At 41.9% G+C, this 243,793-nt stretch overlaps 3 protein-coding genes and 2 long non-coding RNA genes across 5 annotated transcripts; 2 read left to right on the top strand and 3 right to left on the bottom strand.

Moving 5' to 3' along the window:
• Positions 1 to 4,564: 4,564 nt before the first annotated feature.
• Positions 4,565 to 10,734, bottom strand: LOC117527436. Its single transcript, XR_004565532.1, has 5 exons — positions 10,650 to 10,734; positions 10,220 to 10,472; positions 5,361 to 5,467; positions 4,714 to 4,744; positions 4,565 to 4,603 (listed from the first exon to the last, which is right to left on the bottom strand). It is a non-coding gene; the product is annotated as an uncharacterized LOC117527436 (long non-coding RNA).
• A 604-nt stretch (positions 10,735 to 11,338) lies between these two features.
• On the top strand, positions 11,339 to 27,109 carry LOC117527435 (tubulin gamma-1 chain). Its single transcript, XM_034189775.1, has 11 exons — positions 11,339 to 11,471; positions 12,210 to 12,322; positions 17,001 to 17,168; positions 17,260 to 17,328; positions 18,825 to 18,904; positions 19,768 to 19,894; positions 23,902 to 23,988; positions 24,889 to 25,038; positions 25,195 to 25,347; positions 25,434 to 25,595; positions 26,547 to 27,109. The coding sequence occupies exons 1-11, from the start codon at positions 11,423 to 11,425 to the stop codon at positions 26,742 to 26,744; spliced, it is 1,356 nt and encodes a 451-aa protein (XP_034045666.1). The 5' UTR covers positions 11,339 to 11,422; the 3' UTR covers positions 26,745 to 27,109.
• Positions 27,110 to 34,256: 7,147 nt separating this feature from the next.
• On the bottom strand, positions 34,257 to 128,131 carry plekhh3 (pleckstrin homology, MyTH4 and FERM domain containing H3). The gene is made up of 13 exons (XM_034189774.1): positions 127,747 to 128,131; positions 115,702 to 115,757; positions 94,184 to 94,275; positions 70,338 to 70,520; positions 62,113 to 62,270; positions 60,411 to 60,534; positions 57,281 to 57,578; positions 42,086 to 42,293; positions 40,580 to 40,707; positions 38,348 to 38,468; positions 37,689 to 38,177; positions 35,901 to 36,092; positions 34,257 to 34,516 (listed from the first exon to the last, which is right to left on the bottom strand). Exons 1-13 carry the CDS (start codon positions 127,879 to 127,881, stop codon positions 34,346 to 34,348), a joined length of 2,355 nt encoding a protein of 784 aa, XP_034045665.1. The 5' UTR covers positions 127,882 to 128,131; the 3' UTR covers positions 34,257 to 34,345.
• LOC117527437 lies at positions 45,838 to 49,675 on the bottom strand. Its single transcript, XR_004565533.1, has 3 exons — positions 49,664 to 49,675; positions 47,876 to 47,881; positions 45,838 to 45,899 (listed from the first exon to the last, which is right to left on the bottom strand). It is a non-coding gene; the product is annotated as an uncharacterized LOC117527437 (long non-coding RNA).
• Positions 128,132 to 193,096: 64,965 nt separating the features above from the next.
• cntnap1 (contactin associated protein 1) lies at positions 193,097 to 238,467 on the top strand. The gene is made up of 24 exons (XM_034190607.1): positions 193,097 to 193,418; positions 205,846 to 205,947; positions 208,524 to 208,717; positions 210,453 to 210,606; positions 213,033 to 213,236; positions 213,415 to 213,599; positions 215,381 to 215,530; positions 215,962 to 216,223; positions 216,332 to 216,481; positions 216,587 to 216,761; positions 218,587 to 218,693; positions 219,407 to 219,529; positions 219,659 to 219,862; positions 219,952 to 220,108; positions 220,184 to 220,311; positions 220,397 to 220,570; positions 221,883 to 222,101; positions 222,210 to 222,449; positions 222,541 to 222,780; positions 223,636 to 223,763; positions 228,032 to 228,125; positions 228,222 to 228,452; positions 228,536 to 228,580; positions 238,260 to 238,467. Exons 1-24 carry the CDS (start codon positions 193,358 to 193,360, stop codon positions 238,457 to 238,459), a joined length of 3,927 nt encoding a protein of 1,308 aa, XP_034046498.1. The 5' UTR covers positions 193,097 to 193,357; the 3' UTR covers positions 238,460 to 238,467.
• Positions 238,468 to 243,793: the final 5,326 nt, after the last annotated feature.

Raw genomic sequence — 243,793 nt, 5'->3', positions numbered from 1 at the left:
GGAGAATAAGTCACGTTTTGTTTGTACTAATTTTTTTTTTGGGGGGGGGGTCATTTTGACTTTAAGTCAGGTGTGACTTATATACCAAAAAAATCATGCATTTGTTATTCATAATAATAATTATAGTAACTTCTTATATCAGACTTTCCAGTGAATCAAAGAATTAAACAAATAAGCTCCCAATAATAACAAGTACACTACAAAAATGCAAAAAAATCCAGAATTAAAGAGCTGATAGTGCAAAAAAAAAAAAAGTGTGACTTATACTCCACTGAGACTTGTGGGATTTTGCTCTTTAAGAGGCTTTTTTTTTTTTTTTTACAGCTGGGACTTATACTCAGGTGCGAGTTATACTCCTGAAAGTACAGTAGTTATTTTTAAATATTATTGCTTGAATCAAGTATGTCAACTTATTATTTTAGCTCTGAATGAATGTCTTGGTGTGTGTGTGTGGGTATGTGTGTGGGGGGGGGGTTGCTGTTGTTGAAAATGGCTTTCGCACATTTGTCATTTGTGGAACTCTGGCAGATGTACATTGTTTGTACTTGTATTAGTTTCTATGTTGATGAGCTGCTTTTGTTGGTTACTGTTAGAGCTGAAACAACTAATTGAATTAATCGATTAAAATCAATTATTAAAATACACTCAACAAAAATATAACACAACACTTTTGGTTTTGCTCCCATTTTGTATGAGATGAACTCAAAGATCTAAAACTTTTTCCACATACACAATATCACCATTTCCCTCAAATATTGTTCACAAACCAGTCTAAATCTGTGATAGTGAGCACTTCTCCTTTGCTGAGATAATCCATCCCACCTCACAGATGTGCCATATCAAGATGCTGATTAGACACCATGATTAGTGCACAGGTGTGCCTTAGACTGTCCACAATAAAAGGCCACTCTGAAAGGTGCAGTTTTGTTTTATTGGGGGGGATACCAGTCAGTATCTGGTGTGACCACCATTTGCCTCCTGTGCACTAATCATGGTGTCTAATCAGCATCTTGATATGGCACACCTGTGAGGTGGGATGGATTATCTCAGCAAAGGAGAAGTGCTCACTATCACAGATTTTGAGGGAAATGGTGATATTGTGTATGTGGAAAAAAGTTTAAGCATAGACGTTATGAGATTTACTTAGACCCCATATAATAGTATTAAACTGCATAGGCTTTCCAAACTTTTGTGCAATGGGTTGGAGAATATTTTGCGTGTGATTTACTAAGAATAAGTGGCAAATGACAGTAGGTGATGACGTAGCCAGTGGTATGGCAGGATTTTGCCTGTGTTACTGACCGGAGGTGCAAAATGAAATTCAACTAGCCACTTGCAGCTCTGTGCAAAATAAGACAAAACACATGCATTTCAACTGATAATGTTATTTACTGAACATTTACCAAATCAAAAATAAATGTGCCTTGAAAGGGATTTGTCTGTGTGGCGAGAGGTGCAAGGTGTGTGGTCCAAGCCCGGACTCAGCACTGCTGCCATGAAATACTCCCTACAAATAAAGATAATTTTATTCATTTGTTACCCTGTGGTAAACAGACTCAGTGTGTCTGTATAGCGACATGAGTTAGGATATCATGAATAAATATAGTTATTATTGCTATTATACTGTAGGTTTAAGGTGATGATCTTCAAATACATTTTTCTATGAGGAAGGTGTTTTCTTTCATAGTACAGGTGCTGACTCTGGTGTTAAATATTCTCTTCTCTATCAAATAACTGGAGATGATGACGTGACAAAGATGTGCAGACTGGAGCATCTCCTCCATCAGAGATGATGATAAACTCTCAATAGAAATGCAGCACTGGCAAAGAGAGAGAACTACAACCCCTGGCAAAAATGATGGAATCACCGTCCTCGGAGGATGTTCATTCAGGTGTTTAATTTTGTAGAACAAAAGCAGATCACAGACATGACACAAAACTAAAGTCATTTCAAATGGCAACTTTCTGGCTTTAAGAAACACTACAAGAAATCAGGAAAAATAATTGTGGCAGTCAGTAATGGTTACTTTTTTTAGACCAAGCAGAGGGGAAAAAAAAATATGGAATCACTCAATTCTGAGGAAAAAATTATGGAATCATGAAAAACAAAAGAACTCTCCACACATCACTAGTATTTTGTTGCACCACCTCTGGCTTTTATAACAGCTTGCAGTCTCTCAGGCATGGACTTAATGAGTGACAAACAGTACTCTTCATCAATCTGGCTCCAACTTTCTCTGATTGCTGTTGGCAGATCAGCTTTGCAGGTTGGAGCCTTGTCATGGACCATTTTCTTCAACTTCCACCAAAGATTTTCAATTGGATTAAGATCCGGACTATTTGCAGGCCATGACATTGACCCTATGTGTCTTTTTGCAAGGAATGTTTTCACAGTTTTTGCTCTATGGCAAGATGCATTATCATCTTGAAAAATGATTTCATCATCCCCAAACATCCTTTCAATTGATGGGATAAGAAAAGTGTCCAAAATATCAACGTAAACTTGTGCATTTATTGATGATGTAATGACAGCCATCTCCCCAGTGCCTTTACCTGACATGCAGCCCCATATCATCAATGACTGTGGAAATTTACATGTTCTCTTCAGGCAGTCATCTTTATAAATCTCATTGGAACGGCACCAAACAAAAGTTCCAGCATCATCACCTTGCCCAATGCAGATTCGAGATTCATCACTGAATATGACTTTCATCCAGTCATCCACAGTCCACGATTGCTTTTCCTTAGCCCATTGTAACCTTGTTTTTTTCTGTTTAGGTGTTAATGATGGCTTTCGTTTAGCTTTTCTGTATGTAAATCCCATTTCCTTTAGGCGGTTTCTTACAGTTCGGTCACAGACATTGACTCCAGTTTCCTCCCATTCGTTCCTCATTTGTTTTGTTGTGCATTTTCGATTTTTGAGACATATTGCTTTAAGTTTTCTGTCTTGACGCTTTGATGTCTTCCTTGGTCTACCAGTATGTTTGCCTTTAACAACCTTCCCATGTTGTTTTATTTGGTCCAGAGTTTAGACACAGCTGACTGTGAACAACCAACATCTTTTGCAACATTGCGTGATGATTTACCCTCTTTTAAGAGTTTGATAATCCTCTCCTTTGTTTCAGTTGACATCTCTCGTGTTGGAGCCATGATTCATGTCAGTCCACTTGGTGCAACAGCTCTCCAAGGTGTGATCACTCCTTTTTAGATGCAGACTAACGAGAAGATCTGATCTGATGTAGGTGTTAGTTTTGGGGATGAAAATTTACAGGGTGATTCCATAATTTTTTCCTCAGAATTGAGTGATTCCATATTTTTTTCACTCTGCTTGGTCTAAAAAAGTAACCGTTACTGACTGCCAGAATTATTTTTCCTGATTCTTATAGTGTTTCTTAAAGCCAGAAAGTTGCCATTTGAAATGACTTTAGTTTTGTGTCATGTCTGATCTGCTTTTTTTTCTACAAAATTAAACAACTGAAAGAACATCCTCCGAGGCCGGTGATTCCATCATTTTTGCCAGGGGTTGTAGAATGACATGTTATACATCACATTTAATTTTATTTCATTACAAATAGGCTACTACAAATTATATACTATAAAGATCTACTGAATGAAAATAAAGAACTGCATACCAAAACAGCTCACGGTGAATGACTATGAATCAGGTGTGTTGCACTGTTGCAGCTGTGTTGCAATCTGCAATACAGATGCTATCAGAGCCCGCTACATTCCTTTTGACCCTTAATATATTACATTGCGTGTGCTAAAACTGACCTATTTCCGTATTCACCTTCTACAGTTTTGAGCACAAGGATAGGCAGACCGCTAACTCCATAAACGTATATCCAGTGATGTCACACATTTAATCTAACATGTTAAATGGACCATATCCTCAATCCTCAGCATGTAAAATTAGTAGATCATTATGGACAATGGAGATTGTGTTCATTTTTACACATGCAAATCTTTAGTAAGTCAAGCCCTACATGTTGGCCTGGACATCTTTCAGTCCTTCCCTGTGAGTTGCATTGTGGATTTAATCACCTCTCAGGTGAAGGTCTTATCCTACACTATACATACTTCAGAGATCTAGCTTCACCACCCATGCATATTTTAAAAACATTAGTCAGGCTGAATTTCCCTGGTCAGTGTTGTCTTGTGACAGGATCTGGATCTGTAGTTACAACTGGGACTCACCAGCACAGTAGGAGAGCACCAGTCCAGGAATACAGCGTCCCACCATAGCCAAACATGTGAAGACTGCACATGTCAGGATGCAAACTGACAAAAGAACACAACAGATGGGTTAAACAGGCTGCACGACAACCAGCTTCAATATCATGGGAGTCAGTTTAATCAGTTACTAAAAATGAAGCCTGAACCACGTGAGAACGCTGAAATATTAATAAACCAAGGTTTCTGGTTGGCTGACTTATTTTTATTCAGCCGGTGTTGCAAAGCTGTGTGTTTAGTTTTCACTTTCCGGATTGAGTCGTTTATACTGCAGCGCACTAGATGTGAGAACAACCCCGATGACCCAGGCCTCAGCAATGTGGTGACACAGTCAGGCACGCTAAGGACACCAGGCTGCACCAGACCCCAGCTGGAAATATAGAACAAAAGCTCTGTAGCATTCTTATCACTGTTAGCTTTATGAGATGATTGTTCTTAGCTGAAATCTGAACGTTGTAACTGTGACTATAGTTAACAAACCTCTCACTTTCTGATTCTTCCGAGGTTCTGACTGTAGAAGAAGACATCAATCAGAAACAAATGACAAATTTAACACACACAGCAAATTTATACAGTTTATTGCTTTCTGTTGTGCGTGCATTATTTTCCTCCTCTTCGTTTGTTCTTTAGAATATACTATTCCTCATCAGTAGTTTACACTTTGCATGTAGCAGTGCTTAAGGACAGCATTGCCTATAGATCTGCAATGATTAATCGATAAATTAATTGCCAGCTATTTTGATAATTGATTATTCACTTTTAGTATTTTTTAAGTCCATGTGATTTCGGCTTCTTAAATGTGAAGATTTTCTGCCTTTAAAAAAAAAAATACTAGTTTTCTTTCCTTGTTTCTGACAATAAACAGAATATCTTTGGGTTGTGGAAAAAGCCATTTGATGACATCATCTTGGCCTCTGGAAAACATCACTTGACATGTGTCATTATTTTCTGACATTTTGTGGACTGAACATTTAATCAATTAATCAAGAAAATAATGTAGACAAATTAATTGATGATAATAATAATAGAAAAATCATTAGTTGGAACCCAAAATGCCTATTCTGACAATAAATCGTATATGTCAGGGGAGCCCATTCAAACACCCCAAGAGAGGAAATTTTTGGTACCTCTAATTTCTGGCCATATCTTATTTTTCCAGGCATCGAGAAAGACGACCACAGCCAGTCCAGAAGCCAACAGGAACAGTAGTCGCAATGAGGTCAGGGCAAAGAACCTAGGAAGAAATAAACATATGAACAGACGTATGAAACATTGATGTGTAGATATTATTGTGCGAATTTTAATAATTTAAATCCAGAAAATGGCTTCAGTAGTTCTGTTGTAGAAATGTCAACATTAGAAACAACAGATTTTAACAATGTATATGTAAACAAACAAACAAGTTGAGCACAAGTTTTAGGCACCCTAGAATTCTTAGAAAAACACTGTTAGCTGTCCATACCCCCCCACCACCACCACAAGTATTCCTATTACAACAAAAACTTAAGTCTCCAGGCTTTCCACACTTTAATTAAAGAAACTTCTCAATCCTCAAATTACAAACCTCATTTTCAAATATTTCTTTGTAGGTGCAATTCCCCCATGATACGACAACACAAAGACACATGCTGATGATCAATCACCAATAAAGTTATAATAAAAACCTGACAGGACAGTCCATTTGCTTAGAAATTGCAAGAAATCAATGAAAGGACAGAAAATGCAGTTTTATCACCTAAAACAAATTACATATTTTAAAAGGTGGAAAGTGGACACACATTTAATTTATAATAGTTGTGCAATTTAAGTGCACAACATTTCTGCGGAAATCTGTTTTGATTTTCACCTTTATTTTTAATATTAAGTTTCTTTTCAAGATTTCAATTAAGGTTCTGATACATTTTAAAGCTTTGCTGACAAACTGTACCTACTTTCATGTCAACATTATAAGTACAGTGACAGACAGAAGCCTTAAGAATCTTTGAAAGACAAACTGTCGAAATAGTAATCCATGAATGACACCTAGTGGATCTGAAATAGTATAACACATTTTAAACAGGAAAAAGTTTTAATGCCACGCATGAACACATAGCATGCGCTTAAGCCGTGTAAGAACTAATCAATGTAGCACCAGAAGCTACAACTTTCCAATGTGACACACAAAGTAAAATAAAGCCTTTTAAGAATTTAGAATTGATTTTAAAATTTTTAATTGTTTGTTTTTAAAGCTATTTATATGGCCTTGCACCTCCCTACTTGTCTGAAATTTAACTTTGCGCACCTACAGTAGGACGTTAAGGGCGTCTGGCCAGCTTTACTTAGATGTTCCAAGGTCAAGATATAAACGCTGGGGTGATCATGCTTTTGCGGTAGCTGGCCCCAGACTGTGGAATGAGCTACCTCTTGAGTTACGTACTATTCCTGACCTAGCACTTTTTAAATCTAAGTTAAAGACTTATTTATTTAAACTGGCTTTTAACACTTAGTGGGGAGGTGACATGTTCTGTTATTTTTATGTTCTTTTTTTATGTGTTGTTTTAAAATTTTATTTTATATGTGTTTTATTTTGTAAATTTGTGTTTTTAATGTTAAGCACTTTGGACACCAGTCGGTGCTGTAAAGCGCTTTATAAATAAATGTTGATTGATTGATTGATTGATTTTAAGAGAAAGAGGGTCCACACTGATCATCTGAAACAGACTTACTGCACATTTAAAGCGAAGGAGTGTGTTTGTGTATTTTTTTTTAAACACATGGTTTGGTCCACTGGCTGCTCTCTGCTCTACGTGCACTTGAAGTCAACCAAGTATATTCAAAAACAGCTTTTATTCAGATTTGATCAGAGTTTTCATCGACAGGGTGCAGAACGGATTTATCAATGTGGCTTTTGACGAAAAGCTGCACTCCAGAGCCCAGTTTTTCACAGGCTGTGCTCACGTTCACGTGCAGCCTGACTGACTAAATTACACTGACTGCCTGCGCTTACAGTTCGGTGCTGAGAAGGGGGGAGTGCCGAGCTCCTGACATCAGGAAAAATCCACAACTTGTAAAGACGTGAAAAAAAAAAAAATTACCCAGGAAAACAGAAAGGGATACACTATATTTGAGAATATGCATGATGGCGCAGTGCATTGTGCCATTGCCTAGGATCACGCATACAGCTATAGCCCTAATACAGGAACCCTGGGTTTTTAGGGATCGCATAAGAGGCCTGGTTGTGTGCTCAGGCACTTAACACACTGCGAGACATTAATGATGAGGCTGTAGTGCGGGTACCTGGTCATACAGGTATTCCAGCAGGTAATGAGAGCAGACCGGCACACCAAGTTGGCGAGCTCAACTAAAATTGTGGGTCCAGAGCCTGTTGTAAGGGTGTCACTGCTGCGCAGAAGACCACCCTCCAGAACTGGATCAGGAAGCAGCACCACAAACAATGCAGTGCTTGAGTGACTGCAGGCAGGCAAGACAGCTCGTGGAAGGAACAAACCTAAGATTTTCCAGGGAGCTAGCTGGCCTGCCTAGAAGTACAATAAGTACAGTGTTTGGGACTCTCACACTATAAGCACGTCTTGACTTTCATTTCAACTCCACTGTTGAGGTGCACAGAGGCAAAATTACAATAATAATTATGATACAACTACTTAAGGACCTGACTGTATGGCATTCATTATTTATAAATGTTTCATTTCTTTGGGACAATTCTTTCAAGTAGGTATGGCAAGTCAAATAAGGCAGAAATGTGCTGGTGTCATGCTTTGGTGCACAAGCCACACCACAGAGTTGTGTTATCCTCTAATCAACACCTGACTGAGCTTATTTGCTCTGAATAGTTCAGGGAAAAATGGAAAATGTGCAGCGCTTTGGATCTTGAAGACCAGAATTGGGAAACTGCCTTAGATCCCAGGTTAGCGTCTAAGTCTCAGAATCACACAATTTCTTTTCTTGGTCATCTTTAAGTCACACCAGAACAGTTAAACTCTTATTTTTCCAATGCCAGAAATATCACCAGCTAGTCATTGTTATTCTGTGACTTCAGCTCCACTTCTGTCTTTTAGGTTACACTTAGGGTTACTTTGTATTATAAATGGTTCTTTTTTCCAGCAGGTGTGAAAAACATAATTGATAGCGTGACCACTGTAAATGTGATCATGTGACATCAGCCAGAAAAATGAGAGGGGTCTGCCCTCAGTACAAGCACTGTCCCTTGAACACATCGCCTTTGGCAACACGTGCGCGCGCACTGTCACAGAACTTTTTCAACACGTTAGATTATGACTAAAGCCACCTTGACACTTGCACGAATTTGATCCCCGCACTGCTGCACAATTCATTATGCCAATGTGTCCTGCTTTGTCCCACTTAACACCACACTATATAAAATAAAGCCTGTGCCACATTATTTCATAGCCGATGACACATTTGATCTCAGAACTTGGCTGATGAAACTACTCTCTCATCGAGAGAAATTATCTACAGCTACAGGTTGTTAGGAATTAGGAATCTTGTCTCAAATATAATTATTTATAATATATATTGTAATGGATTGGAAAAACAGTTGCATTTTCATTCCTTCTTATGAGTTAGATAATGTATCTGTAAGTTATGTTTACTATAGATGTAGCATCTCTTCATAATCTAATTTCAGGTTCAGATGTCCTACGCGCAAAGACATGCAGTGGCACGCAGTGTTTCTGAATAGGTTGCACAATGTTCATAACTAGTTTACGCAAATGGCGCAAATTTAACGCGTGCTAGAAATTTTGAACATTTCAAAATTTTCTTAGCGCACTGACACGCAGCCACACACAATTTACAACAGTTAATGATGAGTTTACTCATTGAGTGCCAGTGTGAGGATCAAATTCATGTTAAGTGTCAAGGTGCCTTAAAGCTAGAGTGCCAGGAAGCATACTGAAATTGAGATGACTGTTAGAATTTTGAAGGGGACCAAAGTAATTTTGTTCGTTAGTGCGAATATAAAGGATTCCCAAAATATTAGTCTGAACATGATTAAAATTCGTCCGTATCGAAACAAATTCTGAATTATTGGCACGTGCCAAAAATTCGAAAGCCAGGACGCCATCGGGGTGACATCACAGGTCACGTGGGGGGGTTCACCGCTAGCTGCAGTGACAGAAGACTGGCGATCAAACTCACGAGCGCTGCTTTTGGACAGGTGAGTTGCCTGGTGACTGGTGTCTGACAGTGTACAGTTATGTTATTATCTGAGTCTGTTATTATCTGATTATCTGAGTTATTAAGTGCATCTGCGCAAGCGCAGACGCACTTCCAGCTTGAATTCGTCTGCAGGTTTTGATGTTCGCTGAGCGAAATATGCTATGGATTTCCCTCAAATTATGTATCTTCCCACAAATTAAAAATTCCCCCCAAATTTTAACGGGTTCTAAATATGATGTAGTTTATATATATTAAACTTAAGACTATATTTTATCTATTGAAGATTGCCGGCATTCTAGCTTTAACACTAACCATACTTTGCAGTCAGGAAACGATTCCACAGCCCCTTGTGGCAGCACGTTCATGTGATGTCATAGGCAGAGCGTGCAAGTTGCACAACTTGCAGGGAAAAATAGAAAATTACTGTTATAACAACCACAACTACTGCCATCACTTTTTTCTTCTTTTTTAAAACTGACTTTGATTTGATGTTGATTTTGCAACGCTTGCCTGTATTGATTGATTTGGTTGTCTTGGTTTTAGGTCTTCCTTTGGGATATTCTTAATAAAGTTGAAGTTAACACCTTAACAAGGTTGGGTTAAGAGGGATCTCAAGTGTCTATAATTAGCATCACTGGTGAGCCATCTGTTCCATTTTGACTTGACAGCCGAAACGTTTGTTATTGTGTCAAAACATCAGCTGCTGGCAGTCAAGTGTCCTTCTGTTCTGTGTCCCAACAGTCTCTCTGTACTGTCTGACTTGCGTAAGAATAAAACTGGTTTGGCAACAAAGTTGAACAAAACTCACCAGAAAACAACGTTGACCACAGCGTAGAGCAGCACACAATGACGGGTCTTTCCCACACCAGGACGGACTGGAGGTAGGTCAGGACCGGCTCGTAGGGCCCGAACCTGGACTGCAGAGCGGCTGTCACCGCCCGCACACGGTCGTCTCTGTCGCTGGAGCTCGTTCGCCTTCGCAGACACACATTAGAGCCCTGCGTACCAGGGTAATCATCCCCAGAAGCGCCCTCCATAGCTCCGCTGGGCGTTCCACCAGCCTGTGAAAGGAGAGACTGAAAGTGTAAACAGTTTGACGAAGCACAACACCGGCTAACAGCTAGCATGGCTAGCTGAATAGTCGTGTTACAGTCTACCACCAGCAGTATAAGTATGTCACAGACAAGCACATCCCGAAACCCACTATAAAAACGTTTTCTGAATAAGCTGACACTTACTATTTTGCCATTTTTGGGGAGGAGGGAGGAGAAAATTTAACGCTACCCTACTAAAAATATGGCGTAACCTGCTTTGTCCGAGTCCTCGGTTGGTCCAATCACAAGCCACATTCGCTCGATGTTATGCTGCCTTCATGAACATGGGAATATAACAAACGGTTATATGTCAATAAAGATAAACCCGTTTAATCTAACGTAAACATATTATTTGTATTTAACTAAGGATATTAGATACGCGCAATTTCCTAAATTAAATTGAATTAAAACCTTCGCTGATGTGTCGTCAGTACCAATTATTTTCAAGTATTGTATCCTTGTAGCAATGAGCGCTTTTATTTCCTTGGGTATTTTAACGTCGCATCAGGTGCCAAAGCAAGGTCGGATCCAGTGTTGCCAGGACAGTATACTATAAGAACGTTAGGACTGTTGTAGATTCCTTCTTCTTCTTCTTCTTTGTCTCTCGGCTGTTCCCGTTAGGGGTCGCCACAGCAGATCAATCGTTTCCATCTCACCCTGTCCTCTGTATCTTCCTCTGTCACACCAACCACCTGCAGATTCCGATTATTATTATTATTATTATTATTATTGTATTCACGCCGCAATCCACACGAAGAGATCTGGCAACCTTGGCATGAGGTTTTTTTTTTTTGGCGATAGAGCTCCACCCTCTATCCGTGACGCAGACGTGACGCATACAGCGGGCCGGCTGCTGCTGCGCGCTTTGGATTGAATTATTTAGTTTAGTTAGCTCGCTGAGCATCTGAAGACTAAATATGCCGCGGGAAATCATAACACTTCAGCTTGGACAGTGTGGCAATCAAAGTACGTTTAAAAGGCTATTTGCTCACACAGAAACGTCTTCTGTTTGTTCACTTAAGATGAAACAACTGCTCAGCAGGCTGTTGCTGTCAACTAGCTAGTTTGCTATAAGCTAGGGATGCTAAGCTGTAGTTAGACCAAATGTAATGTAAACTTTGTTTAGCTAAAACAGTGACTTAATTTAACCAATATATATATACACAGTCATGTACGGGCATACTCGTGGCAGACACTTTCTAAATGATAAAGGACATGAACTACATCTTGTTAACTATTTAATGTTTGCAGTCTAGCTAGAAGATTAATTTATCCTTGGGACACGAATCAGAATTTTTATTTTTTTTTTATTTGTAAGTCATCTCTGACTTGGTTGAACAAAATTTCATTGTTTCTGTGGTTTTGAAAGGGTTTTATTTCATGCAGAATGGTCATCTGTTTTGCTCCTCTTGATAGTTGCTCCTCTTGATAGAACGCCTGTCATTGCCTATTTAAGTATGACTGACAAGTTTAGTCAAGACTATTGTATTAGTTTTGGAGAAATATGAGGAAATGTTGAAAGATGCACTGTTATCAGGGTCACTGTTATGTACTTCAGAATTCATATGCTTGTTAATACTAAATTTAATGGCTTCTTCCCCTTTGAGATTGTCTGAAAACCTTGAGTCATCGTGCAAATTAGTGATGGAAGTAGACAAGATGCAGCCCAAATGACCATAACTGGGTCCTCTCATCACTTTGCAGTTGGATTTGAATTTTGGAAGCAGCTGTGTGCAGAGCATGGCATCAGCCCAGAGGGAATTGTTGAGGAGTTTGCAACTGAAGGAACAGACAGAAAGGATGTGTTCTTCTATCAGGTAACTGTGGTGAATATGGATTGTTTAATTTCATTATTCTGCGCTAAAACAAAAAAGCTGTTCTTTTGTGTACGTGCAGTGCTCATTTGATTGTGAATCTCTCTTTTTAAAAAAATAAATAAATAAACTTCCTCAGCACTATGGCTTCCTGTTAATTCTAGAATAGAATTTAAAATTCTTCTTCTTACTTATAAGGTTTTGAATAATCAGGTCCCATCTTATCTTAGGGACCTCGTAGTACTATATCACCCCAATAGAGCGCTTCGCTCTCAGACTGCAGGCTTACTTGTAGTTCCTAGGGTTTGTAAGAGTAGAATGGGAGGCAGAGCCTTCAGCTTTCAGGCTCCTCTCCTGTGGAACCAGCTCCCAATTCAGATCAGGGAGACAGACACCCTCTCTACTTTTAAGATTAGGCTTAAAACTTTCCTTTTTGCTAAAGCTTATAGTTAGGGCTGGATCAGGTGACCCTGAACCATCCCTTAGTTATGCTGCTATAGACGTAGACTGCTGGGGGGTTCCCATGATGCACTGTTTCTTTCTCTTTTTGCTCTGTATGCACCACTCTGCATTTAATCATTAGTGATCGATCTCTGCTCCCCTCCACAGCATGTCTTTTTCCTGGTTCTCTCCCTCAGCCCCAACCAGTCCCAGCAGAAGACTGCCCCTCCCTGAGCCTGGTTCTGCTGGAGGTTTCTTCCTGTTAAAAGGGAGTTTTTCCTTCCCACTGTAGCCAAGTGCTTGCTCACAGGGGGTCGTTTTGACTGTTGGGGTTTTACATCATTATTGTATGGCCTTGCCTTACAATATAAAGCGCCTTGGGGCAACTGTTTGTTGTGATTTGGCGCTATATAAAAAAAAAATTGATTGACCAGAACAAATAACATAAAATGGAGTGATATGAAATATATCTAGTGAAGTGGTCTCTGTGTGTGTAACTTCGATCACGGAGAAACTGGGCAGAGCTGACATTTGCCGTTTGGTTTTCTTATGTATTCTGGGTCAACGATGAACAACACAAAAAAGGAAAGTTGATGGGACTAGTATTTTTGGAGAAATTGGGGATATTGGGTAACAACAGTGAGCAATGGATGTTGATATCACCATTAATCAGTTCCTGGTAACCAGACAAGCTCTGAACAAAGCAAATATCTCAACGTTGCCAGTTGTAAAACTTGACATCAACTAAATGTGCTAAATAATAAATACATTTATTCACAAACATTCTCATTTTAATTTCCTGTACTTTAAGTTAAAATCATTATAGAAACTTTGCATAATTTATTACCACCTATGAAAAATGTCAGCTACCTATTTTATAAACACTACCCAAACTAGAACCCATGGATCCCCACGGACATCACGCTAGTTGAAATATATTCAGAAATAAATGCAAATAAGCCAAAAATAAATGCAAATAAGGCAATTTTGGATTATTAGAATAGTTTGGAATATTAGAATATTAATAAAATGCCAGAATTAAAAACAACAATTTAAAAAAAAAAAAAAAATCAAGGTTCATTATATAATATCCATCCATCCATCCATTTTCTTCCGCTTTATCCGGAGTCGGGTCGCGGGGGCAGCAGCTCAAGCAAAGCCGCCCAGACCTCCCGATCCACACACACCTCCTCCTGCTCCTCCGGGGGAACCCCAAGGCGTTTCCAAGCCAGCCAAGAGATGTAGTCCCTCCAGCGTGTCCTGGGTCTTCCCCGCGGCCTCCTCCCAGTGGGACGTGCCCGGAACACCTCTCCAGCGAGGCGTCCAGGGGGCATCCGGAAAAGATGCCCGAGCCACCTCAACTGGTCCTTTCGACGTGGAGGAGCAGCGGCTCGACTCCGAGCTCCTCCCGAGTGACCGAGCTCCTCACCCTATCTCTAAGGGAGCGCCCTGCCACCCTGCGGAGGAAACTCATCTCGGCCGCTTGTACTCGCGATCTCGTTCTTTCGGTCATGAGCCAAATCTCATGACCATAGGTGAGGATCGGAACGTAGATCGATCGGTAAATTGAGAGCTTTGCCCCCCTACTCAGCTCTCTCTTCACCACGACGGTCCGATACAGCTACCGCATCACTGCAGATGCTGCACCGATCCGTCTATCGATCTCACACTCCATCCGTCCCTCACTCGTGAACAAGACCCCGAGATACTTAAACTCCTCCACTTGAGACAAGGACACTCCACCGACCTGAAGAGGGCAAAGCACCTTTTCCGGTCGAGAACCATGGCCTCGGATTTGGACATGCTGATTTTCATCCCGGATGCTTTACACTCGGCTGCAAACCGCCCCAGTGCACGCTGAAGGTCCTGATTTGACGAAGCCAACAGAACCACATCGTCCGCAAACAGCAGAGACGAGATTCTGTGGTTCCCAAACCAGACAACCTCTACACCCTGGCTGCGCCTAGAAATTTTGTCCATAAAAATAATGACCAGAACCGGTGACAAAGGGCAGCCCTGGCGGAGGCCAGCGTGCACTGGAAACAGGTTTGACTTACTACCGGCAATGCGAACCAAGCTCCTGCTGCGGTCGTACAGGGACCGGATAGCCCTTAGCAAAGGACCCCGGACCCCGTACTCCCGGAGCACTCCCCACAGGGTGCGCCGAGGGACACGGTCGAATGCCTTCTCCAGATCCACAAAACACATGTGGACTGGTTGGGCAAACTCCCATGAACCTCGAGCACCCGATGGAGCGTGTAGAGCTGGTCCAGTGTGCCGCGACCAGGACGAAAACCACACTGCTCCTCCTGAAGCCGAGGTTCGACCATCGGTCAAATTCTCCTCTCCAGTACTCTGGAATAGACCTTACCGGGGAGGCTGAGGAGTGTGATCTCCCTATAGTTGGAACACACCCTCCGGTCCCCCTTCTTAAACAGAGGGACCACCACCCCGGTCTGCCAATCCAGAGGCACTGTCCCTGATCGCCACGCGATGTTGCAGAGGCGTGTCAGCCAAGACAGCCCCACAACATCCAGAGACTTAAGGTACTCAGGACGGATCTCATCCACCCCAGGAGCCTTGCCACCGAGGAGCTTTCTAACCACCTCGGTGACTTTGGCCTGGGTAATGGATGAGTCCGCCTCCGAGTCCCCAGTCTCTGCTTCCTCTTTGGAAGACGTGACGATGGGATTGAGGAGATCCTCGAAGTACTCCTTCCACCACCCGACAACATCCCCAGTCAGGGTCAACAGCTCTCCACCCGCACCATAAACAGTGCTGGTGGAGAGCTGCTTCCGCGTCCTGAGGCGTCGGACGGTTTGCCAGAATCTCTTCGAGGCCGACCGATAGTCCTCCTCCATAGCCTCCCCGAACTCATCCCAGACCCGGGTTTTTGCCTCTGCGACCGCACGGGCTGCGGCACGCTTGGCCTGCCGGTACCTGTCAGCTGCCTCTGGGGTCCCACCTACCAACAAAGATAAGTAGGACTCCTTCTTCAGCTTGATGGCATCCCTTACTTCCGGTGTCCACCACCGGGTTCGGGGGTTGCCGCCGCGACAGGCACCAGAGACCTTGCGACCACAGCTACGAGCAGCCGCATCGACATTATATAATAATAATAATAAAAAAAAAAAATCTGTTATTTAAATTCCCCGTAAATACTAGGGTCTTTAACATGACCAAAATTCAATACAGTTATAAAAGCCAATTGGTCAACAGCAGGCTGTCCAAATACACTGAATTAGCATGCACAAAAGTGACTAGTGAGGGAAGCCACCAAGGCACCCATCCCTGACAACTCTGGAAAAGATATAGGCTCTTGCTAGAAACACTGTGGAAGGTACAACATTGGTGTATTGCTTCACCAGTCACAGCTTCATGGCAGAGTGGAATAGCTACAACACAGCTACAGTTTGACAGAAGGCACATGGTGTAATCAAGCCTAGATCTCGCTCCATGAGTTTAAAGAGCACAGCTGAAGACATTTTATCCAGTAAAGACAGATTTTAAATCCCTTTACTGTTTTGATGCCAGTCAAAAATATGCTGGCATATTCTGTATATGTGTAACAAAATTATTTGTCAATAGATGGCGCAGTTGCAATATAATTTGACAACACTTTGATCTTACAGGAACAGAAATCTACAAGTTATCAGTTGTCCCACTCATCTTTAAATTTACAACACTTGAACTTCTTGTTGGTCTTTAAGACCAGGGTTGGTTTAAAAAAAAAAAATCAACTTTTTTCTAAAATCTCATGATTTTGTTTTGTTTTTTATTTATTTTAAATTGACGTTTATTGAATGAAATTGAGTTATTTCACTCTTCTAAATGAGACTGTACAAATAATAGTTATCTTTATTGACATGTTGAAACATAAAGGTGCACATACAACATGTACAATTACCATTGATTAATGGTACTGATTTCATATTTCGGTGATGTTTTAAGTACTGATTTTAAAAAATCATTTTTGTTCCTTTTTTTTTTTTACAGTGATCTAAATCATGATTTAAATCAGCTGATTTAAATCATACCAGCCCCGTTTAAGACATTTTGCTACTACATTAAAGTGATTTATTCAGTATTAAAATTGAATAATCATTTGGGTAAGGTTTTAGAACTGAAGACAGAATGTCTCTTGAAGACCAACAAGATTAGTCCAGTTGCAGTAGAGTAAACTTGGAGAAACCAACAGGTTGTTTCTGCAGTATCATCAACCGTCTCTATAATCCCACAGGCTGATGACGAACACTACATCCCCCGTGCAGTTCTGCTAGATCTGGAGCCCAGAGTGATCCACTCCATCCTCAACTCTCCTTATGCCAACCTATACAACCCGGAGAACATTTACCTCTCTGAGCATGGTGGAGGTGCTGGGAACAACTGGGCTAGTGGCTATTCACAGGTGATCGTAAAAGCTGACAGTGCTGTTAGTCATGGTTGGAAAGCTAGCAATGCTATGAATGTAAAAGTCAGTATTGCCTTTTTTTCTGCAGGGTAAAAAAATCCAAGAAGACATCTTTGACATTATTGACCGGGAGGCAGATGGTAGCGACAGTTTGGAGGCAAGTCTGCTATTCATTACACATTATATGATCCTGAGACAATGAATGTGCCCACTTTTAGTTTCTCCTGGGGTTTCCCTGTTGGCCTGGTGTTGAAGCCCTTTTTAGGTCTTTTGGAGATTTTGGGGGTTCTGGTGGCTGATCTGCCAGTCAGATGTGAAACACTGAATGCTAAACAACAGGGTGGACAGCGGATTTATCAGTGTTGCTTTTGTGGAAAAATTTCACACATGCGAGGCTGTTTACTACAAGCTGTCTGTATGAATGACGGATCAGGCGGGAAAGAGCCAAAACTCGTAAAGACGCAAAAAACAAAAATAATAATTTGACCACTTTACCAAGTAAATTGGACTTGTCCGATTCGGGCAAGGTTATAGTGGGTCGGTGTTATCCAATCACTTTTGTTTTACTTGTCCCGGACAATTGGACAAGCGTTCTCCTTTGTTTTAGTATAGGTAATAACGTATAATAATGTAAACAAATAAATCTGCCAAAAAAAAAAAAAAAAGATTTTCAGTAATAGCAACAATACGATATTATTGTAAGTTATAAATGAAATATATTCATTTTTATTTCGGCTCAAAAGAAACACCAGAAGCCATCTGCAGACGTGTAGAAATTCAAACCTTTTTAGGGGGGAACCCCTCCGAGGCCCGCCAAGCCACCTATTGTCTTTGGCTGTTGCTGCTTTTATTGTGAAACATTTAGGAGAATGAGTTTTCTGCAGGAGCTTTACGTATTTAATTTGACTCAACACAACAACAGTGCAGTCTTATTATTTAAAGTGTACTTCCAGAACATTTCAAACCCATCGGACCCCACTTTTGCCCGGCTGCCTGCCTGGCCATTATAATGGTAGGGAAAACCCTGTGATGGGGAAGTTTTTATTGTGCCAAAAGAGGAATTTTATGATCCTTACACTTGTGTTTCTGTTGCGGTAGAGAGCCAGATTCCTCGTCACATGGAAGCGAGTGGACCTGTTAGAAACTCTTGTGTTAAATTAGAGGCCTCTGGCTGTCATTGTAAAACCAGCAACGTTCAGCCACGACTTACCAAAAAAAGAAGCTCTTCAGCTGCCAGCCGTCCATGAAATAACACCGACATTTTCCCTGGAAGCTCTGCAATTTCTTTGGCTCATTCACATTCTGACCCTAGATTATTATTTAGCGCGTGCGGCGGATAGCAAGGTGGGCTGAGCCACCGTGCGCGTGTGTATGTTGGCAGGGTGTAGCGTGTAGAACGTCTGGTGATAATAGCTGGGCAAGTGTAGAAGGCAGATATTACAGGGCTGTGTGGGGGGTGAGGGAGCCTAGTAAAGAGGTGGGGCTGCACTGCCATTTATAAAACAGCCGCAGAGTAGAGGCCATGGCTCACCTGTGCACACAGCCAGCCTCCTGCACAAGTAGAGTTAGCGTAACACACGTGGCAGAGGTGGTATATCTGATTTTATTTTGTATTCGTAATCACAAATAAAGACGAACTGTTTGTGTTTGCAGGGCTTCGTCCTCTGTCATTCAATTGCTGGTGGGACCGGATCAGGGTTGGGATCCTATCTACTGGAGAAACTTAATGACAGGTCCACACACAAGCACCTCACAGGGGAAAAATAAAAAAGGGGGGAAGATTATTATTATTATTAATTATCTCTGCCAACAAAGTTGAAGGAGGTTAAGTTAACTTCCATGTTTGTTTGTTTGTGTGTGTGTGTTTGTGAACACCCTGGAACCCACAGTTTTTCACGTCGTGACATTTTTACTGAAGGTTCATATCCTGATAGGCAAGAAGTGAATCAGTTTTCAAATTATAGGGCAAAGGGCAAAGTCAGGAAAAATCTTGGAAAATTGGAAAAATCCCTATCTTTAACATTGAACACATTTTCAAAAATCCACAACTCTGTCAAAAAAGATCAGATTGCTTTCATATTTGTTATGTAAGATGGTATCCTTTATCAATTTAAAAAGTTTGATCCGGATCGGATCCAGATTACAGATTTTGTGGGCATCTAAATTTGAAAACCTAGTTTATTGTATATTTTACATTATATCCTAATCAAACGTGCCCAAATCACTCTCATATTTTGAACATGAGGTGCAGACTGGCACTCACTATCACCTGACAAAGTTTGATCTGGATCTAATCTGGATTGTGGATTTTGTGGACATTTGAATTTAATATTGAAAAGCCCATTTGATGTACATTTTGCATTATATCGCAATCAAAAGTGCCTCAATCACTCTCATTTGGGACATTGAGGTGCAAACTGGCACTCTCAATGAATAGACTAAGTTTGATCCGCATCTGATCCGCATTGCGGATTTAGTGGATATTTGATTCTCAATAATATTTGATTATTATTATTATCATCATCATCATTATGTGCACTAATTAATATGTATTTTAGAGATTGTATATATCTGTTTTTCCCCCCCTGTTTAATAGGTACCCAAAGAAGCTGGTCCAGACTTATTCTGTTTTCCCGAACCAGGATGAGATGAGTGATGTGGTGGTGCAGCCGTACAACTCGCTGCTAACACTGAAAAGGCTCACCCAAAATGCAGACTGTGTGGTGAGCAGTACTCATTACTGGATGTCAGTTAATCCATTTTCTGTCGTTATCTTGGAATCACATCATAATGCTGAATAACCACATGGGATTGGGGGGGGCAGCAAGAAAATCGACTGTGCCCCGTGGTAAGTCAGATTCCAAATGATGTTCCACTGTGATGTCAGACTTTTTAACGATTTTGGCTTCAGATTAAGAGTAGATGGCAGAGGTCAGTAGTCAACAGACATGCCACATGATTAAACATGAAACGTGTATTAAAAGATGAGATTATTATCCAGATTGGTAGCTTTTGTTTGACGTTGTACTTAAAACATTGAACCTGCTTTTTACCATGCACTGTGGCTGCAGCAAATGAATATTTTACAGTTGATTAATCTGACGACTGGATTTTAAAATTTACTTTTCTTGCTGATTCACAGATTTAAAAACTGAGTGTTGGTCTGTCTTTTTTTTTTTTTTTTTTACTTTCTTTTTCTTCCTTTCTTACGTAGTTGTATGAAAAATTCAGATGACGTGGTCCCACTCTCTTACATTTTAATTACTTGATTTTTCTTGAACTTTATCTAAACCCTACCCCCAAATTCTCAAAAAGGTTTTCACTTCTGTTTGAGTACAGAAGTTTATTTTCTTTTAATGTAAAAATAAAAAATAAATCCAAAAATTTGGGTTAGAGAAACTGGAAAAAAAAAAAACCATAAGGTTTCAGTGTTGAAAACGAACAACAACAACAAAAAAATCAGTTAAAATCTGAGCCCGCTATCACGTTGATGACGTAATGTCGCTGACTGGTGAGTGAGCTCTTAGCCGTTTGTGCGCACTGTTTGCTTTGTGTCGCTTCTTCACTACAGCAGTGAATGTGATAAAGTGTGAGAAGGAAAAAAATTGTCAGCCAACAGAAGACTGGTTTTCTAAATCTCAGATTCACTTCAGGATTTGGTTTTGAAGATTTGTTTAACAAATGACAAATCACTGCCATGAAAAGCACATCAGGCTAACAGCTAGGCTACCTCAGGTGTGACAGTTTTCATACATTGTCACTTGCTTTAACAATGTGATGGTCATTTAGTGTGCCAAAGACTAAATATACACTTAGTTAGCAAAAGTCCTTTTTTATGTTGTTCTAGCCAACTAACCACTGTAACTGTTAGCTAGTTGGCACCCTCTGAATCAGTGCCTGCCGTGGTGGAGTGTTTTCTCAAGCTAACCACATATTTAGTTTGTAACTTTGAGAAATGTTCCCACACCTTGCCGACATTGTTCTTTGGTGTATTCTGTCAGTGCTGCTACTCCCACTGAAACAAAACTGTTTGATCGGGCGCCAAAGACTGGACTGTTAAATTATTACCATATTTTCTGGAGAATAAGTCACGTTTTGTTTGTACTAATTTTTTTTTTGGGGGGGGGGGTCATTTTGACTTTAAGTCAGGTGTGACTTATATACCAAAAAAATCATGCATTTGTTATTCATAATAATAATTATAGTAACTTCTTATATCAGACTTTCCAGTGAATCAAAGAATTAAACAAAATAAGCTCCCAATAATAACAAGTACACTACAAAAATGCACAAAAAAATCCAGAATTAAAGAGCTGATAGTGCAAAAAAAAAAAAAAGTGTGACTTATACTCCACTGAGACTTGTGGGATTTTGCTCTTTAAGAGGCTTTTTTTTTTTTTTTACAGCTGGGACTTATACTCAGGTGCGAGTTATACTCCTGAAAGTACAGTAGTTATTTTTAAATATTATTGCTTGAATCAAGTATGTCAACTTATTATTTTAGCTCTGAATGAATGTCTTGGTGTGTGTGTGTGGGTATGTGTGTGGGGGGGGTTGCTGTTGTTGAAAATGGCTTTCGCACATTTGTCATTTGTGGAACTCTGGCAGATGTACATTGTTTGTACTTGTATTAGTTTCTATGTTGATGAGCTGCTTTTGTTGGTTACTGTTAGAGCTGAAACAACTAATTGAATTAATCGATTAAAATCAATTATTAAAATACACTCAACAAAAATATAAACACAACACTTTTGGTTTTGCTCCCATTTTGTATGAGATGAACTCAAAGATCTAAAACTTTTTCCACATACACAATATCACCATTTCCCTCAAATATTGTTCACAAACCAGTCTAAATCTGTGATAGTGAGCACTTCTCCTTTGCTGAGATAATCCATCCCACCTCACAGATGTGCCATATCAAGATGCTGATTAGACACCATGATTAGTGCACAGGTGTGCCTTAGACTGTCCACAATAAAAGGCCACTCTGAAAGGTGCAGTTTTGTTTTATTGGGGGGGGATACCAGTCAGTATCTGGTGTGACCACCATTTGCCTCCTGTGCACTAATCATGGTGTCTAATCAGCATCTTGATATGGCACACCTGTGAGGTGGGATGGATTATCTCAGCAAAGGAGAAGTGCTCACTATCACAGATTTTGAGGGAAATGGTGATATTGTGTATGTGGAAAAAGTTTTAGATCTTTGAGTTCATCTCATACAAAATGGGAGCAAAACCAAAAGTGTTGCGTTTATATTTTTGTTGAGTGTAGTTGTCAACTAATTTAGTCATAGATTAGTTGCTAAATAACTTTGTTTTACCGCAAATGTTTCGTTTCTTCCATATAATCAACCGAGCTTTGCTTTGAATCTTGAACCAATGAAGGTTGCTGCTTTGTTGGTTTCATTTGTTTTATTTTGCTTTATCTTAATTTATTCCCTCTAAAACCCTAAAGAACATATGTCTGTGAGGAATATTTACCTTTTTATGTTAAAATGACCTGTTATGGTCTGAAACAGCTGATAGATGTATTTTATGCTAACATGTTAGCATGTCTATGGCAATGTTAAAGTTAGCAATAAGCTGCTGGCATTTCAGCATGTTTGTGCATTTGTTTTTTTGTATAATAATTAATAGCTCAGCATTTGTTGTAAAAGAGTCAAATGTATTACAAATTATAATATTTTTAAATTTTTTTCATTTATATTTTAATAATAGCAACAATAATAATAGTAATAACTAATAATGCTACAATACAGTTTTAGAGAAAGAGACGAGTCACATGTGTCATTGTGAATTGACCACATAGTTTACAAGTTATACAGAGAATGTTGCACATATAATGAGTCAGGCTACAGTTTTTGATTTAGGTTTTATGGTTCACTGGTTATGCTAATTGCTCATTTGCAGCAACAAAAATACCTCTTATATTTTATAACATTTACGAGTATATGTTTCAATGTTGTTTTATGGCAACTCAGCACTTTGATAAAGCAATGTCATTTGAAATAATTATTTTTGTTCTTTATTATAAACTGTTTTATTCTTTATTATTTTATATTTCAGCAGCCAAGGGACATTTGAAGATTTGTTGATGTTCAAGTATTTTAAGTTTTCAAATAATGTTCTGTTGTTAAAGTGATGGAAGGAGAGAAAAATTGTTTCCCTGGCACATTTTTAAAAAATTCCCCGCTAATCCGATTAATCGATTAATCGTGTCGAAACCCCATCAGATTCATCGATGATCCACATAATCGTTTGTTGCAGCCCTAGTCACTGTACCGCTTGTGTAATGTGGCTAGAAAATCAGCAAATTGCTGCGCCAGCACTAAGCTAGTACAAACCTGACTTATTAAATCTCAGCCATAAGTTGGTGATTGTATTAGAGTGAGATGCTCTAACAGTCTGATGGCATTGACTCTCTAATACCTTCTTCCTCCAGGGTCCTGCATGAGGCCCTCATGTTGATTAAATAATCCACAGAGCTAATAGAATCGGCCTAAGAATTGGTCCCCCTTTTGAGACTGCACAGTGCACCTTTTATGTTCACTTCTCTTCACAAACCCGCACAATGTGTTTCTGCTTTCTCCTCTTCTTCTCCCCCTTGAGCACCATAGCAGAATATTACCATCCACCTTGCCGTGGTGCTAGAACAAAGGTCAAAGCCACTGCTTTTTCCCCACTCTTCATTTGTTGAATAACTGTGTTCTGCCTGTGTGCGTCTCAGGTTGTGTTAGACAACACGGCACTAAATCGAATTGCCACAGACAGACTGCACATCCAGAACCCCTCCTTCTCTCAGATCAATCAACTGGTGAGTAAGAAACATTCCTCATAGATGCTGTTTTTATGCATTCTTTGTTTCTTGAAATTGTTCCAGTGTTCACACCGTCTGTATTTATACGAAGGTAAAATGCCGAGACAGGCCGTATGAGACGTGTCACTCACTACAAAAATCACAAGAATCACAAACTTGTTTGGCCAGTCAGTTGCACGCTAGACTGGATTTGAGTTTTCTTCGAGCGCAGTAGTACATGGGCGCTATTTCACAGCGGTTTGGCAGCGTGCTTGCAGTACGTTTGCAGGTAGTGCTCAAACTTTATGCTTCACTGTGTAAAAAAAAAAACTAAATCACTCTTTTACAGGTAGATATGATTCGGGCTTTTTTTTTTCTAAAATTTGCAACTGTTCTTTGACTGCACATGAGGAAATTTTAGCATTAAGGGAAAACTTGTTTTACACTTTTTGTAATTCTGTAATGAAAATCCATATCTGGGCTGGCAATGTGGAGGGTAATGAAAACCTGCCTAGTGACATAGTTGTTGCCAGACAAAAGCTTAAAGCAGTCTTTTTTTGTTTTGTGTTTTTACTTGGTAATGGAAGCTTGCTTTATTAATAGCTAAATTTACTGATGGTCAGATTAAGAGCACGATGGCGCCCTCACAACTTCGTACTTGTCCCGCACGCTTGGCTCCAGGCCTTCTTTTTAGTGGATGGAGTTAGAAAATGAGTTACCTTTTCTTTCTTTTTTTTTTTTCACAATTTTTCTGTCTTTATGGGTCGGTGGGGGGGTTGTTATAACTTGTATCGTCTGCTCATTTGACACCTGTTCATGTGATAGCTGAAAAGCTTTTTGACTCCTTTTCAGCTATTTGGAAGTTTGTTACAGGTCAATATTCTAAAACGGCATCTAACTCAATTTTGTTTCTCCCAGGTTTCCACCATCATGTCTGCCAGTACGACTACACTGCGATACCCAGGTTACATGAACAACGACCTGATCGGCCTCATCGCGTCCCTCATTCCCACGCCACGTCTCCACTTTCTTATGACCGGGTACACACCGCTCACAACTGACCAGTCGGTGAGTTGGGTCCAGGCCCATTTTTGATGGTTTCATTCACTGCTGTCAATTCTTTCTTCGCCGTGTCTTTTCGCCCACGTGTGCTATGCCTTATTCAATATCTAGTACTAGCAAAATGCTAATGAGTGGAAATTGTACAATAAATCTGTGGCTCAGGTTGCTAGCGTGAGGAAGACCACAGTGCTGGACGTGATGAGGAGGCTTCTGCAACCTAAGAACGTAATGGTGTCCACAGGACGAGAGAGACAGCCGAGCCACTGCTATATCGCCATCCTGAACATAATCCAGGGTGAAGTCGACCCCACGCAGGTACGTTGGTTAATCCTGCCAAACTTCTGCTGCACTCCTGGCTTTGACAGCACTGACAAAAAAATGTTACTTTGACTTTACTGTAGGTACATAAAAGTCTCCAAAGGATCCGTGAACGTAAACTCGCCAGTTTCATTCCCTGGGGTCCAGCCAGTATTCAAGTGGCTTTGTCCAGGAAGTCCCCATACCTGCCGTCCGCCCACAGAGTCAGCGGTCTGATGATGGCCAACCACACAAGTATTTCCTCTGTAAGTGTCCGTCTTTGTCATGTCACCTCAGCATTACAGGCGAGACCTGTGTCATTGTTTGCTTTGAGTCAACACCGTAGCAGTTTCAGGGGACTTGCCCAAAAATTACATTTTAGTCTGCCAAACCTGACCTTGAATCCTACAGTGTGGCACTGAGGGAAGATCTAGTCCAGTAGAATAACACTCATTATAAATGTTTCACTTCAACCAGTAGTAGTCCCTTTTTGAATTTTTTACAGTTAGTCATAAAATAATTTTCTTTGCCATCGCTGTAATTTTGTTCCATAGTTTACAGTTAAAGGATTCTTAATCATATATCACCAATATGATCAGTATTCACCTTTTCTAGAAGAAATTTCAAACTTTGACCCACTTAGGTCAAAATTTTGGAGGTAAAGAGGACTGCAAATACATATGCTAGTGTTACCTTCAATGTTGAAAGTGCCAAACGATGAAAATGAAAAACAGGGACAGGCACAGCTAATAAACACAGACCACCAGAGATCCCCTTAGCAAGAACTGGATAAAATGTGTCCTGTGAAAGTTTTACTGGATATCTGCTGGACAGGTAAGACAAAACTCTTTAACACGTCGGCAGTGTTAACTAATGTTCGTTACAATTGCAAAGTTTGTACTTTGTTTGCCAAAATGAGTCAGTAGGGAGACTGTTTTATCACAGCTTCTTAAAAAGATTTTTTTTTCCCAGCTTTATGTCAGAAATTCTGAGTTCCCAGTTTCTAATTCCAAAATTAGCTGTAATATTGTGATATTAGACTTTGTAACTTTGCTTCAAAATAAAGAAAATTTTGAAATGAAATCAGAGGATTACGCCTGCTAATGTTTCATCAAGACATTAGGTTTGTATTCTGCTTGGGCAGCTACATTTTGGACAGTAAGATGTATATATACATATATTGTAATTGACCTGGTGTCCCTTCTGCTGTCCCACAGCTCTTTGAGCGGACGTACCGGCAATATGACAAACTGCGGAAGCGCGGAGCTTTTCTGGAGCAGTTCCGCAAAGAAGACATATTCAAGGACAACTTTGACGAGCTGGACAACTCTCGGGAAGTGGTCCAACAGCTGGTGGACGAGTACAGCGCAGCAACGCGCCCAGATTACATTTCCTGGGGCACACAGGAACAGTGAGCAGACATGTTGATTTCCATGTCAAACAGAATTCCTTCTGATGAGTGCTTAGTTAGTTTAGCCGAACCCAGCCCCTCTACACTTTGAATTATTTTCCTACATTCAGGCATCCCCAGGGTGAAAGAAACATGTCTGTAGCCACATTTATTGAATTTTTACAACATAAGGTATAGTCCATTTATGTCTCAGCATTGACTAAATCAGTTTGGACAATAAATTGTTCTATTTTCACCAGGAAGTAAAATGTGCACAATGCTCCAAAGTGACAATTGGCTGAAATAATTTAGATGACATTTTATACAGATTATGAAAATAACCAGTTAATTAGATTATCACAGCACCATTTATTTTGTTGGGTTGGCAGTCCCAAAAAAATAAATAAAAACAAATCTGCATGAGGTTTAACCCATATAAATATGGATCGTTTTAGTAATTTAAAATAATTTATGGGTCAGTAGAATTTTTTTGTCTTTATTATCCAACCGTGTAACCTTTAGTTTGACCTCTTGGAGTCTCATATTTCATTTCTGTGCGTTTGTGCAGACACAATCTATAATTTGACTAATCTGTTGCCCCCATCCCCCCCATCCCCAACATTATTCCTGTGTTTTTTTTGTTTTGTTTTGTTTTTTATACAAAGTGCAGTTGATGCACAGTGAAGAATATTTTGTTGTCTGATTGTTATGGAAGTTAACGTTCTTCTCCTGAGACTTCCTCAATTATTCTCAGTGCCTGTGATTATAATCAGTAACATTTGTTTCTTTGTTGTTCTGTGTGACTAACAAAAACATCTTAAATTGAGGATAAACTGGTGTTAAAGTACCTGCTGTATTTCAACAACAGCTGTGTGAGAAAGTTAAATTGGTGCAGCTGAACAGTGAACTGGTTTCAACTCTTTATGGAAAGTGTATATTTAAAGAGCAGCGTTCTGTATCATCTGAGCAAATGTTTAACTTGCTTGTTGTACCTGTTCAAATGTTGAATAAATGTTTTATATGATGCCATTTGTTTGACTTAAGCTGCCATTTTTTAAGATGGCTGCAGTGCAGGAATTCAGCTTCAGTTTGATGGGAATGATATTAAAAATATTTTAAGAGTAAAACCACAAAAGGCTATTCAGATCTTTTAAAGGACAAACGTAAATGGGAAGTTTACAACTGAAGTGTTTCACAGCCAAAATGTAAAGAGTGGTACAGAGAGCAGTATCGCAGTGGGATAGGAGTTTGGTTATAAACATGTAGGCTAGGGGTTTACTATTGTACAGCCTAAGAGTCACTTTTTGTTGTTTTTTTAAGCTCGTTTGGCTCGTTCCAATTTGAAGTGACAATTTCAAAATATATTTCATTATAATCTATGACCACAAGATGGCAGTCTGTACATGCGACAGTTGAACGATGCTTCGGTACGCTGATCTGAACGGTGGTCTTATGCTGTGGTCGCGTTAGCTGCAAATGACGCCTGGTGTTTAATGGCCGTTACTGGGGAGTGCCTCCTAGATCTCTGTAAGAGGTCTTGTAAACCATTTGAGGTGTTATCCGGTTACAAAAACAGTTTAATTTTTGGAGCGAATTCCATCACTGCAGATTTTTTTGTTTGAAGAACTAGCTGATGTCACGCTGAGTATTCATTCAGATTGGCAGTCGCTTGCTGTCACTTGTAGCTAATGTGACCCTAGTTTTAGGGAAGGACCCCCTAGGTGCAGTATCCATATTTTTGTTTAGGTTTTTTTTGTTTTTCTGGGCAGAAAAGTGCTGAATCAGCACCCACAAAACCTTCATCCCAGTACCTTCTTAAAAGGAGAAATCAAATCAATTTCATTTATATAGCGCCAAATCACAACAGTTGCCCCAAGGCGCTTCATATTGCAAGGCAAAGCCATACAATAATTACAGAAAAACCCCAACTGTCAAAACGACCCCCTGTCAACAAGCACTTGGCGACAGTGGGAAGGGAAAAACTCCCTTTTAACAGGAAGAAACCTCCAGCAGAACCAGGCTCAGGGAGGGGCAGTCTTCTGCTGGGACTGGTTGGGGCTGAGGGAGAGAACCAGGAAAAAGACATGCTGTGGAGGGGAGCAGAGATCAATCACTAATGATTAAATGCAGAGTGGTGCATACAGAGCAAAAAGAGAAAGAAACACTCAGTGCATCATGGGAACCCCCCAGCAGTCTAAGTCTATAGCAGCATAACTAAGGGATGATTCAGGGTCACCTGATCCAGCCCTAACTATAAGCTTTAGCAAAAAGGAAAGTTTTAAGCCTAGGAGGAAGGGCGCGGGAACTCTTGGGATTTGTTTCTATAATGATAAATAGCTACCTTATAATGTACTGCAATAAAAAGTACTCACCCTCAACGGGAACATAGCACCCGTCTGATGTTTTTTTTTTTGTATCCATTTCTGTTGTGATAGATTGTGACATATCTGCTATTGACCCAGACCACAAACACTTCACCCTCACAGACTGACAACTTTTGCTGCATCAGATTGGTTGCCTGAAAAGGCACCCGTTATGTCACAATACTTTTTAAAGATGAAGGATTTTCAACTTAAAATGTTAAACAGTGTTTTGAAAAGTAGACACAGAGTGGTGGTTTCTCTGGACGCAGCCATATGCCACCTGCCACCACATTTACTCCATTCTCATTTACAGCAATTGAAAAACATGCTGCCACTAAGGAAAAACAAACAAAAAGGTATATGGGCATGTGGCCCAACAAGGCACTTGACTTGTTTGCACCTTGCTAGGTCAACAGAGTTTCTTGACCCTATTTTTTGACAGATGTGACTAATAATCTGGTGTGACAAAGTCTGGAAAATACAGTAGATTCTTAGTCATACTATCCATCTGTATCCTTGGACAAGACACTTCACTGGCAATGTCTTGGTCCTCCCAGCTGTACATTGGTAACTGGCATGGCTGAGGAAGGAACCTGCAATGGAATGGTGTTCCATCCAGGGGGAGTCGTAAACGGTCTTGAGCTTCACTCTGTAGATATCTAAGGATGAGCACCAATGGGCCTCCGGGCCTGTATAGGTCTTCATAAACAGGTACTGAGGGAAGACAGTTTGCAGTGACGGAACATACAAAGAGGGTTGCAATTCCTAAACGAGTCACCTGACTGGGATATAATCAATTAACTTCCAATTTTATAGATCGCACAAGGAGCTCCTTAACTGCTGTCAAGTTGCGTTGCATATGCTCTGAGAGCTCACTGCAGTGAGAGTTGTCAACGCCCAAATCTATGTAGTCCTAACGGGAATTCAGGTGTCCTATAGCATGGTTATAAAATATAGAAATGCTGCATCAATATATACAAGTAAGCAAATTTTCTGTAGTGACCCCCCACCCCCCGAGTGAATAATACCACAGACTAGATATGGTAAAATGGTGCAATTTATTAGTTACAGTATCTGTAGTTTTTTTTATTGCACTTCCAAATTAGTTTAACACAAATAGTGCAATTAACTACTGTATACACACAATACATTTAAAAAGGTACCATGCAGCATACCAACAGCCGTAATACAAAGCAACAAAACCCACAGTCTGATTTTTATTTTCATACCCATATGTGGCTTGGAGCTGCCTGCAGCTGCAATGGAAGAACTGTTAACCTGCTTTGGAGCACGGCGCTACAACCCCTGGCAAAAATTATGGAATCACCAGCCTCTGAGGATGTTCATTCAGTTGTTTAATTTTGTAGAAAAAAAGCAGATCACAGACATGACACAAAACTAAAGTCATTTCAAATGGCAACTTTCTGGCTGTAAGAAACACTATAAGAAATCAAGAAAAAAAAGATTATGGCAGTCAGTAACGGTTACTTTTTTAGACCAAGCAGAGGAAAAAAATATGGAATCACTCAATTCTGAGGAAAAAATTATGGAATCACCCTGTAAATTTTCATCCCCAAAACTAACACCTGCATCATATCAGATCTGCTCGTTAGTCTGCATCTAAAAAGGAGTGAACACACCTTGGAGAGCTGTTGCACCAAGTGGACTGACATGAATCATGGCTCCAACACGAGAGATGTCAATTGAAACAAAGGAGAGGATTATCAAACTCTTAAAAGAGAGTAAATCATCACGCAATGTTGCAAAAGATGTTGGTTATTCACAGTCAGCTGTGTCTAAACTCTGGACCAAATACAACATGGGAAGGTTGTTAAAGGCAAACATACTGGTAGACCAAGGAAGACATCAAAGCGTCAAGACAGAAAACTTAAAACAATATGTCTCAAAAATCAAAAAATGCACAACAAAACAAATGAGGAACGAATGGGAGGAAACTGGAGTCAACGTCTGTAACCGAACTGTAAAAAACCACCTAAAGGAAATGGGATTTACATACAGAAAAGCTAAACGAAAGGCATCATTAACACCTAAACAGAAAAAAACAAGGTTACAATGGACCTCTAATTTCCTGCTTTTAAACTCAGATAAAACTGAAGTTATTGTACTTGGCCCCACAAATCTTAGAAACATGGTGTCTAACCAGATCCTTACTCTGGATGGCATTGCCCTGGCCTCTAGTAATACTGTGAGAAATCTTGAAGTCATTTTTGATCAGGATATGTCATTCAAAGCGCATATTAAACAAATACGTAGGACTGCTTTTTTGCATTTACGCAATATCTCTAAAATCAGAAAGGTCTTGTCTCAGAGTGATGCTGAAAAACTAATTCATGCATTTATTTCCTCTAGGCTGGACTATTGTAATTCATTATTATCAGGATGTCCTAAAAGTTCCCTAAAAAGCCTTCAGTTAATTCAAAATGCTGCAGCTAGAGTACTGACGGGGACTAGAAGGAGAGAGCATATCTCACCCATATTGGCCTCTCTTCATTGGCTTCCTGTTAATTCTAGAATAGAATTTAAAATTCTTCTTCTTACTTATAAGGTTTTGAATAATCAGGTCCCATCTTATCTTAGGGACCTCGTAGTACCATATCACCCCAATAGAGCGCTTCGCTCTCAGACTGCAGGCTTACTTGTAGTTCCTAGGGTTTGTAAGAGTAGAATGGGAGGCAGAGCCTTCAGCTTTCAGGCTCCTCTCCTGTGGAACCAGCTCCCAATTCAGATCAGGGAGACAGACACCCTCTCTACTTTTAAGATTAGGCTTAAAACTTTCCTTTTTGCTAAAGCTTATAGTTAGGGCTGGATCGGGTGACCCTGAACCATCCCTTAGTTATGCTGCTATAGACGTAGACTGCTGGGGGGTTCCCATGATGCACTGTTTCTTTCTCTTTTTGCTCTGTATGCACCACTCTGCATTTAATCATTAGTGATCAATCTCTGCTCCCCTCCACAGCATGTCTTTTTCCTGGTTCTCTCCCTCAGCCCCAACCAGTCCCAGCAGAAGACTGCCCCTCCCTGAGCCTGGTTCTGCTGGAGGTTTCTTCCTGTTAAAAGGGAGTTTTTCCTTCCCACTGTAGCCAAGTGCTTGCTCACAGGGGGTCGTTTTGACCGTTGGGGTTTTACATAATTATTGTATGGCCTTGCCTTACAATATAAAGCGCCTTGGGGCAACTGTTTGTTGTGATTTGGCGCTATATAAAAAAAAATTGATTGATTGAAATTGATTGATTAAGGAAAAGCATTCATGGACTGTGGATGACTGGATGAAAGTCATATTCAGTGATGAATCTCGAATCTGCATTGGGCAAGGTGATGATGCTGGAACTTTTGTTTGGTGCCGTTCCAATGAGATTTATAATGATGACTGCCTGAAGAGAACATGTACATTTCCACAGTCATTGATGATATGGGGCTGCATGTAAGGTAAAGGCACTGGGGAGATGGCTGTCATTACATCATGAATAAATGCACAAGTTTATGTTGATATTTTGGACAATTGAAAGGATGTTTGGGGATGTTTCAAGATGATAATGCATCTTCCCATAGAGCAAAAACTGCGAAAACATTCCTTGTAAAAAGACACATAGGGTCAATGTCATGGCATAGGGTCAATGTCAACGAGTAGATCTGATTTGATGCAGATGTTAGTTTGGGGGATGAAAATTTACAGGGTGATTCCATAATTTTTTCCTCAGAATTGAGTGATTACATATTTTTTTCCTCTGCTTGGTCTAAAAAAGTAACAGTTACTGACTGCCACAATCTTTTTTCTTGATTTCTTATAGTGTTTCTTAAAGCCAGAAAGTTGTAATTTGAAATGACTTTAGTTTTGTGTCATGTCTGTGATCTGCTTTTTTTCTACAAAATTAAACAACTGAATGAACATCCTCTGAGGCCGGTGATTCCATAATTTTTGCCAGGGGTTGTAAGCTGACTGCGCAACGAAACTTAAGTCATCAATGGTGAGCACAGCCTGCTTACCGCAACGGGCAATCAAGTTAGCGTTAAAATGAATGTGATCTCCAACGTCGGGTCTCTTCATGTGTCCAAATATTAAGTAAAAATCTAAATATGCAAAAAGAAACACTGGGCTCTATCTGCTTTGGGATACGTTGTAAATAAAAGCTTACAAAAATGTCTTTGGTCCCTCCTCAGATGATTTTGGGTTCACTCAAACTGCATATAGGGGCGCTGCACAGGGTTTATAAAAAAAAAAAAACGTTCATAGCTCTGATCTATTACATATCATCTAAAACTCTAGACATACATTGGTCTGCATTTAAGACAATTTTTTTTAAAAATGGCAAAGTTTGCATAAATATTAAGCCTCTACGGCAGAGATCCAATTAGTAAAAATTACTAAATGATCATGTGTTCTGCTACCAGCTCACTACAATTTCTTCTAGAGACTCTGAAAATAAACACAAGCGCACCAGTTATTTTCAGAGTTAAGATCGTAACTGACAGAAGCAAAGTGATCGAGTCAGGTGAGGATTAGCCAAAGTAGAGTTTCACGTGGAGCGTTACATTTGGTAGGAAGAGCCCCGTCAAACACCTCGAGTTCAGAACCTGAATGCCACCCAGAGCTGTACACAATTGATAATCCCACAGACGGTGTCCATGTTGAGCTCAACATCTTCCAAATTAACGTGTCAACAGTTCCAGGTAGTGTGATCCTCCAGGGACCTTCTGATTTGGATCCTTTTCATGCCATCAACACGACTCCAGCAATGCACGAGTGACACCTGCTGTCCAGGAAAGACAGTGTGACAACGGCAACGTGTCCAGAGGTACAAAAATGAAGTCGCGGACAGTCCCACAGCTTCCCGTTAATCACGTCCAGTCCGGTGTAACGCCGCTCCTCACTCGTGTCGGCTCACTGTCGAAGCATGCGGTAGGCTGTGAACCGTGTGGGGCAGGTGCTACCGTGTATGTCAGCAGAACTGGTACCGTGACAGAGTGATGGTGGGGGGACAACACCTCATCAGCAGTCACACGGGCTTCTGCCGGATTCTGCCCTCCCCACATCCTTCTGCCCCTCAATTGCCGAGCTCCTTCATCTGGAAAGCTCAGTGAAGGTTTATTTTCACGGACGGGGAGGGAAAACAACAGTCTCTTTCTTTTGGCTGCCGTGCCATTCCCACCAGGGGTGGTGCGGGGTACTGAGGACCCGGGCTGGCCTCTTGGAGGCCACGCAGAGGAGGACTGTGGATGTAGGGGGTGTCTGGGTATGGTTCGCTCACACAGGGTGCGAAGGCAGTTCCAGGAGAGTCGGGGTTGGTGCCGAGGCCAGGTGATGGAATCCCAGCTCGGTGTTTTCTGTCACAGTGATGTCAACGTCTTCCCCTTTTCCCCGTTGGCGATGGATGGCACTGAAATAAGCATTCATCTGCTGCATGATCTCAGTCAGCTGTGACACAGAGAGGGAGAGAGAGAGGTCAGATTGTGGCAGTCTAACAGTCTTTATGGTGGGAGGAGGAGGGGTGTAGATGAAGTCATCAGGCTGCTGGAAAAACTGGATCCACCAGAAGCAGAGAGCAATATTCTTTGGCTGATTCTGCAAAAAAAAAAAAAAAAAAAACCAACCTTCCATGTTTTGTTCAGAGGTTGATGAAGTTGGGGGTGGGCGCTACTGAGTGGCTAATTGGTCTCTGTGTTTGTGTTCCCTTGACCATGGTGGGCGTGACCACCAAACCAACCCTACGCCGCTCTGGCTGCTAGCTTAAGCGCCGTCCTGCGCTCATCTAAACATGTTGTAAACCCGTCTGCCAGCTTCAGGTCTCACCTACACGTCCTCTGGAACCCTTTAATCAGGAGCTACTCTTGCGCTCACCCTTAGCTCCGTGCTCAACCATAATAACCCCCTGCAAAACGTCTTTTTTTTTTTTCTTGTCCTTTTAAAACCCGTCGCTGTCATGTCTGAGCTACACGAGACCTTTAGTTCATAAAAATAGTTGACTTTTCACGTTGTCCTTCAATCTGCCTGTGCATCGAGTAAATAAATAAAAGCCACTTTTATACGCCGTGAGAGATCAGAGGGGGGAGGGGTTTTTTTGTTCAATGTGGGAAGATGCGAACAATCTACCAAATGAAAGGTGAGATCTGTTCATGACCTGGTTGCGGCGGGTGGGGGGTGTTTGGAAGAACATCCACATTTCTGAGAAATGCTTTGTCTAATATTTGACTCTAACCACTGCAGTAAAACTCACCCCCCGTCGTGATTTAATGGAAGGAAGTTGAACATTCGGTGGTTAGTACTGGTTGGAGAGCAAATGCAGGTTACGTGCTCTCTATTTAGACCAAATTAATGAGCATGTTTAAAGTGGGTTACAGTGCTGGAGGGGTCACGAACTGACGCCATGCTTCTTCAACCACTCAGTCCAAACTACATAAAATGTCTCCTGACTACTATTCTTCTTTTCTTCCTTTCTGTTCTGTTTTTGTAATTATTTTTGTCATGATTATTACTGATGTTATTACTGTTCTTCTTCTTCTTATTATTATTATTATTATTATTATTTTATATTTGGTAAACTGTATAACTCGAATCATATTCTTCAAAGTGATACCCTGGGTGGGTTGGTGGGTGGATTTGGGGATACAATTGTTTGAGTGAAATTTTAGAAGCTTTGCTCTGCTTGTCTAATGTATGCACATTTAATTGCCATTTTCTCAAATTAAAAAAAGAAAAGAAAAAAAAAAGAGGAAACCGAATAAAATGTTAACACTTAAAAAAAAAAAAAAAAGTCTCCTGACTACAACAACACTTGTAATTTCTATGAGAGCTTTTATACCTTAGTGGTTTCAAACAGCAGATCCCGATCCCCGGCGGTGATCTTGAAGGTGTTGCTGTCCGACATGCCGTAGGAGCAGATCTGGCCATATGGGAATGATTCCAGAGCTTCTGCTTCTCCCTGTCGATAAAGCGACACTGATGTTGCAGCTACACCCAACCACAGCTTCTGGGAAAAACTTCCCGTAGAACTCTGGAAAGAGGCAGAAGCAACACTTGTATCTCCAAATGTCATTTCCCCTCAATTAACCTCAGGAGAGCAAGTCACAGTTTTGGAAAAGTATCTATACTGAGAAAGATGAATCAGGCTGTTTCGGCTCCAACATGTTTCAAATTAGGTCCCAACACATTGTGGATTAAAATGCAGACAAACAATCATTCTTATCATTTTAGTGATGATTATGATAAACAGATGGATAACCCTCTCTACACCCTCTCTACTTTTGGATCAGGTGACCCTGAACCATCCCTTAGTTATGCTGCTATAGACGTAGACTGCTGGGGGGTTCCCATGATGCACTGTTTCTTTCTCTTTTTGCTCTGTATGCACCACTCTGCATTTAATCATTAGTGATTGATCTCTGCTCCCCTCCACAGCATGTCTTTTTCTTGGTTCTCTCCCTCAGCCCCAACCAGTCCCAGCAGAAGACTGCCCCTCCCTGAGCCTGGTTCTGCTGGAGGTTTCTTCCTGTTAAAAGGGAGTTTTTCCTTCCCACTGTAGCCAAGTGCTTGCTCACAGGGGGTCGTTTTGACCGTTGGGGTTTTACATAATTATTGTATGGCCTTGCCTTACAATATAAAGTGCCTTGGGGCAACTGTTTGTTGTGATTTGGCGCTATATAAAAAAATTGATTGATTGATTGATAACCTGAAATAAGATATCTTGTTGAGCATTTATGATGAAGGCAGTTAAAGATATAGTGTGTTTGATTTGGTGTCACCTAGTGGTGAGGTTGCAAACTGCAACCTCAAGAGCCAGGATGGTTTCCCCTTCACATTTTTTTTCCCCACTTTTCACACTCCTCTGCCTTGTGAGAAGCAATATTTAAAAATAAAAATGAGAAAGAGTTCTCAAACTAGTTAGCCTGTACTAGCAACCACTAGGTAGTGTTTAGGGGAGCAACCACAGATTCCCGTTCTTGTTTTCTTCTTCAATCTTCCAGCTGTGCTACAAATGGAGAGACTAATGCGTTCTATTTTCCATGCAGCACCACAAGTTGGAAAATAAGCTGGATCCTTCTAAGATTTTGGAGTGTAGAGTGCTACAAAAGATAATCACTTCACCAAAGAGACCTTACGGAGGAGAACAGGTGGCACAGAAGTCACATTTGTGATTAAAAATACTGCTTGGATTGTAGCACGATGTAGATATTGCTGTTAGCAGCAGCTATCAGGTTAGCCAGTGTTAGCGTTAGTGGATAATTACACGGCGTTTCACATATAAAAAATATTGCAGCAATATGTTTACAGACAGCAACAGGACACTGTGCTGTGTGCATGATGAATTAAATTGGACTAAAATTGTCTGGAAAAACATTAAAACTACAACTTTCACGACTGTTGCTGCTGGAAGCAACTATGTTTGATGTATTTCATTTACGCTAATAAGTCCCCATAAATCAGACACACTGGAGCTTTAATGTAAAACCATTAAAAAGTTCAGCCAAGACAAAAGACAGAAAATAAGGAGAAAAAAAACCCTCAAATATCACCACCTGAAGCTTGTTTTTTATAAAAATCGATAACTAATTAATGTGTTTCATCATCTCATCACTTTCGCAGTACTCACAATGTAGAAATCTACTTCGTAGAGTGTACATCCAAAGCCCGACCACTGGCGTGCGATGGTGAGGTAGGCGGCCATACTGTCCCTGCGGCTGTAGCCAGCCAGATTTTTCCAACGCTCCAAGATGCAGCTCATTACAGCTGCCGCCTCCTCTTTCAGCCGGCTACGCAGACGCATGTCTTGCTCCACTTTGTGTTTATGTGCTGCTGTAGCCGTGTGGCTCCACAGCGCCCCTGCCAGTAGCCCGGTAGGGAAGCGCTGCGTCGCCGGGCAACCCTGAGCTGCCATCTGGCAAGAAGGCAAGCTTTGAGGGGTAGAAATGGACAAGAGAACACGGGCTTCGACCACGTGTGTCGGGAAGAGCTCGTCTAGGGGCGGCGAGGGAGCCTGTGTGCTGAAGTCGCCCATCAGGCACTGAAGCCTGAGGGCAGCCAGGGCCTGGAGGTCGTCTTCACAGGCGGGCAGCTGACCGCGCACGACCATCTCATGGCACTGCAGCGTCGAGGCAGAAACGAGACAAGAGCATCGGTGAAGCCGACAGAACGTGCAGAGACGCTACAGTGAGTAAAAGCCCCTCCCCCTTTTTAATTCCACACAATTCTATAAAATATGAAGGATTAATTGCAGCTGGATAGGTTTTAGTTTCAGGTAAAAACACGTACCTGCTCAAAAAGGAAGAGATACTCAATGCTGTCCACGGCGATACTGTCTGCGTCCAACAGGCAGTAGAGCTTGAAACACAACTTCCACTCAGACTTGGACTCTGACTCTTTGGTACAGAAGCTGTGGAGGGGCAGAAAGTTTTTTTTTTTTTTTTATGTAATGTACAAACAAAAATGATATATTTAACAGTGTGAGGTAACTTTTTTGTGGCAAGTAGGCAGGACTAAAGGAAAGGTCATAAAGCAGGTGTAGGCAAAGACTGAAGGTCCAAAGCCACCAAAGGGGAAATTTTTAATTCTACATCATCTGGGGTGCATTTAGCACATACCAGCAGTCGCATCCTCAGAAAGTTAGAAATTACACCAAAAGTGAAAAATATGAGCCATTATTAGATTGTCATTGGGCGGCGTGGTGGCCAAGTACCACTTGCTTCCAAAACAGAAGGTTCCCGGTTCAAGACCACTCGTGCCCATTCTCCGTGTGATCTGGATCCGGTGTAAAAAACGGCGCCAAGTCAACATGCAGATCTATATCGGATCTGCTGTGGCAACCCAAAGCAAAAAGGGAAAAGCCTGAAGAATTTACTATGATTAGATTTTTTTAAAAAGGCGTTTGCACTGCATCATGTCACTGAAGTGTCAAATGCCATGACATCATATGAAAATTGTTGCTGTTGTTGTCTTTGGCTGCAGTTTTTTTTGTACAGGGTTACCACAGTGGATCCAGTACAAACCCGAGCAGATTTACTTTTGAATTAGCTGAATTTCAGGTCAGACTGTCTGTCACACGGTCAAACAAGCTAGACAATTACTGAAACAGCTGTGGTCATATCTACTGGTGCGTTTACACATAGGCAAGACGCATTACGAATGTCATATTTCCGTCATTCTTGGCACATTCCAGACATTCTTAACGTGACTTAACGCATCTGAATAGGTTTCTTAATAGTGCGTGTTGGTGCGTGATATTCGTGATTTTCATGGAGCATGTTTTTGGCTGTCAAAAAAACCTTTCACGAATGTCACGCCCCACCCTCATTTCGCCTCATGTTGTGGAGCTCGCAACCGAGCATGTTGATCCGTCTTGATTAGTGTTGATCCTTAATAGAGCGTGACAGTTCTTCTCTGACGTGTGCACAATTAAACTCTGCTGCACCGCATTCAGTTTCATTGCTGCAGTATGCTGAAGAAGGACAGTGATGCCAACACGGCTAAAAATCTTGTTCCAATGCTCCTCAGCGTGCTCCTGCAGGTGTTCTACCTGCTGCATGTGCCTGATGTTTGGGAAAACAAGTAAGACGAGAGCTGCGTGGAGCCACACATCTGGCTCTCTCAATCTCCTCCTCCTCTCTGCGCCACTCCATGGCACAGAGCCCAACTAAGCATGCAGTCACAAAGTTCTTCTGCTGTAGATTTTCAGGAGCAAACTGGAGCGATCTGAACTGTTCAGCAACTGATGGTAGGATGAATGTGTGTGTGTGTGTGTGTGTGTGTGTGTGTGTGTGTGTGTGTGTGTGTGTGTGTGTGTGTGTGTGTGTGTGTGTGTGTGTGTGGAGACAATTCGCCTCATTCACAATGTGACAGAACTTAATGTGCTGTTGCGCATTGTTAAGTTCCAGGGTCAAGCACCAGGGTCAACTGACCAACCAAGTTAACCGGACTACATTATGAATATTACCGAGGACAAAGAATTCCACTGGATTCTATTTTTCAGAAAATAATATCGGTTTGGTCGGTAAAACATCATCTTGAAAAGTTTCATTACTGATCAAAAGTAAATTATTTCATATCCTCTACATGTGTAAGATTATTTCATAATTCCTGTGTTGTTCTGACTTTTGTGTGTGTTTTTTTTTTTTTACGTTCTTCCTACTCAACTCTTTATAGTTACATTAGAAACTTCGCCTCGTCCAACCAAATAACATCAGCTTCACTGTGGCTCTTTAGTGTCTTTGTTGGCAGACACTGGAACAGGAGTCCAGTTTCCCAGATGAGTGTCATGTTTAACAAACAAAACCAGACAAGGTCACCACTTATCAGGAATCCTGGATAACTGGAAAACTGGCATTAAACACACAAACCACTGCTTGGTTCATGAGTGACCAGCAGTTCCTGGAAGATTTACTGTCAATCAGATCTTTTCAAGGACTGTCTGGGTCTCTGTATTTGGCTTTTTTTGTTTAGTTTTTTTTTCTTAAACAAAAGGTGAAAGATGGAACTGGCTTTTCTAACCTGGTTAAGATGTCGGCGATAAGAACGCTGCCTGCAACCGGCTGCTCCCACAGTGCATTCTGCTCATATAGCGCAAATGTGTTTTTACTGTACTGGAGGCCGAGCTTCTCCTGCATGCTTCGCACCACCTGGTGAGAGGAACAAGAACGTGATGAGAACAGATGGGCAGGAGCCACACTTTAGGAAACAATTTGTTAAATTAAAAGCAGCAATCAAAAAGCAGACAGCAGACACGCAGAGACCGAGACACCTGCTCTCGACATGTCTGACGCCAATACCGGTGACACTGTGGGGTCTTGACACTTGATCAGTTCTGTCTAGAAGCTTAAAGACTTGATGCTCGACTAACACACAACAGGAGTAACGGGAAGACAGAGGACGGGAAGGAGAGGAACAGTAGCAGCCAGTAAACCAGTAGTGAGCACTATGTCTGGAATTTATATTTTGCAAACTGTTTTTTTACTTTCACTTTGATACTCTGTGTGCTTCTTACCCTGTGTGCTGCTATACAACGCTGCTAGAACCTCCCCCGAGGGAGTCTTCCCAAGGGATCAATAAAGTTCTATCTAACCTTCCACCATGTTTAATCCATGTTGGCTCCAAACTCTTCAAGTTAAACAGTTATGATCCTGAGTTCGACCTTTCAAAGTCACCCAAGGCCAAACACCATGTGACCAACAGAAGGATTACACGAGTTCCTACTAGGTTTTAATAGTAACCATGAACGTGTCATTAACCAATTTCACAAAACAGCCATTCTGAATGATTTTGACCTTTCAAGGTCACCCTGTGTCAAAGGTCATGCAACCAATAACACCATATGGCTTCATCTTAGTGCTTAATGGTAACCACAAGTGTGTCATTAACCAGTATGACTTTTCAAGGTTGCTCAAGGTCAAAGATCATCAATTCACCTAAAACATCATATTAGTTTTTAAGTAACCATAACTGATTCCATAAAATAACCATTCTGAATACCCCACATACAACTGATAAGCATTGGGACAAATGTTTGACCTTCGTCTGCGACCTTGACTTTTAACCAATTTTCTTAACTTCGAACTTGTCTGAGCCTCATTCATTCCACCAATTGGGGTTCCAACTGGATCAAACCTCTTCCGAGTTACAGGATCCCCCCATCTCTACACATGGGTTTAATTGGTGTCATCTGGTCAAGCTGAATCTGGCTCTAGTTTTTAAAAACACACTGGCCTGTCAAATGTCTCAAGAAACACTCCCAAGAACTATTGTCAACCGCACAATTACCTCATGACCATGATGGACGATGACTTCTGCCAACAGATGTCAGAGTTGTAAATTTCTGCCTCATTAAATTATAAACCCTTTGTAGTATTTTGCACATGGATGAAGAACTTAAACACATTTTCTCACCAAAACTATTCTGCCTCTGAACACTGCAGATATCGTGAAAATTTAATCACAATGGAAGTGACTTAAAAAAAAAAAAAAAAAAGGCTGCGCACTAAAGTATAAATGCGCTCAAACCTCATTGGCTGTCGTGTGCGAGCTGATGTAGAGCTGGCAGAAACCTGGGCCAGGATAGTGCACAGTGCAAAGCATCTCCTGTCTGTTCATCAGCATCTGGATCTCCTCCCAGGATGGCACGCACTCCCGGCACTTTGTCTTTTCTAAAGCCTCGCTGATGAATGACGCATAGTTATCCATCTCAGACTCTGGACTCTGGTTCTGGATCCTGCAACAAAGAGAATAATGGACTGAGCCAAGGCACACGTCTGTAAGTGCAAGTGCGTCTTTGTGCACTTAGACCGAGTTCTGCCAAATGTTTGCCAGTAAAGTAAAAAATCTTAAATCTAAAGCGGGATAAAGTGTTAATGCTCATGAGAAGAACAGTGTTATGTAAAGTTTTATGATTGTTGACTTTAGCTCGTCCTTTTGATTCAGAGTCTATTGGGGGGGGGGGGGGGGGGGGGCTGGCAATACTAATGTCAATGAGGTGACGAGTGACCACAGACTGTATAGATACACTGGACACACCCACCATGATGTCACCTACAGATATTCTGAAGAGTGGGTTTGAAGCTCAAATGTGGTAGATCCAAGTATTGCAATTTTGGCAGTGCCTGACTCTGCCGGGTCAACCCATAAATGGTTAGGTGGAGTATGGGATGAGTGGTGTGGCAGGATGACAACTCCCCCCCAACACACACACCTCAGAGTTACCAAACAAGCTAAACCTACCAAGCTAATCTTGGTTTGGGTTTTCACTAGAGCATATTTTTTGCAGAATAGGTGGTAAATTTAAAAATTAGGACTGACATATATCCCAAGTCAGTGGTTCCCAACCCTGTTCCTCATCCTGGTCCTAAGCTGCCCATTTCCCATCTCTCCCTAGTCTGCCACAGGCTTTTGAGCTAATTCAGGTGTATTTTGCCAATCAAGAGCTAATAGACACATAAATGAGCCAATCAGACACGTGAATGGGCAGAGCAGGAAGGGATGGAAAACATGTAGTTAAGGGGTCCCTGAGGCCCAGGTTGGGAACCATGGGACAATAACTTTCATGAAGCTGTTGATGCCCGCTATTTACCACAAATATAAAAATTAAATACTAAAATCTCACTCAACAGAAATGCTGAAGCACCAACTTCTTGCACTGATCTTTTAAAACCATTAAATGACGCAGTAATGCAATAAAATACTCGACACACTTAGTCGAGTCCACAGCAGCTACTTCTAGTGATTAGAGTGGCTGCCTGGATGGCACAGGAGCTCTCACCCAAAGTGACTCCATCCCTAATTATTCATAACCTCATGGTTTAAAATCACTTAAGTGATGAGTTATATGAAATTCATCCCTCCTCCAATACAGATGTCATGAATGGGAACAGTAGCTACAGAGACCAAAACCAGTTTTTGTACCAGGCTGTAAACATGTATATTATCTGCTGTAAAGTTGGATACTTTAACATGGGGGTCTATGAGGAGTGACTCATTTTTGGAGCCAGCCTCAAGTGGCCATTCAAGGAAGTGAAAGATCTGGCACTTCAGTGCTGGCTTCATTTTTCAGTACTGGAAGTTGGAGCTTGGAATTGGCTGCAACAAAAAGAAAAACTACACTTATTTATTGATTTATTTATTTTGTCTTTGGGTAGTGCACGAACAGAACAAGGTGTTTCCGGTCTTGTGAACCTGAGTGACCTTCCATTTCCTCCCGCTGGAGTAACCAGGAGTGGCTGGACAGTGCGTTTAGAGGAGACAAAAAGCAAGGTGTGACTTCACTCCACATGGAGCATCAGAGTGTAAGGTGTGAAACACATTCATTTATCTTCAACCACTTTTCCGGGTTCGTGTCGCAGGAACAACAGCTCCAGCAGGGGACCTCAGACTTCCTTTTCCCATGCCACATGAGCACCTCTGACTGGGATATCCTGAGGCGTTCCCAGGCCAGTTTGGAGATATAATCTCTCCACCTAGTCCTGGGTCTTCCCCGGAGTCTCCTCCCAGATGGACGTGCCTGGAACACCTCCCTTGGGAGGCGCCCAGGAGGCATCCTTACCAGATGCCCGAACCACCTCAGCTGGCTCCTTTCAACGTGAAGGAGCAGCGGCTCTACTCTGAGGTCCCCACCGATGACCGAACTTCTCACCCTATCTCTAAGGGTGTGAGTGTGAAACACGATTTGATGGAATTATGAGCTCAGCTCTGTGTAAATAGAAGGGAAAAAGGAAGGAAACAATCATACTATAATGTGCAACCAAAAATATACAAAACAGAGGACCGAGTGAGAGGACTCAAACTCTGTGCCAGACAGCGAAGCCGCCTTCATTCCCTCCGATGTCTCTCACATAACTCCACGGCCACAGGGTGGGATTTGTCCTGCTGAAACATAATTAGGAATGTTCCACTCAGTCTGTGTAATCCTTCCTACATTCTGCTCTCTTCACCCCTCATCTCTCTTTCCTCATTTCCTTCTTGTGGCCTTTACTCTGACAGACAGTACCCAGGGGTTTCTCAGGGCACCGGAGGCCAGCAGGGGAGGGTTTCTGGGCCTCCTGCCCACTCTTGGCTTCGCCCAGCTGCAGCCTCAGCACTGATCCACGGGGGTGAGAGAGCGTGAGAGCAAAGGCGAGATGTGTCAAAAGGCAGCAAGTTCCATGCAGCAGAAGCTGTCACGGCATGAAACTCCAGCGCTGGCTCTGGATTCAGAGCACAGACAGAGAACGGCGCTGGAGCTGCAGATTAAACTTCAGAATAGCATGACTGATAGAGGGGCTAATTCAGACCTGGAAATCCAACCGTAAAAAACACTGGGTCTGTATGTGTGGTTAGAGAAAGAGGGAGACAACTTGAAGACGTATCACACTGCTGCATCTCAACTGGTGATTAGCAAAGCTGGTGCCTGCTTTCTGCCTTCATCATCATCCCAGCCCACTTGTTTGTTTTTGACATACCCCGACGCTTAATATGCACTCACCCTACCATTATATTATGTCAAACAACATTTCCCGTTTATCATGTCAAACACTTTTAAAGCTGGAGTGTGTAGAATTTAGAGCCATCTAGTGGTGAGGTTGCAGACAGCACTATCCTGCCATGGTTTTGTGTTTTTGTTGCTTTGACAGTGTGGATTCAGGCTCTCTTGCATTCTCTTGTGATCATGTGTGTGATCTTACATTTCAATGTATAACGTAATGCTAAAATACCCTCGACTGTATGAGCATAAAAAAATAGGAAACAGAATGTGACCTTTTGACCTATTAAAATAGGTTCAGGTTAGTCACCTTTGAACTTGTCCAAGGTCTGTGTTCTGAGAATGCTCCCTGTGAATTTGAAGACCCTGACAATATTAGGACTGGAGTTACGCTGCGCACAGACAGACAGACAGACAGGCGCAAAGTCTTCACAATACGCGATGGCCATGTTTTGACCTTGGGTAAAAATGATGGCTCTCAAATTTGTTAGCCTGTGTTACATAACTGTGTGGCATTGAGATTTTTTTAATCCCATTATATAGAAAAATAGTCCACTGTATGATTCACATCATTTATCATGCAATTTGGTCCATACATTTTTCACTCCATTGAATGACTCCACTAGTTTTTTGTAAGAAAAAAAAAATGTCCAAGATATAAAGAAGTAAAATCCAAAGCTGATTAGAAGCTAACGCGATGTTCTTGGGAAATTCTCTAGTGGCTGTCAGATGAACAATTGGAAAGGTTCCTATCAGTTTTCTGTCAGATTGAAGAAAGCAGACTTAAAGCTCTACAACCTCTGGGTTTTTAAGATTTAAGTCATAAAAATAATTTTCTTTGACACACTATAATTGTATTCCTTAGCACTTAATTCATTGATTCATAATATATTGCCAAGATAAACAAAATTTGCACTGTCTGGAAACAATTTTAGGATTTCAACCCCCGATGGGTAGAAATTCAAGCCATCAGATGCCATATCCTACATTTAGCAGTAACGTCAGATCACGTGGGGGCTTTCCCTGATCTGTCAGAGGATGGAAAGGGCATGGCGACTGTCAGTTGGACAGAGGCAGCATGACACCAGCTGGCTGTGCGCTCGAACAAAATGGTAGCCAAGTGGTTAGTGCACTTGGTTTCAGTGCGGAAGGCTCCCAGTTCAAATCCCAACCCTGCCGCATTTCTCCATGTCATGTGAAGTTGTGTCAGGAAGGGCATCCAGCGTAAAATTTGTGCCAATTCAACATGCAGATCCACCTTGGATTTGTTGTGGTGACCCCAAGTGCAAACAAGGGAGCAGCCGAAGGGACTTACTATGGCGGAAAACACTCCAAAATAGGTCATTTCTGTATACATATGTCATATACACTCAACAAAAATATATACACAATATCACCATTTCCCTCAAATATTGTTCACAAACCAGTCTAAATCTGTGATAGTGAGCACTTCTCCTTTGCTGAGATAATCAATCAATCAATCAATTTTTTTATATAGCGCCAAATCACAACAAACAGTTGCCCCAAGGCGCTTTATATTGTAAGGCAAGGCCATACAATAATTATGTAAAACCCCAACGGTCAAAACGACCCCCTGTGAGCAAGCACTTGGCTACAGTGGGAAGGAAAAACTCCCTTTTAACAGGAAGAAACCTCCAGCAGAACCAGGCTCAGGGAGGGGCAGTCTTCTGCTGGGACTGGTTGGGGCTGAGGGAGAGAACCAGGAAAAAGACATGCTGTGGAGGGGAGCAGAGATCGATCACTAATGATTAAATGCAGAGTGGTGCATACAGAGCAAAATGAGAAAGAAACAGTGCATCATGGGAACCCCCCAGCAGTCTACGTCTATAGCAGCATAACTAAGGGATGGTTCAGGGTCACCTGATCCAGCCCTAACTATAAGCTTTAGCAAAAAGGAAAGTTTTAAGCCTAATCTTAAAAGTAGAGAGGGTGTCTGTCTCCCTGATCTGAATTGGGAGCTGGTTCCACAGGAGAGGAGCCTGAAAGCTGAATGCTCTGCCTCCCATTCTACTCTTACAAACCCTAGGAACTACAAGTAAGCCTGCAGTCTGAGAGCGAAGCGCTCTATTGGGGTGATATGGTACTACGAGGTCCCTAAGATAAGATGGGACCTGATTATTCAAAACCTTATAAGTAAGAAGAAGAATTTTAAATTCTATTCTAGAATTAACAGGAAGCCAATGAAGAGAGGCCAATATGGGTGAGATATGCTCTCTCCTTCTAGTCCCCGTCAGTACTCTAGCTGCAGCATTTTGAATTAACTGAAGGCTTTTTAGGGAACTTTTAGGACAACCTGATAATAATGAATTACAATAGTCCAGCCTAGAGGAAATAAATGCATGAATTAGTTTTTCAGCATCACTCTGAGACAAGACCTTTCTGATTTTAGAGATATTGCGTAAATGCAAAAAAGCAGTCCTACATATTTGTTTAATATGCGCTTTGAATGACATATCCTGATCAAAAATGACTCCAAGATTTCTCACAGTATTACTAGAGGTCAGGGTAATGCCATCCAGAGTAAGGATCTGGTTAGACACCATGTTTCTAAGATTTGTGGGGCCAAGTACAATAACTTCAGTTTTATCTGAGTTTAAAAGCAGGAAATTAGAGGTCATCCATGTCTTTATGTCTGTAAGACAATCCTGCAGTTTAGCTAATTGGTGTGTGTCCTCTGGCTTCATGGATAGATAAAGCTGGGTATCATCTGCGTAACAATGAAAATTTAAGCAATACCGTCTAATAATACTGCCTAAGGGAAGCATGTATAAAGTGAATAAAATTGGTCCTAGCACAGAACCTTGTGGAACTCCATAATTAACTTTAGTCTGTGAAGAAGATTCCCCATTTACATGAACAAATTGTAATCTATTAGACAAATATGATTCAAACCACCGCAGCGCAGTGCCTTTAATACCTATGGCATGCTCTAATCTCTGTAATAAAATTTTATGGTCAACAGTATCAAAAGCAGCACTGAGGTCTAACAGAACAAGCACAGAGATGAGTCCACTGTCCGAGGCCATAAGAAGATCATTTGTAACCTTCACTAATGCTGTTTCTGTACTATGATGAATTCTAAAACCTGACTGAAACTCTTCAAATAGACCATTCCTCTGCAGATGATCAGTTAGCTGTTTTACAACTACCCTTTCAAGAATTTTTGAGAGAAAAGGAAGGTTGGAGATTGGCCTATAATTAGCTAAGATAGCTGGGTCAAGTGATGGCTTTTTAAGTAATGGTTTAATTACTGCCACCTTAAAAGCCTGTGGTACATAGCCAACTAACAAAGATAGATTGATCATATTTAAGATCAAAGCATTAAATAATGGTAGGGCTTCCTTGAGCAGAATGGTAGGAATGGGGTCTAATAAACATGTTGATGGTTTGGATGAAGTAACTAATGAGAATAACTCAGACAGAACAATCGGAGAGAAAGAGTCTAACCAAATACCGGCATCACTGAGAGCAGCCAAAGATAACGATACGTCTTTGGGATGGTTATGAGTAATTTTTTCTCTAATAGTTACAATTTTGTTAGCAAAGAAAGTCATGAAGTCATTACTAGTTAAAGTTAATGGAATACTCAGCTCAATAGAGCTCTGACTCTGTCAGCCTGGCTACAGTGCTGAAAAGAAACCTGGGGTTGTTCTTATTTTCTTCAATTAGTGATGAGTAGAAAGATGTCCTAGCTTTACGGAGGGCTTTTTTATAGAGCAACAGACTCTTTTTCCAGGCTAAGTGAAGATCTTCTAAATTAGTGAGACGCCATTTCCTCTCCAACTTACGTGTTATCTGCTTTAAGCTACGAGTTTGTGAGTTATACCACAGAGTCAGACACTTCTGATTTAAAGCTCTCTTTTTCAGAGGAGCTACAGCATCCAAAGTTGTCTTCAATGAGGATGTAAAACTATTGACGAGATACTCTATCTCCCTTACAGAGTTTAGGTAGCTACTCTGCACTGTGTTGGTATATGGCATTAGAGAACATAAAGAAGGAATCATATCCTTAAACCTAGTTACAGCGCTTTCTGAAAGACTTCTAGTGTAATGAAACTTATTCCCCACTGCTGGGTAGTCCATCAGAGTAAATGTAAATGTTATTAAGAAATGATCAGACAGAAGGGAGTTTTCAGGGAATACTGTTAAGTCTTCTATTTCCATACCATAAGTCAGAACAAGATCTAAGATATGATTAAAGTGGTGGGTGGACTCATTTACTTTTTGAGCAAAGCCAATAGAGTCTAATAATAGATTAAATGCAGTGTTGAGGCTGTCATTCTCAGCATCTGTGTGGATGTTAAAATCGCCCACTATAATTATCTTATCTGAGCTAAGCACTAAGTCAGACAAAAGGTCTGAAAATTCACAGAGAAACTCACAGTAACGACCAGGTGGACGATAGATAATAACAAATAAAACTGGTTTTTGGGACTTCCAATTTGGATGGACAAGACTAAGAGACAAGCTTTCAAATGAATTAAAGCTCTGTCTGGGTTTTGGATTAATTAATAAGCTGGAATGGAAGATTGCTGCTAATCCTCCACCCAGGCCCGTGCTACGAGCATTCTGACAGTTAGTGTGACTCGGGGGTGTTGACTCATTTAAACTAACATATTCATCCTGCTGTAACCAGGTTTCTGTAAGGCAGAATAAATCAATATGTTGATCAATTATTATATCATTTACCAACAGGGACTTAGAAGAGAGAGACCTAATGTTTAATAGACCACATTTAACTGTTTTAGTCTGTGGTGCAGTTGAAGGTGCTATATTATTTTTTCTTTTTGAATTTTTATGCTTAAATAGATTTTTGCTGGTTATAGGTAGTCTGGGAGCAGGCACGGCAATCCATCCCACCTCACAGGTGTGCCATATCAAGATGCTGATTAGACACCATGATTAGTGCACAGGTGTGCCTTAGACTGCCCACAATAAAAGGCCACTCTGAAAGGTGTAGTTTTATCACACAGCACAATGCCACAGATGTCGCAAGATTTGAGGGAGCGTGCAATTGGCATGCTGACAGCAGGAATGTCAACCAGAGCTGTTGCTCGTGTATTGAATGTTCATTTCTCTACCATAAGCCGTCTCCAAAGTCGTTTCAGAGAATTTGGCAGTACATTCAACCAGCCTCACAACCACAGACCACGTGTAACCACACCAGCCCAGGACCTCCACATCCAGCATGTTCACCTCCAAGATCGTCTGAGACCAGCCACTCGGACAGCTGCTGAAACAATCGGTTTTCATAACCAAAGAATTTCTGCACAAACTGTCAGAAACCGTCTCAGGGAAGCTCATCTGCATGCTCGTCGTCCTCATCGGGGGTCTCGACCTGACTCCAGTTCGTCATCGTAACCGACTTGAGTGGGCAAATGCTCACATTCGCTGGCGTTTGGCACGTTGGAGAGGTGTTCTCTTCACGGATGAATCCCGGTTCACACTGTTCAGGGCAGATGGCAGACAGCGTGTGTGGCGTCGTGTGGGTGAGCGGTTTTCTGATGTCAGTGTTGTGGATCGAGTGGCCCATGGTGGCGGTGGGGTTATGGTATGGGCAGGCGTCTGTTATGGACAAAGAACACAGGTGCATTTTATTGATGGCATTTTGAATGCACAGAGATATCGTGACGAGATCCTGAGGCCCATTGTTGTGCCATACATCCAAGAACATCACCTCATGTTGCAGCAGGATAATGCACGGCCCCATGTTGCAAGGATCTGTACACAATTCTTGGAAGCTGAAATTGTCCCAGTTCTTGCATGGCCGGCATACTCACCGGACATGTCACCCATTGAGCATGTTTGAGATGCTCTGGACCGGCGTATACGACAGCGTGTACCAGTTCCTGCCAATATCCAGCAACTTCGCACAGCCATTGAAGAGGAGTGGACCAACATTCCACAGGCCACAATTGACAACCTGATCAACTCTATGCGAAGGAGATGTGTTGCACTGCATGAGGCAAATGGTGGTCACACCAGATACTGACTGGTATCCCCCCCCCAATAAAACAAAACTGCACCTTTCAGAGTGGCCTTTTATTGTGGACAGTCTAAGGCACACCTGTGCACTGATCATGGTGTCTAATCAGCATCTTGATATGGCACACCTGTGAGGTGGGATGGATTATCTCAGCAAAGGAGAAGTGCTCACTATCACAGATTTAGACTGGTTTGTGAACAATATTTGAGGGAAATGGTGATATTGTGTATGTGGAAAAAGTTTTAGATCTTTGAGTTCATCTCATACAAAATGGGAGCAAAACCAAAAGTGTTGCATTTATATTTTTGTTGAGTGTATTTTGGAAAACCTCGTACGAAATAAACACTTATAAATCTAAAAAGGCTGTTTTGGAAACTGAATAACATCTGATGTGATTTACAAGACATTTTACGGATGTTAACGGTCGGGTCACAAATCTCAAAACCTCACACATGCACTTCCTCCTGCAGTTCATGTGCACAATGGCGTCAGACGGGAAAGACAATATACACCATGGAATTCACTCACTCACTCATCTTCAACCACTCCAATTAAGGGTCGCACCACCAGTCATAGGGCGTGAGGTGGGGTTCACCCTGGACAGGACGGCAGTCTATCGGAGGGCCACATACAGACAAGCAAACACATTCACACCCGCACACACACCTACGGACAATTAATATGTTTCCAATCCACCTAACCTGCGTGTCTTTGGATGTGGGAGGAAGGCGGAGCGCCCAGGTAATCCACGCAAACATGGGGAGAACATGCAAACTCCACAGGTGGGAATCGATCTCATTACCTTCTTGCTGTGAGGCAACAGTGCTAACCACTAATCCAACGTGCTGCCCACCATGGAATTTCCCTCAGATAAACATGTTCTCTTCATTAAAATGAGCTGCAATTTTGTAACATGGTACAAAAATAAACATACATTATACAATGTTTGGACTTTGGTAGAAACTAAATTTTGTCAGGCTATCTAATTTTCAGTAAAATATCAAATTTAGGTGTCATATAAAACAAATAATGAATATTTTACCCATTCAGACAATGGTAGGAATGTTTTTATTTATTGAAAGATGAAATGTTCCAATCGACTACTCTGCAAAATGCAAGAGGTGGAGTAGGTTATGTCCCTGTACCAACACACAGGAGGGGGTTCACTCCCACGTAGCTCTGAAGGGATGATTCTAAACTTATGAAAACACATAGATTTGTTGTTGCAGGTAATTTATACTACAATGAAGAGATGATTATGAATGCTGCATTCAAATTGCTAATAATCACCCCTAAATGGAGCGCCTTGGGGCAACTGTTTGTTGTGATTTGGCGCTATATAAAAAAATTGATTGATTGATTGATAAATCCTGCATGCTGTAGCTTTAATTATACTGTATAATTTATACAGTCAACAGTAAATCTACAACATTTTTAAATTGAGGTAACTTTCAAATATCAGAATGTCAGATTAAATGTGTTTGAGGTCTCATTCCATACACACACACACACACACACACACACCCTACCATCAGTTGCTGAACAATTCAGATCGCTCCAGTTTGCTCCTCAAAATCTACAGCAGAAGAACTTTGTGACTGCATGCTTAGTTGGGCTCTGTGCCATGGAGTGGCGCAGAGAGGAGGAGGAAGAGACAGAGAGCCAGATGTGTGGCTCCACGTGGCGCTCGTCTTACTTGTTTTCCCAAACATCAGGCACATGCAGCAGGTAGAACACCTGCAGGAGCACGCTGAGGAGCATTGGAACAAGATTTTTAGCCATGTTGGCATCACTGTCCTTCTTCAGCATACTGCAGCAATGAAACTGAATGCGGTGCAGCAGAGTTTAATTGTGCACACGTCAGAGAAGAACTGTCACACTCTATTAAGGATCAACACTAATCAAGACGGATCGATGTGCTCGGTTGCGAGCTCCACAACATGAGGTGAAATGAGACACTTGAGCTCAAAAGTTTACATACCCTGGCGGAATTTTATTTATTTATTTATTTAGGCCATTTTTCAGAGAATATGAATGATAATAAAACCTTTTTTTCAATCAATCAATCAACTTTTTTCTTGTATAGCGCCAAATCACAACAAACAGTTGCCCCAAGGCGCTCCACATTGCAAGGCAAGGCCATACAATAATTATGAAACACAGTCTACGTCTAAAGCAACATAACCAAGGGATGGTCCAGGGTCACCCGATCCAGCCCTAACTATAAGCCTTAGCGAAAAGGAAAGTTTTAAGCCTAATCTTAAAAGTAGAGAGGGTATCTGTCTCCCTGATCTGAATTGGGAGCTGGTTCCACAGGAGAGGAGCCTGAAAGCTGAAGGCTCTGCCTCCCATTCTACTCTTACAAACCCTAGGAACTACAAGTAAGCCTGCAGTCTGAGAGCGAAGCGCTCTAATGGGGTAATATGGTACTATGAGGTCCCTAAGATAAGATGGGACCTGATTATTCAAAACCTTATAAGTAAGAAGAAGAATTTTAAATTCTATTCTAGCATTAACAGGAAGCCAATGAAGGGAGGCCAACACGGGTGAGATATGCTCTCTCCTGCTAGTCCCCGTCAGTACTCTAGCTGCAGCATTCTGAACCAACTGAAGGCTTTTTAGGGAACTTTTAGGACAACCTGATAATAATGAATTACAATAGTCCAGCCTAGAGGAAACAAATGCATGAATTAGTTTTTCAGCATCACTCTGAGACAAGACCTTTCTGATTTTAGAGATATTGCGTAAATGCAAAAAGGCAGTCCTACATATTTGTTTAATATGCGCTTTGAATGACATATCCTGATCAAAAATAACTCCAAGATTTCTCACAGTATTACTAGAGATCAGGGAAATGCCATCCAGAGTAACGATCTGGTTAGACACCATGCTTCTAAGATTTGTGGGGCCAAGTACAATAACTTCAGTTTTATCTGAGTTTAAAAGCAGGAAATTAGAGGTCATCCATGTCTTTATGTCTGTAAGACAATCCTGCAGTTTAGCTAATTGGTGCGTATCCTCTGGCTTCATGGATAGATAAAGCTGGGTATCATCTGCGTAACAATGAAAATTTAAGCAATACCGTCTAATAATACTGCCCAAGGGAAGCATGTATAAAGTGAATAAAATTGGTCCTAGCACAGAACCTTGTGGAACTCCATAATTAACTTTAGTCTGTGAAGAAGATTCCCCATTTACATGAACAAACTGTAATCTATTAGACAAATATGATTCAAACCACCGCAGCGCAATGCCTTTAATACCTATGACATGCTCTAATCTCTGTAATAAAATTTTATGGTCAACAGTATCAAAAGCAGCACTGAGGTCCAACAGAACAAGCACAGAGATAAGTCCACTGTCCGAAGCCATAAGAAGATCATTTGTAACCTTCACTAATGCTGTTTCTGTACTATGATGAATTCTAAAACCTGACTGAAACTCTTCAAATAGACCATTCCTCTGCAGGTGATCAGTTAGCTGTTTTACAACTACCCTCTCAAGAATCTTTGAGAGAAAAGGAAGGTTGGAGATTGGCCTATAATTAGCTAAGATAGCTGGGTCAAGTGATGGCTTTTTAAGTAATGGTTTAATTACTGCCACCTTAAAGGCCTGTGGTACATAACCAACTAACAAAGATAGATTGATCATATTTAAGATTGAAGCATTAAATAATGGTAGGACTTCCTTGAGCAGCCTGGCAGGAATGGGGTCTAATAAGCATGTTGATGGTTTGGATGAAGTAACTAATGAAAATAACTCAGACAGAACAATCGGAGAGAAAGAGTCTAACCAAATACCGGCATCACTGAAAGCAGCCAAAGATAACGATACATCTTTGGGATGGTTATGAGTAATTTTTTCTCTAATAGTCAAAATTTTGTTAGCAAAGAAAGTCATGAAGTCATTACTAGTTAAAGTTAATGGAATACTCAGCTCAATAGAGCTCTGACTCTTTGTCAGCCTGGCTACAGTGCTGAAAAGAAACCTGGGGTTGTTCTTATTTTCTTCAATTAGTGATGAGTAGAAAGATGTCCTAGCTTCACGAAGGGCTTTCTTATAGAGCAACAAACTCTTTTTCCAGGCTAAGTAAAGATCTTCTAAATTAGTGAGACGCCATTTCCTCTCCAACTTACGGGTTATCTGCTTTAAGCTACGAGTTTGTGAGTTATACCACGGAGTCAGACACTTCTGATTTAAAGCTCTCTTTTTCAGAGGAGCTACAGCATCCAAAGTTGTCTTCAATGAGGATGTAAAACTATTGACAAGATACTCTAACTCCCTTACAGAGTTTAGGTAGCTACTCTGCTCTGTGTTGGTATATGACATTAGAGAACATAAAGAAGGAATCATATCCTTAAACCTAGTTACAGCGCTTTCTGAAAGACTTCTAGTGTAATGAAACTTATTCCCCACTGCTGGGTAGTCCATCAGGGTAAATGTAAATGTTATTAAAAAATGATCAGACAAAAGGGAGTTTTCAGGGAATACTGTTAAGTCTTCTATTTCCATACCATAAGTCAGAACAAGATCTAAAATATGATTAAAGTGGTGGGTGGACTCATTTACTTTTTGAGCAAAGCCGATAGAGTGTAATAATAGATTAAATGCAGTGTTGAGGCTGTCATTCTCAGCATCTGTGTGGATGTTAAAATCGCCCACTATAATTATCTTGTCTGAGCTAAGCACTAAGTCAGACAAAAGGTCTGAAAATTCACAGAGAAACTCACAGTAACGACCAGGTGGACGATAGATAATAACAAATAAAACTGGTTTTTGGGACTTCCAATTTGGATGGACAAGACTAAGAGACAAGCTTTCAAATGAATTAAAGCTCTGTCTAGGTTTTTGATTAATTAATAAGCTGGAATGGAAGATTGCTGCTAATCCTCCGCCCCGGCCCATGCTACGAGCACTCTGACAGTTAGTGTGACTCGGGGGTGTTGACTCATTTAAACTAACATATTCATCCTGCTGTAACCAGGTTTCTGTTAGGCAGAATAAATCAATACGTTGATCAATTATTATATCATTTACCAACAGGGACTTAGAAGAAAGAGACCTAATGTTTAATAGACCACATTTAACTGTTTTAGTCTGTGGTGCAATTGAAGGTGCTATATTATTTTTTCTTTTTGAATTTTTATGCTTAAATAGATTTTTGCTAGTTATTGGTGGTCTGGGAGCAGGCACCGTCTCTACGGGGATGGGGTAATAGGGGGATGGCAGGGGGAGAGAAGCTGCAGAGAGGTGTATAAGACCACAGCTCTGCCTCCTGGTCCCAACGCTAGACAGTCACAGTTTGGAGGATCCCAAAAAATTGGCCAGATTTTCCCCACTCACAGTGGTTGGGTGAAGCCATTTATTGTCAAACAACCAGGTTTGCTTTTTTTTTTATCATAATGACAACACAAACTACCCAAATGACCCTGATCAAACTTTTACATACCCCCGTTCTTAATACTGTGTGTTGCCCCCTTTAACATCAATGACAGCTTGGAGTCTTGTGGTAGTTTGTGGACGAGGCTCTCTGATGGTAAAGCTGCCACTGTATGTGTTTCGGACTTTATTTACATCAATTATGAAGAAATACAAACAGTATGGCACTCTATGTAAATCTGCATGGAGTAGACAGTTCTCAAAAACTGAGTGACTGTGCAAGAAGGAGAAGAGTGAGGAAAGCCACCAAGACACCCAGACAACCCAGAAGAAGTTATAGGCTTACGTGGCTGTGATTGGAGAAATTATGCACAGTGCAAGCTTTGCATTTTGTATCACCAGTTATCCATCTTCATGACGAAGTGGTATAGAGGAGGATTTTCTTAAAAAGGAGACCTGAAAGTTTAGCTACAAATTGCCAGAAGGTGCATCTGAGATGCAAGCCTGGATCTGATCTGTTTTGGTGAAAGAATATCCTTCTCTGCTCTACTCCATTATGAAGCTAAGAGTAGTGATGCTTTAACAATTACCAGTGATAGCGGTTAAAAAGTAACATAAAAAACGCATTCCAATTTTGCTTGACATTTCCCGCTTGCTGCTGTTTTCCCAAAAAATTGAATTGCAATAAAAAAAAATTCAGGATTGAAAGCTTAATTTGTTTGTTATAGAAAATATTTGGACAAAAAAATAATTCCAGCAAGTTTAAAATTTAACACAAATCCTATGAATGGAATATACACAGAAATTTGAACATTGTACAGAACATTGTACTTTACTGAAAAGGAATGGAAGTCTGTCTTACCTCTTGAGGTGAAATCTCAGGTACTTGAGCACGGTGGGGCTGGGACGGAAGGTGCAGCTCATGCAGGTGAGGAGCTGCCAGTAGCGGAGGTGCGCAGCTGTGTACGGGTCAGGGGTGTGGCTAGTCTGCTTCACCAGCTGACAGTAGACCTCGTCGCGGAGCGGTCGCAGGTCCAAGCAGGTCTGCAGCACGCCCTGAATGATGGAAACCGGCTCCCGCGCCGACTCCAGCTGCTGCAGGCAGTTGAAGAGCTTGACAGCTTCCTCGCGCACTGAGCCGTAGCCTTTTCCGCTGTGGTCTGAGGAGCAGGAGGGTTGATGAAGACAGGTGGTCAAGAAACAATGCTTAAAGATACGATCACAACATCTGACTTGCACATAAAGAAGAGCTCGTTTTCTCCGGTTGTTTCCAATAATAAAAACCTGTTCCCAATCTCTAAACTCATGTCACAATTCATTACATGCAGGATGTTTTATGCCTTTTCATTAATAAGACCATAAAAAGATTAATACTGATTTGGAGTATGTAAGCTGGTGCACTGTTCTGAGATACAATCAGTTCATTTCCTGGACTTTGAATGATCACATTTGGGTTAAATGTTGTCGTCATCTTTTGCTTTCTATATATCCTAATGTTATGAAGTGTGACTTGGCTGAGTGTCATGATGCCGAGGAAATCTGATGATACACCTCTCCAGCAAGCTAATATAGATCACCAGGTGTACTAAACCTCGACGGTGACTTGATGCATCCTCACAAAGACAAAAATAAGTTCTAACCCCGTTCAACCATTCTACCTGCTTACATGTATTATACAATGAATGTTTTAAAACGTTTTGCAATGAAATACCCAATTAAACAACCTCCATTGGAGAACACAGTAGGTCTGTTTATGCATGCAATTGGGCAGTGCAGTCTCGTTTGAGGACGGGCACTTAAAAGGCACATATGACGTAATTTCTCTACTTCCGGGGACGGAAACACAACACTTTCTCTGAGATTTTGGGCAAATTACACACAAACAAAGTGAAAATAGTGAAGAAAAAAGTGACGATGCGGTGGAAGGTGGACATGTGTTGCGGTTTGTTTATGACCTGCAGCACAAATGTGTCGAGGCGGTTTTGTAGGCAAGAGACATAGCTACTCTGGTTAGCTGTGTAGGCTAACTCTTACCGACACAACCTCTTACATTTGCCTCGTCTTCTCTTCTCCACTGGGAACTGAAAAAAACTGCACTTTCTGCGATTGCTTAGGTGATTGCAGCCGAAAACAAAACAGTACACCATTTTTCCCGTGTGACGCTATGCTGTGTATATATTGCACGACGGGAGCAGCGGTCCCGTCGTGGTCACATCCCGCGCTATCATGCAGGGTTCAAACGAGACTGCGTTCCCCTATTGACAAATATGATGTATTTACTATAAAGTCCAATTATCTCCCTTTGAAGACACGGGTAAGGTTAGACTTTACTTTTACTTAAAATTTGGTGGCTTTTACACCTAGATTTCTTGAGACAAGTTGGGAGATGGATACATAAACATTACCAAGTCACTTTGGGATCATCCGCTGTTGCAGTGCACCCACCATTTACATCAATCATTGTGTGTAGCATGTGTCTGTAGCAAGGCCCAAGCAGAGGGTCACCCCTTTGAGTCTGGTCTGCTTGAGGTTTCTTCCTCAAATCCTCAGAGACGGAGTTTTTCCTTCCCACTGTCACCTGTGTGCTTGCTCTAGGGGTTGGTAAGGTTAGACCTTACTTGTGTGAAGCACCTTCAGGTAACTTTGTTGTGATTTGGCGCTACATAAACTAAATAAACTGAATTGGACCAGAATTTTCCTTCACACGCATCTTCATATAAGGCCTTTTCCATTACACAGATCTAGCACTACTCGGCTCGGCACTACTCAGTTTTTTTTTTTGCTTTTCCATTAGGGATGGTACCTAGTACCTTACCATGGTGTAAAATTTCATTGTAATACACCAACTGGTTGAGGATGCGTTTCACTTATTATGTCAAAATCACATGATGCTTCAGCACTCTCGAGTTGGTTCCTTTAAATGGCTCCTTTCGTAGGACTCGTCCCTCTCCATCTCCCTTCCACAGTGTATGTGGATTAAACAAGAATCCAGAAATGGACTTTGGTGATACATTTCAGACCAGGATTTCCATTCTAACAAGTGATGGTCGACATGCACGCACAGTGAATTGTGGGACTTTGGGGGTGTTACAGTGAAATGCCAACCATGTGTGAAGTGAAAGGTGTAGTTAAAATTTGATATTCCCCATTATTATCACTTACTGAGGCGTTGCTGGGCAGGTAGCATAGATTTACATTTACGCTACCTGTCCATACCTGCCCGCAGTAAGGGGTGGGCATCCCAATAAAGTGATGACATCACGCGCAACCCAAGAACTGTCCGCAGACAATTACATGAAAAGGCGAGAAGTGTGTGTTGGTCCCAATATGGATATTCCGGATGATTTTATCATGGATAGTACGACAATGAACAGCAGCCAAAGCAGCCAGCTTGATGAGGAGGCACTGGCGAATTTGGAGAGCAGCACTGTACCAGCCAACACGACAGAAGTTAAAGTGAGCCAGCTTTTTATGTACGCATTCGCTGGGTGACCGATATGCCCAAAATGACCAATATTCGCCCTCGTCTACCTCGGGCGAATATTGGTCATTTTGGGCGACTGGGCATGGACGTCAGGCCTCTGAAAATGCATACCGCCCTCCAAAAGAATGTTATTGTATTAATATGACCCTTTTAAAGAGTATAAAGTAAAGTCCTATACTGGCCCAGATGCCCATTTGTGCTTATCCCTGGATTCTGTAGCACGAAGCAGATGAGAGTCTACAACGCCCCCTAGTCGTGATGCGGGTCCAAAACAAGTTACGTCCCCAGCCACGGCCTGTACTCACTCACAGCTGTGGTAATGCAGATGAAGATTCTTGTCCAAAGACACAGTCAGGTAGGGTGACCATGAATCAAACCCAGTTCCACACACTGGTAACCCAACTCCTCATCCCGCTGAGCTACCTGCTCCACTTTAAAGAGTCGGATTCTGCAACCTTACACTTGAGTGACATAATGAAGTATGAACATAAAAAAGTAAAGTACTTACATGTGTGCTCCAGGCTGCCGTAGGGGAAAGGCAGCAGAGGAGCATACAGCGGGCCGTGTGTGTACTTCAAGATGGAGTTGTGCTGGTAGATTTGCTCCACAGCTTCAGGGTTGAACTTATTCTCCTGAAGGAACATAGTGGGGAAAACACAACACGGAACAAAATGTCATATTCAGCACGACTTCAGTCAGTGGGTCACTCAAAGTGTTGCATCAGTCTGTTGGGGGTGACCAGGGTACATCTGACCGCGGTCACCATTCAGCTGTGGCAATGTTCAAAGAATCAAGAAGGTCAAGAGATGACCCCAGCACGCTGACAGATCATCTGCACTGGTGTCAGTGAGTTTAGAGTGTTTCACCACAGACACATCTTTCAAGCGGTACACATGGCGCCCTGTGCTACTGCCCTCCAGCACCTGTTGCTCATTAGTAACGTTGCCACAGCTCTGGCGCTACCCTCCAACCTGCCAGCCATCCTCTCTCGCTGCAAGACTAACCCCCCCCCCCACTTAGTGGGGCAAAGTTGACACATTCTTCTCAAGTGTTTTGTGAGGCTTCTGTGCTTGAACTGTGGGAAACGAATGTTGATCTGTACACCGCGTGGAACAGGGAACTGATCGCAAACGGTGCTGCACAGATCGTGGGTCACGTTTCCTTCAACCCACCGCTGCTCAAACCACGAAACTCTAGACCTGAAGCTGCGTTAATATGACAGACACGAGAGAATACAGCCTGCACGGTTCAATCTCAACTACACCCACCCAACTCTCCGCACATGGTCTCTGGCTGCAGGCCCAGAAGTTAAACTGCAGCCCATGCTCTTGATTAATCTAGGCTCAGAGAAAGCAGTCCCTTTTAACACAATGGCTCCTTCTGTTCAGTCTCACTTTGATTCGTGCAGCACCCGGTATTCCTCAGCACGAATCTCACACTCGCAAGTGGGGAAAAAAAAACATTCCTCGCGCCAGTTTGAGAAAGTGTGCCAAGAGAAGGCAAATGGAGTGACTAAAAGAGTTGCAGACCAAAGAAGAGCGACTTCAGTGAATTAGACAAAACAGTAAATGAGGATTAATTTGAAAGCATGTCCTCTGTGTTCCTCCAAAATATAAACTTGCCCCCAACACCCCCCCCCCCCCCTTACTGATGCAAACGGGTGCAGACGGAGGCAAACAGATTAACCACTTTCATTGAGATTAGACGTTCCTCGTCAGGAGATTACAGCGACGGGAGGCCAAGCAGAGGACTGCTTATCTAACTCTTCTGCTTGATAGTACCTCCGCAGCCAAAGTGCCCCCCCACCCCACCCCTCATCACCTTCACCCGGGGGCTGGACCACTGCAACTCATCTGTCTGAGTAAGATTCCACATTAATCGCACCAATTTTAGCATTTCTACTACTGAGAATTTCATAACTACAAATGTATATTTATCTAGAAATGACCTCTCCGCTTGGGGTTTGGTAGCTTCCCTCTGTTATTATGGCCCGTCCTGTCCCAGTGTGGTGGAATAACATGATGCAATTCATGGGATAAAAAGCAGGCAGAGGAAACTTTGGACTTCTGGCTCAATGTGGCTGTGTGGTTTCCACGGTAACAGTTCAAGGCTCAATAATGCGTTGCTGGATGGCCGTGACTACTACAAAACAAACCCATGCACATGTTTGTGTGTCTATGCCTGCGTGTGCATGTGTGTGTGTGTCACACCTCAATGTCTCGGATCAGGAGCTGCGTAGGAGTTTCCACGGGGGCTTTGATATCGATGATCTTCTGGATGGCACATGCCCAGTGCACAGCTTCATTGAAATGCTTGGTATACAACTTGTAGCAATGCTTCCGCCCATAAACTGTTATGCTCCAGTAGCCTGAAAAACAAAAAACAAAACAAAAAAATGCACAAACAAGAAAAGTCAGAGAACTTTCAAGATTGTTATGACCTGTAAGAACACACGTTCTCACCAGGTACTGGTTCACGGTGCAGTAAAAAGTCATATCACAATGTTTTTTCAATCAAGATGGTGGCCAAGTGGTTCGTGCCCTTGTTTCAAGAGCAGAAGATTCTAAGTGCAAGACCACCCCTGACCATTCTCCATCAATCAATTTCAATCAATCAATTTTATTTATATAGCGCTAAATCACAACAAACAGTTGCCCCAAGGCGCTTTATATTGTAAGGCAAGGCCATACAATAATTACGTAAAAACCCCAATGGTCAAAACGACCCCCTGTGAGCAAGCACTTGGCGACAGTGGGAAGGAAAAACTCCCTTTTAACAGGAAGAAACCTCCAGCAGAACCAGGCTCAGGGAGGGGCAGTCTTCTGCTGGGACTGGTTGGGGCTGAGGGAGAGAACCAGGAAAAAGACATGCTGTGGAGGGGAGCAGAGATCAATCACTAATGATTAAATGCAGAGTGGTGCATACAGAGCAAAAAGAGAAAGAAACAATCAGTGCATCATGGGAACCCCCCAGCAGTCTAAGTCTATAGCAGCATAACTAAGGGATGGTTCAGGGTCACCTGATCCAGCCCTAACTATAAGCTTTAGCAAAAAGGAAAGTTTTAAGCCTAATCTTAAAAGTACAGAGGGTGTCTGTCTCCCTGATCTGAACTGGGATGCTGGTTCATGTGATGGGGGAAGGGCATCTGGTGTGAAACCTGTGCCAAATCAACATGAAGATCCAATACAGATGTGCTGTGATGACCCCATGTGAAGAAGAGAGAGGCCAAAACAACTTGCTCGTATCTGCACGTCGGAACGTCCAGGGTGTTCCGCTTGAAACTCTGCCTGAAGAGGGGTGGGCGGATGCACAAATACATGGCCAATATTGCGTTCATCGGAACGCACACCACCCCACATATTTCAAATGTATTTAAAATGTCTGATTTCATCACTAATAGCTCAACCATTTAGTGCCAGATTCAATCCACTTTCTGCACAACTCACATTGACGTCACTCTCATGTTGATTAGAAAACACACACACACACGCACACACAAAACATTGCGTGCATGGGTAAGATAATTCCTAAATTAAAAAAGAAATAAGTCCCTGTCTAAAACAAAAGTTGTGGGTCACCATTTACGGAACTTGGGAAAGACATTGATGTCATTGTCACAGGTAATACACAGAAACGACAAGAAAAACATCATGAAATTTATTTATTAATTTATTATTATTTATTTTTGCAACATGTCGAGGTCACGAAATTAGGTTTAGAGTGGGAGATCAACCAACTTTCATTAAAATAAATAAATAAATAAAGGAAGCCGAGGGGCAATATTCTAATGCGTGGACACGGTATTTTTATTATAAACCACAATATCATGATTCATTTTCACGATGGCTTTTTAAGACTATTTTGCAAATTGAAAAATTTGAATGGTACAAAATATTTTACTGATTTAAATATTTACAGTATAAATCCTACAATGTAACAAAATGCAAAAAGAAAAAAAAAAAAAGACTAGAAAGAATTGTAGAGACGCTTGAATCTTCGACTGGACTGGGTTGCTTGACGTGAGGATGTTTTGCTTCAGATCACAGAAGCTTCCTCAGCTAAAATTCTTGCTCTGGTAGTCTGACTTCTGTCTTGACTCTTGTAGAGAAGAATAAACCAGAAGCCAACAAAAGCTAGAGTTTTTAACCTAACCAGACCCCTCCTACCGAGAGGCCGACTGCTATAGGCTAGTGACTAAACAAAAGCTCTAATTAGCACCTACTGTGTGCTAGTTAGCACTCTCCTAATGATGGGATGGAAGCCTCCCCTGATGGCTCCCTTGACGACTCTCCTGATGACGTGAATGACTCATTACCATGAACAAAAGACTGAAACTGCTTAGACCTGAGTACCCCATTGTAAACAGGGGACAAAGCGTGTCTGAGACCCGCCCCCCCGGTTAAGGCTGGGTTTCAACTGTTTTACAAAGAAAGCTTCCTTGACACCTCTCTCAAACCATTTCTTCTCTCTGGCTAAAAGCAGAGCAAGCAACCCAGTCCAGTCGAAGATTCAAGCTTCTCTACTATGGAAACCACCTGGACAACTGAGAGCCTACACAGAAACTAGAAAGAATTATTAAATTAAATTAAATTAGTCAGTTAAAGCACAGTTTGGAACAGATTTAAATCAGTTGTGCAAGTCTGCAAATGGCCAACACGGTTCTGAGTTTTACTTAGATACAATCACTTTCCCATGAAATCTCTACCGCCCCCCGCCAAAATCCCCACCATAAGTTTTCAAATCCTTGGCCCATCACGCTTAAATTAGTGCTCCATCCCTGCCATTCTAATCTTTTCCCCCAATGGAAGCCCTTAAAACTCTCTCCATTTAAGAACTATTGATTCTGACAGGAACATTTTAAAGAAAGGACGAGATTTCTCATCTCATCTATGAAGTGATTAAAAAAAAAAAAATCAAAGAAATAGAATATGACAACTGATGTGTTCTTGTAATTCCATCAGAACTTCATAGCCGATATTTTTGTATCCATAATTCATTATTTTACTCTGTGGAATACAGCCACATCTAGAATTACAGCCACTTAGACTCTTTTCCTGCCACCTAGGATCTTGACATTTGAAAACCAATTTCTGGTCAAGGCTGTGATTTAAAAGGACGGAAGACACTGCTTATTAATAACAGAAAATCTGATGATGATCTGATACCTTATCGTTGCAATATCTGCAAATAACTATCATTTGCACTGTGTCTGTTTTGGTGTCTGCATATTGTAAACCGTATTCACGCTGCGTTGCATGTTTGGACGCCAAAGGAGGAGAGAGACAAGTCCAAAGCCATGCACAGATCTGCGGTTTATAGTACTGCACTGCACATTCTAACTACCATCTCTATGAAGGCAGATCGTTCCAACATTTTAAATCGATCACCATCACTCCATGTTGGTAAATAAATGGTAAATGGACTGCACTTATATAGCAATCTGCCATCTGCATCAGACGCTCAAAGTGCTTTACAATAATGCCTCACATTCACCCCAATGTGAGGGTGCTGCCATACAAGGTTCTCACTACATACCAGGAGCAACTAGGGGATTATGGATCTTGCCGAAGGGCCCTTAGTGATTTTCCAGTCAGGCAGGGATTTGAACCGAGGATCTTCTGGTCTCAAGCCCCATGCTTTAACCACTAGACCATCACCTCCTGCTGTGTTTTTAAGCATAATCACAACACGCTTCCACCTTAAAAGAAATTTTAAGGGGAGTCATTTCACAAAAAAAGGTGATATTTCTCAAATAAAATAAATATTTGTTTATTTTTAATGCTAAAATGCTACAATCCAGATCCAAACCACTCCCAAAATATAATGTAATCTAAGCAGGCAAAACTCTAACACCTTCTTGTCCCACAATCTTCTTCTTTGTCTTTCGGCTGTTCCCGTTAGGGGTCGCCACAGCAGCTCAATCATTTCCATCTCACCCTGTCCTCTGTATCTTCCTCTGTCACACCAACCACCTGCATGTTGTCTCTCAGCACATCCATAAACCTCCTCTTTGGTCTCCCTCTTCTCCTCCTGCCTGGTGGCTCCATCCTCAGCATCCTTCTCCCTATATACCCTGGGTCCCTCCTCTGCACATGTCCAAACCATCTCAATCTCGCCTCTCTGACTTTGTCTCCAAATCGTCCCACCTGAGCTGTCCCTCTGATATGTTCATTCCTAATCTTGTCCATTTCTTGTCACACCCAAAGAGAATCTCAACATCTTCAGCTCTGCCACCTCCAGCTCTGCCTCCTGTCTTTTTGTTAGTGCCACTGTCTCTAAACCATACAACATAGCTGGTCTCACTACTGTTTTGTAAACTTTCCCCTTCACTCTTGCTGATATTCTTCGGTCACAAATCACTCCTGCCACCTTTCTCCACCCACTCCACCCTGCCTGCACTCTCTTCTTCACCTGTCTACCACACTCTCCATTACTTTGAACAGTTGACCCCAAATATTTAAACTCATCTACTTTCACCACTTCTACTCCTTGTAACTGCACTATTCCACTGGGCTCCCTCTCATTCACACACATGTACTCAGTCTTGCTTCTACTGACTTTCATTCCCCTTCTCTCCAAAGCATATCTCCACTTCTCCAGACTAGACTCAACTTGCTCTCTACTCTCACTACAGATCACAATGTCATCTGCAAACATCATAGTCCATGGGGACTCCTGTCTGATCTCATCTGTCAACCTGTCCATCACCACTGCAAACAAGAAAGGACTCAGAGCTGATCCTTGGTGTAATCCCACCTCCACCTTGAATGAGTCTGTCATTCTGACTGTGCATCTCACCGCTGTCACACTATTCTTGTACATGTCCTGCACTACCCTAACATACTTCTCTGCCACTCCAGACTTCCTCATACAATGCCACAACTCTTCTCTTGGCACCCTATCATAAGCTTTTTCTAAGTCCACAAACACACAATGTAACTCTTTCTGTCCTTCTCTATACTTTTCCAACAGTATTCTCCGAGCAAACATTGCATCTGTAGTGCTCTTTCTTGGCATGAAACCATATTGCTGCTCACAGATCTTCACCTGTTTTCTAAGCCTAGCTTCTACTACTCTTTCCCATAACTTCATGCTGTGGCTGATCAGCTTTATGCCTCTGTAGTTACTGCAGCTCTGCACATCACCCTTGTTCTTGAAAATAGGAACCAGCACACTTCGTCTCCACTCCTCAGGCATCCTCTCACTTTCCAAGATTTTATTAAACAATCTGGTTAGAAACTCTACTTCCATCTCTCCTAGACATTTCCATGCCTCCATTGGAATGTCATCTGGACCAACTGCCTTTCCACTCTTCATCCTCTTCATAGCAGCCCTCACTTCTTCCTTGCCAATCTCTTTTACTTCCTGATTTACTCTCACCACATCATCCAGCCTTTTCTCTCGCTCATTTTCTTTATTCATCAACTCTTCAAAATATTCCCTCCACCTTCTCAGCACACACTCCTCACTTGTCAGCACATTACCATGTGCATCTTTTACCACCCTAACCTGCTGCACATCCTTTCCAGCTCTGTCCCTTTGTCTGGCCAATCGGTACAAGTCCTTTTCTCCTTCCTTACTATTCAACTTCTTGTACAGCTCGCAATATGCCTTTTCCTTTGCTTTTGCCACTTCTCTTCTCGCCTTACGCCGCATCTCCTTGTACTCCTGTCTACTTTCTTCGTCTCTCCGACTATCCCAAAACCTTTTCGCCAACCTCTCTCCTTATGCTTTCCTGGACCTCTTCATTCCACCACCAAATCTCCTTGTCTTCCTTCCACTGTCCAGATGTCATACCCAGTACTGTCCTAGCTGTCTCCCTCACCACATCTGCAGTACTTTTCCAGTTGTCCAAAACTGCTTCCCCTCCAACTAGTGCTTCTCTCACCTGCTCGCTAAATTTCACACAACAGTCTTCCTCCTTCAGCTTCCACCATCTGATCCTTTGTTGAGCTCTCACTCTCTTCTTCTTCTTTACCTCTAAAGTCATCCTACAAACAACCATCCTATGCTGTCTAGTGACACTCTCTCTTGCTACCACCTTACAGTCTGTGATTTCTTTTAGCTTGCATCTCCTATAAAGAATGTAGTCCACCTGTGTGCAACTTTCTCCACTCTTATATGTTACCCTGTGCTCCTCCCTTTTCTTAAAGTAGGTATTCACCACAGCCATTTCCATCCTTTTTGCAAAATCAACTACCATCTGTCCTTCCCCATTCCTATCCTTGATACCATATCTACCCATTACTTCCTCATCACCTCTGTTCCCTTCACCAACATGCCCATTGAAGTCTGCTCCTATCACCACTCTTTCATGCTTGGGCACACTCTCCACCACCTCATCTAACACACTCCAGAAATCTTCTTTCTCCTTCATCTCACAACCTACCTGTAGGGCATATGCACTGATGATATTCATCACCCCTTCAATTTCCAACTTCACACTCATCACCCTGTCAGACACTTGCTTAACCTCCTCCTTCTTGTCCCACAATACACTCTTAAAACTTCATAAAAAACCTGTCCACAACGTTATGATGTCAAAAACAGCGTTTACTTTATATGTCAAAATCCACCTCAACTGTTCAATCTCAGTAAATGAGGAAAGGCGGAGTCGAATGTGCACGGGATACTACATGTATGTGGTGTGACTCACTCTCTCTTCAGCTTCCTCTCTTGGTTTCACTCATGATCAAAGGTCACCCTGAGAGGAACCTCAGACTATGCCAAAACCAAACAGGAACAGTTATTCAACAGATGAGTTGGGACATAAGTGCTAACCCCCCCCCCAGCGAGTCTCCCCTTGAACAACCTGTAATAAAACTGGTGGGGGGGCAAAAAAAAAAAAAAAACACTTCCTCCTTATGCAGAGGAAGTGTATTCGACATACCCCAGGCCCTGGTGCTGATCTGCAGCTCCACGGCTGATAACAGGCTTTCCTGCTACGTGACTTGGCACCAAATCCTTTTTTTTTCTTAAGGGTTTTTGGTGATGTAGAAATGCAAAGTAAAAACCTTTAACCCGTGAGATGGACATGGTGGCAAGACCTGCTTTACCTTTATGTTAGGATCAGGGACGCCAAGAATGGAACGCAATAAGGGAACCAATATTTCATCGTAATGACCACAAACACGCAGAGGAAGTACTTCTTTTATGTCATTCTTATGGGACAAAATTCACTGTAGCTTAAAAGGAACATATTTAACAGTGAAACAAGTAATAAAATGCATGACAAAGCCGCTGCTAAAAGTACCCTTTAGGCAAGAAATTCCCCAACCTGAAGTTTGGCTTTGGGTTTGTACAGTAAACATAATTGCCACCATTGTCTGACAGACGTTTGACTAATGCCGAGACTAGAAATGAACAACTCATTCCCGTGTCTCTTCCTGCATAACAGACTTATTTTCTCTGCCTTTTGTTTTTTTCATCCCAATAAAGAAATGAAAACTGCCCTACTCATATGACGCAAATCTAAGGGTCCACTCACACAATAATGTGACATGGCCGACAAAAATCTCTGTGGAATGCCGGAGAAGGCTCACTCCAGGGGTTCAAATTTCCCATCTTCACCGGAGGCTGACGTAGCTCAGCGGAGGGCAACGTTTTACTGGCGGAGCTTGATGTCTGGCGATGGTCACCTGACTTACTCCTACTATAGGACGTAGTTTAACTTTCACCATCAGGAAGGTGAGCACTTTGGTAGCACACTCCAGGGTAGGAGCGTAACCCAATGTTTGAGACGTCACATGACATCTACATAAACTTGATGTCTGTGATGTCGTCACTTGTTACTGGCGCATCGTCGAGACAGGTTCTACACATTCCATCATGCCCAAGTGTTCCAGAGGAGGCGATGCATCCAGTCAAGCCTCTGACATTGGCCAGAGAAGGCCACCAAAGCAGTAACGGCATATTAGCAAAGGTGACGTAGTGGTAGCAGAGTTCAACTCTTGCTGGCGTTTTAGCATGAACAAAAGTTTTAAGCATGTTCAAAATTTTTCCGGGACCACAATTGTCATCAGCGTTGCCCAACTGACATTGACGTAGTTCGTCAGAGTGTGAATAGAACTTAAGGCTTTCCAACAAACCGTGAGCCATGCTTTTGCCCCAACTAAGGATGGACTGATAATCGGTTGGGCCGATAATTGGCATTGGCCGATACTCAGCCAATAATCGGCTGAGCCAGTTATCGGTCTGTCCCTACTCCCAACACAGTAACATACTCACACTTCTAGTACCCATGGAAAGGGAACACTGCCACTTGAGCAGAAAAACACACAGAACAAAGTCCTTGGACCCTTGCGTCTAATGACTATACTGCACAACATGGGTCATCCTGGACTCTCTAGAGATTAGAAGCAAGTAGACAGCAAGAGCACAGGTGGGAAACAAATCACCCCATCTGTGTGTAGCTATGTAGGAGTGAGTTACTCACCAGTCTCCTTGTAAGTCTGCTTGTCTGGCCAGATGACAGAGCAGAGGTTAGTGAGGACCAGCGTGCAGAGTCTGCGGGCTCCTTTCTCCGGTCCGCTGTAGCAGTCGAGGGAATCCTGAGTCAACACAAACCAGTACCGCCGCTGCTTAATCCAGCTGCCTCTCACCTCTCGAAACAGCCACCCTGGAAATATGACACAGGCACGGCTCAGATTACAATTTTTTTAAAAAGACAATACATACGATGTGGTGTTTGTTGTCACCTGCACATGTGAAGTCTAATTAATTCAAATAACATTCTTTGTAACAAATATAACCAGGTGCACAAATATTTAGGTAGCAACAATTTTTTATAACTGCCTCTGCACACCAACACAGGGGAGCTGAAATGAAATAAGATGTGATTAAAGTGTCGACTTTCAGCTTTAATTCAAAGGGTTTAACAAAAATATCACATTAACCATTTAGTAATTACAGCCAATTTTTACACAAGTCCTTCCATTTTCAAAGAACGTAACTGATAAGAGACTCTCATTTTTAAATCCTTTGTATATAAACACTATAATGCAAGCCGTGGCAAGTTCACATCATGAAGAATACATACCATTTGGAATAGTGTAGCAGTAATTTACTGCTCCCTTTTCATTTTTTCCATAAATTAAAGGGGCTTGCAAATTCCTTGCATTCCTGCTATTCAATTCAATTCATTCATATAGCACAAAATCACAACAAAGCTGCCTCAAGTCTCTTTGCACAAGTAAGGTCTAACCTTGTCAACCCCTAGAGCAAGCACACAGGTGACAGCAGTAAGGAAAAACTCCCTCTGATGATTTGATGAAGAAACCTCAAGCAGACCAGACTCAAAGGGGTGACCCTCTGCTTGGGCTATGTAGTGCAGCAGATAACAGAATATTTGCAGAGGAATCCTTTAAATCCAGTTACAACCACCAAAGTTTGTCTGTGTATACTTTTTGGTACATATTTCAGAAAAATAATGTTAGCCATTTGAATTTTCAATAGGGGAGCAAGATGACTGTCAATCTCCCTCGGTCTGGGATTCCATGCAAGATCTCACTTTGTGGGGTAAGGATGATTCTGAGAAAGCTCAGAATTACACAGGAGGACCTGGTCAATGACCTGAAGAGAGCTGGGACCACAGTCACAAAGATTACATTAGTAACACATGATGCTGTCATGGTTTCAAATCCTGCAGGGCAGCAAGGTCCCCCTGCTCAAGCCAGCACATGTCCAGGCCCGTTTGAAGTTCATCAGTGACCATCTGGATGATCCAGAGGAGGCATGGGAGAAGGTCATGTGGTCAGATGAGACCAGAACTCCACTTACCATGTTTAGAGGATGAGAACAACCCCAAGAAAACCATCCAAACCTGAAAGATCTAGAGAAGATCTGTATGGAGGAGTGGACCAAAATGCCTGCTGCAGTGTGTGCAAACCTGGTGAAAAACTACAGGAAACATTTGACCTCTGTAATTGCAAACAAAGACTACTGTACCAAATATTAACATTGATTTTCACAGGTGTTGAAATACTTATTTGCAGCAGTAACATACAAATAAATGATTAAAAAAAAAATCATACATTGTGATTTCTGGATTTTTTTTTTTTATTTTTTTTTTTTAGATTATGTCTCTTACAGTGGACATGCACCTAAGATGAAAATTTCAGACCACTCCATGATTTCTAAGTGGGAGAACTTGCAAAATCGCAGGGTGTTCAAATACTTATTTTCCTCACTGTATTATTGCTATCAAGGGGGTGTTGTAAGAATTTTGGGCACATACGTAAAGCACTTACAAACATTTAGCTTAAGGTCAATGCAGCAGGGAGTCCAGTCTCACAGCTACTGAACTTGCATTACTGAACTACGTCTTCCAGAATAATTCCAGCAGCATGTAATTGTCCAGTCTGTGATGCAAGTGCCTTGTTGGGGTAAATACCAGGGGATAAAAATACAGCCAACTAATGGCATAGGCATTAAAAGCTTCTTTCAGACAACATAATTACCACTTTAGCAGTGGACAGCGTAAGGAAGAGAATGCGAGGTACTGGAATAGTGCAACAGCTAAACTAGAGCAGAGGAGAAAAACAAAGAGCTTGAAGTCGACGCGTCTTCAGCCAGGCTTGGCTCGCATGTGTTGGATTGTTGGGCTCTTAAAATCCTGAGGGTTTGGAAGAGCTGCAGCAGGCCAGATTCACCGTTGCCAAAGAGAAGAGAGCCCTCTTCCCACCCCCTCTTCAGCTATGTGTGCAAATTGTTCCTAACAAATATTTAATCTCAAAGTAGATAAATAAATCAGTGCGGGAGATTTTTGTCCAGATTCAGCCAAGAGAGAGAGAGTCAGACAGGGGAAAAGAGTAAAGAACATTTGTGAGGTGTCAGAGTTCACACAGAGGGCTAATGGGGAGGATGGCGGCGTGCACATGCATGCATGCGGACATATAATAAACACATCCGTGTGCTTGATATAGAAGAATTAGCCCGTATACCTTCAGCTTCCTACCCTGTGAAACTGGCTGTGACGCCACACCAGCGTCACAGCTTCCTCTGCGGTTCGCAAGCTGCACACCACCTGTCGGCAACAACGTCGCTCCCCTGCGTCTTTCCCATTTACTCCCCCCCCCCCACTTTTCTTTCCTGCCTCTCAGTGGTTTTCCCAGGCAGCTGTATGTCCCTCGATGCTACGGTCTAAAATAAGACTAAAGAAAACAGCAGGAGCTCCATCTCTCAGACTGTGTGTGGACCATACAAGTGGCAAGATTGAACCATGCATAAAGCCACCAAATATAGCCCCTCCCCTGAAAACAACTGCTGGAGGTACTTCACACCACATTCAAAGGAGGTGCTTCAATAAACCCAAACGTGAACCTGATACAGTAAGTGGAGCCGAGCTCGCCGACTGCTTTGGATGAGATATCGAGGAGGCAGACGGTCCGAATGAGTGACGTGCAAACTAAAGCACATGTGCGACCTTGACGCCTGCGATGGATTGAAGATGCTCAGCAGATGTTGCTCTTTTCGGGAACTTTAAACAGTGCGTACAGGAAATGAAGAGAAAGACAGAAGAGGAGGAGGAGCAGCAGCAGAGTACCCAGGGACCTCGTGCATACCCCTCCTATGATCCCCCATCTGGATCTCATCTCTCCAGCCTGCTAATTTCTCCCCTGGGGGCCACGACTCGCCCTTAATTTGTTTCATTTGTGACCTGTGTCCTACCCCAATGCCCCCCCCCCTTAAACTTAGACGAAGCAAACGGTCTCTCACTATGCATTTCCATTTAATTACTTCCAGCCTCCTGTCATCCAAATTACAGATTGTCACGTACTTTTAAGAAATTTGAGGAAAATTGTCACATTGCAAATTTAAATGTAAATTTGGCCCGCTGACAAATGTGTCTATAAGTCTGTGACTGCTCAGATTAAACAAAAACCTAAAATTAAAGAAATGTTTCAGTTCAGGCTAACATTTTAATCTGTATTTTCTAGATTCTACATACTGCCAGTTATTGCCATTTCAATGCCCATGTGTTGCATACGGGTCACCGTTACACAAGCCAACATTATTGGTCAATAAAAACAGAACAGCCCTATGTGCAGGGAAAAAAATATAAAATGATTGTCTCTCTATATATTATTTAAATAACTATGATAACAGAGGACATAACTATCTTGGAATTTTTCTTTGAGTTTTTAATCTGAAAAGTGGGACACCAACTCCACCAAATTTGTGACACACAGCACCTAAGTACTATTTTGGTCAAAATAACCAAAAATTACTTCAACTAATTTATCTGAATTTATTTCCGATTTGTTGCCCATACGGTAAAACTAATTTTCCCCGTAGACCAGGGTCTTAAATCACTCAGTACGGCTGCAGAGAGTATGCCAGAAATGTGGTGCTGAATGTAACCTGTAGTGTCCTGCTGTTACATTTAAAACCCATGTTCTTAAACTGCTAAATTATTGAATAAATAAAACTCCAGTTGTGTTGTTTGAAAGCACCACTCTTGAGAGCCTTAAACCCCTGGGGAGATCGAATTTAGTTGAACAATAAAGTAAGTCATCAATTACTCGCTTTGTTTGTTTTGCGCCTGGTTTGACCAATTACGCTCGAGTCCTAATATAGCCACCAAAAATAGCACACTGGGGCTTTCCCGCAAGCCCAGCCAAAATAAAGTATATCATGACTTATCTCAATAGGGGATTTTATGTATTCCGCATGGTCCATATATTCATATCTTACAGTCTATGTCACCTTGCTAGGTGACCCCTTTTCATGAAGTGACCCTTATCAAAATGTCCACAACAATCTCAGCTTTCAGAATATCTGTCATATATTTGTCAAGAACACTATATGCTGAAATATTTGGGCTCTAAATATGAAAACGCAAAAAAAATTTAGAAAATTCTTTAAAACTTTATTGACAATACACCTGTATTCATGTGGACAAGCTAAATGGGTTCACCAAAATCTTTGGCTCACAAAAGTAGTGTAATACATGAAGGAAAGTGTATATCAGTGAAAATAAAAATCAATCATTTCCTGCTGGATCTTTTCTGTCTTCACTGTCTGCAGAAAAATCCACAAATTTCACACTCTGTAGATGCTGGAAAAACAAAACAGCCCATCCACATGTTTTTTTTTTTTTTATTATTATTACTATACTTTGCCTGACTCCTGAAGAGAGCAACAAAATGTTGAAGCGGTAAGCAGTGACAGCACAGGAGCAAGACCCATGTGACCTTCTCCAGGCTCTCGCATAGTCTGCGGCAAAGATGGTGTAGAACAGAAATTGAAACTAGAGGTGACACACTAGTTTCAGAAAGTGGTCGAATGAGGTTGCTGTGGCATTCCGTCACAGATTTATTGATTGAAACATGACAAGAAAAAGAGCTAAGAGGGTTAAACATGTCACATTAACACATGAGCCAAATGCTAAACTCAATTTTGTTTTCCTCAAAAAAAAAAAAATAAAATAATGGCAGTATTGCCATTTCATCATAGAAATACACATTTATATAAAAAACCCCTGTATTTTAATAAAATTATACAATCCCTAAAACTTATGCAGGGTTGTATCTAAAACAAATGTCAGTCCTTTTCACCTCTTTAGGTTTTACAATTGATCCTATACTGATGGGTCTCTGAGATGTTGGTGACCTATGTTACATAACTGGACAATATTTGCCCCTTTGTAGCCTCAGGATATCTGCCTAGAAAAAAAAAAAAAAAAAACGCAAAACAAGAGAAGGGCCTAATGGAGACTTGTGTTGAAAAGGCATCATTGTGTACCACACACAGAGATGTGAGAGGATTATCTGACGCCCTGAGGTGTCCCATTGTTGTAGTGACTTTAATAGTGCGGGTGGTTGAAGGATGGAGGCATAAATAGTGCAAGAGTTGAAATCATACATGACAGCAAAATCAGTGGCTCAAGGAAGGCAGCTATATTCTCGTGTGGACAGAGTGCGTCTCCTCGGAGTGTGACAAATGCTGTGCAAACTGGGCAATCCGACTACCTCGGATCCAAACAAAATGCAGCTTATCCAACTGGCCTTTTAGCAAAATGGCCCCAAGACCGAAAACAAACAAATAAATAATGAACAAGAGCAATTAGAGATTTCTGACGTCCACCAATCGGGATCCACATCACCTCCAAAATTCAGTGGAGTCTTCCATGCCCTAATATCTATCTGTGGTGCAAATCTGGTGACAATCCGTAAAGTATGTTTGATGTAATCCTTCAAAGCCTATATAAAATGAAATCTTGATCCACAATCCAGATCAACTACAAAATTTAATGGAGCCTTCCATGGCCTAATATGTATAAGTGGTGAAAATTTGGTGAGAATCCGTGAAGTAGTTTGACGTAATCCCTCAAAGCATATATAAAGTGAAATCTTGATCTAGAATCCGAATCACCTCCAAAATTTAATGGAATTTTCCATGACCTAAAATGTATCTGTGGTGAAAATTTCGTCAAAATCTGTGGAGTAGTTTTGATGTAATACTGCTAAGAGACAGTCAGACAAATAAACACAGATGATTTTATTAAGACCTTGATAGTCGTAATAATTTCATCCCTCAAAAGCAGACACTTCTGATAGCATTCACTATGCTGCAGGTCATGTACAGTAGTGTTCAGAATAATAGTAGTGCTATGTGACTAAAAAGATTAATCCAGGTTTTGAGTATATTTCTTATTGTTACATGGGAAACAAGGTACCAGTAGATTCAGTAGATTCTCACAAATCCAACAAGACCAAGCATTCATGATATGCACACTCTTAAGGCTATGAAACATCATGTCAATGTTTACAATGTGCTTGAACAATAACAGGTGAAGTTGCTCATAAACTTTAATATTTATTACGGCCACTCTTAAAACTTCAGGTGTCTTTATAATTTTATTACTGGTAAATTTTAGAATTGATTTGGATGAGATATACTCTGTTGGAACTGTTTACACAGAGACTGCTACCTGCTGCTTTGGACTTTGAACTAACAGTCTTTTTCAAGACTTTTTTACTTTTTTTTTTTTACTTTTTCACCGTGCTCCAACGCCTAAAGAAGACCTCTAACGGTCGAAACATCGTGACGGAGCACTTTTATCAGCTAACTTTCATCAGCGTTGGCAAGCTAACTAGCTTGCTAAGGCTTTCATTTTTATTTTATTTTTTAGCACTGTTGTCGTGCGTTACCTGTGCTGCTCCACAGCCTGTCCAGTGGATTTTTATTTTATTTTTTACCACTGTTGCCGTGCGTTACCTGTGCTGCTCCACAGCCTGTCCAGTGGATTTTTATTTTATTTTTACCACTGTTGTCATGTGTTACCTGTGCTGCTCCACAGCCTGTCCAGTGGATTTTTATTTTATTTTTACCACTGTTGTCGTGCGTTACCTGTGCTGCTCCACAGCCTGTCCAGTGGATTTTTATTTTATTTTTTACCACTGTTGCCGTGCGTTACCTGTGCTGCTCCACAGCCTGTCCAGTGGATTTTTATTTTATTTTTTACCACAGTTGCCGTGCGTTACCTGTGCTGCTCCACAGCCTGTCCAGTGGATTTTTATTTTATTTTTACCACTGTTGTCATGTGTTACCTGTGCTGCTCCACAGCCTGTCCAGTGGATTTTTATTTTATTTTTACCACTGTTGTCGTGCGTTACCTGTGCTGCTCCACAGCCTGTCCAGTGGATTTTTATTTTATTTTTTACCACTGTTGTCGTGCGTTACCTGTGCTGCTCCACAGCCTGTCCAGTGGATTTTTATTTTATTTTTTACCACTGTTGTCGTGCGTTACCTGTGCTGCTCCACAGCCTGTCCAGTGGATTTTTATTTTATTTTACCACTGTTGTCGTGCGTTACCTGTGCTGCTCCACAGCCTGTCCAGTGGATTTTTATTTTATTTTTTACCACTGTTGTCGTGCGTTACCTGTGCTGCTCCGCAGCCTGTCCAGTGGATTTTTATTTTATTTTTACCACTGTTGTCGTGCGTTACCTGTGCTGCTCCGCAGCCTGTCCAGTGGATTTTTATTTTATTTTTACCACTGTTGTCGTGCGTTACCTGTGCTGCTCCACAGCCTGTCCAGTGGATTTTTATTTTATTTTTACCACTGTTGTCGTGCGTTACCTGTGCTGCTCCACAGCCTGTCCAGTGGATTTTTATTTTATTTTTTACCACTGTTGTCGTGCGTTACCTGTGCTGCTCCACAGCCTGTCCAGTGGATTTTTATTTTATTTTTTACCACTGTTGTCGTGCGTTACCTGTGCTGCTCCACAGCCTGTCCAGTGGATTTTTATTTTATTTTTACCACTGTTGTCGTGCGTTACCTGTGCTGCTCCACAGCCTGTCCAGTGGATTTTTATTTTATTTTTTACCACTGTTGTCGTGCGTTACCTGTGCTGCTCCACAGCCTGTCCAGTGGATTTTTATTTTATTTTTTAGCGCTGTTGTCGTGCGTTACCTGTGCTGCTCCACAGCCTGTCCAGTGGATTTTTATTTTATTTTTTAGCGCTGTTGTCGTGCGTTACCTGTGCTGCTCCACAGCCTGTCCAGTGGATTTTTATTTTATTTTTTACCGCTGTTGTCGTGCGATACCTGTGCTGCTCCACAGCCTGTCCAGTGGATTTTTATTTTATTTTTTACCACTGTTGTCGTGCGTTACCTGTGCTGCTCCACAGCCTGTCCAGTGGATTTTTATTTTATTTTTTACCACTGTTGTCGTGCGATACCTGTGCTGCTCCACAGCCTGTCCAGTGGATTTTTATTTATTTTTTACCACTGTTGTCGTGCGTTACCTGTGCTGCTCCACAGCCTGTCCAGTGGATTTTTATTTTATTTTTTACCACTGTTGTCGTGCGTTACCTGTGCTGCTCCACAGCCTGTCCAGTGGATTTTTATTTTATTTTTTACCACTGTTGTCGTGCGTTACCTGTGCTGCTCCACAGCCTGTCCAGTGGATTTTTATTTTATTTTTTACCACTGTTGTCGTGCGTTACCTGTGCTGCTCCACAGCCTGTCCAGTGGATTTTTATTTTATTTTAGCACCGTTGTCGTGCGTTACCTGTGCTGCTCCACAGCCTGTCCAGTGGATTTTTATTTTATTTTTTACCACTGTTGTCGTGCGTTACCTGTGCTGCTCCACAGCCTGTCCAGTGGATTTTTATTTATTTTTTACCACTGTTGTCGTGCGTTACCTGTGCTGCTCCACAGCCTGTCCAGTGGATTTTTATTTTATTTTTTACCACTGTTGTCGTGCGTTACCTGTGCTGCTCCACAGCCTGTCCAGTGGATTTTTATTTTATTTTTTACCACTGTTGTCGTGCGTTACCTGTGCTGCTCCACAGCCTGTCCAGTGGATTTTTATTTTATTTTTTACCACTGTTGTCGTGCGTTACCTGTGCTGCTCCACAGCCTGTCCAGTGGATTTTTATTTTATTTTTTACCACTGTTGTCGTGCGTTACCTGTGCTGCTCCACAGCCTGTCCAGTGGATTTTTATTTTATTTTTTACCACTGTTGCCGTGCGTTACCTGTGCTGCTCCACAGCCTGTCCAGTGGATTTTTATTTTATTTTTTACCACTGTTGCCGTGCGTTACCTGTGCTGCTCCACAGCCTGTCCAGTGGATTTTTATTTTATTTTTTACCACTGTTGCCGTGCGTTACCTGTGCTGCTCCACAGCCTGTCCAGTGGATTTTTATTTTATTTTTTACCACTGTTGCCGTGCGTTACCTGTGCTGCTCCACAGCCTGTCCAGTGGATTTTTATTTTATTTTTTACCACAGTTGCCGTGCGTTACCTGTGCTGCTCCACAGCCTGTCCAGTGGATTTTTATTTTATTTTTACCACTGTTGCCGTGCGTTACCTGTGCTGCTCCACAGCCTGTCCAGTGGATTTTTATTTTATTTTTTACCACTGTTGCCGTGCGTTACCTGTGCTGCTCCACAGCCTGTCCAGTGGATTTTTATTTTATTTTTTACCACTGTTGCCGTGCGTTACCTGTGCTGCTCCACAGCCTGTCCAGTGGATTTTTATTTTATTTTTTACCACTGTTGTCGTGCGTTACCTGTGCTGCTCCACAGCCTGTCCAGTGGATTTTTATTTTATTTTTTACCACTGTTGTCGTGCGTTACCTGTGCTGCTCCACAGCCTGTCCAGTGGATTTTTATTTTATTTTTTACCACTGTTGTCGTGCGTTACCTGTGCTGCTCCACAGCCTGTCCAGTGGATTTTTATTTTATTTTTTACCACTGTTGTCGTGCGTTATCTGTGCTGCTCCACAGCCTGTCTAGTGGATTTTTATTTTATTTTTGCACCGTTGTCGTGCGTTCGCTGTTGCCGTGCGTTACTTGTGCTGCTTCATGGCCTGTCTGGTGCCTTAACTAAAGCACTCCTTCTGCTGAATCACCTCTAAATTATTTACACATTATTCACTTTGCGTGTTTTTAGGAATCCACTAGGTTGCGTAGCTACTAGCTCTTAGCCGGTTTAGCATGGCGGCTTCTCCTGTCTCTCCCGCACTTTTCTGCTCTGGTTGTGAAATGTTTAGTTATTCCTCGGCCTCCTTTAGGAGTAACGGTACTTGTAATAAGTGCAGCTTATTCGTAGCTTTGGAGGCCAGGCTGGGCGAATTGGAGACTCGGCTCCGCACCGTGGAAAATTCTACAGCTAGCCAGGCCCCTGTAGTCGGTGCGGACCAAGGTGGCTTAGTCACCGTTAGTTCCCCCCTGGCGGATCCCGGGCAGTCGGGAAAGCAGGCTGACTGGGTGACTGTGAGGAGGAAGCGTAGCCCTAAACAGAAGTCCCGTGTACACCACCAACCCGTTCACATTTCTAACCGTTTTTCCCCACTCGACGACACACTCGCCGAGGATCAAACTCTGGTTATTGGCGACTCTGTTTTGAGAAATTTGAAGTTAGCGACACCAGCAACCATTGTCAATTGTCTTCCGGGGGCCAGAGCAGGCGACATCGAAGGAAATTTGAAATTGCTGGCTAAGGCTAAGCGTAAATTTGGTAAGATTGTAATTCACGTCGGCAGTAATGACACTCGGTTACGCCAATCGGAGGTCACTAAAATGAACATTAAATCGGTGTGTAACTTTGCAAAAACAATGTCGGACTCTGTTGTTTTCTCTGGGCCCCTCCCCAATCAGACCGGGAGTGACATGTTTAGCCGCATGTTCTCCTTGAATTGCTGGCTGTCTGAGTGGTGTCCAAAAAATGAGGTGGGCTTCATAGATAATTGGCAAAGCTTCTGGGGAAAACCTGGTCTTGTTAGGAGAGACGGCATCCATCCCACTTTAGATGGAGCAGCTCTCATTTCTAGAAATCTGGCCAATTTTCTTGGATCCTCCAAACTGTGACTGTCTAGCGTTGGGACCAGGAAGCAGAGCTGTAGTCTTACACACCTCTCTGCAGCTTCTCTCCCCCTGCCATCCCCTCATTACCCCATCCCCGTAGAGACGGTGCCTGCTCCCAGACCACCAATAACCAGCAAAAATCTATTTAAGCAAAAAAATTAAAAAAGAAAAAATAATATAGCACCTTCAACTGCACCACAGACTAAAACAGTTAAATGTGGTCTATTAAACATTAGGTCTCTCTCTTCTAAGTCCCTGTTGGTAAATGATATAATAATTGATCAACGTATTGATTTATTCTGCCTAACAGAAACCTGGTTACAGCAGGATGAATATGTTAGTTTAAATGAGTCAACACCCCCGAGTCACACTAACTGTCAGAATGCTCGTAGTACGGGCCGGGGCGGAGGATTAGCAGCAATCTTCCATTCCAGCTTATTAATTAATCAAAAACCTAGACAGAGCTTTAATTCATTTGAAAGCTTGTCTCTTAGTCTTTTCCATCCAAATTGGAAGTCCCAAAAACCAGTTTTATTTGTTATTATCTATCGTCCACCTGGTCGTTACTGTGAGTTTCTCTGTGAATTTTCAGACCTTCTGTCTGACTTAGTGCTTAGCTCAGATAAGATACTTATAGTGGGCGATTTTAACATCCACACAGATGCTGAGAATGACAGCCTCAACACTGCATTTAATCTATTATTAGACTCTATTGGCTTTGCTCAAAAAGTAAATGAGTCCACCCACCACTTTAATCATATCTTAGATCTTGTTTTGACTTATGGTATGGAAATAGAAGACTTAACAGTATTCCCTGAAAACTCCCTTCTGTCTGATCATTTTTTAATAACATTTACATTTACCCTGATGGACTACCCTGCAGTGGGGAATAAGTTTCATTACACTAGAAGTCTTTCAGAAAGCGCTGTAACTAGGTTTAAGGATATGATTCCTTCTTTATGTTCTCTAATGTCATATACCAACACAGAGCAGAGTAGCTACCTAAACTCTGTAAGGGAGTTAGAGTATCTCGTCAATAGTTTTACATCCTCATTGAAGACAACTTTGGATGCTGTAGCTCCTCTGAAAAAGAGAGCTTTAAATCAGAAGTGTCTGACTCCGTGGTATAACTCACAAACTCGTAGCTTAAAGCAGATAACCCGTAAGTTGGAGAGGAAATGGCGTCTCACTAATTTAGAAGATCTTCACTTAGCCTGGAAAAAGAGTTTGTTGCTCTATAAAAAAGCTCTCCGTAAAGCTAGGACATCTTTCTACTCATCACTAATTGAAGAAAATAAGAACAACCCCAGGTTTCTTTTCAGCACTGTAGCCAGGCTGACAAAGAGTCAGAGCTCTATTGAGCTGAGTATTACATTAACTTTAACTAGTAATGACTTCATGACTTTCTTTGCTAACAAAATTTTGACTATTAGAGAAAAAATTACTCATAACCATCCCAAAGATGTATCGTTATCTTTGGCTGCTTTCAGTGATGCCGGTATTTGGTTAGACTCTTTCTCTCCGATTGTTCTGTCTGAGTTATTTTCATTAGTTACTTCATCCAAACCATCAACATGTTTATTAGACCCCATTCCTGCCAGGCTGCTCAAGGAAGTCCTACCATTATTTAATGCTTCAATCTTAAATATGATCAACTTATCTTTGTTAGTTGGCTATGTACCACAGGCTTTTAAGGTGGCAGTAATTAAACCATTACTTAAAAAGCCATCACTTGACCCAGCTATTTTAGCTAATTATAGGCCAATCTCCAACCTTCCTTTTCTCTCAAAGATTCTTGAGAGGGTAGTTGTAAAACAGCTAACTGATCACCTGCAGAGGAATGGTCTATTTGAAGAGGTTCAGTCAGGTTTTAGAATTCATCATAGTACAGAAACAGCATTAGTGAAGGTTACAAATGATCTTCTTATGGCTTCGGACAGTGGACTTATCTCTGTGCTTGTTCTGTTGGACCTCAGTGCTGCTTTTGATACTGTTGACCATAAAATTTTATTACAGAGATTAGAGCATGTCATAGGTATTAAAGGCACTGCGCTGCGGTGGTTTGAATCATATTTGTCTAATAGATTACAGTTTGTTCATGTAAATGGGGAATCTTCTTCACAGACTAAAGTTAATTATGGAGTTCCACAAGGTTCTGTGCTAGGACCAATTTTATTCACTTTATACATGCTTCCCTTAGGCAGTATTATTAGACGGTATTGCTTAAATTTTCATTGTTACGCAGATGATACCCAGCTTTATCTATCCATGAAGCCAGAGGACACACACCAATTAGCTAAACTGCAGGATTGTCTTACAGACAAAGACATGGATGACCTCTAATTTCCTGCTTTTAAACTCAGATAAAACTGAAGTTATTGTACTTGGCCCCACAAATCTTAGAAGCATGGTGTCTAACCAGATCTTTACTCTGGATGGCATTTCCCTGACCTCTAGTAATACTGTGAGAAATCTTGGAGTCATTTTTGATCAGGATATGTCATTCAAAGCGCATATTAAACAAATATGTAGGACTGCCTTTTTGCATTTACGCAATATCTCTAAAATCAGAAAGGTCTTGTCTCAGAGTGATGCTGAAAAACTAATTCATGCATTTATTTCCTCTAGGCTGGACTATTGTAATTCTTTATTATCAGGTTGTCCTAAAAGTTCCCTAAAAAGCCTTCAGTTCATTCAAAATGCTGCAGCTAGAGTACTGACGGGGACTAGCAGGAGAGAGCATATCTCACCCGTGTTGGCCTCTCTTCATTGGCTTCCTGTTAATTCTAGAATAGAATTTAAAATTGTTCTTCTTACTTATAAGGTTTTGAATAATCAGGTCCCATCTTATCTTAGGGACCTCGTAGTACCATATTACCCCATTAGAGCGCTTCGCTCTCAGACTGCAGGCTTACTTGTAGTTCCTAGGGTTTGTAAGAGTAGAATGGGAGGCAGAGCCTTCAGCTTTCAGGCTCCTCTCCTGTGGAACCAGCTCCCAATTCAGATCAGGGAGACAGATACCCTCTCTACTTTTAAGATTAGGCTTAAAACTTTCCTTTTTGCTAAGGCTTATAGTTAGGGCTGGATCAGGTGACCCTGAACCATCCCTTAGTTATGCTGCTTTAGACGTAGACTGTGGGGGGGTTCCCATGATGCACTGTTTCTTTCTCTTTTTGCTCTGTATGCATCACTCCGCATTTAATCATTAGTGATCGATCTCTGCCCCCCTCCACAGCATGTCTTTTTCCTGGTTCTTTCCCTCAGCCCCAACCAGTCTCAGCAGAGGACTGCCCCTCCCTGGGCCTGGTTCTGCTGGAGGTTTCTTCCTGTTGGGGGGGGTTTTTCCTTCCCACTGTGGCCAAGTGCTTGCTCACAGGGGGTCGTTTTGACCGTTGGGGTTTTTCATAATTATTGTATGGCCTTGCCTTACAATATAAAGCGCCTTGGGGCAACTGTTTGTTGTGATTTGGCGCTATATAAAAAAAAAGTTGATTGATTGATTGATGAAACTGGGCTATTAGTTTAAAAAAAAAAAAAGTAGAAAAGGGGGTGTTCACAATAATAGTAGCATCTGCTGTTGACGCTACAAACTCAAAACTATTATGTTCAAACTGCTTTTTTAGCAATCCTGTGAATCACTAAACTAGTATTTAGTTGTATAACCACAGTTTTTCATGATTTCTTCACATCTGCGAGGCATTAATTTTGATGGTTTGGAACCAAGATTTTGCTCGTTTACTAGTGTGCTTGGGGTCATTGTCTTGTTGAAACACCCATTTCAAGGGCATGTCCTCTTCAGCACAAGGCAACATGACCTCTTCAAGTATTTTGACATATCCAAACTGATCCATGATACCTGGTATGCGATATATAGGCCCAACACCATAGTAGGAGAAACATGCCCATATCATGATGCTTGCACCACCATGCTTCACTGTCTTCACTGTGAACTGTGGCTTGAATTCAGAATTTGGGGGTCGTCTCACAAACTCTGTGGCCCTTGGACCCAAAAAGAACAATTTTACTCTCATCAGTCCACAAAATATTCCTCCATTTCTCTTTAGGCCAGTTGATGTGTTCTTTGGCAAATTGTAACCTCTTCTGCACATGTCTTTTATTTAACAGAGGGACTTTGCGGGGGATTCTTGCAAATAAACCAGCTTCACACAGGCGTCTTCTAACTGTCACAGCACTTACAGGTAACTCCAGACTGTCTTTGATCATCCTGGAGCTTATTAATGGGAGAGCCTTTGACATTCTGGTTATTCTTCTATCCATTTTGATGGTTGTTTTCCGTTTTCTTCCACACGTCTGTTTTTTTTGTCCATTTTAAAGCATTGGAGATCACTGTAGATGAACAGCCTATAATTTTTTGCACCTGCGTATAAGTTTTCCCCTCTCCAATCAACCTTTTAATCAAACTACTCTATTCTTCTGAACAATGTCTTGAACATCCCATTTTCCTCAGGCTTTCAAAGAGAAAAGCATGTTCAACAGGTGCTGGCTTCATCCTTAAACAGGGGACACCTGATTCACACCTCACTAACTGAATGCCACACTACTATTATTGTGAACAACCCCTTTTCTACTTTTTTTTTTTTAATAATAGCCCAATTTCATAGCCGTAAGAGTGTGCATATCATGAACGCTTGGTCTTGCTGGATTTGTGAGCATCTACTGAATCTACTGGAACCTTGTTTCCCATGTAACAATAAGAAATATACTCAAAACCTGGATTAATCTCTTTAGTCACATAGCACTACTACAACCCCTGGCAAAAATTATGGAATCACCGGCCTCGGAGGATGTTCATTCAGTTGTTTAATTTTGTAGAAAAAAAAGCAGATCACAGACATGACACAAAACTAAAGTCATTTCAAATGGCAACTTTCTGGCTTTAAGAAACACTATAAGAAATCAAGAAAAAAAAAATTGTGGCAGTCAGTAACGGTTACTTTTTTAGACCAAGCAGAGGGAAAAAAAAAATGGAATCATGAAAAACAAAAGAACGCTCCAACACATCACTAGTATTTTGTTGCACCACCTCTGGCTTTTATAACAGCTTGCAGTCTCTGAGGCATGGACTTAATGAGTGACAAACAGTACTCTTCATCAATCTGGCTCCAACTTTCTGTGATTGCTGTTGCCAGATCAGCTTTGCAGTTTGGAGCCTTGTCATGGACCATTTTCTTCAACTTCCAAAGATTTTCAATTGGATTAAGATCCGGACTATTTGCAGGCCATGACATTGACCCTATATGTCTTTTTGCAAGGAATGTTTTCACAGTTTTTGCTCTATGGCAAGATGCATTATCATCTTGAAAAATGATTTCATCATCCCCAAACATCCTTTCAATTGATGGGATAAGAAAAGTGTCCAAAATATCAACGTAAACTTGTGCATTTATTGATGATGTAATGACAGCCATCTCCCCAGTGCCTTTACCTGACATGCAGCCCCATATCATCAATGACTGTGGAAATTTACATGTTCTCTTCAGGCAGTCATCTTTATAAATCTCATTGGAACGGCACCAAACAAAAGTTCCAGCATCATCACCTTGCCCAATGCAGATTCGAGATTCATCAAATATGACTCATCCAGTCATCCACAGTCCACGATTGCTTTTCCTTAGCCCATTGTAACCTTGTTGTTTTCTGTTTAGGTGTTAATGATGGCTTTTGTTTAGCTTTTCTGTATGTAAATCCCATTTCCTTTAGGCGGTTTCTTACAGTTCGGTCACAGACGTTGACTCCAGTTTCCTCCCATTCGTTACTCATTTGTTTTGTTGTGATTTTCGATTTTTGAGACATATTGCTTTAAGTTTTCTGTCTTGACGCTTTGATGTCTTCCTTGGTCTACCAGTATGTTTGCCTTTAACAACCTTCCCATGTTTGTATTTGGTCCAGAGTTTAGACACAGCTGACTGTGAACAACCAACATCTTTTGCAACATTGCGTGATGATTTACCCTCTTTTAAGAGTGTTGGAGCCATGATTCATGTCAGTCCACTTGGTGCAACAGCTCTCAAGGTGTGATCACTCCTTTTTAGATGCAGACTAACGAGCAGATCTGATTTGATGCAGGTGTTAGTTTTGGGGATGAAATTTTACAGGGTGATTCCATAATTTATTCCTCAGAATTGAGTGAGTCCATATTTTTGCTTGGTCTAAAAAAAGTAACCGTTACTGACTGCCACAATTATTTTTCCTGATTTCTTATAGTGTTTCTTAAAGCCAGAAAGTTGCCATTTGAAATGACTTTAGTTTTGTGTCATGTTTGTGATCTGCTTTTTTTCTACAAAATTAAACATCTGAATGAACATCCTCCGAGGCCTGTGATCCCATAATTATTGCCAGGGGTTGTATTATTCTGAACACTACTGTATGTATCATTAGAGTAGGCTTGCCTGCAGTGTAACGGCAACACGTGTTCATTGATTTCACTATTCAAGTATTCAGAGGAACCACGACTGAAAGTATAACATTTCAAGAACGTGTGTAGCCGCTTCTAGGGGTGGACAGTACACCGCTGTCATTGCCATCACCAGTGCGATTGTGCGCCATGATACTAAGTACATAACACAGTCAACATAGTGATAAAAATCAGTTCAATGAGAACACTTACCAGCACAGACATTATGATTGAGATGTCAAGAAAAACAAGACACAACAACTATTAATTGGTTCTCTTATAGCTGTAATTGGCTATAAAGTCATTTTCACGAGTACGTACCTTAACAGGTATGTAAATATGGTTATCTGTGATCGTGTTGTGTGAACCAGCAGACTTTTGCGCTGTGTCAAAGCCTTAATAATCATTATTTAAACACAGCCAAGGATTCATTTAATGTGAAACTTTTTTTTTCCTTTGTTAATCTTAACCTATGAAGTGTTTCATCTAGAATTTTTCTTTAAAGGAGCATATTTGAAAATAAATAGTAAAAGTTAAAGTCTTGTACAAATGAGATATTATTAAAAGGGGTCATATAGTGACTTTTACAATTTTATATACGTTTGTGTTTTAATGTTAAGCATCTGCAAAGTTCCACAATCCTGTGAGCATTTTTATAGACATTTCCGTGCTATAAACATCATTTATACCCGACACCGCTTGTTTGAGATCTGTGACATATGTAACAGAAATACATCCCAAATGCTTTAACTGTACCTCAGATTATTAAAAGTTTAATGGTATTTTTCTCAGTCCAGAAGGTGAAAAATATTGTGAAATTAATTTTATGTCATATTACCCACATCTAGTTCCAACCAAGAGTTCCCTTCAATCACTATCTAAAAGAGGAACTTGCAGCAGTGAAACGCAGGACCGTTTGTGTGGTACTTCTGCTGTGATTCAGAAGGACAATATATAGTCAGACTGGTCAGGGGGCAGAGAAAGGAGCAACATGTTTTTTATTGTGGGAAGAAACCGGAGTGCTGGGAGGAAACCCACACAGATACGGGGAGAACATGCAAACTCCACACAGAAAGGCCGGGAATCGATCCCACGAGCTTCTTGCTGTGAGGCACCAGTGCTAACCACTAAGCCACCGTGCTGCAAAGCGAAGGGAAAAATCTTGTGAAAGCTCATTTCTTGCTTTTTACAAAGTGTTGGGGTCAGGAAATTAACAGAATTTCGGGTGAGCATTTCAGCATAAAAAAGTCCCCCAAAAAAACGTGGTGGTGGGGGGGCGTGATGTGCAGATATAATTCTGGGACTTTTATTCGCCTTAATAACATATTTACACATTGTAATAAAGCACTTTTTAATACTTGCTAAATGACCTGTCAACACAAACAGGAAATGTTAAAAACAAAAACAAACCTGCTGATGATGACAAAACTGATGATTGAACACAGAACAAGATAAAAAAAGGATGTTTAAACAGCTGTGATGCACATACAAGCTGCGTGCCTGTCACACCCTGCTCTGCACTGACAAAACGTTTACGTTCCATCCATCTTCGTAGAAAGAGAAATAGAATAGAAACCTGCAGCTGGAAGTAGTTCCTGGATATCAGGTAGTACAGTACTCGGAATATACTCTCAGCTATGGAAAAGCACCTATGGGGTTTCAAACAGTACTTCTGGATCAGGAGATACCCAAAGATCTACTTAGTGCTCAACAGTCACATTGCATTTTAGTCAAACAGACCCAGGTTTTTTCCCCCTCTTTTTTCATTTTTACTGAGAGAAAAACGACATACAAAATACATTTTTGACCTGAAATTATATTTTATAATTTTGGGGAGGTGATGGTCCTCCCGGTGTGTAGTGAGCACCTTGTATGGCAGCACCCCAACATCAGTGTGTGAGTGTGTTTGTGTGAATGGGTGAATGTTAGGCATAATTGTAAAGCGCTTTGAGCATCTGATGCAGATGGAAAAGTGCTATATAAATAGTGAGATGTATGGCATTAACATTGCACAAATTTACAACTGAAAACCATCACAAAATTTATCAAAAATGTGCGAAAAGTGTCAAAATTATTGTCTGGAATTATAGCTGTGAGTTGTTTGTGTTTGTCATACACAGTAAGACATAAATAAATAAATAAATAAATAAATAAATAAATAAATAAATAAATAAATAAAATAACATTGAAATAGATCATCTACTTCCAGGTTTGGGCATATTCTGGCCTAATGCTGCCAACCTACACATCTTCACATCATATAATGAATCCACTCCTGCCATAGTGACTGATCCACCCCAATCTGCTGCAAACATACAGATGATCCCACAGGCCACGCTGTTAACAGTGTGGCCTGTAACTTACATGATGCACAGCACAACATCAAGTCCTCTTTTGATGATGACTAATTCCTGATTCAGTTAAGTAAATCAGTCTGGATACAGTAAACCTTGAAGGGGGAGCGGAGGGGGGGCATGTTTTAAAGGAGCAGCAGAAACAGATGGACACCACACGTTTGCATGCAGTGCCTTTTTTTTTGGGGGGGGGGGGGGGGGAGTAAATTTGCACTGTGTACATATTAGAGTGGTCCTCTATAGTATGCCAAAAATAAAAATGTGACTTTCGGTGCTTCCAGACAAAAAGTTTTCATCTTGAGAAAATGGTTTGTGCAAAATTTTATGTCTATACAACTACTATTCTTATCACTGCCCCACGCAGGGTGGAAATTGCAATGGTTGAGCACATTAGCGCAAATTACAAATATTAATGTACGTGTTCACAGTGGTTAGTAATCTCATGAAATTTCACCCAATTTATTTTTTTACCCCTAAAGGAACCAAAAAAAAGCACCTTTAAAAAGTTGAAGTATGTTTTTCAGGAACACACTTATTTGTATGTTACTGCTGCAAATAAGTATTTGGACACCTGCCAACCAGCAAGAATTCTGGCTCACACAGACGTGTTAATTTTTCTTTAAGAAGCCCTCTTATTCTGCACTCTTTACCTGTATTAATTGAACCTGTTTGAACTTGTTACCTGTATAAAAGACACCTGTTCACACACTCAATCAATCACACTCCAAACTGTCCACCATAGCCAAGACCAAAGAGCTGTCTAAGGACACCAGGGACAAAACTGTAGACCTGCACAAGTCTGGGATGGACTACAGGACAACAGGCAAGCAGCTTGGTAGAAGACAACAACTGTTATGATTATTTATTAGAAAGTGGAAGAAACACAAGATGACAGTCAATCTCCCTCGGTCTGGGATTCCATGCAAGATCTCACTTTGTGGGGTAAGGATGATTCTGAGAAAGCTCAGAACTACACAGGAGGACCTGAAGAGAGCTGGGACCACAGTCACAAAGATTACATTAGTAACACATGATGCTGTCATGGTTTCAAATCCTGCAGGGCAGCAAGGTCCCCCTGCTCAAGCCAGCACATGTCCAGGCCCGTTTGAAGTTCACCAGTGACCATCTGGATGATCCAGAGGAGGCATGGGAGAAGGTCATGTGGTCAGATGAGACCAGAATAGAGCTTTTTGGAATCAACTCCACTTACCATGTTTAGAGGATGAGAACAACCCCAAGAAAACCATCCCAACCATGAAGCATGGGGGTGAAACCCTATTGAAGGGAGGATGGATGGGGTCATGTATTGCGAGATTTTGGCAAACAACCTTTGACCTCTGTAATTGCAAACAAAGGCTACTGTACCAAATATTAACACTGATTTTCACAGGTGTTCAAATACTTATTTGCAGCAGTAACATACAAATAAATTATTAAAAAAATCATACATTGTGATTTCTGGAATTTTGTTTTAGCTTATGTCTCTCACAGTGGACATGCACCTATGATTTCTAAGTGGGAGAACTTGCAAAATCGCAGGGTGTTCAAATACTTATTTTCCCTCACTGTATATACATACATACACACACATACACATATACACACACATAGCACTTACAACTGTAAGTGCAGAGTAAAGGCACTGCAAAATTTGCACTCACAAAGTTAATATCATACAATATGATTTATACATTAAATTAGTCCAATTATCTCTTGTTGACGATGTGGGTACAGAATTATTTTCCTTCATGCACATCGTCTGATGGTGAGCTACCACTGGGTGACGTTTCACTGAAATGCACCAAGCAGTTTAGGAGTATTTACTCTTATGATGCCAGTATCGTATGATATATCAATTAAAACAAAATTTCAAATGTATCCCCTTGACAATGGTCCACAATCATTTCCTACACATTTTCACATGGCGTGCTGCCACTGTGACGCTTCACTGAGATGTGCTTACAATGTTAATATATTACGCATCAATTAAAAAGACAAAACTCCAATTATCTCACCTTGCTGGCACCAGACCAAATGTTTTTTTCCTTTCTATACACACCTTCAATATGCTGCCAATGTGTGAAGTTTGACTGAAATCCAAAGTTGTGCTTAAAAAGACTCATGGACAGATGGACACAGTGATTTCAAATTTGTGTTTGCAGGGAGTGTAAAAATTTGACTTAATGCACTCTCGTCACCCTCCTTGGATGGAACAAATGCAGCCAAACTGTGTCAACCAAAAAAATGACCCAACAACCTGAAATGTGTTTGCAAACAAGTCATGTCTGACTTTTATGGGATGTCCGTTCAAAATAAATTTTAACAGTTATTAACTTCTCATTTCCATTTTTGTCTTATTCAAAATAACCACCAGTGGGGAACACAAGTTTCCAAACTGAAATGCTGCACGAGTCAAGTTTCCTTGCTCGATTTCAAAACACCAGTTTTAGCGCGAGGTCGGTTTGACCCGGGAAATGGCCCAACAGAATAAAAAGTCAACATAACACAAGACTTATTACACTCAACAAAAATATAAACGCAACACTTTTGGTTTTGCTCCCATTTTGTATGAGATGAACTCAAAGATTTAAAACTTTTTCCACATACACAATATCACCATTTCCCTCAAATATTGTTCACAAACCAGTCTAAATCTGTGATAGTGAGCACTTCTCCTTTGCTGAGATAATCCATCCCACCTCACAGGTGTGCCATATCAAGATGCTGATTAGACACCATGATTAGTGCACAGGTGTGCCTTAGACTGCCCACAATAAAAGGCCACTCTGAAAGGTGCAGTTTTGTTTTATTGGGGGGGATACCAGTCAGTATCTGGTGTGACTACCATTTGCCTCATGCAGTGCAACACATCTCCTTCGCATAGAGTTGATCAGGTTGTCAGTTGTGGCCTGTGGAATGTTGGTCCACTCCTCTTCAATGGCTGTGCGAAGTTGCTGGATATTGGCAGGAACTGGTACACGCTGTCGTATACGCCGGTCCAGAGCATCCCAAACATGCTCAATGGGTGACATGTCCGGTGAGTATGCTGGCCATGCAAGAACTGGGACATTTTCAGCTTCCAAGAATTGTGTACAGATCCTTGCAACATGGGGCCGTGCATTATCCTGCTGCAACATGAGGTGATGTTCTTGGATGTATGGCACAACAATGGGCCTCAGGATCTCGTCAAGGTATCTCTGTGCATTCAAAATGCCATCAATAAAATACACCTGTGTTCTTCATCCATAACAGACGCCTGCCCATACCATAACCCCACCACCACCATGGGCCACTCGATCCACAACATTGACATCAGAAAACCACTCACCCACACGACGCCACACACGCTGTCTGCCATCTGCCCTGAACAGTGTGAACCGGGATTCATCCGTGAAGAGAACACCTCTCCAACGTGCCAAACGCCAGCGAATGTGAGCATTTGCCCACTCAAGTCGGTTACGACGACGAACTGGAGTCAGGTCGAGACCCTGATGAGGACGACGAGCATGCAGATGAGCTTCCCTGAGACGGTTTCTGACAGTTTGTGCAGAAACTGTTTGGTTATGCAAACCGATTGTTTCAGCAGCTGTCCGAGTGGCTGGTCTCAGACGATCTTGGAGGTGAACATGCTGGATGTGGAGGTCCTGGGCTGGTGTGGTTACACGTGGTCTGCGGTTGTGAGGCTGGTTGGATGTACTGCCAAATTCTCTGAAACGCCTTTGGAGACGGCTTATGGTAGAGAAATGAACAGTCAATACACGAGCAACAGCTCTGGTTGACATTCCTGCTGTCAGCATGCCAATTGCACGCTCCCTCAAATCTTGCGGCATCTGTGGCATTGTGCTGTGTGATAAAACTGCACCTTTCAGAGTGGCCTTTTATTGTGGGCAGTCTAAGGCACACCTGTGCACTAATCATGGTGTCTAATCAGCATCTTGATATGGCACACCTGTGAGGTGGGATGGATTATCTCAGCAAAGGAGAAGTGCTCACTATCACAGATTTAGACTGGTTTGTGAACAATATTTGAGGGAAATGGTGATATTGTGTATGTGGAAAACGTTTTAGATCTTTGAGTTCATCTCATACAAAATGGGAGCAAAACCAAAAGTGTTGCGTTTATATTTCTGTTGAGTGTATGTAGAAGCGCTGTTTAATTCGGATCCTTACGGCGCGACTGTGGTGCAATGACTCACCTTTGACCAGCAACTCGGCCTCTTCCTCCAGCCCCATTTTCATCTTCCCATTGATTAGGCTCTTCCCATCAGAGGCCTCCGAGACCACGTGCCTGCACGTAAGAGCGGACAGAGAATGTAAATAACCCTGTTGCCTTCTCACCTCACACCTCCTCATGACAACTCGCTCTCATCGGACAGCCGATTGGCTCAGAGAGACCCCCCCATAACCCTTGCAATGTGCCTGTGTGCCAGCTTCGAGCCTCTCTAACTTGTGCTGTGAATATCTGTCCTCCAGCATTCTCCTACTTTCCCTCCCTAGCAGCACGCAAGCTCACAAACACACCGCATACCGCGCCGCTGCGGACAGCCCGTCTCTCTTTTATCACTCTGGCCAGCGGGGCGAGCTACCAACTGAAAATAAACGTGAGCGACGCCAGTCTGACTCCCAGCCAGCTCACGCCGGTCAGAGGAAGGTAGAGAGTTCAAGAGGGCACAACCCTGACGAGTTTAAACCAAAAACCTTAAAAACATGTCTGAATCAGCTAAACGCCTGACCCTCTGATTTATTCTGCAACACCTCACTGTTGAGCCCGAAGAGGCGGACAACTCAGTCGGGTTATACAGACATTCAGACTGTGTTATCTCAGGCCAAGGTCCATTTCTAGTCCATTAGATTGTTTACAGTGTTTATCTCTCCTCATTTATTGACCTGATTACTGGTTTACTTTTCTGCATTTCCTGAATTCAACTTGCATGTAAGTGACAAACCCCCTCCTTCCTTCCTGTCGGCCTCCTGGGATCACGACTCAGGAAATGGAGCCAACCATCCATCCAGCTCAGCGGCGCGGCCTCTCGTCATGTTCTCCTTCCCCAGCTGATTTATGCCATTATTGATCTGATAATGCCCTAATGTTCCTCCTCGTGAAAGACAGTGATAATCGATGCTTCTGAATATAGTCTGCTTTGACGCTGCTCACATGATTGCAGCCACCATTTCCTTTGGCCTGATCATGTTGATACTCAGGTGACCCCCCCCCCCCACACACACACACACACATACACACGTAACACCACTTCCCCCTCAGTGCCTATATCATGCAAAGAGTCTGAACTCTGCAAAGTAGATTTGCTGCATCCTGCAGAACTAGTATCAGTCTCTAATTTAAGGCAAAGCTCAGACAGTGAAACTCTATGCTGTGGTCCAGGGCATCACCCAAAAGAATGAGAAACAGAGTCAGGGATCTGTCACGTTATACTCGGACTATATAACAAGACTGCAGCAGCCCACAGGGACCTCCCACAACTGCTTCATCCAAAAACCTAAAATAAACCAAGAAATCTGAGCATGCTTCATATTTACGGTTGTCAATCACCTCTGCTGCACAATGGAGACGTCACATTCCGACAGCACAGTTCATCTATAAACAGTCCAAAGGAGCAGGAATTTTACCAACTGGAAAACCAGCAGAGAATTTATCATCTTATGCACAGTGGGGTTTTGAGTCCACAATCTACATAAATTTTTTTAAACAGGTTTGGATGTGTTGTTCTACAAAGATCTGAGCATCAGGACTGAACCGATGTGGGAAGAACTCATGTTACATCACGTCTGAACGTGACTCTTCCACATGGAGATGTTTGCAGTCTGCATTAGAGGTCTTGGACAACAGAACTTGCTTGTAGATATGGGGCACTGTGTGGGGGATGGTGATGCCTCAGGATAGGGGACTGGGGAATGTCCTAATTCTATGACTGATGTGGCATTGGAAAAACCACTGATTTACTAATGTGGTGTATTTTTGTCATAACACTACATTATTGCATTTCTGCAACATTTTTCTCCCTGCATGTTCTGACAAAGCAGATGGTCACTCCACTGAGTCTGGTCTGCTTGAGGTTTCTTCCAATTAATCAAAAAACGTGAAGAGTTTTGCCTTACCACTCTGGTCAATGTGCTTGTTCATAGGCTGGGTATTGTATAGTGCAACTAAATGTAATATTGGAAACCATTATTTAATGGCAGTTCTGTAAATAACAAAATAAGCGATTTTTCTGCAAGCATGGCATCATATGGGTCAGGGGTTACATGGAATAAGCAAAACGATGTGGTCAGCAGATTGGACAGTATGACTGTGTTGTTCCCTGAACCAGCTTTGGTTAACGTTGATTTTTGTGAGTTACTGGCAGGGAATTTGGCAGCGAAAACGGTGGATGAGATGAAATGTTGAGTGTTAATGCACTGAAGGACTTTTTAAGAGCATAAGGTATAAAGGAAAAAAAAAAAAAAAAACACCCGTCCCATCATGAAAACTAATCCACAATGCCCATAACACAAAAATATGAGCTGATTAATGACCTAAAACTGACCCAATGGGGAAAATAGGGGTCCATATTGTAATGGAATCCATACCATTCAGGTAGAATGTTTTCTGATTTAATCCACATTTTAAGAAGGATAGACACAGGTACAAACTCTACTTATACTGTGTTGACATGTTGCTGTAAGTGGCAGACGGCGAATCCGATTCCATTTCATCTTTCATGAAGGGAAAAGGCGGCGAATGAAAGATGGACTATTTAAGTGCAGAGACTCACCTGGTTTTAATCAGGTAAACATGAATAATTTGTGTCATATTACAGAGAAATCAACACCTCATGTCAAATCATTCACTTCTATGGTCTACAGCTTATATTACAGACTGGGCTGTACTAGAACACAAGGCAAAAAAACAACAAAAAAAAAAAGGCTGATTCACAAGTTGAAGATAAATATAAACATCTCACCTCTGATCTTAAAGGAAAATTTAACAAGTTGGCTCAAAACAAGGACTTCGGTCTTGTTTCATTAAATTTCCGGCATTTTGAGAGAGCCAAGTGTCTTGTTTGTATAGCGTGACTTGTGACACGGAAGTACAAGACAAAGCTTTGCACATATGCAGCGGTAACTACAAAACTGCTTGCTGAAATGCATCACAACAGTGACACCAAAAGCCCTTGATGACAACTCAAGGCTGATGTGGAGAAACACAGGTACACCTCCTGGTGTTCTAAAGCCGTGTCTGGACCACGTACTAATCAGGTCCTACTCTACTGAACTCTGATAGTATTCGGTGTGCACAAAGTGGAATGGCTACCACGACACTGACAATAAAATAGTGGGCTACATGCAATATTTCAATTTAGTTCAAATTATGAGCTTTATTTTGAGAATATTTACAACCCCAATTGCAATGAAGTTGGGACGTTGTGTGAAATATAAATAAAAAACAGAACGCAATGATTTGCACATCCTTTTCAACCTATATTCAATTGAATACACCAAAGACAAGATATTTAATGTTGAAACATAAATTTTATTGTTTTTGTGCAAATATTTACTCATTTTGAAATGGTTGCATGCAAGATGTTTCAAAAAAGCTGGGACAGTGGTATGTTCACCACTGTGTCACATCACCTTTCCTTCTAACAACACTCAATAAGCGTTTGGGAACTGAGGACACCAACTGTGAGTGTCATGACTGGGTATAAAAGGAGCATCGCCATAAGGCTCATCTGTTCCCAAGCAAAAACGGGGTGAGGATCATCACTTTGTGAACAACTGCGTGAAAAAAATAGTCCAACAGTTTAATGCTGCATTTACACATAATGACAAGTCACGAATGCCACGAAGTACACATTCTTGGCCGCTGATCACAAATGTGATGATTCGGGGCAGAGGCGTCAGGTGTCCTCAGGAACTGCTGCAACCTGTTACCACACGTTATGATTAATGGCACGTGTTGCTGGAGAATTATCAGGAACCATTATGCACAGTCAAGAATAGTGTTCCGCGTTGTTGCACGCTATTGCGCGTAACAGCGCATCGTTAAGTTCTGTCACATTGTGAACGAGGTGAATTGTCTCCACACACACACCCATATTCATCCAACCGAATTCAGATCACTCCAGTTTTTCAGAAGAACTTTGTGACTGAATGCGTAGTTGGGCTCTGTGCCATGGAGTGGAGCAGAGACGAGGAGGAGACGGACAGAGCCAGATGTGTGGCTTCATGCGGCTCTCGCCTCACGCATTTTCCCCAAACATCAGGCACGTGCAGCAGGTGGAATACCTGCAGGAGCGCGCTGAAGAGCACTGAAATGAGACTTTTAGCCGACTTGGTGTCAGCAATCAAACTGAATGCGGTGCAGCAAGGTTTAATTGTGCGCACGCTTCTTCCTCCGCCTGACTGAAGGAGGTGCAGAGATGTCTGGCTGCACGTGAGGCTCCTCTCGCTCCTCTGGTTGCTCAGACTCGTTCTCCCGCTCATCGGTTCACCGCTCAACAGCAGGTGGAACACCTGCAGGAGCGTCCTGAGGAGCTTCAGCAGGAACTGTGGGCCGACATTTGGAGCCGGGTTTAATTGCGCGCACATGACAGAAAACCGATTCATCGTGGTGCTCAGTGAAATGTGACGTCACGTTACATGTGTCAAAACTTGACAGTTTCTGTGTCACTTCGTAATAACCCGTGACAGTTTGGGCTCCAAGAACCATCACAGGAACCACTATGAATGTTGTCATGTTCTATTAAGGATCACTACTCATCAAGACGGATCAATACGCTCAGTTGTGACCTCCACGACGTGAGATGAAATGAGGGTGGTGTGTGACATTCGTGGAAGATTTTTTGACAGGCAAAAACATGCTCCATGAATATCAAGAATATCACGCACCAGCACGCACTATTAAGAAACCTATTCAGCTGCGTTAAGTCACATTAAGAATGTCAAGAATGTGTCATGAATGACAGAAAAATGATATTCGTAACACGTCTTGGTTATGTGTAAACGCACCTTAAGAACAATGTTCAACTGCAAGGAATTTAGGGATTCCATCAGCTGCAGTCCATAATATAATGCGAAGATTCAGAGAATCTGGAGAATTTTCTACACGTAAGCGGCAAGGCCGAAAAACAACATTGAATGCCCGTGACCTTCGATCCCTCAGGCAGCACTGCATTAAAACCCAACATCATTGTGTAAAGGATCTTACTGCATGGGCTCAGAAACACTTCAGAAAACCATTGTCAGTTAACACAGTTCGTTACGCAGATGATACCCAGCTTTATCTATCCATGAAGCCAGAGGACACACACCAATTAGCTAAACTGCAGGATTGTCTTACAGACATAAAGACATGGACGACCTCTAATTTCCTGCTTTTAAACTCAGATAAAACTGAAGTTATTGTACTTGGCCCCACAAATCTTAGAAACATGGTGTCTAACCAGATCCTTACTCTGGATGGCATTACCCTGACCTCTAGTAATACCGTGAGAAATCTTGGAGTCATTTTTGATCAGGATATGTCATTCAAAGCGCATATTAAACAAATATGTAGGACTGCTTTTTTGCATTTACGCAATATCTCCCTTAGTTATGCTGCTATAGACTTAGACTGCTGGGGGGTTCCCATGATGCACTGAGTGTTTCATTCTCTTTTTGCTCTGTATGCACCACTCTACATTTAATCATTAGTGATCGATCTCTGCTCCCCTCCACAGCATGTCTTTTTCCTGGTTCTCTCCCTCAGCCCCAACCAGTCCCAGCAGAAGACTGCCCCTCCCTGAGCCTGGTTCTGCTGGACGTTTCTTCCTGTTAAAAGGGAGTTTTTCCTTCCCACTGTTGCCAAGTGCTTGCTCACAGGGGGTCGTTTTGACCGTTGGGGTTTTTCCGTAATTATTGTATGGCCTTGCCTTACAATATAAAGCGCCTTGGGGCAACTGTTTGTTGTGATTTGGCGCTATATAAATAAAATTGATTTGATTTGAAACACTTCAGTGTTCATTTCAGGTCATACATAGAGGGAGGAGGGAATAACTTGGGAAGGAAACACAGGCCGATACCCAAGCTTTGACCTTTGTCAGCACAAACACGCCTGACCTTCAATTTCAATGCTGTATTAGCAGAAACAACTTGACTATTTCTGCCCTTAAGCCCAAAACATACAAACCACATTCAAAATGAATGAAACTGTCAATACATGACTGTTACTATATATATATATATGCATTCCACAAAATGTTTTACTGTTAAAAAGAACCTCAAAACTGTTTTTACTGTTAACATACCAAATAAAAGAAAAAAATCTCACTGGAAAGGCATACAAGCTTTTCATCATACAACAAACCTTTGTATTTCTTATGTAGAGTTAAACCTATTTTTTTTTTTTTTTTTTTATAAAAATACAGATCTACTCAAAGAGCTTACATCTCCCCCCAAAAATTGACAACAACAAAAAGAAGCCATGTGAACTGGCAAATCCCCCACTGAGTTATGAGTAATAGTTTGCACTACACAAACTCCTGACCTAAAGAAGAATGTTTGATACTTAGCAGGTGCCTTGGAGACAGCTGAAGGTTTTGCCAAACTTTTTTGTACCTAGATCAAGTAATATGACCCAAGATGTGATTGTGTCGTCACTAACCCCATGACATAATTAATATGCAAATCAAGGCACTGTTGCTATGGTGATTATTCCCCCAATGGGAAAACACCATGTGCCATGTTTGGATAGCAAACGTGGTATCTAAAGTGGTTGGGAGCTACAATATATTTATGATAAACGGGTCAGAGGAAAGACTAACCAAATTTGGGGAGTTTAATTTGCTCCCCTCTGGCCGTCGTTTTAGGCTAAGATGAGGACGAGAGTTTTTTATTCCTGTGGTTATTAGGAATTTGAATGCATTGAGCTTACTTTAAAAAAAAAAAAGTTACGGGATTTTTAAATATTGTACCACTTTTTTAAAATTTCTGTCCATGTTTATAATAGTTTTTAGTTGTGTATTGTTCATTGGCTTTTGTCATTGGTTTTTGGGTGAAGAAGTGTTTTTATTGTTGAGTGTCTTGTGTTGTGGGCATATGGTGAGGGTGCTCTTCTGTACATGTGTTTTGGACACCCTGTTGCACTCTAAATTTCCTTTTTAAGGATAACTAAAGTGAAACTTGAACTTGAGACACACACAAGCTGCTGTTGACTACATATCTCTTGGTGATGCTTGGTGAGGGTATGTAAGAGACAATAACAACAAAAAACTAAAAGGATAAGCACAGATCTTTGACTTGTCCCAAAAGACCTTTACAAGACTCTCTACAAAAGACCTTTACAATACTTTAAAATCACACTTCACTCCTGTACGGATACCCATCCCAAAGTTGAATGGCTTATACTGCACGTCAATCCTAAATGTTTCCCAAAAATGATGTCTTCACCTATTGAGACATCATACGAAAAACCCACAAATGTGGGTAAAAATATAAGACTATGAGAAGGCTGGGCCATGTGGAGAGAGTGAATCAGGAAGTGTGGCAGATCCGTAATGGATAAGTGAAGACAGCTATGAAAAGGATGAAGAGTAGAAAGGCTGTTGTCCAGATGGCATACCAGTGGAGTCAAGGAGATGTTTAGAAGAGATGGCATTGGAATTTTTAGACTAGAATATTTAATAAAATCCTGGAAAATGAGAGGATGTTATGAGGAGTGGAAGAAATGTTTACTGGTACAGATTTTTTTTTTTTTTTTTTTTTGATGCGCAGACAAGAGGAGCAGTGAAGATCTGGTTTTGTGCCAAGAAACACCAGCTGTAATATTGCTTTGAGAGTGCTGATGGAGAAGTACAGAGCAGGCCAAAATGTGTTGCATTGTGTGTTTGTAGATTTAGTGAAAACTAATGACAGGGTGCTGAGAGAGAAGTTCTGGTACTGTATGGAGGAAGTCCAAGCGGCAGTGAAGTATGTGAAGGTGGTGCAAGATATGTATGAGGACAGCATGAAAGGTGGCGACCATGTGGGGGAATGAGAGGGAGGGCAGCACAAAGTTGCAGCTGCAAGAAGTGGAGGTGGTGAAGTAGGAGTTTAAATACTTAGGGGGGTCAAATGTTCAAAACAATGTCTAGTAATTTACTACTTTTAAACTCTGATAAGACTGAAATGATGGTTCTTGGTCCAGTGAGACATTGGCATCAATTTGACCAGCTAACGCTTAGCTTAGCCTCGTGTGTCATACATCATACGGACAAAATGAGGAACCTTAGGGTAATTTTTGATCCTGCGTTGTCCTTTGACCGCCACATTAGAAATTTACAAGGACTGCTTTCTTCCACCTGCAAAATATAGCCAAGATTCATCCCATCCTGTCTATGGCTGATGCTGAGACCCTGATAAATGTGTTTGTCTCTTCTAAATTGGATTACTGCAGTCCAGCATTAGGGGTCTCCAATTGGTTCAAAATGCTGCAGAAAGTTTCACCACATTACACCCATTTTGACATCCCTTCACTGGCTTTATGTCCTTGTGAGATCAGATTTTAAGGTTCTGCTACTAGTCTATAAAACTGTTCAAGGACTGGCACCTCCCTACCTGGCTGATCCAATTAAACCCTACGTACCAGCCCAGGCTTTGCATTCGCAAGATGCAGAATTACTTTGTGCCCCTCGGATGACTAAAAAGTCTGTGGGTCATAGAGCTTTTTAATCATGCCTCTGTTTTGTGGAATGATCTTCCTGCGTTAATAAAGCAGTCAGATTCTGTGGAGACTTTCAAGTCCAGACTTAAGACGCACTTGTTTTCTCTTTCATATGGTTAACATACTGGCATAGTGTGTTACTATGCTTTTTATTTCTTTTTTTAGTCTGTTATTGTGCTTTTTTAATCTTTTAATTCATTTTATTTTGTTTTCTGAATTGTTTGTGTGAAGCGCCTTGAACCGACTCTGTTGTGATTTGGTGCTATATAAATGATTAAACTGAAACTGATAGGCAGGTGTAGATCGCAATGGTGGAGAGTTTGACAGAAGTAACTTGTGACTGAAGCCAATGTGCAAGCATGAAAGGGACGGCATAAAAGAAGGTAGTGGTGCTAGCAAAAAGACAGGAGATGGATCCTTAACAGGATAGATGCAGAGTATAGGCATCTGGATGCCGACGCCAGGCAGGATGAGAAGAGGAAGGATGAAGATGCACGGTGCAGGAGCAGGAGAAACTGGTTCAGTTTTTGCGTGTATGCATCCAGAGCCTTCTCAGTGCACCTACTCAACGACAAATTACCAAAGACTTGAGATATTTGGGATTCAAGTTCAGTTTGCAACTCTCTCATGGAAGTTCAGAGGGTGTCAAACTTGACTCACTTATTCTGGTTAAATCACGGAGGAAAGGGGGGGGGGGGGGCTGCATTTTACAGCTTGGGAGAAATGAGAGGTTTTGGATGTCCACAGCTGTCTCGCAGCTATGCTACTCTCCCCCCCTACAATTCCCCATGTTGCCTCCCCCACATTCCCAGAAGCCCGAGCAGAGGCCATGATGGTGGGGCCTTTGTGGACAACTTCCCGTGGAGCGCAGGAAACGATTTGACATGGGGATCAGACTGCATGGAGAATGGAGCGAGTGCACTCCTACAGACAACTCATGCCCCCCCCCCCAACACACACGGCTGCCTTGCTCAAAGTAGTAAAGAGGAGCATCACTTCAATGTCACACAACTTAAATGATAACTGTCAAAGATTAGAATGTGTTGAAATTTAAGGCATTTCTTGTGATGTTTGAAACCAGCAACCTGTGTAGTAACTCTTCACTGAGAAAGACTGACAAATCTGCATTTTCCAAGAGTAAAAGAAAAACAGGTCTTCATAAGAGTTATATTTAAGAAACAACAAACTGAAAAATCGGCAAATGGCAGTTGTGTAAATTCAAAAAAAAAAAAAAAAAAAAAAAAAAAAAGACAGAAGTGAATGAAGAAAAAGGTTTTGTTGAGCTCCAATTGCTTAATGAACTGATGCTCCGCAGTCTCTGAAGCAAGGTTTTGTTTTTGTTTTTTTAGGGGGATGCATGAGCGTCCCCGATAATATTCACTTTGCAATTTTTTGGGGCTATTTAATGTGCCACAACCTTTGAAAATAACAGCTCCCATAAACTTGCATTCATGAAAAAATATAATGTCCCTGGGACATAATTTCTTCTGTGTTTCCCAGCAATTAAAACAAAACATGGTTATGTAGCAAGGTAAAGTCTGGAATGAAAAGAAGTTCCCGCTAGCTTGGCTAACAGGGAATTCCGGTTTGGTTGACCTGGTAGTGTTCTGGTCTTTAGTTTGAGCAGTCCGGGGTTTGATCCCACCACTGCCCCGGCCACAAAGGTGCTCCGGTCAACAGTTATTTTATTCAGAGTAAAAGTGTTCCCATATAAATTCAATTATAATCAAGTTGATACCATTTTAGAAGCTCATTAACATCTTTAACAAATTAAGTAAATAAATAAAAATACTGATGTAATGATTCCGATTCTCAGTGCCACACTATTAGAGGAGGTCCTCGTCGCTTGGACCTGTGACTCAGGAACTGCTCTGTTGACATTCAGCTTCTGGTAAACTGCTGAAAATGCTCTGGAAATTACGCAGAGTCTCAAAATTAAGCATGGCACACCCCCTTTTTTATTAAACAGATTCTACTTAATTGCACAGTACAGAGGTCCTTTTAGCTGTAAGAATTTTCCTGCTCGCAGCCTCACGTTCTGCCAAAATAATTGGAAACACCTGTGTGGCTTTACCAAGGGCATTTAACAGTAAGGGTTTGTTTTTTGTTTAGTTTTTTTTTTTTTAAATAGCTGTGAAGTAATCCACTCTGATAACATATGCAACACTGTATTTCACGTCCTGTGAACCTTGTTCTTTGTACTCGCCCTGACCCCTAATTCTCAAATGGTGTTTTTAATCACTTTCCACATCATTAATCTACATCGATTAAAACTATTAGGACACATGAGCTCATTTTAACACGTTTAGCATAAACTTTGATTTACTTGTCTTTTTTTTCTGAGAAGCAGCCAATATGGCTCATTCATATTGCAATAATGGTGTCACCACCAGTCAACATACATGGCAAACAAACAGAAAAATGTGGTCGTCAGCACTAATTTGGACCGTATATAACCAAAAACAAGAACTGATGCCTGATTCTGGGTTTTTTTCTCTCTGTTTAAGGTGCAGCTCCATCCAGAGATGCGTGTGGTATTTCTGCTGGAGACCCTCCTGTCCTGTGCACCAACAGCTTTTCCTGTATATTCGTTTTGTGAATTGTTCTGTAATTTATGTCTGTAGCCTGGCCCAAGCAGAGGGTCACCCCTTTGAGTCTGGTCTGCTTGAGGTTTCTTCCTCAGAGGGAGTTTGTCCTTACCACTGTTGCTCTGGGGGTTAGTAAGGTTAGACCTTACTTGTGTGACGCACCTTGAGACAACCTTGTTGTGATTTGGCGCTATATAAATGAAAAATAAACTGAACCCCCACACAATAAATTACAGTGCTCCATTTTTTATTTATTTATTTGGAATAAAAATAAAATAAAGGTTATCATGACCCATGAGCATGTTATTTATCTTTTGTGTCTGCACAGCAACAGTTAAATCCAGCACATGTGACCGGCCCACTGAGCGGATTAGTCTCTGTCTGCTGGAGTGATGAGTAATTGATTTCAGTCCAAGGTCTAATCAAAACGCTGAGATGCTAATTAAAGTTAGAAAACCAGTGTCCTTGCTCTGGGGGTTGATGACCGGAATGGAAATAGAAGAGACGTGCTCCAGCATACAAAGGAGGTTTCTGTGACCGCGACAAAATGTACAGTTACAAAACCAAATACCTGCAAGGATGTGCCATGGAGTATTCGAAACAAAGAAACGAACAACAATAAACTGCAATAAATAAAATGCAAGAACAGTCAACTTGTGCGCTCGCTGCACCGGGACACGAAAGCCAAACAGCTTCCCAAGTGTCAGTGTGGAAAGCCACAAAGTTGGACTCGAAAAGTAAAACTAGCAGTTTTATTCAATGCAGTAGATGTTCTTCTGGGCTGATTTTTTTTTTTTTTTTTTGGGGGGGGGGGGGGTGATCTTTACATTTGCCTTCTATTTCATTGATGACAACATGATCTCAAGATACTGTATGTCATGTTTTGTGTGGCCAACAGCATCTCATTTGATTTGTTAATATACATCCATTTCTGCAACACACTGAAGAAGAAGGAAAAAAAGTTGATGGGGGACATTTATTCTACATTTAAGCACCTTAATAAATATATTCAGAGAAAAATGGTGACGTGTTCAATACTTATTTTACCAGCTGTGTGTATTTAAAACAACAAAAGTCCAATAACCTTCCCTTGAAGACGTCACACCAGAATAGTTTTCCTTCGTGTAGATGCTGTTCGCTACCTTTGTGTAAACTCAATCAATCAATCAACATTTATTTATAAAGCGCTTTACAGCACCGACTGGTGTCCATTTTTTTAAAAAGTAGTTTAGGAGTTCCATTTATGAAATCAATATTGTATGACCCACCAATTTAACATAAAATTCCAGTTATTTCCAATTGACAATGTCAGACCATAACTGTTTTTTTTTTTTCCATGCACACATTCATATTGTGTGTCATGTTTCACCAGAATGCCCCAAATGGTTGAGAGTCCCCCCCCCGCCAACCACCACCATAAGTTTTGTTTGCAGGGGGGAACAGCAACTAGTTTGGTTGATAAGGCGCTGGCTTACCAAGCTGTAGACCTGGGTTTGAATCCTATACACGCTACCTGTCTGAGTCCTTGGACAAGATACTTAATCTACATTGTCTCCGTCCACCCAGCTGTAAAACTGCACTGGCCTCAGTTGGGGAAGTAACCTGCGTTGGACTGGCGTCCTGCCCAGGGAGAGTTTTAGACTCTCATCCGCTTGATGCGAATTCGTCGACAAGCACCAGTGTTGCAGACCGAATGGTCCCCCCCTAAAAATTGGTCCACCCTGCCTTCACTGCGCATGCATCATTTCAGACCACAGCAGCTCGACTCTCTACACCCAAAGCAATCAAATGGAATAACTGATTATTAACCATCAGATGACAAAGTAAAACCTCTTAAATCATTCTAAAGTCAGTTTTAAGCAGAAACGAGGCAATAATTGGCGAGTCACTACTGACACTGAGATGACGTCGCTTCCTCTGTCTTTTATGATGAAATAATGCTGATTTCACTGAAATCCATAAGCTGGTGTTGCTGACCGAACGGTCCCCCCTAAAAATAGGTCCGCCCTGACTTCACTGTGCGTGCGTCATTAGCCGCGGTTCACAGATTATCACCTCGTTTCTGCTTAAAACTGCACTCCAGTCATTATCTATCTCAGCGACAGATATCTGAAGCTTTTGTACAACAATCACTTCAACAGAAATTCAGCATTATTTCATCATAAAAGACAGAGGAAGCGATCAGAGCGCAGCAGCAGCTCGTCTGACTCAGACGAGCTGCTGCTGCGCCTACGTCATCTCATAACGTCAGTAGTGACTCGCCGATTATCGCCTTCTATCTGCTTAAAACGGCCTCGTTTCTGCTTAAAACTGGCTTTAGAATGACTTAAGAGGTTTTACCTTGTCATCTGATGGTTAATAATCACATTACTTGATCGCTTTGGGTGTAGAGAGTCGAGCTGCTGTGGTCTGAGATGACGCATGCGCGGTGAAGGCAGGGTGGACCTATTTTTAGGGGGGGACCATTCGGTCTGGGACACCGGTGCTTGTTGACGAATTTGCATCAAGCGGATTTGCATCAAGCGGATGAGAGTCTCGTACAACTCTCCCTGGGCAGGAGGCCAGAGAGAGTCGTGTAGCTGCTAGCATCAGCTAGCAGCTACACAAGCTGCTAGCTAATGTGTTCACGGACCGTCGGCCATTTAAAAGCGTCAGCAAGTATTGCCTCGTTTCTGCTTAAAACTGACTTTAGAATGATTTAACAAGTTTTACTTTGTCATCCGATGGTTCATCACATTAATCCATTTGATCACTTTGGGTGAAGAGACTCCATCTCAGAAGAGCGGCTGAGGTCCGAAATGACATGCGCAGTGGAGGCAGGGCGGACCAGTTTTTAGTGGCGGACCGTTCGTTTTTAGTGGCGACACCGGTATAGGAGAAACTGCACAAACAAAGTCAACATGAAAATGTGGGTATAAAAACCTGCATTTATAATATCCTATTTTAATTACAGTTTGCATATATATCAAGTTAATTATCATGTCCTATGCAAACGAACCTCCAGTTGAGGTACACCTTTGCTGAAGTACACTTGTATAATGGCTGTAACGCTCACCCATCAGATCCTTTTTTTGCAAAAATCCATCTCTCTTCAGTCAACATCCCCTCCCCCTGTCCACGGGCTTCTGGCTAAAGTTGGGCTGGTGGGAAAATAGGAATGTGGTGATTAAGACTGGGCCTATATGACCTCCCAACTAAAAATACCCTGTTTACGCAAGACCACTGCCAACAAATTCTGGACCAGGCAGAGGAGAGGAGGAGAAGAAGAAGAAAAAAGACCATGTTTTGAGAAAGGAGGGAGTGTGTGACAGGAAGTGTGATTTTGTAAGTGAAGGAGAGCATGGGAGAAAACTTCACGATGGAGAGAAAGTATAACAAGTTACTGTGAAGGCTGAAGTTCATGATGCGTGTTACGTATCTTTATATATTTGCTGATGCCCGTATGAGATGGTTGGATGGCTGACAAACAGGCAATTACCGGAGGCCCCACTGCTAAGAATTTCACACAACGTGTTTAACATATGCACACATACACACAGGAAATACACACGGTCGCTTTCAGTCATTACTGCCTCGCAAAAACATGTCCAGTTTGTAAAGATCTAGACAGTCAAAATAAAAAAAAAGTCACATCAAGGTTGAAGAAAGACCAGAAAACTGACAGAGAGATTGAGAAACCCTCAAGTGTGCTTCTGGTGCAGTTTATACTCAGATTTGCTCCTCAGATGGAGCGTGAGAGAGTGCAGATTAAAATAAATGAATTAAAAAAATGCAATGATGCAGGACAGATCTGAGTGACAACACAGGAGGACAGAGTAAATCTGTCTGGCACTGTGTGCTGCCAGAGGATACTCATTAATGTGTGTCTGTGGAAATACGCCCAACACACACACACACACACAGGTTTATCACTGGGATTCCAATGCTGGCGAATATTAGAGTTAAAATTGTCTGTCCTGCTTTACCTCCAAAATTTATGTTAATGAGTCCATTTCTAATTAATAATTATTAAAAAAAATTAAAGAAGAACCCAAACTAGTCACACAGAACTAGACTATTTTCTAAATAATGCAGTCCTTTTGAATTTTAGGTGCTACTGTCTGGATTCACGAATAACCAGGGGTGGATCCAGAAATTTTTGGTCGGGAGGGGGTTCTCCGATGCGTCGTAATTGGGCAATCTGCTGATTCACGGAACGACAGCACAATATTGTCACCGATATATAATTTTATACTAGTAGTAGGAAACTCTTTCCATTGTCAAATTTGTTAAGAAAAATATTAAAGGATTATTAACCGAATGTGAGGTCTGTACGGGGAAACAACAGACCAAGGTGTTGTCAGTACAGACCGAGCAAAGCGAAAAACACAGAGGTCTGATATCCCCGTACCAGACCGAGCAAGTGGGGTTAGTAATTTGTTTATTTTATATATATATATATATATATATATATAGAAGAACTTGTTAACAGATGGTCCGTTGGTCCGTTTGTTAGCTGGTTAAAAGATCTTTCGATCTGTGTGTTTTTTCAGATGCTGTTTAGACATTTATGGAGCATGTTCATGTCGGACTTGCTTTTTCTAATTGCATTTTTAGCTTCTGGTTTGTAAAGAAAATACACAGTCATAGAAGTTGGTCCAATATGGGAAAATATCCAACCAGTAATCAGCCAATCAGACTGCATGTAGCTTCGCAGCCATATAATGATTTTTATTATGAACCATATCTTTCATTAATCTAGTAAGACCCTTCGGCTGTTCCCTTGTTTGCACTCTGGGTCACCACAGCAAGTCTGAGGTGGATCTGCATGTTGATTTGGCACACATTTTACACCGGATGCCATTGCAGATGCAAGTCCACATTACATAGAAAAATGTGGCAGGGGTGGGGTTTGAACTGGGAACCTTCCGCAGTGAAACCAAGCACACTAATCACTTGGACACCACCCCTGCTCTATATAGTTCTGTGCAAGACAATAACATACTTATTTCTGTTAACAACGAGTTAAGTCAACAGACAGGCACATTTTTATCAAACAAACAATTTTTAAAAAATCAGAAACATCATCTTAATCTGAGGCATTTTTTAGCATGTGGCGACTACAAAAATGTTTCCCAACATCAACTGTCAGGAGAGAAATGAGAAAAATAATCAGTGAATTTTTGACAGATTGGCCAGGAATCATCAAAAACGCTGTAATCTATAAACAGTATTATGCAGTTCAGAAAGTTTATCCAAATTCTATCTATGGACAGACAATTGATACAGTGTAAAATTATTTCATATTGTTGAACACTGAGATCTGTCCAGTTTTGTTTTGTTTTTTCCAGTGGAAGATAATGAGTAAGAAATGGTGGCAAACATTAGGTTATCAAACTTTTTTTTTTTTCTGATCATTTCTTTCTGATCATCTGAAAGCTACATGGTGCAGCAATATAAGATGCAGTACTTACAGATCCATATGACACCGTTTGCACTTTAAAGTTGCAAAGATTTTTATTTATTTATTTTAAAATCAAAGAGTCAGCAGGACAGTTGTCCAGGAGTTAAAAATCCACTGTATACTTATCCCCTGCAGACCACGCATGCATGCATCAGTGAGACATTTTTCTTTAAACACTATAACTTATGAACACCTTATCCAATTTATTCCAAAATCAATATGGACAATCACATAGTACGTTTCCTAACCTTATGAACATCTGGCCTGTCAGATAGCATTTTTACAACAGAGCCACTTCAAAACAGCTGACATTATATCACTGCTCAACAAGATCTGCAACATCAGTCCAGCTGATTCCAAAATTTAAATGCATAATCATATAATAAGTTTCTCGACCCTATAAATGTTTGAGCTGTACAGCATCACGCTCCATCTGCATGAGCATGCCTCCATCCTTTTCTGGATTATGAGTGCAAGTTGTCCATGAAAGCTTCAGTTACTCCGAGCAGAGGATGCTAGGCCACGAGTTACCTTATTGTATTTGTCAACAGGATTCAGAAGTAGAAGGCATTTGAAGAAATATGACCAACTGAGTATTCTATTTAAATATACGCATTTACAGTATACCAACCTGTGCCAGTATTACAAGTTAGCTCCACTCAGTTTGTTAATAACAATAATATCAGCACGTGTAATGAGCAAACATAAAACGCACAAATAAACATGACTTGAGTTTAAAGGCAGAACGGTGGCTTAGCGGGTAACACTGGTGTCCCGGGTTCAAATTCAACCTGGTCTTTTCTGCACCATAATACACTCAACAAAAATATAAACGCAACACTTTGGTTTTGCTCCCATTTTGTATGAGATGAACTCAAAGATCTAAAACTTTTTCCACATACACAATATCACCATTTCCCTCAAATATTGTTCACAAACCAGTCTAAATCTGTGATAGTGAGCACTTCTACTTTGCTGAGATAATCCATCCCACCTCACAGGTGTGCCATACCAAGATGCTGATTAGACACCATGATTAGTGCACAGGTGTGCCTTAGACCGCCCACAATAAAAGGCCATTCTGAAAGGTGCAGTTTTGTTTTATTGGGGGGGGGATACCAGTCAGTATCTGGTGTGACCACCATTTGCCTCATGCAGTGCAACACATCTCCTTCGCATAGAGTTGATCAGGTTGTCAGTTGTGGCCTGTGGAATGTTGGTCCACTCCTTTTCAATGGCTGTGCGAAGTTGCTGGATATTGGCAGGAACTGGTACACGCTGTCGTATACGCCGGTCCAGAGCATCCCAAACATGCTCAATGGGTGACATGTCCGGTGAGTATGCCGGCCATGCAAGAACTGGGACATTTTCAGCTTCCAAGAATTGTGTACAGATCCTTGCAACATGGTGCCGTGCATTATCCTGCTGCAACATGAGATGATGTTCTTGAATGTATGGCACAACAATGGGCCTCAGGATCTCGTCACGGTATCTCTGTGCGTTCAAAATGCACCTGTGTTCTTCGTCCATAACAGACGCCTGCCCATACCATAACCCCACCACCACCATGGGCCACTCGATCCACAACATTGACATCAGAAAACCGTTCACCCACACGACGCCACACATGCTGTCTGCCATCTGCCCTGGACAGTTTGAACCGGGATTCATCCGTGAAGAGAACACCTCTCCAACGTGCCAAAGTTTTAGATCTTTGAGTTCATCTCATACAAAATGGGAGCAAAACCAAAAGTGTTGCATTTATATTTTTGTTGAGTGTAGTTCACATTCACCAAACGCTGTATTATAAAAAAAAAATCTGCAGTACTGACTGAGTAAATCATTCATGTTTTTTATATGATCACACAAAATGCAATATTAAAATTTCAGGCAGAATGTGTGTTGAACATTTCAAGTGATATTATGCCAGCTGACCTGATCTCAGATAAGTGGTTGAAGATGAGAGAGTGATTACGCCAGCTTTTTATTTCTGTGCAAGTTTTCTGTTCCGTTGACCTTGAAACCATCATACGTAGCAAACCGTAAAGCGGGTGCACCATTACACACCGACTGTGTATTACAGTGCCGTCCAAAATCCAACCTACTATAAATGTATGCGTGTTTCAGAAGAAGGAGTTTATTCCACAAACGAGGAGCTTTTACACAATGGATTTGTGCATCATTTAGTTTTGTCAAAGACTGGTCTAACTCGCTCGGTAATTACATCTGGCTTGAAATTTATTTGAACATTAACAAATTAACCCCATTCAAGGATCACAAACCACTAACTTCACCACACTCATCACCATAGCAGTTAGAACATTACTCAAACTAATAACGGAGATGAATTCCTCCTTCTGGGCAGATTAAATCAATAGACTAATAAAAGTATAGAGTAAACAGCTCTCCTGGCCATTATGTGAGACTGGAGATGAACCGATACGGTGCCATTTGCAAATATCTCGGGGCACTGGCTTATCAAAGCCTGGCTTTGCCTGTCCATAGCAGGACATCTGTGATTTGCCCAGTCACTGACCAGGCAGCAACCAAGCACCACACTCTCTAATCTCTGCACACAGTGTGAGGATTACAGGCATGACTTGAACACACTCCCTTCTGAACTCCGAGTTAATTATGCCCTATGGCCCGAGGCCAACACCACTATACTGTAGAGCGAGCGCGTGCGCGCACACACGTTCATGCCGCACCTTTTCTGGGAGTGCTGCTGAGGTAGCACTGAGTCACCCTCTTCAGTTAGCATATCTCTGCACGCATTACCTTCCTTTCCCCCTTACATCCCCTGAGACTGCACGTCTTCATTACTTCCTCACACAAAAGCTGAAATTGCTTAATTGTCATCAATGATCCCACTGTTATTTTACAACAGTCCAAAAATGTCTGTCCTTAATCAGTCCTTCTTAAACCTGCATATTCCTTCATGCAGCATTTATATAGTTCACATACAAGCACACGTATATACACACACAGAGATAATTTAAGTGATTAGAGTGGATTATGTGTTAAAAATAAAAAAACATGATTCTGTGCCACTTCTGTTTTTAATCATACTGCCTGAGAGCACAGGACATCATCCTTATAGAGGATCATTCACACAGTTTTGACTACCTGGTGAAGGAGAGGGTGCATTTCCACTGCTCTCCATTTTTTCAGAGTGTCTCTCCTGGTGCAGTTTGAACAGCAAATACTGGACAATGTCAGACAATATGCTAGGATAGGCAATATCCACTGCTGAAATAAAACCGGGGATCAACACGAGCGGTTTTCTACTCGTATCAAAACAGTCGATCTGATTCACTGATCAGTACATTCAGAACTGATTCTAATCAGATTGTACTGAGTAATGCATATAGATGTGTGCATCTGTCTGATCACTTTTATTGTGGTCATATAAATGATACGCATGGGTTCACTGATTGGTACAATTTCACTCCAACTGGGAGCTCTGGGAAAGTACCCAATCTAAGCACATGACAGTATTCATCAGTTTGGAAGCTAGACACTATTACGTAACCTGATTTTCAGCATCTAACAGCCTCATTGTCAAAGTGCCACACTGGCACAGATAATCCACTTGCGAGTGTGTGACACATGTTTGCATAGCATGTGTAAATATCCGAAAGCCACATATATCATGATCATCATATAAATGAAAACCAAGTGAATGGTCTACATTTAAAAAGTACAAGAAAAAAAAAAATCCCAAAGTCTTTCGGGAAAGATTCATTGTTAAAATCACCACACATGGAAGATGTTTTGGCCAGCTTTCTTTTTCATAGGAAATTAAAACAAAAATTCACAGATGACACAAAAACAATATTTGTTCAATAAAGGAAAATAATGGATTCATGAAACATGTCTTAAATGAATGGAACACTCCACCCACCCCCCCACCCCCACCCCCAAGTCTAGAACTACATGGGAAGGTTACCATGTTTTTCCAGAGTGCAAGTCATGTTTATTTGTTTTTTTTCTTTCTTTACTTTTGGTTTATGAGGTCCTGCAACTTGCAGTCCAGTGATTTACATACTGAAAACAACTATTTATATAGCACTTTCCCAAGAATCAAAGCACTAAAGTCCAATAACAAAATAATAAAAGTACACCACAACAGTGCATACAAATTCCAAATAAAAAGCCGGTAATTCAGAAAAAAGATGAAACTTATACACCCAAAAGAAAAAAAAGCAGTATAACACAACAGCAGAATGCTCAATTATGAAATATGGGGAACCTCAGGGTTCTATTCTGGGTCCAGTATTGTTTTCTCTTAATGTTGCACCTCTCCTCTGGAATTAAATTCCATTTTTTACACTGATGATCTGCAGATGGATATCATTGTCTCTTTGGTGAATGTCTCAGACTGCAAAACTGGAGCCTTGCTTGGTTGCAGTGAAAAATCAAGATGTCTTCTAATTTCCTGCATTTAAATGCAGATAAGACTGAGATGGGTGTGGTTAGCCCTGCCAGACTGCAACATCTTTATGATCAGTTACATTCTCTGGGTTAACTGTGTGATTCAGCACCATGAGAAGTTAAGAATCTTGGTGTGATCTTTGATCTAACAATGTCATTTGATTTACACACAAAGGAGGTCGTCAGGACGGCTCATTTTCACTTGCAAAATCTTGCAGTGATTAGATCTCTCTCGTCACATGCCTTTCTGTCTTCCAGAATTGATTATTGTAATGTGTGTTTTTCTGGATTGCCATTAAAGAGCATCAGATGTCTGTAGATGAAGAATTGTGTTGCTAGAGTTTTGACTAAAACCAAGACATTTGAGCACATGACACCCGTTTTGGCTTCCCTCCACTGGCTTCCTTTTTTATTCCATCAATATTTTCCTCTACTTAATCTTGAAAGCATTATGTGTTAATTACATTGAATTTGCATGAAGTATGGTTGATGAAGTCAAACTTTTCAGCTACTGAACATCATCTGTGAGTGGCGATTCCATAAACGTTTGCAGGGTTGTGGTCTCCTTACCCATTTGTTCCATTGGCTGTTCGAGTTGGCTGAGAAGCAGTCACCTCAGCTGGACTCTGTCAATAGAAGAGAATGAAGAAAGTCAATAAATGATAAAACGTCACAAAGCCATCTATCCTTAAAACCCTTAAGACTGATCCCTCAATGGTTTGCCTTCACAGGCTATGTTGCAGTGGAGCGCTTGCTGGCAGTGTTTGCACACAGCTGCTCCGTTCCTGTAATGCTTGGCTTTCACTTGCAAGAGTGAACTGGTGGGGAGACACAGCATTCAAAACAGGCTCATTTAATATAGACGTTGAGAACAGAGTAATCTTTTGTGCTGGAACTGAATGCACCCCAAACAGCTAACCCCAAATTGCTTCTATTCAAATAATCATTTGTCTGAAATGGTTTCGAATCTCAAAATATTGTTGGACTTCAAGGTTGCACTATTACCAATTATTACAGTCCCTTCATCTTTCCATATGAATGCTTAACACTTGCCACAAGCTGAAAAAAAAAGTTTGATTCAGAAAGACAAAGAGCTCTCTGGGGACAGACACCGAGCCAGATGCCCATATCAAGTTCATTCCATCTCTCGCTGCTTCATATGGAAACTGGATTTACTGCCTCTTCTGACAACAAATGGGGCTACCACATAAAATCTAATTTCACGGGTGGGACAATCATGTTTTTATTCCAGGACTCCCCTGTAAGCAGAAGGTGGTAGAGGAGGTTTCCTCTTACAACACTGCAGCCCCTAGATTCCCCATTTGACCTTGGAAAACCCCATCAGACATCAGCGCTTTCCTATATGCCATTTGCACAGATTTGTAGGGCAGCACTGTGCGTCTCCACGGCCTGACTTGTTGACTCTAGGAGCCACAGCCTTGAGTTACCCCTTGTGGCTGATCCAACCAAGCTTGGTTGCGCTGGCCTACCTGAAACACTATCCAGGTCAGCTCTGGGCCCCTCACTGTTCACATTCACACTTTCCTGGGCAAACCTGCCTAAGTATAGCTAGTGATGTTAAGCTGGAGTCAGGCTGCTCAACACAGCATCGAGCTTTGTGAACCAGAAGTGTCGGTGAGCAGCGTTTCGAGCACGCCCCCATCACGTGACCACTGCGAGCGAGGCCTCGTTTCGTCACACCACGTGTCGAGCTTCGCGGGAAAGTCGAATAATCTGGGCGTGTCAATACGACCCGCCAAGTATTTAAATGAGATCTGAATCGCGGCACAAACTGTGGGTTTGTGAGAGGAGGAGACTGCTAGCGACAGTGTTATTGCCAATTACTACGTGACAGGGACAGCATTAGTTTATATTTAGGTCTAGTTTAGAGTTCATTTAGTATAGTTAGCTACATACACATAGGACCTAACATAGACAGACACACACCACACACAACAGGCATCTATTCATATACAACATTTATCCACACAGTACATCAACACAAGTTATAGGTTAGACTATATATTCATAGGTAGATCAGAGACTGAGCTGAGTGACTGAAGAGCTGTGATTTTGGCGAGCGGGTCTTCTCCAAAGCTGGAGAGGTGGTGAGGCAGAAGAGGAGCCGATTAAAGCCCAGCACTGTTGAAATGATTCTTTTTTTGAATAAAAATTGTTGATAGTTGCACAATCACCGTCACCTATCCCCTCTATTCTAATTTACAAATTACAGTATCATAAGCACAAGTTGCAGAAGCACATGCCTTTCTCACTTTTCCCGTCACATTCCATCCAAATATTGTTTGAGGACTGATGAATCTACATATAGTCTACAATAAAGGCTTTCATAACCAGTATGTGTGCATCTGTAAGGACTATTTATTACATTAAGAAAGACACAATAATGAAGATGACATTTTTTATTAGTATTTTTCAAGGACAAACCACATCAGTCATGAATTACTGCAAACATTTGTCACAGCACTCACTCAGGGTAATTCTCAAAGCATTCCAGTAGATGTCACCCTTCAAACTGTATCAAACGCCTCGAAGCAGTGTGTCAATTTTCCACCAGTTGTGTTGAAGTGGCTCATTGGTTCATGAGGCCTCGAAATTGCCATCACTAAGTATAGCTCTTGCTCTACAAAAAGAGTCTGCTGCTTCTTTCTGGGTGGATCAAAAACAACAAGGAAAACAAGCTCAAAATGTATAACCTACTATGGAATCTACACTGGATTTACAGGATGACTCAAAAAAACCTAGACTCCATAAAATGTCTAATAAATCCTACAAACATCCAGCATATTCCTTGAAATTTGCTGGACTTAAACTTCAGTCTATGTACGATCACTCCCCAAAGTTTCAGTTATCTTGGTCACTTTGCATAAAAGTCATGTTCTTTCAAAAGTATGCTCCAAATGGTATGATTTGTTGGCGAAATAGGCCTCCGGGTAAAATGTCTTTTCCTTGGTTGACCAAGACATGGTGGGGAAGATGACTGGGACAATAGTTGGAAGACTATTGTTCCAGTCATCTTCCCCAACATGTCTTGGTCAATCAAGGAAAAGACATTTCGTCAACAAATCATACCATTTGGAGCATAATTTTGAAAGAAATATGCTGGACCTTTGTAGGATTTATTACAAGTTTTTTGTGTTCTTTTTTGTTTGTTTGTTTGTTTGTTTGTTTTGGGGAGTCACCCTGTATAAAAGGCAGATAGATCTGAGGAAAAAACAAGGAAAAGGTATAAGTTTGGATTTTTAGATGTGGCTAATTTGTAACTCATGCAGAGACAGCATTAATGTCAAATAGGAATGAAAAAGTAAATTCTACAAAGGAGCAATTTGTGCATGACTGCACATCAACTTCCTACTAAGGGTTGGGACAACTAGTCATAACAAAGGATTATGACAAGCTATAATCACATTAGATGAGTAAGTTTCTTCTAGTAGACTACTTGGGTAAATCAGATGACATTATTTTCCCAAAATTGAAGGGTGAATCAGTAAGTATATGGTAATTATTTCAACTAACTGTCGAAGTAATATATTTTTATGGCTTCAGTGTTCTTTTCGAGAAAACCAATCAAAAACAAAAACAGAGCCAGGGTTCCCCTGCATAGATTGTTTAACTGAAGACAGAGCTCAAGCAGTAACCAATAAAGGCCAACGTTCACCATCAGGTTTGAATAAATATATTGCACCTTGTACTACAGTTTTTTTTTTTTTTTTGTCTTAAAGTCAATTTGGAGGGCAGGGGTGGTGGCCAAGCGGTTAGTGTGCTTGTCTCCAGAGTGGAAAGTTCCCATTTCAAGAACTTCTGCCCATTCTCCATGTAATGTAGAGTTACATCAAGAAGGGCATCTGGCATAAAACTTGTGCTAAATCAACATGCAGATCCACCTCCGATCTGCTGTGGAAACAAAGGAAAAGCCAAAGGACTTACTATTCATTCATTCATTCACTGCCACTTGTCCAGGTCACAGTGGCAGTAGAGCAAGCAGCGCTATCCTCAGCCAAGTCCTCCAACTCTTGGAGGACTCCTGAGGATGCAGAGGTGTTTCCCAGGAATTATAATCCCTTCAGCATGTCCTGGGTCTTCCTCAGGGCCTCCTCCCTGTTGGCCGCTGGAAGACCTCCCTAGGGAGATGACCAGATGCCCGAACCATCTCAGCTGGCTCGTTTCAAGGTGAAAAAGCAGTGACTCCACTCAGAGTCTATCCTGGATACTCAAGGTTCTCATCCTGTCCTGATGTAAGCCCAGATACCCAATAGAGGAATCTCATTTCCACAGCTTGGATCCACTAGCTCGTTCTTTCACTCATTATCTAAAGTTCATGACCATAGCTGATGGCAGGACCATAAATCGACTAGTAAATTGAGAGTCACACCTTCTGGTTCAGGTCTTGGACCGGTACAGTGTGCGTAAAATGTCAGGGGCAGCCCCAATCAGTCTACTGATTTCACTTACGAGGAACGTACTAATTAAAGTCAATTTGGAGTTTCACTGCTTAGGGCCCCTTCATACAGAGTACGAATAAGTATAACTCAGGGCGAATTACGGCAGAACAGCTCGTATGAGCGAACCACGAAAACATCAAGCCGGCGGGTAGGTGTGAACGATGCCGCTGTGACGGTTTCATGCATGCGGGGACACAGTGCTGCACAATGTGGTTACACATTGCACAGCTGCTGTGAAAATGGAAAAAAAAAATATACATGCCACCCACGGGATTTGAACCTGCACTTTCCAAAAGCTCTGATTGCCAGCAAGTATCTTTACCACTAAGCTGTCCTGTAAAAGGTGCGGGAAAATGCCTGATATCAAGAAGGACATGGATGTAAGAAAAATAAAACCACAGACACCATATTTTATTGAACCCTCTCATCAAGTGGACAATACAAGTATGATCCATCTGTTCCTCTGTAGATGACCCATGGTCACAGATGTACAGTCATGAAATGACATGAATGAGAGGCAGTTCGCTCTTATGTCCACATCTGCTTGTGGTGTGTCCAGCCGGCCCCGCGTGCGTGTCCTGCCCGACACGCGTGTCTTGTGGACGCGCACTGCAGGACTGAAGTACAGAGCTCACGTGGGTGACGTGACATTCAGAAAGCCCGCTGCGTGTTATGATTTGATGGTCCGTTTCACCTGGGGTAGCCTGTCAATGTGCATGCCATGCACACACTCACTGCAGCCCACTGCAACAGGGATATGTTTTTATGTATGCCCACATGAGGACAGCGAGCAGACACACGCATATCATGGTGGATAGTTGTTAGTTCATGTCTGTCCAAACACAGCATGTGTTCGCCAGCCATGACAACCAGAACCACAGATCTCCACAGCCGCTCCTGTGGGCGGACACACCCCTGTCAGTTCAGCGCACACACCCACGTGTCACTGTGTCCGTTTGCAAAGCCACACTCATGGGGACACAAACAAATTTCACATCCAGCTCGACAGTGATTGTCTGCTGACTGTTGTGTTAATAGTGCGAATGGCCACACATTTTCTAAGTGTCAAGCGAGCGGTGTTAGATGTTCATGTGCGTCAGCTGAAATTTGGCCGACACCTGCCATGAGAGGGTCTGAAGGGCTCTCACGGTGCGCACACTGTCTTTCAGCCGCTGGTGCGCGCAAATATTTGCAGCAACAGGTGTATGAGGCATTGGAGGGTGCTACGATTTTACACATATTGCATACGATTCCTGCTTCACGCGCACTTCGACCACATTCGTACTATGTGTGAAGGGGCCCTTAGATTTGACCTCATGAATTTAGTGTCAAGATTATTTGTTGACTAGTCAACTAATGATTTTCATTAACCGTCCAAGCCCTACTTCCTACCCCCTGTGCATTATTCAAAAATGATTAACAGCCTCAGAGAAGAAAATGCAGCCAACGGAGGGAGAGGACAAATCAATACCAATGAGTTCAAACAGGACAAAGCTAATACAGCACATAAATTTAGGGAACAAATACTGAGTAGATCAAGTTAGTTAAATCATAAGCTGTAAAAATGTAGGAGGATAAGGGGGAAAAAAAATATTGCTTTCCAATGCAGTTGATGTGCTGTGGGAAGAACAAGGATAGCGTGCGATGCAGAGCCCTGGCAAAGTCTCTCCCTTTGGACGGGCAAGGGATGAATCACGTCAGACTATAGCAGAGCACGGAGGGGAAAAAGGGAAAAAATGCCATGATGTGTTCGTTCCATAGCCGACTTCCGCTCTTGCTTTCTCCCGTCTACTCTCTTGCTCGCTCTCTCTCCCCTTCTGTTCTGTCTCTCTCCAGTCAGCTCTCCTGGGAGGCTGAGTAACCAGGAGGAAATGCTTGAGCTCAGCCAGTGTCGGTCTGAAGACCAGATGTGTGGCCTGAAGGTGGTAAAGCAGAGACGCAAAGGAAACCAAATATAAACCAGTGTACCGTGACACCTCTGAAGACAGAGGGCAGCACTGCCGGTTAATGGGACGTGTTGGTAACACGGGCCGGACTGGGCCCCGTTTGTTCCAAGACACAGGATGCACTGCGGTACTCCGCTCTACACTTACAACTTCCCTGCTCTAAACACTTGGTGTTGGTAGTTTGGTGGTAAACGTGACTTCACGTAGCATAGAAGCAGAATAAACTTCTGTGGAATCATGAAAGAAAGCATGAACGGCGGATGTCCTGTCCTAAAATTAGTACTTTGCATTACTCTCCCAACAGTGAGAGCATTCAGCTCGGACTGTTTGGGCAGCTGCTGGAGAGCAGTTTTCTTTAGAGTGTGGACTGTAAACATGCAGGCAAAGTGTTCTGACCTGGTCACATGCTTTGAGGACCAAACCTAAATCAGCATTTATTCATGAGTCTAAAGAGCAGTGCTTCTGCTGCACCACTGGTACCGACACTAAACATCACGGCATCCTCACGTCAGAAAACGCCAAAGGGATTTGGACTTCCTAAAAAAGGAGCAGGACTCTATGGTTACGGGTTCATATGATCATACCTGACAGGACCAAGGCATTTAGGAATTACAGCCATTTGTATGAACAGTCCCTCTGTTTTCAGAATCCACAACTAATCGGACAAAAACTGTTACGTTCACATCCAGTTTTCCACATTCACATCAGGGGATGGATACATGAACATTTTCCAGTCATTAAATGCATCTTGGACTTCATTTGCATCAATCATCAGGAAGCACAAACAGCATGATGCTGTATGTTAAATCTGTTTGGAGAAGGCAGTTCTCAAAAACTGGATGACTGCACAAGAAGACGACAAGGGAGGGAAGCCACCAACACACAGGCAATTCTGGAGGAGTTACAGGCCTCTTTGGCTTTGACTGGAGGACGTGTGCATAGTGCAACGTTCTTCTGTTCCATCTCCAGTTATACAACTTCACGATGAAGTGGCACAGAGAAGGGTTTTCTCAAAAGAAGATGTAAAATTTCAGGTACAGTTTGCCAGAATACACAGGAGACTCGAGCCTAGATCCCAGCTACTGTATTTAAATTAATTGGTGGGCCTTCACATTATGATGCTGTTACTGCTGTTGCAATAGACATAAGCTGCATTATGCATAGCTTCATGTGTCAAAGTTGTCATGGGTGTCTTGATGGCTTCCCTCACCACTCTCCTTCTTGCACAGTCACTCAGGTTTTGAAAACTGCTTACTCCAGACAGACATACTATAGAGTACCATGCTGTTTGTTGTTCCCAATGATTCAACTCAATTTATTTCATTTATATACCGCCAAATTACAACAAAGCTGCCTCAAAGTGCTTCACACAAGTAAGGTCTAACCTTACCAACCCTTAGAGCAAGCACACAGGCAACAGTGGTAAGAAAAAAACTCCCTCTGATGATTTGAGGAAGAAACCTCAAGCAGACCAGACTCAAAGGGCTGACCCGCTGCTTGGGCCTTGCTACAGACATGCTACACACAATGATTGATGTAAATTGTGGATGCACTGCAACGGCGGATGATCCCAAAGTGACTTGGTAATGTTTATGTATCCATCTCCGACTTGTCTAAAGAAATACACATATAAAAGCCACCAAATTTTAAAAACGTACTGTAGTGCTACATCAACACATCACTGGAAACCCCTCAAGAACAAATATGCTCATAGGTGACAGTTACCGGTACCGTTACATTACTGCGGAGGCATTTTCCAGCAAAGTGTGATACAAGCAGACAAAACAAGAAACAGATAAGTGGCCTTTGCATTTAACTGCTGCAGGTGGCTCAACGTGTTGCATACCAAACCATGAATCTCAGCAACACAACACTTTGGGCTTTTGCTAAATGAGTGCAAAGGAGTCGGACAAAAAAAAACAAAAAAAAAAAAACAAGGATTCCTTCAAAAAGGCTGTACATAAATAGCTGCACATTGGGTTTTACAGAAAGCGCACCTCCGTTCAAGCCAACAATGCTCCCTCACAAGTGGGTGGACAATACTGAACACTCTGTGCCTGATCAGATGACTAACATTACAGAGAAGACAAGACCAGTCTTATTTGCAGCTGAGAGGACAGAGACCAAACATACAGGATGACGTCAACAGCTTTTCACAGCTTACATCAGAGTGTGGAGGTTGATCAATGATGCCCAAGTCTCCAATGCAAACTTAAGCCGTGCTGAAATGATTTTAAAATGAACCCATTAAAGTTTAATGCAATAACATGTCAAAAATCCCCATTTCATTGTTTCACTTTCTTCAATATCTTTAAATTAATTGCGCGCTCTGTTCAGTTATTTTTTTAATTTTTAATTTCTATTTTTATTTTTCATAAATAAGAGATTATCAATCACTTAACCATTTTCATTTTCAGATGTAGCTGCACTAAAGCACTAAATTATTATTTTTTTAATTACACAATTGGCCGTTTAGTCTGACAGAAAATATTTCAAAAGGCCAATCAGAATTTCCTAGTGCCGAAGGTTACGTCATTAAATTAGTTCTAGAGTAACAGTCCAAAATCCAACCACATGCAATTAATGAGATAAGCGCGAAAAGGATCAAATGCTCATTTATGAGAAACTAGAAATAATAAAATGTGGCATCTACCACTGATAAATGGCATCAAAGATTAATTGCTTATCTGTCTGACCCATTTTGCTGTTGAGCAACTACAAAACTAATCTATAAATATAACGCAATGCTAAAATACGCTTGGCCGTATGAGCATTGTGTTCTTTAAAATGTGTTAAAATGTAAAGATTCTACTGGCTTAAACTTACAATTTATTTATACATGTTCACATCAAATCATTTGTTGATGTTGTGCAAATCACGGAATATTTGTAGATTACCCTCTGTGCATTTGCAGGTATTAATGAGAAATGTAACTCCATGGGAAGTTAGCGGAAGATAGCATGCACGCTAACATCCGCAAAATGTCTTGTAAATGACCAGAGGTGTTATCAGGTTACAAAAACAGAGTTTTCAGTTTTAGAAGTGTTTATTTCATGCTAGCTTTTACATAATATATGGCACCGAGGATATATTTACACACAAATGAAATGGTGTTTTGCAGCAAGCTACCAGCCTGTGATGTCACCATGGTAACGTCCATGAAATATCTTGTAAATAAGTTCAGAGGTGTTATTACGTTCCACAGACAGCATTTTCAGATTTAGAACCATTTATTTCTTGCTAGCTTTTACATAATATATGACACAGAGGTTATATTTACACACAAACGTAATACAGTGTTGGACCTAGCTACCAGCCTGCAACATCACCATGCTAATGTCTGCAAAATGTCATGTAAATAATATTTCAGAGATGTTGTGTTCCAAAAACAGCATTTTCAGTTTTAGCAGTGTCTATGGATTGGGCTTGAGACCAAAGAATCCTCGGTTCAAATCCCAACCTGACCGGAAAACCACTAAAGGGCCCTTGGGCAAGGTCCTTAATCCCCCAGTTGTTCCTGGTGTGTAGTGAGCGCCTTGCATGGCAGCACCCTGACATCAGTGTGAATGTGAGGCATTATTGTAAAGCGATTTGAGCATCTGATGCAAATGGAAAAGCGCTATATAAGTGCAGTCCATTTACCATTTATTTCACACTAGCTTTTACATATTGTATGAGAAATGTATATAAACACACAAAATGAAGTGGTTTTGGAGAGACCAGCCACTGATGTCACAGTGCAGCTCTACTCTGATTGGCTGTCACCAGCGCTACTCAAAACAAAACTGAACAGATTGAAACAGAATGTGACTTTTTAACCTCTTAAAATACATCAAGATTTGCCATCTTTGAACTTGTCCAGTGTTTGTGTCCCAAGAATGTTCCCTGTAAATTTGAAGACTGGCAGTAGTAGGACTGGAGTTATGGGTAAAAATCAGGTAAATAAATATTAGATTCTGTACGTAACATCAGTGTCAACAGCCTTTTGGTTTAACAGACTTTAATACTAATTTTACACTTTAATTTTGCATTGGAACGAAAACCATAATGGAATCAGGTAGCCTGCAGCACAGAATAATGGCATTGCCAGGCGCATGTGCACTGCAACATTAAATAAATAAATGAGGGGCGGATGACAAATCCTGACGTCACAGCAGTCGCGTCAAAGAGGTCAGATGCAGAGCCACAGATGGCAGAGACCGAAATCGCCCATTAAATGTTACTTCCCCACTTCCTTCCTGTACACTGAATAATGCATGCAATATCAAATCTCAGACTGTGACACATCTTTAGGGAGCTTTCTCTACTGCACATTATGACTAACAGTGTAACCGGTGTGCAACAGACACACACACACTAAAGTTGTACTGAAGACTGCACCTGATGGTAACGACTTGACAGCTTTGTCCACAATATAAGATGAGTTGCAGTTATGTGTTTCTGTATAAAATTCTTGGAGGACAAGGAGATGCAGACATATTTTTCTTACAGATGTGCAGGAGCACCTAAATATTGCTGATTTTTCAGAGTTTGGAGCCTTGTGTTACAAAATTAAAACAAAGGCTCATTAATCATTAGTCTTCAGTGCTGCAACATTTAGATATGAGCTTAAAGATCATGGCCTCCGTAAAGTTTCTGAAAACCTACAGGTGTCTCGTTTAGACACAAATGGCTCAGCGTGCAAGGATTAAATGCTGAAATATCACTAATGTGATGCATTTTCAAGTTTCTACAATGTGACTCGTTTGTGTGCCCATTTAAATTAAGGCCGGACTGACACCAGGCCCAGATGCTTCGGATCATACCCGATTTCCCCTCCACCACACTCCCTTGGTTGTTTGAGCTCTGCACAGCAGTGCTGCATGCTACACCTCTCAAAGGCACAGATAGATGTGTCCTTTCCCACTGGCCTTGAATTTTATTTTTTTATCTGCATGCAGAGCCATGTTCCTCACACGATGCATGTGACAAAACAGGTCATCCGAAAAGGCACAGTGTGTCTTTACGCACCTCCATGCTTGAAATAATCTGCAGAAAACTCCTTTTCCACAGAAGCGAGTGCTCAGATGGGATTAATTTAACCTGAGGTAATTTCTATAGACTGTTCAACAGACAGTAAAAGGCAACAGAATACAATCTGGTACAGGGGCATGCAGTGTGTAAAAAAAAAAAAAAAAAAGTCTGAAATGGTGCATTCAAACACAAAAAAGTGAGAAATTCTGGTAATTATTTCACCCAATCTCCACATATAAAACCAGCCTTAGCCAAAAGAAAGTAATGCAGTAAAATCCAGACAGGTCAATCAAATATTTATTTTACGTTGCTGTTCTTGCCTATCAGGATATGAATCTTCAATAAAAATTTGCTATATGAAAAATTGTGGGCTCCAGGCTGTTCAAACAAACAGGGATGATAACATAGCCTCCTCCAACTTCATTGGCTGAGGTAATTATTCAGAACTTTGTGACTTTAAAATAAATAAACCTACCCCCATGCAGATGGGGAAAGCAGCTACCGAAAGCAAACGTGTTTTTGTTGTTTCATTTCATGAGGTGAAAGCTGGAACATACCATTCAACGAAGCGACGCATGTGCGCGCGTTCATGTGTGGAGAGTGCAATGGTACCAAACGTATGAAACCAAATTTGCACTCCAAATGCAATGCAATGAATTAATCCATGTCATGTGACATAACAAGCACCAATCAAATGACAAGGATCCACTCAGCCGTTCTATAAAGGGGACTAACTCACTTTTGGAGCCTGCCTCAAGTGGTCATAGAAGGAATTGCAGGTTTTGGCAATTGCATGTTAGTTTCATTTTTCAGCACCAGAGGTTGCACAACTGGAACACAGACCATCTCAGTGGGTGTGTCTGTGGCTGAGGAAGAGTCCATATATGGAGATGTGTGACATATGTCACAAAAATTTAAAACGAGTCATTTCAGACCTAACGTTTGCTTGTAGGAGCCAACTTCTTAACATGTGTTGGTCTTTCGGGATGTCAAACAGAATCATAACCACCTTTAAAAGTCAAAAGCAGATAAAAACCTAAGAACTTCCACAACAATGCAACCAGATCCTTTAAAAACATAGGATGCACTTTTCACTACAACAAACATCTTTCAATCTCAGAACTTATAAAAAGCATTACATGTGTGAGTGTTGGTGCTGCAGGTGGAATTTTTTTTTTTTTTTTTTTTTTTTTTACCCGTCCATTGGAAGTCAAGTCCTCCTTGTTGCGCAATTCAAAAGACTCTTCCTCCTCTTTCTCCCCATAGTCCCGTCCGAGCAAACTGAAGCCTTGCCTGCAGCACAGAAACCAGCAAATCCCTTGCAAAGGCATTCAAATGTGCTTCCAGGAGGTCCGTGTGTGGCGATCCAGGTCCCGGTCCAGGTCTGTCAATTGAGCGGTCACAACTCCAAAAGACACCGCGCTCACAGTGTCTGCACACATATCCAGCGAGCAGGCTGCAGACGAAGCTTTCTCTGTCCTATCAGTGAAATACTCTTTACCTGACGGCAGAAAACACGAAGCGGTTTAAGGAAAAATCCACCGGGGCTCCGCTTTCACACCGCGGTGACCAAATCCGAACTGAACCACACAAGCAGAGAGAGGGAAGAAACAAAAAAATAACAAAAAAAAAAAAAAAAAAAAGAAGGTAGCTTCCAAAAGAGTGGCACCGAAGGTTAAAAATTAAACCGACGTGGCGACAAAAAGCGACACGTTTAGCAGTTAAGTCGGTAAAGTTAAAAAGAACAGCTTCGCCACGCACCGACCGTCTCACTTCTGAGTTTGAACAAAAGGCGTGCAGCTGGGAAAGGAGCGAGGGGCGGAGTCACCACGCCCACTCACATCAGCTCTGCAATTCTATTGGTCAAACGCAAGAAGAGGAGTGTCTCTCCCTTATTTAGCAGGAGTAGGGGAAAAACTACAGAGGATGTTCAGACAGCACAAAATCCCAGTTTACTTTAAACCGGTTAACACCTCGAAACAGAAATTAGTTCACCCTAAGGACAGGATCCCTAGTTACAAACAGAGCAATGTAGTGTATTCTATCAGATGTCAGGAAAACTGTAACGAACACTACATAGGTGAGACTAAGCAACCTTTACACAAAAGGCTATACCAGCACCGCAGAGAGGGCACCAGTGGACCTCAGTCTGCGGTTCATCTCCACCTTAAAGACACTAACCACACGTTTGAGGGCAAGGAAGTTAAAATATTAGCTAGAGAGAAGAAATGGTTTGAGAGAGGGGTCAAGGAGGCATTCTTTGTGAAACGTTTGAAACCCAGCCTTAACCGGGGAGGGGGTCTCAGACACACTTTATCCCCTGTTTACAATGGGGTACTCAGGTCAAAGCAGTTTCAGTCTTTTGTTCATGGTAATGAGTCATTCACGTCATCAGCAGAGTCGTCAAAGGAGCCATCAGGAGAGGGACAGCTGCCCTGTCATTAGGAGGGTGTTAACTAGAGCACAATAGGTGCTAATTAGAGCTATTGTTTAGTCACCAGCCTATAGCAGTCTGCCTCTCGGTATGAGGGGTCTGGTTAGGTTTAAAACTCCAGCTTTTGTGACTTCTTGATTATTCTTCTCTACAAGAGTCAAGACAGAAGTCAGACCACCAGAGCAAGAATTTTAGCTGAGGAAGCTTCTGCGATTTGAAGCGAAACGTCCTCGCGTCAAGCAACCCAGTCCAGTCGAAGATTCAAGCTTCTCTACATGCGGGAGAGAAATAAAAGCTTGAGTATCAATCTTTTTACACGAGGATCATTCAATATCAATACCAGCGTTGGTATCGATATTATCGATATTAGGATCGATCCGCCCACCTCTACTCCTTAATTCTAACACATCTAACACTCTCCAGTGCGAACGAGGCAAATGTAGATTTATTGTGTCAGCGTGTTTGTTAGTTGGTTAATCCATAGTATTTTAAAGGGGCCATATTATGCAGCTTTTAACATTAAAGTCTGTGTACAAAAATTGCACATAAACAGCAATGTGACACGTGCTACATAAAAAAACAGCTCTTTGAATTCACACGGACTGCTTTTCTGGAGCACTTTTTCATCAAAGTGCTTTATACAGTAATCCTGCACATTCACACACCATTATGCAATAGACGCCTTTACGGTGTCAAATCTTGCATGTAATCACGTTCTCGTTGGGGAGGCTGAGATTTCGTTGTCAGTGTAAAACAAGCATTTGCAGCAACTTGTTTGCAGCATTGCATCGCTATGGAGGTGAGTTCAACCAAAATATGTATGTAGGTGTTTAATTAAGATATCATGGACATCCGTCATGGACAACTCCTCTCACCCTCTGCACCGGACTGTAGTTGAGCTGAGCAGCTCCTTCAGTGACAGACTGAGGGTGCCTCATCCCTGCTGCTGTCAGGCTGTACAATAACACTGTGAAATAACCATATGTAATCATGTGCAATATTAATATGTCCACAAATCATGTGCAATAACAACTCATTTTTGCTTTGAACTTTGAACCAATGAAGCAGTGCTTCAATCTTCGATCTGCTGCTTCATTGGTTCTTTGCTTTATTTCGCTTTATCTTAATTTTTCCCCACTAAAATCCTAAAGAGCATATGTCTGTGAGTAATATTTACCTTTTTTATGTTAAACCGACCTGTTATGGTCTTCTGAAACAGTTGATAGATGTATTTTATAACTTAAAAACGGGACAGATGCTAACTTGTTAGCATGTCTATGGCATTTTCAATGTTAAAGTTAGCATTAAGCTGAGCCATTATCAAGCCTCCCTCCCCAGCGCGCAAAGAATTCTGAGATAGTCTAAAACCATGAATACACTGAGCCGCACACTGGGAGTAAGTTGCAATTTAAAAAAAAAAAGAAGACTTTGTCCAAGTTGACCTATTTGACCGGGCATCAAACTGCAGATTCTCTTGGTCACAAACCTGCATCTCCAACATCTGGACAATCACCACCCCATGTTTCTTCACTAATGGTTGGAGATGGTTTCATTGCTTTACACTGCTGCAGTTCTACTGTCACCACTGGGGGCAGTGTTACATGCTGGAACAAGAACTGTAGTAGAAGAAGAGTACGGAAAACAGTTTTCACCATATTATCATCTAGTCTCAATCAACCAGTCCCCTTTTTCAAACCCCACCCTCTAAAAACAGGGTCTGGATCCACGCATGTTTTTCAAATGTGAAACAGAGATGGAGCTGTTAAATCTGCAGTCTGAACATTGAGCACTGATTGGTTGAGCTCTCCTACGCCAGCATCGTGACTGAGTTAGAACACCAGCAAGGTGACAGTGGACGAGTTATTTTGGATATTGACTCCATCAGGAAGCATCATATGATTTAAAGCAAGAACAGCTTGAATGTTTGCAATTTTTGATGGTTTTGTTGCAACAAGTGCATCACTATTTGGCAGCGCCCTCTGATGGTCAGAACTGAAATGCATGCATGTCATCAATCTGTTCGTGTCGGCCATGTTGCCACTCCCTCCATGCAGGCTGTGCATTGATTTTGAAAGGAGATTTTACTGAATGTCTCATGACTGGTTTATGAAAGGGCATCTGCTGCACCCATTCTCATGGCATCAGTGATCTGTGTATTATAAGACTGATAGGTCAGGTCAAGAATGGAAGTATGTGCAAGTACCAGGCGGCAACCGATCTGGCCCCCTTCAAAAGGAGCCATACTGCCACTGCTACAGAAGGGAATGACTATTGACCCAGCGCCTGGGGACCCACAGTTGAAGGGGCAAATCTATTTGCCTGGCAGCTGGGTACACAAGGGGTGACAAAATGTCTATTCGTCCAATCGTCAGTTGAATAAGGCTCAAATACATAGTCTATTCGCCCGAACACTGGTTGGGTCAACAAGCTTGTTCAATATTCGCCTGATCATCGGGTAAATGACTGCATCCAGTTCCTCAAAAGAATCAAACTCAAAACCTTGCTTTAGTTTCGCCATTGTCACCTTTGTCCTGGCTTTATTCAATAATGCGCCCTTAATCCGTCAGCCGCACCCGACTGCCAGGCGAATAGACTCGGCCGCTACAGAAACCAAGAACTCCTCCAGAATTGTCTGGGTGGCTTGGTGGCAAGGAATTTCTTCACTAATCTAGTTTTCAGTATGTTTAGACCTGTATTTGTTTTTTGCCTTCTCTGTATTCAGACCCTGGACTGTTGTTTGGGTTTTGTATGTGAGAATATCGGACCTGGATACTGCTGCCCTCCTGACAGCCTTTCTGTGTACCAACCCATGCCTGAACTCTGACCAGTTTTTGTTGAACTTGTGTGATAATAAAGCAATCTCTTTTGAACCCAAACATATGCTACTTTCCAGTGAGGGTGTGTGTGTGTGTGTGTGTGTGGGGGTGGGGGGGGGGGGGGGGGGGTGTTTCCTCCTAGTGTGTGACTGTCTTGTTTTAAGCAAAATGCATGATCCTTGATTTTCATAAAAACAAAGGTTCATATACTTGCTTGCATGAGCAGCCAGTAGACCGTGTGTAGGGGAGAAACCAGTGACTCCTCAAAATGTGAAAGCTGGAGAATGTTTGACACCTTTGGGCTACCGTATCAATATCGCGGCCTCTATGTGTGGAGAGTCCTCTCCTGTGTAGATATGAAAGGCTCATTCTGAGCCTTCAAAGACACACATTTACTGTTGCAGGTGGTTATGCATGCATACTATATTCCTTTTATGCAAATAAACACCCCTAAATCCTACACACTGTAGCTTTAATCCTCAAGCGACCAAGCTATTTTAGCAACTAGTCATCCTTTGTGACAATCATGAGCTATTTTCATCCTCACTCTCCACATGAAGAATCAGTCTCAGTGCTTGTGCAGCTGTAAATCTAGCTATTTTAGGTCTGTTGCTGCAAAACAATAAAACATAATGATTAGAGTTGGAAAGTTACAATATCATCTGAAACTATAATGTCGAAAATCTCATAGATCTTCCTGGGGGGGTCATAAGTGACCCCAGACAAGTTGGGATTATATTCGCCACACGGATCAGCCGATCCTTGCAAAATTCTATGAACAAATTCAGGACAAACAGATTGACAAATTCATGATAGGAAACTTTTTTTTCTGATTAAAATTAGAAAAATGGTGCACAAAAAATAAAAAATGCCGGGGTCATAAATGACCCCACTCGGTCGCTTGAGAGATTTAAACAAGCAGATTTATATGAAGAAGAGAAGTGAAATGTGTCATGGTGATATCAGTAATTAGAAGCAGGTCAGCCAGCTTGGTTTTTGGTTACTTTTTATGATTTTTCTCTTGTGTCCTTTTGCTTTTTTGTGTGTGTGAATGCTCACACATGCACAGTCCTCCCCTGCTCTTTCCTCTTCCAGTGAGCTGAAGTCTTCAAAGGTGCAGCGGTAGGAGGTAGGAGGACTGGTGCTAAATCCAGACACGTGATATTACACCAGTCTCCTCAGTGCTTGTGCTTATTTCTCCTTTAATATCCCTTCCTTTCCCCCACTCTTTGCTCTATGCAAACTCCCCATGCACACCACAGCCAGCTGGATTTAACTCATTCCTCACCAAAACTTCTTTATTTGCCATGTTTAAAGGGACATTTTGTGCTCAGGCACACTGAGAACACATGATAAGTATCTTTGCACATGATAAACTTCATGCTCTTGTGCAAGATTGTGTGTATTTTTATAGATCTCATTTCGACACCTACAGTATTCTTTGTATAAGATTCTTCCATGTCCTCCCCCTATATTCCTAAACAATATGCTCGGGGCCCCTGCTCCCGCAGACATGGAGAACATATGTTTTATTTTTAGAGCTCACTCCCTCAGATCATGCTGGTAATGTGCAAAAAGCAGAATAATACCCTCCCTCCATATAGGTCAGCACTTCTTCAAAAGTCCTATTATAATAATCCTGTTATATCAAAAGAAGTCTTAAAAGAGGAAATATTGTGCAAAACTGTGTTTAAAATATCTTTTGTACTCACATATGGTTGGAGGTTCATGTTGAGAATTGTCAAAGTTTAAAGAGGTCTCACATCTGTAGGGTATTTTGGGCAACAAGCTTCAATATCGCTATTTAAAAACAACTCGTGCTCTTTATTAGCATGAAGAAAAAGCTGTATAATATGACAACTTTAATGATGCTATGAATAATCTTTCTGCCACTAGATGGTACCCAAGCAGCACAGTTCAGGATGTAAAAAAAACTTCCTCCTTTGGCCACCCCCCCTGCCCCCCTTCCCTTCAATCCCACCATCAAGTAGAAGGGATGGCAGTGGGAGCCTTTTAACAGCTCAATCAACTTTTTATAGTAAAAAAACACACACATTTTTAATCCTATCCAGTTCTTACTGTAATATTGTCCCTCACAAAGTACAAAGTCAAACTGTTTCGCACTTTAACATTTATTCAAAGTCACAGTGGAAAAACAGGCCTGGATTCTGAAGAACGTCTCTCTCACAGGAGATCCATCTGTTCAGAACCACGAACAATGAACTAAAACAGTTTTTATAAAGTGCAACATGGGCGTGACAAAGGTGGAGCTTATTTTGCAAAATCCTTCCTTTATTGGTCCCCGTGGGCATTCAAGGGAGGTCCCAACCCTTGCCCATAACCCACATGATAACAGGACGTATGATTTATATTGTAACTTGAATCTCTTTGTTCTAAGTGGTAAAACCGGTTCAGCCCAGTTGGACATGCACATTTAAACAAATAGACTAAAAGTATATCAAACTAAGAATATAACCATTGAAGTAAAGTAATTACTTCATACCAAAACAAATAGCAAAGAAAACAAACAAACAAAAAAAAAATAGATAAACACACAAATATATCAACGTGAATTCTAGTATGACCACAAATTTGGTCAGAGACAGTTTTAGTTTCTGACATATTTCTGGATTGCTGCCATCCATGATTTTGATAAAAAACAAACAAACAAAAAAGCTACATTGTGAGTGGTGAGTGTTGTTGTCTATTTATGAATGTGGGGAGGGGAGCTGGCTTCACAGGGCACAACTCACATGCAGTAAACATGCACATGCAGAAATACCATGAATTAAACATGCATGTATGTCCAGATTGAGAATGTAAACAGGACTGAGAAAAGCTCTGAGCACAGAGGGAGTGTTGCCTCATTCATTAGTTTATGCCATTAAAGTTTTTTTAAACATAGAACATAGTTGTTGGCTGCTAGACTGACGTGCAAAATATGAGTTCAAGATCATTATTAAAATATTGCTGATGATTTTTTGTTTTATTATTTAACTGTGATTTTGTTAAAAAATAATGTTGATCAATAATGTGCTTCATAAATTCCCCCTTCTTCTGCCCCCCTCCTCGCACCATCTTTGAACCCTCTCTCTTCCCCTCTTTCCAAGAGATGACACATGATTCTCCATTAACACACCCAACACATGCACTTACACGCACATTTAAACACACGCACGATAACCTGATACAGTGTGTCAGGTTGAGGCGCTGGATCAAGCTGGATAGGGCAGACGCTTTGGCCGATCTCCCGCTCTGAGCACGGCGCACTCTGCTTGATCGTTCCTAACTTGTTGATGGAAATAAAACGTTGTCCTCGCTGTTTTCTTTTATTGCTTCTGAATGACCCCGCCCATTTCCTGCCTGGCCTCACTCCTCATGACACCCTTTACTGTAATTGATGAGTGAGGTTTGCAGACGAGACGCAGAGACACGAGTTGTACATGACAAGATGATCGGAGACAGACCAGCAGAAAGCACTTTTCTCTCTCTTGCCTGCTCGCTCTTTCCCTTTTGCATTTCTGCAGGATCTGGTTTCAGTGCAACCCGCATTAAAGCGAGACTCATCCTGGGTTGGCGAACCGGCTTTATTGTCAACAGAAATGGATGTGAAACCCAGTCTGTCAAAACACTCCCTGTATGCTTCCGATTTTGGAAGTTGAACGTTTGTTTGTTTTTAAGTGTGCTGTTGGTGATAATGGATCAAATCTTTTCATGTGATCAGAGTCTGATGTGCAGTTTCTGCTTTTGAGCTTCCACTTTGTCCTGTATGCCCTTATAGAGTTTTCAAAGGCAATGCTGCAGAGTTAATCTGACAATTTTATGAACTCAGGATAGTAGCCAACCCCAACAGTGACCTTTCTGACATGCAGGACTTCCTTCCCAGTGTACAGCTGTTAAATGTTGTTGGTCCATGTAATGGGATAGTGCTGCTACGGAACCCTTGATCTACCGCACCATTTGACCTGCTGTACAGTTTGTGCAGTTTAGCATTGTGAGGAGAATTCTAGGGCAGAGGGTTCATTCAATTAACATGCAGATGTGCAAGAAAGATCTGTTCTTGATTGCACATATAAACTATGTGTTGTGTCTCAGTTTATATCAAATTAGATGAGACAAAGGATATTTTCCAGCAAAGACCCAGCAGTTCTCTGTTTTTGTCTGTCATCGTTTCTTTGTAACACCCCCCCCCCCCCCCCCCCCAGCCTGGAACTTAGTGGGAGGCATTACAGAAATTTATATTTAAAAAAATCCATGTGCAAGAACATCAACTGACACTTGTTGAAACAGAGGCCTGCCTTTGTTCCAGATTTTGTTAAATTTTTGAGATATCAGATCAACAAGCATAAAAACTAAAGGTGACAACCAGAGGTGGGACAAAGTCACCATCAAGTCATTTTCAAGTCAAAAATCGGCAAGTCCCAAGTCAAGTCTCAAGTCATAATGACCACCAGTTGTTTGCAAGCTGATTTGCCAATTCATGACTTGATGGTGACTTCATCCCACCTCATTTTGCCTTCAGAACTGCCTTAATTCTTCATGGCATAGATTCAACAAGGTATTGGAAACATTCCTCAGAGATGTTGGTCCATGTTGATTCAACCAGTCTGTCGATTCTCCTCTGTCCTATGAGGGATTTTCATCCACACAACTGCCTCTCACTGGATATCTTCTCTTTTTCAGACCATTCTCTGTAAAACCTAGAGATGTTTGTGTGCGAAAATCCCAGTAGATCAGCAGTTTCTGAAATACTCAGACCAACATGTCTGGCAATAACAACCATGCCATGTTCTCTTTCGTTTCGTTTTTTGAACTTCAGCAAGTCGTCTTCACCATGTCTAGATGACTAAATGCATTGAGTTGCTGCCATGTGATTGGTTAATTAGCTATTTGTGTTAACAAGCAATTGAACAGTGGTACCTAATAAAGTGGCCGATGAGTGTATTAGGCAACAAATATTTTTGTTATTGCTTGCTACTCATTTGTCATTATGTCAGCTATACATTGTTGCTCAATGTTTCTAAGTCAGTTTGTTGACAAGCCCATATTTACACCCATATGTGTGGATGTCTTTGATACAAGTTGGAAGATTTTTGGTAATAGTGGAATGAATTTGTGTCAAACAAATAGTTACTTAGGGAGACTCAGATGAGGAGTAACACTTGCATTATGAGTGAACACACTCATACTCATCTTCAACCGCTTACTCCAATTAAGGGTCATAGGGGGCTGGAGCCTGTCCCAGCAGTCATAGGATGTGAGACAGGGTACACCCTATCACAGGGCCACATATAGACAAATAAACACATAGACACCTGCACGCACACCTACGGACAACTTAAAGTTTCCAATTCACCTAACCTGTATGTCTTTGGATGTGGGAGGAAGCACCCAGAGGGAACCCACGCAAACGGGTGATTCTTAGACTACGGGCACTTATTATGTCCTTTGATCATATTGTATGAAAAACAGAAAAAAAGGGGAAATTTCACACTTTTATAGTTATCTTTACAATGAAAGTGTGTTAAGAAATTTGTTCTAGTAGTCTATGATGACTTTTTCACCTTTTTTCAACATCATTATATGCAAATATTACCGTTTTGTGCTTGTCCCACACCCAGACTTTTGATCTTCAATGATAAAAATGAATGGTAAAGAAACGTTTTTTATAATGTTTTAAAATATCTCTGAATAAAATATCAGTAAAATCATCAAAACATAATTGGGGTATTCAATGTCATACAACTGTTGTGATTTTTTTAAACAAAATGTAGTTGTCCCACACTATTGCCGTAATTTCCACCACAACACTGTAATGTCCCTTTAAACAGTTTGTATGAAAGATTGTTTGGGTAGTTTCTATGGAGATAAACAGTGACATCAGAGCACATGTATATAGCGCCAAATCACAACAAACAGTTGCCCCAAGGCGCTTTATATTGTAAGGCAATGGTGTGGTGGAAATTACATTTACAAGGCCAATAGTGCCCGTAGTTAAAGAATCACCCAAACACGAGGAGAACATGCAAACTCCACACAGGTGGTTGTGAGGCTACAGTGCTAACCACTAATACACCATGCTGCCTATGAGTGCACAATAGTTGTGACATTCTACCTATGTGGTGCATTTCTTTTGGTATGATTTAGCATGCTGGTGCCTCAGGTTTGAGGTCACCAGTAACTAGAAAAGGCCACTCTGAAATGTTCAGTTTTGCTTTATTGGGGGTCAGTATCTGGTGTGACCACCATTGGCCTCACACAGTGCAACACATCTTCTTCACATAGAGTTGATCAGCAGCCAAATGTCATTGAATATGAGCATTTGCCAACTTAACTCGGTTACGACGACAAAATGCATTCAGGTCGAGACCCCAGTGAGGACGACGAGCATACAGGTGAGCCTCCCAGAGATGGTTTCTGACAGTTTGTGCGGAAATTCTTTGGTTCTACAACCCGATTGCTGCAGCAGCTGTCCGGGTGGTTGGTCTCAGATGATCTTGGAGGTGAAAATGCTGGATGTGGAGGTCCTGGACTGGTGTGGTTACACGTGGTCTGCAGTTGTGAGGATGGCTGGCTGTACTGCCAAATTCTCTGAAAAGCCTGTAGAAGAATTTTTAGGTCCTTATTTGAACTGTGATGAACTATCAAGTGTCCTGATCTGAACTGTATGTCCTCTGGCTGACCTAGCAGGTGTTCAACCCAAAAAAAAGGGCTCTATCAGTCATTTGATCTGTCAGGTACTTTCCAAGTTGGCTGATATCCCAGCAGTAATGAGCCCGCAGGCCACGTGCAGGGGGCCTCAGGCCAGCTGCACCTGTGGCCGTGAGCCCGCAGGCCACGTGCAGGGGGCCTCAGGCCAGCTGCACCTGTGGCCGAAGGTCTTTAAAAAAAAATCAGTTGTAAATCCTTCACGTTTTAATGGGAGCATTTGTCACATTGAAATAATGGCCTAACACCTGCTTAGGGTTCACTAGAGGACGCTTCCAATAGAAAACCATGTCTTGGAAATGAAATAAATAAAAAAGTCGAAGTAGGAGCGATGCCCGCGGGTCTCCAATAAATAGATGAGCGCGGTTGTCATATTCAGTCTCTCTAGAGGACTCAGTTTGTATAAGCTCTGCGTCAAAGGCTTAAATAAACTTAAAAACTCTGTGCATTTTATCTTGCTTAAGGCTGAATTATTCCAAAGTGTTGTGTCCTTTTCTAGCAAATCACTTGCAATTAGTTTGTGTTATCTAAAAGAAGACATCCTGAGACGACCAAAAAGAGGACCACGACAGAACTTGGCGAGCCAGCCAGGAGGGTCCAGGGGCATTCCGGCAGCCTGGGACGGTCCGGCTCATCCCTCCAGACTGTAAATAACAGTGATCACGACTAAAAGGTAAGCAGAAACCTTTTATAACTTCTGCACGATCTGGAGGAGTGAGTCGGGATTTCCGCCCAAGTTGACAGGTGATATTTTTAATTGCCTCTTACCCAAAAGAACCTGGACTAAGAAAATTGATAAGAGACTAAAAAAGATAAGATTGAAAATTATCAGGCCTTGTAGATAAAATGCTCAGAAGGTGTGTGTGTTCCCGGGAAAAAGAATGTCTGTGTGAGTGAAAGGTCAGGAATGTTCATGAACTCTGGTGTGGAAAAGAGTGCATGGAGAACTAACCTGGATGCTTGGGGAATAATTGGTGTTGAAATTCGTTACTAACGTGCCGGCTGATAGCATGCGCTGTAGGGGTTAATTTAGGGGAGTATACTGACAAATAGATACAAGGTAATACAAGGTTATTTAAAGAGTTTAACAGAGACTGAAGTGAAATAACTGAGAAAAAGAGTTTAACAGAGAATACGTGCAGAGGAAGCACAAGATAAGCGCCTGAGGGGGCGCAGTAGAAATACCGTACGTGATAAAGAGATTTAAAGAGAAAATTGCAAAGTAGCACAGCTGACAGTAAGTAAAAGAGCTCAATAAAGGACGTCATTTTTTAAGAAAAGAGAAAAACTATAAAAAAAAATGAATGAAGAGTTAGTGCAGAATACATGAGAATTAATGAAGCAGAAAATAGTGCAGTAAGGCACCAAATACACGCTTGTGGGGTGTGGGAGAAGAATAAGTAATTAAGTACACAGTAATATGAGTTTTTTATTAAGAAAAGAAAAAGAGTATTTTCAGTGCAAAGGCACATTAAGCTCACGAGGAGCTCAGTAAGTGAAAAAAGTAGAAGAAAGTGCAGAAAGGCACAGGATACGCACGCGAGGCGTGGTAAGGCGTAGAAATAAATGAAATATTGTATGCTCAGAGAGGAGCTTGTGAAAAATAATATATTAAGCACAGGATACGCACGCGAGGCGCGGTAGGGCGTAGAAGTAAATGAAATATTGTACGCTCAAAGAGGGCTTGTTAAAAAATAATATATGAGTTGCTGGCAGCGCCGGAGAAGCTGTCTAACGTGAAGAAGAGATACATATTTAAACAGAACACATTGGTGTTAAGTGAATAAAAAGGTTGTTTAAAGCCGCGGAGTAAAGGGTGGCAGAAGTCTAGATAGAGATATATAGAAAGTTGTTTTTAATAATTTTTGTGTATAAAGCTTTTGAAGATTGGTGTGTGGGAGAGCGGAGAGTAAGCGGGGAGTTGCAGGCAAAGCTGTGAGGGCTTGCAGGCTGGCTGACATACAAGATTAATGTAAAGAGTACGAGGAGGAGGAGACGTTTAGACCCAACAGAAGGACTTGGGAGGTGCATGACAGGCAGAGAGGAAAGTGTGAAACAGAGACAGTGAAGAAAAAGACAGGAGAAGAGACTGCTATGTAAATACAGAGAAGGTAGATATTATTTCAAAGAAAGAAAACTAGAAGGAAAAATAGATAGTCGGGAGCAAAGACATTAGGAAGTGTTAGGGTTGTAAGAGGATTAAATAAATAAAGTTGGTTATAAATCAAAAGAGTTAAAGCTTAGATTATAGTGAAAAAGCTGACAGACTGATCAATGCTTGGGACAGTCATTGATGGGAGACTTAAGTGATGATGAAATAATACTCCCAGAACATTACTTGACTGACGGAGACATCGAAACCCAGGGAATCAGGACACATTTTTGGCTGGAAAGGACCTATTTTGACAGTGTAGGAGCAGAACATTGGCAGGACGAATAAGAGATCAATCAGAAATTATGGCAGATTACTAAGGTAATCAATCTGAAGCAAAAGAAAGAACAATTCCCTCTAATTAATTGGGAGCTGCTGATAAGACGTCTGTGGCATCAGGGTTTAACCCCGTGGCTGGAGCTGCTTTGTGCTGATCCTAATAAAGAAATTAGCATACCATTAAATCATTTAATAACACTGCCAACTGATCCAGGTGAAGAACTGTTTCCTAGGTTGACTCTGACTGTGGTCCCAAGGAAGGTTCGGTGGGAAACAGGTAAATTTTCATATTTAATTAAAGAAAAAGAAGACGGGCATAACAGTTGGAAATTTAATCCTTTTAAGGGTTTAAAATACAAAACAGGTGTTACAGCCGGCAAGTTATTGGTCTGGATCAGGACAGCCCCTGAGGGACTACCAGAGCACCATAGAAACATCTCACATAGTGTTTGTCAGGGTTACATGGGTAACTCTCAAGGTCAAGGTCGGGAAAGTACCCCGCTAGACTTAGTACTAAGAAAATATCCAGGAAAACGCATTAAGGCCAACCAATGTATGAGAAAGTGGCACAAAAGGTCACATGGGGGCAGGCAATGGCCTTTGGAGGGATCATTTGATCCGGTGATGTGTGAAGCAGTTGCGGTAGAAATACAGAAAAAAGAAATTAAAGATCAGCAGAAGAACGTGAACAACAACAAAAAACGCACTGAAGAAAAAGAAGTTTTGGCCTTGTTCAAGCAGGAAGCGCAGAGGCTACAGCAGAAAAGAGAAAAAAATGACAGAGGAAAGATCCAAAGAGACTAAAGCCAGTGCACCGAGCTGGGAAGCAGAGCCACCCCCATATAAACTGTTATGTGTCGGACGCAGCTCGGAGAACCGACCAGCGTTTGAAGGACCCAGTATGAAATAAGCAGAGCACGGTACAAAGGCTAACTGAATTTAATACATAACAGTGATACAAAATACAACAAAAGAAAGTGCGGTCTGGCGTGGTGCGCTCCCAGCAGCGCTAACGGTCCGGAGCCAGAAGCTGTTCGGACCCAAGGACCCCGCCGACACCCCCCAGGTGGCCGCAACAAACCGAGTCTGTGAAAGAAGGAACCATTATGTGAGTCCACACTCTACACACAGAGAGAACACTTAAAGGTGTACAAACAGCAAACACTTCCTGGCTTGATTACTAATCAACTTCCCAACCTGCAGGCATGGAACATCCAGTTCACAAAACTCCACTGCAGGGGAAGTCGATACATGACTAACATACAGTTCAATATAAAAAGGTGTGAGGGACACCACATTTACTGACTGTATAAATGTTAGTCACAAAATCTAACGTACCTCAGGAAGTGTGCTGACGAGCGTGAGACCTCACCCCCTCCTCTTTCACAGACCGTGCATCAAACCTGGACGTTCTCTGCATCCACTGATGATGAGATGGCTCCCGAGACGACGATCTCACCCGTCTGGTCACAAGGTCGAGTCTCTGGCAAATACACACTGTATACTCCAGTTTTAAATGCCACCATGTTCCAATCCATATAGATGCCCCTCAGCTGTGAGTCCTGACGAGCCGCAGGTGATCAGGGTGAGGTCCTGATAACCTCAGCAACACAGCCACTCAGTCCCAAATGCAAGCCACCTGGAAGGAGAAACAAAGGACAGAAACAAAAAGGCAGCCAGGCCCCCCCAGCCATATAACAGTACCCCACCCTCACGGGAAGCCTCCTGGCGACCACACAAACCTGGCCCAGGAGAAACACCCCCCTCCAGGGACCATGGCTGGAAACCGCATCTGCATTCGTCTTCCAACAGAATGGTTGATGTCCTCTCCTCTGGCTGCATCCTTGCCTTTGTTTCAGTCAGTCCCTTAGCACAGGTGTGGCCAGGAGTTCCTAAACCTGTGCAGTCAGCCTTTATCCAACCATGTTCGGTCTTTAGTCATAAAACAAAAAAGACAAACACAACCAAAACATCCCCCCTCCCCAGGGGACCGTCCCATCAAACCCCGGGAAGAGGAGAAAAGAAAAACCCCAAACTTAAGCTTACAAATAAAAGTGCTAAAACACCCCCCCCCCCCCCCCAAATGACATGTAGGGACCAACACCCCCCAGAGGACTTCCCGCCAGCTCCAGGAGTAATAACCACAGCCGAGGTCCCTCTGGGATCCAACGTCACCCACGGGGACTCCCAGCGCCTCCCAGAGGACCACTCGTCAACCCCAGGAGACACCTCCCCTCATGACCAACGGACCCAGCCTCGGCCGACTATGGCTAGATGGACCCACAGCCCTTTCCCCCCCAGAGGACACCACAGTCAAACCCTGAGGGCGGAAACTGGGGGGAAAAAACAAAAGGAGAAACCCCCCCCCCCCCCCAGGTGCAGAGGTTACCTGGGAAACGCCCAGCATAACCAAACTGCACCACTCCAGCAACGCCGACACTACGGCTCACCCAGCTGGAGTCAGAGGAGAAGAGAGGGCACAACAAAAAACAAAACAAAAAAAAGAGAAAAAAAAAAACAACCCAATTACCCCCCCATGACCCCCCAGGGGACCGTCCCATCAAACCCTGGGAGGTGAAACTGAAAGAAATAAAAAGAAAGACTAACAGACTAACATACAGTTGCGTGGGTCCTTTTTTTTTTTTTTTTTCTTCTTAAACAGAACTGCAGGGACACGACCCCAGACACTAATAGTGTAAAAAAAAAAATAAAATCCCACACAAAAACCAACTCAAAAAACACCCACACAAAATGAACTAACACAAAACAAGTAATTTATACCGTCAAGCTCCAACAAATGGAACACACCTGTTCCAATTTAAGAGCTTGACGGTAATGTGACTCAGTCACCAAAAGAGGGAGCCAAAGTGCTAAAAATGAAAAACCCCCTTTGGTGACAAAAAGCAAACGAGCTGCATCTTCGTGCGCAGCTGTGTGCAACACACAACCAAAATGTGCTCAACTAAATAACGCCGGAGCTGATACAACAGACGCAGTAGTTATCTTTATCCGGGGAAACGGGGCTACAACTGTAACACAGGAAGCTCAGCGACCCGTGCCACAGAGCTCCGCCGTGCGCGTGCACCCATTACAGACACACTCTTGCAGCTCCCGTTTAAACCTCTTATCCGGTCGGAGCGTGACGCGAAGCTGTCGCCAGTCACACTCCAGCACGACCCACGGATAAGGCACAAACACAGGAACACGGCTGCAAGAGAGCACAAATCAGTATTCAGTAATGGGTCTCAAACACGCACCATCCAGGCGGAGAGCACCCGCAACTGATCCGGATAACTACTGAACGTCTGCTGCCGCCTTCCTGGCGTGTTACCGTCTCTGCTACCGCTGGGTCCGTGATGTTTGGCCAGAGACTACTGTTATGTGTCGGACGCAGCTCGGAGAACCGACCAGCGTTTGAAGGACCCAGTATGAAATAAGCAGAGCACGGTACAAAGGCTAACTGAATTTAATACATAACAATGATACAAAATACAACAAAAGAAAGTGTGGTCTGGCGTGGTGCGCTCCCAGCAGCGCTAACGGTCCGGAGCCAGAAGCTGTTCAGACCCAAGGACCCCGCCGACACCCCCCAGGTGGCCGCAACAAACCGAGTCTGTGAAAGAAGGAACCATTATGTGAGTCCACACTCTACACACAGAGAGAACACTTAAAGGTGTACAAACAGCAAACACTTCCTGGCTTGATTACTAATCAACTTCCCAACCTGCAGGCATGGAACATCCAGTTCACAAAACTCCACTGCAGGGGAAGTCGATACATGACTAACATACAGCTCAATATAAAAAGGTGTGAGGGACACCACATTTACTGACTGTATAAATGTTAGTCACAAAATCTAACGTACCTCAGGAAGTGTGCTGACGAGCGTGAGACCTCACTCCCTCCTCTTTCACAGACCGTGCATCAAACCTGGACGTTCTCTGCATCCACTGATGATGAGATGGCTCCCGAGACGACGATCTCACCCGTCTGGTCACAAGGTCGAGTCTCTGGCAAATACACACTGTATACTCCAGTTTTAAATGCCACCATGTTCCAATCCATATAGATGCCCCTCAGCTGTGAGTCCTGACGAGCCGCAGGTGATCAGGGTGAGGTCCTGATAACCTCAGCAACACAGCCACTCAGTCCCAAATGCAAGCCACCTGGAAGGAGAAACAAAGGACAGAAACAAAAAGGCAGCCAGGCCCCCCCAGCCATATAACAATAAACGTCATGATATGGGAAAGACAGCTGGACAGTTTGTATTAGGCACTCATGAAGAGGACCAAGGCATGGATGTGGAGGGCAAATTCACACTGACACTAAAAGCTCGAGAGCCACAAGGAGACAGGTCCTCGATCTGTCAAATGGATCATACAAGGTCTCCAAGTCCAGAAGTAAGTGGTTTCCCATCACGACCAGTAGGGGGAGCCACATATAACAGTAACACTGAAGTAGACGAAGATAGAGAGAAAGACCTGAAGTCTCCACCTGCGCCCCGAGGTCCGCTGAAAACCGTCCCCTCCCACCATAAGTCAGCCGACTGGACCTTCTCAGGCTATAGAGGCTCCAAAGAGTGGCACAAGAGCTTCTGTGACACACTGGATCTGGCCAGAAGAGATAATGAAGAACTAGCTGAGCAACTTCGGCTAGCGAAGGAAAGAATACAAAGACATAGGGACGCCGAGGAAAGAAGAATATTACAACAATCGACGCCCAATCAAGGGAATCACATTATAGAGCCACCCACCCGAAAGATTTCTGGTGAGATCATCATTGAGAGTGCAAAAGAGGCCCGACTCAGGCAAAGACAACAATGTGTAGCCAAAGACATAGCGGCTTTAGAACAGGATATAACCAACTGGATGGACCACCTGGGACCAGTCAGTCGCACTCGATCTGGAAGACAATATGAAGCCCCCACAGAAGAAGAGGAGGACGAAGACCTCATATGCCCACTGGTGGTCAGGAATGGTCATCATGTGTATACCCCATGGAGCTGGACAGACATGGTGGGGCTGGCCAACAGGCTGCCAGACATCACCCAAGGAGCTGGGAGATGGATAACTGCCTTAGAAGAGGGCACTGCAGGGGTAACCTTGTCTTTAGGTGACATAAAAGCCTTGCTAATGCATGTAATGGGAAAACATGACACTGAAGAATTAGCAGGAAAGGTTGGACTAACACAGATGATGGGCACTAATCAACATGATGAAGTCCCCTTTAATCGCTATAGAAACTCCATGTGGGAAGGACTGAGAAGAAAGTACCCTGAGGTCTTGGATCCCTCTAAATTGGATGATGAGGAGTGGACACCTGAAGAGTGCCCAAAGAAGTTCCTGCACCGATTCCAGAAGAGATGGGCGGAGGAAACAGGAAATGCATGGAACCATTCTCCAGCAACTGAAATCCTGTTTAAAATAACTGTAAAAAAGGCTCTACCAGATGAGGTTCAGAAAGCCCTAGATGGAGTCGTGGGACTATCGAAAATGAATTGGGCTTTATACTCTGAGCATATTTGTCACCATCTTGAAATCTACAAGAAAGAAAAACAAAAAGAAGAAGATGCAGCAAAATCCCTGACGAAAAAAATTGGTGCAGATGCAGTTGGGAGAACTAACCAAAGGCAAGAAAGAAAAAACAAAGACCCAGGCACCAATGATGACCCCTGTTCCTTCTGAGCCGGCAAGCACAGGCCTTACGGCAAACACTGCTGCCACCATACAGGCACCTGTGGTAACAGCCACACAGAGCCCCCAAAGAGCAGCAGGGAGCACTCCTACAGGAGAAGTCTCAGCACCAGTGGAGCATCACTATCACTACCATAGCACTGGCACACCCGGGAATGGACCCACCTACAGTCATGGGTGGAGAGGAGAGTCACGGAACTTTCAAGGTCAAAGAGGAGGGTGGCGAAGAGGATCTCGCCAACCTTCATTTGGAAGCAGATTCCAAAACTCAGCTCCCAGGAACAGTCAAGCGGGACCGCCTATGGGATCAACACCCCCAATAGGGGATCAACCCTCTAATGAGTGTTGGAGCTGTGGACAACCTGGACATCGAATGAGAAATTGTCCAGCCCGACCTTGGGTTGGACCCTCTGCCTACTGGCAATAGGGGGGCCTAGAGAAGACAGAGGGGGAAACGGTGGCATTGGCTATTTCGATGATACCTAAGGAAGAGCCAACCGTCACTGTTAATATACAAAACAGAGATTTCCCTTTCATGGTGGATACAGGGGCAACATACTCTTGCATAGGGAAAATGGGCGCTCATCTCCCCCTCTCTGGGTCTGTAATTAAGACCATCGGCTTCTCTGGGAAAACTCAAATAATACCTTTTACACGCCCACTTCCTGTAACGATTGCAGGAAAAACAATTGAAGCACCCCTGTTATACTCACAAAATACACCTGTGAATTTGCTGGGAAGAGACATTTTATGTAAGCTGCAAACCCAGATAGTGTGTACCCATCAAGGACTGCAAATACACTTTCCTGACGAAGCACTCACCAACATTATGGTGCTTATGGACATGGAAAACAAGATCCGACCTGTGCAACCCATGGTATACTGGCTGAAGTTACAACCAGAAAATTCAAATCTCCAACTGGAATGGGAAAAATGGAAGCCCTGGGCAGAACAACACTATGAAGCAGTATATACACCTAGTTTACCTTTACATGTCACCCTGATGTTCGATGCCAAACAAGAACAGACTGACTATGCATGCTGCTGGGATGCATTGATGAATCAACGGCTGTTTCACATAACCACCACAGAAATTTATTTAGGCCCCCAAGGGGCCACAGCTTCTGTCAAGCTAACTTCAGCTGAACAACAATCGTATCAAGTGCCGAATGCCACGCCTTATGTGACCCTTTTAGTCTCAGAAAAGTACGAATCCCATGACCTAGGTCCAATGGTAAAGACAGCCTCAGAAGTTGAAGAATGGCAAAACATGGAAAGTCCACAAGTACATCTGTCAAAAGACCAGCAGTTTGTACGAATTAACTTAAAAGTAAATGATGAGGCTATAGCTCAAAAAGTGGAGCTCAATCCTAGACCAGAGGGACAGATGGTGTTATCGGCCCAACAAGAGAAATTGTTAGAGCAAATACCACCAGTGGTGTGGTCCAAAAGCAAAACAGATGTAGGACTAGTAAAAACAGCCTTACCAGTAAAAATAAAAGTAAAACCGGGAGCAAAACTGCCTCACCAAAGGCAGTATCCATTAAAACCTCAGGCTATTGAAGGCATAAAACTAGTAATTAAGGGACTAATGGCAGCTGGAATTTTAATAAAAACTGCAAGCCCATGCAATACGCCTATCTACCCTATCCCTAAAAACAATACCAAAGAGTATCGGCTGGTACATGATCTGCGTCCTATCAATGCAATAATAGAAATGGATGCACCTATAGTACCTGATCCGCATACTATACTATCAAGCATCCCTGCTGGAGCAAAATGGTACACAGTAATCGATCTGTGTTCAGCCTATTTCAGTGTGCCTGTGCACCCAGACTCACAACATTTGTTTGCATTCACATTTCTGGGACAACAGCTAACGTATACATGGCTACCTCAGGGACTGAACCTGTCCCCAGCCATCTTTAACAAAATCCTGGCTGAAGATTTACAACACCTTGACATACCCAGTAAATTGGTGCAATATATGGATGATCTCCTTATTGCATCAGAGACTCAAGAACAGTGTGAAAAAGATTAATTAATTGTATTGCATGCATTGGCAGATGGAGGTCATAAAGTAAGTAAGGACAAATTGCAGTTCTGCAAACAACAAGTAGAATACTTGGGAAGACAGTTGTGTGGGACCACGCGATGTATAGCCCCAAGCCAAGTGGAGGCTATAATCAAGGCTCCCAAACCCCAAACAGTGGGACAGATGCTTTCATTCCTTGGGATGGCAGGGTACAGTCGGCCGTGGATTTGTGATTATGCTATAAAAACTGCACCTTTGCGTGCCATGATTAGAGCAGTGGGGCAAACAAGCAATGCAGCTCTCCTCGTCTGGACAGATGAGGCAACGGGAGCTTTTGAGGCCCTAAAAACAGACATGCAATCTGCTCCCGCGTTAGGTAACCCAGATTATGGGAAACCTTTCCATTTGTATGTTACTGAAAAAGCTGGTTATGCTTGTGCTGTACTAATGCAGGAAACAAATGAAGGAAAACAACCATTGGCCTATTATAGTACAAAGCTTGACAACATTGAAACAGGATTGCCACCATGCTATCAGGGTCTAGCAGCAGCTGCCTTTGCATTTCAAAAAGCATCATCCATAATTATGGGACATGCAGTAACGTTGTACATGTCACATCAGTTACATGCCCTGCTAACCAGTCAACATTTTGTCTTAACACAAGCTAGACGCACTGGATATGAAGTTGTGTTGTCCGCTCCAGAAATAACAATACAACGTTGTCACACGGTGAATCCCGCCACCAAATTGACCACACCGTTAGATGGTACTCCACATAACTGTGTGACAGAGACAGAGAAATTTTTGAGAGCCAGAGAACATTTGTATAATCACGCCATAGATGCAGATCTAACCCTGTTCGTGGATGGCTCATGCTTTCGGGATGCCGTGGGATTGCATGCGGGTATGGGGATTGTTAGGTTAAACACGGATGGCGAGACCTTTGAATTACTGGAGTCCCAAGGAATTGATCAGCCTTGTTCAGCCCAACTGGCAGAAATCAAAGCCTTAACTATGGCTTGCCAGATAGCTAAAGATCAACGTGTTAATATCTACACAGACTCAGCCTACGCTTATGGCGTATGTCATGTACATGCAAACATTTGGAAACAAAGGGGATTCCTGAGAGCAGATGGCACCCCTGTCACTCATGGAGAAGCGATTTCCCAACTGTTACAAGCTCTCCAATTACCGTCTGAGGTAGCCATCATTAAATGTGCAGGTCATCAAAAGAATAATAACATCATAGTTCAAGGTAACAACCTAGCAGATGACGCAGCTCGCAAAGGAGCACAAGGGGAAAATATGTTTCCCCTGTTAACCATCCAAGATTGTGCCCCACTGGTTTCACTTGACGCACTGATAGTGGCTCAAAGTAGGGCCAGTGGAGAAGAAAAACGAATGTGGGTTAAACGAGGCGCTATTGAGACACGCAGTCAGGGGCCAGCGGACAAGCTGTGGCGCAGTAGTCATGGACATTTTGTGTTACCCACCAATTTATTACGACATGCAATCATTTGGGCCCATGGACCCGATCATTGTTCGCGAGTCCAAATTATGAACAAACTAAAAGCTGTCTGGTGGTCACCATATATGGCAGCTACAGTGGACCGTTTGTTGAATGAGTGTGAGGTATGTGCACAGTACAATGTCCGGAAATCATTCACAGCCCCTTTAGCCCACATTCCGGTCCCTGATGGGCCATTCAGACATCTTATGATGGATTTCATAGACATGGGAGCTGAAAACCGAGTTAAACGAATGAGATATGTTTTGGTAGTGATATGCAGGTTCAGCCGATGGATTGAGGCAGTAGCCTCTGCAAATCAAGACCATAAAACGGTAGCCAAATTCCTGTGCCGAGACGTCTTTCCAAGATTTGGCATTCCAGATACTATCTCATCTGACAACGGTAGGGCTTTTGTAGCCAAGGTTACACAAGAAACATTCAAACAATTGGGTATCAAACAGAAGTTTGGGTGTGTTTATCACCCTCAATCAAATGGGGCGGTGGAACGGGCTAATGGCATTTTAAAGAACAAACTAGCAAAAATCATAGCAGACAGCAATGGCAAACTAACCTGGCTGGATGCGTTGCCGCTTGCTTTATTGCCAATGCGCTCACAAACTAACCGACGAACCCATTTGACACCATTTGAAGCTCTTACAGGTCGGCCGATGCCTATTCCATACCTGAGAGGACCCTACGAAGGACCATTGCTGGAGCAGCTACAAGACGAATGGCATAATTATCTGAGACAGTTAACCCAAATACACAAAACTATCTTTTTGCAGGTCAAAGGTGCTACAGAAGACAGAGAAGCAGAGATTCCACTCGAAAATCAGAGCATCCAGCCTGGTGATCTGGTTTACGTCAAAGTGTTCAAAAAGAAGTGGGACAGGCCCCGCCGAGAAGGTCCTTTTAAAGTTCTTCTTGCCTCATGTACAGCAGTCAAAGTAGACGGTAAGGACACTTGGTTTCATTTAAACCACTGCTGTAGGGTTGGTGGCCCAGCGCCCCTGCGGCCTCGGCAAGCTCGTCTTGGCAGAGCCGCCGGGCCAAGGGGGGAAGCAAGAGAAGCCAGAGACCCTACAGCAGCACCGAGGGACGGCCACGCCTCCCTGCAGCCAGAAGCAGCACCGAGGGAAGGCCACGCCTCCCTGCAGCCAGGCGAACACCGGCCAAGGCGCTCACAGAGACTGATTGAACAAAGACGACGCACAGCTTCAGAGAGTAGTGGATCCCTGCCAGATAGAGCAGCGACAGACTCAGATGCAGACTCAGAAACAACTGGAGACGCAGGCCAACAGACAGACAGAAATACAGACCGACAGATAGACAGGCCACAGGAGACATCAGACACGGACAGCAACTCAGTAGATTTACCGACAGAAGAACCGCAGGAAGTACAACCCAGACAAAGCACAGATACACCACACATCCCTAGTGACAGCTCATCTAGCGACTGCTCACTCAGTAGCACATCTAGTAGCACATCTCAACAGTCACCAGAACAATGATTAAGGAATTATTCAAGGGATTGACAATGCTACTGGTGGTTAGTATGGGAGAACATAGACATCCAAAACATACAACGGACTGTGCCGTGGCCATGGCCGCAATAGCAGCTAAACAAGGCATTCTAAACACAGGAAAAACATATAATTTGGTATACATTAAATCAAAAGCCTACAAGAACATAGGAATACAGGGAAAGCTGGGGGATTACATATTAGGCGAAGCCATTAGCATCAAATGTGAAGAGGAGGGAACACTCAACATAGAGGTAATTTATGATAAAAGAGGATGCAGGGAAACCAAGCAAGACGTAACTGTTACAGTACATGAAGCCACAAAATGGGTAAAAATCAAACCAAGGAAAAAGAGGACAATTAGAAGCCTAGAAACAAGCAGTCACTTAGGGAGATGGGATCCCAGTACAGACCTAGCCCGCACACAAGGGTTGAAGACCAATTTATTTTACCAATGGTTGAAATTTTCGGCTAGGCAGATCAGTGAAAAGCCTTGCATAGCCTGTCACCGGAAGGGTGTGATACCTCAGGCTAAACCCCTACCTGATATCAACAACTGTTATAGGAGCCCCCAACATAACTCAGACCAAGCAGAATGCTATACACGTGTTATGAAAATGGCAGTAGGTGATGAAAAATATGCTGCCGACAGTAAACTTTGTCCAGTGCCCCTAAGTACAGAAGGAACCGTTCCACCTATGATTAAAATAAAGAAAGGGATGATACACCCATTCTGTATAGCTAAAGGCTTAGTAGCACAATACATAAGTGATTGGCAGGTAGGGACGACCCAGGCAAAACACCACATACAGTGTATGCAAAAGCTTCATGGGTATCCACTCCAAATTTAGCTAAGGGAACGGTACCCTTGGCTGACATCTTTTGGATATGCGGACAAAAAAGGAAACTCCTGTCATCGCTGTCCCCTAATTGGAAAGGCCTGTGATGCTCACAGGAGCAATAACAGTAATTGAAATGCCAAATTCAATACAACCCATGCCACAGAAACTTCGTAAGAAAAGAGGAATAATGACGTTTAAAACAGACTACAACATCACAGTAAGAAACGGGATACCAGAAGGGATACCCCAACAATTAGAAGCCATAGACAGTAGCAGAGTTAAAGCAGATGAAGACGCGGATAAATGGGGATGGGCATTGGCTCTGTTCGGGGTTACTCCAAAAGTCCGTTCTAGGTTCCAGGAGGTGCAGTGGATTAATTACTTGTGGTATAATCAACAAAGATATTTGAATTGGACATTGGCAGCTGTAGGAGCCTTAACTGAACAACTGCACGCCACCTCGCTAATGACAATGCAAAATAGATTAGCTATCGAGATGATGATGGCTGATGAACAAGGAGTTTGTATTATGATCAAAGCCACCAAATGTTGCACAGCTATTCCCATGCGTACAGGGGAAGACGGAAATTTGACAGAGCTCTTAATCACACTTGAAGAGATGCAACAGGAACTATTAAGTAACTCCATAGGAGGGAGAAATGAAACTGACGATTCTGGATACATTGTAGGGAATGGAATGAATATTGGCCCACTATTTTCACTGTTTGGGGCTCTAAGGAGAGGGTGGATATCATGGAAAGACTGGTTATATCAGATAGGTGTAATCTTGGCACTAACAGGGGTGGCGGTCTTGCTGGTAATATGTTGTGGTATTCCCTTGATAAAATTTCTGGTCAATAAATTGATTTCATCCACAGTAGGACAGCTCCCACTGTTAGCCATCCGAGCTCTAGAAGAAAGCACAAACGAAATAGACAGAGAACCAGAATATATGGAAATGGATGAAATACCAATTATCCTCCCCGACAGCCCCCAGCTACCTAATATTGTGGCGTATACCCCAGATAGGGAGGACTGGGATGGACCGTGCTTGGTGATATTGTAGACGAGGAAGAAGACATGCACGCACATTTACATACACACACATGCACCCACAACAATGAGGGATAGGATAGACAGTATCTGAAAGAATGACATGGAGCTGTAATAATGAACGTATATGTATATTAATAGGACACAGGAGTATGGCTGAGAGACCAGACTCCCCTGATCAGGGACTTATGCCTGATCTGCCTCTATCAAGTCTGCTTGGACTCTCAGAACTGTTTGGAGAAGAGGATATACTGGAGGGACGGTCGAGCCATGATTGGTCGCCACAGCCGCCATCCATCCAGCAGCTAAACCAGTTGGCAACAGAAGGATCTTCATCGTTCCAGCACCTGGCGATGACGGCTTCACAGAATCTGCCTGCAGCAAGAGTCGGCCCGAGGACTCCACCATCACCTGAAGGACCCTTTGGACTCAGGAACACACCCCTTCCGCAGATGCCATGGAGACAGTCACATGTGCCAGTGGCAACGATACCCTCCAGGGGAGGCAGCCAAGGTCGGCCATATGCAGCAACCGCCCGAGTGCATCCTAGACCCAATTCACTGCTAGGACCTGTCCCCAGCTTTCCACCCCCAAGGCAGGAGAGATATTCTGATCAGCCCAGTGCCTCTGGAGGAGGATCAGCAGGGGTGGACCTTAGCCGAACTCACCCACCAGGACAGAGGGGAGCTTTGTACAGGCTGCTAAATGCCCAGAGTGTCCCAACCACTTGCCCGTGCGACATCAACAATACTCCCCTCACACACGAAATGCCTTCCCCCTTGTACTTCCTGTCCCCTGGACTGCACAACCTTAATCTGGTCATGGTCACCCCACAGGACATGGCAATCTTGGTTCGAGAGCTTTGTCTTCCACAAGAGTCTGTTCCAAAAACCTTGGAGCAGCTCCTGCCCCTCACAAATCACATTCCCCATGGACTATTTGAGGAACTCATGCCACAACTGAGTCAGACAGCTGTATACCTGTTAAGGATACACCGTGACAATGCCAACATCTCTTGTGCTCAGGAGGGCCTCCATACTCAACTGTGTGGTCTTCAGTCTAGTATGCACATGCTAGCCAGCATGATGGAGCATATGGAGAGGGAACACCTAGGGCTGGCCACCACCACCCTGAATGTGGGCAAGAATTCTCTGGGGGCCCTGTACAACCTGGCCAAGCAGCACAAGGAGCTGGAAAGATCCATCAGAGAACTGCGCAACTGTCTGAAAGCCAGAATTCCTGATCCTTCCCCCACTACCCCTGAAAGGCCAACCTCCCCATATTCCCCAACTTCTCCCAAAACTTCAGATGCTGAGTAAATGCTGAGGAGCGCGGACTGACGTAATGGCACTGAAAACGGACGATGACCTTGGTTCTTGAGTTTAAATTGCGGACTGGTTTCAGAAATCTGAGTGTAAATAAAAACAAAGAAGGATATATGTTAGTAACGAAGGTCGGGTAAATGTCTGTCCTTACCATCATCTGCGTAACACAGATAAAGCTAAATGCATACACATAGATATCACATTGCAAAGTTATAAAAAGGGGACCCTTACACGGAGTGTTTGGAGATTTAGTAGTAAAGATGCACCATAGGGACCCCTTTTTCTTAAATTATAGCATGCCTCAAGAGACATGCATCGCCTAAATTTGGCGTCTGGCCAAAAAGGGCATTAGAAAACAAGCTGAAAAAGAAGAAAAACAAAGTGGAAAATGTTGAGAAATGGCCTATAATGAAAACCATTATATGACTGACTAAGGCAAATGACTTAAGGACGGACATGAAGGGAAACCATTTATTGTGTTTATCATTTAACTAGATATAGCTGCGCTAACCTTAGAATAGTTTCTTGATTGGTTGACTAAATAGTGGTAACGTAGGGGTTATTTGATGCATTTAAAAAAATAAATGTGTGACGCTTTAACAAAATAATATGTAGAACCAAGTATAATGGGTTGGAGCCTCTGGTTGAGTGAGACAATAGATGCCAGAAGATGATTGGTTGCACTAATGTCAATGTAAGGCCTTTACTTTGCCATGATTAAGAGGTTGATGTAACTTGCTTTATGTGGCCATTTTAAGTGCCTTGAATTACACCAAAACTCAATGTTTGAATGTCACCTTGCGTTGATATAATCCAGCTAATTGATCACCTTGTGCCTTAGTATGTAGGTTCACCTGCACTTACACTTAAATATATTTACCGTGTGAAGTATCACTTATATTCATATCCGCACCAGAGTTATCAGTAAGTCGAGTGATGTGTTTTTCTTTTTTTATTATTGCAATGCACAAATGAGGATGTCTTGTCAGTAAACAACCCAAGAGTATAGTTGATGTAATGGGACTCTTTTGAGTCCCAGAGGAGGGACTGTAGAAGAATTTTTAGGTCCTTATTTGAACTGTGATGAACTATCAAGTGTCCTGATCTGAACTGTATGTCCTCTGGCTGAACTAGCAGGTGTTCAACCCCAAAAAAAAGGGCTCTATCAGTCATTTGATCTGTCAGGTACTTTCCAAGTTGGCTGATATCCCAGCAGTAATGAGCCCGCAGTTGTAAATCCTTCACGTTTTAATGGGAGCGTTTGTCACATTGAAATAATGGCCTAACACCTGCTTAGGGTTCACTAGAGGACGCTTCCAATAGAAAACCATGTCTTGGAAATTAAATAAATAAAAAAGTCGAAGGAGGAGCGATGCCCGTGGGTCTCCAATAAATAGATGAGCGCGGTTGTCATATTCAGTCTCTCTAGAGGACTCAGTTTGTATAAGCTCTGCGTCAAAGGCTTAAATAAACTTAAAAACTCTGTGCATTTTATCTTGCTTAAGGCTGAATTATTCCAAAGTGTTGTGTCCTTTTCTAGCAAATCACTTGCAATTAGTTTGTGTTATCTAAAAGAAGACATCCTGAGACGACCAAAAAGAGGACCACGACAAGCCTTTGGAGACGGTTTATGGTCGACAAATGAACATTCAATTCTCAAGCAACAGCTCTGGTGGACATTCCTGCAGTCAGCATGTCAATTGTACACTCCCTCAAAACCTGCAACATCTGTGGCATTGTGCTGTGTGATAAAACTGCACATTTCAGAGTGGCCTTTTATTGTGGCCAGCCTAAGGCACACCTGTGCAATAATCATGCTGTCTAATCAGCATCTTGATATACCACACCTGTGAGGTGGGATGGATTATCTTGGCAAAGGAGAAGTGCTCACTAACACAGATTTAGACAGATTTGTGCACAATATTTGAGAGAAATAGGTGTTTTGTGGATATAGAAAATGTCAAGCCACCAAGAGAACCCAGAAGAAGTTACAGGCTTATGTGGCTGTGGTTAGAGAAATTTTGCAAAGTGCGAAGTGGTAGAGAGGAGGATTTTCTTTAAAAGAAGACCTGAAAATTGTGCTACAAATTGCTAGAAGGTACATCTGAGATGCAAGCCTAGATTTGATCTGTTTTGGTGAAAGAAAATCCTTATCCATTGTACTCCACTATGAAGCTAAGAGCGGTGATGCAAAATGCAGAATTTGCACTGTGCACAAGGCTGTAATTGCTGCCAAAGGTGTATCAACAAAGTATTGAGCAAAGGGTGTGAATACTTACACACATGTGATTTCTTAGTTTTTTATTTTTAATAAATGTGCAAAAATAAAATAAAATATTTTTCTTGTCATTATGGGGTGCTGTGAGTAGAAGTTTGAGGTGAAAAATGAATTTACTCCATTTTGGAATACGGCTGTAACATAATAAAATATGGAAAAAGTGAAGCGCTGTGAATACTTTTCAGATGCACTATATGTACATCTTTTGCACATGACCTAAATGTGTCCAAATAAGACAATTTTTGTATGTTTTTCAATTAAAAACATAAGAAAGTTGTGCTATTTGGACACATTCGGTTCAAGTGCAGTTGATGTACAGTGCATATTTAAGTCATGTTTCCTTTTTACAGTCTAAAGGGGATGGGGAATGGGGAAAGATGGTTGGATCCTTATCCCTGGAAACAAGTAAATAGTTGGGGAGCACCACAGATTATCTGAGGTGGGCGGTGATTGGTGCAGCGCTAAGGAGTTGTCTACTGCATGGCCAAACTCAGGTTTGAGCTTGAAGCAATCATATGGTTAGACATATAGAACAGCCTTTCTTCCAGTAAGGATGACCTGCTGTTGAGGGAGCTTGCAGACCTTGATCTTGGTGGTTTTATACATTGTCATATGTATATGGATTTTTGGTCTGGGTGCTCCAGGGATCAGCATAGTGAGAGAGGAGCAATTGTTGTGGCTGACCTGTTCCATCTGATGGTGTCAGATTATTTGGATCAGTCTCACTTTAGCACTCTTTGGGTGTCTTGTTGTCTGTTATCTCAGTTTATGTTCTGGCTGCAGTGAGTGATATCTTGGTGGTGATGGCTCAGTGTTTGGTAACTTAGCAGTATTGATCAGTATGTCTGGTATTTATATTGTGAATTTATATTTATTTTTGCAAACTGTTTTTCTTTTTTACATTCTCTTTTGATACTCTGTGTGCTTCTTACCCTGCATGCTGCTATACAGTGCTGCTGGAACCTCAATTTCCCTGAGGTAGTCTTCCCAGGGGATCAATAAAGTTCTGTCTAATCTAATCTAACTTGAGACTCGGGGCCTATGAGTTGTTTTATCGTGGTTCCAGTGTTCAGCGTGGCACCGCTACACATAACGCAACACTGGCGGTGTAGATAAGGAGATCGATCATGTTCATTGTGGGAAGATGATGGAGATGCCTGCAGAAATGTAAGGTCTAGAAGGACACAGTTTGACCCAATTTTGACCAAAATAAAAGCATTTTTGAGATAAATTAATGACAAATGGCTAAGAACAGCAAAATTTGTGTTCAAGTTTGATCCTTTACAGCTACTATTCACCAGACACCAGAGATATGTCCAAATCTGGCCATGAGGACATCTGTTCCTGGACACTGTGTGGAACAGAGGACAGTGTTAAAGAAATGTCAGGCTGCATGTGGGAATCATTTTCAGCTTCAACTTCTGACCTGGTTGCCCCAGTTAAACTATAGTTTCACTCTTTCACCTCCTTCTCCAACTTCACTACAGTAATCCTTCTTATATGGTCTCACCCTGTCAACACATAAAGTGAGAGCAGAACTTGGGCAACGGGTAAATAATTAGACTTCTCAGGTTTTAAGTGACTGGGTGATATTCTATACCAGAGGCATCTCTCTGGGGTACAATTTGCATCCATTATTGACAGCACAATCCCAAAAGGAGTAGATGTTCTTCCACCACACACTCATATATATATATATATATATATATATATATATATATATATATATATATATATATATATATATATATATATATACACTCAACAAAAATATAAATGCAACACTTTTGGTTTTGCTCCCATTTTGTATGAGATGAACTCAAAGATCTAAAACTTTTTCCACATACACAATATCACCATTTCCCTCAAATATTGTTCACAAACCAGTCTAAATCTGTGATAGTGAGCACTTCTCCTTTGCTGAGATAATCCATCCCACCTCACAGGTGTGCCATATCAAGATGCTGATTAGACACCATGATTAGTGCACAGGTGTGCCTTAGACTGCCCACAATAAAAGGCCACTCTGAAAGGTGCAGTTTTGTTTTATTTGGGGGGGGATACCAGTCAGTATCTGGTGTGACCACCATTTGCCTCATGCAGTGTAACACATCTCCTTCGCATCATCCGTGAAGAGAACACCTCTCCAACGTGCCAAACGCCAGCGAATGTGAGCATTTGCCCACTCAAGTCGGTTACGACGACGAACTGGAGTCAGGTCGAGACCCCGATGAGGATGACGAGCATGCAGATGAGCTTCCCTGAGACGGTTTCTGACAGTTTGTGCAAAAATTGTTTGGTTATGCAAACCGATTGTTTCAGCAGCTGTCCGAGTGGCTGGTCTCAGACGATCTTGGAGGTGAACATGCTGGATGTGGAGGTCCTGGGCTGGTGTGGTTACACGTGGTCTGCGGTTGTGAGGCTGGTTGGATGTACTGCCAAATTCTCTGAAACGACTTTGGAGACGGCTTATGGTAGAGACATGAACATTCAATACACGAGCAACAGCTCTGGTTGACATTCCTGCTGTCAGCATGCCAATTGCACGCTCCCTCAAATCTTGCAACATCTGTGGAATTGTGCTGTGTGATAAAACTGCACCTTTAACATCATATTGGGGTAAAATAACAGCACCAAAAACAGTGAGACCATTTCAGCTAGAGTTTACAGTTTCCATATCAACCAAGATGAATAGTAATACCTGAACACTTGTTATATGTGGCTATCCTCAAAGGACAAAAACAAACAAACAAACAAACAAACAAACAAACAAACAAACAAACAAACAAAAAGCGGAATCTGTAGTCGTGCTGGAAGTAGAAGAACAGAGACAAAAGATATGAGCGAGATAATGGTGACCGTTAGTGATTGTCATATTAGTGAGGAAGTAATGTACTGACAAAAAGAGCTTGTGGATGCATGTGAAGAAGAGAATTGAGACACAACAGGAAGAACACTGCTGTGATATATATATAAAAAGTGTTGTGCTTGGTACACAGTGTTGATGATGGATGTGGTGCTGTAGGTTAAAAGCTGAGTGTTCATCAGGGCTGAAGATAACTTATTGACAGTGAAGACAGACTGGGCTGTGAGCCAATGTCCTTTGGTTATTTTTAGGACGCTGAGTGTGTGAAAGTATGCTGGATACCAACCTAATTGCCAAAATGTGAATCTGTGCAGGATTGTGTATGTGTGTGTGTGTGTGGGGGGGGGGGGGGGGGGGGGGGGGGGATGGAGGTGCAGAAGCACATGCACGTTGCCCTGAGTACAGCACTGAGTGCTGACTTCTTAGTGTGTACAACATGTTGATTTGCGGTCACCGTGGAGAACACGTCAAAAGAGTTGAACAATCCTGGGGAACAGTCTGCTGTTTATGAAGAGGTCTCGGCCCACGTGCCTGTGCTCGGTCTCACTCTTGTTTCCTGTGTTTAGAGAGCAGCTCTTAGAGAGCAGCTCTTAGCTGTACAAGCAGTATAATTACTGAATATGGAAAAAGTGCCCACTGTTTTACTTTTAATGTCTACTCTTTTCGTGCACTTTGCAAACATGCACGTGGGTGTCTTTTAAACAGAATTTGCGTGTGTGCTTCTGCAACAGGAACAAGTCTCAAAACAACTTGTGCAGCTGTAAAACCAGATCTGAAAGTAGTTATCTGGTGTGTTTGAACTTTTTAGATTTCTTGATTTAAAAAACCCCTTCTTATTATACCCCCGTCGTCACACATAGCCGGAATCACGCAGGGTGCCGTCGGAGTTATGAATCGGCACACATCTGAAAAGTGTTGGATTTCGGTTCCAAAACGTTCTGACAGCCATCTGCAGAAGTTGACACAGTCATCTGCGGAAGTCGTCACACTCTGGGCCAGAGTGTGACGCACATGTTCATAATTCTTCGGGTGCCATCAAGATGGGACACCTGTCCGACAGCGGTCCATGCGTTATCTGAGGACCATCTAACCACAATTTGGCAAAAAGGGATCCGAAACGATTTGAGCGCATATGAGGGTGATTCATAGACTACGGGCACTTATTATGTCCTTTGATCATATTGTATGAAAAACAGAAAAAAGGGGAAATTTCACACTTTTATAGTTATCTTTACAATGAAAGTGTAAGAAATTTGTTCTAGTAGTCTATGATGACTTTTTCACCTTTTTTCAGCATCATTATATGCAAATAATACCGTTTTGTGCTTGTCCCACACCCAGACTTTTGATCTTCAATGATAAAAATGAATGGTAAATAAATGTTTTTTCTAATGTTTTAAAATATCTCGGAATAAAATATCAGTAAAATAATTAAAACATAATTGGGGTATTCAATGTCATACAACTGTTGTGATTTTTTTTTAAACAAAATGTAGTTGTCCCACACTATTGCTGTAATTTCCACCACAACACTGTAATGTCCCTTTAAACAGTTTGTATGAAAGATTGTTTGGGTAGTTTCTATGGAGATAAACAGTGACATCAGAGCACATGTATATAGCGCCAAATCACAACAAACAGTTGCCCCAAGGCGCTTTATATTGTAAGGCAATGGTGTGGTGGAAATTACATTTACAAGGCCAATAGTGCCCGTAGTTAAAGAATCACCCATGAGGGAACCTCAAGATGAATCTGGCATGGTATGCCTGCTGGTATGACCTGCAGTGCCACATATAATAATACCCACCACCCACCCCATCAGGCTCGGAGCTGAACAGTTTTCACGTTGTAATAAAAGTTCACCTTCTAACTCTGGAGGAGATATAACACAGAGCTTGTGCCAGGCCGTTACACCATTAATAATATTAATAATAATATATTTTCTGGCTCCTCCACATTCTGTGATGGGGGCTTTAAAGCTTATTGGATATTTATGTCTGCAGAATTGCATTCTTTCAGTGCAGTGTGCATGATGCGCACATACATTTCAAGCTGTAAACTGGCTGTTATTGAGGCTTTTAAAATATTTATCGGACTCTCCGAAGTAGGACGTGACAGGACAGATGAGGAAAGTTTGATTCAATAACAGTACAGCACAACTATTGGAACAATGTTTTCAGCTTCCATTTCCTAGTATTTGCATCTTGACATTTTAAACAGCATAGAACATATTCACCATTTATATCAGACCACCCACATTTTTGGATGAGCAAAAATACAAGTGATTGACAGGTATTTCTTATGGCATCCTTTTAATTGCAAGTACAAGGGCACTATGTGGGTTAGTTAGTCCAAAACTGAGACCTGGTCAGGTGTAGCAATGGTGCAGCGGTATTGTGTGGGAGCAGAATGTGATTTTGCAGTAGGCGACTAAAAACCTGGTCTGAAGTCATGTGCAGTATATTTGTGGTATTTGTGTTATTCAGACATGCCTTACATAAGAGGGTTCATGATGTGAAACCAAAGGGAAAACAACCATTAAAAGAAATGAACGTAACCACTCATGGAAAAACCAAACTTCACTTTGCTGCTTCACTGCATCACCTCAGGGAGCTTTGGTGGCTGTTGTCTACTGTGGTTAGAGCAGCAGATATGTTAATGCACCAGAAAACCTCTCACTTTAATCCACTTTCTCAATTGCAGAGTACTGTGTCACGTATGACAGGCTTCATTCTGATTGGTTTATTTTGTATTATGCTCAAAACATGCTCATGTCCAAGTCAGAGGCTAAAACCAACCCCTTAGCCCCCAGCATCCAATTTTGCTCTTAGATTAGATCGAGCTGCACAAGGCCCAAATCCATTTGTGGTTTGTGTTTCAGATGGTGTACTATGGACTGTCAAGACAGAGTCAAGACAGGGCCCAAAATAGTTCTGAGTGTTGACTCTTTGTTTAATCTTTGGGTTTCACCCATAAAGGCCGCAGGAATTGTTCATAAACATAAACATAAACCAACATGAAAACCAGAGAAGTGGCTATAATGTGGGTGAAAAGAAAAGAAATTTAAGTTTGAGAAAAGAGGGAAAATCAGTCAAAGGCACTGCACAAACCCTGGACATAGCCAATACAACAATTTGCCATGTACTGCAAAACAAAGAAACCACTGGTGTACTGAGCAACAGATGATGAATAAGATGACCAGAGAAAACAGCTCAGGACAGAAATATTGTGAGAACTGTGGAGACACCCCCCCCCCCCCCAACCCCGCCTACCCACCAGTCATTGACATCACCAAACCCTTCCATGGTGCAGGAGTGAAGATATTACAAGAAGAGTTTGAGAGCAAAAAAAATACAGAGGCCATATCACATATCAGTAACAAGTGAAAAACCAGCTTGACATTTGCATGTACGCAGATAAACCACAATTTTTCTGGACTGAGGAGATCAAGACTAACCTCCACCAAAGTGAAAGAAAGGCTAAAATGTGTAGGAAGAAGGAATTGCTCATGATCCAAAACACAGAAGATCATCTATGAAATCGACTGTGGAGGTTGTGTCATGGATTGGGCTTGGAAGGCTGCGTCTGAAACAGACTTTCTGTTCTTTTTTAATGATGCAGTTTACATTGATTGCAGCAGAATGAACTTAGTAGTCCATCCATCCTTTTTCTCTACCTGTTTACTCCACTGAAGTGTCACAGGGGCTGGAGCATATCCCAGCAGTGAAGTCAGAAGTCTACAGTAAATACTTTGTCTCCTGATTTATGAAGAAAAGCATCCGATTTAATCTGAAAGTCATCATGCCGCAAGACAACGATGCAGTATGCACGGCTAGCTCTACAAAGGACTTCTAAAGGAAAAAAGTAGCTCTTCTAAGTTAGCAAAATCAATCACAAGACAGTAACCTGGAGGTAGAACCTTCACAACATGTTCATATCCTGAAAGATGCTGCTGCAAAAGCTCGTAAAATCACAGCTAATAATGAAATCAAGAAGGTAGGTTGTGAAGTCCTAGAGTCTCAAACTTTCTGTGTATATTGTAAGGAAGGATATGGAACCATATATGACCATTGCAGAAGAAGACACCCACTCCCACTTCTGGATGGAGCTGCACCTCAGACAGAGAGAAAAAACAGAATCAGGCGGCAGAAAGACAACAAATAAGGTATTTGTCACTATTAAACAACAAGAAAACAGAAGAAATACTAAGGTGATTGCCGGCCACTAGCCCTAAGCTTGAGTAAAGGACCCAAACTTTAGATAAAATTGAGGTCGTGGCACGCTCCGTTTACTAATAAAATACTAAAATAACTTTTGGACCGTGTTTTCCTTGACCTTGCCGTTTAGATGTCAATCCAATAATATTCCTAACAAGTTCGAAGTAAATCCATCAAACCAGTTCTGAGTTATCTTGTCTACAGACACATGGCAGTGAAAACAATACCCTTCTGTCACTACTTTGCTGGAGTGCAGGGTCACAACAACTTCCCAACCAGGCCCTGACACACATGGGGTTGGCGCTTATCCTCAGATAGGGCAGTCTGAAGCTCCCTCTGGATGGGATAGCGGTCCATCACAGGTTACATCCACTATACTGGTCTTTAGTTCAAACTGCACGTGGGCTCATTTAGATCCAAAGACGAGCAAATAAAAGCTGACATTCTAAACCGTCTTCTCCCATTCATCTTTTGATCTGAAATCCAAATGTTGATCTGAAATCCAAATGAATTCATTGGCCTTGCTGTTCCAAAGCTCTCAGAGCAAAGTGTACTACTGCACGTGTTCCAATTTTCTGACAAGCCGGGGATTTGATCAAAGAGTCGAGATGGGCACTGAAACATACATAAGAATTCTCCAACTATGAATTGGTTCCATACACTCTCCTCTGCATCGTTAGAAATGCACACTGAGCAAAGCTGGATGAACTGAGTTTGTGTACAAATGCGTGTACACGTGTGTCAACTCCTGTTTCTTTCAGGACATGATCCAGCCTGTTGCTTGGTGCCATGACCTCCAAAAGCAACATTCGTGGATGCAGACGGTGAACCCTGGAAGGGAGAGGGCTGTATTTGATTTCTGCACCCTTCCCCCTATCCCAAACAAACACTCTCACGTATGCACATCCAGAGAGAGACTAGACCGCAAAGAGGTTAATAAATGAGTATTAAATCCCAATGCTGCCTACTAAATGCAAATGTCCCTTCATGGACAGCGACATGACACCTCCTAACCGGGCAAAATATTGACAAAGTGCCCGGATGTTAATGCATTTTCAATGTGGATTTGTGACTGAACACATGTTAAAATGTCATTCTGACCTGGATATCGAGCCAGTAAAATTAATTTACATTAAATTATGTCAGGAAAGTATTAAATTTACTGTGACACACACACATTACCAAATATTAGTGTTGAACGTTACACGGAACTGATCTGTTCCAGCTGCACTGCTAAATGGTAAATGGACTGCATTTATGTAGCGCTTTTCCATCTGCATCAGACACTCAAAGCGCTTTACAATAATGCCTCACATTCACCCCGATGTCAGGGTGCTGCCATACAAGGCGCTCACTACACACCGGGAGCAATCGGGGATTAGAGGCCTTGCCCAAGGGCCCTTAGTGATTTTCCAGTCAGGCTGAGATTTAAACCGATGACCTTCTGGACTCAAGCCCAACACCTTAACCACTAGACCAGGGGTAGGCAACCTGTTCCAGAAAGAGCCATGAGGGTGCAGGTTTTCTTTGCAGCCGCTGACTCCACCAGGTGATTTTACTGATTAATATCACTTTGAGCAGATGGAATCAGTTAATCAGTGAAATCACCTGGTGGAGTCAGTGGCTGCAAAGAAAACCTGCACCCTCATGGCTCTTTCTGGAACAGGTTGCCTACCCCTGCACTAGACCATCACCTCCCCTATATCACTGCTGATCGAGCTGCTGCTGTGTTCAGCGCAGCGCGGCTCCTAAAATTACAATACATTTATATATATATATCTATATTATATTTTTAACATATTATATATATATATATATATATATATATATATATATATATATATATATATATATATATATATATATATATATATATATATATATATTTTTTTTACATAATTAATCTTTATTGACTGAGTTTCATTCATGAAGTCAGTGGTGTGGGTGCACATCTTTGTGCGAGCAGCGGCTCGGTTATTTAAGGCGCAAAAAAAAAAAAAATGTCAGTCTTTTCGAACAATTTTAATCACTAACGACAAGTATTTTAACTATAGACATCGGTCTAGCAGGGGAAAATATCAACTTGACATAAGTGAAGAGTTAATGGTCCATGTCCTCGCACGACGCAGGACAACAGGCTACATACACCTGCTTATCGACCAAATGTCACAGACAAAGTGACAAGAATAACCAAAACCACTTACTTATGGAAGGAAATGTTGTCTCCCTTCTTCCTCCGTTTGTGGCTTTGCCAACATACACAGCTTTCCAGCATATTCCACCTGATTTTGATTAGACTAATTGCGCGTCTATGCGCGTTGCCCACTGAGTTGCCCGGAATTAAAATGGTGACCACACCTCCTTGCCGGGACACAGCTCAGTGCGAATTTGAACGTTTTCCTCCTGTCAGTTTGTTGCACCGATTGTTGCCCCTCAAATGCCTCCCCCCCTGACCGCACCTGCAGGCTCTGAGAGGAGATCCGGCACTGAAAGGACAAGCTGCTCTTCAGCCTCAGTGCCAAAGGTACTTTACTGGAGCTCCAACAAACAGCTGAGGAGGGAAAGGACAGAGTTTGGATATCTAGCCAGGCAACTCAGCGTGTGCATGTGTGCATGTGCGCAGGCACGGTGTACTGCAAAAAGAGACTAGCTGAACCCGTTGCCTTGTCCATTGAGGAGGTTGTTGTGTCTAACGTTTTGTGTACATTCTGATCAAAGGGCAGATGTTGCCTTCGATTGTTGATCAAAGCAATAGATCAAAGCCCATGATCACAGGGTTGGTAAAGTTACTAAGTCGTAACTAGTTAATTTGTAATGTGTTATGATTTGACAATATATAAATGAAATGAACTGCATTTAATTGAATTAAAAGCAACTAAATGGTTTACTATAACTATGCAAGGTTGGGTAGGATTACTTTGAAAGGATTACATGTATGTATGTACATACATTTGGATTACTTGTAATCTGATTACTTTTGGATTACATTTCAAAGTAATCCTACCCAACCTTGTAACTATGAGAGTACCACAGTAAGTGTAACTTGGTGAAATGACTGAATGAATGTGGATAATTGAGTAAATATCAGCATCAGGGTAACTTGAGAGTAACTGGAAGTGACTGAGCTGAATAACAAAGCAAATTAAAGCAAGAGTAAATGAGAAAATGTAACCAGTTTACCTGAAGTAATTGATAGTAACTAGGTACCTGAAACCGAGTACCGTATTTTCCAGAGTATAAGTTGCACCTGTTAAAAACGGTCTCTTGCAGAGAGAGAGAAAAAAAACATATATATATAAGTCACACCAGAAAATAAGTTTTTCTGTATTATCAGCTCATTAATTTGGTTTTTTGGGGGCATAGTTGAAGTGTACTCTCTATTATTTCCACATATTATTTTACTATTGAAGCTGATATTGTTTAACTCTGTGATTCCTGTGAAAGTCCTACATAAATAGTCATTATAATTATTACCAACCATGAATGTGTGACATTTCGGTGTATAAATCACACTGGAGTATAAGGACTACCTAAACAAGTAAAAAAGAGAAACATGATTAATACTCCAGAAAATACAGTAAATTAAAAGACTCATTTCACCCACATCAAGGAAAAGATAATACCTTTGATCTGTGAGCTTTGATCCTGGTTATTTTAAATGTAATGATATTTGATTAATTTGGGTCTGATTTCAGAGTCAAAGCAATCTGTATTTAAGTTCAGCAACATGGGTGAAATGTCATTATCAGCTCCATGATCCTGGTTACTTTGATCCTGTTTACAGACCCACAACAAGACAGACAGACAAACATGAAAACATAACCTTCCTGGTGAGGTTCAAAATCAAACCTCAGCAATTGGAGGATGAATGATCAGCATCAGAGACTATCAATAAAAGTTGAGTGATTATGATGAAAGCTCTGAGATTAAGATAAAAGGTCAACAATCAGGATCACATCTCAGGATCAAAGGCCACTAAACAAGATCAAAGTTGTGTAACCAGTAACAAATAATACAGGTTAGCATAAGGGATCAAAAATTAGGATCAAAGGTCAGCAATCAGCTGTAAGAATCAAGGACCTCTCACTCCTCAGGTAAATATCACCAGTAACATACACACCAGATGACTGGAGCTTGGCGGAGGGACGTGCTCTCTGAGTTGCTCTAAAGTTTAGTTTGCAGTATTCCCTTGAGCCGTTTCTCAGCTCGAGGTGAAGTCGTTTTATGAATACAAACACGGGAAAGCTGTTATTTGACTGCTCTGAGCACCTTCGCGTTCTGCCACTCGTCATGCCGCTTTCATCATACTCCCAGCTGCAACTGTCATTTGCTACAGTCAGCAGCTCACATCAAACAAAGCCCAAGGCAGGGCAACAAAAACCGAATGACAGCAGGCAAACAAACTGGCGTACAGACTAAATAACTGCGGCTTGTCTACTGTGTGAGGAAAACACACCCTGGTGTGTGTCTGTGGCTCTGCCTCTCCCTGTGTGTGTGTGTGTGTGTGTGTGTGTTTGTGTTGGCAGCACACCTGGAGAACACTGGTGTCTCAGCTTCATGTGGCTCCTGTCACACACAACTGTCAGTGCAGGTGTGTGTGTGCGTGTGTGTGTGTGTGTTTTGGGAGGTGTGGATGTGCATATATCACCGGACCAAATCCGTTTTTGAAATGTCTGTAACGCTGCACTTCTCTAATAACTTGAACATGGGTGAAGGAACACTTACAGGTTGACGTGTCCGGCCCAGTCAGAGTAAAACAACAAGAACAACATTAATAATAATTAGAATATATTTAGAATATCACAATATTTGTGTTTTTTTTTTTTTTTTTTGTCTCTTTTTGGCAGTATTAGTTGCTTGCAGCTTAATGTGTTGTGCAAACACTGGTGCAGCTCATTCCAACTTTGAAAATTAATAATATTTAATAATTCGCTACAGCACTTTTCCATCCGAACCAGAAGTGCAGTGTGCTTTACAATGGCGCCTCACATTCACCCATTCACCCATTCACACACACACACACACACACACACACACACACACACACACACACACACACACACACACACACACACACACACACACACACACACACACACACACACACACACACACCAATTTCACAGTGCTGCCATCCAAGGTGCTCAACGCACTGTTTTGGGCACCTTATATACGTATTTGTATCCATGGAATTTTAGAATGTTTGATGATGATGATAACAACAACAACAACATCAATAATAATCCCTCAAGAAGAGGCAGAGGTCTAGAAGTGTGGGGTGAGCTGCTTGATCTACTGCCTCCATGATGCAGACCCATATAAGCATCAGAAAATAAAAGAAAGACAGAATGAATGTATAACAATAATAATAATGATGTCACTGTCCAAATACTTGTCAACCTGGCTGCACCTAAAATCTTGGCACAATAGCTTGTACTAATTTAACAGGTTTCAGATCGGGTCAGGTCTGGGTCAAGTTAGCCAGGTCTGGGTCAGGTAGTCTCAGGTCTGGGACAGGTCTGTGTCATGTTAGGATAGGTCTGGATCAGGTCGTGTCAGATATGGTTCAGGTTGGGTCAGGTCTGTGTCAGGTTAGGTCAGGTCGTGTCAAGTCGTGTCATGTCTGGGTCAGGTCAGGTCAGGGTCAGGTTTGGATCAGGTTGTGTCAGGTCTGGGTCAGGTCTGTGTCAGGTTAGGTCAGGTCGTGTCAAGTCGTGTCATGTCTGGGTCAAGTCTGGATCAGGTTGTGTCAGGTCTGGGTCAGGTCTGTGTCAGGTTAGGTCAGGTTGTGTCAAGTCGTGTCATGTCTGGGTCAGGTCAGGTCAGGGTCAGGTCTGAATCAGGTCGTGTCAGGTATTGGTCAGGTCTGTCAGGTTAGGTCAGGTCTGGGTCAGGTCAGGTCAGGTCATCTTCATGAAGCGCTTGTGGAAAAATATAGGAAAAGTAATGCACATGCGCAACCCATAACCCATATAACTGCACATACCCCTCATACACACACATATACACAGTGACAGATATTTTTCGTCTTCTTCTTGTTATTCGTACCCTAACCCTCATTTCTCTACCCTAAATGTGAAACAGGTGTTGTACACGTACATGGAAATTCAAAGGTTTATGCACTTATCATGCGATATCATATGAACCGCTTCATGAGAATATATTGTCGGGCGATATGCACTAGTGCTGCGCATTGCTGCATCCACCCCGCTACATAACTGTATTGGGTCCTGGGTGGCAACCGCACATGCAAACAGCTGTTCTACCCCTACCACTCGAAAGTCATGACCAGGTGAAATGTGGGTGTACCTTTCTACAAATAAGTACCATCAGCCTACAAATTGTCAGATATTTCAAGACAACACGAGACAACACAAACCAACAACTTATAAAAATATGCTGATTAGGTAGATTTGATATTTTACCTGTTGGTATTTCGGTAATGAGGAAATTGTACCCTTGGGCATGAAGGCAGTAAGGGCAACAGCAACCTGACATTTGATCTCAGTGACTATGAGCTTCACACATATGATTGCATTTGGGCTGACCTTACAAGTTCTGGGATCCATCTAAAGGTCCAAATTGAGTTGAAAAATCATATTCCTTGACCTTTGTCTAAATTAATTATTTAAGGACAATTTTAGATTCACTCTTCATTTAAAGGACCTGGAAGAACTACACAGACATGATCTTTGCCCCACTGATTGACTTCTTCCTAATTTGACATTGACCACTGAAAACCAGAGTGAAAAACATAAAATTTCACCTTTGACCCCAATGACCTTCACTGCAATGACTGAGCTTTGGAAAATTTAACCTTCAGAACCCCCCTACATATGTGATCCCGATCTGGGAAAATCAGAGCAAAAAACATAAAATTTGATCTTAAACCCACAATGACCTTGACGTAGCACGGTGGCTCAATCCACTAGTTGCCTGGTTGAAGACCGCTGTGCCCAACTCTCGAGGTACATTTGGATTTGCTTCAGGAAGGCCATCTAGTGTAAAATTTGTGCCAAATCAACACGTGGATCCATATCTAATTTGCTGTCAAAAAGGAAGAAGCTGAAAGAAATTACTTCAGCAACTTGACTGTTGCCAGAACAAACGCTTGAAGGCATATTCATAGCAGGAAATCAGCCAAAGGTTTGACGGAAATCAGCCAAAGGACCTGTGAGGAGGAGGGGAAAAACATACAAACTTCTCAATAATTATAGTGTAATATTTCAGGATAGTGTGGCGCACGTGCACTCGCAGTGTACTGTTCGGATAGAATTCACTAAGTCACATCACCACCTGTGGTTGCAATGTACGTCCGGCTCTATATGCAAACCTGTTTCACACGTAAATTTCCCTGCTTTACACTTGTTAATAAACCAAGACGTGCACATCTGTTTCCCTGGCACGACCCCTGCCGGCCGACGTCCGATTGATTATTCTCAAAGCTGTATGAATAACATGTATTCATTCGGGTTATGGGTTACTAATTCGTTTGAAAACAGTCAGCCCGGTCCTTTGATGTTTTACTGTCAGGACCCCGCGGAGTAAGGAGTCGGTGTCCTGATGAGATGATTTACTCGTAGAGAGGAGCTCCACCGCGCAACTGTGCATGCGCACTTCTCTCTACCCCAGACTTTAACACCTTCCCCGTCGAGTTTATGTACCTCTCTTTACCGCGCAACTGTGCATGCGCACTTCTCTCTACCCCAGACTTTAACACCTTCCCCGTCGAGTTTATGTACCTCTCTTTACCGCGCAACTGTGCATGCGCACTTCTCTCTACCCCAGACTTTAACACCTTCCCCGTCGAGTTTATGTACCTCTCTTTACCGCGCAACTGTGCATGCGCACTTCTCTCTACCCCAGACTTTAACACCTTCCCCGTCGAGTTTATGTACCTCTCTTTACCGCGCAACTGTGCATGCGCACTTCTGTCTACCCCAGACTTTAACACCTTCCCCGTCGAGTTTATGTACCTCTCTTTACCGCGCAACTGTGCATGCGCACTTCTGTCTACCCCAGACTTTAACACCTTCCCCGTCGAGTTTATGTACCTCTCTTTACCGCGCAACTGTGCATGCGCACTTCTCTCTACCCCAGACTTTAACACCTTCCCCGTCGAGTTTATGTACCTCTCTTTACCGCGCAACTGTGCACGCGCACTTCTGTCTACTCCAGACTTTAACACCTCCCCCGTCGAGTTTATTTACCTCTCTTTACCGCGCAACTGTGCACGCGCACTTCTCTCTACCCCAGACTTTAACACCTCCCCCGTCGAGTTTATTTACCTCTCTTTACCGCGCAACTGTGCACGCGCACTTCTCTCTACCCCAGACTTTAACACCTCCCCCGTCGAGTTTATCTACTTCTCTTTACTGCGCAACTGAGCATGCGCATCTCCCCGTCATCTAACAACAATATTCTTCTTTAAAGACAGCATGTGTACATGCAAGTCTTTACTTTTTTAAATTGAAAAGACACATTACTGTAATTTTATGTAAAGACAAAAGTCACGTGGGGTTTCTACTTTTCTTCGGTGGGTGAGCTCAACTCGACGGGTGAGGTGCGCATGTGCAGTCGCGCGGTGGAGCGCATCTCGATGGGACACGGTCACCGGTCGAGATGAGCTCCACTACCGAAGAAAACCCATGTAAGTTTTGCATTTACATAAAAATACAGTAATTAGTGTCTTTTCGATTTAACAAAGTAAAGACCTGCATGTACACGCTGTCTTTAAAGCAAAATATTGTTGTTAGATGACGGGGAGCTCAACTCGACAGGGGAGCTCAACTCGGCACACGTAACTGTCGATTTGCGCTACGGGGATATCAACTTGATGGGGCAGCTCATCTCGACATACACTGAAAAAAGAGAATGTTTGAACCAACTTTCTCTTTTTCAGTGTATAAAGCCTGTGTGTTTGTGAATGTTTTTCAGTGTGATTTTCTGTGAATAAAGTGACATGTTATGTGTTGTTGAAATGTAGAAACTGTCTCTCTTTCTTTCACCTGGCTCAATTTCTACACTCGATATTTTAGTTAGAATTTTTGTTAATCCAGTGGTCACGGTTGGTCAAGGTTGATTGCAACTATTCCTACCTCAGATTCATATGCTGGTTAAGGTCAACGCTCCACTGATGACTTGTCAATGCACAACTGAATTATTTAAAATAGAAACCTGACCCACGTGTCCATTTAGTTTTGGACACACAAAGCAGCAGGTCAGCCCTGCTTTTCTCTTTAATGTATCCGATACACATAAATAAAGCCAACGGCCGTCACACAATTTTGGCAGATTCCTTCATCCATCTGCATGACAAGCAGCGTTCAAACATGACAACAGATCAGCAAAAGTCCCTGGCGGAAAGACCCGGGCGTGACCCCTGACTTCACCCTTGTTTGGGTGAAGGTGCGCCGTGCAGTGTGAGAATGTCTGTGTGTGTGTTTACTGTTGTCCTTCCCGCAGCACGTGTTCTGTGCCGTGTACTGTGGCACCGTGATGGAAAATGCACAAAATGCTAATGAAGCAGACCAAAGTCCAGACAAGAAAACAATCCTTGTGAGAAACGTTGCAGTGGTGCAGCGGTCACATGTTTGGAAACTGATGTGGAAGCATAAACAGATTAATGTCAGTTTGTTAAGATTTGTTGGCTAGTCAGGCAGTTTACATTTGTCACGAATACAAAAGGAGACAATAACTAACAACAACAACAACAACAAAAAAAAACCTGACAAATGTCTTTGTCCAACTTTATAACTACTAGTAAGTCCCTTTGGCTGCTCCCTTGTTTGCACTCGGGGTCACCACAGCAAATCCAAGGTGGATCTGCATGTTGATTTGGCACAGGTTTTACGCCGGATGCCCTTCCTGACGCAACTCCACATTACATGGAGAAATGTGGCAGGGGTGGGATTTGAACCCAGAACCTTCCGAACTGAAACCAAGCGCATTAACCACTTGGCCACCACCCCTGCTTCCAACTCTATAACTACAAGTGCACATATTCACCAAAGCGCAAGACCCCCCCCCCCCCCCCCCCCCCCCCCCCCCCAGTCACCTGTCATTTAAATTAAGACGCAAACCAGCTTCCAGTTCCTTGTCGATATGTTGGATTTTTGTCCATCAGTTCTGGATCATTATCTGGATCTGGGCCAAAGTACACTTATGGAATGACTGATCCTAAACACTCACTTCTGATCCAGATTGATGGCGTCTGATTCTAAACTCAATCTTTGTTCCTGATCATTTATCTGTGATCCTGATTTTTTTTTTTATTCTGATCACTCACATTTGAGCCTGACCTTGGATCCTCATCACTAATCTTAGATCTGATTGCTGAACTTTGATTTGATTTCTGATATTTGAACCGTTTCTTAGATCATGGTCACTGACCTTTGATCCTGTTCACAGAACTTTGATTCTGGTTTAAGACCTCTGAGCCTGATCAGTCAATCCTTGATTCTCAACTTTGATGCCAATGACTGACCTTTGATTCTAATCCTTGACATTTTTTTTTCAAGTTTTTCAATTTATTTTCATTTATATAGTGCCAAATCACAACAGAGTTGCCTCAAAGCGCTTCACACAGGTAAGGTCTAACCTTACTAACCCCCAGAGCAACAGTGGTAAGGAAAAACTCCCTCTGAGGAAGAAACCTCAAGCAGACCAGACTCAAGGGGGTGACCCTCTGCTTGGGCCATGCTACAGACATAAATTACAGAACAATTCACAGATGAATATACAAGAAATGCTGTTGGCGCACAAATACAACTCCCATCTCTGGATGGAGCTGCACCTTAAACAGAGAGAAAAAACAGAATCAGGCATCAGAAAGACAAAAAATACTGTATAATTTGCCAGCATTAATCAACAAGAAAAACAGAAGAAATACTAAGGTGATCGCCGGCCGCTAGCCCTAAACTTCACTAAAAGACCCAGAAAAGACTTTTGATTCTAATCACTGACCCTTGATCCTGGACTTTGGTACTGATCCCTGACTTTTAATTCTGGTCACTAACCATGGATCCTGATCTTTGATTCTGGTCACTGATCTTTTATCCTGACCTTTAATCTTGAACTCTGACCTTCAATTCTGACCCTTAGTTTAGATTGCTAACCATTGATTTTGACCTTTGATCCTGACACCTGATTCTGATCACTGACTTATGATCATTTTCCTTTATTTTGATTGCTGACCTATGATTCTGACTTTTGATCTTGACACTTGTTTTTGGTTACTGACCTATGATCCTGAGACTTGATTTTGATTGTTGACCTCTGATCTGGACCTTTGATCCTGATCACTGACATTTGATCCTGACGGTTGATTCTTTTTGCTGCCCTTTGCTCAGGATCAATGAATTTATATACTGATTGCTTTGATCCTGTAACCAAAATCAGAGGATTACAGATCAAAAATCAAAATGGTGGAATTTAGAAAAAAACAAAAAACAAAAAAAACAAAACAAAAAACAAACAAAAAAAAACAAAACAAAGGTGTGGTCTGTTTCATTAAAATTTGTTCATGTCCTTTTGACAGCCTGCTGACAATCAATCAATCAATCAATCAATCAATCAATCAATCAATCAATCAATCAATCAATCAATCAATCAATCAATCAGACCGACAGAGACAAACAGCAAATAAAACATAACCTCTTTGACTGAGGTAATTATTAAAGCATTATTTAGGTCCATTAATATTGGGAAATTGGGTAGTTATTTTTTTTCCCTTTCTTTCATCTCTTTGTCCACGTGTATAATGTCTTGAAGACACATTTACCACACTGTGCTATACTCATTATTTTTTTATTATTATTAATTTAATTGTGATAACACTTGAAATTCTCTCGAAACTTTTAATCTGCTAACTTACCAATGAAATGATGACAAACACAGATCAGGTCATTAAACACACATTCACGCACACTAAATCTGCACGCATTCCTACACTGCTGCCTTTGGGTGTAATTACCCTTAAATTAAACCTGACAGTTTGCTTTATGAGGTCATTTTCATTATTTGCTGAATGTTCTTCAAATAGGCGGCAAAAGAAAGTAAAACCTTTGTGAAGTCCAGTTACATATGGGCTTCAGTGTATATACTTTCCTTGTATTTCATATGTGAATCTGTATATATCAACGATCAAATCAGTTTTGTTGTGGGCGCGAGATATGCAGCACTTTGATGGGCTGACTGTCGGCACAATGGAAAGAGTTTCGGCTGACCTTTGTGCGTGTCCCCAGTGCCTGCAGGCTGTTTCCTTTTCTGTGACTGGTGATGGAGCGGATATGAAAGTATGTTTCTGAATGGAAAAATAGAACAAAAAGTATGTATCACCCCTTTCCCCAACAAACAGGGCACAAATATCATCCTTGAGGTATACCTGATTACACACACACACACACACATATTGTCCTCAGTCCCACTGTGAAAGGGTTTGCCAGGAGAGATCTTGGTATGAGGATGTTTCAAAAGAAACAAACTCCAGCTAAAACCTCCACAAAGCGCCTAGGCACCAGGGCGTATGAACAAAATGGTGCAACTTCTCCCAATGCTGCGGGGAGACATCTCCTCTGTAGCAGCACTCAGCTGGGTCATCCACCAGATCAGCAGTGTCATCCACCAGATAGTTCTGATCCTGGACCCCAGCAACAACACCATCAATGGGCTAAAAGAATCCAGTGAAACTGCATCATTGTAAATTGGTCCATTGGGGAGAAGAAAAAGATCTCACTGCTCCGCTTACTCAAACTTGAGAAGTCGGGCAGGAGATCAAAGGCAGTATTTGAGGAGAGGAAAGGTCACCATCTTGAAGAGAGCCCCTCGGATACAAAGTCAGTAATGTTAAGGGTGCAGCTTTAGACCCTGGGTCTGGGGTCCACTGCACTCTTGTAGAAGGAAATTCAAGGCAAATGAAAAAAAAAGACATGCGCTGTTAGCTTCAGTCGTGTTAGGACCAGTTATTTTTGGCTCCAACAACGCTGCTTTTAAAGTAGAATTCCTTCGTGAAGAGGTCTTTCTACAAACATGTCTGGAGTCCAGCAGCTGAGGGACATGTTGAAACTACAGCGAACACCTGCTGAAGGAATGATCACAGACCAGGAAGAAGAAATGAGTCATTTAAAAGAAGAGAACAAAAGAGACATGCAGCCGTTGTTGGTGATTAAAGAAGAAACTCTCCCTGAACACCAGGAATGGAATCTGAGTGTTGACCAGGAGGACATTAAAGAAGAAGAGAAGCTGTGGATAAGTCAGCAGGGAGAGCAGCTTCAGCAGCTGGAGGAGGCAGATCTCACCAAGTTTGGTTTCACTGCCGTCCCTGTGAAGAGTGAAAGTGATGATAAAAAACCAGAGTCATCACAGCTTCATCAAAGCCGAAGTGATGAGAGCACAGAGGCTGAGCCTGTAGCCAGCAGCTCATCTGTACACAGAACACTGACAGCAGAAGCTGATGGAGAGGACGATGGAGGACCACAACCAGCCAGCAACTCAGGTCCAAACAGTCATTTACAACCAGATACCAGTGGCAGGAGTTTAGACAGTTCTGGAACTGAGACTGATGACAGTGATGACTGGAAACAGAGCAGAGAACTTCAGTCAAGTTTTAATTGTCAGAAAAATACAAATATTGTTTGTTTAGGCAACACTGATGAGAAACAATTTCAAGGCTCTAAATATGGAAAAGCATCTGGTCACATGAACAACTCAGAGCAACAAAAGGAGAGGCAAATGAGCAGAAAACCATTTATCTGGTCTGATTGACAACAAATACTGGAACAGAAGGACACTCGGCTGGATAATCCACCAGATCAGCATAGTTCTGATCCTGGACTCCAGCAACAACAACAGCATCAATGGGCCAGAAGAAACAAGCGAAACTACACCACAGTTAATTGGACCATTGAAGAGAAAAAAAAGATTTCACTGCTTCACTTACTCAAGGCATGAGAAGTGGGGCAGAAAGAAAAAGGCAGTATTTGAGGAGCGCATAAAAGAAGCGGATTTACCACAACAAAAGAAAGAGGCCACCACAACCGCAAAACTGGAATCGATCGCCTCACAAATCGCAAAATATCTGACGGCTGAGGAAATTAAAAAAAATAAAGGAAGAAGCCCAAAAGGAAGCGATAAAAGACTATCAGTTGATGGATAAAGGGAAGCAACTCCAGTTTAAAAGGAGTCAGTGGAAGAGGGAGGAAGAGTGGATACTGTTGTGGGCAAAGGAATATGCCAAAATAAAATACCCCAAAAATCAGACAAAGAGATCCAAAGAATGGCAAAAAATATTCCACCACCACTGCCCAAGTAAGAAAGACATCACTTGTAAGAATCTCACAACCCAAAAATCCAACTTTATCAAGCAATTTATTGGATAATGAAATAAAAACGATGCAACAGGAGGTTGAGCAAATGATAAGAGACGGCATCTGCCCTCTGACGCAACCCATTACACCACCAAAAAATGATTGCCCTCAAAAAAAGTACATCCCCGAAAAAACAAACCATTCACTGCCCCCCCAAAAAACGAACCATTCACTGCCCCCCGAAAAAATGAACCGTTCACTGCCCCCCGAAAAAACGAACAACTCACTACCTCCCGAAAAAACGAACCATTCACTGCCCCCCAGAAAAACGAACAACTCACTGCCCCCCCAAAAAATGAGCAACCCACTGCCTCCCAAAAAAACAAACCATTCACTGACCCCCCAAAAAACGAACCGTTCACTGCCCCCCGAAAAAACGAACAACTCACTACCTCCCGAAAAAACGAACCATTCACTGCCCCCCAGAAAAACGAACAACTCACTGCCCCCCAAAAAAACGAGCAACTCACTGCCTCCCAAAAAAACAAACCATTCACTGCCTCCCAAAAAAACGAACCATTCACTGCCCCCCGAAAAAACGAGCAACTCACTGCCCCCCGAAAAAATGAGCAACTCACTGCCCCCCCAAAAAATGAGCAACTCACTGCTCCCCCAAAAAAACGAGCAACTCACTGCCCCCCCAAAAAAATGAGCAACTCACTGCCCCCCCAAAAAATGAGCAACTCACTGCCTCCCAAAAAAACAACCATTCACTGCCCCCCAGAAAAATGAACAACTCACTGCCCCCCCAAAAAATGAGCAACTCACTGCCTCCCAAAAAAACAAACCATTCACTGCCCCCCAGAAAAATGAACAACTCACTGCCCCCCCCCAAAAAACGAGCAACTCACTGCCCCCCAAAAAACGAGCAACTCACTGCCCCCCCCAAAAACGAGCAACTCACTGCCCCCCCAAAAAAACGAGCAACTCACTGCTCTCCGAAAAAATGAACAGTTCACCAGCTCATCTCCAAAATAATATACAGGTGCACACAGACCCAGAACAGCAGGAACAAGAAGAGGAATTGGCAAATAAGATTGAAGAAACAAGAAAAATGGACATGAAAGAGCGCCCAAAGCTGATTAAACTAAAGGAGAATACAAAATTCAAAAATATCCTGCAAAAAGTTAACATAGGACTGACCAAACTGGTCCCAAAAGGAGCCACATTGACAGAGTTTAACTCTGTAAATTATGGAGTGGCATGGTACATACAAAGTAAATTAGCCCCACAAGATTTGGAGAGAAACGGCACCACAAATAAGAAAAAGAATACCATGCCACGATGGAAAAAGAAATTACAACAAAAAAAAATCAGCCGCCTAAGAGCAGAGATCTCCCAAATGGCCACATTTTTGGGAAACAAGAACCACAAAAAGAATCTTCTAAAAAAAAAAATAAATCGCATTAAAAGAAAATACAATGTTGAAGACAAACTGCTAGGTGGAAGGCTGGCTGAACATCAAGCCTTAGTAAAAGCTTTCGCAGCACAAATTAGGAACAAAGACAAGAAAATACAAGCAAAACAGATAAACTATTTGCAACAAACCCCAGACTAGTGTACAGAAAGCTGGCAAACGACATAATAGAAGTACAACAACCACCTGAGAGAGAGGAAATTAAAAAATTCTGGAGACCACTCTTTGAAGATCCAAAACAACACCAAGAGGCTGAGTGGATTAAAAAAATAAAACAGAAAAACAAAGACAAACCACAAATGCCAGCAATTGTAATCACTGAAGAGGACATCTGAAAGAAAATGAGTGAATACAGTAACTTCAAGGCACCTGGCATCAACAAAATCCCAAATTTTTGGCTGAAAAGACTGACAGCATTACACCAACATTATGCTGTGGCTTTCACAAAAATATTGAACAGAGAAGAGGACACACCAGACTGAATAACGACAGGGAACACAAGCCTAATTCCAAAGACCAAGGATACACAGCTTCCCAACAAGTACAGACCCATCTGCTGCCTAACAACAACGTACAAATGGCTGACAGGAATCATAGTTGATGCCATTTATGAACATCTGGACACTGGTAGCTACCTGGAAAATGAACACTGCAAAAAAAGGCAGAGGAACCTCAGCATGGCTTGGATTGACTACAAAAAGGCATTTGACAGTGTACCACACTCCTGGATCATGAGGTGCTTAGAACTCTACAACATCAATGAGGAAATAAGATCTTTCCTGAGAGCACAAATGAACAAGTGGAACACCACCATCACCCTCAATCACACAGAGGGACAAATAACAATCCCAGATGTACGAGTTCAGAGAGGGATACTTCAGGGAGACAGCCTTTCGCCTCTCTTATTCTGCTTAATCATGGACCCGCTCAGCAAGATCCTGAAGGAGCATGACATCGGATATGACTTAAGTAAAGACAAAGGAAAGGAAAACCAAAAACTTGTGAACCATCTGCTGTTCATGGACGATTTCAAAATCTATGCCAACACAAAAGACGGACTCACTCAGCTCGTGAAAACTGTCCATAAGTTCTCAAAAGACATTGGCATGGAATTTGGACTGGATAAATGCTCAAAATGCACAATGACAAAAGGAAAAAAAGACAAAAAAACGAAAACATACAATTGGATGAAGGCAGCTACATTGAAGATCTGGCTGCAGACTCCACATACAAATACTTGGGAATTGAACTGTTGTGAAAGTGACGTGACACGGACCCACAACAGGGGGCGTTAATGAACGGACAATGGATAAGCCAAAAGTAACAATTTAATGTTGTGAATCGCACAACAACGTACAGACAATAACAATATGGTGGACTGTCAATCATACACCAGGTGACGTGTGGGCAGGCTCGAGGATAGAAGACGCCTGGAGAGAGAAGAGCTGGATCCCCACACAGCCTCCACCACCAACGGAGCTGAAGAACACCGGAGCCGCCAAGCCCTGCGCCCCAGGTGGCCGCTGGTTTCAGCAGTCAGACCCGGTACTGCTGGCAGAGAACAGAGACAGTCCAGATGAGTGTGAGTTCGCACACTCAGTAATCCCACAGTCTGTATTAAGTAAAGGAGGGAAAACCTCCACCTCCAATCACACACACTCGTGCAGCTCCTGGTCAACCACTTATCTGAGTTGGGGTGTGAGGCGAAGCCGTCACTGTCACACCAAACGCCAATCCTCCAGATAAGGCAACACTCCAGGAAAACGGCTGCAATAGAAGTTCAAGTTATTACACACACAGTGTTAGTCAGCAGAGAATTTACCTGAATGGTAGTTGATTTCTCGGCGAGGAGGTGGAGTTGCAGTCCGGTCTTTGTAGTGGTGGTGATGGGTGACAGCTTGTGTTGATTGACAGCTGTCACCTCCAGCAAAGCCAATGCCCTCTGGTGCTTGAAGCCTGCACTTCAAGCAGGGTGCCATCTTGTGGTGGTGGGCCAGCAGTACCTCCTCTTCAGCGGCCCACACAACAGGACCCCCCCCCCCTCAACGAGCGCCTCCTGGCGCCCGACCAGGCTTGTCCGGGTGCCACCGGTAGAAGTTGGCCAGGAGGGCCGGGTCCAGGATGAAGCTCCTCTTCACCCAGGAGCGTTCTTCAGGTCCATACCCCTCCCAGTCCACCAAATACTGGAACCCCCGGCCCTTCCAACGGACGTCCAGGAGCCGGCGCACGGTCCAAGCCGGCTCCCCGTCGATGATCCGGGCAGGAGGCGGCGCCGGTCCGGGGGTACAGAGGGGTGACACGTGGTGAGGTTTGATGTGGGACACATGGAAAACCGGGTGGATCCGCAGTGAAGCTGAAGCTGCACTGCGGCTGGACTGAGGACCTTGAGGATAGGGAAAGGTCCGATGTATCTGTCCTTCAACTTTGGGATTCCACTTGCAGGGGAATGTCCTTTGTAGAAAGCCAAACCTCCTGCCCAGGCTGGTACGCAGGGGCCGGGGCACGCCGGCGGTCTGCATGGTTCTTGGCCCTCGTCCGGGCTTTGAGCAGGGCAGAGCGGGCGGTACGCCACACCCGACGGCACCTTCTCAGATGGGCCTGGACCGAGGGCACCCCGACCTCTTCCTCCACTAGCGGGAACAATGGGGGCTGGTACCCCAAACACACTTCAAATGGGGAGAGGCCGGTGGCAGACGAGACTTGGCTGTTATGAGCGTACTCGATCCAGGCCAGGTGGTCACTCCAGGCCGTCGGGTGCGCGGAGGTCACGCAACGGAGGGCCTGCTCCAGTTCCTGGTTTGTCCAATCTGCCTGCCCGTTCGTCTGGGGGTGGTACCCAGACGAGAGACTGACGGTGGCCCCCAGTTCCCTACAGAAACTCCTCCAGACCTGGGAGGAGAACTGAGGACCACGATCCGAGACAATGTCTGATGGAATCCCATGCAGACACACGACGTGGTGGACCAGGAGGTCTGCAGTCTCCTGGACCGTCGGAAGCTTCGGGAGGGCCACGAAGTGGGCTGCCTTGGAAAACCGGTCCACTATCGTTAGGATGGTGGTGTTTCCCTGGGACGGCGGAAGGCCCGTGACAAAGTCCAGGCCGATATGAGACCAGGGGCGACGAGGCACTGGCAGAGGCTGGAGGAGGCCTTGGGCCTTATGATGGTCAGCTTTGCCCCTGGTGCAGGTGGTGCAGGCCTGGACATACTCCCGGACGTTGGCTTCCATAGACGCCCACCAGAAGCGCTGCTGGACCACTGCCACGGTTCTTCGCACCCCTGGGTGACAGGAGAGCTTGGAACCATGACAGAAGTCATGGACCGCAGCCCTGCCCTCTGGTGGGACGTACAGTTTGTTCTTCGGACCAGTCCCCGGGTCCGGGCTCCATGTCAGGGCCTCCCGGACGGTCTTCTCCACGTCCCAGGTAAGGGCGGCCACGACAGTGGACTCGGGGATGATGGTGTCAGGGGGGTCTGACAGCTCGGTCTTGACCTCCTCTTCGTGCACCCGGGACAGGGCATCAGATCGTTGGTTCTTTGTCCCGGGGCGGTAGGTGATCCGGAAGTCAAAACGCCCGAAGAACAGTGACCAGCGGGCTTGCCTGGGGTTCAGACGCTTCGCGGTCCGGATGTACTCCAGGTTCCGATGGTCCGTGAAAACTGTAAATGGTACCGATGCTCCCTCCAACAGGTGTCTCCACTCTTCAAGAGCCTCCTTCACCGCAAGAAGTTCCCGATTGCCGACGTCATAGTTCCGTTCAGCTGGGGTCAACCTGCGGGAAAAGTAGGCACATGGATGGAGAACCTTGTCGGACTCCCCGCTCTGGGATAGCACGGCTCCTATCCCTGAGTCAGAGGCATCCACTTCAACAACAAACTGGCGCTTGGGATCGGGCTGCACCAGAACTGGTGCAGTTGAGAACCAGCGTTTCAACTCCCTAAACGCGGCTTCGCACTGATCCGACCAGGTGAAGGGGACTTTTGTGGAGGTCAGGGCTGTCAGGGGGCTAACTACCTGACTGTAGCCCTTGATGAACCTCCGGTAGAAATTTGCAAAACTGAGGAACTGTTGTAGTTTCCTACGGTTCGTTGGTTGGGGCCAATCTCTCACCGCCGCAACCTTGGCCGGATCAGGGGCGACGGAGTTGGAGGAGATTACGAACCCCAAGAAGGACAAAGAAGTGCGGTGGAACTCACACTTCTCGCCCTTCACAAACAGCCGGTTCTCCAACAACCGCTGTAGGACCTGACGTACATGCTTAACATGGGTCTCAGGATCCAGAGAAAAAATGAGTATATCGTCTAGATATACGAAGACAAACCGATGCAGGAAGTCCCGCAAGACGTCATTAACCAATGCTTGGAACGTCGCGGGCGCATTGGTGAGGCCGAACGGCATGACCAGGTACTCAAAGTGACCTAACGGGGTGTTAAATGCCGTCTTCCACTCGTCTCCCTCCCGGATCCGAACCAGGTGATAAGCATTCTAAGATCCAATTTCGTGAAAATTTGGGCTCCATGCAGGGGCGTGAACACTGAATCAAACAGGGGTAACTGGTATCGGTTTCGAAACCGTGATCTGTTCAGCCCTCTGTAATCAATGCATGGACGGAGTCCGCCGTCCTTTTTGCCCACAAAAAGAAACCACAACCCATCGGGGAGGTGGAGTTCCGGATCACCCGGCAGCTAACGAGTCCCGGATGTAGGTCTCCATTGATTCGCGTTCCGGACGTGAGAGGTGTACAGCCTCTGGACGGGTACTCAGCGCCCGGTATCAAATCAATGGCACAACGTACGGAACAGTGCGGGGGCAGCGTGAGTGCCAGATCCTTGCTGAAGACGTCAGCAAGGTCGTGGTACTCGGCTGGCACCGCCGCCAGATTTGGGGGGGGACTAAAAACCTCCTCCTTAGCTGTCACACCGGGTGGAACCGAGGATCCTAAACACTCCCGGTGGCAGGTTTCGCTCCACTGAACCACAACCCCAGACGGCCAATCAATCCGGGGATTGTGTTTTAACACCCAAGGAAAACCCAAAATCACTCGGGAGGTAGAAGGTGTTACATAAAACACAATCTCCTCCCTGTGATTCCCAGACACCACCAATGTCACTGGCTGAGTCTGGTGTGTGATTAGTGGAAGAAGGGTGCCATCTAGTGCCCGCACCGACAATGGTGACTGTAAGGCCACAAGAGGGAGCCCAACCTCCTTTGCCCATCTGCTATCCAGCAGATTTCCCTCCGACCCCGTGTCCACCAGTGCTGGGGCGTGAAGGGTTAAATCCTCACTCAGGATCGTGACTGGGATTCGTGCAGATTTACGGGGTCTCCCCGCGTGGGTATTGTGACCCACCCTTAGCCCAGTCTCTAAGGACGAGTGCTGCTGTTTTGATCGTTTGGGGCATTCTCTCTGTGTGTGCTCAGTAGAGCTGCAGAGAAAACACTCTCCACGGATCAGCCTCCTTTGTCTCTGATCTGATCGTTTTTTGGCCCTGCTTGTCTCCATAGCAACGTCAGCAGGGGGAGCTGTTGTCACGTGGAGAACCCTGGCAGTGGAGCGTGGGGAAGTCGGCTCCCTTTCAGACCCGGGAGGAAGAGGGACGGCTTGTGCCTGACCACGCCCTTCCTCTCAATCCCGTCGGTGTTCTGTTAATCGGTTGTCTAACCGTATAACCAGGTCGATAAGCCCATCTAAATCCCGCGGCTCGTCCTTCGTCACCAGGTGCTCCTTGAGGACCAGAGACAGTCCGTTTACAAAGGCGGCGCGGAGCGCAACAGCATTCCAGCCGGCTCGCGCTGCCGCGATGCAGAAGTCGACTGCATACTTTGCTGCGCTCCGACGCCCCTGTCTTATCGACAGCAGCACACTTGAAGCAGTCTCGCCTCTATGAGGGTGGTCGAACACCTGTCGGAACTCCCTCACAAACTCAGTATAAACCGTTAGGAGCCGTGAATTCTGCTCCCAAAGCGCCGTAGCCCAGGCGCGTGCCTCTCCTCGAAGCAAGTTTATAACGTAAGCCACCCGGCTGGCGTCTGACGCGTACATGACGGGACGCTGTGAAAAGACGAGCGAGCACTGCATCAAGAAGTCCGCGCACGTCTCCACACAGCCTCCGTACGGCTCCGGAGGGCTTATGTATGCTTCAGGGGAAGGTGGGGGGGGTCGTTGAACAACCAGCGGAATGTCTGTTTCTGGCACACGGTCAGCAGGAGGAGGTGCTGCAGCAGCGCCCTGAGCATGCGCTTCCACCTGGGCGGTGAGAGCCTCTATCCTGCGATTGAGAACACTGCTCTGCTCGGTAACTAAGTCCAACCGAGCGGCAAAGGCGGTTAAGATGTGCTGCAGCTCACCCAACACGCCTCCTGCTGGCGCTTGTGCACCTCGCTCTCCCATTGGCTGTTCAAGCGATGGTTGACGCCCCTCGGGATCCATGACGCTGGCCGAGAAATCCTGTTGTGAAAGTGACGTGACACGGACCCACAACAGGGGGCGTTAATGAACGGACAATGGATAAGCCAAAAAGTAACAATTTAATGTTGTGAATCGCACAACAACGTACAGACAATAACAATATGGTGGACTGTCAATCATACACCAGGTGACGTGTGGGCAGGCTCGACGATAGAAGACGCCTGGAGAGAGAAGAGCTGGATCCCCACATAGCCTCCACCACCAACGGAGCTGAAGAACACCGGAGCCGCCAAGCCCTGCGCCCCAGGTGGCCGCTGTCTTCAGCAGTCAGACCCGGTACTGCTGGCAGAGAACAGAGACAGTCCAGATGAGTGTGAGTTCGCACACTCAGTAATCCCACAGTCTGTATTAAGTAAAGGAGGGAAAACCTCCACCTCCAATCACACACACTCGTGCAGCTCCTGGTCAACCACTTATCTGAGTTGGGGTGTGAGGCGAAGCCGTCGCTGTCACACCAAACGCCAATCTTCCAGATAAGGCAACACTCCAGGAAAACGGCTGCAATAGAAGTTCAAGTTATTACACACACAGTGTTAGTCAGCAGAGAATTTACCTGAATGGTAGTTGATTTCTCGGCAAGGAGGTGGAGTTGCAGTCCGGTCTTTGTAGTGGTGGTGATGGGTGATGGGTGGTGATGGGTGCTTGTGTTGATTGACAGCTGTCACCTCCAGCAAAGCCGATGCCCTCTCGTGCTTGAAGCCCGCACTTCAAGCAGGGCGCCATCTTGTGGTGGTGGGCCAGCAGTACCTCCTCTTCAGCGGCCCACACAACATGAACAAAGTAATACAATTGAGCACAAGAAAATGAGAACAAAAACAACAAAAGAATACCTAAACCGCTTAAAAAAGATCTGCAAAACACAGCTGACACCAAAAAATAAAATCACAGCCATAAACCAGTTTGCAATACCAGTGGTGACCTATGGGTTTGGCATAGTGGACTGGCCACAATGTGAGCTTAATAAGTTGGACACAAAAACCAGGAAGATGCTCACCCTCCACAAAATCACATACAGAAATCAGTGCATGGGCAGAATATATCTCCCTCGCAGAGAAGGCAGTCTGGGTCTCACTGAAATCAACCAGGCCTACAGAGCATCGATAATAAGTATTGGACAGTACTTAAAGAGCTCTGCAGAAGAAATCGTAAAAACGGTCACACAACACCACGAGGCCATAACTGAATGCACCTCAATCACTAAACTGGCAAAAAACTTTGGCGGAGAACTTCTACAAGAGAGAAAAAGCAACAGTCTCATGCCTGCAACAAAACTTGTAAGACAGACCACAGAACAATACAGCAAAAGAGAAGGAAAACATAGAGTGGAAAGATGGAAACAGCACAAAAGAGCCGGACGTTTCCAAGAAGAACTCGAAAAGGAATACATCGACAAAGTTGGATCAATGCAGTGGCTAAAAAATGGAAAACTTGGTTTTGATGGAGAAAGAATTCTGATTGGAGCACAAGATCAGGGACTTCTAACTAATGGCTTCAAAAAAATGGCAGGGATCTCACAGAATGATAAATGCCGATTCTGTCATACAGCTGCTGAGAGTGTAAACCATCTAACTTCAGCATGCCAGATCCTCATGGCAGATGGGCATTATACATCCAGACACAACAAGATCTGTCAATATCTCCACTGGAAGATCTGCAAGGAACTGGAGATGGAAGTCAAAGAACATGTCTGGGAGCATGAGCCAGCACCAGTCTCATCCAACGGAAAAGTAACGATCTTCTACGACAAAGAGAAAACCAGCAGGAAGACACATTGAAGGAGGTGCAATCAAACCTGATATTGTCATCTGGAACAAGCAAGAGAAAACAGCCAAAATCATCGATGTGACAGTCCCCAATGACTACGGTCTGAATCGAGCTGAAAGGGGAAAGATCTCGAAATATCAAGACCTGAAAAATGACCTACGAACAACATGGTCATTGAAAGACATCGATATCATCCCAGTTGTGGTGGGAGCAACAGGCCTGATGAAGAAGAACCTGAAGAAATACCTTGAGGCAATCCCCAGTCACCCAAGGGCACATGAGGTGCAGTTGTCTGCAATTAAAGGAACGATCGCCATCTTGAAGAGAGCCCTCGGATACAATGCCAGATCTGGTTAGGATCTATAGAGCCTAGGGTGCAACTTTAGACCCCAGGTTTGGGGCCCATTGCATTCTACTAAAAAGACATCAAAGATAAATGAAAAACCAAAGACATACATACATACATACATACATACATACATACATACATACATACATATATATATATATATATATATATATATGAATGTGAGGCTTTATTGTAAAGCTCTTTGAGCATCTGATGCAGATGGAAAAGCACTATATAAATGCAGTCCATTTACCATTTTACCATATGTGTGTGTGTGTGTGTGTGTGTGTATATATATATATATATATATATATATATATATATATAAAACCCAATAATTGTAAATCTGACTGTAGTGCACGTAAAAATCCTGCACTGTAAAAATATGACATCAGGTCTGCCTTCAAGTTTTCTATTCAGTCAACAATTAGAGCTGTTTATTCATTCAGCTTCTTTGGTAGTTCTCCAAACTTGCCAGGTTACTTCAGTTAAATGAAATTAGTTTGTTGTGTGAACTCACCATCATTGTGTAGCTGATTGCGATTTGTGAATTCAGGAACTGTTCAAACAAATTTTTTTGAATTTTATTTTACAGGCGTGACTCATTTGGGCAGCGCAAGTTCAGTAATGATGCAGAAATGAAGCGCGTGGGTAATAAAATATTGGGGGGTGGGGGGGGTGAGAGGGCCATAGTTGGGAGGTCTGGGGATTAAGTCCCCTGGAAGTTGAAGATTTTTAACCATGCTAATGCTCCCCAAAATCATTTACTCAGTCTTAGGGTCTAAATGACATGGTGAGATGCTGAAGAGTGTCTCTCGTTCATGTCCACGACATATACATATTAAACGGTAATAAATGTGAGGCCCCACATAACTCAAAAAACAATCAATCTTCTCCACCTCCATACTGAAAAGACATACGGCTAGTTTATTCTCAGTGTTTATACAATCAGGATAAATTGAGTAACCCCTGGTGCACTTTGATGTGCCAAATCCAAAAAGAAAATTAGCTTTGCTTATGTAAAATACTTGTCTGAGGATAGGGAAGCATGGGATGAGCTGCTTGGTCTACTGCCACCATGACCCAACCTGGATAAGCGCAAAATGAATGAATGAAATATGTAATATAATACAGAGCAGTCTGACACTTGCTGGGCATATCTGGGAAAAATCTTATCATCACATCCATGACGGAAATTGGAAACAGGCCTCATTGAAGTTACACGCATCGCAAAATGTTGTTTGTCAGTTTCTTTCATTTTCAAAGCCACTGGATAAATCTGCTTATTGTATAATGCAAAGCTCATTAGTGTGCTGCTTCTTGTTCCTGTCTTTCTGCACATTGCAGTTTGTCACTGGAACTCTTCCACACTCGGCTCCTCTGAGGAATTCCAGTGTGTGATGTGCTCCAACTTTGTTTTTCCACTATAAACTTCAATCCGAGTACATACTTTAACTGTCTGTGCAAACACATTATTAACGTGCATGCAATGATTAGATTCAGCACATGATTTGTTTATCTGTGTGCACTGTTTATATGGATTTCCAGATCAATATTTTGCCTTTATGCAATGCTCATGTGCAGACATAACTGTGCATATTTTTCACAGATTTCCCAATATGATAATGTTATTAATGACTTATTCATTCATTTGTTAGTAAGGATGATGATTCCTGCATTTTACAAGGATAAGTGATCATTTTATATGCCTAAAAATAAAATTAATGTTTTTTTTCCTTGAAGAGAACTTTTCAGTTCATTATTCAATGGCGCATTCTGTGAATCTGTGCTGACATCTAGTGGTTAGTTTGTGTTATTGCAGCTAAAATATAAATTCGGCACCTGGAACTTCAATTTTACATTTCTTATGAACATGACACATTTGGTGTTTGTCAGTCACTGTGGTAATACAACCCCTGGCAAAAATTATGGAATCACCGGCCTTGGAGGATGTTCATTCAGTTGTTTAATTTTGTAGAAAAAAAGCAGGTCACAGACATGACACAAAACTAAAGTCATTTCAAATGGCAACTTTCTGGCTTTAAGAAACACTATAAGAAATCAGGAAAAAAAAATTGTGGCAGTCAGTAACGGTTACTTTTTTAGACCAAGCAGAGGGAAAAAAAAATATGGAATCACTCAATTCTGAGGAAAAAATTATGGAATCATGAAAAACAAAAGAACGCTCCAACACATCACTAGTATTTTGTTGCACCACCTCTGGCTTTTATAACAGCTTGCAGTCTCTGAGGCATGGACTTAATGAGTGACAAACAGTACTCTTCATCAATCTGGCTCTAACTTTCTCTGATTGCTGTTCAAAGAACTGTCTGGGTTAAGAAAAACTGTGATTTACTAATGAGCTGTTTGTCACTCAGTCCTTTTTGTGTAATTTTGTCTGCATGACTGGAAATAACAAGAACGATGATGAAAAAATAATAATACATTTGTTAAAGTATACAATATACTGTTATATAGAGGGCTAATCAAATAACAAAAACACCAAGAAGCATTTGCAAAATAAATAAATAAATAAATAAATAAATGGCACAGATAAGACACAACACCTGAAACACAAACTATAAATTTAACAAACAATTAAATAAGTTAAAAAAAAATCTTATAAGCCAAAAGCACAAAATGCTTGTGCCAAAACACACCACGCCTAATATGAAACTGGTGAGTGCTTCTTCAACAGTAATATATACTCTTAAATAAGTATTTTTATTTTAAATTTTTAATCAGCAAATGATTCTGTTCATCTTCAATCATGGGGGGGCTCGATGGCCACCAACACATGGTTGATTGGGGGTCATACTAAAATACGAAATGGGCGAAATGGAGCAAAATGGGGTGAAATGGGGAGTGCTAATCACAAAAAGGGGTAAAATGTAACCAAATGGAGCAGAGTAAACCAGACTGACTCCAAATAATTATTACTTTTATTTTGTTTTATGTGAGATGCGCTCAGTACATGTCGTAGGGGCAGATGCGCCATCTGGCGTTCAAGAGATGAAACTTAAATTAATGGGTCAGTCTGCTCCATTTCGTTAAGTTTTACCCCCATTTCATTATTATCAGTCCCCGTTATGTCCCATTCAGCTTAAAAAAAAAAAAAAAATTACTAAAAGTACTTAACTGAATCATATTTGGAGTCATTCTGCTCCATTTCACTATGTTTAACCCCCCGGTTTGTTATTATCATTTTGCTCATTTGCTTAAAAATAATAAAATGAAAGTAATTAATTGAATCATATTGAATCATATTTGGAGTCAGTCTGCTCCATTTCGTTACGTTTTACCCCTGTTTTGTTATTATGAGTCCCCATTTCGCTTCATTTTGCTTAAAAATAATTTTAAAAAAGTAATTAATTGAATCATATTTGGAGTCAGTCTGGGTCAATCTGCCCCATTTCATTACTTTTTACCCCCATTTTGTGATTATAGGCTCCATTTCGCCCCATTTCACTCAATTTCGTATTTTAGTATAGTTGGGTTGATTGGGGTCTCCGCTCCCTTGGTGCGCATCCTCCAGAATTATGCCTGAAGCGCCACCTGGTGGAACAGATATGTAATATGTCCACCCTAATACACCCCCCCCCCCCCCCCCGGCCCTGCAGTCATCTCTGTTCAAATTCTCTGGCACCGCCACTGAATGTAAGGGCCTTATTTTACTAAAATAAACTAAAGAAAGAAGAAAAGAGGCCAACATCAGTCCACTCTTATACTGACATCATGGCAAACAAAAAGAAACAAAGAAAAAAATAAGAGAACACAGTGACAATCTGAGTTGAGTGAAAACACAGCAAATCCCACAATGACCCCCCCCCACACACACACACAAATTCAATCTCACATCATCACCGGCACACTGCTGACCCATAAACCCACTTCTTAATCCCAAAGCCTGCTGGATGTTTAGTTTGTGGTCAGTGCGCCACCCGTTGACTCAAATCCCTCTTTGCTTTACCAAATCCCCCAAACACCCAGTGCGTGTGTGTGTGTGTGTGTGTGTGTGTATACAGCTGTAATCATCATCACCATCATCATCATCATTGTGCTTTGGGCACATATCTGTGAGTGTGGACCATAAGGTCGCACAGACACTCAGCAGATTTGCATCCTGATGTCTTGCTGCAGTGATATTTGACTGTTTCTGATGCTGACACTTGATACGGACTTCCATCCCATTTTTATTTTTATTCAGGTCTCCATTCCTGCAAAGAGGCGCATTAACCATCCCGTGACTTTTACGCACTGGACTTTGGTGCCGACAGACGCGAGGACAGAAGCAAAGAGATGAAGCAGCTCACCGAGCAGAGAATTTCTTTTCTTCAATTAATTTCCGAGCGCTTTTTTGGAAACTGAAGTTGATCAAACTAAAAAAAAAGAAAAAAATAGATCTTTTTTTCATTTTCTGTCATCCTGCGCTGTGTTCTTTTGAAGAGGAGCAATAGGATGTCCCACAACAAAATAATTTAAAGGATAAAATAAAAGAGAAGCGCACACTCACGGCGAAGCGCAACATCAGCATCAGCAGCGCCCGATGCGCGTGCCCGCCTCGGCAGAAGCTGCCTAAGATCAGGGGATGAGGAGTTGGAGCTACGCGAGTTAAAGTTGTGCCAAAAAAGGGGGGGATGAGAAGATGCTGCAGAACAATCTACGATCTGATTAACACACCCTGCGCGGAGAAACGCGTCCCGAGTGAAGGATGACTTGCAGAGCACTGTGCATATGCCTCTTATTTTTGGGTGTTCAGCACTGCTCGTCACGTAAGTGAAACGGCACGCACGCGTTCATCTCTTGTTAAAGAAAATAATCAAGGTGTGTGGGTTTTGGAATGTTTTGGAACAAAAAGGTGCAGGATTTAACGGAATAAATGGCACTGCAGGGCAAAACGCAGCCTTTTTTGGGGAGGGGAGGGGGGCATGCTTGAAGGGCAACACGCCATCCGATTTTAAAATATGCTTTTATATCATTTGATTGATTGGCTTGCAGTGCGCGTTTTGGCTGTGGCACCTTTTCAGCTTTGCGAATTATCCGGATGGGGGGGGGGGGGGGGGGGTGCAGAGGAGGAGAGGCGTCACGCAGGAGGTGCGCACGGTGACCCCCATCATCTCCGGACTGTCTGCATTGCAGTGCTGTCAGCCGGCCGGTGCGCAAGTTTGTGCACTGTGTAGGTGGAAGAGTCTATTTCTTTTCGCTGCGTAATGCAGATTGATGTTTCTTAAACAGAAAAATCTCTCGATGATGTTGATCGAAATCAGTCATAACAAGATGCACATTTGGAAAGTGGTAGAGCAGGGCGTCCTGCGCGGGACCAGCCCACTGCAGCACTTTTTTTTGGGGGGGAAGCCTGTGTTCCCATCACCTGTCCTTAAAGAAATGCGCCCTGCAAACACCGTGCAGGAAAAAAGGGAGAAAGAACCTGTCCAAGATCAATCAATCAATAAGAGAGTCACGTGGTGGATTTTGGAGAGGTGGGCTCCGAGTTTGAGATTTGTGCTGATGGGTGTTTGAATTATTGCTACACTGAAGCCGGAATGATCTCACAGGATGCTGAGTCTTATTAATTAACCCTTTACAGTGCATTGCGTAATTCACCAGTTTTGACCTGCGTGAGAGAATATGCAGGGAGGAGGGACTGTGCAGTCACGTGCATTTTGAATTGTGCAAAAAAAAAAAGAAAAAAAAAAAAAAGAAAAAAAAAGGAAGAAAATTCGAAAATCGGACAAAACATTTCTTATCAGAACAAATCAGCGTAATCTGCTTTGATTCATTTTATTATATTTCTTTACTCCTGTCTGCAATTAGTCCCCCCCCCAAATCCATGAACCTATTCGGACCAGATCCAACCCCCAGAGTCCATATATTCTGTCCTGGATCCATGATATGATTTTATTATACTGTATATCTTTTTAAAATACTCCATATTGTAGCAGACATTAAAGATACAGTGTGTAGGTTTTGGGGCATCTAGTGGTGAGGTTGCAAATTGCATTATGATCACCCGTCATAATTTTCTTTCCATTCATGTTTTCATGTCTTCTAAATTTTTGAAATTTCATCTCTATTTCATAAAAATTCTGGTTCTCAAGATGTCTGGATTGGAAACAGTTTTTATCCTGTGAACCACACTCAAAAAATCGATGCATTGGATGAAATTGCATTAGATGGAAATCCTGCCCATAATTAAACTGAGTTCATCCAATGAGTCATTTGTTTGAGTGACACACTCAAAAAACTGACTCATTAGAATGGATTTCCATCTAATAAATATATGTATTCCCAACTAAATTAAATTACATTATCTTGCATGGATGTGTTTTTTGAGTTGGGGCTACATATATTTATTAGCTGGAAATTTTGCTCATAATTTAATTGAGTTCATTCAGTGAGCCATTTTTGAGTGCAGATGATAGCCATTGTGCCTCACAAAACTGACTTACTGGATTGGGCTTCCATGAAATAAATATATGTAGTCCCAACTAAATTAAATTACATTATCTTGCATGGATGTGTTTTTTGAGTTGGGGCTACATATATTTATTAGCTGGAAATTTTGCTCATAATTTAATTGAGTTCATTCAGTGAGCCATTTTTGAGTGCAGATGATGGCCATTGTGCCTCACAAAACTGACTTACTGGATTGGGCTTCCATGTAATAAATATATGTAGTCCCAACTAAATTAAATTACATTATCTTGCATGGATGTGTTTTTTTGAGTTGGGGCTACATATATTTATTAGCTGGAAATTTTGCTCATAATTTAATTGAGTTCATTCAATGAGTCATTTTTGAGTGCAGATGATGGCCATTGTGCCTCACAAAACTGACTCATTGGATTGGGCTTCCATGTAATAAATATATGTAGTCCCAACTAAATTAAATTACATTATCTTGCATGGATGTGTTTTTTTGAGTTGGGGCTACATATATTTATTAGCTGGAAATTTTGCTCATAATTTAATTGAGTTCATTCAGTGAGCCATTTTTGAGTGCAGATGATAGCCATTGTGCCTCACAAAACTGACTCATTGGATTGGGCTTCCATGTAATAAATATATGTAGTCCCAACTAAATTAAATTACATTATCTTGCATGGATGTGTTTTTTTGAGTTGGGGCTACATATATTTATTAGGTGGAAATTTTGCTCATAATTTAATTGAGTTCATTCAATGAGTCATTTTTGAGTGCAGATGATAGCCATTGTGCCTCACAAAACTGACTCAAATTAAATTACATTATCTTGCATGGATGTGCTTTATTTGAGTTGGGGCTACATATATTTTTTAATATTGGAAATCCATCACATACTTGAAATGAGTTCATCCAATGAGTCATTTTTTGTGTATGTTTGACTAATGGTGGGTTGTTCTAAAGAAAACACTAACCAATCTGCTGCTGCGGGTTGGGAGGAGCGTATGTAAAAAAAAACAAAAACAACAACAACAAAAAAACAAACAAACAAAAAAAAACCCAAACAAACTCTTTGTGTTGTTTGATTACCCATAATTTCTTGTCTCTGCATTGGTCAGAGGTTACACAGCTGTGCAACGGCACAAATGTAAAAAAAAAGCCTTCACAGAGAAAGCAGGAGTCACAGAATGGACGTCAGTGACATATGTCACAAATGATTAAAACAAACCTATCTTTTACACAGCCCAGATTCCCTTTTTTTTTCTGTCCCCGTCATGAAAAACGCCAGATTTTTATGATAGTTTTTTAAATTTTGCAATTTATAATCTTCCCCTTCTCCTAACTATAACATAAGCATAGCATTAGTATCTACTCTCCCCTAACCCTAACCATAACCCCCCAGACCCCCCTGTCACCCCTCATTTCGTGCCCTATCACAAAATTAATTTGTTCCCCCTTCACCAAAAGCGCCCCATTTTTGTACCCCTGGCACGAACCCATAGATTAATGTACTTTTGGTGAGACTGGTTTGGTTTTACATAAAGCTGGACAACTTCTACAGGTAAAAACATAGAACTGTGGGAGTTTGAGGAAGTTTAACATGTAATCCCAGTCATGATAATCTGTAATCATGGATTATTATTATTATTATTATTTTTTTTTTTTTTTTGCATAATATGACCCCTTTAAAAGCAGCTGGCTGATACTGACACAGGCTTCATTTTTGGTGTCTGGAATAACCATGCAATGTTCAAACTGGATAAGGAATTTTTTTTTTTTTTTTTTTTGCAGCAATTCAACCCAAATGTGATTCTTATCTAGTGTGTCTCTGCTGAGGGACAGCGACGGGGCACCACCCTGTCCCAAGTGTGCACGGCCTCCATTTGAGCTATGTCTGGATTTGGTGGGACAGTAAAGCTGATTTTCAGATTCGGCCCAAAGTCGGCTTTTCTTTGGGATTGTGTTTCATGTTTTTCTGCTTTAAGACAGGACATATTCCCATTGCTGATTAAGCCTAGACACATGCACTTGAAAGTGGATGACATAATCTTCCTATATTGGGAAAAGAATAATAATAATAAAAGAATAATAAAAAGATTAAATCACTGCACGAGTAGATGTAGATTGATCATGTGTAGGCTTAGGCTATACTGCAGGCTGGGTCAGATATATAATGCGTAGATATGCATATTGGAGCTGCACCAGATTAAAATGATGCCACAGCAGTGACCCAGCATGGGGTAGGGGGCTGAAAGTCCCTCTGTTAGGTGTGCCGGAAGTGGCAGCTGAATAAATCTCAGCTTTCTTCACAGAGTGGAACAGAACACATGCAGATTATTGTGCTATTTTTTTGACAGAACAAAGCTGCTTTGCGTGCATGCGACATTTGAATGCACCACTATTATTTTGCTATTTGAATGCACCACTATTATTTTGCTATATATAGAAGCAGAACTCTGCTTCTATATATAACAAAATAATAGTGGTGCATTCAAATGTCGCATGCACATGTGCAGCAGGGTTGCTGTCAAAACCATCAGCAGCCAGCAGAGGTACCTCCATGCATGCTAACGATGTGTCAGCCCAGGCAGGCCGATCTACACTTGCAACAGAGTGATGATTCAGCATGAGCGGTGCTGCACAGTCACACCGCAGCCCCTTCATGATGAATGGAGAAAAAGACTTCTTTGTGTGGTGCAGAGAAAGGAGGTGCATGCAGCATCTCCAGGAGAGGGGTGAAAATGTGCTTTGCATAGGCTTCGGGTGCAGTTTTGCAGGAAGAAGTGTGCAGAGTGCATGGTAGTTTGACATGGAGATATGCATTAAACTCTTAGCAGCAAATGAGCTTTAACTTTCCACTTGCAGGCTGAAGGCTGTAAATGATTCTGTTTTATTGAACGTTTGAGCAAGTGGCTCTACAGCACAGTAATGGAGTGTTGCAGCAGCATATATCTTATCGATTTCCAGCAGTACAGCAGGCATCCCTGTAGGATAAAGATGGTGAGTTTCAGAAAGCCTCTTTTGTGCTGACAGGCAGGATGCACAAAATCAAGGTCATGCTTCCCGTTGCTCAGCTCCTTCAGTTCCTTCTCCATGATGTGCAGAGCGTCCTTGCACTAAAGGTGACAGAGCGTCATGCCCATGTGACCAACCATTCCTACCTCAAAGGAGACTGAAAATGGTGCGTTCATGCAGTTATGGGGGCTGATGTGCATTTTGTGCATCATTCAAAGCAGTCAGCGGAAGCTTTGGTCATTCGCGTATTGTCTCAAATGGGATCTGTAGTCCTATCCAAGTACAACCTAGTCTCCCATCCAAGAATTAATCAGGACGTACTCTGCTTAGGTTCTCCGAACAAACAGGATCGGGTATACACGGGGCAGAGCTGCACAATATGAGACAACACAGTGCACTTTGTTTATCCAGCTCGTTCTACAGCAAGCGCGCAACCTGTGTAATCTGTGCTCCATGTGACCTCTGTGATTGGAAGAACAATGTCAGAACTCCTGTTTAGCAGCAAATCCTCAATATGTATACTGAGCAGTGACATAAGCAAGATTAGAATTATAGGGAGTTATGATAGTTGTGGGTCAGGTAGTACAGCAGCTCCTACATCCAAGACATGGCCATAGCCTTCATATTTGAAGCAAATTATATATATATATATATATATAGTCAAACAGGAAAATATGAGAATATTGACATTGGAAACCTTGAATATATGGAATGGAAGCTTAAATATATTGAATGGAAACTTGAATATAAGAATATACAATCCCAATTCCAATGAAGTTGGGATGTGAAATCAAATCAAATCAAATCAAATCAATTTTATTTATATAGCGCCAAATCACAACAAACAGTTGCCCCAAGGCGCTTTATATTGTAAGGCAAGGCCATACAATAATTACGGAAAAACCCCAACGGTCAAAACAACCTCCTGTGAGCAAGCGCTTGGCAACAGTGGGAAGGAAAAACTCCCTTTTAACAGGAAGAAACCTCCAGCAGAACCAGGCTCAGGGAGGGGCAGTCTTCTGCTGGGACTGGTTGGGGCTGAGGGAGAGAACCAGGAAAAAGACATGCTGTGGAAGGGAGCAGAGATCAATCACTAATGATTAAATGCAGAGTGGTGCATACAGAGCAAAAAGAGAAAGAAACACTCAGTGCATCATGGGAACCCCCCAGCAGTCTAAGTCTATAGCAGCATAACTAAGGGATGGTTCAGGGTCACCTGATCCAGCCCTAACTATAAGCTTTAGCAAAAAGGAAAGTTTTAAGCCTAATCTTAAAAGTAGAGAGGGTGTCTGTCTCCCTGATCTGAATTGGGAGCTGGTTCCACAGGAGAGGAGCCTGAAAGCTGAAGGCTCTGCCTCCCATTCTACTCTTACAAACCCTAGGAACTACAAGTAAGCCTGCAGTCTGAGAGTGAAGCGCTCTATTGGTGTGATATGGTACTATGAGGTCCCTAAGATAAGATGGGACCTGATTATTCAAAACCTTATAAGTAAGAAGAAGAATTTTAAATTCTATTCTAGAATTAACAGGAAGCCAATGAAGAGAGGCCAATATGGGTGAGATATGCTCTCTCCTTCTAGTCCCTGTCAGTACTCTAGCTGCAGCATTTTGAATTAACTGAAGGCTTTTCAGGGAACTTTTAGGATAACCTGATAATAATGAATTACAATAGTCCAGCCTAGAGGAAATAAAAGCATGAATTAGTTTTTCAGCATCACTCTGAGACAAGACCTTTCTAATTTTAGAGATATTGCGCAAATACAAAAAAGCAGTCCTACATATTTGTTTAATATGCACATTGAATGACATATCCTGATCAAAAATGACTCCAAGATTTCTCACAGTATTACTAGAGGTCAGGGTAATGCCATCCAGAGTAAGGATCTGGTTAGACACCATGTTTCTAAGATTTGTGGGGCCAAGTACAATAACTTCAGTTTTATCTGAGTTTAAAAGCAGGAAATTAGAGGTCATCCATGTCTTTATGTCTGTAAGACAATCCTGCAGTTTAGCTAATTGGTGTGTGTCCTCTGGCTTCATGGATAGATAAAGCTGGGTATCATCTGCGTAACAATGAAAATTTAAGCAATGCCGTCTAATAATACTGCCTAAGGGAAACATGTATAAAGTGAATAAAATTGGTCCTAGCACAGAACCTTGTGGAACTCCATAATTAACCTTAGTCCATGAAGACGACTCGCCATTTACATGAACAAATTGTAATCTATTAGATAAATATGATTCAAACCACCGCAGCGCAGTGCCTTTAATACCTATGGCATGCTCTAATCTCTGTAATAAAATTATATGGTCAACAGTATCAAAAGCAGCACTGAGGTCTAACAGAACAAGCACAGAGATGAGTCCACTGTCTGAGGCCATAAGAAGATCATTTGTAACCTTCACTAATGCTGTTTCTGTACTATGATGAATTCTAAAACCCGACTGAAACTCTTCAAATAGACCATTCCTCTGCAGATGATCAGTTAGCTACCCTTTCAAGAATTTTTGAGAGAAAAGGAAGGTTGGAGATTGGCCTATAATTAGCTAAGATAGCTGGGTCAAGTGATGGCTTTTTAAGTAATGGTTTAATTACTGTCACCTTAAAAGCCTGTGGTACATAGCCAACTAATAAAGATAGATTGATCATATTTAAGATCGAAGCATTAATTAATGGTAGGGCTTCCTTGAGCAGCCTGGTAGGAATGGGGTCTAATAGACATGTTGATGGTTTGGAGGAAGTAACTAATGAAAATAACTCAGACAGAACAATTGGAGAGAAAGAGTCTAACCAAATACCGACAACACTGAAAGCAGCCAAAGATAACGATACATCTTTGGGATGGTTATGAGTAATTTTTTCTCTAATAGTTAAAATTTTATTAGCAAAGAAAGTCATGATGAAGTCATTACTAGTTAAAGTTAAAGGAATACTCAGCTCAATAGAGCTCTGACTCTTTGTCAGCCTGGCTACAGTGCTGAAAAGAAACCTGGGGTTGTTCTTATTTTCTTCAATTAGTGATGAGTAGTAAGATGTCCTAGCTTTACAAAGGGCTTTTTTATAGAGCAACAGACTCTTTTTTTCAGGCTAAGTGAAGATCTTCTAAATTAGTGAGACGCCATTTCCTCTCCAACTTACGGGTTATCTGCTTTAAGCTGCGAGTTTGCGAGTTATACCACGGAGTCAGGCACTTCTGATTTAAAGCTCTCTTTTTCAGAGGAGCTACAGCATCCAAAGTTGTCTTCAATGAGGATGTAAAACTATTGACGAGATACTCTATCTCACTTACAGAGTTTAGGTAGCTACTCTGCACTGTGTTGGTATATGGCATTAGAGAACATAAAGAAGGAATCATATCCTTAAACCTAGTTACAGCGCTTTCTGGAAGACTTCTAGTGTAGTGAAACTTATTCCCCACTGCTGGGTAGTCCATCAGAGTAAATGTAAATGTTATTAAGAAATGATCAGACAGAAGGGAGTTTTAAGGGAATACTGTTAAGTCTTCAATTTCCATACCATAAGTCAGAACAAGATCTAAGATATGATTAAAGTGGTGGGTGGACTCATTTACATTTTGAGCAAAGCCAATTGAGTCTAATAATAGATTAAATGCAGTGTTGAGGCTGTCATTCTCAGCATCTGTGTGGATGTTAAAATCGCCCACTATAATGATCTTATCTGAGCTAAGCACTAAGTCAGACAAAAGGTCTGAAAATTCACAGAGAAACTCACAGTAACGACCAGGTGGACGATAGATAATAACAAATAAAACTGGTTTTTGGGACTTCCAATTTGGATGGACAAGATTAAGAGTCAAGCTTTCAAATGAATTAAAGCTCTGTCTGGGTTTTTGATTAATTAATAAGCTGGAATGGAAGATTGCTGCTAATCCTCCGCCTCGGCCCGTGCTACGAGCATTCTGGCAGTTAGTGTGACTCGGGGGTGTTGACTCATTTAAACTAAAATATTCATCCTGCTGTAACCAGGTTTCTGTAAGGCAGAATAAATCAATATGTTGATCAATTATTATATCATTTACTAACAGGGACTTAGAAGAGAGAGATCGAATGTTTAATAGACCACATTTAACTGTTTTAGTCTGTGGTGCAGTTGAAGGTGCTATATTATTTTTTCTTTTTGAATTTTTATGCTTAAATAGATTTTTACTGGTTATTGGTGGTCTGGGAGCAGGCACCGTCTCTACGGGGATGGGGATGAAATGTAAATAAAAAACAGAATTCAATGATTTGCAAATCCTCTTCAACCTATATTCAATTGAATACACCACAACTCAAGATATTTAATGTTGAAACTGATAGATTTTTTTGTTTTTGTGCAAATATTTACTCATTTTGAAATGGATGCCTGCAACACATTTCAAAAAAGCTGGGACAGGGGCAACAAAAGACTGGGAAAGTTGAATGCTCAAAGAACACCTGTTTGGAACATTCCACAGGTGAACAGGTTAATTGGAAACAGGCGAGTGTCATGATTGGGTATAAAAGGAGCATTCCCAAAAGGCTCAGCCGTTCACAAGCGAAAATGGGGCGAGGATCACCACTTTGTGAACAACTGTGTGAAAAAATAGTCCAACAGTTTAAGAACAATATTTCTCAATGTTCAATTGCAAGGAATTTAGGGATTCCATCATCTACAGTCCATAATATAATCAGAAGATTCAGAGAATCTGGAGAACTTTCTACACGTAAGTGGCAAGGCTGAAAACCAACATTGAATGCCAGTGATCTTCGATCCCTCATGCGACATTGCATTAAAAACTGACATCATTGTGTAAAGGATCTTAACGTGTGGGCTCTGGAACACTTCATAAAACCATTGTCAGTTAACAGAGTTCATTGCTACATCTACAAGTGCAAGTTAAAACTCTACCATGCAAAGCGAAAGCCATACATCAACAACATCCAGAAACACTGACGCCTTCTCTCGGCCTGAACTCATTTGAAATGGACAGAAGCAAAGTGGAAACGTGTCCTGTGGTCTGACGAATCCACATTTCAAATTGTTTTTGGAAATCATGGACATCGTGTCCTCCAAACGAAAGAGGGAAAAGACCATCCACATTGTTACAGCGTAAAGTTCAAAAGCCAGCATCTGTGATGGTATGGGGGTGTGTAAGTTGCCCATGCCATGGGCAACTTACACACTGCCATCTCACACACTGCCATCTGTGATGGCACCATCAATGCTGAAAGGTTTTCGAACAACACATGCTGCCATCCAAGTAACGTCTTTTTCAGGGACGTCCCTGCTTATTTCAGCAAGACAATGCCAAGCCACATTCTGCACGTGTTACAACAGCGTGGCTTCGTAGTAAAAGAGTGCGGGTACTAGACTGGCCTGCCTGCAGTCCAGACCTGTCACCTATTGAAAATGTGTGGCACATTATGAAGCACAAAATACAAGAACGGAGAGCCCGGAGTGTTTAACAACTGGAGTCGTACGTTAAGCAAGAATGGGAAAGAATTCCACCTACAAAGCTTCAACAATTAGTGTCTACAAAAGCAATAAAGTTGATCAGTTTGAACATTAAATACCTCGTCTTTGTGGTGTATTCAATTGAATATAGGTTGAAGACGATTTGCAAATCATTGTATTCTGTTTCTATTTACATTTCACACAATGTCCCAACTTCATTGAAATTGGGGTTGTACTTTCAAAAAGCTGAAGGATAAATTTACTAACACAGACACACACTTACAGATAATGATGTCAATGTGCAACATCATCTTCTCTGCAGCCCTCATCATTATCACACCGCACATTTATATAATATTGTAGAAGATGCCATCCAAGCCTGTGCAGATAGTAAATTGCAAAGATGATGCAGTAGATATGTACACTCAACAAAAATATAAACGCACACTTTTGGTTTTGCTCCCATTTTGTATGAGATGAACTCAAAGATCTAAAACTTTTTCCACATACACAATATCACCATTTCCCTCAAATATTGTTCACAAACCAGTCGAAATCTGTGATAGTGAGCACTTCTCCTTTGCTGAGATAATCCATCCCACCTCACAGGTGTGCCATATCAAGATGCTGATTAGACACCATGATTAGTGCACAGGCGTGCCTTAGACTGCCCACAATAAAAGGCCACTCTGAAAGGTGCAGTTTTGTTTTATTGGGGGGGGGGGGATACCAGTCAGTATCTGGTGTGACCACCATGTGCCTCATGCAGTGCAACACATCTCCTTCACATAGAGTTGATCAGATTGTCAATTGTGGCCTGTGGAATGTTGGTCCACTCCTCTTCAATGGCTGTGCGAAGTTGCTGGATATTGGCAGGAACTGGTACACGCTGTCGTATACGCCGGTCCAGAGCATCTCAAACATGCTCAATGGGTGACATGTCCGGTGAGTATGTCGGCCATGCAAGAACTGGGACATTTTCAGCTTCCAAAAATTGTGTACAGATCCTTGCAACATGGGGCCGTGCATTATCCTGCTGCAACATGAGGTGATATTCTTGGATGTATGGCACAACAATGGGCCTCGGGATCTCGTCACGGTATCTCTGTGCATTCAAAATGCCATCAATAAAATGCACCTGTGTTCTTCGTCCATAACAGACGCCTGCCCATACCATAACCCCACCGCCACCATGGGCCACTCGATCCACAACATTGACATCAGAAAACCGCTCACCCACACGACGCCACACACGCTGTCTGCCATCTGCCCTGGACAGTGTGAACCGGGATTCATCCATGAAGAGAACACCTCTCCAACGTGCCAAACGCCAGCGAATGTGAGCATTTGCCCACTCAAGTCGGTTACGACGACGAACTGGAGTCAGGTCGAGACCCCGATGAGGACGACGAGCATGCAGATGAGCTTCCTTGAGACGGTTTCTGACAGTTTGTGCAGAAATTCTTTAGTTATGCAAACCGATTGTTTCAGCAGCTGTCTGAGTGGCTGGTCTCAGACGATCTTGGAGGTGAACATGCTGGATGTGGAGGTCCTGGGCTGGTGTGGTTACATGTGGTCTGCGGTTGTGAGGCTGGTTGGATGTACTGCCAAATTCTCTGAAACGCCTTTGGAGACGGCTTATGGTAGAGAAATGAACATTCAAGACACAAGCAACAGCTCTGGTTGACATTCCTGCTGTCAGCATGCCAATTGCACGCTCCCTCAAATCTTGCGACATCTGTGGCATTGTGCTGTGTGATAAAACTGCACCTTTCAGAGTGGCCTTTTATTGTGGGCAGTCTAAGGCACACCTGTGCACTAATCATGGTGTCTAATCAGCATCTTGATATGGCACATCTGTGAGGTGGGATGGATTATCTCAGCAAAGGAGAAGTGCTCACTATCACAGATTTCGACTGGTTTGTGAACAATATTTGAGAGAAATGGTGATATTGTGTATGTGGAAAAAGTTTTAGATCTTTGAGTTCATCTCATACAAAATGGGAGCAAAACCAAAAGTGTTGCGTTTGTATTTTTGTTGAGTGTAGATAAGATATATTTTATATATTTTTGATTAAGGTTTTTGGGACAGTGTTGATTCCTCGATCACGCTATATATTTTCATCATAAGAAAGCTGTTGTTTTTGAACTGAATCAGAATTTTCCACATCCTCTAATTAAAATCCAAATGACCACTTCTTATCAGGCCACACAGCCGTGCCAGACTCTGTTGCCCAGAATTTTGAAAGTGATGTATGAATAATGTATTATGAGTGCTGGTTTTAATACCGTTGGCCTTTCTCTCTTTCTTATTGCCACTGCAGGAGAATGTGTTGATCCGCTCATCTCTGGCCTCTATGCCTCCTCTTTTCTGGCTTCCTCCAGATACAACTTCCTCTACTCTGCCAATTTTGCCAGATTGTATGGTACGTTTTGAACGATAATTGCACACCGAGCTCACAGACCCTCTACGCACCAGATGTTTCAGCTTCTCAATTCAAGAAGAGATAATTGATAATGTTCATGTTTGTTCCATTTTCATGGGAGTGGAAGCGGTGAGCCAGAATGCTCAGTAACTGTGTCCTATCATGGGCACACCTAAATGTAAAAGAGGGATGGTTAAAATAAGCACTGTTTTACAAGTCAGAATACCTACCATTGCAAGTTTTAGGGCTATGAGGCAATATTATTTAATATAAATGGGATTCTGTACAGTTAAGTAAGACAAGAGCCTACGACTTCCCTTGGACGGGATGCCAGTCCAGTGGAGGTTACTTCCCCAAACAAGGCTGGTACCCCTTTACAGCTGGTAGGATTAGGACAATGCAGATGCCATGTGTTGTTCAAAGACACAGGTAGTGTGACTGGGAATTAAACCCAGTGCTATATATTGGTAGCCCAACTCCTAATCCCAGTGAGCTACCTTATTAATAAATGGAAGGTGATAACCCTTTTGTTAATTTATCAGTCATAACACATCAGAGATCAAATACAAATAATAAATATAAGTTCAAAGTGGAGACTATCATCTCTAATTGGAAAGTAATTACATACAAACTGACTGAATGAGGGACCAATTATAGCCTTTTTCACATACAGTCTAACAGAATGTACCAAAAACAATACAAAGAATGAAAATCAAAACTGAAAGACCAAGAAAACTAGAGATAACACTGAAAACAACAACAAACTAGATCAAGAACACCCTCCAAGATGTAGGAGTATCGATGTCAACGCCAACACTTCACCAGAGTAAATATAGAGGAGAATACCACAGGATGTAAATAGCTGTCTAGACACAAAAACTGGAAGGTCAGATGACAGTTTGCCAAAATCCTTCTCAAAAAGCCTGTAAAGTTCTGGATCAGCATTCTTAAAGAAGCCATCAAAATCCAGAATAGCTCGTGATGATGCTGCAAATGGTTCCGTTGTATTTAATGGTGGTGTGTTTGGTTACAAAAGAAGGACTGCGTCATTGGAAAGCAGTTCCAGGCTTTTTCAAGGCAATAATTGATCATCTCATCCAATTACCTTTTTTCCCGCAAATCTTATTGGTTAATCCTGTGAGATTTCACACCGTATAATATCAGGTGTATGGTCGCAAAATATTCAATGTATTACTCCCCACCCTGAGTGCGCGTGCTGCTACGCCGATGTCAATAATAGCGCTGTTAGCTGAGAGCGACAGAAAGTGGCATTGCGACAATGATGCCGAAATGGGTTAATTTAAGATACCATACGAAAGTGTTGATGTGGATTCTGATACAGAATTACCATGTCACGATGGATTACGCCGCGACCTGACTGCTTTTGGAGTGACGCTAAGACGCTGTTGCTAACGGTAGACCTTGCCGACCACATTACCTACAAAAAAATAAACTGTGCAAACGATGGAATTGGATTAGAATGGGATTAACCCCCTTGTGTCTGATGATTTGCCGATGTTCATGCTTGATTATGGTAGCAAATACCCGTTTTACTGGCATTGCGAATGCGTCACCGCGTCAACGCTCAATTTCTGACCATAAAACCAGCATGAAGGTCAGCAAATCATCAGACAAAACAGGGTTATTCCCTAATTATATGGTAGCTAATAGGCCTCAGTCCCCCGACAGCCACTCAGGCCAGAGCCTGGGTTTTGGTTGATTGGTCAGAGCATCTGACTCCCAGATTTCGAGTTCACGTCCCATGAGGAGTGAGTGTGAGGAGTCAAAAATTACAACACAAGGCAGAGAGAGTACTAGCCACTACTTATCCCCAGATATTGTAGCATATAACCCAACCAAAGCCAGTACCCATGAAAATTCAGTAAGGTATGCCTTCTATAATATATTCCAATTCTAAAGTAGAACTCTACTAGTGCATACTAAGGTATATCTAAATGTCTACAAAAAGAAGAGTAAAATAGAAGAGTAGAATAGAGTAGAGTAGAGCCACTTAGGTGCCTGGTCTTGAGAACCAGGGATGGTAGGTTCAAAAGCTTATTTATCCCATGGGAACTCTCCCTACCCACCCAAGTGGCTCAAGAAATGTATGTACAACTGCATGGACTGGGACAATGCAAAGGCACTGTCTTGTCCAAGGACATAGGCACATAGCCTGAAGTGGACACATTTAGAAGCAAACTCAGGTCTGTTGGTTGGTAGTCCAGCTCCCCTACATCAACTACCCTTGGTTATAACCCTCATTTAACAATACATTATTGATTTATTTTTTTCATTATTCCCTTCAACTCAATTTTCAGTTAAACTCTCATATGATACACGATAGCAAATACAGCCAAAATAACTAGCAAACTAAATACATAAATAAAAACACCTATGGATCTTAGTGCAAGTTGCCAGGTATGATAGACTCGGGTGCAGGCTCATAACTTAGCTTTGTAATACATTGATAAAATAACAGTGGGGTATATGATAAGTATGCTTTGTCCAATTTTAAAATGGCTAATTCAGTGAAATGATCTTAATCCCAATCAACCATTCCTCTTCGACTCTTTCAGGCAGCAGTGGATGGTCCCCGTCCCCCAGGGACAGACAGCCATGGCTCCAGGTCGATCTTGGAAGAAAGTACCGACTGGTGGCCATCGCCACACAGGGGACCTTCAACTCATACGACTGGGTCACAAAGTACACCCTGCTGTACGGGGATCGCTTCGACGCGTGGACCCCATACATTATGAAAGGAGGCAACTCTGTAGGTGCCACTGGGACAGACTGCTAGCATGGATAGCATGAGTTAAGAGTTAGCTTGTCAGTGGATGTCCTTTTATATTGTTCACAAAAATCTAAATGTTGAACCAGTATATTGCAGCAGCGTTAACAAAGCTGACCTTCTCATGGCTCCACGCTCAAAAAAGGACTCATTGGATGAACTCCATTCAATTATGTACAGGATTTCCATCTAATAAATATACGAGGTCTCTTAGATAATAAACCGACCCTTTTATTTTTTTTTTAACTATATGGATTTGAATGACATGCGATTACACCAATCATGCTTGAACCCTCGTGCGCATGCGTGAGTTTTTTCACGCGTCGGTGACGTCATTTCCCTGTGGGCAGGCCTTGAGTGAGATGTGGTCCCGCCCTCTCGGCTGAATTCCTTTGTTTCACACGCTGCTCGAGACGGCGCGCGTTGCTTTATCAAAATTTTTTCTGGACCTGTGAGGAATATCCGAGTGGACACTATTCGAGAAATTAAGATGGTTTTCTGTGAAAAGTTTAACGGCTGATGAGAGATTATGGGGTGTTTCTGTCGGTGTAAGGACTTCCCACGGAGCGGGACGTCCTGCAGCGCTTCCAGGCGCTGTCGTCGGCCTGTTTCGAGCTGAAAACATCCTAATTTAAGGCTTAATTCACCCAGGACATCGTGAGAGAACAGAGAAGATTCAGAAGAGGCCGGCATGAGGAATTTATGCGGACATTCCACTGTTTAAGGACATTTTTTTAATGAAAGACGTACGCGCAAATTCGCCGAGTCATTTCCGTGACGACTCGGCAAATCTGTGTGCGCCGCGACAGGAAAAACACCTCCGTGTTGAAAACCATTTGTAGAATTCAGGCGGCTTTTAATGGCTTTCAACAAGTGAGTAACTGAGAAATTGTTTAACAGCTTGGGCATGTTCCAACTTGCCCGTTAAGATTTCCAACGGAGGTGTTTTTCCTGTCGCGACCCCCCGCGGTCGGGTCCAGCCCGACATGCGACTCTGCCCGCACGTTCTTTCATTACAAAATGACCGTTAACAATGGAATGTCCGAATAAACTCCTCATGCCGACTTCTTCTGAAAGTTCTCTGTTCTCTGACGACTTACTGCGTCAACAGAGCCTGAAATGTGGAAGTTTTCAACTTGAAACGGCGAGACGCTGCCGCCTTGAAGCGCAGATCGCCGTCAGGCGCCGTGGACCGTCCTTAAAGCGACACTACCAGACCAAAATCTCTCATCAGCCGTTAAAATTTTTACCGAAAACCAGCTGAATTTATTGAATGGTGTCCACTCAGTTGTGCCTTACAGTTTTGAAAAAAATTTTATCAAACAAAGCAACAGTCTCTGAGCCATTCCTAAACAATGAAAAAAATCGACGAGCGGGTGGACGACTCCTCACTCAAAGACTGCCCACAGGCGAATGACGTAACCGACAGGCGTGAAAAAAACTCTCGCATGCCCACGAGGGTTCAAGCATGTCTGATGTAATCACACGTGATTCAAATCCATATGGTTTTTGAAAAAATAATAAGGTCGGATACTTTTCTAATAGACCTCGTATGTAGCACATCCATGCAAATAACTTAATTTAATTTAGCTGGGACTACACATATTTATTAGATGGAAATCCAATCCAATGAGTCAGTTTTCTGAGTGCATTAGCACCACATTGAGACATTTGCATAACTTGATAATTCCATCAGTTCCTTCCTTTTTGATTATAGACACTGCCTGGAAACTGGAACTACTATCAGGTGAAGAGGAATGTCTTCCACTACGCCTTCACCGCTAAACATATTCGTCTGCTGCCTCTGGCGTGGAACACCAAAAATGGAGGGAAAATCGGTGTGAGGCTGGAGCTGTTTGGCTGCCCTTACGGTAATAATGGCTAACGGATGCTACACATCGATTTACTGCCTTTGATACACTTTAACACATATGCTCCCACCCAGAGATGAATCATGTTTGAGAGCATGCCAGTATATCAAAATCACAAAAATATAGTTGGAGGTAATGTTTTTTACTCTTAAAAATGAGAAAAACCTCAATAGCATTGCTGCACTGCAGCTAGCTAGCTTAAAGCACCAGTTGCCAACGCTAAATGTGATACACACACAGGCCAGTAGTTCCACAGTGACAATTTTATTTTTGCCTCTGTAAACCACCACAGTGGAGTTGAAATGACACAATCAAAATGTGATTTAAGTGTAGAGTTTTAAAGCTACAGTGTGTAGGATCTTGTGCCATCTAATGGTGAGTTCGCAGATTGCATTATGCCATTGCTGGTCACGATTTTGATTCTTTTCACTTCTTTGGCAGTGAGGATTCATGCTCCTTTGTCTTCTCTTGTGATAAAACAATACGCATTATCCTCTGTGCTGCAAAAATAAAGGTTCTTAACCTTGTTAGCCTGCACGGGTAACCAGTGGACAGTGTACAGGGGAGCAACTACTGATTCGTATTCGTTTGTCTTTAGTTTTCTCGCCATGCTGCATGCGAAAGGCGGAGTAAGTATGGTCCTTAGCCATGCAACATGGTGGCCTCTGTGAGGGGGCCCGTTCCCATGTATACATGAAGGGCTTATTCTGAGCATATGAAGACATGTTATGAATGGTATTCCATTTCAGGTAATAAACACCCCTAAAGCCTACATATTGTAGATTTGATTTTAAGGGTTTTTAGATTCATTTAATTTGCCTAATAGCACCCAAGTGGTGACTTCTTATATGTTTTTCTTTTGGTAATGTAGGCCACCAAAACCTTATGGGCAGTTCCTGGAGGAATTCAGTAAATTTATTTCAGATTTCCTTATTAATGCATATAAATGTCTGGTATATAAACCATCTGATCCTACATACTTTCCTGTCCGTGTTGGACATGTTTAAGTTCCATCAGTTTGCACAGGATTCACGGCACTGGAAACACCTTGGACTTGAGTTGGTCCTGGGGTACAGATGGTTCCACCATTGAAATGAATGTTTTTTTTTCATCTGAATTTTCTCACCAATTTTTTGTTAAATTTGCACTGTCAAATTCTTGTCTTTTGACTAATGATACTGTTGTCTCATCTATATGACTTATTTGAAAACTTAAGTCTAGGTTACCAGATGTCCTAGGAGCTTTTCCCACCCTCTGCTCATAAATGACATTTGAGATCTCACTGATATTTGGTAGTTCTGGTGGCTGACTGAAGGATCAGCTGACCAGAACAAAGGCACTGTAGATGTCCAACATCCTGGAGGGAGGCACCCCAGGAAACATTCTTCTTCTTCTTCTTCTTCAGCTTCTTCTTCAGCTTCAGCTTCTTCTTCATATTGGTATTAGTATTATTCTCAACAGCAAGAACAACAGCAATAATAATAATTACTTTAAAAATATGTAAATATTATCACAGTCAATAAAACTGTCAGAATCTGTGGAGACTTTCAAGTGCAGACTTAAGACACACTTAATTTCCCTTTCGTATGGCTAGCATACTGGCATAGTATAGTTCTATGCTTTTTAGTCTTTTAATTCATTTTAGTAGGAAACGGAGCGTGCCACGGCCTTAACTTTACCTAAATTCTGGGTCTTTTAGTGAAGCTTAGGGCTAGTGGCCGGCGATCACCTTAGTATCCTGTTTCTCTTGTTGTATAATTCTGGCAAATTATACTGTATTTCTTGTCTTTCTGATGCCTGATTCTGTTTTTTTCTCTCTGTTTAAGGTGCAGCTCCATCCAGAGATGGGTGTGGTATTTGCGCTGGAGACCCTCCTGTCCTGTGAACCAACAGCATTTCTTGTATATTCGTTTTGTGAATTGTTCTGTAATTTGTGTCTGTAGCATGGCCCAAGCAGAGGGTCACCCCTTTGAGTCTGGTCTGCTTGAGGTTTCTTCCTCAGAGGGAGGTTTTCCTTACCACTGTTGTTCTGGGGCTTGGTAAGGTTAGACCTTACTTGTGTGAAGCGCCTTGACGCAACTCTATTGTGATTTGGCACTATATAAATTAAAATAAATTTAAAATGTAAAATGTTTGGTGGTCTTCCTTTTCTTTTTTCTTAATTATTATTCCTCAAATAATTAAAAAAAGAAAAAAACAGAGAGAAAAGTACTTATGGTAAGAAGTACTGCTTGCAAATGTATTTTGGTACTATTAAGCCATATTCTGTGATTATAATGGCATTTTAAGGCTCCACTGATATGTAGCTCAGAGGCTAATTTCTACTTTAATTCTACTTTAATCCACCTTGGATATACTCTGGAAGTTAACATCTTAATAATTACTACATCAGACAATCTCGTAATTTTGTCTTCGCTGTATTTCAGACTCTTATGTTCTACAGTATAATGGGGAGGACTCGGTGATCTACATGTACCCAGAAAAGAGATCACGGACTCTTCAGGACCACATCGCTATAAATTTTAAGACCCTGGAGCAGGACGGTCTGCTGTTACACAGTGAGGGGGTTCAGGGAGACCTCTTCACTCTGGAGTTGAAGAAAGGACGCCTTTACCTGCACATCAGCCTGGGTACAGACATCCTGATTTAATGACATTAAACAAGAAATGTGGGTTGAGGGAGGGATCATGAAGTATTTTGGTACGGAGAATGTTTTTGCACATTTGGTAATGAATAAAGATGCCTAACCTTGTTGGCTGGAGACCTGCCTGCCATTTCATGTGACAATTCCTATATTTTAAATTTCAGGGAGCAGTGTGGTACACAACATAGACGGCAGAACTACTCTGACGGCTGGTAGCCTTCTGGACAACCTACACTGGCACTATGTCACCATCAAGCGCTACGGTCGACAGGTGAACTTCACAGTGGACAGTCAGACAGTGACCACCATCTGCAGAGGGGATTTTACCACCCTGGATCTCGATACACAGGTACAGCCCCCCCACACCATGAAAAAAAAACCCCTGGTTACGCCTCAATGTACAGACGGGGTGCTAATTATCACTCAGCTACAGCACAGCGCCCCCTCCCACCCTACTTAGTCGAGCACATTTCACTTTATTTCAATTTATTTTCATTTATATAGCCCCAAATCACAACAAGGTGCCTCAAGGCGCTTCACACAAGTAAGGTCTAACCGATGAAGAGAAGCTTAGAAGATGACTACCAGTTAAGAAGAAGGAAGGGGGGGACCCCATCGGTAACTCATCCTAAGCATCGAAGTCTAGAAAAGAGCAGCAGACAGGACGTATCCAACAGCAATAATCTAAAACACTCCACAGAAAGTTAAGTATCATTTATACTGCAGGAGTACATACAAAAACACTGCAAAAAATAGTTCCTCTCAAAATAAGCCAAATGATCCAAAATCTAGCCAAATTCTCCCGTATTAAGCAAAAAAAAAAAAAATCTGCCAGTGGGGTAAGAAAAATTACTTGGTTCGAATTTTCCAAACTAGCAAAATGTCTAGGTATTGAATAGTCAAAATGTGCCTTAAAACTAGACAGAATTGTTGTTTTAAGATTAGCCTCTGTCTTAAAACAAGGAAAACAATCTTGTTCCTTTGCTTGGATGATTTGAAATCTATTGCCTTTCCTTGTTACTGGTTGAATATAGCTTGATATTAGCTGGGAAAACGTATTAAGAAAAAGTGAGATACATTTTCCCAAAATAAAACATTTTATCTTATGTTAAAAAAAAAAAATGCTTGACAAGATTATTTTCCTATTTAGACAAAAATTAAGTCAAATTTTCTGTCAAGTTTTTTTTTTTTTTTTTACTTTCTTAGATTTTCGTTTTTGCAGTGAAGAAAGCTCATTAAAATGCAATATTACGCACACAGCTGATTTTGTTGAACCTACTACTGCTAGAGGACACTCTGGATGAATAGAAACATTCAGCTCAGAAATATTGACAGTTTGTCCACATCATCAGATGCAGAAAAAAAGATTGATGATATTAAAGTGTTAAGTCACTTCTGTAGCAACCTTGCAGCTTTAAACTTTAAACACCCATTTCGAAGTTTATTAAGGAGGTGCCACCTCCTTCTGTTTCCTCTCGAGTATGGTCGGTAGAGTTGGTGGAGTAACGATCAGATGGGGGATGTCTGAAGACATCGGGTCCTTTTCAATCACTGTTCCTGAAAAGGCCTCAAACCTGCTGGAGGGGTGCAGTGGGACCGCTATAGGGCCGTCCTCCTCTGCAGTGTGTTGCTGTGTGTTGCCTCATCATGACTGAAGCTACTTCCAATTATCCATCACAAGATGGACACTGTCTGTGAGGGTCCCAGGCCTGGTTTCTAATGTGACCTTTAATAAACTCAAAATGAGAAATATAGTTGTATGGTTTTTGGTAAAGGGCAGAATCTTGCATAAAACAGCCGGGAACAGATTCCTCCGGGTCACGGCACCAATTGTAATTTCCCCTGGCTCTTTAATGCAAGATTCTTGTGAAAGGCCCCCGAAGTAGCTTGTACAACACTTTTATACAATGTGGGTGTTAACAATGGGTGTGGTTTAGTCTCACATTTGTAATGTTACTAGCTCTCACCAACAAGGGGAGATCTCCCTGTTTCTGAAACTTGCACATGTGATGGAACTGAAACTTAATTCTTGGAAACTTTCAAACAAATAACACAGACACTTGATAACTAACATAGAATAAGGAATTAGCACAGATATTATCTAACACTACTTTCATAATTGTGTCTTAGCTGTACGTTGGCGGGGTAATAGAGTCAAACCTGCCGCACCTTCCTACCACACCGAATTTCCGTGGCTGCTTGGAGAATGTCTTCATTAACGGTGTTAACATCATCAGGAAAGCCCAGCAGGAGGAACCTGACATACGCATTCCGCGGAAGGTAGGATGTTATCCCAGCTGTACGGTGGTGCCACTATATGTAAAGATAATGTTACAAGGGGCAAGTGAGAAGTTTTGACCCTGACTCAAAAAATTAGGGTGTGGTTCTCCATTTTTTTGCATTCTGAAAAACCAACATTTTTCAACAATTTCAATTTCAATTGATTTCATTTATATAGCACCAAATCACCACAAAGTTGCCTCAAGGCGCTTCACACAAGTAAGGTCATTGCACCCAGTGAGTCAAAATGTCTTGAGAAATGTTGGTTTCTCACAATGCAATAAGAACCACACCCTCCTTTATCTGGCTCAGGCTCAAAACCTCTCAATCACCCCTTTTAATTGGAATGAAACTGACTTGCATTTTCTGTTCTGTGCTTGCAAAACAAGCGTTAGTTATCACAAATTTATTTTCTTTTTTTGGCCCCTCAGAAAAAGATGCACTTCGCCTGCCGTGACATTCTGCTCAAACCGATGACCTTCGCTGGACCCAACAACTTCTTGCAGGTGCCAGGCTTCTTCGGGAGGCCTCGCATGTTTGTTAAATTTAAATTTCGCTCTTGGGACTACACAGGTCTGCTGATGTTCACGCGCTTTGCTGATGATTTGGGTGCCTTGGAGTTGGGTCTCAGCGAGGGACAGATTAATGTCACAATATTCCAGCCTGGCAAGAAGAAACTCCAGTTTGCAGCAGGTGAGTTCACACACTCTGCTTCCTCACGAGGATTTTGGAAGATATATGAAAACAGAATGACGTAAGCTTCATGCAACAATGTATAATATGCTTTTTGCTTCTCTTTAGGATACAGATTGAATGATGGCTACTGGCATTCGGTGGATTTAGCAGCCAGAGACAACCTGCTGACTCTGACCATTGACGAGGAAGAGGGCTCACCACTGAAGATCACCAACCCTTTTAGAATCCTTACAGGGGACCGTTACTTCTTTGGAGGTGAGCTGATGCCTTAAACAACTGCTGACAATTTGCTCACTGACAATTCAATATAGAAATGTTTTCTGCACTTTAGACTCAAAACACCTGCTTTCCTTTGCTCAGGTTGTCCAAAAACCAACAATACAATAAGAAAGTGTGAGACCAAGCTGAACCGCTTCCATGGTTGCATACAACAAATCTTCATAGACAATGAACAGCTTGATATCGACATTATTCTGCAACGACAGTGGGGGCGCTATGCTGAGCTGTTGTTAGGCACTTGTGGCATCACAGACAGGTATAAACCTCAGTCTCCAGTTCAGTTTCTTCAACAGCAAAAAATAACCCATTGAAACTAGCATCTAAATCACTGTAGAAAACGCCATCATTTACTGGAACATAGCAGATGCGTGCAAAATGTACCCATTATAATAACCAATTACAAATGTTGAGAGCACTTTTCCATCTGATGCACGTACACACATTGATTTCAACATGCTGATGTATACCTTTATCCTATAATAAAAGCATATTCATTCATTTTCTGCCACTTATCCGGGTCTGGGTCATGGTAGCAGTAGACCAAGCAGCTCATCCCACACTTCCCTATCCTCGGCCGAGTCCTCTAACTCTTCCTGGGGGATCCTGTGATGTTCCCAAGCCGACGGGGAAATATAATCCTGCAATGCACATTTTTATTATATTTTTATATCTTGTTAGCTCTTGTGTTGTGTTGCGTGTTGTTGACTGTCTTTTCATGCAAGGATCTTATGGAGAATTTGGTGTGTATTTGAGTCTTCTGTTTCTTGATGACATTCATCCATTAAGACTGATATTAATTAATCCTCTTGAGCCCAGGTAAAATTCTAATCTTTTTTTTTTTTTTTTTACATATTTTACAAACTTCATGTCTTGACAGTAGCAAGCCTCCCATTTTGACTTAAATGGGAATTGGTCTGTAATTCATGTAGATACAGTTTGTCCACAGTAGGTTCTGTGATGAATGATATGTGCACAACTTAATCATCAGTCTTATGAGACGGTTTCACCGTGCAGCAAAGTACAGAAGAGTTGGGAGGGAGAGGATTAAAAACTCAACAGTAGACAAAATTACATAAAAAGAAGCAGAAATAATAATAATAATAACATTATACTTGCATAGCACTTTTGAACAGGCATTTTGAAAATGCTTTCTAACACTGGCACAATAACAAAAGGATTCAAAATATATTTAAAATGCAAAAAAGTTTAAAAACTTTTAGTAACTGTGAACAAACAACATAATAAAAAACAAAATTAAAATTTGCACCATAATTCAATATACACCCATAATAACAACACTGCAACTATAAAATAATAATAAAATAATTAGAATTATTTACTTATTATAGATAACAGACAAAAGATGTGTTTTAAGTGTAGAGTTAAATGATTTAACAGAACTTGTGCATGTTAAGGAAAAGCTCTGCAGCTGTGAACTTATTCTCCAGCTTAGGAAGATGGAGTAAGTGTGCATCTTGAGCAGTATGTAAGGCTCAACATGTTCTGTGAGATAAGAGAGCGCACCGCCATTTAAAACCTTTAAATATGCACTGGTGCAGACAGTGATTTTAATGAGTAATAATGGGTAATAATGAGTAATAATATTTCCTCATTTCCTGATATTTCCTGATTTTCTCATCCTAGTTATATCTCTGGCAGCATTTGAAGATTATTTTGTACTAACTCATGGTATTCCAGAAAACAAAGCATTACTGTAATTAATTCTAAAAGAAATAAATGCATGAGACATTGTTAAAAAAGGCATTCAGAGTCACTTCTCTGTCATCCAAGTCAAAGGACAAGGTGGGAAAGAGATTTTTTAACTGTATTGCGATGTTGAAGCACCCGCTCAGGTAGAGTTGATGTAAATTATTCATGAAGATTTCTGCAGCCTGTCTAGCAGGGCCACTATGATTACCTGAGTCAAAAAAGCAAAACAAACGCAACAAAAGAAAATAAAAAGACCCAAAATGACATGCAGATTGTCATTGCAGCAAAACAAACATCCGTCTTCACATGAAAGGAGATGCTGTATTACCGATCTAATTATCCAAATTTTAAACCTTGTACTTTCTTTACAGATGTACTCCAAATCCATGTGAGCATGAAGGCAGATGCATCCAGTCCTGGGACAATTTTATCTGCCTGTGTGAGAACACTGGCTACAAAGGAGAAGTGTGTCACATGTGTAAGTGCTAAACAATGTAACAATCACTTAACTACGCTACATTCGGTCAAACTAAACGGCCTTGAAATAATGAAGAACAAGAGCAGTAACAGATTTCTGATGTCAGCCAATCCGGATCACCTTCAAAATTCAGGGGAGTCTTCCGTGCCCTAATATCTATCTGTGGTGCAAATTTGCTGGGAATCTGTGAAGTAGTTTTGACATAATCCTTCGAAGCCTATATAAAGTGAAATCTTCAACCAGAATCCAGATCTGGATCATCTCCAAAATTGAGTGGAGACTTTCATGCCCTAATATCTATCTGTGGTACAAATTTGGTGAGAATCTGTGAAGTAGTTTGGACGTAATCCTTCAAATATATAAAGTGAAATCTTCAACTAGAATCCAGATCCGGATCACCTCCAAAATTCAGTGACTTTCATGCCCTAATATCTATCTGTGGTGCAAATTTGGTGAGAATCTGTGAAGTAGTTTGGATGTAATCCTTCAAATATATAAAGTGAAACATGATCCAGAATCTGGATCCGTATCATCTCCAAAATTTAATGGAGTCTTCCTAGACCTAATATCTATCAGTGGTGAAACTTTTGTCAAAATGAATGCAGTAGTTTTGACGTAATCTTGCAGACAGACAATAAGTAAACGCTGATGATTTTATTACATCCTTGGGGGATGTAATAATCTTTTTTTGTTGTTGTTTTTATCTTGAACAGCTGTTTATAAAGAATCATGTGAGGCCTACAGGCTCAGTGGCAAGTACTGGTCTGGCAACTACACCATCGATCCTGACCTCAGCGGGCCTCTGAAACCATTCGAAGTCTATTGCAAAATGAAGTGTAAGTATTCTACAATGGAGCTTCATCAGTATTGTGAAAAGATAGATATTTTATCAATTAAACACTGACTAGGAAAACAGTACACATGGCTTAAACCTGTGTGTGTGTGTGTGTCACACCTCTGCACAGCATATAAGGCTTGGACGGTAATCATGCATGACCGTGTGGATGGCACTAAAGTGTCTGGGACTTCGGTGGATCGGCCATATATAGGTGACGTCAAGTATTGGAACGCATCCTGGGATGAGGTCACAGCTTTGGCCAACACCTCTTTGTACTGCGAGCAGTGGATCGACTATTCCTGCTACAAGTCCCGTCTCCTCAACACCCCCAGTAAGCAGGAATTATTAGTGAAGCAGTGTTCCGAGGGACAGTGTGGAAGCTTGAATGACACGCTAACATGCTTTTTGTGCATCATTTAGATGGAAGACCTTTTGGTTACTGGATTGGTCGTAACAATGAAAGTCATTATTATTGGGGTGGAACATTCAGAGAGGTTCAAAAGTGTGGCTGCACTGTCAACAAAACCTGCGTTGACCCCAGATTTGAATGCAACTGTGACGCAGATTACAGACAATGGTGAGGCGGTGACATATTTTGTAGTTTCAGGTTTTATCGTAACATGTTGATGTTATCACTCATCTGGATTTGCAGGTACTCAGACAAAGGCTACTTGGATTTCAGAGATCATCTCCCTGTGAGGAGGGTGGTTATCGGGGACACCAACAGAACTGGTTCGGAAGCTCACTACACCATTGGGCCTTTGCGCTGCCATGGCGACAGTGAGGGTTTTGCCAATACATGTGGCGATCACATGCTGTATTGATATTTAGTCTTGGTTGAGTATTGAGAATTATTTCTTTACAGGAAACATTTGGAACACAATAGCCTTCGTCAAACCCACCTACATAACATTCCCCACCTTCAGGCCTGGGTCCAGTGCTGACATCTCCTTCCACTTCAAAACCTACCGCGGTAACTGCGTCTTCTTGGAGAACTCTGATGACCAACTTCGAAACTTTATACGTATAGAGCTAAATAGTAAGTCAACTCGTCTGTTAGCAGATAGGGGATGTATGACTTCAGATTTGTTATAGTCTACTGTTATATCATGAAATTCAAGGTTGACTGGCCTCTGATGTCATTATTAATAAATCCATGTGAAAAAATTGAATGCATTATAGTGATAATCTGTATCCGTAAAACCTGATGCATATACTGACTGTCCTAACACATCTTAGACAGAACCAACAACACCACCTGTATGCTACAAATTCCATTTACGTATGAAAGAAGACGACTGAACTGTCAGTATGAGGAATAAACTGACTTGTGAAAAATTCAGTCTGTTGGAGAGGCAGATACACATTTTTTTGTATTTTGAAAGTTTTGGAATATTGGAAACTGTCAAAGCGGCCATCGCTCCATCAGTCATTTGTTAGTGTCCGATATGGTCTGGTTGTCTGGAAATCCATGGTTGAACCTATAATTTTCTTTGCTGTTGTTATAGTTTGATCTGCCTGTTGGATGGCAGCATCTACTGAAAATTTGCAGAACAATTGGTGACCACCGTGGTAACCTCTCTGGTAATAAAGTGGGTCAGTGTCTTGTGATTGAACATTATATCACTCTTCCCCATTTGAAGTGTGTGACACTGACTGACACATCATTGCAAGTCACGTTCTATTGGGTTGTTCCGTGTGTCGCTGGCTTTCAGCCTTGTCCATGCTGTTGTGGTCCTTCCAGTCACATTTTTTTGAGGCCATAGTCTTGAATATCCCAAGGAGAGTGGGTCTGTGCAGAGTGGCAAGAATGGTAAGGTAGTTTTCACCAGTCCCTGGCATTTTGATTAAGTCCAGTCTGGGAGCATGTGCTGATGTTGCCCTTTGTCACATCCACAACACCATGGAACCACCTTGGGTCCTGGATGGTAACCACATCCAGGAAGACAACTGGTCCATTCACACATCTGTAAAATAACCATCTATCTGCCACAGCCAGGTGAAACATGGATGTTCCCTTGACCTTCTCCAGGTACTGGGGTCTTCAGCACTCCTGAGTCACCATGTTAGGTGTTGATCTCGTCTTGTGGGAGCCATTGACAAAGAAGAGGGCTCACCAAGCATGGCTGATTTCATATTGTGTGCCAGACAGCATTCCAAATCATGTGCTTAGTGGCTAGTTGGTGTCAAGGTTAAATCATCACTGCCGAGCAGTAAAGTCAACTGTTCGACTGATTGGCTAGTCTGTGCAACCCCTATTAACAGAACAAAAATATAGGAAAATCTACCAGAGAAGTACGGTAACTCTTATTTTACTTAATTTCTTCTCTCTATCTTCCTCTCTTTTGCAGCTACACATAATCTTGCATTTGTGTTCATGGTTGGTGACGGTATCCTTAACGTGACTCTACACTCTCCTGTGCCACTAAATGATAACGAGTGGCACTTTGTCCAGGCTGAAATTAATGTGAAATTGGCCCGGATCAAGGTTGATTATCAGCCATGGGCTGTCCGACGTTTCCCAAGTCAGACATTTGTCACCATGAAGTTTACACACCCCCTTCTTGTAGGTAGGTCATCTCAGGTCAGTTTGGAAATTTGGTCTGAGCATCATAACAAAGGGTTTATCTTTTATAATGTTTGCAAAACTACAAATTTGAGGTTTTTTTTTAACTCAGGTGCAGCCAATCGCACACTGAGACCTTTCCTGGGGTGTCTTCGAGGGCTACGGATGAATGGAGTCCCTCTGGATCTAGAGGGGAAAGTAAATGAAGTACAAGGTATAAGGAGGAACTGTACGGGACAATGTCTAAATGCCACCATACCTTGTAGAAACAGTGGGCAGTGTATCGAGGGCTATGCTTCTTACACTTGTGACTGTAACAACACAGCTTTTGATGGTTTTTACTGCCATAAAGGTGAGTTTACTCGTGTTTCATAGAACTTTGTAAACAACAAAAGCAACGCTGATTAGTCCATATGTGTAATTCCGCATTTCTTCTTTCCAAGATATTGGAGCCTCCTTTGAGATTGGTTCATGGTTGAGGTACAATATACGACAGAAGCCTATATCAGATGAAGCCGCTTGGGCAAACTGGATTGATCCACACTATGATAATTTCAGCCTTGGCTACAATGATACGGCTGATGACATAGAGTTCAGTTTCAGCACTGTTCATGCTCCAGCTGTGTTGCTCTACATCAGCTCCTTCGTCCATGACTACATTGCTGTCATCCTAAAGAATGATGGTAGGAGAGGCATATATATATATATATATGTATATACAGACACATTCAAGATTGCATAAAATGTTGGGCTTATTCTGGAATAAATTCCATTATATTTTTGGGCAGATCCAATGAAAACAATGCAAAACTTTATGAACATGCTTTACTAAGATGGCAGAACACATGGATTGAACTCCCAATTTCTAGACCAGGGTTTGATTCCATGTGTAGCCAAGTGCTTGCTCACAGGGGGTCGTTTTGACCGTTGGGGTTTTACATAATTATTGTATGGCCTTGCCTTACAATATAAAGCACCTTGGGGCAACTGTTTGTTGTGATTTGGCGCTATATAAAAAAATTGATTGATTGATTGATTGATGTGTGTGCTTCAGGCTACCTTACTGTGTCCTCGGGTGAGACTCACAATCCCAGTCCACCCAGTTCAAGTGGGTACCAGCCTTGGTTGGGGAAGTACTCTGTGATAACCTAAACTAACCCTAAACCTAACCCTTAGTCCTTGGATAAGTATTGGCCCGATGGGCCTCTGGGCCTAGATAGGACTAACTTACTTTACCAGTGAAACTCAGTAAGAGCCAGAAAATACTACAAAGTGTTTTTAACATTTACTGTACTAGTGAACTGATTTACACAAAACATGTTCAAACTGGTTTTACTATGATATAAACCATTAAATTTCAATGTGGATGCACAAAAAGAAGGAAAACCAGAAATTACTGAATAGTTTTTAAACTGTACAATGGAATAGTATTTTGGGGACTTGGTGGAGGTATGCACGCTAATCATTGCCATGAGAACTGCTGTAATGCCATGTAGGTAATGCCAGTATACGAACCTTTTTTGGTTATGTCCATACAGGAAGTGTCCATCTTCGGTATAAGCTTGGGCTGATAACGCACAAGTACCAGCTAACTCAAAGAAATTTGGCAGATGGATTTCCCCATTACATCAACATAACCAGACACAACAGAACCATCAAAACACAGGTACACACACCCGCTGCTGTCAGTGTGCGAGCTGATTTCAGTAACATGTTAATGCAAATATATACAACTTAAACTTATTGCTGAGTGTCAGTGGTGAATTATAAATCAAATATTGGTGAAATACTGCTGGAACACTTTAAGAAACCAGTATGTTTTCATGTTATGTGCAAATTGTGTTGAGTGTTGACTGGGTGTACAGTAGTGTTCAGAATAATAGTAGTGCTGTGTGACTAAAAAGATTAATCCAGGTTTTGAGTATATTTCTTATTGTTACATGGGAAACAAGGTACCACTAGATTCAGTACATTCTCACAAATCCAACAAGACCAAGCATTCATGATATGCACACTCTTAAGGCTATGAAATTGTAGCTGTTGACGCTACAAACTCAAAACTATTATGTTCAAACTGCTTTTTTAGCAATCCTGTGAATCACTAAACTAGTATTTAGTTGTATAACCACAGTTTTTCATGATTTCTTCACATCTGCGAGGCATTAATTTTGTTATTTTGGAACCAAGATTTTGCTTGTTTACTAGTGTGCTTGGGGTCATTGTCTTGTTGAAACACCCATTTCAAGGGCATGTCCTCTTCAGCATAAGGCAACATGACCTCTTCAAGTATTTTGACATATCCAAACTGATCCATGATACCTGGTATGCGATATATAGGCCCAACACTGTTGCGCGGTGTTCAGCATTTAGCATGTTCTCTCACTCCACCAAAGATTCTTGCTGGGAATCACTCCCAATAATGAGACTCTTTAATTTCTTTTCCTTGTTTATTTCAAGTAGAGGTGAAAAACCTTTAACACACAAACACCAGTGTAGGTTTCCACAATTTAAAAATACAATAAATATGTACACGAAATTATACAAAACAAAGCTCAACATTTATGCTTAGCTCATAATTAGAATTAGGATAATCTGGCCAAATTTGTAATTTGTTAATTCATTGTTACTATCCATAATTCATTTTCACTTAACATTTAAACACACTATTCCATAATTTCATATTTTCTTAAAATTGGCAAGCATACAGATTTAATTTTAAATTAATTTTCCTAAGTTTCTAGAACTACCCCAACTAATCATTAAACCCAAACTTCCCAATATTCACACTGAAAGTGCATGTGAAGCCCATATTTACAAAGCACACCTCAAACGCACCACCAAACAATGACAGGAATAAGCCCGAGGGGAGAGATGGAGAAAAGCGCTGCTTACCGGCAGTCCTCTTCAGTTTGTTTGGTGAGTTTGATGCGTGCATTTACACCGGTCTTATTTTGCTTTTTCCTTTTGTTAGAAGCCCATCTCCTTAGCTGCTTTTCCTCCTTCTTGCTCATACACTGCAACACCCGCGCTTCCTGCTGTTTTCTGTGCGCTGATTACTTTGCACTTACACCTGGCACTCAGCATCATGTAACATAAAAGGGGTGGGGGGGGGGGCAGGGTTAACTCCGTTCGCCGCAACAAACACCATAGTAGGAGAAACATGCCCATATCATGATGCTTGCACCACCATGCTTCACTGTCTTCACTGTGAACTGTGGCTTGAATTCAGAGTTTGGGGGTCGTCTCACAAACTGTCTGCGGCCCTTAGACCCAAAAAGAACAATTTTACTCTCATCAGTCCACAAAATATTCCTTTGTTTCTCTTTAGGCCAGTTGATGTGTTCTTTGGCAAATTGTAACCTCTTCTGCATGTCTTTTATTTAACAGAGGGACTTTGCGGGGGATTCTTGCAAATAAATTAGCTTCACACAGGCGTCTTCTAACTGTCACAGCACTTACAGTTAACTCTAGACTGTCATCCTGGAGCTCTTCAGTGGGTGAGCCTTTGCCATTCTGCTTATTCTTCTATCCATTTTGATGGTTGTTTTCCATTTTCTTCCATGCACCTGTTTTTTTTTTGTCCATTTTAAAGCATTGGAGATCATTGTAGATGAACAGCCTATAATTTTTTGCACTTGCGTATAAGTTTTCCCCTCTCCAATCAACTTTTTAATCAAACTACGCTGTTCTTCTGAACAATGTCTTGAATGTCCCATTTTCCACAGGCTTTCAAAGAGAAAAGCATGTTCAACAGGTGCTGGCTTCATCCTTAAATAGGGGACACCTGATTCACACCTGTTTGTTCCACAAAATTGATGAACTCACTGACTGTATGCCACACTACTATTATTGTGAACACCCCCTTTTCTACTTTTTTTTTTTACTAATAGCCCAATTTCATAGCCTTAAGAGTGTGCATATCATGAATGCTTGGTCTTGTTGGATTTGTGAGAATCTACTGAATCTACTGGTACCTTGTTTCCCATGTAACAATAAGAAATATACTCAAAACCTGGATTAATCTTTTTAGTCACATAGCACTACTATTATTCTGAACACTACTGTATGTTTAAGAAATGTAGTGGCTTTTTTTATGGCAAGATGTACCTGATGGTACGATATGTCAGGCATCAGAATTTTCCCCCAGAAAAAGCTCAGTATGTTCTACAAGCAGGAAATGTCTGACAAAAAGCGCCCAATATGTTCTACAAATAGGAAATGCCCAAGAAATTCAAAAGTGGTCTAAAACAGTCTTTTTCTGGTATATCTCAACAACCAAGAAGCCTAGATGGATACAACTTGGTGGAAACGTTACATGGATAGATATCCAGAGGTGATTAGGTTTTGGAGCTGGTTGGTCAATGGTCAAGGTGAAGGAAAACATGATCCATAAACCACCTTTTTTTTTGCATATCTAAAGCATATATTGATCAGCAAAATATTTGTGATTGATTGGTATGAATGACGCCATAATGAAGTCACACAGAAGATGTAGGATAAAGTAATACATACATAGTCAAAAACACCATTATACAACCTCTGGCAAAAATTATGGAATCACCGGCCTCGGAGGATGTTCATTCAGTTGTTTAATTTTGTAGAAAAAAAGCAGATCACAGACATGACACAAAACTAAAGTCATTTCAAATGGCAACTTTCTGGCTTTAAGAAACACTATAGGAAATCAGGAAAAAAAATTGTGGCAGTCAGTAACGGTTACTTTTTTAGAGCAAGCAGAGGAAAAAAATATGGAATCACTCAATTCTGAGGAAAAAATTATGGAATCATGAAAAACAAAAGAACGCTCCAACACATCACTAGTATTTTGTTGCACCACCTCTGGCTTTTATAACAGCTTGCAGTCTCTGAGGCATGGACTTAATGAGTGACAAACAGTACTCTTCATCAATCTGGCTCCAACTTTCTCTGATTGCTGTTGCCAGATCAGCTTTGCAGGTTGGAGCCTTGTCATGGACCATTTTCTTCAACTTCCAAAGATTTTCAATTGGATTAAGATCCGGACTATTTGCAGGCCATAACATTGACCCTATGTGTCTTTTTGCAAGGAATGTTTTCACAGTTTTTGCTCTATGGCAAGATGCATTATCATCTTGAAAAATGATTTCATCATCCCCAAACATCCTTTCAATTGATGGGATAAGAAAAGTGTCCAAAATATCAACGTAAACTTGTGCATTTATTGATGATGTAATGACAGCCATCTTCCCAGTGCCTTTACCTGACATGCAGCCCCATATCATCAATGACTGTGGAAATTTACGTGTTCTCTTCAGGCAGTTATCTTTATAAATCTCATTGGAACAGCACCAAACAAAAGTTCCAGCATCATCACCTTGCCCAATGCAGATTCGAGATTCATCGCTGAATATGACTTTCATCCAGTCATCCACAACCCACGATTGCTTTTCCTTAGCCCATTGTAACCTTGGTTTTTTTTCTGTTTAGGTGTTAATGATGGCTTTCGTTTAGCTTTTCTGTATGTAAATCCCATTTCCTTTAGGCAGTTTCTTACAGTTTGGTCACAGACGTTGACTCCAGTTTCCTCCCATTCATTCCTCATTTGTTTTGTTGTGCATTTTTGATTTTTGAGACATATTGCTTTAAGTTTTCTGTCTTGACACTTTGATGTCTACCTTGGTCTACCAGTATGTTTGCCTTTAACAACCTTCCCATGTTGTTTGTATTTGGTCCAGAGTTTAGACACAGCTGACACAGCTAGTTTTGTGTCATGTCTGTGATCTGCTTTTTTCTACAAAATTAAACAACTGAATGAACATCCTCCGAGGCCGGTGATTCCATAATTTTTGCCAGGGGTTGTATGTATTATTTCTTGAAGATTTATATTGTGATGTGTAGAAGGCACAGTGTATGAATCAGTCCTCTGATGTCTTTCATTGCATATTTATGGCGTAGGTGGATTACATGGAACCCATAGTGGAAAAGATAACATTGGTGGAAGACGCCCGGTTTGATTCTCCCAAATCCATGTTCCTGGGCAGAGTAATGGGTAAGAATTAAATTTATCACTTGTTGATGTTGTATATAAAACCTATTTATGTCATTTCCATGTTGTCTCTATAAATGTTTTTGCCTTCGACTTCAGAGATTGGTGATATTGACTATGAGATCCAAAAGCATAATGCTCCAGGCTTCATAGGCTGCATATCTGGGGTGAGGTACAACATCTACACCCCCCTAAAGGCCTTTTTCCGTCCAAACGAAACAGACCCTCCTGTTACCACACAAGGTTATGTTTTTGAGTCCATCTGTGGCGCCTTCCCTCCCGTACTCGGCTATGTGCCATGGGAGGTCGATCCCTGGTTCACTGGGATAGGTCAGATAATATCCCATAATGCACCAGTAGACAGAGATTTTCTACCCCGTGACTTAAATATGTGCTTCTCCCTTTATTCACAGAGTATCTTTATATCCATGATGATTTGGGCTTGGTGTGGATAACAGGTAGGATTTTATGTTTCTGTTTTATTTCTGCCTGTTTCACTCATTTCTATCACAGATGACATAATACTGCAGTTTTTATTACTTTTTTAAATCTGCAAATCCTTTGTTCCAAAATTAGTGATTGTCTGTGTAGAAAATATATAGTATGAGCTAATACTGTAAATCTGCAATCACTTCTGAATCCATGAGCTAAAGAGACATAAGGCAGGTTTGGGGAAAAACACCTACTGTTGCACTTTGCTGCAGACATCATATTACACAAGTGCTTTGGGTCCTGGAAGGCAACCACTCATGCAGACAACCGGTCTGTCTCCACTTCTCAAAAGTAATCATCTATCTGCTGCAGCCAGATGAAACTTGGGCATCTGCTTGGCCTTCTCCAGCTGCTATGGTCTTCAACACTGAGGTGCCTATGTGCTGGATCATGCCCAGTGAAACGTGCGACATGCCCAAAATGTTGTAGCTGATGCTCCTTCACAATGCAAGTGATATTCCTCATTTTAGTTTCCATTTCCCAAGGATTCTCCAAAGAGACAGTTACCAAAGATATCCAGTCAGTGCCTTATGTCACTGGTTAGCATCCAAGTCTTACAACTACTCATTAAGACAGGAAGGACCCTAAAGACTTGAACCTTCATTCCTCTGCAAAGACACCTCCATCCCCTCTGTCCAGTGACGTTGTCCCTCCATAAGCTCTTTCCAGACATCCCTGGAGCTTGAAGGGTGAGGACCCAGACACATGAATGCCACTGCTAACATACGTTCAGCACTTTTGTTCCTGGTGTCCTATTCTAGGAAGTCACTGAAAGACTGGATCTTTGTCTTGATCATGGACAACTGCAAACACAGACACTCTGATTCTTTGCACAGCTCCTCAAGTGCTGCAATCAGGATATCCACTGATTCTGCAAAGAGCTGACTTCAGCATATCATCCAAGCAGCAGAGGAGGTGATCAACTGCAGTCTGCCATCCCTACAGGACCTGTATGCCTCCAGGGCCCTGAGGCGAGCAAGGAAGACTGTGGTCGATCCCTCCCACCCAGGTTACAAACTTTTTGTCACCCTCCCCTCTGGTAAGCCCCTTTCACACCGGGGCTGCTCCCAGTTGCTTCCTGTGGTGTCATGACGACGCAGGAATATCTGCATCAGGTGCACGCAGCAGGGGGCAGAGAGGAGGTGAGAACGCTTTTTACTAGATATTTCTGGCAATCAGTCTGTGAGCAGGACTTTTATGGATTTTAAACACATTTGTGAGAGCAGAAGCTGCTGCTGCCTCACAGTGCCTCTCTTCACCAGACAGCTCCACACAGAGAAGGAGCTGAGCTGCAATCAGCATGTTTTTTCTGTGGTCTTTTTTTTCAGCATGTAGTACATGGTATAAAAACAATCCTGTATGATTTATACTGCAGGAACAATGGAACACACCAGGAATCATAAATTGGCTTCCAAGTCACGCCGGGTAACGCCTCTTTGCCCCGAATTACGCCTCTTTGCCCCAACTTGCTCTGGAACCACTTCCTTTGTGCGTCAAGCACAGGACGCTAAAAAAATTAAACAGGTTTAATTTTTCAGCGCCCGACTTGCTTCCTCCTTTGCACCCCTCGCGCTGTTGTGGCGCCGAGCTGCATCGTCTTGGCACTGAGTTGCTTCCATGCGGCGTCATCATAATGACGCACGGCGCAACTGGGAGCAACTGGGAGCACCCCCCGGTGTGAAAGGGGCTGTAGGTGGCAGAGGTTCCATCAGGATCCAAACCTCAAGACACAAAAACAGCTCTTTCCATCCGCAGCTAGACTAATAAATAATGCAAGAGACTTACCCCACTTATCCTGACCCACCCCCACTACCATAAAGTACAGATTGGTCAGCCCTGCACTGAAAGGTACTGTACATCTGTACTCCAATCACCTGTTTTTGCACAGTCCTACTCCATTCCATTATATTTATTTAGCAATGAATATAGTTTTGCCTTTTTGACTCCTTTTACTTCTTACAGAAGTGTTTTTTCTTTTCTTGTTCTTATTGTTTATGCACCTTAACACCAGATGAAATTCCTTTGATGTGCAAACTTAATTGGCAATACATTTGATTCTGATCCTGATCAGATCATCATCCACAAAGGAGAAGTCAGTAAATCTTTCCTTGCCAGCAAAGGCACTGATTTCCACAACTGTAGCCACACCCAGTCCATGCAAGCATCAGTGAAACATTCAGAGACTCTCACTCTTACAGCACTCACAGTGCCTGTGCATAGGCTGGTTATGATGTCCAGACATCCTGCAAATTCTCACAGAGAAACGCCAGCTGAATCAAATCAAAGTAAATATATTCTTAAAATAGATGAAACACCCCACACACTGAGTTATTATCTTGTTTTCCCTGTCTGTGTGGATTTGGATTTTAATATCTCTTTCATATGGCATCACTGTGGCCTATCATAAGAGGAATTTATTGATCGATAGAATGAACGGCAGGACAGATGCAGGAGCAAATTTCAGCAGCTCCTCCTGATGATCAGGAGAAACCGATGCCTCAGGATTAGACTTTGCTCCTCCCCTGTCTGAGACCTATTTGGGGATCAGCTGTATGTAGTGTCCATGAGCCCAATGTACTTTATATCACTGATAGATGCTCCAGTTTAATAGATTATTCGGCTGTAGTGACATTATGGTAATAACAGACAACAAATTAGCGCTCCGTTCATTCAGCCACCGCGGTTATCAGACGTCATCCCCGTCTGATTTGTTGTTCAGGATAATGTGGTCATGGCTCTCTTAAATTTTTTCATCAATATTCTTTCTGCTTGTGAGCTAATTGTTCGCAATGGTACCGACACGATCATATTTGCACATTAGCCCCTTTTTATGTTGTTACCGCTGCAATCCCACAGAAGATGGAGGCAGAGGTTTTGTGATTATCTCTTAGTGTGTTCGTCTGCAGACACTGTGTTAATTGTACAAATAGGAATCACAAAGTGATGATAAACTGACCAAAATACTAAATAAATTACAATGATTTTCTGAGGTCAAAATGACAGCCCAGTATCACGCTGTTTTGCAGGATACCATCACGAAAATGTGACACGTCATGTTTTTTTTTAAAACTATTTCTAATCCTTCCCCTTTACACTAAAATCACCAGTGTTAAATTAACGCTGACAGTGAACATATGGTCCCACTCTGGTCAGAGTAGGACCATATGTACACTGGCAGTGTTAATTTAACACTGTCAATGTTATATAATATAATGTGTCCCGTCTCCTTCCCCTAACCCCTCCAGATCCCCCGTGCCACCCTTCAATTCATGCCTCCATTACGAAAAGTGCTCCATTTTTGTGACGGCATTACGAACCATAGATTAATTTCCTTTTCATAATGCCATGAGATTGGGTTGTTTTACCCTAATAGTGCAGCAGATAACTGAAATAATCATACAAATGGTGAGAAAAGCATCAAATTCGGCAGAAATACTCCTTAGACACTCCTCTTTTGAAAAAAACTGATTGGCCACTTGACTTTTCAATCAGTGGTCAGGTAGGGGTCAATTGAAGAATTACACAGAGGTCAAAATTAAAAGATGCTCAAATCATATTGAAAAATATTGCACATTATTTGCCTGATCATAAAGATTCCAAAAAGGTATAGTTTGGACTATCTGTGACTGAATTCTTTGGAGTTACGGGATAAAAACAGCAAGAATGGTGACAAAGGTCAGTTTCATTTTGTACAGGGGTCAAAAGTTAAAGTTACTCCAATTTTGGTAAAAAGTGATGCAAATTATTGGTTGAGCTAATAGGATTAATAAATGGAATAGTGTTGACATTCAAACAAGGTCTACGCCTTTTGGATTCTATGACATGTGACATATGTTACACCATAACATGATAAGTAAGGATGATACATGGTCCAAACTATTCCTTATTAAAACTGTGTTAACTCAACTAGTAATTTGCATCACTTTTTACCAAAATTGGAGCAACTTTAACTTTTGACCCCTGTACAAACACTGAAACACTGACCTTTGTCACTATTCTTGCTGTTTTTATCCCATAACTCCATAGAATTCAGTTACAGACCATCCAAACCATACCTTTTTGGAATCTTTATGATCAGGCAAATAATGTGGCATAGGTTTCAATATGATTGGAGCATCTTTTAATTTTTTTTCATACTAATATTTTATTTGCTTTTAACATAATAAAACAGACACACATTAACAACACCATTGAGCAGACCAAATGTAAGCCAAAACAAAAATGTATAGTTATAAGTTATACAATAGGTTACACTGGCATGTAGTGAATCACTTAGAAAATAAATAATAATAATAAAAAAGAAAAACAGACTTTTCAACCAGCGCCCTCATAAAATGAAAATGGAAATAAAAGTAAAATTTAGCCCAAAGCACCCGAACCTCTCATAACAGTAAGTCTCAGATGAGAAGGCAAATAATTTATAAGTAGCTGCCATGTTTCAGTGAATAGCTCACTGTTACTCTTCAATTTAGCACTAATTCTATCCAAAGGCAGCACTTTAAAAATTTCTCGATACCACTCTGTAACTGTAGGTTTGTCTTTAGTCCAATTATTTAGTATACATTTCCTAGCCAGGGAAAGAAACTTTTTAATTAATTCAAAATGTGGGTATATATTTTTTTTTGGTAAATCTAGTACAAATTGTCCCGCATCCTTATTCATTTTGCATTTCAAAATTGTACCAATTTCTTTAGTAATATAAGACCAAAACTTAGATATTTTGCGACAATTCCAAAAGCAGTGTATATAGGTAGCGGGTGACTGTAAACACTTAAGGCAGGCTGAAGATCTGTTAGGATCCATTTTGTTAAGAACATAAAGAGTCCTATGCTGCCTATGTAAGTAAGTCTCTTCAGCTGGTCCCTTGTTTGCACTTGGGGTCGCCACAGCAAATCCAAGGTGGATCTGCATGTTGAATTGGCACAAGTTTTATGCCGGATGCCCTTCCTGACGCAACTCCACATTACATGGAGAAATGTGGCAGGGGTTGGATTTGAACCCGGAACCTTCTGAACTGAAACCAACCGCATTAACCACTTGGCCACCACCCCTGCTCTTCCTATGCTGCCTATGTAAAATTTTAAAATGCGTTTCTCTGTATTTATTACTCACAAACACTGCTTGAATACTTTTGATGGATTCTTGCCAATCATCTTCTGTAAATGTGCACTGGAGATCTTCCTCCCACCTTCCGACAACTTTCTCTATTCCATCTCTCTTAGCACATTATAAAGTGCTGTAGCAATATGAAATAAAACCTTTTGACAGTTTAAATGTAATCATAAAAACCTCAATTGGATTTAACAAAGGAGTTTGCAGTTTGCTGCATCTTTTAATTTTGACTCCTGTGTAATTCTTCAATTGACCCCTACCTGAATGCCAACTGAAAATTCAAGTGGCCAATTGCTTTTTTCAAAAGAGGATTGTCTGAGGAGTACTTCTGCCGAATTTGATGCTTTTATCACCATTTGCAGGATTCCGCTCTTATCTGCAGCACTATAACCATAACCATAACCAGAATCCTAACCATAACCCCCATGCAATGTTGCCACATTAACTTTGAAAGGTTACTTTGTTAGTTGCGTTATACAGCTACTTCATTAGCAACTGCAGACAACTTGTTGGCAGTTTCTAAATGTAACTAATAAAGTAACTAGTAATCTATCTTGGTATTTTTAAGATTGAGTAGTCAAACTTTAATATTTCAAATTTTAATAATTTCTATAGTGCCACCTCATGATGAGATCGCCTCAAGTCAGAAAAGTAACTAATACACAGTAAATTTTGCAGAATAAAATTTACTCTGCAGGGATAACATCTGGCCCCAGTCTAAATAGAGTAAAATACACTCTGTTATTGAGTGAAATCAGCTTCACTGTCTGGTCAAATCAAATGTTTCTACTCCAATAAGAGTTGAATTTACACTGTGATAGAGTTGATTTAGCGCTGTGATAGAGTACATTTAACTCAATTTGGACTTGGACCAAATGTTATCCCCAGGCTTTGGGAGTAACGGAATACATGTAACGGCATTACGTAATTAGGATACAAAAAAAGGGTAACTGTATTCCGCTACAATTACAGAAAAAAAGACGTATTCAGATTACAGGTATATTTAGTAAAAATGGGGATTACTTCACAGGATTACAATTTTAATGCATTTTATGATATTATCCAGGGTTCTAGCTAGCGCAAACTTGCTTTACGGCCCGTTACGCTATAATTTTGGACTGTTACGATTTTCAATACAGCGTCTGTAATCAACCGTTTCTGCAGCGCGACTCCAGTTTGAAGCGTTAGTCGAAGCTAACTGGGACTCTGGTCTTGTTGCAGTCGAGAAACGAGAATCGTCCTCCGTTTTGTCACAGCTTCAAACGCTGTGCGGCTCTCTGAATTAATAACGCTTGGAATTAATAACTTCAAAACGAATCGCCGCTTTAAATAAAATGACACCTCTTACAAACGTTGCAATACAGACAAACTACAATCGACTAAAATGATTTTTCCTCCCAAAATGAGACGTCTTGCATTCTTTATGAACCTGACCTGCAGCACAGCTGCAAGAGCTCAGCTCATCGGTATGGAAAGACAGTCATGCCAATAATAATGTCTGAAAGGAAATGCTTTTGACAAAAACTAACAGATTTTATTTCTGTTTATGTCCAGAGATCAAGGATCCACCATATAGAGTTTATTATGTCCAGAGTTTAAGGATCCAGTAAACAATTTCATATTTATTTACTTTAAGACTCAATAAAATGTTGTTCAATTTAAATTTAATCAGCTTCTAAAGCGCCAAATTACAACAAAAGCCATCTCAAGGCGCGTCACACAGAACAGTTCAACATAAAAAAAAAAAAAAAAAAAATCAAATACCTAATTAAAAACAGAAGTAAAAGAATAAAACATAACAAAACTAGAAGCACTCGGAGAGTGCAAACCTCCGCCAAGGCCATGGGGTCACTGACGCCATAACATCTACACGCCGTGGAATCATTGAACCTAAAAAAGTCTAACGATGTTTGCTAGTAAAAAAAGTTTCATCTGCTGTGACTGGATAGCATGTATCCTTAGCGCTTGGCATCACAGTTTATTGCAACTTGTACCTTTCCCAGAAGCTCATCTGAGCACTGATATTGATATTGCATGTGCTTATAGACAAAAACAAATAAGAGACAAAATTAAATTTATTATTCAACTAAACTGCAAATATATGAATTTTTTTTAACATTTATGAAACACTTCTCTAAATAAATAACAGTAAATTCTGAAATAGAACTATTTTTTAAGTGTTGCATGTGCTACACAAGGCCATAGGGTCAATGACCCTAAAGAGATTCCCTCCTTGGCACAGTGATCTATTCAACAATTCAGTTACAACCAAAACTATGATACATACACTTTTCTTTCCTTTATATTTGGCATCCTTGACCATGAAAACATACCACTAGAACTTGGAATCACTTTTTATGTCTTTATAGTTCAAAAGTTATTATATAAAAATGATTTTTCGGTAATGGCGGTTTTCTTCTGGATCTAGCTCCATAACATTTGAAGCTACATCAAATCTGATGACACCTTACTGAATCAGTACAGATTCAGCTACAATTTGATGTTAGTTGTGCATCTCTAGCTTCATTTGTCACCTCACACTGACACATTTTCTATTTTCCCTATATTTTTGCATATTCTGGATCACCAGATCCGGAATCCGGATCCGATCATCACCAAACTTTGTTGTTTGATAGAACATTTGACTATGTTACACCCTAATTTTTTTCAAGCCTTTCTGCCTTGTTTTTGTGGAGTTAGAAAGAATGTCAAAATTCCCCCTATCCCGCAATGGTGAAGAATCCTTTAAAAAAATTCCCGGATCTGGATCGTGATCCGGATCACCACTAAAATTTAATCACTTGTTCCTCTTGTCATTTCCAACCACTCCACAAAATTTCATCAAAATCCGTTCAAAACTTTTTGAGTTATCCTGCTGACAAACAGACAGACAAACAAACAAACAAACTCGACCGAAAACATAACCTCCTTGGCGGAGGTAATTAAGAGCACCCACACTATTGTTTTAAACACACCCAGTGTTCACTCGCTAAATTTTACTCTGCAAAATTTACTGTGTAGTTACTTTTCTGATGAGTTACTTTGCTGATTACGCAATCTTAAGAGTAACCAAGTTAGATAACTAGTTATATTATTAGTTACATTACTTATTAGTTACAAGTTATCGGCAGCTGCCAATGAATTAACTGTGTAAAGTAACTAAAAAAGTAACTAATAAAGTAACTTTTCAAAGTAACTGTGGCAACACTGCCGCCATACCCCCCGCACTCCGCGTCACCCCAACTTTCATGATGATATCATGAACTAACTTCTTTTCTTGTACAATCAGAAACATTTACAGATATTCAAGAGTACATTTTTGCAAATGTCATGTTTTAAATGCTGTTTTTGGTACAAACCTGAAATCATGAAAATTCAGTAAGGTACATTTTCTATTATACATTCTAAATCTAAGGTAGAACTCTACTAGTGTATACTAAGGTATATCTAAATATCTATAAAAAAAAAGAAAAACAGAAGAGTAGAGCCACTTAGGTGCCTGGTCTTGAGAACAAGGGATGGTAGGTTGAAAAGCTTTTTTATCCAATGGTAACTCTCCCTACCCACCTAATCAGGTAAAGAATATGGACACCATATACATAAGTGACATTTACACAATCAGGGTAGTAAACAACATATACAAGAAATATCATAACTACATAATATTATAGGAATTAGCTTCTGAAACCTAAATATTCATACATGAGAAGATTGTAGTATATGTATACCTAGTCTGTAGACTTGTAAAACTAAATTATAGCTAGTAGGCTAAGCTATAAATATGGTTATGTTTTACAGAAACCGAAGCTATGATGTAATATATTTCTGTTTCTATCTGAAGTTCACCCTGCTAGCTTACTATAGGAAGACAAATTCCATACACTTCATGGTTTCTAATGGAAACCCCAAACTTAGATATTATCTATTGATATCTGTTAAAGAACCCATAAACTGAAGAACCATTAAAAATCTACACCATGTAAAATAAAAGTATAAATGATGAAAGTAGGCTAACTATAGCCAGATGAGCTACCGTTAATTTAGCCGTTAAGTAGCCAACCGTACCTTGCTAGCCAACAAAGCTAAACAAAGACGGTAATTGGCGTATAAAGTACAATAGCATCGCTTCACCCTACAATAACGGTCGTAACAACAAATACATATCACAACAAATGTAAATAAAAGTGTGTATTAATGTTAAGTTCCCAAACAGAACAGAACTGACTATGTGGATGATTTATGATGATTCATGATTTATTTAGTTACTTATACATCTCTGCTTTTCTCGGTACATGGGGGACAAATCTTTTGTCCCTTTAAGAAGGAACAAGGTTTATTCACTTTTCTAAATATTCTAAAGTTTTCTACCCACATACCACCTGGATAGTATGACAGGAAATTCTGATGTGCCACCAAAAGGTGGTATACAGTCATGTAGCACTAATCACAGTGCTCCACATTAGTATTTCTGGGAGCGCTTCTCTCGTCTGTGTGCTGTGAGTGAACTCTAACTGAGCTATTTTTATCCTTCAGTCATTATCATCGTAGCGGTGCTGCTGCTATTCGGGGGCCTGTACAGCATCTACGTGTACACGTACCAACAGAAGGGCAGCTACCGCACCAACGAACCCAAGAACCTGGAGTCGCCCAGCAGCGCCCGGCCGCTGACTGAGACCCTGAGGAGGGAAAAGAAGCACCTACCAGAAATCGAAGAGGAGTTCAGGAGCGACTAAAATCAGAGGACACTTGGGGCAGTGGGTGAGGATTTGAGTGGGAACTGGGGAAAGGGAAATAGCACCTAGAATAACCACAAATACCTTCATTAAGTTTTCTAATTCTTCCAAGTTCTTGTTTTTTTTGTTTGAATCCATAAGTGGGACCTGATGCCTGGTGCTCTACATAGAACGTATTTTAGTAAGTTATATTTTTCCATCACATGTTTGTTGGGGTGAAAACCAAATCCACAGTGATCTAGACGATAAGGGAAGTAACGGCACAGCAGTAAAAACAATGTTGTTGTCAAGCTCATAGAAATTGTTCATCGCTTATATGGGTGATTCTTTAACTACGGGCACTATTGGCCTTGTAAATGTAATTTCCACCACACCATTGCCTTACAATATAAAGCGCCTTGGGGCAACTGTTTGTTGTGATTTGGCGTTATATACATGTGCTCTGATGTCACTGTTTATCTCCATAGAAACTTTCATACAAACTGTTTAAAGGGACATTATAGTGTTGTGGTGGAAATTACAGCAATAGTGTGGGACAACTACATTTTGTTTAAAAAAATCACAACAGTTGTATGACATTGAATACCCCAATTATGTTTTGATTATTTTACTGATATTTTATTCAGAGATATTTTAAAACATTAGAAAAAATGTTTCTTTGCCATTCATTTTTATCATTGAAGATCAAAAGTCTGGGTGTGGGACAAGCACAAAACGGCAATATTTGCATATAATGATGCTGAAAAAAGGTGAAAGTCATCATAGACTACTAGACCAAATTTCTTAACATACTTTCATTGTAAAGGTAACTATAAAAGTGTGAAATTTCCCCTTTCTTCTGTTTTTCATACAATATGATCAAAGGACATAATAAGTGCCCGTAGTCTAAGAATCACCCATATATTCACAACTATCATTCATTTTCTATACACTGTTACTCCAGTCGAGGGTTATGAGGGTGCTGGAGCCTATTCAAGCAGTCACAGGGTGAAAGGCAGGGTACACCCTGAACAACACGCCAATCTATCACAGGGCTACATACAGACAGACAAACACTCACACACCTATGGTCAGTTCAGAGTCTCCAATCCACCTAACTAGTAGCAACTATTTTAATCCAAAATACCTTTCAAATGTATTAATTTATGGTGGCCAAGTGGTTAATGCACTTGGTTTCAGTGCGGAAGGTTCCCGGTTCGAATCCCATCCCTACCACATTTCTCCATGTAATGTGGAGTTGCATCAGGAAGGGCATCCGGTGTAAAATTTGTGCCAATTCAACATGCAGATCCACCTTGGATTTGCTGTGGCAACCCCGAGTACAAAACAAGGGAACAGTCGAAGGGACTTACTTATATAACGTCAATTCACAACAGAGTCGCCCCAAGGCGCTTCACACTTCACAATTCAAAAAGAAATAGAATAAAATGAATTAAAAGATTAAAAGGCACAATAATAGAATAAGAACATAAAAAGTAAAAGAATAAAATTAAACACACAATAGGATATAATACTAATGATACAAGATGGAAAAAAGATGGGTCTTCAGTGTTGACTTAAAAATCTCCACAGAGTCCACAGAGCCGGGGCACCTTTGTACTTTAATCATATTTTTACAGTCAGGACAAGTCAAACATTCGCAACATACCGCAGACATGTCACTGACCCATCGCGGTAACACACAGAGGTGTAACGGTACACACACACACACACACACACACACACACACACACACACACACACACACACACACACACACACACACACACACACACACACACACACACACACACACACACACACACACACACACAGACAAAAACAGTTTGTGAGTTGGAGTTTGTGGTTTGGTACAGTGCCCTCCAAAAGTATTGGAACACTTGGTATTTCATGCATTTTATGAGGTCTGTGAGAAAAGTATCCGACCTTATTATTTTTTTCAAAAAGTATATGGATTTGAATCACGTGTGATTACATCAGACATGCGTGAACCCTCGTGGGCATGCGAGAGTTTTTTCACGCCTGTCGGTTACGTCATTCACCTGTGGGCAGTCTTTGAGTGAGGAGTCGCCCACCCTCTCGTTGTTTAGGAATGGCTCAGAGACTGCTGCTTTGTTTGATAAAAAATTTTTCAAAACCTGTAAGGCACAACTGAGTGGACACCATTCGATAAATTCAGCTGGTTTTCGGTGAAAATTTTAACGGCTGATGAGAGAGTTTGGAGTTTTACTGTCACCGTAAGGACGGCCCACGGTGCCTGATGGCGATCTGCGCTCCGAGGCGGCGTTGTCTCGCTGTTTCAAGCTGAAAACTTCCTAATTTCAGGCTCTGTGGACCCAAGACGTCGTGAGATAGAGAACTTTCAGAAGAATTCGGGATCAGGAGTTTATCCAGACATTCCACTGTTAAAGGAGATTTTGTAATGAAAGAACGTGCGGGCAGATTCGCATGTCGGGCCGGACCCGACCGCGGGGGGTCGCCACAGGAAAAACGCCTCCGTTGGAAATCTTAACGGACAAGTTGGAACATGCCCAAGCTGTTAAACAATTTCTCAGATACTCACTTGTTGAAAGCCATCAAAAGCCGCCTGAATTTTACAAATGGTTTTCAACACGGAGGTGTTTTTCATGTCGCGGCGCAGACGGATTTGCCACGTCGTCACGGATCCGACTCGGCAAATTCGTCCGCACGTTCTTTCATTATAAAATCTCCTTTAACAGTGGAATGTCCGCATAAACTCCTGATGCCGGCTTCTTCTGAAACTTCTCTGTTCTCTGACGACGTCCTGGGTGAACAGAGCTTTAAATTAGGATGTTTTCAGCTCGAAACAGCCAGACGGACGCCACCTCCGACCGCGCCGCACCGATCCGCTTTGTGGGCTGTGCTTAAAGCGAAAGAAACTCCACAATCTCTCATCAGCCGTTAAACTTTTCACCGAAAACCAGCTGAATTTCTCAAATAGTGTCCACACGGATATCCCTCACAGGTCCTGAAAAAATTTGATAAAGCAACGCACGCCGTCTGCCTGCAGCTTCTCAGACAAAGAGATTCCGACGGGAGGGGGAGTCCACACCTCACTCAAAGCCTGCCCACAGGCGAATGACGTCACCGACAGGCATGACAAAACTCACGCATGCGCACGAGGGTTCAAGCTTGTCTGACGTAAAAACATATGAATCAAATCCATTTATTTTTTGAAAAAAATAAAAAGGACCGCTTTTTTTTTTCACAGACCTCGTAATTTGTTTATACCAATTTCAAAGACAAAAACTACAATAAAAATAAAAAAATTTAAAAAGATCTTCCTTAAACTCAAACTTAAAGCAAATCTCTACAACTAAAAAATCTCTAAACAGCTTGTACGAGAAATTACACACTTCTTGTGTGAGCTGTCCATGGTGCTGATCACAGGTGGAGCCTGTAATGTGATGAAAAGCATGTAAATGACTGTCAGTGGTGATAACAGTAAGTCCCTTCGGCTGCTCCCTTGTTTTTCTCTTAGGGTCAACACAGCATATCCAAGAGGGTCTGCATGTTGATATTTAGTGCAAATTTTATTTTATTTTATTCTTTTTTTTTTTTACGTCAGACACCTTTCCTGACGCAACTCCACATCACATGGAAAAATGTGGCAGGGGCAGGTTTTGAACTGGGAAAATTCAGCACGGCAAACAAATGAACTAATCAATGATTCCTGATTAGTCATGTTATATATCTAAAAAAATAAATAAATGAAAATCTGAGAGGTGCATAAATGGTGCAAACAGCACAAATAAATAAATAGTGATACATTTAATTGTTACAGAAACCTGAAAATGTAGCTTTATATGTAGTTTGCACCTGGATCTTTCTTTCTTCATTCCAAAGCTACTGCCTGAAAGTAAGTTTCCAACATAAACATTAATTTTTAGATGCCGTTCTCTTGTTGTTTCAGGAAAAAGGAGCACATCATTTCGATAAATGGACTCTATTTAAATGCACTTTTCCTTCACAAGCTGATGCTAAAACAGCTTCAAAATGATGGTACACACACACACACACACACACACACACACACACACACACACACACACACACACACACACACACACACACACACACACACACACACACACACACACACACACACACACACACACACACACACACACACACACACACACACAGATGTCAGTGTGCTGTGATGCAAGGTGCTCAACTGCACACCAATCCCATCTTTTAAGGACTAAGGTTTACTGAATTGACAGGGAATCAAACCAAGGATCTTCTGGTGTTGAGCCTGCTGCTTGAACTTCTAGACATTCCTCCCAAATCGCAACATAAGTAATCTCAAAGTGCAACACATGAGCAAGGTCTAGACCTTCTGATTGTGCGAAGAAACCTTAAGCAGACCAGACTGAGTGTGGTGACCATCTGTTGTGGTCATACTAATGTGACAAAAAAACAAAACAAAACAAAAACACAAAAGATGATATAAGATTCAGTAATGAGGAAAAGATATTTCGGTTAGGACCACTTTCATCAAAGAAAATATATTTGTTTTCCAGTGGTATATCTCCATTTGAGACCTACCTGCCTTCGTACATACATAATAGCCCAAAGCATGACATTTATTAATAAGCATTAAAGGAGAAGTGGGGTGGAGGCGGCGGGTTGCTAACTGGCTTTGTGGAAGCAGCGGTAAATGAGCAGGTTAAAGCAATTTAATTAGGGTGTCATTAATAACAGGGAGCTGGAGCAGCAATCTGCTTGACAATTCAGCACTGTATGGTTCCTGTGCACATGTGGGAAATCACCAAACGGACGGGTATAGAGCTTTGACAGCTTTGAGATGACACTAAAACAGACAGTAAAAAAAAAGAAAAAAAAATATATATGTGCTTGTATATGTTGCGTTGCAGCCTATAACATTGCATTACAGCAATGACAGATACAAGCAATTCAGAGGTATATTTGGATTGAATGTCTGTGAAGTTACCGCTGCTCCAGATGTGCAAGTTAACATTCTGCAGAATCAAAGGTGCAGGTTTTCATTCTTTCAGTCTTATATACTGTAATCTGGAAGTACAAATACACACAGTGACATACACAGTGACATGCACAGAGGACCACAAGGGTGTAAATGCTGATCTTCGAATGCACTCTATTTTTTTTTGTGTGTGAAAATCACCACGCTGCCATCACTGCTTTTAGTGAAAATTTTCAAATCTTACCTCGGAAAGATGAAATTTCACTTCCTAGCCTACCTGTATGTACATGTAACAAAAGCCTAGGGTCATTGTTTATGTGCATATGGAGAAAGAATATGCAGAACGTGCTAAATAATAGCTATGC

Source organism: Thalassophryne amazonica, chromosome 16 (assembly GCF_902500255.1).
Source record: "Thalassophryne amazonica chromosome 16, fThaAma1.1, whole genome shotgun sequence".
Lineage (NCBI taxonomy): Eukaryota > Metazoa > Chordata > Actinopteri > Batrachoidiformes > Batrachoididae > Thalassophryne > Thalassophryne amazonica.
The sequence above is the reverse complement of the archived record's forward strand: the minus strand, read 5'-3'. Positions and strand labels throughout refer to the sequence as shown.

Excerpts from the sequence above, each read along its gene's own strand:
- LOC117527435 (XM_034189775.1), top strand. The coding sequence starts at position 11,423 with ATGCCGCGGGAAATCATAACACTTCAGCTTGGACAGTGTGGCAATCAA. Across the intron at positions 25,039-25,194 it reads CGCTCACAACTGACCAGTCG|GTTGCTAGCGTGAGGAAGAC; the intron begins GTGAGTTGGGTC and ends TCTGTGGCTCAG. Across the intron at positions 25,596-26,546 it reads ACCACACAAGTATTTCCTCT|CTCTTTGAGCGGACGTACCG; the intron begins GTAAGTGTCCGT and ends GCTGTCCCACAG.
- plekhh3 (XM_034189774.1), bottom strand. The coding sequence starts at position 127,881 with ATGCCTTTGCAAGGGATTTGCTGGTTTCTGTGCTGCAGGCAAGGCTTC. Across the intron at positions 57,579-60,410 it reads CGGCAGCCTGGAGCACACAT|ACCACAGCGGAAAAGGCTAC; the intron begins GTAAGTACTTTA and ends CCTGCTCCTCAG. Across the intron at positions 42,294-57,280 it reads CTGAGATTTCACCTCAAGAG|GATCCAGAACCAGAGTCCAG; the intron begins GTAAGACAGACT and ends TCTTTGTTGCAG.
- cntnap1 (XM_034190607.1), top strand. The coding sequence starts at position 193,358 with ATGACTTGCAGAGCACTGTGCATATGCCTCTTATTTTTGGGTGTTCAG. Across the intron at positions 205,948-208,523 it reads CAATTTTGCCAGATTGTATG|GCAGCAGTGGATGGTCCCCG; the intron begins GTACGTTTTGAA and ends CGACTCTTTCAG. Across the intron at positions 216,482-216,586 it reads GGACCGTTACTTCTTTGGAG|GTTGTCCAAAAACCAACAAT; the intron begins GTGAGCTGATGC and ends TCCTTTGCTCAG.